General features: G+C 48.5%; 2 protein-coding genes across 2 annotated transcripts in view; both read left to right on the top strand.

The window, feature by feature from the left end:
- The first annotated feature begins 2,067 nt into the window (after positions 1–2,067).
- Positions 2,068–120,248, top strand: KCNK2 (potassium two pore domain channel subfamily K member 2). The gene is made up of 8 exons (XM_083175170.1): positions 2,068–2,102; positions 9,603–9,764; positions 29,210–29,520; positions 41,580–41,697; positions 82,684–82,844; positions 84,620–84,806; positions 85,103–85,242; positions 117,619–120,248. Coding segments are annotated over exons 2-8 (1,245 nt in total). The 5' UTR covers positions 2,068–2,102; positions 9,603–9,763; the 3' UTR covers positions 117,946–120,248.
- Positions 120,249–180,426: 60,178 nt separating this feature from the next.
- The window catches only part of KCTD3 (potassium channel tetramerization domain containing 3), a 63,613-nt gene continuing 246 nt past the window's right edge, over positions 180,427–243,793 (top strand). The window contains exons 1-18 of the mRNA XM_083175169.1: positions 180,427–180,782; positions 183,571–183,624; positions 185,215–185,260; positions 207,835–207,908; positions 210,163–210,221; positions 215,796–215,876; positions 217,761–217,898; positions 222,633–222,723; positions 230,538–230,728; positions 237,193–237,308; positions 237,853–237,940; positions 238,270–238,386; positions 238,751–238,921; positions 239,028–239,183; positions 239,815–239,911; positions 241,439–241,623; positions 241,702–241,840; positions 242,688–243,793. The exon at positions 242,688–243,793 is cut by the window's right edge and continues 246 nt beyond it. Coding sequence (XP_083031295.1) covers positions 180,616–180,782; positions 183,571–183,624; positions 185,215–185,260; positions 207,835–207,908; positions 210,163–210,221; positions 215,796–215,876; positions 217,761–217,898; positions 222,633–222,723; positions 230,538–230,728; positions 237,193–237,308; positions 237,853–237,940; positions 238,270–238,386; positions 238,751–238,921; positions 239,028–239,183; positions 239,815–239,911; positions 241,439–241,623; positions 241,702–241,840; positions 242,688–243,186 — 2,469 coding nt within the window. The 5' untranslated portion in view covers positions 180,427–180,615 and the 3' untranslated portion in view covers positions 243,187–243,793. The remainder of the gene's footprint in view (positions 180,783–183,570; positions 183,625–185,214; positions 185,261–207,834; positions 207,909–210,162; positions 210,222–215,795; positions 215,877–217,760; positions 217,899–222,632; positions 222,724–230,537; positions 230,729–237,192; positions 237,309–237,852; positions 237,941–238,269; positions 238,387–238,750; positions 238,922–239,027; positions 239,184–239,814; positions 239,912–241,438; positions 241,624–241,701; positions 241,841–242,687) is intronic.

The raw sequence follows: 243,793 nt of genomic DNA, 5'->3' as shown, positions 1-243,793 counted from the left end.
TTAAAGACATCAGCCAATTGATGGTGCACCTCTGGAAGAGTAGCTGGAATCTCTGTAGAGGAGATACATATGGAAACAACCATTTGAAGACATTTAGTATGGCAGTCTAACCCCAAGATAATATTTGCATAGATGACCAATTAAGACGTGGATTGTGCTGTTGGAGTCACGGAACTCCGAGCACCACTGGATGTAATGCCTTAGGTATAATATATATAAAGAGATACTTAGAGTTCCTAATTTTTACTCTCCTCCCGAAGTCAGTAACTCCCATTTTCCGGACGCTTGTCACAATTATTGAGAACATGGTCCTTGTTCCCACAATACATGCAGAGGTTTTGTGGTCCATGTCGCTCCTTAGTGGAGATTTTGGAACACTTGAAGTGCATGGGCTCTACATCAGCTGAAACTGACCGAGGTCAAGGCTTAGGACGTTCTCCAAGAGTTTATTACAGAGAGACATAATCTATGGGTAGAAGGAATGTCCCAAGAAACAAGTTTGTCCTTAAATTTTTCAGAAAGAACATGTCAAAAGGCTGCGATAAGAGTCTTATTGTTCCAATGAAATGCTCAACTCGATGCCGCACTGACCCGCTGTTCTGTTACCTTACCCGACTCGCATAATAGTCATGGAAGCTGATATAAGGGGTTATTCTAGCCCACACGCAGTGCTGCTAATTTTGCAGTGCTGAGTGTGGTTTAAACGCCGCCCGCCACTCATTCATTTGCCCCCTCCCCTTGCTTGCTGCGTTCCCCGCACAGCTGCGAATGGATTGTATTGCATAAACATTCGCAGCCTTGGGTGCAGGGGCCAAATGATTGGTGTCCATCGAATGATTTGGAACATACACACAAAACGAAGGCACTCTCCGCTATAGTATGTCCAGCCTCACTGAATACATCACAGAAGCCTTTTCTAGTGAGGGGAGTCACAGTAAATTTAGACTTTGCAAGAAGAAATTCTTTGCATATTTTATGGTGCCATCACATTTTTCAGGTGTGGTAAGATAAATAAAGCTATACGAATATGTAATAGGGTCTGTGGAATTATTAATTGCAGATGGACAGAGACAATTGGAATCCATGTGGACATACAGATAAATCTTGGAACTATTAACAAACTTGAAAAATCTCAAGTCCTTACAGTCTGAATACAGGTGCTTGTTTGTGGACCCGGTTAGCTTGGAGCGGACCCTTCTCCCTATAGCATCTAGCCTGGAGTAATACATATCCCCTTCTCCCTATACTATGCAGCCCAAGAGTAATACATATCCCCTTCTCCCTATAGTATACAGCCTGGAGTAATACATTTCCCCTTCTCCCTATAGTATACAGCCTGGAGTAATACATATCCCCTTCTCCGTATAGTATACAGCCTGGAGTAATACATATCCCCTTCTCCCTAAGCATTGCAAAGTCCTGCTCATGTTGCACTAATACGACTCTCCCGTGGCGTGCGGGCGGCAGCGATGTAATCCTCTGTATCTGGGCCCCATGCTAGCTCAGCCCAGCAATCAGTGTGCATAATATATTCCCGCGCTACTGTCAGACCGTTCCAATGTTCAGAGTGAAGAATCTGGTTTGTATATTGGGACCCCCATAGATAAAAGTTCTGTGTGCCGGTACTTGTACTCATTGGCATGTGCTAAGAGTGTTCTCTGTTCTCTTGTTGGGTGCACCTCTGCAAATTGGTACATTACCTCTACCGGCCTGTAATGTAATGTGGTAATGTGGAATTTACTGGGCACTTCTGCAAATATGATGTGCTCAATTATCGAATACTGTAAGTGCATGTACAGATAGCCCTCCCCCCCCCCCCCCAGCACTACAACTGACAGGAAACAGACATTTATGCAACTATTTATGTATTTGCAGCCTGTATCAGTCGCTGTGATTCATGATGTGAGGCAGCAATGCTAACTACTGTGCCACCATATGTAATATTTTCAGAAACACTTTGCAACTGACTGAACATGAATAGAACTCAACGGACCCCACTATCATAACATGGTTACTTTTTGTGACACACTATTAATGTAGACATTGTATTACAGATCTGCCGCCTGCCCCGCTCCCGGATGCACCACCTGCTTACCCAACTAGTAAGTTAATGTAGGTTACAGGGCGTTTTTCTTTTAGGGATGCCAATCCCTGGATCGCGGGGGTTTCGGGTCTGAGCATTTTTAAATCCTGATTCCCAGGACTGAAAAAATGACCTGGTGGTGTGGGGGAGAGGTTTAGGCACTAAGGATAGTTAGGGCTAGGAGGTGGGGAGGGAGAGGTTATGGTTATGTGGTGGAGTGTGGGGGAGAGATTTAGGCATTAAGGATAGTTAGGGCTAGGAGGTGGGGAGGGAGAGGTTATGGTTATGTGGTGGAGTGTGGGGGAGAGGTTTAGGCACTAAGGATAGTTAGGGCTAGGAGGTGGGGAGGGAGAGGTTTTGGTTATGTGGTGGAGTGTGGGGGAGAGGTTTAGGCACTAAGGATAGTTAGGGCTAGGAGGTGGGGAGGGAGAGGTTATGGTTATGTGGTGGAGTGTGGGGGAGATGTTTAGGCACTAAGGATAGTTAGGGCTAGGAGGTGGGGAGGGAGAGGTTATGGTTATGTGGTGGAGTGTGGGGGAGAGGTTTAGGCACTAAGGATAGTTAGGGCTAGGAGGTGGGGAGGGAGAGGTTATGGTTATGTGGTGGAGTGTGGGGGAGATGTTTAGGCACTAAGGATAGTTAGGGCTAGGAGGTGGGGAGGGAGAGGTTATGGTTATGTGGTGGAGTGTGGGGGAGAGGTTTAGGCACTAAGGATAGTTAGGGCTAGGAGGTGGGGAGGGGGAGGGAGAGGTTATGGTTATGTGGTGGAGTGTGGGGGAGATGTTTAGGCACTAAGGATAGTTAGGGCTAGGAGGTGGGGAGGGAGAGGTTATGGTTATGTGGTGGAGTGTGGGGGAGATGTTTAGGCACTAAGGATAGTTAGGGCTAGGAGGTGGGGAGGGAGAGGTTATGGTTATGTGGTGGAGTGTGGGGGAGAGGTTTAGTCACTAAGGATAGTTAGGGCTAGGAGGTGGGGAGGGAGAGGTTATGGTTATGTGGTGGAGTGTGGGGGAGAGGTTTAGGCACTAAGGATAGTTAGGGCTAGGAGGTGGGGAGGGAGAGGTTATGGTTATGTGGTGGAGTGTGGGGGAGAGGTTTAGGCACTAAGGATAGTTAGGGCTAGGAGGTGGGGAGGGAGAGGTTATGGTTATGTGGTGGAGTGTGGGGGAGATGTTTAGGCACTAAGGATAGTTAGGGCTAGGAGGTGGGGAGGGAGAGGTTATGGTTATGTGGTGGAGTGTGGGGGAGAGGTTTAGGCACTAAGGATAGTTAGGGCTAGGAGGTGGGGAGGGAGAGGTTATGGTTATGTGGTGGAGTGTGGGGGAGATGTTTAGGCACTAAGGATAGTTAGGGCTAGGAGGTGGGGAGGGAGAGGTTATGGTTATGTGGTGGAGTGTGGGGGAGAGGTTTAGGCACTAAGGATAGTTAGGGCTAGGAGGTGGGGAGGGAGAGGTTATGGTTATGTGGTGGAGTGTGGGGGAGATGTTTAGGCACTAAGGATAGTTAGGGCTAGGAGGTGGGGAGGGAGAGGTTATGGTTATGTGGTGGAGTGTGGGGGAGATGTTTAGGCACTAAGGATAGTTAGGGCTAGGAGGTGGGGAGGGAGAGGTTATGGTAATGTGGTGGAGTGAGGGGGAGAGGTTTAGGCACTAAGGATAGTTAGGGCTAGGAGGTGGGGAGGGAGAGGTTATGGTTATGTGGGGGAGATGTTTAGGCACTAAGGATAGTTAGGGCTAGGAGGTGGGGAGGGAGAGGTAATGGTTATGTGGTGGAGTGTGGGGGAGAGGTTTAGGCACTAGAGAGGGTAAAGGTCAGGCTGCGGGGATGGGGGGTTAGGCTGCTGGGATTAGAAGGTTAGAGTTGGGCTGCAGGAGGGGAGGTTAGGGTTAGGCTGTGGGGAGTGGGGGTTAGGCTGCAGCGACAGGAAGTTTAGGGTTAGGCTGCGGGAGGGGAGGTTAGGGTTAGGCTGCAGGAGGGGAGGTTAGGGTTAGGCTGCAGGAGGGGAGGTTAGGGTAAGGCTGCAGGAGGGAAGGTTAGAGTTAGGCTGCAGGAGGGGAAGGTTAGGGTTAGGCTGCAGGAGGGGAGGTTATGGTTAGACTGCAGGAGGGGATGTTAGGGTTAGGCTGCAGGAGGAGAGGTTAGGGTTAGGCTGCAGGAGGGGAGGTTAGGGTTAGGCTGCAGGAGGGGAGGTTAGGCTGCGGGAGGGGAGGTTAGGGTTATGCTGCAGGAGAGGAGGTTAGGGTTAGGCTGCAGCAGGGGAGGTTATGGTTAGGCTGCAGGAGGGGAGGTTAGAGTTAGGCTGCAGGAGGGGAGGTTAGGGTTAGGCTGCAGGAGGGGAGGTTAGGGTTGGGCTGCAGGAGGGGAGGTTAGGGTTAGGTTGCAGGAGGGGAGGTTAGGGTTAGGCTGCGGGAGGAGAGGATAGGGTTAGGCTGCAGCATGGGAGGTTAGGGTTGGGCTGCAGGAGGGGAGGTTAGGGTTATGATGCAGTAGGGGGAGGTTAGGGTTAGACTGTGGGAGGGGAGGTTAGGGTTGGGCTGCAGGAGGGGAGGTTAGGGTTGGGCTGCAGGAGGGGAGGTTAGGGTTAGGCTGCGGGAGGAGAGGCTAGGGTTAGGCTGCAGCATGGGAGGTTAGGGTTGGGCTGCAGGAGGGGAGGTTAGGTTTAGACTGTGGGAGGGGAGGTTAGGCTGCAGGAGATAAGGGTTAGTGTTAGGCTGCAGGAGAGGCTGGTTAGGGTTAGGCTGCAGGAGGGGAGGTTAGGGTTAGGCTGCAGGAGGGGAGGTTAGGGTTAGGCTGCAGGAGGGGAGGTTAGGGTTAGGCTGCAGGAGGGGAGGTTAGGCTGCGGGAGGGGAGGTTAGGGTTAGGCTGCAGGAGGGGAGGTTAGGGTTAGGCTGCAGGAGGAGAGGTTAGGGTTAGGCTGCAGGAGGGGAGGTTAGGGTTAGGCTGCAGGAGGGGAGGTTAGGGTTAGGCTGCAGGAGGGGAGGTTAGGCTGCAGGAGGGGAGGTTAGGGTTAGGCTGCAGCAGGGGAGGTTAGGGTTAGGCTGGAGGAGGGGAGGTTAGGCTGCAGGAGGGGAGGTTAGGGTTAGGCTGCGGGAGGGGAGGTTAGGGTTAGGCTGCAGGAGGGGAGGTTAGGGTTAGGCTGCAGGAGGGGAGGTTATGATTAGGCTGCAGGAGGGGAGGTTAGGGTTGGGCTGCAGGAGGGGAGGTTAGGTTGCAGGAGGGGAGGTTAGGGTTAGGCTGCAGGAGGAGAGGTTAGGGTTAGGCTGCAGGAGGGGAGGTTAGGGTTAGGCTGCAGCGTGGGAGGTTTGGGTTGGGCTGCAGGAGGGGAGGTTAGGGTTATGATGCAGTAGGGGGGGTTAGGGTTAGACTGCGGGAGAGGAGGTTATGGTTAGGCTGCAGGAGGGGAGGTTAGGGTCAGGCTGCAGGAGGGAAGGGTTAGTGTTAGGCGGCTGCAGGAGAGGCTGGTTAGGGTTAGGCTGCAGGAGGGGAGGTTAGGATTAGGCTGCAGCAGGGGAGGTTAGGGTTAGGCTGCAGGAGGGAAGTGTTAGTGTTAGGCTGCAGGATAGGCTGGTTAGGGTTAGGCTGCAGCAGGGGAGGTTAGGGTTAGGCTGCAGGAGGGGAGGTTAGGGTTAGGCTGCAGGAGGGGAGGTTAGGGTTGGGCTGCAGCAGGGGAGGTTAGGGTTATGATGCAGGAGGGGGAGGTTAGGGTTAGACTGTGGGAGTGGAGGTTAGGGTTAGGCTGCAGGAGGAGAGGTTAGGGTTAGGCTGTGGGAGGAGAGGTTAGGGTTGGGCTGCAGGAGGGGAATGTTAGGGTTAGACTGTGGGAGTGGAGGTTAGGGTTAGGCTGCAGGAGGAGAGGTTAGGGTTAGGCTGTGGGAGGAGAGGTTAGGGTTGGGCTGCAGGAGGGGAAGGTTAAGGTTAGGCTGCAGGAGTGTGGTGGTTAGGGTTAGGCTGTGGGGAGGGGTGGATAGGGGTTAGGCTGTATGGATGGGAAAGTTAGGCTGTGGGGAAGAGGGGTTAGGGTGAGGCTACAGAGAGGGGAAGGTTAGGGTTAGGCTGCAGGAGGGGAGGTTAGGGTTAGGCTGCAGGAGGGGAGGTTAGGGTTAGGCTGCGGGAGGGGAGGTTAGGGTTAGGCTGCAGGAGGGGTGGTTAGGGTAATGCAGGGTACACACCACGACGACCCGCTCACGATGCACCGTGAGCGGGTCCGATCCGATGGCGACCCGCACCCGGCTGTATGGTCGTCATTCAGATCCTACCTGCAGCAGGTAGGATCTCAATAACGACCGACCCGCGGGATCGCGCATCGGTCCACACCAGGACAGAAAAGGGCCCAATCACCACACAATCTACATCCAATTGGTCTGAATTGGATCTAGATTGAGGGGATCGGGCCCTAGTCGTCCTGGTGTGTACCCAGCATTAGGCTGCAGGAGGGGAGGTTAGTGTTAGGCTGCAGGAGGGGTGGTTAGTGTTAGGCTGCAGTAGAGGAGTTTAGGGTTAGACTGCAGGAGGGGAGGTTAGGGTTATGCTGCGGGAGGGGAGGTTAGGGTTAGGCTGCAGTAGAGGAGGTTAGGGTTAGGCTGTGGGAGGGAAGGTTAGGGTTATGCTGCGGGAGGAGAGGTTAGGGTTAGGCTGCAGGAGGGGATGTTAGGGTTAGGCTGTAGGAGGGGAGGTTAGAGTTAGACTGCAGGAGCGGAGGCTAGGGTTAGGCTGCAGGCAGGGGAAGGTTAGGGTTAGGCTGCAGGAGGGGAGGTTAGGGTCAGGTTGCGGGAGGGGATGGTTAGGGTTAGGCTGCGGGAGGGGAGGTTAGGTTTAGGCTTCAGGAGGGGAGGTTAGGGTTAGGCTGTAGGAGGGGAGGTTAGGCTGCAGGAGGGGAGGTTAGGGTTAGGCTGCGGGAGGGGAGGTTAGGGTTAGGCTGCAGGAGGGGAGGTTAGGGTTAGGCTGCGGGAGGGGAGGTTAGCGTTAGGCTGCAGGAGGGGAGGTTAGGGTTAGGCTGCAGGAGGGGAGGTTAGGGTTAGGCTGCAGGAGGGGAGGTTAGGGTTAGGCTGCAGGAGGGGTGGTTAGGTTTAGGCTGCAGGAGGGGAGGTTAGGGTTAGGCTGCGGGAGGGGAGGTTAGGGTTAGGCTGCAGGAGGGGAGGTTAGGGTTAAGGTGTGTACACACGTGCAGATATTCTGTCTGATATATCTGGTGGGAACAAAACCCTGGAAATGTATGGGAGCATATGACAATCAAACAATTGTTCCCAAACACTTGAAAACTGACAGTGATCGGTCAGACAAATTGTTTAAATCATTCTGACATAACAATTTTATCAAAACATATATATTTTTTCTGTTTTCCTGCATTTGGGTGGAAATTTTTGATTGTCATATGCTTCCATACATTTCCAGGTTTTTGTTCCCACCAGATAGATCAGACAGAAAATCTGTACGTGTGTACGCACCTTAAGGCTGCGGGAGGGGAGGTTAGGGTTAGGCTGCAGAAGGGGAGGTTAGGGTTAGGCTGCGGGAGGAGAGGTTAGGGTTAGGCTGCGGGAGGGGATGGTTAGGGTTAGGCTGCGGGAGGGGAGGTTAGGGTTAGGCTGCAGGAGGGGAGGTTAGGGTTAGGCTGCGGGAGATGAGGTTAGGGTTAGGCTGTAGGAGGGGAGGTTAGGGTTAGGCTGCGGGAGAGGAGGTTAGGGTTAGGCTGTAGGAGGGGAGGTTAGGGTTAGGCTGCAGGAGGGGAGGTTAGGGTCAGGTTGCGGGAGGGGATGGTTAGGGTTAGGCTGCGGGAGGGGAGGTTAGGTTTAGGCTTCAGGAGGGGAGGTTAGGGTTAGGCTGTAGGAGGGGAGGTTAGGCTGCAGGAGGGGAGGTTAGGGTTAGGCTGCGGGAGGGGAGGTTAGGGTTAGGCTGCAGGAGGGGAGGTTAGGGTTAGGCTGCGGGAGGGGAGGTTAGCGTTAGGCTGCAGGAGGGGAGGTTAGGGTTAGGCTGCAGGAGGGGAGGTTAGGGTTAGGCTGCAGGAGGGGAGGTTAGGGTTAGGCTGCAGGAGGGGTGGTTAGGTTTAGGCTGCAGGAGGGGAGGTTAGGGTTAGGCTGCGGGAGGGGAGGTTAGGGTTAGGCTGCAGGAGGGGAGGTTAGGGTTAAGGTGTGTACACACGTGCAGATATTCTGTCTGATATATCTGGTGGGAACAAAACCCTGGAAATGTATGGGAGCATATGACAATCAAACAATTGTTCCCAAACACTTGAAAACTGACAGTGATCGGTCAGACAAATTGTTTAAATCATTCTGACATAACAATTTTATCAAAACATATATATTTTTTCTGTTTTCCTGCATTTGGGTGGAAATTTTTGATTGTCATATGCTTCCATACATTTCCAGGTTTTTGTTCCCACCAGATAGATCAGACAGAAAATCTGTACGTGTGTACGCACCTTAAGGCTGCGGGAGGGGAGGTTAGGGTTAGGCTGCAGAAGGGGAGGTTAGGGTTAGGCTGCGGGAGGAGAGGTTAGGGTTAGGCTGCGGGAGGGGATGGTTAGGGTTAGGCTGCGGGAGGGGAGGTTAGGGTTAGGCTGCGGGAGATGAGGTTAGGGTTAGGCTGTAGGAGGGGAGGTTAGGGTTAGGCTGCAGGAGGGGTGGTTAGGGTTAGGCTGCGGGAGAGGAGGTTAGTGTTAGGCTGCGGGAGGGGAGGTTAGGGTTATGCTGCGGGAGGAGAGGTTAGGGTTAGAGGGCGGGAGTGGAGGTTAGGTTTAGGCTGCAGAAGGGGAGGTTAGGTTTAGGCTGCAGGAGGGGTGGTGAGGGTTAGGCTGTAGGAGGGGAGGTTAGGGTTAGAGTGCGAGAGGGGATGGTTAGGGTTAGGCTGCAGGAGGGGAGGTTAGGGTTAGGCTGCAGGAGGGGAGGTTAGGGTTAGGCTGCTGGAGAGGAGGTTAGGGTTAGGCTGTAGGAGGGGAGGTTAGGATGTGGGGGGTGGAGACTAGGATTAGGCACAGGGGGGCAGTAACACATGCAGAGAGAGTTTGATTTGAGAAGGGTGTATCAAAACTGTATCTTAATTGCATTGTATAAAGAAAGCTGTGTAACATTTATGTGCTACATGCAAAAGCTGCCAGTATTAACTCTGCATGCAAAACGCTGTATTTACTTGCCCTCCTTGAATTGCCCATGTCTTTCTTACTAGTTTATTTGCACACCAGAATCAGTCCCTGAGTGTCTGATAGGAGGGCGGTGAGCTGGGAGTGCGCTGTGCTGTAAGGAGAGGCAGGTGCTAGCTCCGATGCCCGCTTCTCTGTCTGCTCACTCTCCATGCCACACACCACATCTCCCAGTCTCCCATCACCTGTCTGCACGCCTGCTTCCCTCTCTCCATCCTGCTCTGCGTTGTGCTGACAGCAGCCTCTGCTCCAGCCCTGGTATTCCCAGCTAAAGCTCCTGGGTCCAGCCTCACACCCTCCTCCCTCCTCGTCTCCCCATCCCCTGACTCTCTCACTCGCTGCTCCTTGCTCCTCTGCTCTCACTTTCCACCTCTTCTCCTCCAGTTCATCATCGGTTCTCCGCCTGCACCAGCTCTGGCACCGTGGCACGGCTCCCTCGCAGCTGATTTATTTATACATCTACTATTCCTGTATGCAGCACAAATACACAATCAAACAATGCCTCTCCGTCCAGAGACGAGCCTGCGAAGAGCGTGGAAATAAGAAGTGAGTACCGCTGTGTGTACGTGCGTGTGTGTGTGTCGTGACTAACCAGGACAGGCTCTGTGCCTCCGGGTACCAGAGCATTTTGGGACTTGTAGTTCCACAACAGCTGGAGAGCCACAGGTTGCTTACCGCTGATCCACCATAATGGGCAGAACCTAGAATTGGGGCTGCACCTAGAAGATTTGTACCTCTTCCTTGGGTAGAACCTCATTACCTATCCATATGCAATGTGAGTACAGATCTCCAGTGTGCAGCATGCTAGCCGAATAGATTTAACCCTCCCATTGCCACACAATCATTGTCTTGTATGTATAAGTGTTCCTCATTGCCTATGATACCTCCGCTGGCTGGGTGTCTCTGTATCTGTTCCTGCAAGCTGCTGAGACGGTGCTGGACCATCTGCACCCGCGGGAAGGGTGACTGAGCGCTGTATGAGGGGGGCAGAATAATGAGCATCTGATACATTGTAACAAAGAGGCAGATTCCAGGCAGAACGTGTTCATTCCTGTGGAGCCTCTCAGCCAGGGAAATCAGCTGAAGGAGTCGGTGCTGGGGGCTGACATTGCTATAGTGATGGGATTCCGCCCAGGATCATTGCTGAGAAGTAGTACTGTGTGCTACATGCAGGAACGGAATCACTGTCAGCTGGGAGTATATACAGGGCCAGGTGTATCCAGATTCACAAAGCGACAGAGTGGAGAGTGACAAACAACCAGCCAATCGGCCCCTAACTGCCATTGGCAAAACACAGTCTGTGACATGGCAGTTAGGAGCCGATTGGCTGGTGATTTGTCACTCTCCATTTTACCACTTTTTGAAGCTTGATACATCTGGCCCATACAGTGATGGACAAACTTATCTATGCGCGTGTGTGTGTAACGTATATATAATAAGTGTACAGTATGTATATATATATATATATATATCTATATGATAGATAGATAGATAGATAGACAGATATCATCCATCATCGATATATAGATGTCTAGTGTCTGTGTCTCCGAAACACTGCCATCTGTTAGCAGCGAGTAAAACTACATATCTTTCTCTCTCACACATGCACAAACACAGAGGCGATCACAAGGTAGCAGACTAGCTTTGGAGGCATTTGCTTTGAGCAGGCTTACCACCGTGTGTGTGTGTGTATATATGTATATATATATATATATATATATATATATACACACACACACACACACACACACACACACACATACACAGTATAATAATAATACTTGCTCACCCTCCCAGATAGGCAGTTGCAATGTGCCGCCAGCGTTAGTGTACAGCTCAGCGGCGGCAGTATATATGCGGAGTGGATCTATATATATGTACATTATTCATTCCTGACTAAGCCTGTAGTAACTGTGTATCATACAGTCTGGTGAACCCTCTGCTTATTGTGTGTACAGTGTATGATGTTACATGTGCGCAGGGTCTCTCAGTCTTATGTAACTCAGTTCAGAATTTGTATGTATGGCGCTGTGCATAGTGTATGTATATATATATATATATATATATATATATAACAAATACATGAGACATCTACTCACACACACAAAATTATGACTTGTTGCAGCAAGAATATTTGTGATTCCCAAATATAATTTTTCTCCCTTACTCCCGAATGGTCATGCCTGAGCTGCACCCCTCCTCGCCTGAGCTGCACCCCTCCTCGCCTGAGCTGCACCCCTCCTCGCCTGAGCTGCACCCCTCCTTCTCATTATCCCTGTATCTGAGGCTGATCATTGAGGGACCACCCCCCAGCCCCCCCTTACATATAAGGCAGAGGCTTTGGGGAGCAGCAGGTGAATCCCGACTGCCTGGCCAGCAGTGAATAAGCCCAGGACAGGGAGATAACATGCACCTGCACTTCCCGGGGAGTTCCTGAAGAGCGGAGCTGCAGGCAGTGCAGGGGTTACGGGAAGCCGCTCTGAGTCCTGGTGATGCTTATTAGGTTAAGCTGTGAATTTCCTCTTCCCTAATAGAATCTCACAACATCAACAGAATCAGGCCATGCCGGGAATATGAAGAGATCAGGGGCACATATGCATTGATCATTATCCAACAACTGGTCTGCAGAGCTAGCACTCATTCCGGGATCTGACACACCCTATATGGTTACCTGCTATTTATATTTATGTGTGAACTTTATGGTACAAAACAAATGAGCATCTTATTCTGCAAGGTATAGGCAATGTTCTGGAGCAGGCAGCCCCCGGCCCGTACAGCAGTACAGTACCACCCTGGTGTGACTCTGGGGCCTCGGAATAGGGTGCATGCTCCCAGTATGCGATTATTCTGGCCAGATATATCACTCCACACCTGCAGGGACAGAGGCTCCAAAATGTGCGCCCCCTTGTGATGTGTTCAGACTTCTGCACATGTGCGCTCTGCTGAGAGCTGATACCTGTTTGGGCTAATTTATGTCGTTGTGCGCATGTAGGACACAGCGTTGTGTAATAGACTTCCTGTGCATTGTTACCTCCACCAGGGGTATCCCTAGTAATTACAGTACTGGTACCTCAGTGTTGTGTAATAGACTTCCTGTGCAGTGTTACCCCCACCAGGGGTATCCAAAGTAATTACAGTACTGGTACCTCAGTGTTGTGTGATAGACTTCCTGTGCAGTGTTACCCCCACCAGGAGTATCCCTAGTAATTACAGTACTGGTACCTCAGTGTTGTGTAATAGACTTCCTGTGCATTGTTACCCCCACCAGGGGTATCCCTAGTAATAACAGTACTGGTACTACAGTGTTGGGTGATAGGCTTCCCGCGCAGTGTTACCCCCACCAGGGGTATCCCTAGTAATTACAGTACTGGTACTACAGTGTTGTGTGATAGGCTTCCCTCGCAGTGTTACCCCCACCAGGGGTATCCCTAGTAATTACAGTACTGGTACTACAATGTTGTGTGATAGGCTTCCCTCACAGTGTTACCCCCACCAGGGGTATCCCTAGTAATTACACTACTGGTACCTCAGTGTTGTGTAATAGACTTCCCTCGCAGTGTTACTCTCACCAGGGGTATCCCTAGTAATAACAGTACAGGTACTACAGTGTTGTGTAATAGGCTTCCTGTGCAGTGTTACCCCCACCAGGAGTATCCCTAGTAATTACAGTACTGGTACTACAGTGTTGTGTGATAGGCTTCCCTCGCAGTGGTACCCTCACCAGGGGTATCCCTAGTAATAACAGTACTGGTACTACAATGTTGTGTGTTAGACTTCCCTCGCAGTGTTACCCTCACCAGGGGCATCCCTAGTAATAACAGTACTGCTACTACAGTGTTGTGTGATAGGCTTCCTGCACAATATTACCCCCACCAGGGGTATCCCTAGTAATTACAGTACTGGTACTACAGTGTTGTGTGATGGGCTTCCTTCGCAGTGTTACCCCCACCAGGGGTATCCCTAGTAATTACAGTACTGGTACTACATTGTTGTGTGATAGGCTTCCCTCGCAGTATTACCCCCACCAGGGGTATCCCTAGTAATAACAGTACTGTTGCTACAGTGTTGTGTGTTAGACTTCCCGCGCAGTGTTACCCCCACCAGGAGTATCCCTAGTAATAACAGTACTGCTACTACAGTGTTGTGTGATAGGCTTCCCTCGCAGTGTTATCCCCACCAGGGGTACCCCTAATAATAACAGTACTGGTACTACAGTGTTGTGTGATAGGCTTCCCTCGCAGTGTTACCCCCACCAGGGGTATCCCTATTAATTACAGTACTGGTACTACAATGTTGTGTTAATGGCTTTGCACGCAGTATTACCCCCACCAGGGGTATCCCTAGTAATAACAGTACTGGTACTACAGTGTTGTGTGATAGGCTTCCCTCGCAGTGTTACCCTCACCAGGGGTATCCCTAGTAAAAACAGTACTGGTACTACAGTGTTGGGTGATAGGCTTCCCTCGCAGTGTTACCCCCACCAGGGGTATCCCTAGTAATAACAGTACTGGTACTACAGTGTTGGGTGATAGGCTTCCCGTGCAGTGTTACCCCCACCAGGGGTATCCCTAGTAATTACAGTACTGATATTACAGTGTTGTGTGATATACTTCCTGCGCAGTGTTACCCCCACCAGGAGTATCCCTAGTAATAACAGTACTGGTACTACAGTGTTGTGTGATAGGCTTCCCTCGCAGTGTTTCCCCCACCAGGGGTATCCCTAGTAATTACAGTACTGGTACTACAGTGTTGTGTGATGGGCTTCCTGCTCAGTGTTACCCCCACCAGGAGTATCCCTAGTAATTACAGTACTGGTACTACAATGTTGGGTGATAGGCTTTCCTCGCAGTGTTACCCTCACCAGGGGTATCCCTAGTAATTACAGTACTGGTACTAGAGTGTTGGGTGATAGGCTTCCCTCGCAGTGTTACCCCCACCAGGAGTACCCCTAGTAATTACAGTACTGGTACTACAGTGTTGTGTGATAGGCTTCCCTCGCAGTGTTAACCCCACCAGGGGTATCCCTAGTAATAACAGTACTGGTACTACAGTGTTGTGTGATAGACTTCCCGTGCAGTGTTACCCCCACCAGGAGTATCCCTAGTAATTACAGTACTGGTACTACAGTGTTGGGTGATAGGCTTCCCTCGCAGTGTTACCCCCACCAGGGGTATCCCTAGTAATAACAGTACTGGTACTAAAATGTTGTGTGATGGGCTTCGCACGCAGTAGTACCCCCACGAGGGGTATCCCTAGTAATAACATTACTGGTACTACAGTGTTGTGTGTTAGACTTCCCGCGCAGTGTTACCCCCACGAGGGGTATCCCTAGTAATAACATTACTGGTACTACAGTGTTGTGTGTTAGACTTCCCGCGCAGTGTTACCCCCACCAGGAGTATCCCTAATAATAACAGTACTGGTACTACAGTGTTGTGTGATAGACTTCCCTCGCAGTGTTACCCCCACCAGGGGTATCCCTATTAATTACAGTTCTGGTACTGTAGAGTTGTGTGATAGGCTTCCCGTGCAGTGTTACCCCCACCAGGGGTATCCCTAGTAATTACCGTACTGGTATTACAGTGTTGTGTGATAGGCATCCCGTGCAGTGTTTCCCCCACCAGAGGTATCCCTAGTAATAACAGTACTGGTACTACAGTGTTGTGTGATAGGCTTCCCTTGCAGTGTTACCCCCACCAGGGGTATCCCTAGTAATAACAGTACTGGTACTACAGTGTTGTGTGATAGACTTCCCTCACAGTGTTACTCCCACCAGGGGTATTCCTAGTAATTACAGTACTGATACTACAGCGTTGTGAGATAGACTTCCCTCGCAGTGTTACTCCCACCAGGGGTATTCCTAGTAATTACAGTACTGATACTACAGCGTTGTGAGATAGACTTCTCGGGCAGTGTTACCCCCACCAGGGGTATCCCTACAAATGACAGGCAGTGTGCATGGTGGGGAGGCCTGTAGAGAGTCTATTGAAGGGGAGAGGGGAAAGAGGAAGCTAGTAAAGAATTCAAATGGGTCCTGGGGTGAAACTAATCACAATATTAGAGCCATATCTAAAAATAAACATAAATTAAAATGCTTACTGGCTAATGCAAGAAGCTTAGTGAGTAAAATCGGGGAGCTTGAAACGGTGATCAGTAGGGATGACTACGACATCATTGGTATTACAGAAACATGGTGTAATGAGTCGCATGACTGGGCATTAAACATGGAGGGATATACACTCTACAGGAAAGACAGGGAAAATAGAAGGGGCGGGGGTGTGTGCCTATATGTAAATAATAACTTAACATCATGTGAGAAAAATATGAGCACAGACCTGGAAGACGACAACTCGGAGACAGTGTGGGCAGAGATAACCGACAATAATAAGAAACCAAAAAAAAAATTAATAATAGGGGTATGCTATAGACCACCAAATATAAATGAAAGGGAAGAGTCTCTTCTTTTAAACCAAATCAAACAAGCATCAAATCAGGGTCAGGTATTAATTATGGGGGATTTTAATTTACCCGACATTGATTGGGAAAACGAAACAGGTAAATCAGCAAGAAGCAATGGGTTCTTAAGCTTACTTAAAGACCAGTTTATTACACAAACGGTAGAAACTCCAACTCGTGATGAGGCGCTCTTGGACTTAGTATTAACAAATAACACAGACTTAGTTTCAAACACAAAAGTAATTGAACAATTAGGGAATAGTGATCACAATATGGTTTCACTGGAAATCAACTTCAGTAAATTACATCAAAAAGGATCTGCAAAAATACTAAACTTCAGAAAAGCGAACTTTGAATTATTCAGGGAAGCCCTAACAGGAATTGGGTGGGAAACGGTTATGGAGGGAAAAAATGCAGAGGAAATGTGGGATACTCTAAAAAAGGTGCTTGATTCACTAACTATTGAATACATTCCTAAAGTAACTAAAGGTAAATTCAACAAAAAAAAGCCACCATGGTTGGACAAAGAAGTAAGGTCAGCTATCAACAATAAAACCAGAGCCTTTAAATTCTATAAAAATAACTTGAATGAGGAGGCATTCGCAAAATACAAAGAATCAAACAAAACTTGTAAAGGGGTAATCAAAGCAGCTAAAATATTATATGAAGAGTGCATAGCCGCTGAAAGCAAAAACAACCCAAAGAAATTTTTTAAATACATAAATAGTAAACGTTTAATTAAGGAAAACATAGGCCTACTAACTGATACTAGTGGAAAAAGTGTTACTGAGGACAAGGGAAAAGCAAAACTGTTAAATGAGTTCTTCTCATCAGTATTTACTAAGGGAGAGCAGACTGTGGAACGAACATTTACCACAAACGGGACAAATAAGCCAGATCTCATTGTGGATTTCACGCCGAAAGAATTAATACTGAGGCTAAGCAAACTCAAAACAAATAAGTCACCAGGGCCAGATGGGATTCATCCGAGGGTATTAATGGAATTAAGGGATGAACTAGCTACCCCCCTACATTATATCTTTAGCAAGTCACTATCGTCAGGTATAGTACCAAAAGATTGGAGAATAGCAGAGGTAGTGCCAATATTCAAAAAAGGAAAAAAGGAAGATCCCGCTAATTATAGACCCGTTAGTTTAACATCAATTGTGGGTAAACTATTTGAAGGATTTTTAAGGGATGGTATCCAGGAATATTTAGATCATCACCTTCTACTCAGTACTAACCAACATGGGTTCGTGAAAAATCGTTCATGCCAAACTAATCTACTAGGGTTCTATGAAGAGGTTAGCAAAAACCTCGATAATGGAAATGCTGTAGATGTGATTTTCCTAGATTTTGCTAAAGCATTTGATACTGTCCCACACAAGAGATTGATTAATAAAATGGAGAACCTAGGATTGGGTGAAAATATCTGCAGATGGGTAGGGAATTGGCTATGTAATAGAGAACAAAGAGTGGTTGTGAATGGTGCCGTATCAGATATGATACCGGTACTAAGTGGAGTGCCCCAGGGTTCGGTTTTGGGGCCCATTTTGTTTAACATTTTTATTAACGATATTGGGATAGGGTTACTCAGCAATGTATCCATCTTTGCGGACGATACAAAACTTAGCAAAGTCATCAAATCACCAGAAGATGTCACCATGCTTCAAAATGATCTTGCAATTCTAGATGAGTGGGCAAAAAAATGGAAGATGAGGTTCAATGTAGATAAATGTAAGGTTATGCACCTTGGGAGACACAACCAGTGTGCAAGTTACAACCTTAGCGGAGAGGAACCGGGTAATTCCATACTTGAAAAGGATCTAGGAGTCCAAATAGACAGCAATCTAGGATGTAGTGCCCATTGTAATGTAGCTACAAAAAAGGCCAACAAAATTCTGGCATGTATTAAGAGGGGAATGGAAACTAGGGACTCAAGGGTAATTATGCCACTATATAAAGCATTGGTGAGACCTCACCTAGAGTACGGAGTACAGTTCTGGGCCCCACACTATAAAAAGGACATCATAGAATTAGAAAAAGTCCAAAGGCGAGCAACAAAGCTTATTAGGGGAATGGAAAATTTAAGCTACGGGGAGAGATTAAGCAATTTGGGACTATTTACATTAGAAAAGAGACGTTTAAGGGGGGACATGCTCAACATGTACAAGTATATCAAGGGCCAATATAAGGAACTGTCACACACCCTATTTTCTACTAGAAAGGAATCTAGGACGCGAGGGCATGAGTATAGATTAGAAGAAAAAAGATTTCATTCAGCAAGTAGAAAGAATTTCTTTACGGTCAGAACAGTCAAACTCTGGAACTCTCTTCCCAGAGAGGTGGTAATGGCTGGCTCATTAAATGCGTTCAAGGCAAAGTTGGACAAACATTTACTGGAGAAAAACATCCATGGGTACAAATAAGAAATATAATTTGTCTGTAAAATACCAGAACCAACCAAATCAGCAATGGATATCTATACCAGGTTGAACTAGATGGACGCAAGTCTTTTTTCAGCCTTACCTACTATGTAACTATGTAACTTCAATCATGGGCTTGGATGTGGTGGGTAATGACTGCTTTTGCTGGCATTACCCTATAAGCTAATTCTACCAAACCTCTTCCCAACACTGCAGGCAAATGCACTGCACTCTTCTGCTGCTGCTCTAATGTGGTCTATTGGAATTCTGGAATCTGCAACATTCAGAACATACAATGGCGGTCTGCAGAGGTCACTAGGAAGCTGTCAGAATACAGGAGGATCGCCTACACTTCCAGGGGTGCAGGGGACTTCCCTAAGAATTATGAGTATCCCGCAATCTCAGGAGACACTTAAATGGTGCAGGCCGCACCGCCTAGTTACCTCTCGTGTGTCACAAGGCATCTGTGCTTTGAGCAGCGGGACAGGCCGCACCCCCTAGTTACCTCTCATGTGTCACAAGGCATCTGTGCTTTGAGCAGCCGGACAGGCCGCACCCCCTAGTTACCTCTCGTGTGTCACAAGGCATTTGTGCTTTGTGCAGCGGCACAGGCCGCACCCCCTAGTTACCTCTCGTGTGTCACAAGGCATCTGTGCTTTGAGCAGCGGGACAGGCCGCACCCCCTAGTTACCTCTCATGTGTCACAAGGCATCTGTGCTTTGAGCAGCCGGACAGGCCGCACCCCCTAGTTACCTCTCATGTGTCACAAGGCATCTGTGCTTTGAGCAGCGGGACAGGCCGTACCCCCTAGTTACCTCTCATGTGTCACAAGGCATCTGTGCTTTGAGCAGCGGGACAGGCCGTACCCCCTAGTTACCTCTCATGTGTCACAAGGCATCTGTGCTATGTGCAGCGGCACAGGCCGTACCCCCTAGTTACCTCTCATGTGTCACAAGGCATCTGTGCTTTGAGCAGCGGCACAGGCCGCACTGCCTATTTCCGCAGGGGAGAAAAATCATTAGATGGTCGGTGACTGTGGAATGATTACTCTCCCCTATGGCCGCATGCTAGGGGCAGCGGCCGGCACTGTCCTGTTTTCTAGGACAGTATCATTGTATATCACAACTCTGATAGCAATAGGCCTGTGTGTGGGTGTGTGAAATGCCACAAAAATGATAGATAAAATAAAACTGTATTTCAGTAAAAGTACAGTGGGGTATTGTTGACCCACAGTCACAGCAAGCAGTAGAACCTCAGCGCCGAGTGACTTTCTGGTGACTGCGGCTCTTGAACTCCCAAAACATAGAATGTGGTTCTTCTTGTAAAACTAAAAAAAAAAAAGAATTTTTTAATCACATTTGCACTCAGGAGGCCGTGATTGTGCGGATGCTATTGTCACATCGCTGTAAGCAATCGGCAAAAATTCAGGCTAATGCGGATTTTTAATGACTGTGGCTCTACCTCGCAGCAGGAATCCTCAAATACAAGAAAGCAATTGTTTTATTGCAGGTAAATCTGGTCGGTATTGAGTGGGAGAATCATTACCACAGAAGTCGGTTATAGCAGCACAAAAAAATATAGGGAACTGTACTAAGGTTAAGGTGCGTCCCAAACTCTGCAAACTACGGTGTTTCATATGTACTAAGCCCTTCAATCATGGGCTTGGATGTGGTGGGTAATGCCTGCTTTTGCTGGCATTACCCTATAAGCTAATTCTACCCTGAGGGGGATCTCATGTAGAATAACTAATTTGGGACTCCAACAAGGAAGTGGCTTCACAACAAGGGGTCTGGCCTCAAAGTAAATGTCGTATCCATATGGCGGAGAGAAGGAGATGATGTGGAGAGGCAGATGGAGTCGAGAGATGATAATGGGAAGATAGTGATGCAGGGGAGAGCCAGAGAGTGAGGCAGTGGATGACAAGGGGAGATAGTGGGAGATAGAGAAGCTGTGGGTGACAGGGAGATGGTGGGAGATGGTGAAGCAGTGGTTGACAGTGAGAGGTGGTGGGAGATTGTAAGGCAATGGGTGACAGGGAGAGGTGGTGGGAGATGGTGAAGCAGTGGTTGACAGGGAGAGATGGTGGGAGATGGTGAAGCAGTGGGTGACAAGGAGAGATGGTGGGAGATGGTGAGGCAGTGGGTGACAGGGAGAGGGGGTGGGAGATGGCGAGGCAGTGGGTGACAGGGAGATGGGGGGAGATATTGATGCAGTGGGTGACAGTGAGAGGTGGTGGGAGATTGTAAGGCAATGGGTGGCAGGGAGAGGTGGTGGGAGATGGGGAAGCAGTGAGTGACAGGGAGAGATGGTGGGAGATGGTGAAGCAGTGGGTGACGGGGAGAGACAGTGGGAGATAAAGAGTCTGTGGGTGACTGGGAGAGATAGTGGGAGATGGAGAGGCTGTGGGTGACGGGGAGAGATGGTGGGAGATGGTGATGCACTGGGTGACAGGGAGAGATGGTGGAAGATGGTGAAGCAGTGCGTGACAGGGAGAGATGGTAGGAGATGGAGAGGCAGTGGGTGACAAGGAGAGATGGTGGGAGATGGTGAGGCAGTGGGTGACAGGGAGAGATGGTGGGAGATGGTGAGGCAGTGGGTGACAGGGAGAGGTGGTGGGAGATGGTGAGGCAGTGGGTGACAGGGAGATGGTGAAGCAGTGGTTGACAGTGAGAGGTGGTGGGAGATTGTAAGGCAATGGGTGACAGGGAGAGGTGGTGGGAGATGGTGAAGCAGTGGGTGACAGGGAGAGATGGTGGGAAATGGTGAAGCAGTGGGTGACAAGGAGAGATGGTGGGAGATGGTGAGGCAGTGGGTGACAGGGAGAGGTGGTGGGAGATGGTGAGGCAGTGGGTGACAGGGAGAGGTGGTGGGAGATGGTGAGGCAGTGGGAGAGGTGGTGGGAGATGGTGAGGCAGTGGGTGACAGGGAGATGGTGGGAGATGGTGAAGCAGTGGTTGACAATGAGAGGTGGTGGGAGATTGTAAGGCAATGGGTGACAGGGAGAGGTGGTGGGAGATGGTGAAGCAGTGGTTGACAGGGAGAGATGGTGGGAGATGGTGAAGCAGTGGGTGACAAGGAGAGATGGTGGGAGATGGTGAGGCAGTGGGTGACAGGGAGAGGTGGTGGAAGATGGTGAGGCAGTGGGTGACGGAGATGGTGGGAGATTGTAAGGCAATGGGTGGCAGGGAGAGGTGGTGGGAGATGGTGAAGCAGTGGGTGACAGGGAGAGATGGTAAGGCAGTGGGTGACAGGGAGAGGTGGTGGGAGATGGTGAGGCAGTGGGTGACAGGGAGAGATGGTGGGAGATGGTGAGGCAGTGGGTGACAGGGAGAAGTGGTGGGAGATGGTAAGGCAATGGGTGACAGTGAGAGATGGTGGAAGATGGTGAGGCAGTGGGTGACAGGGAGAAGTGGTGGGAGATGGTAAGGCAGAGGGTGACAGTGAGAGATGGTGGAAGATGGTGAAGCAGTGGGTGACAGGGAGAGATGGTGAGAGATGGTAAGGCAGTGGGTGACAGGGAGAGGTGGTGGGAGATGGTGAGGCAGTGGGTGACAGGGAGAGATGGTGGGAGATGGTGAGGCAGTGGGTGACAGGGAGAGGTGGTGGGAGATGGTGAGGCAGTGGGTGACAGGGAGAGATGGTGGGAGATGGTGAGGCAGTGGGTGACAGGGAGAGATGGTGGGAGATGGTAAGGCAGTGGGTGACGGAGAAGTGGTGGGAGATGGTAAGGCAGGGGGTGACAGTCATAGATGGTTGAAGATGGTGAGGCAGTGGGTGACAGGGAGAGATGGTGGGAGATGGTGAGGCAGTGGGTGACAGGGAGAGATGGTGGAAGATGGTGAGGCAGTGGGTGACAGGGAGAGATGGTGGAAGATGGTGAGGCAGTGGGTGACAGTGAGAGATGGTGGAAGATGGTGAGGCAGGGGGTGACAGTGAGAGAGGGTGAAGATGGTGAGGCAGTGGGTGACAGAAAGAGATGGTGTGAGATGGTGAGGCAGTGGGTGACAGGGAGAGATGGTGGGAGATGGTGAGGCAGTGGGTGACAGGGAGAGAGGGTGGGAGATGGTAAGGCAGGGGGTGACAGTGAGAGATGGTGGAAGATGGTGAGGCAGTGGGTGACAGGGAGAGATGGTGGGAGATGGTGAGGCAGTGGGTGACAGGGAGAGATGTGGGAGATGGTAAGGCAGGGGGTGACAGGGAGAGATGGTGGGAGATGGTAAGGCAGGGGGTGACAGGGAGAGATGGTGGGAGATGGTGAGGCAGTGGGTGACAGGGAGAGATGGTGGGAGATGGTGAGGCAGTGGGTGACAGGGAGAGATGGTGGGAGATGGTGAGGCAGTGGGTGACAGGGAGAGGTGGTGGGAGATGGTGAAGCAGTGGGTGACAGGGAGAGATGGTAAGGCAGTGGGTGACAGGGAGAGGTGGTGGGAGATGGTGAGGCAGTGGGTGACAGGGAGAGATGGTGGGAGATGGTGAGGCAGTGGGTGACAGGGAGAAGTGGTGGGAGATGGTAAGGCAATGGGTGACAGTGAGAGATGGTGGAAGATGGTGAGGCAGTGGGTGACAGGGAGAAGTGGTGGGAGATGGTAAGGCAGAGGGTGACAGTGAGAGATGGTGGAAGATGGTGAAGCAGTGGGTGACAGGGAGAGATGGTGAGAGATGGTAAGGCAGTGGGTGACAGGGAGAGGTGGTGGGAGATGGTGAGGCAGTGGGTGACAGGGAGAGATGGTGGGAGATGGTGAGGCAGTGGGTGACAGGGAGAGGTGGTGGGAGATGGTGAGGCAGTGGGTGACAGGGAGAGATGGTGGGAGATGGTGAGGCAGTGGGTGACAGGGAGAGATGGTGGGAGATGGTAAGGCAGTGGGTGACGGAGAAGTGGTGGGAGATGGTAAGGCAGGGGGTGACAGTCATAGATGGTTGAAGATGGTGAGGCAGTGGGTGACAGGGAGAGATGGTGGGAGATGGTGAGGCAGTGGGTGACAGGGAGAGATGGTGGAAGATGGTGAGGCAGTGGGTGACAGGGAGAGATGGTGGAAGATGGTGAGGCAGTGGGTGACAGTGAGAGATGGTGGAAGATGGTGAGGCAGGGGGTGACAGTGAGAGAGGGTGAAGATGGTGAGGCAGTGGGTGACAGAAAGAGATGGTGTGAGATGGTGAGGCAGTGGGTGACAGGGAGAGATGGTGGGAGATGGTGAGGCAGTGGGTGACAGGGAGAGAGGGTGGGAGATGGTAAGGCAGGGGGTGACAGTGAGAGATGGTGGAAGATGGTGAGGCAGTGGGTGACAGGGAGAGATGGTGGGAGATGGTGAGGCAGTGGGTGACAGGGAGAGATGTGGGAGATGGTGAGGCAGGGGGTGACAGGGAGAGATGGTGGGAGATGGTAAGGCAGGGGGTGACAGGGAGAGATGGTGGGAGATGGTGAGGCAGTGGGTGACAGGGAGAGATGGTGGGAGATGGTGAGGCAGTGGGTGACAGGGAGAGATGGTGGGAGATGGTGAGGCAGTGGGTGACAGGGAGAGGTGGTGGGAGATGGTGAGGCAGTGGGTGACAGGGAGAGATGGTGGGAGATGGTGAGGCAGTGGGTGACAGGGAGAGATGGTGGGAGATGGTAAGGCAGTGGGTGACGGAGAAGTGGTGGGAGATGGTAAGGCAGGGGGTGACAGTCATAGATGGTTGAAGATGGTGAGGCAGTGGGTGACAGGGAGAGATGGTGGGAGATGGTGAGGCAGTGGGTGACAGGGAGAGATGGTGTGAGATGGTGAGGCATTGGGTGACAGGGAGAGATGGTGGGAGATGGTGAGGCAGTGGGTGACAGGGAGAGAGGGTGGGAGATGGTAAGGCAGGGGGTGACAGTGAGAGATGGTGGAAGATGGTGAGGCAGTGGGTGACAGGGAGAGATGGTGGGAGATGGTGAGGCAGTGGGTGACAGGGAGAGATGTGGGAGATGGTAAGGCAGGGGGTGACAGGGAGAGATGGTGGGAGATGGTAAGGCAGGGGGTGACAGGGAGAGATGGTGGGAGATGGTGAGGCAGTGGGTGACAGGGAGAGATGGTGGGAGATGGTGAGGCAGTGGGTGACAGGGAGAGATGGTGGGAGATGGTGAGGCAGTGGGTGACAGGGAGAGGTGGTGGGAGATGGTGAGGCAGTGGGTGACAGGGAGAGATGGTGGGAGATGGTGAGGCAGTGGGTGACAGGGAGAGATGGTGGGAGATGGTAAGGCAGTGGGTGACGGAGAAGTGGTGGGAGATGGTAAGGCAGGGGGTGACAGTCATAGATGGTTGAAGATGGTGAGGCAGTGGGTGACAGGGAGAGATGGTGGGAGATGGTGAGGCAGTGGGTGACAGGGAGAGATGGTGGAAGATGGTGAGGCAGTGGGTGACAGGGAGAGATGGTGGAAGATGGTGAGGCAGTGGGTGACAGTGAGAGATGGTGGAAGATGGTGAGGCAGGGGGTGACAGTGAGAGAGGGTGAAGATGGTGAGGCAGTGGGTGACAGGGAGAGATGGTGTGAGATGGTGAGGCAGTGGGTGACAGGGAGAGATGGTGGGAGATGGTGAGGCAGTGGGTGACAGGGAGAGAGGGTGGGAGATGGTAAGGCAGGGGGTGACAGTGAGAGATGGTGGAAGATGGTGAGGCAGTGGGTGACAGGGAGAGATGGTGGGAGATGGTGAGGCAGTGGGTGACAGGGAGAGATGTGGGAGATGGTAAGGCAGGGGGTGACAGGGAGAGATGGTGGGAGATGGTAAGGCAGGGGGTGACAGGGAGAGATGGTGGGAGATGGTGAGGCAGTGGGTGACAGGGAGAGATGGTGGGAGATGGTGAGGCAGTGGGTGACAGGGAGAGATGGTGGGAGATGGTGAGGCAGTGGGTGACAGGGAGAGATGGTGGGAGATGGTGAGGCAGTGGGTGACAGGGAGAGATGGTGGGAGATGGTGAGGCAGTGGGTGACAGGGAGAGATGGTGGAAGATGGTGAGGCAGTGGGTGACAGGGAGAAGTGGTGGGAGATGGTGAGGCAGTGGGTGACAGGGAGAGATGGTGGAAGATGGTGAGGCAGTGGGCGACAGGGAGAGATGGTGGGAGATGGTGAGGCAGTGGGTGACAGGGAGAGATGGTGGGAGATGGTGAGGCAGTGGGTGACAGGGAGAGATGGTGGGAGATGGTGAGGCAGTGGGTGACAGGGAGAGATGGTGGGAGATGGTGAGGCAGTGGGTGACAGGGAGAGATGGTGGAAGATGGTGAGGCAGTGGGTGACAGGGAGAAGTGGTGGGAGATGGTGAGGCAGTGGGTGACAGGGAGAGATGGTGAAGATGGTGAGGCAGTGGGCGACAGGGAGAGATGGTGGGAGATGGTGAGGCAGTGGGTGACAGGGAGAGATGGTGGGAGATGGTGAGGCAGTGGGTGGCAGGGAGAGGTGGTGGGAGATGGTAAGGCAGGGGGTGACAGGGAGAGATGGTGGGAGATGGTGAGGCAGTGGGTGAAAGGGAGAGATGGTGGAAGATGGTGAGGCAGTGGGTGACAGGGAGAGATGGTGGAAGATGGTGAGGCAGGGGGTGACAGGGAGAGATGGTGGGAGATGGTGAGGCAGTGGGTGACAGGGAGAAGGTGTGGGAGATGGTAAGGCAGGGGGTGACAGGGAGAGATGGTGGGAGATGGTGAGGCAGTGGGTGACAGGGAGAGGTGGTGGGAGATGGTAAGGCAGTGGGTGACAGGGAGAGGTGGTGGGAGATGGGGAAGCAGTGGGTGACAGGGAGAAGTGGTGGGAGATGGTAAGGCAGTGGGTGACAGGGAGAAGTGGTGGGAGATGGTGAGGCAGTGGGTGACAGGGAGAAGTGGTGGGAGATGGTGAGGCAGTGGGTGACAGGGAGAGGTGGTGGGAGATGGTGAGGCAGTGGGTGACAGGGAGAGGTGGTGGGAGATGGTAAGGCAGGGGGTGACAGGGAGAGATGGTGGGAGATGGTGAGGCAGTGGGTGACAGGGAGAGATGGTGGGAGATGGTGAGGCAGTGGGTGACAGGGAGAGGTGGTGGGAGATGGTAAGGCAGTGGGTGACAGGGAGAGGTGGTGGGAGATGGGGAAGCAGTGGGTGACAGGGAGAAGTGGTGGGAGATGGTAAGGCAGTGGGTGACAGGGAGAAGTGGTGGGAGATGGTGAGGCAGTGGGTGACAGGGAGAAGTGGTGGGAGATGGTGAGGCAGTGGGTGACAGGGAGAGGTGGTGGGAGATGGTGAGGCAGTGGGTGACAGGGAGAGGTGGTGGGAGATGGTAAGGCAGGGGGTGACAGGGAGAGATGGTGGGAGATGGTGAGGCAGTGGGTGACAGGGAGAGATGGTGGGAGATGGTGAGGCAGTGGGTGACAGGGAGAGATGGTGGGAGATGATGCTCCGGCATTGAAGACATGGCTCACAAAAAAACATGAAAAAATGTCATGCTTCCCATTGTCTGTCTAATGCTTGTGTCGACCTTCCGACCTGGCTGACCTTAACCATGTCGACTTATTTCAGGTGTTGACCTTCAGTGGTTGACCTAATGTATGTCGACCTTCATAGGGTCAACCTAGTTACTGTATGAAATATCTACTAGACAGTAGACGTTACATGCTCTGCAGCTCCCCCAGAGGCCAGAAGGTGGCCCGCAGCCGACCACATGTGTCAGTTCCAGGTACTCAGAAGCCCCCCCAGCGTGCACCACAGAGTGGGGCATACATACCATACGGGTATTGTACATTTCCTGTTTCCATGCAGCTGTTACACTATCAGCAATTACACAAATCACATTCATTAAACCATAAGCTGAACACAATTATCTATAAGTAACAATTATTCCTGCAAATGAAAGCGATAAATGGGGATTTTACTGTTTTCTAACCAGAATATCCATTATACTGATGATACCGTGACCATTGTTCTGGAAACTACTTCAGCTTTTTGGGGCTGATGGTTAGACGTATAAATATATATATATACAGTATATACAATTAACAATTAAGGTTGATAATATTTATTTTGATAGCAAAAAACATTCATTACTAGGTTTAATTTACATTAAAATCACCTTATTACATTATTTGAAAAAAAATGACTTGTATTTGGGGTCCAATAGTAAATATAGCACACGTGGCACAGAGACGCTAGGTGTAGGTGCTAGAAGGGCACAACCAGTGACGTAAGTACTTACCAGGTGTCCGGAGGTGAAATAGAAGGTAGTGCCCCCCAGTCTCTCCATACCTGTACCGGCTTCCCAGGGAGCCCTGTCATCCGCTGACGTCACCTGCCGGCCCCCCACACCCGCACTAACGCCGAATTACCATGGGAACGTCCTGCATTTTCATGTGAATACCCCCGCCCACACTGGCAGGTGCGAACAGGACGGCTAATGGCAGTTCGTCATGCCTGCTCGTACCACGCGTATGCACATAAATGTGCATGCGCAGATGCCAGTGCGAACGGATTCGATTAACCTCCAAAGTACCAGCCAATCAGCTTCTGACTTACTGTGTTTGAAATGACAGTAGCGGATTATAACAATTATGTTTCACAATTGTTGGATATCCCTTCAAGGTTTAATACCCCCTGAAAGTTTTATTCTGATAATTAGGACATTTCCTTCCGCTCTCCTTTCTGTAGATCACTATATAGACACTTTGATCTGTTACCTCACATTCTGAGACTTTTCAGCTCAAGGAACCTTCAAAGGGGGTCTGCGAGTCAGCAGTGACTGTAGCTAGTTCAGCTAGTTCTTGGGGCCCCTTTGACAGCTGAAGCCTGACGGCCATCGCCTCCAATGTCTCTGGGAGTTACACTATTGGGCACATCTATACAAACCATTAACCCTATCAGGTCCAATGTCTAGTCTGGCTCAACAGCCCTAGCGCTAGTAGCAGGTCCACTGTTGAGCCACTTTAAAATAAGGACATTAACATTGTTCAACATTCAATGTAGACTATTTTTGAATAAAATTTTAAAAAATGACAATTCATTTAAACATTTAAACCAGACATTTTGAATTGTACAAAAACAAAAACAATCGGACTGCAAAGGGGATAGGATGTTACTTTTACTTTCAGTTCTGCTCAAAGTTACGTAAAGTTTAGTAATGTACATTTTTGGGAACAGCAACCATGGATAATGTCCACCCTTGTTACAGAACCCTTACGCCTGGATATTGGGCCTGATTCAGATTTGCACCCAGGGATGCGAATTTGCACCCCTTCCGATTATCGGACGACCGTGCATGCCCAAGCCATCTCTACGCCAATCATCCCTGTCATACTGTATGCGGGCTGATTGACATTCGCAACCGCGCACATGGACAGGACTTTACTAGAGTGGCCCAGTGTCATGTGACTGCTCCCAAAAATGTTTCCCATTATCAACCTTATTCCCATACGGACATCAGGACATTATGTTAGCGCTACATCTACAGGCGTTCCTGTTGATATTTAGCTGCTATACTGTAATACCTGGAGGCCACAGATGTTAGTAGGTATGGGACAATATTTTCCTGATTCAGATTTTGAGGCCATTGCAAAATGAAATTCAGTTTGACCATAATTACACGCACCTTTCAGATGAAGATGGTTATTTGCATTGTCGTATGCCTCCATGTGACTGCGCAGAACCTGTACGCTTAATAACAGGCATTATTATCCATGCACACAGCAGCAATCTCATCGCTGTCCATCAGTAAAGGTGGCCATACACATGCAGATTTATCTTCAGATCTGGCTGGTTGGAACAAAAACATGGTTATGGATGAGAGCAAATGACAGTTGACCATTTGTTTGGAAATGCTGGAAAACTGCCAAAAACTGTCACTCATCCATAACCTTGTTTTTGTTCCAACCAGCGAGATCTGAAGATAAATCTTACTAGTGTATGGGCACCTTTACAGTAGGAGATACGTCCGATGGATCAGCCCCAATGTGGCCGGGATCAATGCTTTAGCCGTATATAGATTTCCAGTAATAGCTGGAGAATGTGTAATATATACAGGATTTGTACAAGCTGCCTTCTAACATTATTAGGATCTCAGAGACAGATGGTCTATCTGTAATAAATCAGCCAAGAACTGGTCTTAATTTGACTCATATGTCCCCTTTATTTTCCCCTTAGTGGCGGCTCCGGATTTACTGGACCCTAAATCAGCCACTCAGAACTCCAAACCCAGGCTCTCGTTTTCTGCCACGCCCGCCGTACTGTCCGTTCGGGAGTTGAGGGACATCACAGTGAATGTGATGAAATGGAAGACGGTCTCTACGGTTTTCCTCGTGGTGGTCATCTACTTAATCGTTGGCGCCACCGTCTTCAAAGCGCTGGAGCAGCCAAACGAGACCTCACAGAGGACCACCATCTTGATACAGAAGCATAACTTTGTTTCGGACCATTCTTGTGTGAACACGACGGAGCTGGACGAGTTCATACAGGTAATTACCTCCATGGAATATTATTGGGAATTATGAGTGGAACAGGAGGAGGTTGGTAGTAGGAGGCCTGAGAAACAGGAATGGAGATTGGGGAGGTCAAAGACCTCAGATTAAACTGTCTATAAATTGTGGTGTTGGGGATGATTCGTTGGTGGGCGCAGGTGAATCAGGCCCAACTGAGGTGCCCACTTGCCGGCATCTTACGCCAGTGCGTTTCCATTCTCAGACCAAGCATTCAATACTGAGCTGGGCGTCCTTGCACGGACAATATGGAGGCATGCACGGTACAACGCACTTTCATGTTAAAAACCATCAGTCCGCTACGTGCATATTATTGCAGCGTCCAGTTCTGTATCAGGCGCGGTGGGTTCGGGGTTTTGTTGGCTTACAATAATGTGATTTATCTCCGTTGGCTTCTGAGAGTTTGTATTAAGAAACCAGCACAAGTGTGTGTAACGGGAATCCTCATGGGCGCTGGGATCCGGTGGCTCCAACTGAGAGATCTACTGTGTCCATGGGAACATTCAGAGAGGAAGGGGCTAGAATAAAAGGTATTACGAGGAGCATACTTGCCAACTTTTATTGTTGCACGTCAGGGGGGTTGGGACAAGGCTGACATCACTAGGCCCCGCCCCATGCCCTAAAACGCATAATTTGCGGGCCCGCGGAGAGGGGGCAAGGCTTAAATGATGTGAAATGCCGGTACTTATGTCATAGCCCCGCCCCCTTTCCGCAGACCCAGTAATTGAATCAGCAGGGAGGGGGGTGCGGGGACTCTGGGCAGCAAGTGGGAGACCTGACAATTTCCATTCTGGGAAAGTAGGCAAGGCTGAGATGAGCAGCGGGTATAATAATGGGTATACAGATGAGGTTGTACATTTTATTTTTTTGGTGTGGGGAAGGTGGTTTAATATAGCACACTCATATATTAAAGATCTTAGTACATGGGACCCCCTTGGTTAGAATAACTTAACTGCTTCAGAACATCATTAATCTTGTTGAGAACATTAAAACGATTATGCTTTGGGCAAGGTTGTGATCTCCAATAGACGTCTGTGTGGAGAGTGATCTGAGGCAGGTTAGTTATGTTCACCCAGGGGGGCCGCTTTCTGAACAATATGTGTATATATATATATATATATATATATATATATATATATACACTTGCTGGCATTGCCCCCCAGGCTGAGTTACCAGCCAGACCCCTGAGTGTGTGTAGTACAGAGGCTGCTGCTGTTCTGCAGGTCATATAAATGATCAATCTTGTTTTTCTGTGTATTTTAAGGTTGTTTAAGTTGTCTACTATAAATAAAACATTATAAAATACTGTAGTTGTCTCTGAAGTAGGTGGAACTATAACCAGTACCTGGGGATTATTACACCTTTAGGTTAAATCTAATATAAATATAATAGGTCATGTTGGAGGTAGTTGCAATCTAATCCCCTTATATTACTTGCAGTATAAACATAAAGTTAACATTTTTGGGATACATGCAAAAGCAGTCCGTATCTACCTTGCACAGAAAAATATAACCCTTCCAATGGGGCCTACACACGGGGCAATTTCAGGGCATTTTCTACGCAATCTCAGTAGATCACTTAGAAAATGCCCCTACATCTCTCAATGTGTAGGGGCCGTACCAATGCCTAACTCCCCCCCTCACACCAGAAAATGCAGGGACTAGGCTGGTGTGAAAGGGGCCAACCCAGGAATGTCCCTGCATGATCCCTGGACTGTGCATTTTCTGGTGTGAAAGGGGTATAATGAGGCCCCCAGAGTAGTGGCGTAACTTGAAATTTTGCACCCCCAGCAAAATCTCCCCCCTCCCCATTATACATTTATGGAAATTTCTCATACTTAATCAATGCCAGTCAGGCACAACACTGAACGCACCTTTTATTATAAAGTGTGTGGTGATGGCGGTGCAGCGCTGCCCGCTCCCGTCCACTCCGGCTTCTCTATCTCTCCCCCTGTGCATGTGATGACATCACGTGCATTATGGAGAACCCAGAGGGACGGAAGGAGGCAAAGACCAGCACCGTGGTAAGACTGCTGCTGAAGCTGCTTTGCCTCTGTCCCAGCCGCCCATCCTGTACACAGTTGTCAATAGCTGTCTCTGTGTACAGTTCAATTGAATCAGCGGGGGATTTGTTTGTGTCAAGGCCGCCCATTCCGCCGCTGCTGCTGACTCATCCTCCGGTGTTCAGCCAGCGGGCAGCTGCAGCATGTCAGTGCACCGGACGGGTGCCGGCACCCACACAGACCACGCTGTCACTCGCTCCCCCGAGCAGCTGCGGGGTCTGCCTTACAGTAGTTACGCCACTGCCCCAGAGCAGAACAGGACAGATGATAGTTCTCTGGGAAGACAATAGGTAACATTGTTGCAGCTTGTTGCAGTGGTATCATCTCAATGACAGTTTCCCAGCACTTCCTCACTCTCTCTCTAATCTCCCATTATTTGCACTGCTCACAGCCAATTGCTGGCTCCCGTTTTCCTGGACGCTGCGCAGAATATCTTATAACACAAGTGTTTCCATCTCCGTAGAGCTTTTCAATTAATTCTGCAGCCGCTTCTGTCTTCTCAGAACATCCACATCCAGGATCTCTTGCGTCGCCGTCTCTACCTATTTGCTGCACTGTAGGCGGCGATTCCAAGTTTGATAAATCCTGTGCTAACATAAAGGGGCCCATTTATCATTTACTATTTGTGGCTAAAACGAGTGTTGTCGGAGGTTAGCCGCAAGTATGAAGTACCCCCGGCATGTATGTAGGAGGGACCGCAGCAGGAATCTCCAACACATGCTACAATCCCTCCGGACCCGCTCGCAGCCGCACCCCCCTCCCATAGAAAAGTGATGCTGTCCAATGTACCAATGTCCCGAATGCAAAGCCTTCACACTGTCACATGTGTACTGAGTACTCTGGCACTGGGTAATTGGTTTTAGCTTCATCCTACTTAATTAGAGTGTGGGAGACAAGGGCGTTACTACCATAGGTGCAAGGGGTGCAGCTGCTATGGGGCCCAGAGCTGAGGGGGCCCATCTTTACTGCCTAAGTTATATGTTTTACATACATTCATCACCATCAGTTGGTAAATGGGGGGCCCTTACAGACTTTTGCTATGGGGCCTACTGATATCTAGTTACGCCCCTGGTGGGAGAGTAATGAGCGTGACAGGAAGGAAGTCAAATATTATGGACCAGATGCACTAAGCTTCAAAAGTGATAAAAAGAGAGTGAAAAAACAACCAGCCAATCAGCTCCTGTCTGACATATTTCAAACACAGTCTGTGACATGGCAGGTAGGAGCTGATTGGCTGATTTTTTATCACTCTCCATTTTATCACATTTGAAGCTTAGTTCATCTTGGCCAGTATGTTCAAGGTTGCCTACTTTTAAAGTCTCCTGTCTGGGAGAAGCCCGGAGAGGAGGCGTGGCCTGATGTAGACGTCATCAGGCCCCACCCCCAGTACGGCAAATCGTGCAATTTGCGAGTCTTTGAGGAGGGGGTGGGGCTAAATGACCTAATTTGTATATTTTGGGAAGTTGGGCGAGTATTGATACTAACACTGCTGCCAGCAATATGGGGTTTCTTGTCTGCAGCTATATATTCACTATTTATTATCTTCTCACTCAGCACAAAATACATGGTAAATGTGATGTCTATGCAATAAATTCCAAATGCAATTTGACCTTGTGTGAATTCATCCCTAAGCATATAAGTATGTTTTTGGGGTATTAAATGGTATTTCATTGCAAAAACTGTACTGTTTGCATCTTGAATCCACTACCTATATTTATTGGATGTTTCCCATACTATTATGGCATTCACCAAAACATTATGGATTCCAGATACTCTAAGTCAGGGGTTCTCAAACTCGGTCCTCAGGACCCCACACAGTTCATGCTTTCCAGGTCACCCGACAGGTGCATTCATTACTCATTGACCCATTTTAAAAGATCCACAGGTGGAGCTAATTATTTCAGTTGTCATTCTGTGAAGATACCTGCAAAACATGCACTGTGTGGGGTCCTGAGGACCGAGTTTGAGAACCTGTGCTCTAAGTCACAGTTTCTCAAAGTTGGTCCTCAGGACCCCACGCAGTGCATGTTTTGCAGGTATCTTCACAGAATCAAGTGAAATAATTAGCTCCACCTGTTGATCTTTTAAAATGTGTCAGTCAGTAATGACTGCACCTGTCGGGTGACCTGGAAAGCGTGAACTGTGTGGGGTCCCAAGGACCAAGTTTGAGAACCCCTGCGCTAAGTAAACAAATGTATTTAACTACCAAAAGATTATTAACAAAAACTTGTACATTAAGTAATTCACTAGCAGAAGCAGCAGCAGCATGCTATGGATGATTGCACACAACACCGATAAGACCATCCCGTGTGATCATGTGCTTCTGTCTCTCTCTCCTATCAGGGGTTCCCACAAGGGGTGGGGGTGGGGGGGTAATGACAGTCATCAGCAGAGACTCCTGAGCAGCTGCAGCACAGTGATTACAAAAAAATCACTTTCTTTGCAAAAGACTCCTTAGCAGCTTTGGCAGAATCTGAAGAATCCTGGGCGTGCAATGCAGGGCAGCAGGAGATTTATGACTGAAACAGGAGCCTCCTGCAGGATGTGGGACGGTAGGCAACTCTAGTATCCATGGAACAATAAGCCTTTCCCCACACACCCCATAGAAAGTGATTGCCCATAATGCTCTGTTATGCTTGAAGTGCCCAGATTTTCTCCCGCACCATGTGCCAGCAGATAGAAGGAGGCTTCGGGGCTGGAAGTAGAATTCTGTTATGCTGAGTAAATCTGTACTTTATGCAAAAGAAAAGATCAATGTAATTTGTTATATTCTCCAGCTGTCAGGTCTGTAACAGACTCCGTGCCAGGGTTTAGGGGGCACAGCTCTTGTTGCCTAGCAACCAGCAGGCAATGGGGGTGATTTCCTTACTTATTGTACTGGAGCTTCTCACGCTGCCAATTCATGTTGTGATTTATTGATGATTTTATATCGATCGAGTCAGACTCAGTGTAGTCATGTTCCGTACAGTGTTGTGTCTTCATTGATAAATAATTAAGAGGGTCCTTACTATAATATTCAGTGCGCTGCTGTTTCCTTTGTGTGTGTGAGAAATAAGACAAGATGACATCATTTCAGTGGATTATATTATAACTTGATGATGTACCCAGTTTGAGCCAGGCCACAGTTTGCTCCCCTTAGGAGCTGAATTCGAAAAAATCCTGGCTTGGTGGGTGGCTGCAAATAACTGTCACAGTTTCCAGACCATACAGCAGGTCACATGTTCCAGAGCACAATGGTGATGCATTGTAAATGACAGTAGGACGTTTTGCCACATAACTATGAACCTGAGCAACACATTATAATAATTTTCTGCAAATCTATGGACTGAGTTATTTAATTTGGTGTAGGATATTCCCTTCTCAGACAATGGCATAGATATATCACTCACAAACGTCATCCTTCTGCTATTAATCTGTAGATTCACAGTTCTGTGACCGTATAAAGGCATCGGATCACCAAGGGGCTTTTAATATCAATCACAATTCCCAATGGTAATGCAATATTTATCATAATAAAAAGGAGAACCATCTGAGTTACAGTATTCTGAATTGTAATATGGCCGCTTAGAGGGTGTGGTCAGGATGCACCAATAAGAAACTCTGTACTGGTCCTCATGGTGTCATACCCTCCAACATGACCCATTCCATTAGGTACAAAATGCTCTGTTCCTGGACTTCCCTGCCAGTGGCAGTTACAGATATGAGCCTGCAGCACAGTCCAATATTCAAAAAGGGGAGTCACACCTACTGCCACCCCAGACATCACTGACAGTTGATGTGACCCCCCCCCTCTTTGAATATTGGACTGTGCTGGATTCCAACCTCTGTAACTGCAACTGGCAGGGAAGTCCAGGAACAGAGCATTTTGTACCTAATGGAATGGGTCATGTTGGAGGGTATGTGGTGTCACAGTGCATGTTACTATGGCTGGGGGACGAATAAAGGATTATCTGTTGAAATGGGCCCTGGGGATTCTGGGAAGGGAACAACAGCATAGGTGCCGATTTAGCTGGTGGGTGCTCAAGTCAAAAATGGCTTTATGTGGAAGGGGTGTGGCCACAAAATAATACCAATTTATATTACTGAGCACAGTTGTCTCCAAAATTCAAATTATGGCAACAGAGTTCCACATACATAAATGCCCCCACAGTGCAGGTACATAAATGCCCCCACAGTGCAGATACATAAATGCCCCCACAGTGCAGGTACATAAATGCCCCCACAGTGCAGGTACATAAATGCCTCCACGGCGCAGGTACATAAATGCCCCCACGGTGCAGATACATAAATGCCCCCACAGTGCAGATACATAAATGCCCCCACAGTGCAGGTACATAAATGCCCCCACAGTGCAGATACATAAATGCCCCCACGGTGCAGGTACGTAAAGGCCCCCACAGTGCAGGTACTCCGTGGACAGAATACACTCTTCCCGGCATACTGTTTCCCAGGTGGTGGGTCCGGCAATGTGGGTGCTGCAGCCGTAAATTAGCAAGTTAATATGGCGGCCCAGCAGGGGGACTCGGGTCTGTGGGTGCTCATCAATTTCCATGGGTGCTCGGGCCCTTGAGCAACCACAGAATCGGCACCTATGAACAAAAGAAGCAAATTTAATGCACTATAAATTGATTATTCACTCCCACTGAGGGGCAGACATACTAAACTTTGGAACGTGGTAACGTGGAGAAAGATAAAGTATTATCCAATCAGATTCTGTCATTTTTCAAACACAGCCTGTAAAATAACAGTTAGGAGCTGATTGGATTGGACATTAAGGGGGAAATTTACTAAAGGAAATTTGTAAAAAATAGGTGTATTTGTATCCAGAAATACACTTATTTTTGACATTTACTATCCCGAAAATACGGCAATTCGTATTCCTATTGATAGTACATCAATACGACAACGAATTGCCGTATTTTCGGGATATTAAATGTCAAAAATAAGTGTATTTCTGGATACAAATACACCTATTTTTTTTTACAAATTTCCTTTAGTAAATTTCCCCCTAACTCTCTTCACTTTATCACTCTCCAAGGCTTATTACATCTGCCCCTAGATGTGGCGGGACTGTGATGTGTACGCATGCGCCTGGCGGCTTACAGATACTTCATGTATAGCGTAAGCCCAGCTACTTTATGAACTGAGTTGTAGTTCACAATACACAACAATGGAAGAGGACACACTGTATTGTGTGTCTGAGTAATGCCGTGTTCTCACTACAAGGGTGGTATGTATTAAAATATATGCGGCTAGCATCGCGGTGCGGTGATGGAGACCCCCCGCGATACCTATACTGTAGTGTGCGGGGGGTCTCCGTCAACTCCCTGCCGCCTCAGTGGCGCATACAGGGGGGGGGTTCTGAGTACCCAGAAACCCCCCCCCCCCCAGGAGTCTAAGGGTCCTACTTTAAAAATCGGCCCTTGGGAACCGGAGATATCTGACTTCAAAGCAGTGGTCCCCATCCAAGCCTGTTAATTGCTCTTCCCAGTCAGATATTTCAGGTTCTGTCTAACTTATGGTGTGTACACACGGTGAGATCCCCTTGCTATTCGATTTAAAGGGGCATACACACGTAGAGATTTGTGCTGAGCAATTTTGCTAAGCTATTTTGCTAATCAATTTTGCTGGTGTCAAGATCTCCCATGGGGAGCACATACACATGCAGAGTTTTGTGCTAAGTGATTTTGCTAAGCGATTTTGCTAAGCAATTTTGCTTAAGCAAAAAAAGTCAGGGTAATGGTTCAGAATGAGAGATTGTGATCAGTATCTCTCATTCTGTACACACAGAGAGATTTGCAGTCATTTGCTAAGCAATCTTACTAGATTGTGACTGCATGCACTGACTTAGTTAGCAAGAGATATTTAATCTCTCGGAGCATACACACGGAGAGATCTGTGCTTACTTTCTAAGCAATCTAGTCAGATTGCTTAGAAAATAGCACAAATTTGCTCCGTGTGTACACCCCTTAAGATTTGAGTACTATGCAATCTCTGTACTATTTACACAGCGGCTTTATTTACACAGCGGATTCAGCGTGGATTCGGCATGAAAAGCCGGAGGTCGGGATCCCGGCGTTCAAAATCCCGGCACCGGAATCCCGAACGCCGAAATCCGCTGCGCTCGCCACGCAGCGGGCCCAGTGCCTCGCTACGCTCGGCACACTCTAATTTATTCTCCCTCCGAGGGTGTCGTGGACACCCACGGGGGGAGAAAGTGACGGGATTTCGGCGTTCGGGATTCCGGTGTCGGGATTTTGAACGCCGGGATCCCGACCGCCGGGATTTAAACTGCATCCCAGCGGCGTAACTATAGCACCGCGGGGGGCGCTGTGCATGTGGGGGCACCGGGGGCTGCGGTGCTATAGTTACACCCCCCCCAATTCCCCGAAAGACTTACCTATCTCGCTGGTCCCGGCGGCTCCGTTCTTCTGCTGAGGACCACCACAAAATGGCCGCTCCCATATAGCACACAGTTCTCTGAAACTGTCTGCTGTATGGGGGCGGCCATTTTGTGGTGGTCCTCAGCAGAAGAACGGAGCCGCCGGGACCAGCGCGATAGGACCAGCGCGATAGGTAAGGCTGTATTTACATACAATTCATACAATCAGCTTTAGATTTGTACTATATAGTCATTGCTGCCCTGTCTATTTTCGGGTTTCGATTTGTGCTGTCACGGGAGCGGTAAAAAACCTATGTGATCTGCATGCGATCTGTATACGATCTGCATGCGATTTTGACTATATAGTCAAAATCTAATGTCAAATCTCATCGTGTGTACACAGCATTAGAGTTTTTCTGATGGTATATTCCAAAAGCTGGGACTCTCCCCCTTTGATGGACACTAGTAGCTTGTCTCTACTGTTCCCAGAACCAGAGATATCAGCCTTCCAGCAGCTGGTTACTGCTCCAGCTCCACACACCTGATATGTAGTTTTATACAGGGTTGCCGACCCTCCCGGAATTTCCGGGAGTCTCCCGAAAATTGGGTCCCCCTCCCGGTCCCCCGGAAGGGTGGGCAACCCTCCCGGATTCAGGGGGGACCCCCGCTATCCCCCGGATCGCGGCATTAAAATGCCGCAATCCTCGGGTCTCAGAGGAGGGGGCGGAGCTAAAATGACACAATCGCGTCATTTTAGCCCTGCCCCCTCCACGGAGTTCCCTGAATTCGCTGGTTTAACAGCATGGGGGCGGGGCTTGGTGATGTCACGCTTAAGCCCCGTCCCCCGAGCGGCTACTGAAACTATCCTCTCCGGGCTTCTCCCGGAGAGGAGAATAAGAAGGTCGGCAACCCTGGTTTTATATTCTTGTTGGCAGATTGCTCTGGCTCCTGAACTCTGATCCCCTAGTTCCCATTTGGTAGGTGGGACTCTCTAGTTTTTATTCCATTAAAATCTTAGAAATCTATTTCTGGGAACTGGAGATATCTGCAGTCAAGCAAGCTGTCCTCCCACCAGAAAATTATGAATAATGAGCCCACTCCACTATACACCCCTCCTCTGTATATTAAACATCCTCTACCACCCTGGAAGTTATGTGTCAGGGCCCCTTCATTCAGCCCACTGCCCCCTTCTCCCACCATCTGTGCAGTAAAGGGGTAATTAGTGGAAATTATTGAGCCCTACATGCTGAGCGGTTGATATAATACCCCCTACCACCCTCGGGACATCAAAGCTTCCCCCACCCCTACCGCTGGAGGATCGGTAGGGGCCCCAATACATTGCTATGCCCAGGGGTCTACACTGCTGTTGAATCCCCTGTATGTATGTGATATATACATGTATGTTTATATACATTTGGTCTATCTATAATACTTTAACTGACCCGGCATATACTTGGTCACCTAAGTGTCCATCTCCGTGCTCCGCCCCTCTGGAAACCCCCTTCTGAAAATCCTGCGTTTGCGCCTGCTCCTGCCTCTCCCCTCACGCTGGGGACAGCTAAGCGGGCTGTCCCCAGCGCCTCCTTCTCCCCCCTGCAGACGAAAGGACGTCCGGCTGCTTTACTAGGGGGAGGAAGGGCTTACCTTCCGGGTCCAGGAGGACCTGGATTAAGGTAAGCCGGGGGGAGGGGGGTCGGCGGAGGCATCGGGTTGGCGTCGGGCGGTGATAGAAGCCCATAGGCTTCTATAGGGTATCGCTGATACCCTACATTGTGGTAATGTGGCGGTGGGGTTTTAATACATAGGAAAATGCGGTGTTAAAAGGCAAATTTCCGGGTCGACATGCTAGACCCGGGAATTTGCCTGCAGTGAGAATGGGGTGTAAGTGATAGATTGTATCTTCTCCGAGTAATGTCTAGTAACGTGTCCCCTGGCGTCATCAGCTAGAGGCAGCGCCGGAGTTACAAGGAGTCTTGGTGAAAGCATGCATGACATTCTGTAAAACCATTAGCAATGAGTAATTGTACTATGAAGGATTAATAGATTTCTACTACCTGTTATAAGCAGTGGCGGCTCCGGCCTTTAGACTTAAGGGGGCTGCAATTTCCTGTGTACTGCTCATTGCAAACAGTCATTAATTACTTGCAGGTTATTAGTTTGATTTGCGCTGTACTAGTGTTTGTGTGCAATTACTGTAAATAAAGGATTATTATTATTTTTATTATTATAATTTTATTTATAAGGCGCCACAAGTGTTTCGCAGCGCCGTACAAAGGAACAATACAGGGAGACAAAACTTGGCATAACATTGAATAAATAACAAGAATACAGTACAAATAAAGAGCACCACAGTTCAATACACATTACAGCTTGGATATAAGTAGTGAGGACCCAATCAACATACAACTAGAGGCTTGATGCCAATGATGGAGATGAATATGCAGACGAAGATGGTCACTGAGTGTTGGAGTATAGGAGAGCTGTGAGTGACATGTGAAGAGAAGAGGGCTTTGACAACAGGAGGGAAGAGGGCCCTGCTCGGAGGAGCTTACAATCTAGTAGGAAGGGGAGACAGACAGATTACAAGAGGTGCAAGCAAGTGGGTGGTGGTTAGATAGCAGGATATAAACAGGCAAGGGGTCGGAGAACCAGCTGGTTTATGCAGTGGAAGGGTATGCTTTGATGAATAGGTGAGTTTTCAGTGCCCATTTGAAGCTTTGCAAGGTCGGGGAGAGTCTAATGGAGCGAGGGAGTGCGTTCCACTGAAGGGGTGCAGCACAGGCAAAGTCCTGTACTCTAGCATGGGAAGCAGTGAGGATGTACTCATATGCACAAAAACACTGGTACAGAGCAAAATACACACTTTTAATAACTTTATTATTAATTAAAGTACACAAAATGATACTTTTAGTAAGGTTTTACACACAAATATAAACATATAATAAAACTTCCATGCACCTCTCTGGTGCAATGCACACCTTCCTTCAGCTGCATCACACTGAGTGACTCACTGAAGTCTGGGCATGCTCACTGCAGAGGATTTGCTTCTGGGCTGCACAGACAGCAGCCCATAGAAGCACTGGAGCTCTGGAGATTTGCACAGAATGGCTTCCTGTTGGAAAGCTATTGCTCTCATCGCTCCATGAACTGGCAGCCCAAGAAGGGGAGGAGTTTCCAGCTCTGCATATGATGAGCAGTAGCAGCTTCCAATAGGAATCTACTACATGCTGAACTCCTCCCCACAGGGTTGGGCTGTTGCTGTGTCTGTCCTGCTGCTTCATGGAGCCTGGTGAGGGGAGCTACCAGCATGTCAGAGATGGTACTGTATATATAATGTTTTGGTAAAGTCAGGTATCAGAGGGCAGCTACCTGGTGCATAGGTACTGTAATTGGGCCGGAAAAGTGGCGCAACCCATAACATCAAACCGCAATGTTCTCCATATTGTAATAGGTAAATAATAGCTGGAATCGGATTACTGGCGCCTGGCGGTTACAGCGCTGCTTGCAGATACTGGTGCGCAATGTTCAGGAAACCCCTTATAGCAAAAACATATTTATCTGATATTTTCGAACAACTTTTATTTGACCTTACAGCACGTGATGGCGGCCATTAACGCTGGGATAATACCTGTAGGAAACGCCTCCAGCCACAACAGTCACTGGGATCTGGGCAGCTCGTTCTTCTTTGCTGGGACTGTTATCACCACAATAGGTAGGACTCTGCTTTCTGTACCTACAGTATATATGTACATGCTTATTATCTACATGCCTCATTGTGCTATTATATACCAGTGCTGGCCGTAAGCGTGACCTGTATACGTGCACCATACAACAGTCACGGCTGAATTACTACTGTGTTGGCCATTGACCATCAATGTGTCAAAATCAAAGATGGTTTATGGCCGATGTTGAACACTATTGGCATCAATGGGGAGAACAAGATGGTTTCCCTCCATCGATGTCACAGCAGAAAAGTTTTTTCTTTCAAGGTGACAGGACAAAGAGCATAGCTCCTCCCCTGACAACCCTGAAGCCCTGTCCCATGTTCTGATTGGACCATGGGCCAGTCAGTAAATGAAAATGGATGTCCATCAATAGCTAAAACTATTGATGGTTATTCATCACATAGTTTGTTACTACCGATGGCTGGTTGCAGTATCGCCATCGATGGTGACCGCACTGGTGGCCATCGCTACTACTGTGTCCTCATTTGGCAGCGACAGTACACTGATTGTGATTGTAATTGGATTACTTCTTATTGCTCTGTTCCATGTTGTGTTACCTCTTATTGGTCTGCTACATGTTGGGTTACCTCTTATTGGTCTGTTACATGTTGGGTTACCTCTTATTGGTCTGATACATGTTGGGTTACCTCTTATTGGTCTGCTACATGTTGGGTTACCTCTTATTGGTCTCCTACATGTTGGGTTACCTCTTATTGGTCTGCTACATGTTGGGTTAGATCTTATTGGTCTGCTACATGTTAGGTTACCTCTTATTGGTCTGTTACATGTTGGGTTACCTCTTATTGGTCTGTTACATGTTGGGTTACCTCTTATTGGTCTGCTACATGTTGGGTTACCTCTTATTGGTCTCCTACTTGTTGGGTTACCTCTTATTGGTCTGCTACATGTTGGGTTACCTCTTATTGGTCTGCTACATGTTGGGTTACCTCTTATTGGTCTGCTACATGTTGGGTTACCTCTTATTGGTCTGCTACATGTTAGGTTACCTCTTATTGGTCTGCTACATGTTGGGTTACCTCTTATTGGTCTGCTACATGTTAGGTTACCTCTTATTGGTCTGCTACATGTTAGGTTACCTCTTATTGGTCTGCTACATGTTAGGTTACCTCTTATTGGTCTGCTACATGTTAGGTTACCTCTTATTGGTCTGCTACATGTTAGGTTACCTCTTATTGGTCTGTTAAATGTTGGGTTAGCTCTTATTGGTCTACTACATGTTGGGTTAGCTCTTATTGGTCTGTTACATGTTAGGTTACCTCTTATTGGTCTGTTATATGTTCGGTTAGCTCTTATTGGTCTACTACATGTTAGGTTACCTCTTATTGGTCTGTTACATGTTGGATTACCTCTTATTGGTCTGCTACATATCGGGTTACCTCTAGTACCCCTTTCACACAGAAATTGAAATTCCCGGGTGAAGTGCACATGGTTTTGTCCATTAGAGGGAGAATTTGCTTTGGCGAGTGAACCAGAATCAGGCCCTTAGTGCTATGTATTTATTTGGCCGTTGTGAGTGATATAATTTATAATATTGTTCAGTGTGTATTAATCTCAATATTGTAACATTGCGTGCTCCCGGGGGGGTCGTTAATGCTCCCCCATTGTCTGTGCTTCATACTCATTAGTTACTATATAGTGAATGATGCTTGCTAGGAGCAGGCGTTGAGTTACATCACTGAACGATATTGTTACTGATATCATTCAGTGTGTATGCGTTATGTCGTTCACCCTGGAGCTACAGAGATAAAGTTAATGATATCGCTCACTCGATGAGTGAATCATCTAGTGTGTATGGGGCTTAAGTGCCGAACTGCACCAAACCCCAATCTGGGTACGGAATTCAGATTTTAAATCAAAATTTCCGGTTTCGGAAAACTAAAGGGACTATGCACGTTAAGGCCCTAGTAAACGAAGCAGCATCAGCTCCCCTGAAGGTTCACGACATAGCAGAAAAATACACACTCCCTCGATCACAGGCTCTGGCCATGTACCAAGCCCAACATTATGCGAGCTCAGTTCTTAAATATCTTTCACCTACCGACAAGCCCCTCTTCTATGTATAGGGAAATGACCTACAACATATACCATAACGGTTATCTCTCCCCACATAGACGTTGCGCCATGGGCATCGCTGAGACTGACACGTGCCCGAAGTGTGGCAGCTCGGGGGACACATTTAAACATTGCATGTGGGATTGTCCTCTCATATTTCGCTTTTGGAAACAGGTTCAGGGATTCTCGGTAACATATTTATTAAATAGCCTTCCTTTGACAGAGGAGTGGGCTTTGTTGGGAGCATTTCCTCCCAATACACCGATATTACCTGACAGCAAAAAGATGATGCTTATCATCTCAGCCGTTGCCCGTAATTGGCCCTTATTCTGATCTGTGCGGAAATTCCCGCATTCTTACGGAGCGGTCCGCACGCCACGGCGTTTTGCCGCATGCGGCCATCGTCCGTCGAAACGCCCACGTGTCCTCCGCATTCGGACGGACTCACTCTTTAAGAACAGGGCGTGTTTACGGACGACATACAAAGCATGCGTGTGCGGGAGAAACACTCCGATTCGGCACGGTATTACAGAGTATTACAGGTATGCTCGGGAATACCGCATCCGAACGGGAGCCAAGCGGTGCTACCGCACGTAAGCGGAGTATTTACGCCAAACAACCCACTATGAAGTATCTTCTGCAATACATCACATGACCCACTTATTCAATTACCTATCCTCATAAAAAACTGCTTATTTGGAATTGGAATCAATTAGATGCCAATATATCCTTACAAGCATGCCTAACACATGCATTGCACACATTAACCCTTACAGCAATTGAAGTGCAATGGTTTCAATTAAAGCACTGACAAGCGTCCTATTAGTGAGTAATGAGTAAAGGAGTAGATTCTATTGGGTTCAGGTGTTAATGGTTGTAGTCATTAGGCGTACGTTCGCCTAGCGCATGAACGAGTGGTGTCCGCAAAGCAATAGTACACTTGTGGACACCGCACATTTCTTCCCTTTTTGATCGCGTGCATTCGGAGTGGTTTCCGAATGTACGCCCCCCAACATAAGTGTACTCCCCCGTGTCCGCCCATGTTTCCGCCCCGTTTTGCCCACTTTGAAACTACGCCCATGTGTCATTCCGCATGACGCCCATAATACGCCCCTATTTCCCGACAGATAGCGGTGAACAGTTTTGGACGGGATTTGGCCGAACTGGTACCGAGTCAAGGCGTGGCACATGCGCGTAGCGTTCTCCACGCATGCGCAGACGCCATAAAGACGCGATCCGTAAGTACGCGGTAAAGTCCGCGTCAATCAGAATAAGGGCCAATGTATTCTACATCAGTGGATCCATGCGGACCCTCCATCCATCCAATTATTCAGGGCTAAACTCTTTCATATCTTTCATATGGGGTGGATAGAGACATCCCACAGAAAAATTCTTTCAAATATGGGAGGGTTTTATTGATTCCCTATCAAACAATCTTAAAATACAGATCAATAGGTGTTTTAGATCCACACAATGGTATGAAACCAGAAACCTCTTGGGGGACGCTCCTATAGATCTTCCAGCAGACCAATGATGGATTCTGAAACTTGGTAGGCCTGTAGACCGTGTTTATCCACGCTACTATCGTCTGTGTACATAGTAAAGGAAAGAACAGAAGTAGCAATATATGTTACCGTAACCTAAATTGACATCATTTATCTATGTTGTAACAAATACGATTATATTTTACTGATTGTAATATTATGACGCTCAATCCTAAATAAAAATAATTTGAAAAAAAAAATTCCGGTTGCGAATTGCAAAAATTGTGTGATTTTAACTATTTTTTAATTTTTTTTTTTAAATCAATTTATTTTTAATCGGACCAAAAACCGAATACAAACCAAATCCTTGAAGGTGGTTTTGCCAAAACCGAAACACACTAGGGAAAAAGAAACAAAACCAAAACACGGGGTATACGCACATCTCTATAGCCCCCCATTCACTACGCCAGGGGTTCCCAATCTTTTTTGGATCACGGCACCCTAGAGTATCAGAATTGTTTCATGGCACCCCTAGGCCAAAAAATATATAATTAGATTGTGTTTATATGCAATTCTTAGTGGCAGTTATGTGGTAAAGGGCAGGATTTGCTTCTGTGTGTACACATTCTATGATTGGCAGCCACCAGCACTGGTTTTGCTCATAAATAATTAACCATTAATAATTTGAGTTGATCCTGGACCAACAACCCAGGGCACCCCCGCATGTGTCCCGAGGCACCCCAGGGAGCCACGGCACACAGTTTGGGAACCACTGCACTACGCTGAGGTATTGCATGCAATACCTCGGCTACATACGATACATCATATGCGATGCCATTGACTGCCGCCCGATCCAAAGGTAAAACACATAGGATGTGGCACTTCTCACACAATTTCACACAAATCTTGTGACAAAGGACCATATTGTACAGTATATGTGTATAGCCACCTTTAGTTATACAGATGGGTAGAGGCAGGGCCATCTTACCATTAGCCCGGGCCCCTGGGCAAAATAATTCACTGTACCCACCCCTCCCCGTGCAGGCAGCGGCGCTTGGGCAGTGGGGGCTGAGAGCTTGTAGCGCTATTTGCCGGGCGGTGGGTGGGAAGCGCTGCTGAATTTTAAAACCTGGCCTGGCGCTGATTGGCTAAGATTGGCTGAAAGACGTCAGCCTATCAGTGTCAAGCCAGTCTTTTCAAATTCAGCAGCGCTTCCTTCCTGCTCCACCACCCGCCAAATAGTGCAGCGCTACAAGCTTCCAGCCAACGCTACCTGGCACCCTCCGCCTCAACAGCTCCCCGTCACATTGCCGTCTTCCCCATTGGGCCCCTGGGCAACTGCCCATTAAGCCCAATGGGAAAGACGGCTCTGGGTAGAGGAAATACATGAATGCACAATGCTGCCGCCGGATCTCTGCATGTTTTCACCTCTCAGAGTGTGACGAGCGGATTCAGCCGATAATAATGCATTTCCCACAAACTGCTACTATGCATGCAATGGATTAAAGAGGACGTATCATGTTAGACCTATACCTGTTACAAGCGTGAAAAATCCTTGTAGCTCCCTTGAGAGTGCAAAAATAATAATTGAATGGAGCAGAGCTGGAAATCCCTGAAAGCATATACTGTATGGTATACGCTGGTAGACCTGGATATACTATTGTATCTGAGCTGTACAGTCGCTATTAAAGTGAATACAGAATTATCTCATCTTTAGTCAGCAGCACATAGCGGGGCCATTACTTACAATGATCCCGTTACACCCTGTGTGACTGTGCACTCCTAGTTATTATGACACAGTGTGGTTCTTGCTTATTGTGCTCTGATTGGTGGATCATAGTACGTTTGAATCTGGGCTGTTCTAACTGCAACTGTATCTGAATACAAATTGTTATGCTGCAGTGTTCTTCTGCCAAACACTGTAACATTATTTATTATGCAGATACCGTTGCATATATTGATATTCGGCTTGCCTCAGGGGCTGGCTGGCAACTTTTAGCCTAGGGGGCAAGTCCAGAGCACTGGCTCATAATCTGCCAACTTAACGGCAGACGGAATGCTTTTGCGCGCCGAAGGCGCGCAGGAAAATTAGGGGCGTGGCCTATCATAAGGGGACGTGGCCTGTACCATGATTGTATTGTCTACCTGCAGATTGCACATTTTAGCGAACCTTGTAATACCCATTACACATAAAGCCACATGCCGTAATGCCAATTACACATTATGCTGAACACCATGATGCCAGTTACACATTATGCCCAAAACTGCGATGCTAATTACTCAATACACCGCACACTGTGATGCTAATTACACATTATGCCGCACACCTTGATGCCCATTACACCCCATACTGTGATGGCAATTACCCAATGCTCTCCACACCATAATGCCCATTACGCCCCATACCATGATGCCCATTACACCGCACAATGTGATGTCCACAGTGCCAGATATGCCCCCACAGTGCCAGATATGCCCCAACAGTGCCAAATACACATATGCCCCCACAGTGCCAGATATGCCCCCACAGTGCCAGATATGCCCCCACAGTGCCAGATATTCCGCCACAGTGCCAAATACACATATGCCCCCACAGTGCCAGATATGCCTCCACAGTGCCAGACACATATGCCGCCACAGTGCCAGATATTCTGCCACAGTGCCAAATACACATATTCCTCCACAGTGCCAGATATGCCCCCACAGAGTGCCAGAGGCACATATGCCCCCACAGAGTGCCAGAGGCACATATGCCCCCACAGAGTGCCAGAGGTACATATGCCCCCACAGAGTGCCAGAGGCACATATGCCCCCACAGAGTGCCAGAGGCACATATGCCCCCACAGAGTGCCAGAGGCACATATGCCCCCACAGAGTGCCAGAGGCACATATGCCCCCACAGAGTGCCAGAGGCACATATGCCCCCACAGAGTGCCAGAGGCACATATGCCCCCACAGAGTGCCAGAGGCACATATGCCCCCACAGAGTGCCAGAGGCACATATGCCCCCACAGAGTGCCAGAAACACATATGCTGCGGGGAGGGGGGGCGCTTACCCACCCACTGGCTGCGGGCCGCGCTGGATCAGCTCCTCCAGCCCAGCTGCTGGCCGCGGCTTCCAGAACATGGCCGTGGCTACAGGAAAATGGCCGCCGGCCTCCTGCACTGAGGACATCCTCAGTGCAGGAGGCCGGCGGCCATTTTCCTGTAGCCGCGGCTGTGTTCAGGAAGCCGCGGCCAGCGCAGGAGGGCTGGAGGAGCTTATCCAGCGCGGCCCGCAGCCAGTGGGTGGGTAAGCGGCCCGGGGGGCATATGGCACTCTGCCCCCTGGCCCAGCCCGCCCCTGGCTTGCCTATATTTGCCTATATCCTTGCCAGGGAAAGGAGAAAACTGTAGCATAACATTTAGTATGCAGATCCAGTCGCAGTTACAGACAGAACATAGGCATGCTACATATCATTTTATTGAACAGAAGCTGCTTTTACGCCCTGTTAAGACACAATTGTAAAAAATGTTCAACAATTACATGTACTGTACATGACCTATTTTGAGAGATCGAAGCATATTTTAACAAAAATAATTATACAATTAATCATGTGTTGGAGATGTGCTGTAATTGTGTATCTACTATAAAAAGACAGTTATGAGCTGTTTGGCTGCCGCATTTTCACCTTCCACTCTATCACCTCTCCTGGCTTAATACATCTGCCCCACAGTGAGAATTCGGATTTGTATTTGGAGAGTTAAAGACGCACGCCATTATATTGGCTGAGTTCTGGGGAAAAGTTGGACATTATAACGTCTGACTTCGAGCAACTTTTTTACTGGTCACTAAAATCAGCTCTTATTACATCCCGGCATATAACTTCATTTGAAAACTATACCAAAACATTTATTGTGGCAATTTGCAGAAAATCTGTTACTAGCTGTCCACATCCGTAGTGCTGTAGTGCCTTTACTCGTAGTGCCGTTACCCGGAGTGCCGTTACCCGTAGTGCAGTAGTGCTGTTACTCACAGTGCCGTTACTCATAGTGCCGTTACCCGTAGTGCAGTAGTGTCATTACCTGTAGTGCAGTAGTGTCATTACCCGTAGTGCAGTAGTGCCGTTACCCATAGTGCTGTTACTTGTAGTGCCGTTACTCATAGTGAAGTTACCTGTAGTGCCGTTACCTGTAGTGCAGTAGTGCCATTACTTGTAGTGCTGTTACTCGTAGTGCCATTACCCGTAGTGCAGTAGTGCTGTTACCCGTAGTGCCGTTACTTGTAGTGCTGTAGTGCTGTTACCCGTAGTGCCGTTACTTGTAGTGCTTTAGTGCCGTTACCCATAGTGCCATTACCCGTAGTGCAGAAGTGCCGTTACCCATAGTGCCGTTACCTATATTGCTGTAGTGCAGTTACCCGTAATGCCGTTGTGCCGTTACCCGTAGTGCCGTTACCCGTAGTGCAGCAGTGCGGTTACCCGTAGTGCCGTTACCCGTAGTGCCGTTACCCATAGGGCAGTAGTGCCATTACCTGTAGTGCCGTTACTCGTAGTGCCGTTACCCGTAGTGCAGTAGTGCCGTTACTCGTAGTGCTGTAGTGCCATTACTCGCAGTGCCGTTACCCGTAGTGCAGTAGTGCCGTTACCCTAGTGCAGTAGTGCCGTTATTCATAGTGCTGTAGTGCCGTTACTCGTTGTGCCGTTACTCGTAGTGCCGTCACTCGTAGTGCAGTAGTGCCGTTACCCATAGTGCCGTTATTCGTAGTGCCGTAGTGCTATGACCCGAGGGATAATCAGGTCTCTGGTGCCTAATAGGACATATGGAAATTGTACATTGCTTTGCAAGGAAATAAGTAAATATGTGCGCCGACCGGATTGGTGGAAGGTGATGCACAGATGTAAAGCATTTATCCTATCGCAGTACTGCCGTATCTCATCTGTATTCCCGAATGTTGACATGGCTGCAGAAATCATTCGATGGTCAGCGAGGGGATGTGTAAGCATACACACCCCCTTCTCACATGCAAATGCAGGGTTTCGTGCGGCAGAGAGGGGAAACGGGCAGTTGGTCGGGCGGCTTTTACCGGTTCGCTAGGCTGCAAACGTACTCAGCTAGTGAAAAGGTCTGCGATCGAAGGTGATGGGGCTGAGATAGATTAGGGGCTGAGGATGATGATGGGACTGTGATTGAAAAACCTGTGGATGCGGAAGGTGATGGGCCTGTGGCTGAGGAAGGTGATGGGGCTGTGGCTGAGGAAGGTGATGGGGCTGTGGATGAGGAAGGTGGTGGGGCTGTGGCTGAGGAAGGTGATGGGGCTGTGGATGAAGAAGGTGGTGGGGCTGTGGCTGAAGAAGGTGATGGTCCTGTTGCTGAGGAAGGTGATGGGGGCTGTGACTGAGGAAGGTGATGGGGCTCTGGCTGAGGAAGGTGATGGGGCTGTGGCTGAGGAAGGTGATGGGGCTGTGGCTGAGGAAGGTGATGGGGCTGTGGATGAGGAAGGTGATGGGGCTGTGGATGAAGAAGGTGATGGGGCTGTGGATGAAGAAGGTGGTGGGGCTGTGGCTGAGGAAGGTGGTGGGGCTGTGGCTGAGGAAGGTGATGGTCCTGTTGCTGAGGAAGGTGATGGGGGCTGTGACTGAGGAAGGTGATGGAGGCTGTATTTAAAAAAAAACACTGTGACCCCTTTACACCCCTGTACTTACAAAAATACTGTGACCCCATTGCACCCCTATTATGGAAGCACTGTGACCCCATTACACCCCTGTTTCGGAAGCACTGTGACCCATTACACCCCCGTTTCTGAAGCACTGTGACCCCACTACTCCCCCATTACGGAAGCACTGTGACCCCATTACACCCTTGTTTCGGAAGCACTGTGACCCCATTACACCCCCGTTATGGAAGCACTGTGACCCCATTACAGCCCCATTACGGAAGCACTGTGACACCATTACACCCCTGTTTCGGAAGCACTGTGACCCCATTACACCCCTGTTTCGGAAGCACTGTGACCCCATTACACCCCATCACACCCACCAGAGCAGAACGATTGCTAGTTTGTTACTCAGCACAATACAGCGTCTGCAGGGAATGACCGGCGCGCCGACGTTACATGACAGCTCTGTAATGAGATACATCCTCCTGTAATATCTCTGTGTTTGCTCTCCTGGGGCAGTCTCTAGTCAGCAGAGTCCACAGAAATCTGACATTAGAACTGATTATTGCAGCTCAGGTTTCCAGAAAGCCTCTGACATTTACTTTTATGCCGCAAATCGTTCATTCCGATGAAATATTTACTATGTAACTTCTGGGCTTGTTATCGGACGGTCACCCAGGAGAGCTGTGTCCAGAGCTCTGCACAACTCATGGGCCAGATGTACTTAACTTCAAAAGGGATAAAGTGGAGAGTGATAACAAACAGCCAATCAGCTCCTATCTGCAATGTTACTATTTGCAAGGTGTTCACAACCTGATTGACAGGGGGGGTGGGGGTGTTCATGGGTGTGCCCGCAAAAATGATGCATGTGCCAATGAAACGCTGGGAGTGTTCTCCAAAATGCAGGAGTGTTTTTGCCTGCTAGGGGTAAGCGCTTGATGTTTGTTCGCAGCCGCTGTGTTAGTCCTGGGTTACATAGTTACTGCAAGCACCAGGGACAAGAGGAAACATCATTTGATGGTAAGTAAAAATTCTCACTATCCTATAGATTGTAAGCTTGCGAGCAGGGCCCTCAATCCCAAGGGAGGACATTACTAGAGCTGCAGTAGCCAACGCCGCTGCTATGGAGCCTATTTGGCTTCAGGTCTTAGCTCTTTGCCTGTTTGTTAATACTCAGGGACACATTTATCCCAGTCCACGATGTGGATGGGACGTGATAAATTCTCCCCGATCCACAATGCGAATACATCACGGGCAGGGCTGGACTGGGACCAAAAATCGGCCCTGGCATTTTGAGCACACAGGCCCACCTGCTATGGCCACACAGGCCCACCTGATTGTAACCTCCATTCATGATATTGTGGCACGCTGATGGGGCAGTGTGGGTACAGTCATTGGTGAATCTAGGCGGAGGGACCCTTGCGCGGCAAAGCCGCACGGCAAAAAGGGGGGCATGGCCTCCTGTGCGGGTGCATTCGGCATGGCGTTCGCACAGGGGTGGGAGGCATGCGAATGGGAACTCCCAGCATTTCCTGGGCGTACCCAGGAAAACGCTGAGTGCACCCAGGAAAATGCTGGGCATCCCCATGCGGACGCCTGTGGGCAGCTGCCTGCTGGGGGTGGGCAGCTGATGTCACAAGACATCAGCCGCTCGCCCTGTTCGCTGCAAGTCGAAGTCTGCCCAGACTGACTTAGATTTGCAAGCAGGGGAAATTTTTTAGGGGACGTGATATTACACATAATACCACACACCATAATGCCCATTACACATTATATCACACACCGTAATGTCCATTACACATTATACCACACACCGTAATGCCCATTACACATTATACCACACACCGCAATGCCCATTACACATTATACCACACACCGTAATGCCCATTATACCCCACACCGTAATGCCCATTACACATTATACCACACACCGTAATGCCCATTACACATTATACCCCACACCGTAATGCCAATTACACATTTTAGCAAACTCCGTAATACCCATTACACAAAAGTCACACACCATAATACCCATTACACAAAAGCCACACACCATAATGCCCATTACATATAAGGCTACACAATTTGTTATAATTAACAGCCCCCTCCCTGTAGTATTATTTATATTAACAGCCCCCTGTCCATATTTCTGCACACACACACACACACACACACACACCCTTATATTAACTAATACCTTTGGCTGGCACATGTTGCTCCCAACTCCTCTCTGCTCACTGCAGAGCAGGATTAAGGCTCTGGCAGGCCCGGGGTACTTAAGACAGGGGGCCCTAAGGTAATGTGACATCGATTTAGTTAGTCCCTCCTTCTCTGCACCTCTCCTGTTACCCCTGCAGATCTCACCTTCCATGCACCTCTCCACCCCACTATACCTCTATGTCCCCGTCCCCATTGCCCCTGCATCTCTCTATCAGCGATGAACCTCTCTGTACATCTGCACCTCTACGCCTGCTGTTACCCCTACACTTCTCCACCCCCTTGTCACCACTGCCAGCCCACATACACCCCTAACAGCTATCTCCATACCCATATACCCACCGCACACACTACTCCCCCTGTCCACCCACATACACCCCATATGCCTGCTGCCCATGTCCTCCCACATGCAGACCATACCCCTCTACCCCAACATACCCTACTCCCCCTATTCCCTACAAATACCCCATATACTGCTACACCCTACACATCCTGCACTTCAGTTCCTGTCCCCATCATACACCCCATAACCCTCTATCTTCACCACACACACCCTAAAATCCTATTCTCCCATATACACATTATTCCCCCTCTTCCTCACACATACTGCTCCATGTTCCTCTACTCTCATTACACACCCATTGTCACATGACATGCCATAACTCCCCTCCCACACACCCCGCATCCCACACCCGGGTGGTAACCTTTATCTTGCAGCTGCATGGTCTCCTGGCAGCACATCAGGGGAGCCGGACCAGGCGGGATAAGGTTAGCCGGTTTGGAGGCAGCAGGCTTTGATCTCCTTCGTGCAGCCAGCTCCCGGCGCCGGCGGCTGCCCCCCGCAGTGCAAAATTTTCCCCAAGACACCAACATTCTCCCCTCACAGACCCCGGCCTGCACCCACGCCACATAAAAAAAAAACTTCAGGATGCGGCGCAGTAGTTACGCCCCTGAGCTCTGCCTCTGCCCCTCCCCACTCAAGCCGGCCCAAAGCTACTAATACTGGAAGGGAGGGCGGCTCAGTATGGGAGTGTCATGACGCAGCTGCGTCATGACGCCATATGCAAATGAAGGCACCGTACGCTCAGCACAGTGAAGCCCAGGAAGCGGTGCTGACTGCTGCTGAGTGCTATCAGTAAGGACAGAATCGGCCCAGCTGGTCATCGGCCCTTCTGGCATTTGCCAGAAGTGCCAGATGGCCAGTCCGGCCCTCATTACCGGAATGTATCAATCATTGCACATGGCTCATGAGAAACCTCTGCTCCTGCCAATCTGCTTTCCCAGTTCTCAGGGTATTTTACGTGAACACTGCTTAACGTCATCTCCAGATAACGTTATTTACGCAGGGCTCCTGTGAATCCCATGTATTTTTGCACCTTTCCCCTTCAGCCAGGTCACACCTTCCATTATAAAAATGCAAGATGCAATCTGCTTACTTAATTAAAAGGCCTTGGAGTAATTTTCCATAATAATACATTCAGGCGACAGTCACTAAGCTAACGCGAAAGGGGCGTGAAAACCTTTTTCATATTATTTTAGCCAACATAATTTAGATAAATATACCATCAGTCTGATTTCATTACTTTGTTTGTTCCCTGCTGCAAATACATAAAAGTTCATAATAATTACTCACAGATAGAAAGTTCATTTAAAATGTTGTTTTGTGCTTCTAGATAATATTAAATTATATTACAGGGTTTATTTGTTCATAATTTATTCCTTAATAGAATTTCTCAACAAGGCACACCCCTGCTATAAAATACAAGGATATTAGAGGTCACTGAGAATATATTGTTGTTCGCCGCTGAACACGCAGTTGTTAGAGATATCGGCCTAATTCAGCATCGATGGCTTCGGGAGAATTCGGGAATCGAGCACTTATGGAATGTGCATGGGCAGCGTATGAAATGCAATTGAAATGTTGACCTCAGTTTGACTGATAGGAAGTCGGCGTTAGAGGGGTGGAAACCGTCCATTTTCTGGGTGTAGTTGAGTTAATGCAGGCATGCCCGGGAGATTTAGGGTGGGTCTGTGACATCAGCGTTTACCGCTTCCAGCCTTTATCTGACGCATATTAGTGGAAGCCTGTGACTTACGCAGATTTGCACAGACGTTAGTTACTCTTTGATGTTCCGGGAACTGCAAATTAATTGGGCATTATATTTTCCAGTGTGGGCGGCAGCTTCTGCTCACAGTCCACTGCCAACTACCTGATTAGCGATCCATGGCGATTTAAGATCGGGTCATCATTGCCATAGCCATCGATAGTTAGCATAAATAGCAACAGTGCAACTGGCCATCGATAGTGTTAAACTAGGCAATGGATGACCATCAATGTTTTTACCTATCGATGGTCATCCAAATTTTCACTGATTGGCCTGTGGGCCAATTAAAACAGGGGTGGGGCTTCACAGGTATCGGGTGGGGGTCCTATGCTCCATGTCCTGGCACTTTGAAGAGAAAAAAAACATCGATGGAATTTGCTGTGGCATCGATGGTGGGAAAGCATCTGGTTCTCCTCCATCAAGGGCAAAAGTATTTGACATTGGCCATAAACCATCGATGATTTCAAATCATTGATAGTCGATGGCCATCCCCAGATTACAGATGGCCTTGGGCCCCATTCAGACTTACCCACAGAATTACAACTGACTTTGAATCAGACCCCTAATGCGGTGGCGGCGCAGGTTCATTGCAAACATTTGTAGATCACATTCTCAACTCTGCATTTCTCCCCCAAAACGTCCTTCATTATATGTAGAACGGCCCCTGTATTTATCTGAGCGATGGGAACCATCTGTGTGACCTGCGTAGCTCGTGACCAGCTGAGCATAAGATATATATTTACTCTATCGTTGGTCCACACATGGATCAGTGAGAAGGACGAGGTCCGGGTGAATGTGAGAGGAAACACCCTGCTCCGCTGACCACGCATCTCTGGCTAGACAAGGTTTCTGGCGCTGATTACGCGTCTCACAAGGAAAGAGAACCCTCGTGATTTGCTGTAATAACGATATTGTACATCTGTAATAACAGGTGAGTCACCGTTGCGTGTTACTGTTTATGTTATTGTGATCACATAGGAAATTCAGATAGATAGAAAGAGGTCAGATCCAGTCACTGCGGACACTGCGGACAGATCCGTCATTCGCCCTCAGAGGGAACGCTGTGGTTTATCTGTAATAGGAATAGTTACCATCACATCGCTGGAAATCGCTTGGAAAATAAAAAAGAATATATATATATTTATACAAATATCCAAATAAAATGTGTATGGAGTGTAAACACGAAGCGGCTGGAGGTTGACTGAAAGGAGTTGGCGTTTGGGTCGGTAACCGACCTTTCTGATACATACCAAAAATTACAGATTGATGTGGGGGTACGGTGACTATCTGTTAATTACCCCAGCGTTCCCTGTCTGAAATTACCCCATCCACCCCTCTCAGCCAGAATGGGCAGCGAGGTTGGTGTGGTGGTTAGCATTACCACCTCACAGTACGGAGATCATGGGTTAATTATTTATTTATTTTCTCTCTCACATTTGTCACTTTTCACTCTTTCCGTTTTCAGTTAGTTTTGGCACTTTTTTGGGCTGTGTGTACGACCCTTATGCGCTACCCACTCCCCAATTACCAAAGCTCTTTCCTTTTAGGGAGAGCTGTGGTCCTAGAGGGCGACCCTGAGCCGCAAGATTTAGGGGATAGCCTACTGGGGGTCTCTCCAAACTTCGGTGCAGAGGACCCACCCGCCCTAACCCTTTTGGAAGAGGAAGAGGGTCTCTCTAAGCTACGGCTAGGATGACCCACCGATCCTTATTTTCCTCTCTTCGGCCTTTTGGCTGAGAGGGGTTAGAAGAGTAATGGGGCCTTTCTTCTTGGGGAGAGGGTCCATATGTCCATACCTCCCCTATGCACGATTTAGGTGACTACACTGGGTGTTGGAGCACCACACAGGCTCCAGATAAGAGAAAAAAGAAAAAGAAAAAAATCAGCCATTGAAGTAACACCTGTAGATGGCTCCAATCCCTCTCCACCAGGGATGGCCATCGATGGCAATAGTGCAGCTGGCCATTGATAGTGCTAAGCAATGGAATATCATCAATATTTTTACCTATCGATAGTCATCCATTGCATTTGACTGATTGGCCTGTGGGCCAATTAAAACACAGGGGCGAGGCTTTGCAGGTGTTGGGGGCGTAGCTATGCTCAGTGCTCTGGCACTATAAAAAAAAAAAAACACAGCAAAACATTGCATCGATGGAGGAATCTGGTTCTCCCCAACGATGGCAAAAGTATTGAATCAACGATGGTCGATGGCCTCCCTACTCCCCACACTATTTTATTATTATGTTTTATTCTTCCCTTATTTGGATGGGGTTTGGGTAAGACCCTAATAGGCTGCTCTTTCCTTTTGGGGGAGGGACAGAAACCCCATTCCCTAGGGGTAACATTGCCCCACGCTGTGTCCTACGGCAGAGGGAAGCGTGAAGTCTCTCCCGTCCCCCGGCACATTCCCAAATGTGATACTTTGTAAGGAGAAATGATGGGGAGACATATATGAATGAGGCGTGTATATTGTGGTTGACTCGGACAGATGTGTATTTCAGACAGTAACCGAGTGTTCTTAGCCCCGCCTACCGTACGGATCGCTCACACTGTCCGAATGCGGTAAGACGCAGAGCGAATGGACCGCGAGTGGATGTTTCATGTGAACACCTCCCCCATCTGTGGGAACCTCCCTCAGCCTCCGATGGTCGCCGACCCCCGAATGATGGACCGAGCGGTCAGGCAGCACTGGTCTGGCATCCGGCTATGTCATATGTCCGCCCCCCACACGTGCGTCATGGCCGGATTACCATACGTACGCCCAGCGTTTTCATGGGAACGCCCATGAAACGCGGGGCGTATGCATATGGTAATGAGCCCAAAGAGCCCTTCACGCCCCTCTCCACCCCCTGCTCGGATTAGCAATAGGTCTCCGCGTGGTAGGGAATATAGAGTGTAAATTCCACTGGGACAAGGATTAATGTGATTCAGCAAATATTATCTGTACAGTGCTGCAGCGTATGTGTGTGATATAAAATAACTGTAATATAGCCCAAAATTATACATCTGCAGCAACTGTGTCATTGCTGAAGGGAAGACATTGATACATAGCGTTCTCTCTGTACATAATGCATTGGAGTCTTTGTTCTACACAGACATGTATTGTGTGACTCCCTCTGCCCCTTTCTGATAGTGGGGGGCTCTGCACATGTGCAGACATTGGGCTCTGCACATGTGCAGACATTGGGAGTCATGTGACATCAGCGCCCCCCTCCTCTTCTGCAGATGCCCGTTCTGACTGACTTTAATTTCAGAACAGGAGAGAAATAATTTACTGGTTGGTGACATTGACTGATTTCCTCTCCGCATGCAAGGATACGAATGGATGTTTATGCTAAACTCGGCGTGCAAGGGGGTACGGCTGTGCGGGCGGTCCTAGGTCTGCTGGCTAGGCTGCTGGTGGCCTGAGAAGGAGGCCTGTGGCAAACCAGTGCCATCTTTTCGTATGGGCTCACTGGGCATCTACCCACAGCCACACGGTTTTATGAGCCTTTGAGCGGGGGTCAGACCAATCAAAGAAAAGTGTGATGGCGCTGACTGTAATGTGTGTAAAATGACAATTGGTGTATTTTCTATATAGATATATACTGCCCACTGTGTCTAGGCTGCAACTTCACACAATGGAAAGAGTGCTACGTTTCCAAGAGGAAAATGTACAGTATCTGACTATCTGTACAGAGAACGGACTGAGGCGCTGCACTAGAAACATTGTACAAGAAATTGTTTATTCACGTGAGTGAAAAACAAAAAGGCGCTATGGATGGAGTGCTTAGCTAGCTGCTCACACCTAAGGGGAAGGTCAGTCCCCCAATGATAATAGAAAAGAAAGAACAAGGTGGTGGAGCGCTTAAAAAATCACACTTGGATCAAGTGGGTATCACATGAATTTGTAGAAAATATTTAATATGCAATATTGTGCACAATAAAAAAAACACACTCATAAAACAACAATAATAAAATTACTGCGGACCCTGGAATAGTGGAACTTCCACTTGTTCCTATATATGCTCCTTATAATTAAGTATAGACATATTACCCCTTGGATGTATTCCGTTTGATGGTATCGGAGTGTCCAAGATTTACTGCTGAAGTCCCTTTATGGTTTGCCTGGAGATATTAGACAATACGCCTTTTGAGATGCCAGGTGGGTCTCCAAGAATTAAGCAGATGAGGGTATCCCCCTAAATTGTAATCCGTTTTAGATGGTAACAGGGTGTCCAATAGTACTGCTGAAGTCCCTTGTAGTTTGCCTGGAGATGTTACGCAGGTGAACCTGAGGATTACCAGGTGGGTCTCCAAAATTTGAGCAGATGATGGTGTCCCTGGAAATAGGAGTCCAATTTGGTGGTTTGGAATAGGGGGGGTCCAATGGGGTGACAGGAGCTGGTTCAAGTGGAATAATAAGCAGAGTCCAGAGTCCAACAGTGGGTAAAAACCAACGCGTTTCGTTGTTTTCCAACAACTTTTTCAAGGTCACTAGAAACAAGTGGACTGTACAAAGAAGATTTTTCTAGTCTGTTTCTTTGAAACAATTGTAAAAAATTTATTTGCTAAATTTATCATGTAGATACATTTCTGATATGGTATAAATAGACATTTATGTTGGTAAAGAATTAATCTGCACCTTATTTGCAATATAAAATTAAATATAAAATATAGAAAACAATGAATAAACATAAAAAGCATATATTGATTCTATCGGCATTATTCTAGTTCACTCTTTCTGACAAAATCCTTCTTAGTAGGACAAAACCATGTGCACTGCAGGTGGGGCAGATGTAACATGTGCAGAGAGAATTAGATTTGGGTGAGTTACTTTGTTTCTGTGCAGGGTAAATACTGACTGCTTTATTTTTACACTGCAATATAGATCTCACTTTGAACTAAAACCCCACCCAAATCTAATTCTCTCTGCACATGTTACATCTGCCCCACCTGCAGTGCACATGGTTTTGTCCATCTTAAGGTGCCCATACACTAGTAAAATTTATCTACAGATCTGGCTGGTTGGAACAAAAACCTGGTAATAGATGAGTGACAGTTTGTCAGTTTTCCAGCATTTCCAAGCAAATGGTCAACTGTCATTTGCTCTCATCCATAACCAGGTTTTTGTTCCAACCAGATCTGAATATAAATCTGCGTGTGTATGGCCACTAAGAAGGATTTTGTCAGAAAGAGTGAACTAGAATAATGCCCATAGAATTAATGGTACTTGTTTCCTAGAACGGCCACAATCGTGAGTGATCGTGGCTCTTAATTAAGGGACACGATCCTCACGATGTGGCCGATTTTTTACAATTTTTTCCATTTGATTGACAGAAATCGGGTCAATCGGTCGGTCGCGACCAATTAAAATCGGCCGCGATGCGACCGACCGATTGACCCGATTTTTCCATAGACTTCAATGTTAAAAAATCTTTTAACATTGAAATCGGTCGGTCTTGTGCCATTATAATGGCACAAGATGAGATGGACTTGATTAAGTCCATCTCACATAGGGAAAAATGATAAAAAAGGTGAAATGGGCCAATATGACCCATTTCACATTTTTTATGTGCCCGCCATGACCCCACGATAGACGTGAACCCGAAGCGTGGCGAGCGCAGCGAGCCCGCGAGGGGCGGCGGTGCGCGTCCTCCGACCTTTTCATTCCCCTACTATCCACTAGGGCGTGGAGTGAGAATATAATAGTGTGGCGAGCGCAGCGAGCCACCGAGCCCGAAGCGTGGCGAGCGCAGCGAGCCCCGCGAGGGGACGCGTATACCTGTGAAGTTAGACGCGTCCCCTCGCGGGGCTCGCTGCGCTCGCCACGCTTCGGGCTCGGTGGCTCGCTGCGCTCGCCACACTATTATATTCTCACTCCACGCCCTAGTGGATAGTAGGGGAATGAAAAGGTCGGAGGACGCGCACCGCCGCCCCTCGCGGGCTCGCTGCGCTCGCCACGCTTCGGGTTCACGTCTATCGTGGGGTCTAGCACACTTATTAACATTTGGGGGGGCAATTTAAACAAATATGGTGAAAAAAAAAAAAATCGGGTGAAAAATCGGTCGATCGGATCGGTCGCATCGTATGCGACCAAATCGCATGCGATGCGATCGATCCGATTTTTTATCTTACGACCACAACGATCTAAATCGTTGTGGCCGTTCTAGGAAACAAGTACCGAATTAATATATGCTTTTTATGTTTATTCATTGTTTTCTATATTTTATATTTCATTTTATATTGCAAATAAGGTGCAGATTAATTCTGTAACAAAATAAATGTCTATTTATACCATATCAGAAATGTATCTACATGATAAATTTAGCAAATACATAGTTGTTTCAAAGAAACAGACTAGAAAAATCTCCTTTGTACAGTCCACTTGTTTCTAGTGCAGCGCTTCAGTCCGTTCTCTGTACAATCAGAGGGCAGCATTTCTCTGCAGTACCTGCCTATCTATCAGCGAATAGCTATCATCATGCTGATTGGTGGAAGGGCTGAAGCTATCAAACACACACACGCCCAGCAGTAGGACAGAAACCCAGTAGCCCCTGTGTGCGTAGCATAATAAATATCCCCTCTCTCTGGTCTTCCTACACATGTATCACGTTTCTCTTTTTGAGCAGAGTGTGATTTACTAAAATACACATCCCATAATATGTGTCATCCCTGTGCGTCAGTGTAGCCACACCCCCATTACCTCCCAGTCACCACCCAGGACCACCTCATTCCTTTGTGCTTCCGTGTGTCCAAATTTGTAGCACAACGCATGCGAAATTCCTCACTCTGCTGCGTCCAGCACCGCCATCTGCATCTGCCAGTCAGAATTGGGTCCTTAATGTGGCGGAGAACCCAAATCCCGGGGCCAACGTAGCTGAAGACCGACATTATCCGGCGCCTGCAGGGTTATGTCCCAGGACACCATTGTAGTATCAGTCCTGTACTAACCGCTAATGACCCCATCGTTAATCATGTTTATTAATCACGTATTATTATTATGTAATCCGTTTCCTACTCATTATACTGTATGTTTTTTTTTTAACAATAATATAACTAATTGGTCCTGGATAGTCACATAATTAAAAGGAAGTAGATGATTCATTAAGGTCTGAGGTGCCTCCATCATCTGTGTCTTTAGGAGACGAGATAAGGAACATTCAGCAGCAGAAGCCGCGGCGCAGCCATCGCTAGCGACGGGCGCTGCTGTAGATTAGGACAGTGCTTTAGTGATATACAAATAACACTGTACATGAAATGCGATTCGTCCACCATGCCGACGGTTAGGACGCCGACGTTAGAATACCGACTTGCCGTCACAATGTATTGCAGTCCAGAACTTGAGTCAGATGGGAATGTGTTCAACAACTCCGGCATTTTCTAAAGTTTTGTCCACATTTTAAGGTTTTGTACATCCCACCCAGTGTGTACATGGGGCCAGATGTACTAAGCCGTGGAGAGTGATATAGTAGCAGCCAATCAGCCCCTAACTGTCATATTACAGGATGCGTTTGAAAAACCAGTTAGGAGCTAGTTGGTTGGTGTCACGTCTGAGGGGTGACTTTGTACTGAGGCTGGAGTGAACCGGAAGCTGGGTTCTGTAATTAGTTTGGACTGTATATAAAATGCTAACCACTGAAAGCAACGCAGGAGGACTGAAGGCGCGGTAGTTAAAGTCACTGGAGGACTGGAACCAGGAGGAGTCTGGTGAGAAATATACAGAATACAATGCTGGAGATATGAACTGTTCCTGACCGATGTTGACCATCAATGGTGGAGGATACACCGGAGAGACACTACAGGTAAGTATATGGCTCAAGTAGATATCACTAACACAGCCACTAAGAGGTCCACCGATGATGACTGCAACCGATGTTGATGCACCGATGGTGGTAATATCTACAGTATGCTGACACTCTGAGCAGGTGGCTGGTAAATTGGGTGGTACTGGGGACAGGAGCAGGTAGCAATGGAAGTAAGCAGTGAAGGCAGAGTAAGCGATGGTGTAGTGATGGTGTAGTGATGGTGTAACGATGGTGATGCAGGGGCCCTGGATAGAATCAAGGTTTGGACACTGAAGGGAGTCAGGCTGCAGCAAGGTGGTAAAACAGATCTCAATGATCTGTGCATGGTTCTGTCAAATTCACCTGTCAGAACCTGGTCTATTTGTTTGGCGATTTTTAGTTACGTTTACTACAAATCACACTCCATTAAATTTGCGAGTTGCATACTTTATAATGGGAAAACATCTGGATGCGAATTCAGAATGTGCGAATTCGCTGCAAAAAGTGCATTTTTTTCCCGCAATCCACATCCTATAAAAAGTGCAATTTTTGGGAAAAGTGCGATTGCAGACGTTTTTTGCAATATTATTGCAAAAGTAGCAATATCGCACACCATTAAATCTCGTCCTCCGAGTGCTTCTGTGTCCAGTGTCTGTGATTCCTTGTCACACTAGATTTGCATTTTTCAATCTAGAGAGGCTAATCTCTTATATATTTGGCTACATCTGTCACTTAAAGTGTGTGAGTGTGTGTATAACAGGAGGGACACATTGCTCTGTTTCTGGACTTCTCCCTTAATTAATGATTGCCAGCACCTGTGTTGAAGCACCTTTCTAATCAATTAATAACATGTGTGAAACAGGTGATGGCAATCATACATTATGAGGTAAGTCCAGAAACAGAGCAATGTGTCCCTCCTGCAGAGGGTCATGTTGGGAGGTATGTGACTCATGCTGCTTTCCCACTGCCTACACGGGTAATGACCCGTTTTTTTTAAACGGGTCTTTAAACGGGTAAGAGCCATAAAGACTCTTTCCCACTGCAGCTTTTAAACGGTAAATTACCGTTTAAAAGCTGTTTTTGTCACATTCACACTTACCCGTTTAAAAACCCGTCTAAGCAGTGTAAAGATAGGGGGGGGAGAATTTAAAAAAAAACAAAACGGCGTGGGGTCCCCCCCACTGCCGTAACCAGCACCAGGCTGAAAGAGCCGGGGCTGGTAATAAAAAATCAGGAAACCTGACAAATAGGGGTTCCCTGATTTTTTACAACCAGCCCCAGGCTCCAGGTCCGGGGCTGGTTCCCAAAATACGGGGGACAAAATGACTAGGGGTCCCCCGTATTTTAAGAACCAGCCCCAGGCACAACCAGCCAGCAGGGTAATGCCACAGCCGGGGGACACTTATTATATAAGGTCCCGCAGCCGAAGCATTAACCCTACCGACCAGTCAGCCTGGCCAGGGGCCCTGGGGGAGTGGGGACCCCCCCAATAAAGGGGTCCCCCCCCCTCCAGGACTTACCTGACCAGGCTGAAGCCTGGTGCTGTCCTCGATGCCCCTGGGAGGTAGGCATTGAGCTGATGGTATGGTGTAAAAAATAGAATAAAAACCATTGTCTTTTACTGGTGAACTATGAGTCCCAGCAAGCCTCCCCCGCAAGCTGGGACTTGGAGAACCACAAGTCCCAGCCTGCGGGGCATTAAAGGGCCCGCTGGGTCTTGTAGTTCCACAGTAAAAGAAAGAGTTAAATAAACACACTGACACACGTGAAAAATAAAAGTTTAATACATACATAACACATACATACTGATACTTACCTATCTTGAGCCCGTAGGTAGCCCTGGTCCTGATGTCCTGGTCCGTGTCGGCGTCTGTACCCATGTCGGCATCCCTGTCGGCGACGGCGTCGGCGGTCCGGAGTCCGAAGAAATCCATTTGGGAAGCTGTGGAAGGAAACCATACTCACCTGTCCCAGCGCGACGTAGTCCAGGTAAGTTCTTTGCAAAAAAAAAAAACCGAACACCCGAACCAAGCGGACAGCTGAGAGCCGCACGGTGTTTACATCGTGCGGCTCTGCCTCCCGAATGCCGCTATTGGCCGCCTTGGCCGCAAGGCGGCCAATAGCGGCATTCGGGAGGCGGAGCCGCACGATGTAAACACCGTGCGTCTCCGTGTCCGCTTGGTTCGGGTGTTCGGTTTGTTTTTTTGCAAAGACCTTACCTGGACTACGTCGCGCTGGGACAGGTGAGTATGGTTTCCTTCCACAGCTTCCCAAATGGATTTCTTCGGACTCCGGACCGCCGACGCCGTCGCCGACAGGGATGCCGGCATGGATACAGACGCCGACACGGACCAGGACATCAGGACCAGGGCTACCTACGGGCTCAAGATAGGTAAGTATCAGTATGTATGTGTTATGTATGTATTAAACTTTTATTTTTCACGTGTGTCAGTGTGTTTATTTAACTCTTTCTTTTACTGTGGAACTACAAGACCCAGCGGGCCCTTTAATGCCCCGCAGGCTGGGACTTGTGGTTCTCCAAGTCCCAGCTTGCGGGGGAGGCTTGCTGGGACTCATAGTTCACCAGTAAAAGACAATGGTTTTTATTCTATTTTTTACACCATACCATCAGCTCGATGCCCACCGCCCAGGGGCATCGAGGACAGCACCAGGCTTCAGCCTGGTCAGGTAAGTCCTGGAGGGGGGACACCCCTTTATTGGGGGGGTCCCCACTCCCCCAGGGCCCCTGGCCAGGCTGACTGGTCGGTAGGGTTAATGCTTTGGCTGCGGGAACTTATATAATAAGTGTCCCCCGGCTGTGGCATTACCCTGCTGGCTGGTTGTGCCTGGGGCTGGTTCTTAAAATACGGGGGACCCCTAGTCATTTTGTCCCCCGTATTTTGGGAACCAGCCCCGGACCTGGAGCCTGGGGCTGGTTGTAAAAAATCAGGGAACCCCTATTTGTCGGGTTTCCTGATTTTTTTAATACCAGCCCCAGCTCCTTCAGCCTGGTGCTGGTTACGGCAGTGGGGGGGGACCCCATGCCGTTTTTTTTTTTAACGGGTAAAGGGCTACCCCTTTCCCACTGCCGAAAAAACGGCTCTTTCACGGTAAAAACACTGCTTTTTACCCGGTTAACAAATACCGGTATTTGTTACCCGTGTAAAGCAACCTGGAGCTTTCCCACTGCAGCTCTAGCCGTTTAAAAAGGCTAAAAAAACGGCATTTTACCGTGTAAAGCCTGCAGTGGGAAAGGGGCATGACTCACATGACAGAGAACCAGCCCAGTGAGCCCACAGTACCAGACATCCTCTGCCTCCCCATGTTGCCCAGCAAAGACACTGCACCAGGTGAGCACCCCCCGCCGCCCCACCCACGATTTGCGACCCCCCTCCCACGATTCGCGGCACCCCCCCACGACCCCCTCTCACGCGATTCGCGACAAAACACACCCCCCTCCCACGATTCGCGGCAACCCCCGCGACCCACCCCTCCCACGATTCACGGCAACCCCCCGCGCCCTCCCTCCTGCGATTCGCGGCAACCCCCGCGACCCCCCCTCCTGCAATTCCCTGCAACCCCCCGCGCCCCCCCTCCCGCGATTCGTGGCACCCACCCCCCAACCCCCGCGACCCCCCCTCCCGCAATTCACGGCACCCCCCGCGACCCCCCCTCCCGCAATTCGCAAATCCCCCTTGCGCGATTCACGCCCCACTCCTGTGCTTTGCGGACCCCCGCCCCCTCCCGAGATTCACCGACCCCTGCGCCCCCCCTCCCGCAATTCTGCCCCCTCCCGAGATTCACGGCACCCCCCGCGCCCCTCCCACAATTCACGGCACCCCCCCCCTCTTTAGTCCCCCGTATGCCCACAGACCCCTATCACTACCCAGCTTCCTGCTCTCCTGAACCATAACTTCCACCACTGGGGAGTCGCTGACGCTGTGTTGCCCACATACCCCTATCATGCCTCATAGCCCAGCCTCCTGCTCTCATGCACCCTAACTCCCACCCAGTAGGAGGAGACACTGACTCAGGGCCACTGTCCTGTACTCCTGTACTGCCACGCTGGACCCTCACCCACTGGCAGAAGCTGCACTGTGTCTCCCACCCTCCTCTTTAGTCCCCCTTATGCCCACACACCCCTATCACTACCCAGCCTCCTGTTTTCCTGTGTTGTGACCTCCGCCAGTGGGGAGCCGCTGACTCAAAAACACCCTACTATACTATTGCACACACACACACACCTAAACAACATGCACACACAGCCCCCCCCCCCCCCCACAAATGTCACTGTACCATCCACACTATCAATGTACATCTTACTCTGTAACCGCTTTTTAATTAAACAAAACAATACACACCCCCTTCCAAATCATATGCTCTCTATTTAACACATTTCACCTATAACTCAAGTTGCAATACAGGCATCTTACATACAATTCTAACCATATTTCTCACAATACAAACGTTCACAAATTAAGGGGGCGCAGCTCCTTACGATGGTGTGAAGAGCACCCGTAGGGCGCGATGAATCACCTAGTAGTCAGGATAACCGTCAAATAACATCTCAGTTCCTCCCTCCAAATTCTCCAATCAGCCAATTCAAAGGAAGGTGGAAACTGCAGTAACATATATTGCAAGTTCTCCTTGTTCATCTGTCCTATTGCTGTAGAACAATAGGCACAAGTTTACCTTCAGGTTTGGATTCATATTTATCATTATCAGTTTCTTCCTCATTACTACCCAATTGGACTACATCTCCCAGCATGCTTCTCTAGGATTTCCCATTTTGCTGGCCCATTTAAATGAACATCCCCTAGCCGCCCAGGCTGGTTATGCCTGGGCAGCAGGTATTCTGAAGGTGCTGGCGGGTCCCCTGGTGTATCCCTGTAACCTGCAGATGACTCGGTATAGTTACTGGGGTCCTACCATATTGGGGTAGTGCAGTGGCCGTGCAGCTGGAATCCTAAAGAGTCTGTTGGATTACCTGAGATCCTGGCAGGAACAGTATTAAACTGTGGTCAGTTTTGGGGACTCTGCTGGGACATTTGGGAAGACTTGCTCTTATTAAAAGCCCTGTAGTGATTGTGTGATGTTTACATTACTTTGCAATAAGTGAGTGATTATAAGACCTTTGTATTCAGCATTTATTGTTACAGGGGCGAATTGGGACTGGAATCTGGCCTGGGAACAGGGGGGGGGGGGGCTGTATGTAATGCGTGCGGGGGGGGGGGGGGGTGCGGTATGTAATGCGGCCATTTTGGATTTGGGCAAAGTGCTGCGGCTGCTGCCCGCGGCCCAGTCAGCCCAGGGGCGACCGCAGCTGGCCCCTTTTTAATGAGTTTTTGGGGCGGCCCACCGGGAAATGTTCCGGTTTCCAGGTGGATTGTTACAATTAGAGCAACCACAGTGGACTGTGAGCAGGAAGTCGCCACCCAGACAATGCGAATGCATTGCAAAGAGTGATCCAATCATCACATTCGGAACATTGAAGAGCTTCTTTCTATTGCTTCCCCTAAACGCAGGCTTCCTGTCAATCAAAAGGGGGGGGTTTGAAACCGCGCTCAAACTAAAACATGCAACAGGTATAGGTAATAATATATAGTAATTTTAATACAGAATAAAATATATTATAAAATTGAGGATTACATATCCTATAAAAACATTGATACCACAATGCGTGATGTATGAGAGGTATAATCACCCACAATATGCTGCACAGTCCCGAGTCCGTTCCTAGGATGCCTCTATAAGGATGTCCCAATTGAAAGCCTTTAGGAGAACGTAAATCTCCAATCCAGGGAGCTCCTTGCTGTTGGATAGGTGCTCTACCTGGAATTGTATGGTAGAAACCGGGGAGCGTCCGATGTATAGGTGGTGCTCTACCTGGAATATAGTTGCTGGGAGCCAGGGAGCATCAGATGTTTGGAGGTGCTCTACCTGGTGTATGTTGGTGAAGTCCCAGAGAGTTGGCTGATAGGAATAAATTTTGAAGAGGCTGGTCCGGTCACAGGGATAAATTGTAACTGCAGATTCAGCTGTGGGTGTCTTGAGTCCCTTTCACCGACGCGTTTCGCTATAAAAGCTTTATCAAGGTGATGCTTCTGGTATCATGGGGTGGTATTTTTATACCTTCTCCAATGGAGACAATAATTACCACCTGTTGCATGTTAATTGATGTGAGCTAATCTCATGTGCAAATCAAACATATACAGTAATCATCATGAATAGGAGACAAAGCTATAGCTGATGATAACCTTTGGATTAAAAAACGAGCGTTTTAAAAAGCAGAAAATACAATTTATTTACTTACACAGTATAGACCCGTTTCCGGATATCCGGATACCTCATTTCCGGGTCGGGTGAACCGCACATGCGTTCCACCGGTAAGAATGCAGAGGATACAGTTTATTTATTCATTCACACAGTGTAGACCCGTTTCCGGATATCCGGATACCCCATTTCCGGGTCAGGTGAAACGCTAATGCGTTCCATCAGTGTTCTGTGTTCAGGCTGATACTTTAAATTATTATGCCCTTCATAAATATGGCGGAAAGCGTACTTCCGGGTTCTACATAACGGGATCAGTTTATTCCCGGACTCCTACCTAAGGTGGTGCAGGGTGTTACTTATTTATATTTCCTCCTTATTTCGGGGATACAATGAGGAGGCTTTTAGTTCCCATATTATACATATCTTTTATATATCTCTTTTTACTCGGAGAACGCATGTGCAGTTGTACATATAAATATTCAGGATTTTTAATATATATATCACAATAGAGTATGGTTATATTCAGAGACATAGATTGGATATATAACACTTAAAATACTGTTTAGGAAACACATATAGAGAGATGTATGTGTGTAAAAATAATGTATATACACACATGTATCGGATCAAATAGAATTTCTTCCATTAGATGTACTATGAAAGCCGAGAAAGTCGGCTCCTGATTGGCCGCTAGGCGGCCAATAGAATCATCCGGAGGAAAGGCGCGGAAGATGAAAATCTTTGCGCCTCTCCAGTCCGTGAGCGGGTACCACAGCAGCCGGGAGCAGCGCGCCTGGAGCTGAAGATGCCGGGGTCGTCGCCAGGGACCAGGTGAGTAGGATTTCCTTCCTCAGGTACCCCTGTGGACTACTTCGGATCCTGGACCCCGGATTCTTCAGCCCAGGAACCCCGGACCAGCCCCGGAACCAGGACCAAGGCCCCGGAACCGGACTCTTCAGCCCTGGAGCCCCGGAGCCCGGACCCAGGATCCAGGGACCGACCTACGGGCTCAAGGTAGGTAAGTATCAGTATGTGTGTGTTATGGATGTATTAAACTTTTATTTTTCTGGGTGTCAGTGTGTTTTATTTAACTATTTTTTGTACTGTAGAACTACAAGTGCCAGCGGGCCCTTTAATGCCCCGCATGCTGGGACTTGTGGTTCTCCAAGTCCCAGCATGCGGGGTAGGCTTGCTGGGACTCATAGTTCTACAGTAGAAAACAATAGTTTATATTCTTTTTTTTACACCACCGCCCAGGGGCATCGGGGACAGCCCCGGACTTTCAGCATGGGCTGGTAAGTCCTGGAGGGGGGGGGACCCCTTCTTTGGGGGGGTCCCCACTTCCCCAGGACCCCTGCCCATGCTGACCAGCCAGGGGGTTAATGTTTTGGCCGCGGGACCTTATATAATAAGTGTCCCCCGGCTGTGGCATTACCCTGCTGGCTGGTTGGGTCTGGTGCTGGTTCTTAAAATACGGGGGACCCCTAGTCATTTTGTCCCCCGTATTTTGGGAACCAGCGCCGGACCTTGAGCCTGGTGCTGGTTTCATTAAATCAAGGGGACCCCTATTTGTCGGGGACCCTGATTTTATGTCACCAGCACCGGCTCAATGAGCCCAGGGCTGGTTATGCTCTGGCGAGGGAGCCCGCGCTGGTTTTTTTTTTAATTTTAACTGTTTAAATATTTTTTTACACCAGAACCCTGCACAGATCATTGCGATCTGTGCAGGGTTCTGGCTAATTCGCCCATCAGAACCTGGTCTGATTTTTGGGCGAATTATAGACACACTTTATACAAATCGCATACCATTAAATATGCGATTTGTATACTTTTTCATGTGAAAACATCTGGATGCGATGTGCTGCGAAAAGCAGCCATCGCATTTCCAGTGTGTCCAACTTGTTGGCCAAAATCGCACTTTTTTCACATTTTCGCAGCTCATTAAATATGCGAAAATGGAAAAAAATGCTATTTCGGCCGTTTTTGCGAAAAAAATCGCAAAAGTCTATTTATCTCAACCCATAGAATGTCACCCTATGTATGTTGTTAGTGATTGTTTGTATTTTTAACCTCTTTATTTCACCATGTCTAAAAATGCTTCATGACCCTGAGTTTCAAATAATAAAAGAAAAACGCAAGGGCCATTTTTAAGATTTTTTTTTTTTATAAAGTACAACATTTCTTCTCTTTGGTACAAAAATTTTTTTTGTACTATTTTGGTGTGCATCTACCCCTGCAACCCCTTTTTTTGCCTCTTTCTTAAACCTCATATGATAACATGAAGTGACGTTAGAGGGGTGGAGGAGTGGGAGGAGGAGGATATCACAGTGTCATGTGAGGGCATGGTGGGTGGAGGATGAGGGGGCGGGGTCACAGAGGAACATTGTACCTCAGTACCTCTGTCCCACATGATTATTGGTTACATAGTAGTCTTAGATACTGTGGAGAATCTGCGGAACTGCCAATCATTAATAGCAGCCTGAAGGAAATCCCGAGGGAGACAGACAATTACTGAGCTGCCTCTCTTAGCCTGCCAAGTCTGCTCACACACACACCTGAGATCGCAGTTACACAGATGCCAACTTGTCATCACCGTATCGGAAGGTTCAATAGCATCTGTCATGTAATGATTACACGTCACAAAGCGTTCCTACAAATTACCAGCAATGCTCAGTGCAAATAGCTAAGAAATAGGTTCCACAGCATCTTATATACTGTAAATGCTGCCTCCAGCACCAGGGAGAGGCGACTGTGAGCGCCGGGAGTCATTGGAGAATGTTTCTGCTTTCTGTAAGATGAGCGTTTACATCATGAACAGGCGAACGCTGGCGCTTGTCACTCTGAAGAGCTCAGGGATCACCTAGGGCAACCGGAAACGGTCATTGGCCTTCAGTCTCATCTTCATGGATTGCAGAAACCCTCGGAAATGTCATCATTGCACACAGAGGACCATGGTTACATATTGTCAGAGGGGAATGTGAGACCAAATCTCCAAATTCCCACGTGGTATTGTAGCCTGCATTGGGACCCGTGGCCATTATTAATCCCATCATAATTAGTCATGCTGATATACTGTATGAGGCTGGATTGGAACCCATGGCCAGTATTGATCCCATCTGATATACTGTATGAGGCTGGATTGAAAAGCAATGCTTCCATGGCTATACGGTTTTTGCTTCATTTTTTAACACATTTTTCAATGAAAGAGATGAAAGAGCACCCAAAGGGTCAACACGTCAACTGTGACGACGAGGTGAAAGCTGCCGTTCAGTCCTAGTGTAGACAGCAACCACCAGCTTTCTTCTCTGACGGGTTTGCCCAACTCATCAAGCGTTGGAAAGGGATGGCGGCTACGTTGAAAGGTGAATAGTGCATTACATAGAGGATACACTGAGTTATTATGTACAAAAACAGTGTTCAAATGCGTTCACAGATAATACACCTATAGCCATGGTGGCATTTCTTCTCAGTCCAGCCTCGTACAAGTCAGTGATCTCAGTAAGACCTGTACGAGCCAATATTATTATTACTGTATTACAGATGGCAGTGTTTCAGAGACACACAATCAGACACTAGACATATATACAGTAGATATAGAGGATACTTTTTGTCTTCCCTCCTGGGACTGATGAGGCAGTAGACTCGTCCCTCCTCAGCTTGTTCCTCTTCCCAGGGACAATAACTCTCGTCTCAGTTGTCAGACAGTCACGAGGTCCTGAAATAGAAACATTATCTATACATATAATAAAGCTGCGATCGTTGTGTCCGTTTATAGGCTTTTCTCTGATAAATATACCTCTGGGGGCTGTTTATGAACTATGGAGATGGTAAAACTTTTGTTTCGGAATCATTCTCTATCTGTTCCGGCTTCATGTAAACACCACTGGATGAATTTGGATGGTGGCATCACTATTGTATATTGTGGTGACCTAGAGAGAACCTGAGGTATGTATGATCTCAGCGTGATCGGGGGGAGGAGCGATAAAGGAAGAACCGTGCGCTTTATACTGTATACCTGACACGTGTTTGTTCCAATCATACATGCATGAAGATTTGGGCATAGGACGGCTCTTGCAGTAAGAGACTGTCACACGCAGCCGCGGCGGTGCGCGGCGGGCATATTGCTCACCCGTTCGCGCCCGCCGTCGGCTAGCGTGTAGTGGTCTCCGGGTCAGAGGCAGCGGCAGTCTGGTGGGCAGCAGGCAGCGTGGGACGCCGGCAGGTGTAGCAGTGTGTGCTGTAGTGGCGCTGGGAGGCCGGCGCCGCCATCTTGGTTAAGGGCAAATAGCAGATTGTCCCATGTCTGAGGTTTCCGCCCATACTGACCTGACAGCCAATGGCAGCCGCCCTCTAGGGATATAGGGGATCTGCCTAGGCCTGTTCAGTGTCAGTACAAAGAGTCTCCAGAGGCGTTCACAGCTCCCAGCTGACTCCGGCTCTCTGACTCACCTCTCCTGACTTGGTGCCTTGCTTCCTGTGCTTTGTGGCTGCTCTAGGTTACTGCTTATCCCCATCGCTGCCAGTCCTCTCCACAGTCTGGTCTCTGCCTGTATCCCTGAGCTTCCTGGCCTAGCTCTTCAAGTCTTCTGCTTCCAAGCAATTCTTCATTCTCCAGTCATCATTCACCTTCTTTCAGTCTTCAAGGATCCCTCATTTACCATCAATTACATTCTCTTTCCGGATCCTCACATTCTTCAAGACCCCTGCCTGCCGTCCTCAGTGCCTTGAACTGTCATTATTTAAATGAACTTTCTTCTTATAAAGTGCCGTGCTGGCTCAAATATTATTACCACTAACTGCCACTTAAAGAAAGTATTCAAGTGTGTATTGTTTCCCATTTATGAATTCTATTATTAAACCTGCACGATTTAATCCTTCCTCCTCTGGTCCGCCTCCGGTTGCTGCACACCACACGACTTCATCCAGCCCTTCAGTTGTGACAGTTTGTACTGACCCGATGGAGTCGGGTGAAGAACAGGCTTCCATGGCGGACGCATTTCAAAGCATCATGGCTCGTCTAGAGCAAGTGGAGACTACCCAACGCCAAGTGGCTCAATTTCTTCAGGCCTTGTCTCCGCCCCAGGTGGCTCCCTCAGTTTCTGTGGCTACAGCACCAGAGGTTCCAGTCCCTGTTCCTACACCTGGACCCGTAGTTCCTCATCACATGCAATTACCAACCCCCAGCAAATATGATGGTTCACCGAAGGGATGCCGTTGGTTCCTGAACCAATGCGATGTTCATTTCACCTTACAGTCATCTCACTTTCCTACCTCCAAGGCAAAGGTGGCATATATTGTGTCTCTCCTGGCAGGGCCAGCTCTGGACTGTGTGTCTCCTCTCTGGGAACGCTCTGACCTCCTGCTCAATGACTATGAAGCTTTCATTACCTCTTTCCATCGCATCTTCGATGAACCTGGCAGAGTGTCTTCTGCCGCCACTGAGATCTTGAGGATTCGCCAGGGTAGCCGATCAGTGGGACAATATGTTGTGCAGTTCCAGACCCTGGCTTCAGAATTAAAATGGAACGAAGAGGCTCTCGTCTTCGCCTTCTGGAATGGGCTGGCAGGTCGTATCAAGGACGAATTAGCTACCCATGACTCTCCTGCTACTTTGATCGAACTCATCTCTTTGTGCAACAAAGTAGATCTACGGATGCAGGAGCGCCAACTAGAGAGAAATCGCTCCGATCGCCTCCGCCCTCGTTTCACCACCAACGCTGTTCCTGTTCCTAGACCAGGTTCCCCCACAACTACCCCACCAGACGAACCCATGCAGATCAACCGCTCTCGGCTCTCCTTGGAAGAAAAATCCCGTAGACGTCGAGAGAATCTTTGCATGTACTGCGGTTCTTCCGCTCATTTGCTGTCTTCCTGTCCATTGCGTCCGGGAAACGACCGCTCCTAACCTCCCCGAGGAAGGCCAGGTTAGGAGTCCTGCTTTCATCTCCCTCCTCAACTGTTTCCACCATTCCTGTTACCCTTGTGTGCCCTTAGGGGAAAATCAAGATCCAGGCCTTATTAGATTCCGGAGCGGCTGGAAACTTTCTATTTTCTTCTTTCGTCTTTCAACATTCCTTTGGTCCATCCCTTGGTCCTCACTGCAGTGGATGGGAGTAGCATCAGCAGTGGGCAAATCACCCTTCAAACCAATCCAGTAACAGTTCTCGTGGGTGCTTTACATCAAGAGGCTCTAGAGTTTTTGGTCCTTCCTCAGTCGTCACACCAGATGGTCCTGGGCCTACCATGGCTTGCTAAACACAATCCTCATATTGACTGGACCAGTATGGAGATCAAAGCCTGGGGTACGAACTGCCTAACCACTTGCATGCCTCGTGTCATTCCACTCCATCAAACTAATCCTCAAGAAGAGGGAGGTTCCAGTCTTCCGTCTTCACCAGCTTCACCCTTGTCGATACCCACACCATATTATTATTTTTCTGACGTCTTCAGCAAGGGAGGTGCCGATACCCTGCCGCCTCATCGACCCTGGGACTGTCCGATAGAGTTGATGCCTGGGAAGTTTCCACCTCGGGGTCGCATCTACCCCTTGTCTCTACCTGAGACCAAGGCTATGTCTGACTACATTCGTGAGAACTTGAATAAAGGGTTCATTCGCCCATCTAATTCGCCAGCCGGAACGGGGTTTTTCTTCGTAAAAAAAAAAGATGGAACTCTCCGGCCGTGTATCAACTATAGGGGCCTGAATGATACGCATTCTCAGAGGGGGTAGGGGCAATCTTGTCGCAGAGAGGGGAGGACCAGGAACTTCACCCATGTGCCTTCTTCTCCAAGAAGTTTCTTCCAGCGGAGAAGAATTACCCCATTGGGGAGCAGGAGTTACTGGCAGTCAAATCAGCGTTGGAGGAGTGGCGGAACCTCCTGGAGGGGGCACGACATAAAATCACTGTGTATTCTGACCATAAGAATCTCTCATTCCTCAAGCACGCCCAATGTCTTACAGCTCGTCAAGCCCGCTGGGCCATGTTCTTCGAACGTTTCGATTTTCAAATTCAGATTCAGACCAGGGACGATGAATGCCAAGGCTGATGCTCTTTCACGCTCTTTTGAGACCCCGGCAGACCTGGAGACTCCTCCTCGACCAATCCTCGACCCTCTGGTCTTTGCTCAAGTAACGGTCCAGCCTTCACCCCCACCAGGCAAGACCTTCGTTCCTCTCAATCTCCGCAAGAGAGTGCTGTCCTGGGCACACGCTTCCCGTTTCGCAGGACATACTGGGGCACAGAAGACCTTAATGTTCCTGTTGCGTTCATACTGGTGGCCTACCATTCGTCGAGATGTAACCAGCTTTGTCACCTCCTGTGTAAAGTGCACCCAGCATAAGGCCTCCAGAACATCTCCTGCCGGTCCTCTTCTGCCTCTAGCCATACCAACAGAACCATGGTCCCACTTGTCTATGGACTTTATCTGCGAACTTCCTCCCTCCAAAGGGCATACGGTAATCTGGGTGGTAGTTGACCGGTTCTCAAAAATGGTGCACTTCTTCCCATTGAAAGGCCTCCCATCCGCTCCAGTTTTGGCTCAGCTCTTCATTTCCACCATCTTCAAACTCCATGGGTTGCCCAAAGAGATTATATCTGACCGTGGAGTGCAGTTCGTTGCAAAGTTTTGGAGGGCCCTCTGTTCCGCTGTACAAGTCAAGCTCAAGTTCTCCACTGCTTTCCACCCACAAACCAACAGGCAGACGGAACGTGTCAACCAGGACTTGGAAGCCTTCATCCGTTTATTCATCTCTTCCTCTCAAGACGACTGGGAAGACCTTCTGCCTTGGGCGGAATTTGCGCACAATAACTCCTATCATTCATCCTCCGGCACCACTCCCTTTTTTACTGTCTTTGGCAAACATCCCTGATCTCCAGAGTTCTCAGACTTATCTCCGTCCAATGTCCCTGCAGCTGCTTCTTCCCTACAACGGTTTGCAAAAATCTGGTCAGACATTCATATCGCTCTCCTCAAAGCACCCGCTCGATATAAAAGGATGGCGGACAGGAAAAGAAGAGCGGCTCCTAAATTAAAGGTTGGAGATCGAGTGTGGCTGTCTACCCGCCATGTACGCCTTCGGTTACCATCCATGAAGCTGGCTCCCCGGTTCATCGGGCCGTACCCAATCACTCAGGTGATTAATCCGGTGGCCTACAGACTACAGCTCCCTTCTTCCCTGAAGATATCAAATTCTTTCCATGTGTCTCTTCTAAAGCCCTTCAGATTGAACTTATATCAGAAGAAGGTGCCTAAACCGCCCAAAATTGGCTCAGAGAGAGAGACCGAGTTCGAGGTGAGGCGCATTATCGACTCACGTTGTCGCAATGCCCATCTTCAGTATCTGGTAGAGTGGCTTGGATTTGGTCCTGAAAAGAATTCCTGGGTTGATGCTGCAGACCTCCATGCTCCCCGACTGGTGAGACAATTCTTTCAAAGGAATCCACACAAGGTGCGTAGGTGCCCTGGGGTCACCCAGAAAGGGGGGTACTGTCACACGCAGCCGCGGCGGTGCACGGCGGGCATATTACTCACCCGTTCGCGCCCGCCGTCGGCTAGCGTGTAGTGGTCTCCGGGTCAGAGGCAGCGGGCAGCAGCAGTCTGGTGGGTAGCAGGCAGCGTGGGACGCCGGCAAGTGTAGCAGTGTGTGCTGAAGTGGTGCCGGGAGGCCGGCGCCGCCATCTTGGTTAAGGGCAAATAGCAGATTGTCCCATGTCTGAGGTTTCCGCCCGTACTGACCTGACAGCCAATGGCAGCCGCCCTCTAGGGATATAGGGGATCTGCCTAGGCCTGTTCAGTGTCAGTACAAAGAGTCTCCAGAGGCGTTCACAGCTCCCAGCTGACTCCGGCTCTCTGACTCACCTCTCCTGACTTGGTGCCTTGCTTCCTGTGCTCTGTGGCTGGTCTAGGTTACTGCTTAACCCCATCGCTGCCAGTCCTCTCCACAGTCTGGTCTCTGCCTGTATCCCTGAGCTTCCTGGCCTAGCTCTTCAAGTCTTCTGCTTCCAAGCAATTCTTCATTCTCCAGTCATCATTCACCTTCTTTCAGTCTTCAAGGATCCCTCATTTACCATCAAGTACATTCTCTTTCCGGATCCTCACATTCTTCAAGACCCCAGCCTGCCGTCCTCAGTGCCTTAAACTGTCATTATTTAAATGAACTTTTTTCTTCCAAAGTGCCGTGCTGGCTCAAATATTATTACCACTAACTGCCACTTAAAGAAAGTTATCAAGTGTGTATTGTTTCCCATTTATGAATTCTATTATTAAACCTGCACGATTTAATCCTTCCTCCTCTGGTCCGCCTCCGGTTGCTGCACACCACACGACTTCATCCAGCCCTTCAGTTGTGACAGAGACATCCCTTGCAAGGATAGGACTTCTTGGTTTAGGACGCGGAGTCTTATCTGCGCAGGCGTCAAGTGACGCGCACGCCACGGGAGGCACTGGGAGGGATCCGGTTGGATCACTGACAGCAGGGAGCCGCGATAGAATTATATAGGCTTCTATAGGGCAACGCTGATCTGAAGATGGCGGTACCCACCGCATCCAAGCCCCGGAATGTATTGTGCATTTTTGTGGGTTTGCACACTTTTTAACCCTTCGTTGCATGATTTTTCTTATTTTTTTTATATTTTCATGCTTCTTGTGTATTGTACTGACAAGAAAAAAAAGATTTATTTAAAAAAAAAAAAAAAACGCTCTGTAGCAAATTTGATACAGCATGTAATGGTATACTGATTTACCTTATGTATATGGGTAGGTAGCAAATTTGCAACAGTATGCAACGTTAATCTTTGCCACATGTCGCCCATTAAATGATGTACAGTATAACTGTACAACATCATTCTGCATTTTAAGAACATTGTAGTACTTTGTAGGCTGGTAGACATATATATTCTGATGTTGTATTTCCGTGTGTGCTGTATTGTGTCATATTAATCTCCTGTTACATGAAGTGACATATGGGGGGAAATTTACTAAAAGAAATTTGTAAAAAATAGGTGTATTTTTCGGGATAGTAAATGTCAAAAAATAAGTGTATTTCTGGATACAAATACACCTATTTTTTACAAATTTCTTTTAGTAAATTTCCCCCATGATGTCATACATGACTTTCCATGCTTGTACAGTACGTAGCGTATCTGTAAATGTGGAATTAATATCCCATTTGCAGGTGGCTGACACATTTATAACCAGGGTCATTATCACAGTATCGCGCTGTGACAGGTTCGCTGGGAATTGACATTTCATTTCTCATTCTACATACGACAATTTAGTCATTTGTTTAGTTTTTTTTTTTTTTTTTCACTAAAATGTGGGGATTTCTTTTTCTAGAAAGTTTCATTTCTATTTTCATAAATGTATAGATATATTAAATGTGTATCTGTTCCTAAGCTGGTAAATACAGTGCTGTATGTCTGGTTACTGACCGTCATTCATTCCACCATTAGTATTAGGAATGGTAGGGACCTAACTAATAAAGTTCACCTGGACGTGGTGGATGGGCCACACTTTTGGAAATATCTGTGCTAGTAACCTCACTTACTGTATACTCCCTGTATACTCCCTGTAATTGTAAGGCCAAGCTTAGTGCTTAGAGTGTGCATCTGCACTTTTATTTGTCCGATGTGGTACTACAAGCATCAGCATGGCAGAACCTCTTATTACGGCTAAAGATAGTGTGAACAGTCCAAGCCTCCCCCTTGTCATTAGGGAGTTCCCATTAACTCTGCCCAATGTGTTCAGTTGGCAATCAGGTTTTGCCTGTGCAGAGAGCGTGCACATGTTACATCTGCCCCACCTGCAGCGCAGCATTGTTTTACCCATTAGAGAAATATTTTGCTTTTGATATCCTTACTGAATAACCCCAATCATCGGTACAACAGACACCTACTTTCTGTCAATCACCTTGTGAATGGCTTGGGAAGGAAAAAAGTATCTGGCCGGCGACGCGCGTTCGCAGTGCGGACCATACGTATCGATAATTGGCCGCTGTGTGAATTCACAGATGCGTGGTCAGGTCTGAATCGGCCCCTTTGTCAACTACAGGGTAGCAAGGTCCTTATACGCAGGACCTGCTCTAACGTTTTGCAGCTTTAGGCAGCCGCCTGGGGCGCCGGGGTATAAGGGGGTGCCACAAAATGAAGGCTGTCTATGAGGAAGACATCCTTGTTGTACTCAATCATACCTCTAGCTATGAATCTTGGCAGCTCGCCAGCTGCCTGTACGTTATCAGCGTCGTACGCTGACTCCTCCAAGGCAGCCCAGCACTGGTACTCCCTAAGCTCCTGTCAAGCCTAGTGAGCGCCTCTCACACAGCGCTGGCGCCCACATGATATCATGCGGGAGCTGGCGGAGGGGCGCTCCATCTGTGTGAGACGTAGGAGTGTCTTAGACGCTCCAGCAATGAGACTCCTGCGTCTGAGCATCGCGTGCCTCTCTTGTCCAAAGAGCGGGTGCGTATCATGCACAATGAAGGAGGCATTTGCCAGTGTTCCATGTTATATACTGGCAAATGCCTCCATTTCATACCCCCACTATCCACGGCATCCCGAAGCGTGGCGAGCGTTATGCGTTACGCGTCCTCCCGACCTTTTCATACCCCCACCATCCACGTCGGCGTGGAGTTGACTTTATATAGTGAGGCGAGCACAGTGAGCCACCGAGCCCGAAGCGTGGCGAGCGGACGTGGAATACATGTGGAGTTATCCACGTCCCCTCGTCTTTGCATGTGCAGTATACAGTTACTGTATAATGACTTATGTCACCACATGTATGATGGACAGATATGTAAATGTATTAGGCTGTGACAAGCTGGAGGTGCGGAATCCCGTGCAGGAATGGCGGCTGTTTTTAAAGCAATCATTTACAAGGAAAAACCAACCTGATGATTGATCACTGCTTTAGGAATACGGCCATCTTGGACAATCCCTGGTACCGCCAGCTTCTCGCACCCCATTGCATAGAACACATGGTCTTGGCTTTTTTGGATGATTGTACAACTACTGTAAATATTTAGCCCCCCCCCCCCCCTTTGAGTAAAACTCTTATTGGGATCCTATATTAATTCACCCCTGCGCTGGGTTTTCTCATGCAGGGTGATTTCTTGGGCCCTCCCAAAATCAGATCCCACCCTTTCCTATCTCTAGCAGTTTGGAACCGTGGTATGTTCTCTCTCCCCTAGGGTGGGTGCTGCATTTGCAAACACAAGGGTGGCAATAGCAGACGGGCATCCGTATAACTTTAGTAAAGCACATCACTTGATGTATGCTGTTACCACTGACGACCACACAATTGATGTTTTGTTTGAAGTTCTGCATGTGTTCCGGCTCAACTGCTGATTGGATACATTGAGTGGTTACCGCTGACAACCACAATAACTGTAACCATACAAACTGTTCTACTACAATTACCCCTAATGTTTTGCATATGATGTAATCAGATGATGTTTGGATGTCTTGTGCAGTTACTTTTGACAACCATGTTAAAATGCCGACATAAAGATGCTTATATGATTATAACAACTGAAAAACACTGTCCAGGTGACAGGTCATGATACCGTCCAAACGTCCTGATTCTGGTGGGACGGTCCCATCCTTCAGGCACTGTCCACTGTCCCACCCAGGAATTGGCAAGAACCTCCACTCATAGGCCCTTATTCAGATCTGATCGCAGTACAGAATCGGTACATCTGTCAGAATGAACTTAGGTCTACAGTCATTAGGTCGACCCCACTAGGTCGACTGGCAGGAAGGTCGACATGGGCCAAGGTCGACATGACTTAAGGTCGAATTTGCATAAAGGTCGACTGGTCATAAGGTCGACATGGGTTTTTCACTGTTTTTTGATCGGAATGTCGACACAGACGACATGGACACAGTTGGCAATGAGAATCGGACCCTCGCAATAATTCGATGGTCGCTCCCAATAAAATAATTTTTATTTCAACACTGCCCTCCGAAGCCGGGGCAGGCGCTAATGTCATGTGATATCAGCTGCCCTGCCCCAAGCAGGCATCGACACGTAAGCCTTCGCAGGGGGACACCCAGGGTTTCAATGGGCGTGGCCATAAAATGCATGGGGTTCCCCTGCTTCCTCCCCCTGCCCGCGCCCTTCCTCCCCTCATTGAACAAATGCCTCAGAAAGTGTGAAATTCGCCTATGCACATATTCACACTTGCACAGACCCCACCATCGGCCGGAGGACCAAATTCAGGCCACAATGAGCGGGTCTGAATCACCCTCAAAGTGGGTAGAGATAATGTTCAGCTCCTAATTGCCTCATTATAGGCTGTGTTACAGTTAGGAGCTGATTGATCTCGTTCCACTCTCCATAGCCCATACAGTCCGATATCCAGACTTCATATTGCTAGGCTTAGTAGTCACTGACCCCCCATCTTCTTTATGTCTCCGTCCAGGGTTTGGGAACATCTCACCACGCACAAAAGGCGGGAAGATCTTCTGCATCATCTACGCTCTGCTCGGGATCCCTCTGTTTGGGTTCTTATTGGCTGGCGTTGGAGACCAACTGGGAACCATATTTGGCAAAAGTATAGCGCGAGTGGAAGATATCTTTGTAGTAAGTATATACTGGACGTCTTGTCTTACTGAGCAGTTCTGGACCTGATGCCCCCTCCTCCGATCTCTATGTGTAACGTAGACGCACTACAAACGCGGTCCAATGGATCCTTTGTATTAGAGTGTCCACTGTGTTGTGGCAAACAGGCTGGTGGCAGAGGCATTGGCACAAGAATCAAACCTGCGATCACCCACAAAGGCCCAGTGAACCAGCATGTAAATTGGTTTAGAATATATTAAGGTTCTAATAGAAGTTTTCCATACTGATGTTAGTGATGACGGTATGCACCTATCAGTGCTGTGCTGCAGTACAACACCGTCTGGGCTTATTGGAGATCTGATTTTGGACGCATTTTAAGATTTAGTAGTTCCCTCCGACAGACAGTTTATATAGTTTTATATATTTATTTACAGTTCCTTATATAGAGCATCAGATTCCGCTGCGCTTTACAATTGTAGACCATTAAAGAATAGACTGGGTAACAACAGACTTGGAGGTAGGAGGGCTTCTCAACCACTGCAGCCCGTGGCACACACCGATCCATGGTGGCATTGTCCTATGCATTTGCTGTCCACACAGTAAGGTAGCGGTTGGCTGTGCGCTTGATCAGAAGCGTAATACTATTTTCTATCCACTAGAGGTCGCTTTTCCTAGACTGCACTGTGCGTGTGTCAAAATAGCCACCGTAGTGAAATTACTGTAGGTTTAATATTCTGCACTTTTTTCCTTTTCAAATGTGTGACAATTATAAATATAATACTGTATATGGTATAGATAAATGTATTTATTTCTATCTGATGCATGCACCATACTGTATACTGTATTATAGTCTCCCCAAGACACCTTCGTGTTCAAATGTATTATCCAGGGTCTTGCATTTGCAGTATACGGGGATGGGGGAACTTGGACTGCACGCGCTAATTACAAATACAGTATAATGACTGTGGTGCTATCATGCTGAGACTTGTAGTTCCACAAAGAAAGAGGAAACACAATGTTGATGAACTCTGTAGAATCAGAAATTGGGGGAATTCAGCCCAGATTGTTAGCATTAGACTGGGGTGTGGGACCCAACCAGCCACCTCAGGGCAGCATTCTACTGAGAGTCTAAGGTGTTAATAAGAAAGAAACAAAAGGTGCTAATTAAAATAGTAAAAACTAATTAACTCCTAATTTAACCTTTTTATTTTTTTTACCACTTTACTACATCTTTATTTTACTAATACAACACCTGGATTTCTATCTGCGGATGATGTGAACCGCGGGTTGTGCTGGAAGGGATCAGTATAGAACCCACTCAGCAGGGAGGCACGATGGAAACCCATAGGCGTCTGTAGGGCATTACCATCTACAGGTACAAAGCCCAGATTCTGTCGCATTCTGGGGCATGGTACATGTCTGCGGAATGTGGCCAAACCACTGAAAACGTTTTTTCAGGTTTGGTCGCATATTTCAGCTCCCGCCCACAGTACAGTAGAAATGATACTGCATGCACATCATTGGCCGTCCCGTGTAGTTATGCCCCCAACTGCCATTATATACAGTACTGCAGTTTTCATGAGTACACGCCACCCAGTGGTAAATATGTGCACTGCACATTGTGGAGTAATCATATTCTTATGCTGCTTGGGGTGACTATAGCAGCAACATATCCTGACACAGCTGTAGTAGGGGGTAGCTGGCCCACACAATGTATACTTCCACAGAAATAATGTAGTTCCCAAAACACCTGAATGTTACCTTCTCATCACAATGGAAATTGTATCTGTCCACAGAAATGGAACGTAAGTCAGACAAAAATCCGCATCATCTCAACCGTCATCTTCATCTTGTTTGGATGTATCCTGTTTGTTGCTATCCCGGCCATCATCTTCCAACACATCGAGAACTGGCACACCCTCGATGCCTTCTACTTCGTGGTCATCACATTAACCACCATTGGATTCGGAGACTACGTAGCCGGTAAGTCGTCTGTCTCATTACCCTGACACAATTCACAATATCTGCCATTGGTGACGGCTCTGGAGACTTACGATAAAAGGGGCGGGTTGGCGACAGACGGGGGTGTTATATCATAAGCAATGTACAGTGTGACCGGGTTCATGGCTGGGAAGACAGGAAATATGCTGGGACCATTCCAAGCATTCTGGGTACTAGGTCCCGCGTTGCGCTTGCTGTCCTCAGGGGTATTATGTTATTGCTGTACTGTGACCCTCGCTTGTCAATTCAGTAGGTTGTTCAAATCCTTCATCTTCTAGGTGGCTCGGACATCGAGTACCTAGACTTGTACAAACCGGTGGTGTGGTTCTGGATCTTGGTGGGTCTGGCGTATTTTGCTGCTGTGCTCAGCATGATCGGAGATTGGCTGAGAGTGCTCTCCAAAAAGACAAAGGAGGAGGTAAGTGGTCCCCACAGTCCTGGTCAAACTGAGGCTGATTCATCACTGTAATACATGGATGTAAATATTCTGAATGTAAGACACAGCATCAGGCGCACAACGTAAGACACAGCGTCAGATGCACAACGTAAGACACAGCATCAGACGCACAACGTAAGACACAGCGTCAGATGCACAATGTAAGACACAGCATCAGACGCACAACGTAAGACACAGCGTCAGACGCACAACGTAAGACACAGCGTCAGACGCACAACGTAAGACACAGCGTCAGACGCACAACGTAAGACACAGCGTCAGACGCACAACGTAAGACACAGCGTCAGATGCACAACGTAAGACACAGCGTCAGACGCACAACGTAAGACACAGCGTCAGACGCACAACGTAAGACACAGCGTCAGACGCACAACGTAAGACACAGCGTCAGACGCACAACGTAAGACACAGCGTCAGACGCACAACGTAAGACACAGCGTCAGACGCACAACGTAAGACACAGCATCAGACGCACAACGTAAGACACAGCGTCAGACGCACAATGTAAGGCGCACCATCAGATGCACAGTGTAAGACACAGCATCAGACGCACAATGTAAAGCACAGCATCAGATGCACGATGTAAGACACAGCATCAGACGCACAACGTAAGACACAGCATCAGACGCACAACGTAAGACACAGCATCAGACGCACAACGTAAGACACAGCGTCAGACGCACAATGTAAGGCGCACCATCAGATGCACAGTGTAAGACACAGCATCAGACGCACAATGTAAAGCACAGCATCAGACGCACGATGTAAGACACAGCATCAGATGCACAATGTAAGATACAGCATCAGATGCACAATGTAAGATACAGCATCAGACGCACAATGTAAGGTACAGCATCAGACGCACAATGTAAGATACAGCATCAGACGCACAATGTAAGATACAGCATCAGACGCACAATGTAAGATACAGCTATAGACGCACAATGTAAGATACAGCATCAGACGCACAATGTAAGATACAGCATCAGACGCACAATGTAAGATACAGCATCAGACGCACAATGTAAGATGCAGTACCAGATGCACAGTGTAAGATACAGCATCAGACGCACAATGTAAGACGCAGCATCAGACGCACAGTGTAAGATACAGCATTAGACGCACAATGTAAGATACAGCATCAGACGCACAATGTAAGATACAGCATTAGACGCACAATGTAAGATACAGCATCAGACGCACAATGTAAGGCGCACCATCAGATGCACAGTGTAAGACAGAGCATCAGACGCACAACGTAAGACACAGCATCAGACGCACAATGTAAAGCACAGCATCAGACGCACAACGTAAGACACAGCGTCAGATGCACAATGTAAGACACAGCATCAGACGCACAACGTAAGACACAGCATCAGACGCACAACGTAAGACACAGCGTCAGACGCACAACGTAAGACACAGCGTCAGACGCACAACGTAAGACACAGCGTCAGACGCACAACGTAAGACACAGCGTCAGACGCACAACGTAAGACAGAGGCATCAGACGCACAACGTAAGACACAGCGTCAGACGCACAATGTAAGATACAGCATCAGACGCACAATGTAAGATACAGCTATAGACGCACAATGTAAGATACAGCTATAGACGCACAATGTAAGATACAGCGTCAGACGCACAATGTAAGACACAGCGTCAGACGCACAATGTAAGACACAGCGTCAGACGCACAATGTAAGACACAGCGTCAGACGCACAATGTAAGACACAGCGTCAGACGCACAATGTAAGACACAGCGTCAGACGCAGCGTCAGACGCACAACGTAAGATACAGCGTCAGACGCACAATGTAAGGCACAGCATCAGACGCACAGTGTAAGATACAGCATCAGACTCAGTGTCAGATATAGCATCAGACGCACAATGTAAGACACAGCATCAGATGTCTAGTGTAAGATGCAGTATCAGATGCACAGTGTAAGATGCAGTATCAGATGCACAGTGTAAGATGCAGTATCAGATGCACAGTGTAAGATGCAGTATCAGATGCACAGTGTAAGATGCACAGTGTAAGATGCAGTATCAGATGCACAGTGTAAGATGCAGTATCAGATGCACAGTGTAAGATGCAGTATCAGATGCACAGTGTAAGATGCAGTATCAGATGCACAGTGTAAGATGCAGTATCAGATGCACAGTGTAAGATGCAGTATCAGATGCACAGTGTAAGATGCAGTATCAGATGCACAGTGTAAGATGCAGTATCAGATGCACAGTGTAAGATGCAGTATCAGATGCACAGTGTAAGATGCAGTATCAGATGCACAGTGTAAGATGCACAGTGTAAGATGCAGTATCAGATGCTCAGTGTTAGATGCAGTATCAGATGCACAGTGTAAGATGCAGTATCAGATGCACAGTGTAAGATGCACAGTGTCAGATGCACAGTGTCAGATGCAGTATCAGATGCACAGTGTAAGATGCACAGTGTCAGATGCACAGTGTAAGATGCAGTATCAGATGCACAGTGTCAGATGCAGTGTCAGATGCAGTATCAGATGCAGTGTCAGATGCACAGTGTAAGATGCAGTATCAGATGCACAGTGTAAGATGCAGTATCAGATGCACAGTATAAGATTCAGTGTCAGATGCACAGTGTAAGATGCAGTGTCAGATGCACAGTGTCAGATGCACAGTGTAAGATGCAGTGTCAGATGCAGTGTCAGATGCACAGTGTAAGATGCACAGTGTCAGATGCACAGTGTCAGATGCACAGTGTAAGATGCAGTGTCAGATGCAGTGTCAGATGCACAGTGTCAGATGCACAGTGTCAGATGCACAGTGTCAGATGCACAGTACGTCTTTGTGTATTTTCTGCTAATCTGCTTTTTCTGTGGGATCATTTATAGAACTGTTCCCCTCAGAGTGTGTATGCGATATATTAGACGATATCTTGTCTCAGTTGTATATGTCCTTCCTATACTATTTCCGAGTGTATAAATGTCACCATATGTAGGTTACTTGCTGTCAGCCCGTCATGCATGTATAACTGATGCTCCGTGCAGTAGGGACCAGGATGATTTTCTGTGCTCCACTTAAATCTGCCAGACAGCTACAGTGCATCTCTATGGACACGTTAGCTGAGCCTACCCAGCCGGCAATGACTGGATACCTGTATACACGCTTATGCCTAAATCTAAGGAGGTAATGGGGCCAGGGACCTAGCAGTGTCACGTTCCTGTACTGAATGCTGATAAATGAGCTGGCTGGGAGGTATGAGGTATAGCACTGGGTAGGGAACTGGGAGATGTGGGGTGTAGCACTGAGTAGGGAACTGGGAGGTATGAGGTATAACACTGGGCTGGGCAGGGAACTGGGAGGTATGGGACATAACACTGGGCTGGGCAGGTCACTGGGAGGTATAGGGCGTAGGGCTGGGCAGGGAACTGGGTGGTAGGGGGTATAGCACTGGGCTGGGCAGGGAACTGAGAGGTATGGGATATAACACTGGGCTGGGCAGAGAATTGGGAGGTATGGGGTATAACACTGGGCTGGGTACGGAATTGGGGTGTAGCACTGCGCTGCTCACATGAGGAGCTCGGCTGGGTCACGTTACAGAAGAAGCTGTGATTACACTATTCCATATAATCTGCATATTATTCATTAGATCATAAACCACAGAATCCATTGTGTTTTCAGTTGTGATATAAAGGGACAAATGCAATCAGCACCCGGTCATTAGATCTACAGGGGGACATTTAATAGGATGCTAATTTTTAGCATTTTCCGAAATCGCACTTTTTCATATCGCATTTTTTTGCCTGAATATTTAATGAGATGCGTTTTAGTCATGAAAATTTGGGAGACAGGGTAAGGGGCTCCCGAATTCACATTAAATTGCCAATTTTGGATGCGAATTCAAGTGCGACTAAAAAATCCCCATTTCAGAATGTGCAAATTAGCGGCAAAAAGTGCGTTCCATTAAATTGCCGATTTCGGGAAAAATGTGCGAATTCGGACTTTTTTTGTGATGAAAATGCAAAAAAAAAAAATTGACATCCTATTAAATGTCACCCACAGTGTAGAGCGACAGTCAAAAGGTCCACAGTCAAAAAGTTGATATGGACAAAAGGTTGATATACTGTACATTAGAATGACATTGACCATGTCGACCTTTTGTCCATATTAAACAAATGTATGTCCACCTTCTGTCCATGTCGACCTTAGACTGTGGCCCATTTGATTGCAGAGCTGGACACTGTACCGTAACCATGTAATCAGGAATGAGTGTTTGGTGCAGGACAATATCGCAGCGTTTCGCACATTGCTGCCAGTATTTAGGTTTGGGGATATAATGGGGGACAGCCACCACGGGAAGAGCCGATAGCATTGACAGCGGGCAGAGAGCGGGGGGCTGCACAGCTGTATTCAGAGCACTGCCGCAGGTCCCGGCTATTTGAAATCTTGTGCTGCCGTCTGTCTCCACTCCTGATTGGCTGCTGGACCGTGAGCTCCAATTGGCTTCTGGACCTGGCAGACGGCAGCGCAAGATTTCAAATAGCCGGGACCTGCAGAGCTCTGAATACAGCCTGGCATCCCTCTGCTCTCTGCCCGCCTGTCAATGGCTGTCACTTCTGCCCCCCGTTACTGCGAGCATGTATTCCCCCTTTGGCGCGCAATGTCCCTGTTTGTGAACCATTATGTGCATTTTGGCATCATGTGTAAGGGGCAAGTATAATGGGGTCTAGTATTTTGTTGCATAATGTGTAGAAGTTGTATATGGTGTGGTACACTACACTCAAGGACACGCCCCCTTTTGAGTGGCCACACCCCCTTTTCTAGAGCATGCATTGAAGCTTCATCATACACTTTTGATGCCAAGGTGGGCCTGTGTACTTTAAACACATGGGCCTATTTTTAATCCCATTCAAGCCCTCTCAATGCTCTCCTCTCTCTTGCTGCTCTCTGAGCATGCACACTGGCACCCCTAACCCCCCCCCCCCCTCCCATCCCCTCCTCTATCATGGTCGTCCCCCCCACACACACAAACACTGGCACCACTAACCAACCCCCCATCCCATCCTCTATCATGGTCGTCCCCACACACACACAAACACTGGCACCACTAACCAACCCCCCATCCCATCCTCTATCATGGCCCCCCCCCCCCCTTTTCATTTTCTCCTGGATCCGCCCCTGAGCCCGGTCCTTTCTAAGCCGTCATGGTTGAAAAGGGCATAGAGGTCCCCCAAGCACCGTGCTACACTAGCCAGGGAGGTAATGTCACAGCTGGGGGACACGTTTATATTCGTCCCTATGACCGTTGTCAACGCTGGTCAGGAAGTCCCAAAGGAGTTGGGACCCCCCTCCCATTAAAGCAGGGTTGCCGACTTTAAAAAAATCCTCTCCGGGAGAAGCCCGTAGAGGAATCTTGCATTACGCGTTTTGGGGGCGGGGCTTAACTGTGCCGTCATTAAGCCCCGCCCCCATTACATCAAATGGCAGAAATAACTGATATCCATGGAGGGGGCGGGGCTAAAACGACACGATTGTGCCGTTTTAGCTCCGGCCGCTCCCCTGAGACCCGCGGATTGCGGAATATAAATGCCGCGATCGGGGGGCTCAGTGGGGGTCCCCCTGATTCCGGGAGGGTTGCCCACCCTTCCGGGGGCCAGGAGGAAGGACCCGATTTCTGGGAGACTCCCGCAAATTCCGGGAGGGTCGGCAACCCTGCATTAAAGAGGGGAACCCTACGTCATTTTTTTTTTATTTTTTTAACTCTTTGCATTGGCCGAGTTGTCAACTCGCACCCCATTACATTTACTCCAAAATAAGCAAATTACTGAGAAATCGATTAAACATTAATGCAAGTGATGCTCTGCGGACACCTGGAGGCACCAGCAAACCGGGACAGCGTGGGTGGCGGGAGGTGGCGGGGGTAATTTGGTTATTTGGTGTCTGTGACACAGCATTGTACATGTCTCCCACTATGTAGTCATCTATTACAGTGCTCTCAGCCTTGTCCTATCTGTCTTTATTATGGGGCAATTACTGCTCATTATGGGGCAATTACTTCTCATTATGGGGCAATTACTTCTCAATATGGGGCAATTACTTCTCATTATGGGGCAATTACTTCTGATTATGTGGCATTTGCTGGGCATTTGTGTCCCTGATTGCATTTATTATTACCTGATTATACAGAATAAATATAATACTGACGGTCGGCAGCGATATTTCTTCGTGTCTTCGTATATAAATGCGCCAGTTACTGCTGTACACGGAGCTTTCTGCGCCCTCCGGTGATTATTCCGCTGCACATTGTATTTTATCCTGAATCCTATTTTCACTTAAACACTTTTCTCTCTTTTTGCCAGTTAGAAAATTAAATGAATTTTAAATGTGTTGTGCCCCAGGCCACATTGCAGATCCCCAGTGCGATGGAGGGGGGTGGAGCATGTTGTGTCCTCAGCCGCCTGTGGAAGCACGTGTGGAACAGGCACCTCCCTAATTATGTAACACTTATGTCATGGACTTGGGAACACTCCGACTGGCGGTGGCTAAACACAGATGACATGCCTAATATCAGCTGGTTCATTACTGCAATTCATACGGCTGTCACTCCGAGTGCCCAAATCAAGTGCCAGTCAACTGAGAGGGGCGGGCAGGCTTCTCAGAGAATCATATGTGCGGAAGACTTATCCTATAGAGGCATTTATCCCATAGATACATTTCTTCTGCATCTCCTTGTGGAACTATGGAATATTATTTTATAATCAGACAATTCAAATATTAACCAGACTCGCTGAGTACATAATAATGATCCCCAACTTCCCAAGAGAGGTCAGCAGAAGGCCTTGTCCTGTCCTGACCCCCCCCTCACCCCCACCCCCCACCACCACCACCACCACCACCACCACCACCTACCTGTATCCAGGCTGGCCTTGTGGGGGAGTGTTTCCCAGTTGTAGTCCACAACTTAAGCTGGCCATACTGTACATCAGAAAGATATTGTACCCAATCATACAATCTCAATTGATTGTAAGATGGATTGTATGCAGATTGTGCGCACATCTTGTGTACACAATCATACAATCAATCATAAGATGGATTGTATGACTGATTGTATGATGGATTGTATGCAGATTGTGTGCACATCTTGTGTACAAAATCATGCAGCAGATGGATTGTATGACTGATTGTATGATGGATTGTGTGTAGATTGTGTGTCCAAAAACCACCAAGGACTGCTGGGGATTTCAAGGGAAATTGTACACAATCATGAGTGCAATCGATCTTAAAATCGATCTTTCTGATGTATGGCCAGCTTAAGAATTCCCCCAGTCCCTCAGACTCCGGTGAATAGACGAGCAGACACCCCCCCCCCCCCCCCCCTCCTCCCATACATACACACCGCAGGACAGACAGAGAATACAGAACTGTCTGGAATAACTTGGGATAATTGGGAGAAATGCTTCAGTAAGACTATATCGTAATGTATAATGACAAGGATATACTTATTGTTCCTTAAGAGGACAGTACTTCACAATTGTAATATTGTAAAAAGTATATACATATAATACCATAATAATGAATACACCTAGGACATACAGCGTGCATTTATTGTGTCCAATAATAATAAAAAAATACTTTTATTCATGTATAGTATAATGCAAAAAAGCCATTATATATCATACTTCCCTACCTGACCCTCTCCTTCAGGGACACAATGCTCTGCTCCTGGGCATCCTTGGTAATGTAGGATTGCCAGCACCTGTGGTGACACCTTTCTTATCAGTTACCTAGCTCCACACAGGTGCTGGCAATCCTACATTATCCATACCTCCCAGCATGCCCCTCTCCAGGAGGACACCATGCTCTGTTCCTGGGCTTCCCTGGTAATGTATGATTGCCAGCACCTGTGGTGACACCTTTCTTATCAGTTACCAAGCTCCGCACAGGTGCTGGCAATCATACATTATCCATACCTCCCAGCATGCCCCTCTCCAGGAGGACACAATGCTCTGCTCCTGGGCATCCCTGGTAATGTAGGATTGCCAGCACCTGTGGTGACACCTTTCTTATCAGTTACCTAGCTCCGCACAGGTGCTGGCAATCATACATTATCCATACCTCCCAGCATGCCCCTCTCCAGGAGGACACAATGCTCTGCTCCTGGGCATCCCTGGTAATGTAGGATTACCATCACTCGTGGTGACACCTTTCTTATCAGTTACCTAGCTCCCCACAGGTGCTGGCAATCCTACATTATCCATACCTCCCAGCATGCCCCTCTCCAGGAGGGAGAAAATGCTCTGTTCCTGGACTTCCCTGGTAATGTATGATTGCCAGCACCTGTGGTGACACCTTTCTTATCAGTTACCTAGCTCCGCACAGGTGCTGGCAATCATACATTATCCATACCTCCCAGCATGCCCCTCTCCAGGAGGACACAATGCTCTGTTCCTGGACTTCCCTGGTAATGTATGATTGCCAGCACCTGTGGTGACACCTTTCTTATCAGTTACCTAGCTCCCCACAGGTGCTGGCAATCATACATTATCCATACCTCCCAGCATGCCCCTCTCCAGGAGGACACAATGCTCTGTTCCTGGGCTTCCCTGGTAATGTATGATTGCCAGCACCTGTGGGGACACCTTTCTTATCAGTTACCTAGCTCCCCACAGGTGCTGGCAATCATACATTATCCATACCTTCCAGCATGCCCCTCTCCAGGAGGACACAATGCTCTGTTCCTGGGCTTCCCTGGTAATGTATGATTGCCATCACCTGTGGTGACACCTTTCTTATCAGTTACCTAGCTCCCCACAGGTGCTGGAAATCCTACATTATCCATACCTCCCAGCATGCCCCTCTCCAGGAGGACACAATGCTCTGCTCCTGGGCTTCCCTGGTAATGTAGTATTACCAGCACCTGTGGTGACGCCTCTCTTATCAGTTACCTAGCTCCCCACAGGTGCTGGCAATCATACATTATCCATACCTCCCAGCATACCCCTCTCCAAAAGGACACAATGCTCTGTTCCTGAACTTCCCTGGTAATGTATGATTGCCAGCACCTGTGGTGACACCTTTCTTATCAGTTACCTAGCTCCCCACAGGTGCTGGCAATCCTACATTATCCATACCTCCCAGCATGCCCCTCTCCAGGAGGACACAATGCTCTGCTCCTGGACTTCCCTGTAATGTAGGATTGCCAGCACCTGTGGTGACACCTTTCTTATCAGTTACCTAGCTCCCCACAGGTGCTGGCAATCCTACATTATCCATACCTCCCAGCATGCCCCTCTCCAAAAGGACACAATGAGGTATGGATAATGTAGGATTGCCAGCACCTGTGGGGAGCTGGGTAACTGATAAGAAAGGTGTCACCACAGGTGCTGGCAATCATACATTACCAGGGAAGCCCAGGAACAGAGCATTGTTTCCTCCTGGAGAGGGGCATGCTGGGAGGTATGGATAATGTATGATTGTCAGCACCTGTGGGGAGCCAGGTAACTGATAAGAAAGGTGTCACCACAGGTGCTGGCAATCATACATTACCAGGGAAGTTAAGGAACAGAGCATTGTGTCCTCCTGGAGAGGGGCATGCTGGGAGGTATGGATAATGTATGATTGCCAGCACCTGTGGGGAGCTAGGTAACTGATAAGAAAGGTGTCACCACAGATGCTGGCAATCATACATTACCAGGGAAGCCCAGGAACAGAGCATTGTGTCCTCCTGGAGAAGGGCATGCTGGGAGGTATGGATAATGTAGGATTGCCAGCACCTGTGCAGAGCTAGGTAACTGATAAGAAAGGTGTCACCACAGGTGCTGGCAATCATACATTACCAGGGAAGCCCAGGAACAGAGCATTGTGTCCTCCTGGAGAGGGGCATGCTGGGAGATATGGATAATGTAAGATTGCCAGCACCTGTGGGGAGCTAGGTAACTGATAAGAAAGGTGTCACCACAGGTGCTGGCAATCATACATTACCAGGGAAGTCCAGGAACAGAGCATTGTGTCCTCCTGGAGAGGGGCATGCTGGGAGGTATGGATAATGTATGATTGCCAGCACCTGTGGGGAGCTAGGTAACTGATAAGAAAGGTGTCACCACAGGTGTTGGCAATCCTACATTACCAGGGAAGCCCAGGAGCAGAGCATTTTCTCCCTTATGGAGAGGGTCAGGTAGGCAACTCTGGGGCAGATTTAGTAAGCTCGGTGAAGTAATAAAGTGCCTTTTTTTTATCACCGGACAATCAGCTCCTACCTTTGAAGTTACAGGCTTGGTTTGAAAAATTACAGGTAGAAGCTGATTGGCCGGTGATGAAAACCAAACACTTATCACTACACGAGCTTAATAAATCTACCCCTCTGTTCTATATATATAAATGGCTAACTACTCCTCACTCCTAAAAGGTAAAGTTCCACCAGTGACCACTAGAGGCCCCTCAACGGACCAAATTACCACTTTATGTGCTAAAAGATGTCATAACAGAAAGAAAAAGCTATTTTTGCAGGGACACTGATCTGTTTAAACTTGCCGGATATGTAGAGAGGATGCTGTGAAGACATAGACTGGAGATAGGAGCAGGTAGGCTATTGGTGAGGGGGAGGGGAGTTTGTGGGCTATAAACTGTTACAGCTCAAAGTGAAAGTAAAAACTGTCACAGCTCAAAGTGAAAGTACATTGCAGAAGCCGTCATTTTGTCCGTATGTTATATTTCCTTTTAAAAACCCTAAATAATATTAATAACAAAAATATCCCAAACAATTTTTTCTTTTACTTACCAAGACAAAAAATGTGTTTGATGGGGAGAGATCCCCCAGATGTAATCAACGCTGATTAATTCCAATGCCCTGATATTCCAATGTCCTCATTGTGATAATTACTTGATATTTTTTGCTAATGTGGAGAAAAGAAGGTGCCAGAATTAGCGTATTAGTATTAGTGTTGGCGCTGCTCCAAGCTGCCGGTGATCGCTGCCCAAAGGCGTACTTAGGATTGTAAACAACAGCCGACGGGGAGGCGACAGATTGGTGCATGGACACGTTGTGGTTTATACAAGTCGCTTTCCTGCTTGTGTCTTATAATGGCTGAGAGCGATATAACACGTACCGCAATGACTGCATGGTATATTTCATATTATGGTATAATTAGCATTACAATTATTACATAATTTGCAGGATATTACAGCTGAAATACTCAAGTGTTTGCATGCAGTGCCTCGTTATGGTGTTTGCATGCAGTGCCTCATTATGGTGTTTGCATGCAGTGCCTCGTATCGGTGTTTGCATGCAGTGCCTCGTATCGGTGTTTGCATGCAGTGCCTCGTATCGGTGTTTGCATGCAGTGCCTTGTATCGGTGTTTGCATGCAGTGCCTTGTATCGGTGTTTGCATGCAGTGCCGGTACCAGGCACCGGAGCGCCCCGGGCAGGGGGGCGCCCCGGCGCTCACCCGCTCCACGGGTGGGTGGAGGGTTAATGCGGCCGCTGTGCTGCTTTGGGGGGGGGGGCAGCGGGCGGGGCGAGCTGGCTCACCAGGCGGGAGTGAGGAGGTCTCGCTTACCGGGCAGGAGGGCGCAGGGCTCACTGTGCTGTGTATTCAGTCCCGGTGCAGACAGGCGCAGCGTCTGAGGGTGAGCCAAGTGCTCTGCGCTGCCCAGCATTAACATGTGCCGCCCGGATCCAGGGGGGAAGGGAGGCTGCTCCCAACAGCCTTCTGGTGGACCCTGCTCCCAACTACCGCCCCCCAGAGGCCGGCGCCCTAGGCAAATGCCTAGCACTGCCTAGTGGTGGCGCCGGCCCTGTTTGCATACAGTACCTCGTTATGGTGTTTGCATACAGTGCCTCGTATCAGTGTTTGCATACAGTACCTCATATTGGTGTTTACATGCAGTGCCTTGTATCGCTGTTTGCATGCAGTGCCTCGTATGGCTGTTTGCATGCAGTGCCTCGTATGGCTGTTTGCATGCAGTGCCTTGTATGGCTGTTTGCATACAGTGCCTCGTATGGCTGTTTGCATACAGTGCCTCGTATCGTGTTTGCATACAGTGCCTCGTATCGGTGTTTGCATACAGTGCCTCGTATATGTGTTTGCATACAGTGCCTCGTATCGCTGTTTGCATACAGTGCCTCGTATCAGTGTTTGCATACAGTACCTCATATCGGTGTTTGCATACAATGCCTAGTTTCGCTGTTTGCATACAGTGCCTTGTATCGCTGTTTGCATACAGTGCCTCATATCGGTGTTTGCATACAGTGCCTCGTATCAGTGTTTGCATACAGTGCCTTGTATCGGTGTTTGCATACAATGCCTAGTTTCGCTGTTTGCATACAGTGCCTCATATCGCTGTTTGCATACAGTGCCTCGTATCGATGTTTGCATACAGTGCCTCGTATCGCTGTTTGCATACAGTGCCTCATATCGGTGTTTGCATACAGTGCCTCATATCGGTGTTTGCATACAATGCCTAGTTTCGCTGTTTGCATACAGTGCCTCATATCGCTGTTTGCATACAGTGCCTCGTATCGATGTTTGCATACAGTGCCTCGTATCGCTGTTTGCATACAGTGCCTCATATCGGTGTTTGCATACAGTGCCTCATATCGGTGTTTGCATACAATGCCTAGTTTCGCTGTTTGCATACAGTGCCTCGTATCGCTGTTTGCATACAGTGCCTCATATCGGTGTTTGCATACAGTGCCTCATGTCAGAGTTTGGTTACGGTGCCTCGTATCTGTGTTTGAATATAGCGCCTCATGTCAGTGTTTGGTTACGGTGCCTCGTGCCTCGTATCTGTGTTTGAATACAGTGCCTCATGTCAGTGTTTGGTTACGGTGCCTCGTATCTGTGTTTGAATACAGTGCCTCATGTCAGTGTTTGGTTACGGTGCCTCGTATCTGTGTTTGAATACAGTGCCCCGTATTGGTGCTTGGGTCCAATGCCAGGACGGGAGACAGCAGTTCCTTAGATAAGCACGCAGGCTCTGTCATTCCCTGTGTATGGATTATTACAGGAGAACATTTGGGACTCCCTTCTCCCCTATGTATCACCATTAATGGTTCCATTTCTTGTGCTGCATTCCGCTGTCTGAACACGTCATTATCACTTGCTCCAGTATTTCGCCTCCTCCTGTCGCCCTGCTGTACCTGGTTACATGGCTGTATCGTCTCTGTATGTTTCTTGTATTACTTTATATGTTTTATACTATAATGTAGCGGCTGTATCCCAACAGGCAGCACTGTTATTATATGTTGTCACATTGTAACTGATACTTGTCTTCTGTGCTTACATTCTATAAGTGCTCGGTTCTTTTATCACTGTTATCTATTAAGTTATATTGTGGTCATTGCTAGGTTGACCCTGCAGCGAGAGCTGTTCTGTCACCCCAGGGGGCACCAGCCTAGCTATTAATATTAGAACCAATGTTCTACTCTCTGTGCACTCACCCCATTCCCTGACCCCCATTTCCCTTTCTGTACAGATTCTAACAGGGTAGAAATGTAGGGTAACATTGGGCCTGATTCTGATTCAGGTGCAGATTGGCGCTGTTGTCTGACGCATGCTGGGGCCGCCCAGACAGAGGTGTAGCATCCTGCCACCTCCCCCCCACCCCCATCCCCCATACAGACACACATTGTATTGTGGGTCCTCACAGCTGGCCAGCGTGCACCGTCTCTCCCTGCGATGCAATAGCAATGGAATCGCATTGCAGAAATGTAGTCACAGCGCAGAAATACCATGTGATCACATTTCTAGGCTGGCCACCCACCTTCAGTGCCGCCATATTTCAATCTCGGACTGAGGGGCGCACTTATCAATATAGAGTGATGCCGGCGCGATTACATCACAGGACATCGCATTGCATACATACCGCCGGGATGTATCATTATAAGGGCGCAGGGACAGGGCTGACCCGGAAGCCGGGGGGTCTGCGCATGCGCGGTAATGCGCTGACCCCCATGCGACCGCACTGCCGCTTGGGCAGTGTGATGTGTAGCCATAGGCTACAATGGGCTATCGCCATCCCAGAATGGCGATAGCCCAGGGGTGCAATGCCGGGCTGCCCTATTTTGATACATCGGGCAGCTTCGCATCCCCCATAGAAACCTATGGGGATGCGGCCGGGGGGGATAGCAGCAGGGATCGGAGATACATTTAGGTGATACTTAATATTTGCGGCAAGCCCACTAATCTAAGGTCATCACTCTAAAACTGCGATCGCATCGTTCGGCTCACAGCGATTACGCGCTTCTGTAATTCATGCTGAATCGGGCCCATTAATCAGTATATTGTATTCCTGAGAATGTCACTTTGGGGAGTCAGGGTCCCCCAGTGTCACACACAAAGGCCTCTCTCCAATCACCTGCTCAGCCCTGTATATCCTGTTATAACCGCGCTCCCCAGGGGTCACTCTCCAATCACCTGCTCAGCCCTGTATATCCGGTTATAACCGCGCCCCCCCCCAGGGGTCACTCTCCAATCACCTGCTCAGCCCTGTATATCCGGTTATAACCGCGCCCCCCCAGGGGTCACTCTCCAATCACCTGCTCAACCCTGTATATCCGGTTATATCCGCGCCCCCCAGGGTTCACTCTCCAATCACCTGCTTAGCCCTGTATATCCGGTTATATCCGCGCCCCCCAGGGGTCACTCTCCAATCACCTGCTCAGCCCTGTATATCCGGTTATAACCGCGCCCCCCAGGGGTCACTCTCCAATCACCTGCTCAGCCCTGTATATCCGGTTATCACCGCGCTTTGCCAGAGCCCCGAATGCGTTATTTATGGAGTAATTTAGTTTAACATAAACGGTTTGTTGTCATCAGCTGAAAGAACATTGGATTCCGCAGCCATCACAGGACGGGGAGAAACGTCATTACCAATATATATTACCAATCTGTCTTCCCAATATACTGTATGGTGTTAGCGGGAATGTATTATACATCTCTGTATGGATTATAAACTGTACAATATACAGGACTTTGTATACGTGGCAGCATTTGGATCCTGCCTGATTCTGTAGCATTGCACCAATGTGACGGCTTCTGTACGATGTCACAGTCACACAATGAATAACCCCAGATTCCTGTAACGACTAATAACCACCATAATCCCCTGAGGACACGGCGGCGGCTCTGCACGGATCCCAGTCAATACTGTTATCAAGTAACCTGTCAGACTCGTCAGCGCTTCCCGGCGTTTTCAGCAGGACGTGTGGCCATAGCTGCGACTGTGGGCCTGATTCATGTGTGTAATCGCAGCCCAGCAAACAGGTAAAGGGGGCCTGGACGAACCCCCCCCCCCCCCCCCCCCCGGTGCTGTATTCCCCTCGCTAGCATGTACGCACGCACATCCTGTCACATGTGGCCGAGTGAAGGAGAACGTCTATGCCCGCTATCCGCCGGATTCTCAGGGGAACGCAGATCGTTTTTATGGGGACCCCTCGGACCCCCCTTTCCGGAGCTCCCGGGGTTTGCGCATAATCGCGCAGTGGTAAACCCCGAACATTGGGAAAGGGGCCGAATTCCACCCATAATCAATGGGTCCTTTATCTCTGTTCACTTTATCTCTCTCCTAGGCTTAGTACATAGACCCCTTTATCAGTTCCGGATGTTTGTTTGAAGCGGCAACAAGGTGAAACCATCCTAGTTTTCCCTTATAAATGATTGCCGCCGTATCCCGTATCGCCAGCATATCCGAACCCTATTACACCTGCCCCAAGGGCCTGATTCAGGACTGATCGCTGCTGTGTGCTCTGGTTAATGGGCGTGCTACAAAAAAAACAGAATACACACAGGCGTGCCTAGGGAGTACGCAGGCGCAACCAAGCGTTTTACGGGAAGGTGTGTGACGTCAGCTCCGGCCTCCATCAGCCCAATTCATCGCAGCCGCCTAGTCTCTGGTCTCTCTGAGCCTGCGATCAGTGGGGACCGGGGAGGGGGGGGGGTCATTCCGTGGTGAGCGGCTTACGAATGGATCTGGACATATTCACTCAGATAGATTCGCAGCCATAGATCGCAGGGCGGGATTTCACTCTAGCGAGCCGTCATTTACCTGATCGCTGGATGCTGCAAATTCGCTGCCATGCGATCAGGCCTGAATTAGGCCCATAGACCCTAGAGTTCTGTATGTGGGTGAGTGTGCGCTATGTCTCTTCCGATATATCTGGGCACTAGGACCTGGAGTCGCTGGAGGTGCGACCTCCAACCCACCAAGTGCATGTTCTTCCTTCTCTCCATCCTGCTGTGTGACGGCTCCTGGTGGTCTCTACATAATGGTGTCACAGATGGTCAGTGGACCAATAGCATTGCCATGGTCAGGGCCATAAGTGTTCTAACCCTACGCCTTCTCTCTAACCCTTCCCATCTGCAGCCAACCCCCATCCCCCCACCCCACCCCCCTGCAGCCTGACTCTAACCCCCCTTAGTGTCTAACCCTCACTACCCCACCCACCCCTGCAGCCTAACTGTAACTGTACCCCCTTTGTGCCCTACCCTCCGTTCTTTGTGCCTATCCCTAATCCCACCCTTACCCTCCCCCTACCACAGCCTAACACCCCCCCCCCCCCCCCCCCCTCCAGTCATCCCCTCATGCGTGCTGTATAATATGGTGTTAGGATCTATAAACAGTAAAAAGCCAAAACCTATATTATACCTATACACTACGCTCTATGCTTATTACGGGATTGGTTTGAAATCCCGACCGCCAAAATCCCGACAAGGGGGTACGTGGATCTCCCGATCTTGCTGGCTCGCTGCCCTCGCCACGCAGTGGGCCCGGTGCCTCGATATGCTCAACACTAATTTATTCTACCCTCTATGGGTGTCGTGGACACCCACAGAGGGACAAAGTGCCGGGATTTCAGAGGTCGGGATTCCAGCATCGGGATATCGATCGCCAAGATTCCGACCGCCCGGATTTCAACTGCATCCCCTTATTACACAGTTTGAGATTAAACAGCTGCCAACCCCTATGGCTGAGCATTTTGGACAGGTCCTGCTGCATGGAATGGAAACACACTTATGCTGTGCCTCTTTGTCGCCACCTAGCAGTCAGATCTACACTGTACGGAGGGGTGGTGGATTATCAGCCCACTTGGAATTCATTTACTGTACATAATAAGTAGGAGAGCACATTACATACGTGTTAATGAACCGCGCAGTTCTGTAGCTGTGAGCGGAATATGGAGTGCAGCTAATCAGCGTTATGTTTATTATAAACTTATTAGCTCCAATAATGACAATTCCTTATGAGCTGTGGAAGAACGTGCTGAAGTAGCTTCTCTGTACAATGTATTAGTATTAGCTGCAAGAGCCCGCCGCCCCACGCCCCGACCCCCCGTTGACATTTAAAATCACTGTGTGTATGTGAGAGTACGTGTGATAACGTGTAGACGCCGCTGTATCTGATACAATCTGAGCATATGTTTCCATACAGGGGCCTTCACCTGGTACTCATGACCGTGACAGGATCTAGGATGGGTGTGACCAGGGGGACTCTGAGGGGGTGTCCCAGAGGGGGGGTCTGACCCTTAGTGAGAACAGGTGATCAGCAGCTACATCCTGGACTGAGCGTTGTGCATGCACAGTCCCTACAGCGCAGAGCGGTCCCCTCATCAGTGTCATGTGACACATTACATCCACAATGAGGTTACTCCACTATATGCGCATTGCATGTAAAACGCAGCACCGGGGGGATAGTAGTGGAGCCAGGAGACTGGGGGGAGGGGTATAGTATACAGTGTGGCATATTGGGGGTCACAGAGGCATATGGAGGGTACTATGGGCCGTATGGGGAGGCACTGGAGAATACTAGGGGAAAGTCACCATATAAATACCCTGCACCTGGTGCCAGTCATGTTACGTGCCCCAGTGCTGGGAGCCATGGACAGGACAGAATTCTGTACTTATCCGGCTGATGCAGAAAATGTTTTTATAAGTGTTTTGTTTGTTGTTGTGGTATTTTGTGTCAAGGCCGCTGCGCTTCCAGGATCCTGCTTTCCCCATTGTAAAGCTTCGGCCTTGTCTAGTAACACACTATAACACTGCATTACACATGAACATAGACATTCAGTGCACGCTTGTCAGGGAGATTGTAAAGGTGGCATCTAGAAGCGCAGTGGGCGTGTACTGCTACAGCTGAGAGGTGTGTCATAGAATTACTTACATCTGATGTAGATGAGCCTCACAGCCGTCAGTAAGATGTACAGACACTGATACATGTATTGTGTCTTACACGTGGTTCCATATACTGTAAGTGGCCACGGGAAACCCTATATAAAATGCATGTACCTATAGGGATCATGGTGCTGTATACACAATGCAGGGAAATGGCGCCGATGATTCCATGTGAATTTATTTATCACTGATATATTTTTTCTCCAAAAATGTAAGATCAGGGAGATTACTGACTGCAGGGAGTCAGGAAGATTACTGACTGCAGGGAGTCAGGGAGATTACTGACTGCAGGGAGTCAGGAAGATTACTGACTGCAGGGAGTCAGGAAGATTACTGACTGCAGGGAGTCAGGGAGATTACTGACTGCAGGGAGTCAGGGAGATTACTGACTCTGCAGGGAGTCAGGGAGATTACTGACTCTGCAGGGAGCCAGGGAGATTACTGACTGCAGGGAGTCAGGAAGATTACTGACTGCAGGGAGTCAGGAAGATTACTGACTCTGCAGGGAGTCAGGGAGATTACTGACTCTGCAGGGAGTCAGGGAGATTACTGACTGCAGGGAGTCAGGGAGATTACTGACTCTGCAGGGAGTCAGGGAGATTACTGACTCTGCAGGGAGTCAGGGAGATTACTGACTCTGCAGGGAGCCAGGGAGATTACTGACTGCAGGGAGTCAGGGAGATTACTGACTCTGCAGGGAGTCAGGGAGATTACTGACTGCAGGGAGTCAGGAAGATTACTGACTGCAGGGAGTCAGGAAGATTACTGACTGCAGGGAGTCAGGGAGATTACTGACTCTGCAGGGAGTCAGGGAGATTACTGACTCTGCAGGGAGTCAGGGAGATTACTGACTGCAGGGAGTCAGGAAGATTACTGACTGCAGGGAGTCAGGAAGATTACTGACTGCAGGGAGTCAGGGAGATTACTGACTCTGCAGGGAGTCAGGGAGATTACTGACTCTGCAGGGAGCCAGGGAGATTACTGACTGCAGGGAGTCAGGAAGATTACTGACTGCAGGGAGTCAGGAAGATTACTGACTGCAGGGAGTCAGGAAGATTACTGACTGCAGGGAGTCAGGGAGATTACTGACTCTGCAGGGAGTCAGGGAGATTACTGACTCTGCAGGGAGTCAGGGAGATTACTGACTGCAGGGAGTCAGGAAGATTACTGACTGCAGGGAGTCAGGAAGATTACTGACTGCAGGGAGTCAGGGAGATTACTGACTCTGCAGGGAGTCAGGGAGATTACTGACTCTGCAGGGAGCCAGGGAGATTACTGACTGCAGGGAGTCAGGAAGATTACTGACTGCAGGGAGTCAGGAAGATTACTGACTGCAGGGAGTCAGGGAGATTACTGACTGCAGGGAGTCAGGAAGATTACTGACTGCAGGGAGTCAGGAAGATTACTGACTGCAGGGAGTCAGGGAGATTACTGACTCTGCAGGGAGTCAGGGAGATTACTGACTCTGCAGGGAGTCAGGGATATTACTGACTCTGCAGGGAGTCAGAGAGATTACTGACTCTGCAGGGAGTCAGGGAGATTACTGACTCTGCAGGGAGTCAGGGAGATTACTGACTGCAGGGATTACTGACTCTGCAGGGAGTCAGGGAGATTACTGACTCTGCAGGGAGTCAGGGAGATTACTGACTCTGCAGGGAGTCAGGGAGATTACTGACTCTGCAGGGAGCCAGGGAGATTACTGACTGCAGGGAGTCAGGAAGATTACTGACTGCAGGGAGTCAGGAAGATTACTGACTGCAGAGAGTCAGGGAGATTACTGACTGCAGGGAGTCAGGAAGATTACTGACTGCAGGGAGTCAGGAAGATTACTGACTGCAGGGAGTCAGGGAGATTACTGACTCTGCAGGGAGTCAGGGAGATTACTGACTCTGCAGGGAGTCAGGGAGATTACTGACTCTGCAGGGAGTCAGGGAGATTACTGACTCTGCAGGGAGTCAGGGAGATTACTGACTCTGCAGGGAGTCAGGGAGATTACTGACTCTGCAGGGAGTCAGGGAGATTACTGACTGCAGGGATTACTGACTCTGCAGGGAGTCAGGGAGATTACTGACTCTGCAGGGAGTCAGGGAGATTACTGACTCTGCAGGGAGTCAGGGAGATTACTGACTCTGCAGGGAGCCAGGGAGATTACTGACTGCAGGGAGTCAGGAAGATTACTGACTGCAGGGAGTCAGGAAGATTACTGACTGCAGAGAGTCAGGGAGATTACTGACTGCAGGGAGTCAGGAAGATTACTGACTGCAGGGAGTCAGGAAGATTACTGACTGCAGGGAGTCAGGGAGATTACTGACTCTGCAGGGAGTCAGGGAGATTACTGACTCTGCAGGGAGTCAGGGAGATTACTGACTCTGCAGGGAGTCAGGGAGATTACTGACTCTGCAGGGAGTCAGGGAGATTACTGACTGCAGGGAGTCAGGGAGATTACTGACTGCAGGGAGTCAGGGAGATTACTGACTGCAGGGAGTCAGGGAGATTACTGACTCTGCAGGGAGTCAGGGAGATTACTGACTCTGCAGGGAGTCAGGGAGATTACTGACTCTGCAGGGAGTCAGGGAGATTACTGACTCTGCAGGGAGTCAGGGAGATTACTGACTCTGCAGGGAGTCAGGGAGATTACTGACTCTGCAGGGAGTCAGGGAGATTACTGACTCTGCAGGGAGTCAGGGAGATTACTGACTGCAGGGAGTCAGGGAGATTACTGACTGCAGGGAGTCAGGGAGATTACTGACTGCAGGGAGTCAGGGAGATTACTGACTGCAGGGAGTCAGGGAGATTACTGACTGCAGGGAGTCAGGGAGATTACTGACTCTGCAGGGAGTCAGAGAGATTACTGACTCTGCAGGGAGTCAGGGAGATTACTGACTGCAGGGAGTCAGGGAGATTACTGACTCTGCAGGGAGTCAGGGAGATTACTGACTCTGCAGGGAGTCAGGGAGATTACTGACTCTGCAGGGAGTCAGGGAGATTACTGACTGCAGGGAGTCAGGGAGATTACTGACTCTGCAGGGAGTCAGGGAGATTACTGACTCTGCAGGGAGTCAGGGAGATTACTGACTCTGCAGGGAGTCAGGGAGATTACTGACTGCAGGGAGTCAGGGAAATGACTGACTCTGCAGGGAGTCAGGGAGATTACTGACTCTGCAGGGAGTCAGGGAGATTACTGACTCTGCAGGGAGTCAGGGAGATTACTGACTCTGCAGGGAGTCAGAGAGATTACTGACTCTGCAGGGAGTCAGGGAGATTACTGACTCTGCAGGGAGTCAGGGAGATTACTGACTGCAGGGATTACTGACTGCAGGGAGTCAGGGAGATTACTGACTCTGCAGGGAGTCAGGGAGATTACTGACTGCAGGGAGTCAGGGAGATTACTGACTCTGCAGGGAGTCAGGGAGATTACTGACTCTGCAGGGAGTCAGGGAGATTACTGACTCTGCAGGGAGTCAGGGAGATTACTGACTCTGCAGGGAGTCAGGGAGATTACTGACTGCAGGGAGTCAGGGAAATGACTGACTCTGCAGGGAGTCAGGGAGATTACTGACTCTGCAGGGAGTCAGGGAGATTACTGACTCTGCAGGGAGTCAGGGATATTACTGACTCTGCAGGGAGTCAGAGAGATTACTGACTCTGCAGGGAGTCAGGGAGATTACTGACTCTGCAGGGAGTCAGGGAGATTACTGACTGCAGGGATTACTGACTCTGCAGGGAGTCAGGGAGATTACTGACTCTGCAGGGAGTCAGGGAGATTACTGACTCTGCAGGGAGTCAGGGAGATTACTGACTCTGCAGGGAGTCAGGGAGATTACTGACTCTGCAGGGAGTCAGGGAGATTACTGACTCTGCAGGGAGTCAGGGAGATTACTGACTCTGCAGGGAGTCAGAGAGATTACTGACTCTTTTACAAGGAAGGAAGAAAGGGACTGCTTGGAGGGGAACGCACTAACAATTTTCTATTTTAAGATATAACTTTTATTAGGTTATTTCTAAAAATTTCCTGTTTTTCAATGCAGGAACTAGATCAACAGTGAAAAAATAGAGGTAAAATCACATACAAAGACATAAACATTTAATGTGTTTTTAGAAAAGGAAGAAAAGTGGTGTGTTTAAAATTTACACAGGGGCCAATCCAGAAAATGTTTTTGTTTGTAACTTGATCAGGTAAGTTGCATAGGTGTTCTATCCCTTTACTTAAGTGCGATGCGCAGCAATTGAGGTACACATCACACTAAAACAGATGGTTCACTGATCCACAAAGAAATATAATAATAGAGAAATGATTATTGAGTCAGAAAAATGATTTATGATCTATATCAGTTATTCTCGTGGTTTTTCAGTGCCATTCTGTTAAGTAATCAAAACATATAAATATGTATTGCCTCCTTATTTTTTTATTATATATTGGCAGGCAAAGAAATTTGGCTTGTAATGCCAACATGTGAGGTCTATATTTATTAGGGTCAGGGGAATATTGGTCTTAGAGACCCACTGCTGGGTTCTCTCCAAAATAGGTCCCTTTATGCCCTACCTCACTGGGATCACACCATGCAACAATGATATTAATTGTGGTTAATCAATTTAACATTTCAATTATAAGTCAACAAAACATTCTGGTATTGGCCTGTGCCAGGGAGTCAGGGAGATTACTGACTCTGCAGGGAGTCAGGGAGATTACTGACTCTGCAGGGAGTCAGGGAGATTACTGACTCTGCAGGGAGTCAGGGAGATTACTGACTCTGCAGGGAGTCAGGGAGATTACTGACTCTGCAGGGAGTCAGGGAGGTTACTGACTCTGCAGGGAGTCAGGGAGATTACTGACTGCAGGGAGTCAGGGAGATTACTGACTGCAGGGAGTCAGGGAGATTACTGACTCTGCAGGGAGTCAGGGAGATTACTGACTGCAGGGAGATTACTGACTCTGCAGGGAGTCAGGGAGATTACTGACTCTGCAGGGAGTCAGGGAGATTACTGACTCTGCAGGGAGTCAGGGAGATTGCTACTAATTCAGGGAGTCTCCTGCATCTATTATTTAGGTAAACAGTACAGAAAGAACACCCCTGCAGAGTCAGTAACCTCCCTGATCTTACAAGAGGGGGTGGGATGCACCATAATAGGGGAAAGGGTGGATAGTGGTGCCAGGGTGCACACACATTTTAAGGAAAGGGGTGTGGGTTCATGACAAAGGCCGTGGCCTCACAGCATCGTGGATGACGGAGGGATATAGAATGATAGTGAGAGGTAGTGGGTGATGGGGAGAGAGAGGGTGACAAGCAGGGTGTGACATGGAGAGGCAGATGATAATTAGAGGGTGGACAATGGTTTAATGTGAGTGGCAGTGTCTGAGAGGCAGACAGTATCTGGTGCGGAATGTAATGCTGCAAATCCACACCTTGTAAGTAATTGCCCCTTAAAAAAAAGTGAAAAAGTGGAGAGAGGTAGAGAGAGAGATGAGATGAGGGGGGGGGGGGGGAGAGATGAAGAGCAGAGAGAGACAGATAGATGGAGGGAGACAGAGAGAAGAGAGAGAAAGTGGAGAGAGAGAGAGATGGAGAACAGAGCTAGAAAGAAAAGAAGAGAGAAGCAAATAGAGGCCCTTATTCTGATCGGTGCGGCCGGATCCGAATATGCGGCCAGGACCGTGCGTGCGAAACCCCGCCTTCCATACGGATCGCCAACTCTGTCCGTACGCGGTAAGAAGCTGGCCGAACGGACCGCAAGTGTATTTTTCACGGAATACGCCTCCTCCATCTCAGGGAACCTCCCCCATCATTCGATGGTCGCAGACCATCGAATGCAGGACTGAGTGGTCCACCAGCTCCCGCAACCTCAGACCACACGGACATTTTTCCATGCAAAAGCAGGGATCTGGGCGGGCAGCTGACATCCGGCTATGTCATATGTCCGCCCCCTACACGTGCGTCACGGCCGCATTACCATACGTACACCCAGCGTTTGCATGGGAACGCCCATGAAACGCGGGGCGTATGCATATGGTAATGAGCCCAAATAGCCCTTCACGCCCCTCCCCGGAGTGTTCACATTTCATGCGGGATTTGACCGTACGCCCCGCTCACACCTGCGCAGACACAAAACATCGGCGGCACGAACGCACGCGGATATTACCGCACCAACCAGAATAAGGGCCAGAGATAGAGATGGAGGTTAGAGGAAGGAATGGAGGGATAGAGAGAGAAGGAAATGGAGAGATAAAGAATAAAGAGAGAGAGACATAGAGACAGGCATCACTGTGTATATCTCTACCCCCCACCCCCAGTACATGTGTGACTGGGTTCCATTGAACCCCCCACTCTCCTCTCCTCGTCGGACAAGACGCAGGTACCCAAGGCAGCCGCGGACCTGTCCCCTTGTCAGCCTCCCCCATAAGTAGCTGTCCCCTTGTCAGCCTCCCCCAGGAGTAGCTGTCCCCTTGTCAGCCTCCCCCAGAAGTAGCTGTCCTGTCCCCTTGTCAGCCTCCCCCAGAAGTAGCTGTCCCCTTGTCAGCCTCCCCCAGAAGTAGCTGTCCCCTTGTCAGCCTCCCCCAGAAGTAGCTGTCCTGTCCCCTTGTCAGCCTCCCCCAGAAGTAGCTGTCCCCTTGTCAGCCTCCCCCAGAAGTAGCTGTCCCCTTGTCAGCCTCCCCCAGAAGTAGCTGTCCCCTTGTCAGCCTCCCCCAGAAGTAGCTGTCCCCTTGTCAGCCTCCCCCAGAAGTAGCTGTCCCCTTGTCAGCCTCCCCCAGGAGTAGCTGTCCTGTGATGCTGCTCCCAGAAACAGCAGGTTGTCCTCAGAGTAGCATCGTAGTAGTAGCTGCTTAAGTTTCTCGTGGGGGGGTCACTAAGCCGGGGAGGGGGGAGCCTGTGAGGTACCTGTCTGGGACAGCTGGAGAGTTCCCGGTTTGTTCCGGCCCAATGGGCGCCGCCTCATTGTGTGGCTTCAATTACAAAAATAAAATTAAAGTTGGGAATGACAGAATGACAGGAGGGGGAACGGGCCTGTGTCCACCCCCCCCCCCCCCTGCCCCCTCACACCTAAATCTGCCACTGTGTCCAGCTCATACAGTATTGTTGCAGTTACACCAACAGCCCCCTTTGGCGCACCAGGTCACATGACTCTTCTAGCCTCAGAGGGGTCACTGATCTGTACACAAAGTGCTACAATGTAGCAGCCGCAGTTGTTCTGCTCCATACCTGTGTCATGTCACATCACTCAGAGCAGTCTCCTTGTGTGTCCTAGTTGCATCGTGTTAGGAGGATTGCATCAGACCTGGTGACTCACTTATGCCGAGCATCTCACTGTGCATGGTGTATTGAGGCTAGGTATACCTATGAGGATGCATCTGTCAGAGTTCTATGCCGGCCTGTCCACTCCTAGCAATAGTATAAGTATTGGCACTGATGTGGCCCCAGTTCAGTAGGCAATGTCTCTTCCCATGCTGGAAATCAGGACATGACAATTGCCTGTTGTGTGTTGTGCATCCACCAGCTCACAAATGGTGAGTAGTGACACCAGCAATCAGTCATTTCAATGTGGCTGATCCTGGTCACATAACAATGCAAATTAAGACGAATTTTCAGCAAAAAAGGCCCCCGACGTTAGCAGAACTGGCCAGGAGCTGCATGACCTATTGAGGCAACATGTATGAGGAAAAATCTGTATCCAAGCAGAGGCAGAGGTCACAGTGTTAGCGGCTGTGCGAGTGCTGTCTGCGGGTGGGTTGGTTGTGCAATAGTGTTCGGCATATGTGTAAGGGGCATTATGTGTGTCATGTATAAATGCATTAATAATGTGCAACATGTGTGTAAGGGGCATTATGTGTGTCATGTGTATAAGGGCATTAATAATGTGCAACATATGTGTAACAGGCATTATGTGTGTCATGTGTATAAGGGCATTAATTATGTGCAACATATGTGTAAGGGGCATTATGTGTGTCATGTGTATAAGGGCATTAATAATGTGCAACATATGTGTAACAGGCATTATGTGTGTCATGTGTATAAGGGCATTAATAATGTCCAACATATGTGTAACGGGCATTATGTGTGTCATGTATAAATGCAGTAATAATGTGCAACATATGTGTAACAGGCATTATGTGTGTCATGTATAAATGCATTATTAATGTGCGACATGTGTAACAGGCATTATGTGTGTCGTGTATAAGGGCATTAATAATGTGCAACATATGTGTAAGGGGCATTATGTGTGTCATGTGTATAAGGGCATTAATAATGTGCAACATATGTGTAAGGGGCATTATGTGTGTCATGTGTATAAGGGCATTAATAATGTGCAACATATGTGTAACAGGCATTATGTGTGTCATGTGTATAAGGGCATTAATAATGTGCGACATGTGTAACAGGCATTATGTGTGTCATGTGTATAAGGGCATTAATAATGTGCAACATATGTGTAAGGGGCATTATGTGTGTCATTATGTGTATGAAGGGCATTAATAAAGGTTGGCATAATGTGTAAGGGGCATTATGGTTATAAGGACATTAATAATGTGTGTCATGTGTAAGGGGCATTACTGTGTGGTATTATCAGGGGTGCAGAGAGAAAGGGGTAGGGGGTACAAATTACCCAGGCCAAAGTCTGATGGAAGGGCCCAGTGGGGCCCCAGGCCCCCTCCCCTTAAGTGACAGCAGCAGCTGCAGCTCTTCTCCTCTGCCCAGCACACACTGCTTTGTGCTGGGTTGCAGTGTGGCCATGGAGGTGCTTAAAATACAATATTTTCTCAGGATTTTTTTCTAAGGGTATAATGTGAATAATGTGAGGAGTAATGTACATAAGGTATAGCGCTACTACTGTGTGATGTAACATGAATAAGGGACACCATCGCATGATATAATGTGAATAAAGTTGCACTACTGTGTGGCATAATTTGAATTGGGGGTACTATTGTGTGGTCATGCCCCTTCCCAGCAAGAACACACCCCTGTTTGGGCTGCGAACTGAATGTGTGCACTGTTTCTATTAAAAATATTGCATGTAGGAGCACCAAAATGATGACTGCTATGATGAGGGTTGATGGTGCTGGGAAAGGGGAGCAGGGTCAGAGGCGGAACTAATGGCGGTGCTAGGGGGCACCAGCCAAATTCTTGCCTATGGCGTCATTTAGGCTAGGGCCGGCTCTACATCTGCCAATACTTACGACAGCTGCAATTCCAGCTCCTCTGGTTTTTCTCCTGCTTTGATTCTCTTACAAGTTAAATATTATTCACCAAGGCCCATGAGGGTTCTCCCCAGAGGGATGTGCTGGAGCTATAAGGCTCTTCAATACTGACAGGTTCAGGAATATTATGAGTAATTGTTCTAAAACAATAACATGTTTAATCAGCCACGAAAGGTATTTCTACACTTTAAATTTAAACTATTACTGTAAGTATTATTATTATTATTATTTAAACTATTACCTACTAATTTTTGTTTTCATGCCAATGTACTTTCCCATACCTGCTTTCTGCAAAAGGTTTTCCAAAGTAATGGCTAATTTTCTGTATCAGGCACATTACCGGCTCTGTATCAGGCACATTACCGGTGCTGTATCAGGCACATTACCGGCGCTGTATCAGGCACATTACCGGTGCTGTATCAGGCACATTACCGGCTCTGTATCAGGCACATTACCGGCGCTGTATCAGGCACATTACCGGCGCTGTATCAGGAATATTACCGGCGCTGTATCAGGCACATTACCGGCTCTGTATCAGGCACATTACCGGCGCTGTATCAGGCACATTACCGGCGCTGTATCAGGCATATTACCGGCGCTGTATCAGGCACATTACTGGCGCTGTATCAGGCACATTACCGGATCTGTATCAGGCACATTACCGGATCTGTATCAGGCACATTACCGGATCTGTATCAGGCACATTACTAGATCTGTATCCGGCACATTACCGGCGCTGTATCAGGCACATTACTAGATCTGTATCAGGCACATTACCGGATCTGTATCAGGCACATTACCGGATCTGTATCAGGCACATTACCGGATCTGTGTCAGGTACATTACCGGATCTGTGTCAGGCACATTACCGGCGCTGTATCAGGCACATTACCGGCGCTGTATCAGGCACATTACCGGTGCTGTATCAGGCACATTACCGGCTCTGTATCAGGCACATTACCGGCGCTGTATCAGGCACATTACCGGCGCTGTATCAGGAATATTACCGGCGCTGTATCAGGCACATTACCGGCTCTGTATCAGGCACATTACCGGCGCTGTATCAGGCACATTACCGGCGCTGTATCAGGCATATTACCGGCGCTGTATCAGGCACATTACTGGCGCTGTATCAGGCACATTACCGGATCTGTATCAGGCACATTACCGGATCTGTATCAGGCACATTACCGGATCTGTATCAGGCACATTACCGGATCTGTATCAGGCACATTACCAGATCTGTATCCGGCACATTACCGGCGCTGTATCAGGCACATTACCGGATCTGTATCAGGCACATTACCGGATCTGTATCAGGCACATTACCGGTGCTGTATCAGGCACATTACCGGCGCTGTATCAGGCACATTACCGGCGCTGTATCAGGCACATTACCGGCTCTGTATCAGGCACATTACCGGCGCTGTATCAGGCACATTACCGGCGCTGTATCAGGAATATTACCGGCGCTGTATCAGGCACATTACCGGCGCTGTATCAGGCACATTACCGGCTCTGTATCAGGCACATTACCGGCTCTGTATCAGGCACATTACCGGCGCTTTATCAGGCACATTACCGGCGCTGTATCAGGCACATTACCGGCGCTGTATCAGGCACATTACCGGATCTGTATCAGGCACATTACCGGATCTGTATCAGGCACATTACCGGATCTGTATCAGGCACATTACCGGATCTGTATCAGGCACATTACTAGATCTGTATCCGGCACATTACCGGCGCTGTATCAGGCACATTACTAGATCTGTATCAGGCACATTACCGGATCTGTATCAGGCACATTACCGGATCTGTATCAGGCACATTACCGGATCTGTGTCAGGTACATTACCGGATCTGTGTCAGGCACATTACCGGCGCTGTATCAGGCACATTACCGGCGCTGTATCAGGCACATTACCGGTGCTGTATCAGGCACATTACCGGCTCTGTATCAGGCACATTACCGGCGCTGTATCAGGCACATTACCGGCGCTGTATCAGGAATATTACCGGCGCTGTATCAGGCACATTACCGGCTCTGTATCAGGCACATTACCGGCGCTGTATCAGGCATATTACCGGCGCTGTATCAGGCACATTACCGGCGCTGTATCAGGCACATTACTGGCGCTGTATCAGGCACATTACCGGATCTGTATCAGGCACATTACCGGATCTGTATCAGGCACATTACCGGCGCTGTATCAGGCACATTACCGGATCTGTATCAGGCACATTACCGGATCTGTATCAGGCACATTACCGGATCTGTATCAGGCACATTACCGGATCTGTATCAGGCACATTACTAGATCTGTATCCGGCACATTACCGGCGCTGTATCAGGCACATTACTAGATCTGTATCAGGCACATTACCGGATCTGTATCAGGCACATTACCGGATCTGTATCAGGCACATTACCGGATCTGTGTCAGGTACATTACCGGATCTGTGTCAGGCACATTACCGGCGCTGTATCAGGCACATTACCGGCGCTGTATCAGGCACATTACCGGTGCTGTATCAGGCACATTACCGGCTCTGTATCAGGCACATTACCGGCGCTGTATCAGGCACATTACCGGCGCTGTATCAGGAATATTACCGGCGCTGTATCAGGCACATTACCGGCTCTGTATCAGGCACATTACCGGCGCTGTATCAGGCATATTACCGGCGCTGTATCAGGCACATTACCGGCGCTGTATCAGGCACATTACTGGCGCTGTATCAGGCACATTACCGGATCTGTATCAGGCACATTACCGGATCTGTATCAGGCACATTACCGGATCTGTATCAGGCACATTACTAGATCTGCATCCGGCACATTACCGGCGCTGTATCAGGCACATTACTAGATCTGTATCAGGCACATTACCGGATCTGTATTAGGCACATTACCGGATCTGTATCAGGCACATTACCGGATCTGTGTCAGGTACATTACCGGATCTGTGTCAGGCACATTACCGGCGCTGTATCAGGCACATTACCGGCGCTGTATCAGGCACATTACCGGCTCTGTATCAGGCACATTACCGGTGCTGTATCAGGCACATTACCGGCGCTGTATCAGGCATATTACCGGCGCTGTATCAGGCACATTACCGGATCTGTGTCAGGCACATTACCAGATCTGTATCAGGCACATTACCGGATCTGTGTCAGGCACATTACCGGATCTGTGTCAGGCACATTACCGGCGCTGTATCAGGCACATTACCTGATCTGTATCAGGCACATTACCGGATCTGTGTCAGGCACATTACCGGATCTGTGTCAGGCACATTACCGGATCTGTGTCAGGCACATTACCGGATCTGTGTCAGGCACATTACCGGTGCTGTATCAGGCACATTACCGGCTCTGTATCAGGCACATTACCGGCGCTGTATCAGGCACATTACCGGCGCTGTATCAGGAATATTACCGGCGCTGTATCAGGCACATTACCGGCTCTGTATCAGGCACATTACCGGCTCTGTATCAGGCACATTACCGGCGCTGTATCAGGCACATTACCGGCGCTGTATCAGGCACATTACCGGCGCTGTATCAGGCACATTACTGGCGCTGTATCAGGCACATTACCGGATCTGTATCAGGCACATTACCGGGTCTGTATCAGGCACATTACCGGATCTGTATCAGGCACATTACTAGATCTGTATCCGGCACATTACCGGCGCTGTATCAGGCACATTACTAGATCTGTATCAGGCACATTACCGGATCTGTATCAGGCACATTACCGGATCTGTATCAGGCACATTACCGGATCTGTGTCAGGTACATTACCGGATCTGTGTCAGGCACATTACCGGCGCTGTATCAGGCACATTACCGGCGCTGTATCAGGCACATTACCGGCGCTGTATCAGGCATATTACCGGCGCTGTATCAGGCACATTACTGGCGCTGTATCAGGCACATTACCGGATCTGTATCAGGCACATTACCGGATCTGTATCAGGCACATTACCGGATCTGTATCAGGCACATTACCGGATCTGTATCAGGCACATTACTAGATCTGTATCCGGCACATTACCGGCGCTGTATCAGGCACATTACTAGATCTGTATCAGGCACATTACCGGATCTGTATCAGGCACATTACCGGATCTGTATCAGGCACATTACCGGATCTGTGTCAGGTACATTACCGGATCTGTGTCAGGCACATTACCGGCGCTGTATCAGGCACATTACCGGCGCTGTATCAGGCACATTACCGGCTCTGTATCAGGCATATTACCGGCTCTGTATCAGGCACATTACCGGTGCTGTATCAGGCACATTACCGGATCTGTGTCAGGCACATTACCGGATCTGTATCAGGCACATTACCGGATCTGTGTCAGGCACATTACCGGATCTGTGTCAGGCACATTACCGGCGCTGTATCAGGCACATTACCAGATCTGTATCAGGCACATTACCGGATCTGTATCAGGCACATTACCGGATCTGTATCAGGCACATTACCGGATCTGTGTCAGGCACATTACCGGATCTGTGTCAGGCACATTACCAGATCTGTATCAGGCACATTACCGGATCTGTGTCAGGCACATTACCGGATCTGTGTCAGGCACATTACCTAAGCAAAATTAAGGAATATCTGTGCACGTGGGTAAAACCATGCTGTTCTACTAGGGGGTAGATGTGACCTGTGCACAAAGATTACATTTGGGAGGGGTATTTCCTAGCTCCTAAAATCTGTCCAGCATTTGCGGGCTGCATGCAGAAGCAGCCCGTATTGACCCTGCATGCAAACATAATATCTGTATTTTCCCATCGCGGTGCAATGGTTTTGACAGGGTGCAAAGTTACTTCTTTTGTTTATTTGTGCCTTTGCTCCCACCCCAGAATCCACCCTGGAACTTTGCTTATCTGTAAACAGCCCTTTAATTGTTTCTTATTTATCCTGTACATGCCAACCTTACACTTTCCTTGTTTTCTCCCTTGACTACAGGTGGGCGAGTTCAGGGCGCACGCTGCCGAATGGACGGCCAACGTCACAGCTGAGTTCAAGGAGACCCGTCGACGCCTCAGTGTAGAGATATACGACAAGTTCCAGCGGGCGACCTCTATTAAACGGAAGTTATCCGCAGAACTGGGTATGAGCCCCAGCCAGGAAATGACGCCGTGCAAGCGAACCTTATCCGTGAACCACCTGACTAGCCTGACCAGTGAAAAAGAACTGCTGCCTTCTATAACCAAATCTGACAGTATGTACCTGAATGGCTTAACTCCGCAATGCGCGGTCGATGAGATCGCCGTCATTGAAAACTTTAAGTAGCGCTCTTTACCAACTCCACTGTCAGATCAAATATTACATTTGCCATAAGTATGATGACCAGCATTTCTACAGCCTGCATGAGCTCAGATACCAATTTCAAGACCGCCAATCAGTACTGTTAAAACTATTGACTATGCAGTTACGGCGACGTCGATGCCGTTCTGCGCCAAGACTGTTTCTCTCTTTTCTATTGTGCCATAACACCCGCAGTGTTCTCATAAAATAAGCTTCATGATTTCCGTAAACCTGCAAAAGTTTGGGATCTGACGGGCAAATGAGGGGATCACTTGCCGACTATGTTTTTTGTAACTGGAGAAATCATTTGGATACTACAAAGCTTTGAACTTAAGAACCTTTCTATCAGTGCCTTATACCGTATAGACACACAACCTTCATAGCGATTATTTTTTTATTTTTTTCGGCCTGAGGAATGTATTTTATCAGCTAATTTATGTTGCTTGAAGAATGCATGCTAAGGTACCTCAATGCACTAGTGAGGGGAAAGTTGAAGCATTTAAGCCATAATCGTCATTATTTCAGTGTTAAAGGACCAGTAAATGCAAATTTAAATGGATAGTTTGTAACAAATCCCCTTTTAAAATGTTTCCCGTTCCTCCTACTCCCAAAACCAGTGCAGAGCTTCAATCATTGCCCACAACCCCCAACATCTTATCCAATCACAGGGGTATTAGTGGCATGTGGCTCACTCCTCGTGATGCCATTGGCTGCCTGCATTCTTAAGGATGATGTTCCATCCACACAGTGTATGTAGATGATGAAGCCACCGGGCTGCCATGCTTGCTACAGAGTTACCTGTGACAGGTCTTGTGTACTAGGTAGTATAGAGGTCAATAATGGAAGAAAGTAATAAAGTACAGGCATCCCGCACTGCACTGTGACAGATGTGAGTTTAGACAGTTTGCTCGTCCTTGGTCCGGGCACTTTGCGGTGGCTACTTTAAGAGCACTTGGAAAACATCCATCTCATGGGCTTGTCATGGCAATGTTATACGCAGACTTCGGTGGAGGAACACCAGTGTGATAGAGGTGTTAATGGTGTTCATAGAGATGCCAGTGCCTGGGGCTGGTACAACCATAAACATAAAGCTATACACTTACTCTCAGTAACAACACGGTGGTAAATGTGCTGCAGCAGCTGTCCGAGCATGTGGGCGCTTTGGGTCGATATCAGACCCAGGCCCACAATGCATACTACCACGTTCTTACCTGGGTCTTACCTAATTACTGTACATCTTAGTGTGGGGAAATGCAAATACTAGCATACATCCTAAACACCATACTAGTCTATGGATGAAGCAGTGCTGGCCCCATAGAGAATGTAGAAGTCTCTAAAAATGGCATGGATAGATAGATTCTTCTCAGCATGCGTGTCTGGAACATGTTCGCACTGTGTGCATCGGGTGGTGCTTTAGGTGCACTGGGGAGTGCTATGGGTGCCTGGGTTGCACAAGCCTAGGAGGGAGCGAGGCTCACACCCATGGTAGTTCCACCACTTCCTATCATCAACAAAGTGTCAAACCCTTAGGGACTTCCTTGCTTTACTTCTTACCACTTATCAGTTATTATTGACAATAACTGATGAATGTAAGAATGTTACCTGCATATGACTTGTAGGTGCAGGCGCTCACTACAGCATATATTAGGATATTAGAAGTCACCTTGGTGTTCCATGTATGAGTGTTTAAGTGCTTCTGTACAGGTCATGGAACTCTGAGCTGACTTTTAATTCTCATAATAATTGATTTGCTTTCTCTATAAAAGACAACAGGTCTTTTCAAAAACACTGAAATGATGACATCGCTGTTTTTTATCAATATCGGAGATTTTACATGTATTGGCAACACAATACATCAGGTAACCTGCGGCGCTATAGGTGCCACAGTTTGGAAAATATCCGCATGACCTGCTGGATGACGGCTGCAGCGCAATGGGTTGCCAGACGGCTGGCATGCCTTATGCAGCATGGGCTGTGGCGTTCAGGACGAGCAATATCTAGTGGACAGAATACTGTTATTCAGCTTGAGTTTTCCATTTGCCGCCGCAGGGCGAGACATTTTTATGGTAGAGCTCCTATCTTTTAGCGTGAAGAAGTCTTCAGCGTATGGGGAGGAAACATAGAGCAACAAGGAACGTGTGCGAATAGTTCTAGGACTGGCGTGATTGTAACGCAGACACGGGCGCGTGCGTAGCTCAGAGTGAACGTGAATGATTTCATGCACAATGGAACACTCATGGAAGAGTTTTTAAGGATTTAAATTTTATTAAATTATATTTTACAAAACAGATGATGTCTGCGTATTATTTATTAAATATTGAGTATTTAATGTCAGATGTTACTGAAAGAAATCCAGAGGTACAGAAGCTAAGGCAGATCTGGAATACATGGGACATTCAGAAACACTATATAAAATCAACTCCATGCATAGTTGGATAGTAGGGGTATGAAAAAATGGGGTGCATTTAACATGGGAGCCCAGATAATACATAAGTACCCTATTTATTTATCTGGTTCCACAAGGGATCCACAGGGCCAAATCCAGGACTGTGAGAGGTGATTAATTGTGGTGTGAAGGAGAGGGAGGAGCCACATGACATCACATTACTTATTTACAGCTTGCCGGTCAGAGCAGAGCAGCAGAGTGATCCGCAGGGAGGCAAAGGGAGCGGCAGAGTGATCCGTAGAGCGGCAGATTCATCGGCAGAGTGATCCGCAGAGCGATTTGCACGTACACAAACCATACAGAAGGGCACTGTAGATCACATTACTTATTTACAGCCTGCCGGTCAGAGCAGAGTGGCAGAGTGATCCGCAGGGAGGCAGAGGGAGCGGCCGAGTGATCCACAGAGTGGCAGAGTGATCCGCAGAGCGATCTGCGCGTACAAAGACCATACAGCAGGGCACTGTAGATCACATTACTTATTTCCAGCCTGCCGGTCAGAGCAGATCAGCAGAGTGATCCGCGGGAGGCAGAGGGAGCGGCCGAGTGATCCACAGAGTGGCAGAGTGATCCGCAGAGCGATCTGCGCGTACACAGACCATACAGCAGGGCACTGTAGATAACATTACTTATTTACAGCCTGCCGGTCAGAGCAGATCAACAGAGTGATCCGCAGGGAGGCAGAGGGAGCGGCCGAGTGATCCACAGAGTGGCAGAGTGATCCGCAGAGCGATCTGCGCGTACACAGACCATACAGCAGGGCACTGTAGATAACATTACTTATTTACAGCTTGCCGGTCAGAGCAGAGCAGCAGAGTGATCCGCAGGGAGGCAAAGGGAGCGGCAGAGTGATCCGTAGAGCGGCAGATTCATCGGCAGAGTGATCCGCAGAGCGATTTGCACGTACACAAACCATACAGAAGGGCACTGTAGATCACATTACTTATTTACAGCCTGCCGGTCAGAGCAGAGTGGCAGAGTGATCCGCAGGGAGGCAGAGGGAGCGGCCGAGTGATCCACAGAGTGGCAGAGTGATCCGCAGAGCGATCTGCGCGTACAAAGACCATACAGCAGGGCACTGTAGATCACATTACTTATTTCCAGCCTGCCGGTCAGAGCAGATCAGCAGAGTGATCCGCAGGGAGGCAGAGGGAGCGGCCGAGTGATCCACAGAGTGGCAGAGTGATCCGCAGAGCGATCTGCGCGTACACAGACCATACAGCAGGGCACTGTAGATAACATTACTTATTTACAGCCTGCCGGTCAGAGCAGATCAGCAGAGTGATCCGCAGGGAGGCAGAGGGAGCGGCCGAGTGATCCACAGAGTGGCAGAGTGATCCGCAGAGCGATCTGCGCGTACACAGACCATACAGCAGGGCACTGTAGATAACATTACTTATTTACAGCCTGCCGGTCAGAGCAGAGTGGCAGAGTGATCCACAGGGAGGCAGAGGGAGCGGCAGAGTGATCCGCAGAGTGGCAGAGTGATCCGCAGAGCGATCTGCGCGTACACAAACCATACAGAAGGGCACTGTACATCACATTACATATTTCCAGCCTGCCGGTCAGAGCAGATCAGCAGAGTGATCCACAGGGGGGCAGAGGGAGCGGCCGAGTGATCCGCAGAGTGGCAGAGTGATCCGCAGAGCGATCTGCACGTACACAAACCATACAGAAGGGCACTGTAGATCACATTACTTATTTACAGCCTGCCGGTCAGAGCAGAGTGGCAGAGTGATCCACAGGGAGGCAGAGGGAGCGGCAGAGTGATCCGCAGAGTGGCAGAGTGATCCGCAGAGCGATCTGCACGTACACAGACCATACAGCAGGGCACTGTAGATAACATTACTTATTTCCAGCCTGCCGGTCAGAGCAGATCAGCAGAGTGATCCGCAGGGAGGCAGAGGGAGCGGCCGAGTGATCCACAGAGTGGCAGAGTGATCCGCAGGGAGGCAGAGGGAGCGGCCGAGTGATCCGCAGAGTGGCAGAGTGATCCGCAGAGCGATGTGCGCATACACAAACCATACAGAAGGGCACTGTACATCACATTACTTATTTACAGCCTGCCGGTCAGAGCAGATCAGCAGAGCTGTGTTTTAGGGAATAACCTGCTTAAAGTTTATGTGGTTCCTGTAGCCGCCGGTTATACACAACTTGCAGAATATACGTCAGGGAAGAAGATGTCATTGGGATTTGTGTCTTGTGGATGTCGCCGGTTTCATTGTATTTAGGAGCAGATCCAGCGGAGCGTCACATATATGTAGCAGGATAACCCATGTGGCAATGGTCCGGGGTGTGGGTCATAGGGTCGGCACTAAAGGTCGACAGGGCTTAGGTTGACACATGAGATAGGTCGACATGGCTAAGGTCAACAGGGTCAGATGGTTGACACAAGAATTAGGTCTACAATATGAAGGTCCACAGTCAAAAGGGCGACATGCGTTTCTGATCCAATGCTTGCCGACCTTCATAGTGTCGACCTAGCGACCGTATCCCATGGCCCGCGAGCATCAGAACTGCGCACATCCTAGAGTCGCCCCATGTCTCCCGCGTATCTCATTGAGCCCGATGTTTACACACCTCATAACTGTTCTGGAGATCAGAACCAAAATACACCTGAAATTAGGGGTGTGGCTTAGTGGTAAGGGGTGTGGCTTTGGGCGCAATGCAGAGAAGGTTATATCCTCATTATCGTTATGCTGTGGTCTATGCCCAGCACTTCTGGAGCCGCTGGACAGTTCCCATCCTCTCCTGGAGCAGTCGGTGTCAGTGGAGGCCCGTCATCCATTCTTTGCTGCTCTGCATGCACAGCAGCAATAAGCAGGGTTTCACCGCCCCCCTCCCCACCTGCCTGCTGCAGTGCAGTTCATAGGAGCTGGATTGGGCTCCGTGTCCCTGAGGGAGTGAAGGCCTCAATAAAGACACCCCTCCCCGCAGGCCACCCTCGGCTGGGCAGAAGACCAAAGCTGTCCCCGGCGCCCCTGGGCGGTGGTGGGTCCTGGGCTGATCGTGTAAAATAAAGTGTAAAAAAACCATAAGATCCAGCATGCGGAGCATTAATGAGCCCGCTGGGACTTGTAATCCCACCAGGAAACCAATATCCAAATAAAACACAGACACAGACACATGAATAAAGTATCATTTTATTACATTACTGAAGAGGACATGATCTATGCCAGAGGGGTGGTGACTATAATGTTTTTTCACAGGCACCCTGTGTATTCTACATGGACAAGTGAACTGAACCTATGTGTCACGATACTGTAGGTAAGTATTAAATTATACTTTAATCGTGAATGTGTGTGTTGTATTTGGGTATTGGTTCCATGGTGGAACTACAAGGGTGCTGGCTTTGTACATAATTCATTGTACAATACAGGGGGACCCCTATTCAATTTGTCCCTTGTTTTTATGCAAGCAGCACTGGCTCAAAGAGCTAGGGGCTGGTTATACAGGTAGGGGGGGGGGGGGGGGGGGGGGGGAATCAGCAGCCAAATACGATTCACTTAACCAGCGGGAAACACCACGAATCAGGAGAATTCAGCAGCTTAGTAAATTTGACTGACTGATCACTGAATGACAGGGTTGGACTAGCCCATAAGGGTAAAGGGGAAACCCATTGTGGCCCCCAATACCTGGGGGCCCCAAATCCTCCTCCTAAGGATCAGGTTCCAGACTGTGCACATAAATTATATATTATGTTACCTTATACTGCACAATACTAGATAGATAGACAGATAGATAGATAGATAGATAGATAGATAGATAGATAGATAGATATGACATAAGCCCTGTACACCTGCATCGATTTTTCCCGATTTTCGATTAGATTTTGCGTATAGAAGCAAAATCAAATTGAATCCTGAACGACATCAAATGGTTTTTGTGTCACTTTCGATCTGCATTCGATTCGATGCGCGCTCCCGTTTTCACAAAATCCAACAGAAAAATCTACTGTGCAGCCAAGGAAATAACGAATTCCATCTTGTAAATCTAATGTGTACAATGTACCATGAATGTATATCAAATCGATATCTAATGCCAAATTCCAGATCTAATGCCAAATCGAATGGAAAGATCTAATGCCAGATCTAATAGATAGATAGAGATACATAGATATGGCATAGATAGACAGACAGACAGATACTGTAGATATTAGACAGACAGACAGACAGATAGATAGAGTGATGATAGATAGAGAGATAGATAGATAGATAGATAGATAGATAGATAGATAGATAGATAGATAGATAGATATATGGGTAGATAGACAGACAGATAGATAGATACACAGATAGACAGACAGACAGACAGATACTGCATATGTTTAGCACCCTTGTTACAATTCCTTCCTATTGCAGACATTTCCTGTCTCGCTCGCTCTGCTACACTCAGGCTAACCTGGTTGCCCGCACACGCTGCATGCGAGGTGCTAAGTGCGATGCTGCTGACTGTAATTCCCTCTCTGAGCTTTTTCTTGACCTTGTAAAAGTTATTTCTTGTAACTGCGCCAACAGGGAATATAATCTACTACCTGGCAGCGGCCCATAATCTGAGCCACCCCCCACTCTCGGCCCCTGGCAAGGACACAGAGCGCCCGGGGCACCCTGGGGATTACGGTGAGGTACTGTATATAGAATAAATGTCACATATAATGGCACAGTCCTCCAGGTCTCTCCTTCCATCAGCCTCTAGCACAGCGCGTGGCCGGGGGAGATCCTGCTCAAGGGAATAAATGTAACATAAGTAAATAGGATTTTGCCAAAAATGTCCCTATATCTCAATATAATATTTGTTAGTGAAAAATGCATCTACCAGTGTCCCGAGTCACTCGCTGCGGCGGTCTCTTTACCATCTGGGCCTTTATGCTAATGCTAGTATCAGAGCTTCCTGGTATGCAATCCCCTGGCAATGAGCATGTAACACCCTGGCAATAAGCACTAAAACCCTGGCAACGAGCATGCAACTACTGGCAATGAGCAAGAAACCCCTGGCAATGAGTATGTATCCCCTGGCAATAGGCCTGTAACCCCTGGCAACAGGCATGTAACCCCTGGTTATGAACCAGAAACCTCTGACAACAAGTATATAACCTGGGCAATGAGCAAGAAACCCCTGAAACTCCTGGCAATGAGCATATAACACTGGCAACAAGCAAGAAAACCCTGGCAACAAGTAAGCAACCCCTGGCAATGAGCGTCTAACCCCTGGCAATGAGCGTGTAACCCCTGGCAATGAGCATGAAACCCCTGGCAATAGGCATGTAACCCCAGGCAACAGAAATAGTTATGAGCAAGAAACCCCTGACAAAAAGTATATAACCCCGGGCAATGAGAAAGAAACACCTGAAACTCCCGGCAACGAGTATGTAACCCCTGGCAACGAGTATGTAACCCCTAGCGGGTATGGGTCACTAGGTCGTCCAAAACCAAGTTTGACATACATTGGGTCGACCACTGAAGGTTGACCGGCCATAGGTCGACACAGACAGTAGGTCAACACGCCTAAGGTCAACAGGGTCATAAGATCGACACATCCATCAGATAGACATTGGCAAGGGTTTTTCAAGATTTTTGTCCCGAATGTTGACATGGACACCATATACTACAGTATTCTCCCACCGCGCCCTAGTGGATGGTAGGGGATGAAGTACCGCCTGTCGGCACATGTCGGCTCAAAATAAACAGCGAAAAACCCCATATCGACCTTATGACTGACGTGGATAACAGTTAAATACTGCGCTCATTCATATTCATGGTGGCGCTGTGCGCATTTCTGCACATGTGCATACACAGGGTGTCAGCGACCATCGAAAGATATGGGCGGTTCCCCCAGGCCTGCGAATGGATGTTACTGTGTATCATCCATTGCATACCCCTGCGTGCGAATCGCGCTTGCGAATGGGTTGCGCCAGCCATTTAACGCACCATGCATCTTAATAGCTACTGCGCCTCTTTGCGCACACAGTGCTACACCTGCGTTTGGCTGTTCCTGTTTTTGGGAATTTCCATTCACGCACAAACTTCAGCCCCTCCGCATTGCACGTCTTAGGATCAGGCTGTGTATTATTACTGACATTTACCAGGTTACCTCTTATTATATCATTATTGGGTTTTATGAGCCCCTAGGCGCCAGCGTCCCAGCTTCCAGGGGATTGGGGTCCGTGGGCAGCATTTATTTAGCTAAGGTTTTGGAAACTGTTAATAAAGAACATTTTGTTTTTAATCGTTTAGTCTGTAGTCACAAAAAAATGTAATCGTCCGCACGGCGAACCGGGACGCATCAATATCACTAATCCTTTCATACACAGACCCCTTTTCCGCTGAATGCAGGAGTTATGCTACGTTGTTATTTTTGGAACAGATTGTGGGGTAAAACATAGAAAAGTAACAAATGCTGAAATTGTTGTTTTTGTGAACTGTTTACATTGGATGTTACCGGCCGCAGATGTTCGGGGGGGGGGGGGGGGTGGGTGTGGGGGCTGTCGGGGACCTTCTCTCTGGCCTGACATGTAAACGGAATATTTTCTGATTGTTTCAGAAGTTCACCCTTCGTGACATTTCCAGCTCATTGTATTGGGATATTTCCAGTCGTTCTGGTACAAAGCATGCTCACTTGTAACAAAATTATCTGTCTTAAGATACAATATTACTCTGTCAGGCAAAGACAAAAGAGGAAACCAGCCTCAGAGAAGTGCCATATGGTCAGGGCAATAAGAGGGCGAGGAGCACAGATGTCTACAAATGAATTGCTCATTCAATCAAATTGTTTCTAAACTTTATAAAGATCACTAATGGAAAATGCAGAAAGTTAGGAGAAGTCATGAACTACTTCTAGAGGATGGAGCACCTGCCCCCATACAGCAATCTACAGTAATAACTCCCGGTATTGGAGAGAGGATTTCATCCTGAAATCGCCTGCTTAAAATGCAGCAATAGACTGTCTCAGCCCTTCACAGAGCAGTTTACACTCAGGGTGTCATTAGAGTTGAACCCCCCCCCCCCCCCCACCCCCCACAGCGTGTTCGATGTTTGCAGGCTGCGGAGGAACACCCTCATCATTCAATAGTCACCGACCAATGATGTAAGGTTGCTCTGAGGTATGATTAGATGTGCGTGGGCATTCTGAAGGAAGTGGGCGGGCAGTTGACATCCGGTAATGTCAGCTGCCTTCTCCCGGCACCCACGCCACCGGGCAATTTCCATGGGAACGCCGCCCAGTTTTTTCAAGGCAATGCCCATGAAACGCTGGGCGTTCCCATTGGCGCATCCCCTGGCCCCAAGCCCTACACCCCCCTCACCCCCTTCGCGCAATGTTGAATGATCGTATTCAGCACCAAGAACAGAAGCATTGATGTATAAAGTACTTGGACAGTAACCGCCGTACGCTCCTGTGCTGGTCCCACTTCTGCCCGATTCTGATACAAAGCGAAGGCCATTCATTTATTAGAATGCTCTTTATAACTCTATAGCTACAGTGCAAATACCCGGGCAGCCCTCACAGGGTGGAATGGGCATGGGTGTCACTGTAAGAAATATAAGTAGTGAACCCAGCGGTGAATCACTAAATCCTGGCAGCATTTATAACGTTCCCATAACAGAGAATTGTGATACTGTATCTGCAGACGCGGTTTCCCAGGTGTACACAGTAATCAGGCCCCCGCTGTGTAATCCCCACTAAGTGCTGCATACAGTAAGTATTGGGCAATGAGAACAGGGCTGGAGATATTGTTGTAGAAGTGAATATTAGCTGTTTCGGGGAACAGGTGGTGACACATCAGTGATGGAACCCTTTATAGAGATTAATCTGTCACTTTCACGGATCACAGAAACAAATCCCCTGGAAGAGAATGGCCGGAACTATCTGGCTGTGCCGGAGTCATTATCCGGAATAGACGTTAATAGGAAATCCTCCGGCTTCACCTCTGCGGCCGCGTAACAATAGTGTCCAATAATACGATACTACTGCTTTATATTTACATCAAGTATCTGTGACACATTACATTGCAAAAGTACCTTCCAAGTTTTCTGGCAGATCTACTCTGGCCTGTGTGTAGGGGGAATAGGGCTGCGGAGTATCACACCTCAGGTGCTTTGGTAATTGATCATTCTGCGCACTGCTTTACATAACACAGCGCTGTACAGAGAACATTATTACCAGTTATTATATAGCGCACACATATTCCGCAGCGCTGTACAGAGAATATTATTACCAGTTATATAGCGCACACATATTCCGCAGCGCTGTACAGAGAATATTATTACCAGTTATTATATAGCGCACACATATTCCACAGCGCTGTACAGAGAATATTATTACCAGTTATTATATAGCGCACACATATTCCACAGCGCTGTACAGAGAATATTATTACCAGTTATTATATAGAGCACACATATTCCGCAGCGCTGTACAGAGAATAATATTACCAGTTATTATATAGCGCACACATATTCCGCAGCGCTGTACAGAGAATAATATTACCAGTTATTATATAGTGCACACATATTCCGCAGCGCTGTACAGAGACTATTATTACCAGTTATTTATATAGCGCACACATATTCCGCAGCGCTGTACAGAGACTATTATTACCAGTTATTATATAGGGCACACATATTCCGCAGCACTGTACAGAGAATATTATTACCAGTTATTATATAGCGCACACAAATTCCACAGCGCTGTAGAGAGAATATTATTACCAGTTATTATATAGCGCACACATATTCCACAGCGCTGTACAGAGAATATTATTACCAGTTATTTATATAGCGCACACATATTCCACAGCGCTGTACAGAGAATATTATTACCAGTTATTATATAGCGCACACATATTTCACAGCGCTGTACAGAGACTATTATTACCAGTTATTATATAGCACACACATATTCCACAGCGCTGTACAGAGACTATTATTACCAGTTATTATATAGCGCACACATATTCTGCAGCGCTGTACAGAGAATATTATTACCAGTTATTATATAACGCACACATATTCCGCAGCGCTGTACAGAGACTATTATTACCAGTTATTTATATATCGCACATATTCCGCAGTGCTGTACAGAGACTATTATTACCAGTTATTATATAGCGCACACATATTCTGCAGCGCTGTACAGAGACTATTATTACCAGTTATTATATAGCGCACACATATTCTGCAGCGCTGTACAGAGACTATTATTACCAGTTATTATATAGGGCACACATATTCCACAGCGCTGTACAGAGAATATTATTACCAGTTATTTATATAGCGCACACATATTCCACAGCGCTGTACAGAGACTATTATTACCAGTTATTATATAGCGCACACATATTCCGCAGCGCTGTACAGATTATTATTACCAGTTATTATATAGCGCACACATATTCCGCAGCGCTGTACAGAGACTATTATTACCAGTTATTTATATAGCGCACACATATTCCGCAGCGCTGTACAGAGACTATTATTACCAGTTATTATATAGCGCACACATATTCCGCAGCACTGTACAGAGAATATTATTACCAGTTATTATATAGCGCACACATATTCCGCAGCGCTGTACAGAGACTATTATTACCAGTTATTATATAGCGCACATATATTCCGCAGCACTGTACAGAGAATATTATTACCAGTTATTATATAGCGCACACATATTCCACAGCGCTGTACAGAGACTATTATTACCAGTTATTATATAACGCACACATATTCCGCAGCGCTGTACAGAGATTATTATTACCAGTTATTATATAGAGCACACATATTCCGCAGCGCTGTACAGAGATTAGGGCAGCAAGACATTATGGGACCATCAGGGAGAGAAGCCGGACTGGGATCAGGAATCATATGGGGGAAGGAGATGGGGGGGGGACGGAGATATAGACAAAGTCCTGGGACATAACAAGGGTATAATCGGGGGTAACTCTCAGGGTGCATCAGGAATGTCATGTAATAAAATGTTATGTTGTAACAGTCACGTTACCCCATTACAGTTCTTAGGTACAGATGATCTTAGTATACGGGAAGGAGGAAATGACAGAGGAAGAATTCCCAGAACTATAAAGAGGGCAGGCAGTGTGCATGGTGGGGAGGGCTGTAGAGAGTCTATTGAAGGGGAGAGGGGAAAGAGGAAGCTAGTAAAGAATTCAAATGGGTCCTGGGGTGAAACTAATCACAATATTAGAGCCATCTCTAAAAATAAACATAAATTAAAATGCTTACTGGCTAATGCAAGAAGCTTAGTGAGTAAAATCGGGGAGCTAGAAACGGTGATCAGTAGGGACGACTACGACATCATTGGTATTACAGAAACATGGTGTAATGAGTTGCATGACTGGGCATTAAACATGGAGGGATACAGGGCCGGTGCAAGGCATCGGAGCGCCCCAGGCGAGGGGGGGTGGGGCGCCCCGGTGCCTAGGGGGGGGTACCTGCGGCGCTGTGTGATCTGGCGGCGGGGTCCCTGCAGTGATGCGCGCTATCCGGCAGCCAGGCGGCGGCGCGGGAAGCGCTGATGGGTTTGAAAACTCGCCGCACGCTGATTGGCTGAATCTCAGCCAATCAGCATGCGGAATTTTTTCAAACCCAGCACCAGCAGCGCTTCCCGCGCCGCCGCCTGGCTGCCGGATAGCGCGCATCACTGCAGGGACCCCGCCGCCAGATCACACAGTGCCGCAGGTACCCGGCAAGGACACCCCTGCAGCCTCCATGCGAGAGGCGAGGGGCGAAGTGCCACCCTCCAGTGGCTGGCGCCCTAGGCAAATGCCTAGATTTGCCTAGTGGTGGCGCCGGCCCTGGAGGGATATACACTCTACAGGAAAGACAGGGAAAATAGAAGGGGCGGGGTGTGTGCCTATATGTAAATAATAATTTAACATCATGTGAGAAAAATATGAGCACAGACCTGGAAGAAGACAACTCGGAGGCAGTGTGGGCAGAGATAACCGACAATAATAAAAAAAACAAAAAAACAAATTTATAATAGGGGTATGCTATAGACCACCAAATATAAACGAAAGGGAAGAGTCTCTTCTTTTAAACCAAACCAAACAAGCATCAAATCAGGGTCAGGTATTAATTATGGGGAATTTTAATTTACCCGACATTGATTGGGAAAACGAAACAGGTAAATCAGCAAGAAGCAATGGGTTCTTAAGCTTACTTAAAGACCAGTTTATTACACAAACGGTAGAAACTCCAACTCGTGATGAGGCACTCTTGGACATAGTATTAACAAATAACACAGACTTCGTTTCAAACACAAAAGTAATTGAACAATTAGGGAACAGTGATCACAATATGGTTTCACTGGAAATCAACTTCAGTAAATTACATCAAAAAGGATCTGCAAAAATACTAAACTTCAGAAAAGCGAACTTTGAATTATTCAGGGAAGCCCTAACAGGAATTGGGTGGGAAACGGTTATGGAAGGAAAAAATGCAGAGGAAATGTGGGATACTCTAAAAAAGGTGCTTGATTCACTAACTATTGAATACATTCCTAAAGTAACTAAAGGTAAATTCAACAAAAAAAAGCCACCATGGTTGGACAAAGAAGTAAGGTCAGCTATCAACAATAAAACAAGAGCATTTAAATTCTATAAAAATAACTTGAATGAGGAGGCGTTCGCAAAATACAAAGAATCAAACAAAACTTGTAAAGGGGTAATCAAAGCAGCTAAAATATTATATGAAGAGTGCATAGCCACTGAAAGCAAAACCAACCCAGAGAAGTTTTTTAAATACATAAATAGTAAACGTTTAATGAAGGAAAACATAGGCCCACTAACTGATACTAGTGGAAAAAGTGTTACTGAGGACAAGGGAAAAGCAAAACTGTTAAATGAGTTCTTCTCATCAGTATTTACTAAGGGAGAGCAGACTGTGGAACGAACATTTACCACAAACGGGACAAATAAGCCAGATCTCATTGTGGATTTCACGCCGAAGGAAATAATACTGAGGCTAAGCAAACTCAAAACAAATAAGTCACCAGGGCCAGATGGGATTCATCCGAGGGTATTAATGGAATTAAGGGATGAACTAGCTACCCCCCTACATTATATCTTTAGCAAGTCACTATCGTCAGGTATAGTACCAAAAGATTGGAGAATAGCAGAGGTAGTGCCAATATTCAAAAAAGGAAAAAAGGAAGATCCCGCTAATTACAGACCCGTTAGTTTAACATCAATTGTGGGTAAACTATTTGAAGGATTTTTAAGGGATGGTATCCAGGAATATTTAGATCATCACCGTCTACTCAGTACTAACCAACATGGGTTCGTGAAAAATCGTTCATGCCAAACTAATCTACTAGGGTTCTATGAAGAGGTTAGCAAAACCTCGATAATGGAAATGCTGTAGATGTGATTTTCCTAGATTTCGCTAAAGCATTTGATACTGTCCCACACTCTTGATTAATAAAATGGAGAACCTAGGATTGGGTGAAAATATCTGCAGATGGGTAGGGAATTGGCTATGTAATAGAGAACAAAGAGTGGTGCCGTATCAGATATGATACCGGTACTAAGTGGAGTGCCCCAGGGTTCGGTTTTGGGGCCCATTTTGTTTAACATTTTTATTAACGATATTGGGATAGGGTTACTCAGCAATGTATCCATCTTTGCGGACAATACAAAACTTAGCAAAGTCATCAAATCATCAGAAGATGTCAACATGCTTCAAAATGATCTTGCAATTCTAGATGAGTGGGCAAAAAAATAGAAGATGAGGTTCAATGTAGATAAATGTAAGGTTATGCACCTTGAGAGACACAACCAGTGTGCAAGTTACAACCTTAGCGGAGAGGAACTGGGTAAGTCCAAATAGACAGTAAACTGGGATGTAGTGCCCATTGTAATGTAGCTACAAAAAAGGCCAACAAAATTCTGGCTTGTATTAAGAGGGGAATGGAAACTAGGGACTCAAGGGTAATGAAGCCACTGTATAAAGCATTGGTGAGACGTCACCTCGAGTACGGAGTGCAGTTCTGGGCCCCACACTATAAAAAGGACATCATAGAATTAGAAAAAGTCCAAAGGCGAGCAATAAAGCTTATTAGGGGAATGGAGAATTTAAGCTACGGGGAGAGATTAAGCAATTTGGGACTATTTACATTAGAAAAGAGACGTTTAAGGGGGGACATGCTCAACATGTACAAGTATATCAAGGGCCAATATAAGGAACTGTCACACACCCTATTTTCTACTAGAAAGGAATCTAGGACGCGATGGCATGAGTATAGATTAGAAGAAAAAAGATTTAATTCAGCTAGAAGAAAGAATTTCTTTACGGTCAGAACAGTCAAACTCTGGAACTCTCTTCCCAGAGAGGTGGTAAGGGCTGGCTCATTAAATGCATTCAAGGCAAAGTTGGACAAACATTTACTGGAGAAAAACATCCATGGGTACAAATAAGAAATATAATTTGTCTGTAAAATACCAGAACCTACCAAATCAGCAATGGATATCTATACCAGGTTGAACTAGATGGACGCAAGTCTTTTTTCAGCCTTACCTACTACTGTATGTAACTATGTAATGTCGCTGTGCGGTGTAGTGTCACTGTGTGGTGTAATGTCGCTGTTTAGCGTAATGTCGCTGTGTGGTGTAATGTCGCTGTGTGGTGTAATGTCGCTTTGTAGTGTAATGTCACTGTGTGGTATAATGTCGTGGTGTGGTGTAATGTCGCTGTGTGGGGTAATGTCGCTGTGTAACATAATGTCGCTGTGTAGTGTAATGATGCTGTGTGGTGTAATGTTGCTGTGTGGGGTAATGTCACTGTGTGGTATAATGTCACTGTGTGGTGTAATGTCGCTGTGTGGTGTAATGTCGCTGTGTGGTGTAATGTCGCTGTGTCGTGTAATATCGCTGTGTGGTGTAATATCACTGTGTAGTGTAGTGTAATATCGCTGTGTGGTGTAATGTCACTGTGTAGTGTAATGTCGCTGAGTAGTGTAATATCGCTGTGTGGTGTAATGTCGCTGTGTGGTGTAATATCGCTGTGTGGTGTAATGTCGCTGTGTGGTGTAATATCACTGTGTAGTGTAATGTCCCTGTGTAGTGTAGTGTAATATCGCTGTGTAGTGTAATATCGCTGTGTAGTGTAATATCACTGTGTAGTGTAATGTCGCTGTGTGGGGTTATGACGCTGTGTGGTGTAATGTCGCTGTGTGGTGTAATGTCGCTGTGTAGTGTAATATCACTGTGTGGTGTAATATCGCTGTGTAGTGTAATATCGCTGTGTGGGGTTATGAAGCTGAGTAGTGTAATGTCGCTGTGTAGTGTAATATCGCTGTGTAGTGTAATGACGCTGTGTAGTATAATATCGCTGTGTGGTTTTTATATCGCTGTGTAGTGTAATATCACTGTGTAGTGTAATATCGCTGTGTAGTGTAATATCGCTGAGTAGTGTAATATCGCTGTGTAGTGTAATGTCGCTGTGTGGTGTAATGTCGCTATGTGGTGTAATGTCGCTGTGTGGGATTATGACGCTGTGTGGTGTAATGTCGCTGTGTGGTGTAATGTCGCTGTGTGGTGTAATGTCGCTGTGTGGTGTAATGTCGCTGAGTGGTGTAATGTCGCTGTGTGGTGTAATATCGCTGTGTGGTTTAATGTCGCTGTGTAGTGTAATGTAGCTGTGTGGTGTAATATGGCTATGTAGTGTAATGTCGCTGTGTGGTGTAATGTCGCTGTGTGGTGTAATGTCGCTGAGCAGTATAATGTCGCTGAGTAGTGTAATGTCGCTGTGTAGTGTAATATCGCCGTGTAGTGTAATGTCGCTGTGTAGTGTAATGTCGCTGTGTAGTGTAAAGTCGCTGAGTAGTGTAATGTCGCTGTGTAGTGTAATATCTCTGTGTAGTGTAATGTCGCTGTGTAGTGTAATGTAGCTGTGTGGTGTAATATCGCAATGTAGTGTAATGTCGCTGTGTGGTGTAATGTCGCTGAGCAGTGTAATGTCGTTGTGTGGTGTAATGTCGCTGAGTAGTGTAATGTCGCTGTGTGGTGTAATGTCGCTGTGTGGTGTAATGTCGCTGAGCAGTGTAATGTCGCTGTGTGGTGTAATGTTGCTGAGTAGTGTAATGTCGCTGTGTGGTGTAATGTCGCTGAGTAGTGTAATGTCGCTGTGTAGTGTAATATCGCTGTGTGGTGTAATATCGCTGTGTAGTGTAATATCGCTGTGTGGTGTAATGTTGCTGTGTAGTGTAATGTAGCTGTGTAGTGTAGTGTAATGTCGCTGAGCAGTGTAATGTCGCTGTGTGGTGTAATGTCGCTGAGTAGTGTAATGTCGTTGTGTAGTGTAATGTCGCTGAGTAGTGTTATGTCGCTGTGTAGTGTAATGTCGCTGTGTAGTGTAATGTCGCTGTGTGGTGTAATGTCGCTGTGTGGTGTAATGTCGCTGTGTAGTGTAATGTCGCTGTGTAGTGTAATGTCGCTGTGTGGTGTAATGTCGCTGTGTGGTGTAATGTCGCTGTGTTTTGTAATGTCGCTGTGTAGTGTAATATCGCTGTGTAGTGTAATATCGCTGTGTGGTGTAATGTTGCTGTGTAGTGTAATATCGCTGTGTAGTGTAGTGTAATGTTGCTGTGTAGTGTAATGTCACTGTGTAGTGTAGTGTTACAGAGCCAGCAGATTATGTTACTTTAATGCCCGTGTCACAATGACATATTTCCCAATTATATCCTGATTTCCTGGCCCAGTTTGGCTGCAGTTTGTGCTTTGTGCTGAGCTACAATTGGACTAATATATAATTACAGTAATTACACATTGGTTTGATCTCCTGTAATCTCCATTAACCACTTTACAATAAATGTCACAGTGATGCACTAAGACTCGTTTTTATAAACAATATTAATTATTTGAATTGGGGAAAATATTACATCATATGTCTCTGATATTAAATAGAAAATGTGGAGCTTAGGGTAGAAACAATGATGAAATGTAACTAATAGTACAAAAAAGAATCAGTTAAGTCAGTGGTTCCCAAACTGCGTGCCGTGGCACCCAGGGATGCCCCAGGACACTCGCAGGGATGCCCCAGGACACTTGCAGGGATGCCCCAGGACACTCGCAGGGATGCCCCAGGACACTTGCAGGGTGGCCCTGGATTCAGGGCCGTCTTTTCGTATGGGCTTAATGGGCACTTGCCCAGGGGCCCCAGGTGTATATGGGCCCCCTCCTGATAGCTGAGGATCTCCTTTTTCCAGGGATACCAGAATTTTGAAAATCGGCCCTGGGGAACTGAAGATATCCAACTTCAAAGCAGCAGTCCACATCCGACCTGTTAATTGCACTTCCCAGTCATATTTCTCAGGTTCTCTCTGACCTAGAGTTTTCCTGAGAGTATATTCCAAAAGCTGGGACTCTCCCCTTTCTGTCGACACTAGCGGCTTGTCTCTATCATGCCCAGAACCAGAGATATCAGCCTTCCAGCAGCCGGGCCTGCCCCAGCCCCAAACGTCTGGTGTACAGTTTTATATTTTTGTCAATGGATTGCTCTGGCTCCTAATCTCTGATCCCCAAGTTCCCAGCACCTCCTGAAAGTTGGGACTCTAGGTTTTAATACTATTGAAGGCTAAGAAATCTATTTCCAGATAACGGCGATATCTGCAGTCAAACAAGCTGCCCTTCCACCGGAAAATGACGAATATTAAGCCCACTCCATTATCCAACCCTCCCCTGCGTATAAAACACCCCCTATCTTCCTGGAAGTCATTTACAAGGGACCCTTCATTCAGCTCAGTGCCCCTTCCCCGTTAGTGTTCACCCTCCCACCACCTGTGCAGTAAAGGAGTAATTAGCAGAAGTTACTGCTCCAGGTCCTACATGTTGAGTGGAAGATAGAGCACCCCCTGCCACCCGTGGGACATCAATGCTGCTGCTGATAGCACCCCCCACCCCTAGGAGGGGAGAATGGGTAAGGGCCCCAGTGCATTGCTTTGCCCAGGGGCCCACACTGCTGTTAAGACGGCCCTGCCTGGATTAGTGGTCCAGGATTAATTACAATTATTTATAGCCAATGTAATAGGCAAAACCAGCGCTTGTGGCTTCCAGTCATCCAATATGTGTACAACAGAAGTACATCTAGTCCCTTACCACATAACTGACTGTTATGATCACATATAAAAACAATTTACTTCATTTACAGTTTTTTCCTTCTAACTTCCTCAATAAGAAACTTTTGTACTAGGGGTGCCCTGAAATAATTCTGATATTCCATGGTGCCGTGATTCAATAAAGTTTGGGAACCCCTGAGTTAAGTGATCGTTCCAGTAATCAGCCGTAATCAATGGGCAGCACATAAGTCAGTGGGGCATTGGAGGGCACAAGGAAAAGTGGGGCATTAGGCTGTATGTGGGTAAGTGGGGCATTAGCCAGCACATGGGTTAGTGGGGCATTGGGTGGCACATGGGTTAGTGGGGCATTAGCCAGCACATGGGTTAGTGGGGCATTGGTTGGCATGTGGGACAGTCAGGCATTGGGCAGCACATGAGTCAGTGGGGCAGTGGGTGGCATGTGGGACAGTCAGGCATTGGGCAGCACATGAGTCAGTGCGGCAGTGGGTGGCTGTGGGACAGTGGGGCATTGGGCAGCACATGAGTCAGTGGGGCAGTGGGTGGCATGTGGGACAGTGGGGCATTGGGCAGCACATGGGTCAGTGGGGCATTGGGTGGCAAGTGGGACAGTGGGGCATTGGGCTGCACATGAGTCAGTGGGGCATTGGGTGGCATGTGGGACAGTGGGGCATTGGGCAGCACATGGGTCAGTGGGGCATTGGGTGGCAAGTGGGAAAGTGGGGCATTGGGAAGCACATGGGTCAGTGCGGCATTGGGTGGCATGTGGGACAGTCAGGCATTGGGCAGCACATGAGTCAGTGCGGCAGTGGGTGGCTGTGGGACAGTGGGGCATTGGGCAGCACATGAGTCAGTGGGGCATTGGGTGGCATGTGGGACAGTCAGGCATTGGGCAGCACATGAGTCAGTGCGGCAGTGGGTGGCTGTGGGACAGTGGGGCATTGGGCAGCACATGAGTCAGTGGGGCATTGGGTGGCAATTGGGACAGTGGGGCATTGGGAAGCACATGGGTCAGTGGGGCAGTGGGTGGCACGTGGGACAGTGGGGCATTGGGCAGCACATGAGTCAGTGGGGCATTGGGTGGCATGTGGGACAGTGGGGCATTGGGCAGCACATGAGTCAGTGGGGCATTGGGTGGCATGTGGGACAGTCAGGCATTGGGCTGAACGTGGGACAATGGGGCATTGAGCTGCACGTGGGACAGTCGGGCATTGGGTTGAACGTGGGACAGTCGGGCATTGGGCTGCACGTGGGAAAGTCGGGCATTGGGCTGCACGTGGGAGAGTCAGGCATTGGGCTGCACGTGGGACAAAGGGGCATTGGGCTGCATGTGGGACAGTCAGGCATTGGGCTGCACGTAGGACAGTCAGGCATTGGGCTGCATGTGGGACAGTCAGGCATTGGGCTGCACGTAGGACAGTCAGGCATTGGGCTGCACATGGGACAGTCAGGCATTGGGCTGCACGTAGGACAGTCAGGCATTGGGCTGCACGTGGGACAGTCGGGCATTGGGCTGCACGTGGGACAGTCGGGCATTGGGCTGCACGTGGGACATTGGGCTGCACGTGGGACTGCACGTAGGACAGTCGGGCATTGGGCTGCACGTGGGACAGTCAGGCATTGGGCTGCACGTGGGACAGTCGGGCATTGGGCTGCACGTGGGACAGTCGGGCATTGGGCTGCACGTAGGACAGTCGGGCATTGGGCTGCACGTGGGACAAAGGGGCATTGGGCTGCATGTGGGACAGTCAGGCATTGGGCTGCACGTAGGACAGTCAGGCATTGGGCTGCATGTGGGACAGTCAGGCATTGGGCTGCACGTGGGACAGTCAGGCATTGGGCTGCACATGGGACAGTCAGGCATTGGGCTGCACATGGGACAGTCAGGCATTGGGCTGCACGTGGGACAGTCAGGCTGTGGGCTGCACGTGGGACAGTCGGGCATTGGGCTGCACGTGGGACATTGGGCTGCACGTGGGACATTGGGCTGCACGTGGGACTGCACGTAGGACAGTCGGGCATTGGGCTGCACGTGGGACAGTCAGGCATTGGGCTGCATGTCCCACATGCAGCCCAATGCCTGACAGTCAGGCATTGGGCTGCACGTGGGGCAGTCGGGCATTGGGCTGCACATGGGACAGTCGGGCATTGGGCTGCACATGGGACAGTCGGGCATTGGGCTGCACGTGGGACAGTCGGGCATTGGGCTGCACATGGGACACTTGGGCATTGGGCTGCACGTGGGACAGTCGGGCATTGGGCTGCACATGGGACACTCGGGCATTGGGCTGCACGTGGGACAGTCGGGCATTGGGCTGCACGTGGGACAGTCAGGCATTGGGCTGCACATGGGACAGTCGGGCATTGGGCTGCACGTGGGACAGTCGGGCATTGGGCTGCACTTGGGACAGTCGGGCATTGGGCTGCACATGGGACAGTCGGGCATTGGGCTGCACGTAGGACAGTCGGGCATTGGGCTGCACGTAGGACAGTCAGGCATTGGGCTGCAGGTAGGACAGTCAGGCATTGGGCTGCATGTAGGACAGTCGGGCATTGGGCTGCACGTAGGACAGTCGGGCATTGGGCTGCACGTGGGACAGTTGGGCATTGGGCTGCACGTGGGACAGTCGGGCATTGGGCTGCACGTAGGACAGTCGGGCATTGGGCTGCACGTGGGACAGTCAGGCATTGGGCTGCACGTAGGACAGTCAGGCATTGGGCTGCACGTAGGACAGTCGGGCATTGGGCTGCACGTAGGACAGTCGGGCATTGGGCTGCACGTAGGACAGTCGGACATTGGGCTGCACGTAGGACAGTCGGGCATTGGGCTGCACGTGGGACAGTCAGGCATTGGGCTGCACGTAGGACAGTCAGGCATTGGGCTGAACGTGGGCCAGTCGGGCATTGGGCTGCACGTAGGACAGTCAGGCATTGGGTGGATGTGGGACAGTCAGGCATTGGGCTGCACGTAGGACAGTCAGGCATTGGGCTGAACGTGGGCCAGTCGGGCATTGGGCTGAACGTGGGCCAGTCGGGCATTGGGCTGCACGTAGGACAGTGGGGCATTGGGCTGAACGTGGGCCAGTCGGGCATTGGGCTGCACGTAGGACAGTCAGGCATTGGGCTGCACGTAGGACAGTCAGGCATTGGGCTGAACGTGGGCCAGTCGGGCATTGCACGCAAAACTAAGACACTCTCAGGTTCACTTAGATATGCGCGCACCCTCGACAGGAACAGGGTGGGCAGCTGACATCTGGTAACGGGGTGATTTCCATGGGAATACAAAATCCCAGCGTTTTTATTGGAATGTCCATGAAACGCTGGCCATTCCCATTGGTGAATCCCCCCCGGCCCACCACACCGCCTCACGCACCCTGTGCAGAGATGCATGCGAGCGTGTGGACCAGAAAGAGCGGAGTGTTGACGTAATCTGGGATTAATGTACCGCACACCAGGAGGAATGACCTCCCCACTTCTGTTCCTGTGCAGCCGATGGATCACTGCCTGGTATATACTGCACATGATATACAGCCGTATCTGGCTGTGATGTTCTCATTAAGTTCCCCTGAGATACAGATGTGATGATGTACAGGAAACAGGTTCGCTAATGGTTCTTATTAATTATTAAGGTCTCGGGTAGTAAAAGATTCTATTACATGAAAAGTTCCTTATTTTCTTCTGTGCTTAGAAATCATTTCCACCTCCAGCGAACCGTACCTTATTGCTGGGCACATACACTAAGCTGCAGCGGGCCAGCGGCACACGTTCTGATGCCCTCATTGGCTGACCCATGCACCATCTGCAGAATACACACAAGAGGGCCTCTGTAGAAGGCCCAGGAGCATGTAGCTTCCACTATGCAACCAATGAGGGTGAGAACTGGGAAAGGAGGAGGGACAACCTTCCCGAATCAAGCCCGAAACCCCCTTACCTGATTTGAACAGTGCCCCGGTGTGGAGGAAGTAGGCGGCTGCATAGGATTTTATTTTAGATACATTTTCTTATAGGGACCGTGGACACGCCCCCTTATAGTATTAGGGCCACTCTCTATGGCCTGGCGACCAATGATTTTCTCCAAAGGTGCAGCATTATATCAGTATCTCATCATACTCAAAGTGGCATATACACACCGCTCAGTCCTGGCATATACAGATCGATCAGTCCTGGCATATACAGACCGCTCAGTCCTGGCATATACAGATCGATCAGTCCTGGCATTTACACACCGATCAATCCTGGCATATACAGACCGATCAGTCCTGGCATATACAGTCCGCTAAGTCCTGGCATATACACATAACTCAGTCCTGGCATATACACACCGCTCAGTCCTGGCATATACACACCGCTCAGTCCTGGCATATACAGACCGATCAGTCCTGGCATATACACACCGCTCAGTCCTGGCATATACACACCGCTCAGTCCTGGCATATGCACACCGCTCAGTCCTGGCATATACAGACCACTCAGTCCTGGCATATACAGACCGATCAGTCCTGGCATATACAGATCGATCAGTCCTGGCATTTACACACCGATCAGTCCTGGCATATACAGACCGATCAGTCCTGGCATATACAGTCCGCTAAGTCCTGGCATATACACACCGCTCAGTCCTGGCATATACACACCGCTCAGTCCTGGCATTTACACACCGATCAGTCCTGGCATATACAGACCGATCAGTCCTGGCATATACAGTCCGCTAAGTCCTGGCATATACACATAACTCAGTCCTGGCATATACACACAGATCAGTCCTGGGATATACACACCGCTCAGTCCTGGCATATACATAGTTACATAGTAGGTAAGGCTGAAAAAAGACTTGCGTCCATCTAGTTCAACCTGGTATAGATATCCATTGCTGATTTGGTAGGTTCTGGTATTTTACAGACAAATTATATTTCTTATTTGTACCCATGGATGTTTTCCTCCAGTAAATGTTTGTCCAACTTTGCCTTGAACGCATTTAATGAGCCAGCCGTTACCACCTCTCTGGGAAGAGAGTTCCAGAGTTTGACTGTTCTGACCGTAAAGAAATTCTTTCTACTAGCTGAATGAAATCTTTTTTCTTCTAATCTATACTCATGCCCTCGCGTCCTAGATTCCTTTCTAGTAGAAAAGAGGGTGTGTGACAGTTCCTTATATTGGCCCTTGATATACTTGTACATGTTGAGCATGTCCCCCCTAAACGTCTCTTTTCTAATGTAAATAGTCCCAAATTGCTTAATCTCTCCCCGTAGCTTCAATTCTCCATTCCCCTAATAAGCTTTGTTGCTCGCCTTTGGACTTTTTCTTATTCTATGATGTCCTTTTTATAGTGTGGGGCCCAGAACTGTACTCCGTACTCTAGGTGAGGTCTCACCAATGCTTTATATAGTGGCATAATTACCCATGAGTCCCTAGTTTCCATTCCCCTCTTAATACATGCCAGAATTTTGTTGGCCTTTTTTGTAGCTACATTACAATGGGCACTACATCCTAGTTTGCTGTCTATTTGGACTCCTAGATCCTTTTCAAGTATGGAATTACCCAGTTCCTCTCCACTAAGGTTGTAACTTGCACACTGGTTGTGTCTCCCAAGGTGCATAACCTTACATTTATCTACATTGAACCTCATCTTCCATTTTTTTGCCCACTCATCTAGAATTGCAAGATCATTTTGAAGCATGGTGACATCTTCTGATGATTTGATGACTTTGCTAAGTTTTGTATCGTCCGCAAAGATGGATACATTGCTGAGTAACCCTATACCAATATCGTTAATAAAAATGTTAAACAAAATGGGCCCCAAAACCGAACCCTGGGGCACTCCACTTAGTACCGGTATCATATTTGATACGGCACCATTCACAACCACTCTTTGTTTTCTATTACATAGCCAATTCCCTACCCATCTGCAAATATATTCACCCAATCCTAGGTTCTCCATTTTATTAATCAATCTCTTGTGTGGGACAGTTTAAAATGCTTTAGCGAAATCTAGGAAAATCACATCTACAGCATTTCCATTATCGAGGTTTTTGCTAACCTCTTCATAGAACCCTAGTAGATTAGTTTGGCATGAACGATTTTTCACGAACCCATGTTGGTTAGTACTGAGTAGACGGTGATGATCTAAATATTCCTGGATACCATCCCTTAAAAATCCTTCAAATAGTTTACCCACAATTGATGTTAAACTAATGGGTCTGTAATTAGCGGGATCTTCCTTTTTTCCTTTTTTGAATATTGGCACTACCTCTGCTATTCTCCAATCTTTTGGTACTATACCTGACGATAGTGACTTGCTAAAGATATAATGTAGGGGGGTAGCTAGTTCATCCCTTAATTCCATTAATACCCTCGGATGAATCCCATCTGGCCCTGGTGATTTATTTGTTTTGAGTTTGCTTAGCCTCAGTATTATTTCCTTCGGCGTGAAATCCACAATGAGATCTGGCTTATTTGTCCCGTTTGTGGTAAATGTTCGTTCCACAGTCTGCTCTCCCTTAGTAAATACTGATGAGAAGAACTCATTTAACAGTTTTGCTTTTCCCTTGTCCTCAGTAACACTTTTTCCACTAGTATCAGTTAGTGGGCCTATGTTTGCCTTAATTAAACGTTTACTATTTATGTATTTAAAAAACTTCTTTGGGTTGGTTTTGCTTTCAGTGGCTATGCACTCTTCATATAATATTTTAGCTGCTTTGATTACCCCTTTACAAGTTTTATTTGATTCTTTGTATTTTGCGAACGCCTCCTCATTCAAGTTATTTTTATAGAATTTAAAGGCTCTGGTTTTATTGTTGATAGCTGACCTTACTTCTTTGTCCAACCATGGTGGCTTTTTTTTGTTGAATTTACCTTTAGTTACTTTAGGAATGTATTCAAAAGTTAGTGAATCAAGCATCTTTTTTAGAGTATCCCACATTTCCTCTGCATTTTTTCCCTCCATAACCGTTTCCCACCCAATTCCTGTTAGGGCTTCCCTGAATAATTCAAAGTTTGCTTTTCTGAAGTTTAGTATTTTTGCAGATCCTTTTTGATGTAATTTACTGAAGTTGATTTCCAGTGAAACCATATTGTGATCACTGTTCCCTAATTGTTCAATTACTTTTGTGTTTGAAACTGTCTGTGTTATTTGTTAATACTAAGTCCAAGAGCGCCTCATCACGAGTTGGAGTTTCTACCGTTTGTGTAATAAACTGGTCTTTAAGTAAGCTTAGTCCTGGCATATACACACCGCTCAGTCCTGGCATATACAGACCGACCAGTCCTGGCATATACACACCGCTCAGTCCTGGCATATACAGTCCGCTCAGTCCTGGCATATACACATCACTCAGTCCTGGAATATACACACAGATCAGTCCTGGGATATACAGACCGCTCAGTCCTGGCATACACACACACCACTCAGAGCTGGCATATACACACCGCTCAGAGCTGGCATATACACACCACTCAGTCGTGGCATATACACACCACTCAGTCCTGGCATATACATACCGCTCAGTCCTGGCATATACAGACCGATCAGTCCTGGCATATACACACCGCTCAGTCCTGGCATATACAGACCATTCAGTCCTGGCATATACAGACCGATCAGTCGTGGTATATACAGACCTCTTATTCCTGGCATATACAGACCGATCAGTCTTGGCATGTACAGACCGCTCAGTCCTGGCATATCCATATACACACCGCTCAGTCCTAGCATATACAGACTGCTCAGTCCTGGCATATACACACAGCTCAGTCATGGCATATACACACCGCTCAGTCCTGGCATATAGACACTGCTCAGTCCTGACATATACAGACCGCTCAGTCCTGGCATATACACACCGCTCAGTCCTGGCATATACACACCGCTCAGTCCTGGCATATCCATATACACACCACTCAGTCCTGGCATATACAGACTGCTCAGTCCTGGCATATACGCACCACACCGCTCAGTCCTGGCATATACACACCGCTCAGTCCTGGCATATACAGACCGCTCAGTCCTGGCATATACAGACCACTCAGTCCTGGCATACACAGACCGCTAAGTCCTGGCATATACACACCGCTCAGTCCTGGCATATACAGACCGCTCAGTCCTGGCAAAGCCACATACACACCTCTCAGTCCTAGCATATACAGACTGCTCAGTCCTGGCATATACAGACCGCTCACTCCTGGCATATACACATCACTCAGTCCTGGCATAGCCATATACACACCGCTCAGTCCTGACATATACACACACTGCTCTGTCCTGGCATATACACACTGCTCAGTCGTGGCATATACACACAGCTCAGTCCTGGCATATACAACCCGCTCAGTCCTGGCATATACACACCGCTCAGTCCTAGCATACACAGACTGCTTAGTCCTGGCATATACAGACCGCTCAGTCCTGGCATATACATATCACTCAGTCCTGGCATAGCCACATACACACCTCTCAGTCCTAGCATATACAGACTGCTCTGTCCTGGCATATAGACACCGCTCAGTCGTGGCATATACACATCACTCAGTCCTGGCATAGCCACATACAAACCGCTCAGTCCTGACATATACACACACCGCTCAGTCCTGGCATATAGACACCACTCAGTCCTGGCATATACACACTGCTCAGTCCTGGCATATACACACCGCTATGTCCTGGCATATCCATATACACACCACTCAGTCCTGGCATATACAGACTGCTCAGTCCTGGCATATACACACCACACCGCTCAGTCCTGGCATATACACACCGCTCAGTCCTGGAATATAGACACCGCTCAGTCCTGGCATATACAGACCGCTCAGTCCTGGCATATACACACTGCTCAGTCCTGGCATATAGACACTGCTCAGTCCTGGCATATACACACTGCTCAGTCCTGGCATATACACACCGCTCAGTCCTGGCAAAGCCACATACACACCTCTCAGTCCTAGCATATACACATATGCTCAGTCCTGGCATATAAACATCACTCAGTCCTGGCATAGCCATATACACACCGCTCAGTCCTAACATATACACACACTGCTCAGTCCTGGCATATAGACACCGCTCAGTCCTGGCATATACACACCGCTCAGTCCTGGCATATCCATATACACACCACTCAGTCCTGGCATATACAGACTGCTCAGTCCTGGCATATACACACCACTCTGCTCAGTCCTGGCATATACACACCGCTCAGTCCTGGTATATAGAGACCGCTCAGTCCTGGCATATACACACTGCTCAGTCCTGGCATATACAGACAACTCAGTCCTGGCATACACAGACCGCTCAGTCCTGGCATATACACACCGCTCAGTCCTGGCATATACAGACCGCTCAGTCCTGGCATATACAGACCGCTCAGTCCTGCCATATACACACCGCTCAGTCCTGGCATACACAGACCGCTCAGTCCTGGCATATACACACCGCTCAGTCCTGGCATATACAGACCGCTCAGTCCTGGCATATACAGACCACTCAGTCCTGCCATATACACACCGCTCAGTCCTGCCATATACACACCGCTCAGTCCTAGCATAGCCATATACACACACCGCTCTGTCCTGGCATATACAGACCGCTCAGTCCTGGCATATACACACCGCTCAGTCCTGGCATATACACACCGCTCAGTGCTGGCATATACACACCGCTCAGTCCTGGCATATGCACACCACTCAGTCCTGGCATATACACACAGATCAGTCCTGGCATATCCATATACACACACCGCTCAGTCCTGGCATATACAGACTGCTCAGTCTTGGCATATACAGACCGCTCAGTCCTGGCATTTACACACCGATCAGTCCTGGCACATACACACCGCTCAGTCCTATTATATACACACAGATCAGTCCTAGCATAGCCATATACACACACCGCTCTGTCCTGGCATATACACACCGCTCAGTCCTGGCATATAGACACCGCTCAATCCTGGCATATACACACCGCTCAGTCCTGGCATATACAGACCACTCAGTCCTGGCATACACAGACCGCTCAGTCCTGGCATATAGACACCGCTCAGTCCTGGCATATACAGACCGCTCAGTCCTGGCATATACAGACCACTCAGTCCTGGCATATACACACCGCTCAGTCCTGGCATATACAGACCGCTCAGTCCTGGGATATACACAACGCTCAGTCCTGGCATAGCCATATACACACCGCTCAGTCCTGGCATATACACACCGCTCAGTCCTAGCATATACAGACCGCTCAGTCCTGGCATATACACACCGCTCAGTCCTAGCATAGCCATATACACACACCGCTCTGTCCTGGCATATACAGACCGATCAGTCCTGGCATATAGACACCAATCAGTCCTGGCATATACACACCGCTCAGTCCTCGCATATAGACACCGCTCAGTCCTGCCATATACACACCGCTTAGTCCTGGCATAGCCATATACACACCGCTCTGTCCTGGCATATACACACCGATCAGTCCTGGCATATACACACCGATCAGTCCTGGCATATACACACCGCTCAGTCCTGGCATATACACACCGCTCAGTCCTCGCATATACTGACCACTCAGTCCTGGCATATACACACCGCTCAGTCCTGGCATATACAGACCGCTCAGTCCTGGCATATACTGACCACTCAGTCCTGGCATATACACACCGCTCAGTCCTGGCATAGCCATATACACACCGCTCAGTCCTGGCATATACAGATCACTCAGTCCTGGCATATACACACCGCTTAGTCCTGGCATAGCCATATACACACACCACTCAGTCCTGGCATATACAAACACATGGGAAAAGGCTGGTACTAACATGGTATACGGTCGTTAGGTTGACATGCTGACACGCGCGTCATCCGTATTTATAACGCTTACATATGATATATCCTCATTGCACTATTCGCTCAGAACCCTCCGCCAGGAACCGACACAAGGTAGAGAAGTGATTGTAGCTGGAACTGACAAGTGACAGATCTGTATTCCCTGTGGGGAATGGAGGGCGAACGTTCTCTGCAGGGGAAACAATCATTCCATCGCGGACGTCGGGGACGGAGCCCAATTCAAAGTCTGATTTTGTCTGCAATATTATTATTATTAGGCGGCATCGATAGAGAACCTTGGCGCATGCGCAGTCTACCGATAAATGCTCAGCTGCGTGACCATCGGCATTGCGTACACATCTGAATCACGCGCTAGGTCTGTTAGAAGTAGGCTCATTACCTGGGTCACATTTACAGCACCCTGACTGCGCACATACAGGGGATGCGACCAATTTGTGTCCAAACCTTTCTTATCCTACTAAAGTGTGGGCAGGTCTATGTCATGTCATGGCGTCACACGGCGGTCGCGCAATGCTCCTCTGGGAACGCCCGCTTCCGCCATATTCTGCCCTATCGGAACACTGATGTTATTTCTATTGAGATGACCAGAAATATATCTCAGCATAAGGGGCTCATCTGGAGTCATTTCCTTTGTGTATATCACATACACTTCCTGACTGCACAAGCATCAGAGGCGCAAATAGCGAGATCTACAACAGAGTGCGTGCGCAGAAGTGAATTGATGCACTTTTGAACCTCTTTGCCCAATTAGAAATGCAATTGGGCGAATCTCAGAATAAGCCCCATAATTTGCGCACCTATGTTCTTACGTAGTCTCATTACTGTATGCCTGCTGAGGCGGGGGAAGGGCATACAAGGATAGGCTGAGGACAGTAAGGGTGAGTTCAACATGGCCCAATCCGCGGATAAGTGGTAGGATGTATCGCATGCACCATCGCTTACACTAAGGAAAATGAGGGCATATAGGGGTGTAGTACAGTACAGAGACGTGTCCGCTCTTTGTGAGTTCCCCCATTCTTACTTTAATACCAGCTCCCACGTTGCAGCAAATGTCTCCATGCAAACAAATTAATTTGAAATGTATATTTTTATTTTATTAATCCAATCTGGTACGGTATCAGGCAGTAGTATCGAGGTAAATACAGCCTCATTTATAAAGTGTCAGGAAGAAAACGAAGCTATATTTCATGAAGCTGCACTTAGTGACATAGTGAAAAGCGGATTATTTACAGCCGGGACTTGTTCATTTCACACCGTGGTGATTACAATAACAGCTGTGAGATCCATTACTCTCTGTTTATACCAGGGAAGAGGAAGCAGCGACCCGCAGGGTGTTAATCGGCCCATGGAAGAAGTTACTTTAGGACAAATGATACAGATGTTGTCTGATTTTATTTCCCGCGGCTGTGATACCAAACAAGCAGTTTTGCAGACATTAATTAAGACTCAGACACATCTCAGATTGCTAACGAAGTGCCAGACTCAGCCAAATGGCCCCAAAGTCTTCCGATGGGGACCGACAGTAACACCCCTCTTCTGATTAAAGGAGACATGTCATTAAAAAATTTAAAATTAGTGGGGAAAAAAAATAATTGTTTTTGATAATTATGTGTTTAAATTTAACAATACATTATTTTTAAATGCAAACTCCAACTTTTATTGAAATGCTGACAGATGCAAAAACCTGTCCGAGTATTTCCAAGATGAGTGGGCGAAACTTTGGGTTCCCTATCACATGTATTTTGGACGTGGCCAGTTATCCAACCCCTGTGGCTTGCAATTCCCAAACTAATTTCCCAGGTTACAGTGCAGTCTCTCCCTCAGCTAATCGAAACTGTCCATATACTTATAGCCACAAGGGCAGCCTTAGCCCAATATTGGAAGAGGGCTGAGCTACCTCTCACACTGATTTCCTGTTGTGACAAGAACACTGGAAAATGTGTGATAGAAGGGATATTTGCCCCAGGATTCAAACCTATGTATTTTAAAACCCCGGGTCTTTTGCTTTTGGTAAAAGCCGGTTGAATGTTCCTGGTGTTATGGATGGAAAGTGAGGGTGGGCACCATCCATAGGTTTAGCTTGGGTTTCAGAGCCTGTAGCCTCAGGGCAGGCTACTGTAATTAGTGATTCTATGAGGGAGCAGTGAGAGAGCTATGAGAGGGCAGTGAGAGAGCTATGAGGGGGCAGTGAGAGAGCTATGAGGGGGCAGTGAGAGAGCTATGAGAGGGCAGTGAGAGAGCTATGAGAAGGCAGTGAGAGAGCTATGAGGGGGCAGTGAGAGAGCTATGAGGGGGCAGCGAGAGAGCTATGAGAGGGCAGTGAGAGAGCTATGAGGGGGCAGCGAAAGAGCTATGAGGGGGCATTGAGAGAGCTATGAGGGGGCAGTGAGAGAGCTATGAGGGAGCAGCGAAAGAGCTATGAGGGGGCTGTAAGAGAGCTATGTGGGGGCAGTGAGACAGCTATGAGAGGGCAATAAAAGAACTATGAGGGGGCAGCAAGAGAGCTATGAAGGGAGCAGTGAGAGAGTTATGAGGGAGCAGTGAGAGAGCTATGGAGGGAGTAGTGAGAGAGCTATGGAGGGAGAACTGAGAGAGCTATGGAGGGAATAGTGAGAGGGCTATTAGGGGGCAGTGAGAGAGATATGGAGGGAATAGTGAGAGGGCTATTAGGGGGCAGTGAGAGAGATATGGAGGGAGTAGTGCGAGAGCTATGGAGAGAGTAGTGAGAGAGCTATGAGGGGGCAGTGAGAGAGCTATGAGGGGGCAGTGAGAGATCTATGGAGGGAATAGTGAGAGAGCTATGGAGGGAGTAGTGAGAGAGCTATGGAGAGAGTAGTGAGAGAGCTATTGAGGGAGTAGTGAGAGAGCTATGAGGGGGCAGTGAGAGAGCTATGAGGGGGCAGTGAAAGATCTATGGAGTGATAGTGAGAGAGCTATGGAGGGAGTAGTGAGAGAGCTATGGAGGGAGTAGTGAGAGAGCTATGGAGGCAGTAGTGAGAGAGCTATGGAGGGAGTAGTGAGAAAGCTATGGAGGGAGTAGTGAGAGAGCTATGGAGGCAGTAGTGAGAGAGCTATGGAGGCAGTAGTGAGAGAGCTATGGAGGGAGTAGTGAGAGAGCTATGAGGGGGCAGTGAGAGAGCTATGAGGGGGCAGTGAGAGATCTATGGAGGGAATAGTGAGAGAGCTATGGAGGGAGTAGTGAGAGAGCTATGGAGGCAGCAGTGAGAGAGCTATGATGGGGTAGTGAGAGAGCTATGGAGGGAGTAGTGAGAGAGCTATGAGGGGGCAGTGAGAGAGCTATGAGGGGGCAGTGAGAGAGCTATGAGGGGGCAGTGAGAGATCTATGGAGGGAATAGTGAGAGAGCTATGGATGGAGTAGTGCGAAAGCTATGGAGGGAGTAGTGCAAGAGCTATGGAGGGAGTAGTGAGAGAGCTATGGAGGCAGTAGTGAGAGAGTAATGGAGGGAGTAGTGCGAGAGCTATGGAGGGAGTAGTGAGAGAGCTATGGAGGAAGTAGTGAGTAGTGAGAGAGGGGCGTAACTAGATATTTATAGGCCCCATAGCAAAGGTTTTTTAAGGGCCCCCTATTTAGTAACTGATGGTGATAAATGTGTATAAAACATTAACATTAAACCCTTCAGCTCTGGGCCCCATAGCAGCTGCACCCCTTGCACCTATGATAGTTAAGCCCTTGGTAAGAGAGCTATGAGGGGGCAGTTAGAGAGCTATGGAGGGAGTACTGAGAGCGCTATGAGGGGGTAGTGAGAGAGCTATGAGGGGGTAGTGAGAGAGCTATGAGGGGGCAGTGAGATAGCTATGAGGGGGCAGTGAGAGAGCTATGGAGGGAGTACTGAGAGCGCTATGAGGGGGTAGTGAGAGAGCTATAAGGGGGCAGTGAGATAGCTATGAGGGGGCAGTGAGAGAGCTATGGAGGGAGTACTGAGAGCGCTATGAGGGGGTAGTGAGAGAGCTATGAGGGGGCAGTGAGAGAGCTATGAGGGGGTAGTGAGAGAGCTATGAGGGGGCAGTGAGATAGCTATGAGGGGGCAGTGAGAGAGCCATGGAGTGAGTAGGAGGGGGCATTAGAACGGGAACAGATTATTTGTATACTGGTTATAACTGGTACCGGAACGACTTCTTACATTTCGGATAATTGTTTTTCTTGATATATTCTGGTGACATTATGTAAATAACCGATAGGTGTAGCTGCCGGCCGCATGTGACAGGATATTTTTTCCATTATATTTTCGTTACTGAAAGTGCTCGCATAGAGTTCAGGAGAAAGCGACATCTGTCACACATCAACAACTGCAGCAAAAGTCGTTGGAAAATGTTTGTCGCTGAAACTGACAAGATGAGTAATTTGGTCACAAATATACAATAACCCCAGACATGACGGGTGAGCAGACCCTGCTGTGGAAATAATGATTCAGGGCCGTATTCAGCAGCAGAAACCAGAACAACCCCCCTGAATCATGTCTGTATAACGACACTGGCTGGGTAGCCTGGACGTTGTAGTGTGCCCCTGTAATGCCTTGGTGCTGCCCTGGTCGCTGTCCAAGGTGCCGGGCCGCCAGAACCCAATAAGAATTACTGCCGGTGCTTCCTATAAGTCCGGCGCCAGGATTCCCACATGCGGCGGGTTCTGCCTTATTGTTGTACTATATATTGATTTTCTTTCTGTGTTCTCAGAAGTACTAATAACGATGTGAGCATTAGCCTTCAGCTTTCCCCACTTCTTCCATCAGCGAGGAGCTGGCGACATTAATGCACCGAGGCTAAAGACTTTCCTACAGGAATAACCTCAGAGCAGAGACGGTAATTACTGTGTATACATGAAATGTGCATATTACATACTTATTATCATTCCCCATTGGAGAATTAGGACAAACGAGGTCACTCCAAGGATCCACCAAACCTAGGCGCCATGCATCCAGCCACGGTCTGAAATCGGGGACTGGCGCATGAAAATCCGGACTCGCGGGAGTCGGCAATACGTTTATTACCATTAGTGGCTCCCTTAGTCACAGCCAATCAGATGTCAGACTGGTTACGTCTTGCACAGTATATACATTTTGTGTTAATGTAATTGTTACATGAGATTGCACACTAATATAGGTTATAATTGCTTTCAGCTGTTTGCTTAAATTGAAATTTCCATCTTGGGAGCGTGAAGGTTATATGGATAGTGCGCTGTAATCTGGCGCAGGCCGGGAGGCCAGTGTGAAAGTAACTTTTCTCACAAAGTGACCCCCCCTACACACACACACATGACCCCCCCCCCCCCACACACACACACACACACCCTCCAGTGTATAACAGCTAAAGCCTGTTATGAACATTCTGCCCTTTCCACGTTGCGGTCATGTTGCAGCATGAGGGGAAACATGATAATGAATTTCGGGCAGTGCAGAGAGCTACCGCTACCGCAGGATCATTTCATGGTCCGTATGCCCCACTGATTACATGGGAGGGCCTCAATAACACAATTCAGTACAAATCGCGTCATCAGGGCCCCGGGTACTTCCTTCTTGTGGGTACCTGCGGGTGTGGGGTGTCAGCAGGTATACATAAGATGACATTCAGCCGTGAGAGTAGGTATGGTTTGTAAGTAAAGCAAAAAAACAAGCAACTGGGCAACACAAGGCTGCACTGCAGGTGGGGCAGATGTAACATGTGCAACTGGGCAAAACCATGCTGCACTGCAGGTGTGGCAGATGTAACATGTGCAACTGTGCAAAACCATGCTGCACTACACGTAGGGCAGATGTAACATGTGCAACTGGGCAACGCCAGGCCTTCGTGGGGGGGGGGGGGGGCACTCCAGGGCTCACCAGTCAGGAGGATAATGCTTTGGATGGGGAACTAGTATAAATAATTTCCCCAGTATGTGGAATTACCCTGCTGGCTGTTTTTTGCCCGGTGCTGGTTCTCAAAATAAGGGTGACCCCTATTTATTTTGTCCCCTGTATGTCAGATTTTTTATTTATTTATTTATTTTTTCTGTCTATATTTACACAGCGAAGCCTGCACGGATCTGACTGATATGACGGATATGACTGATATGACGGATATGACGGCTATGACTGATATGACTGATATGACTGATATGACGGATATGACTGATATGACTGATATGACGGATCTGACGGATCTGACTTATATTAGTGATATGATGGGTCTGACTGATATGACGGATATGACTGATATGACGGATCTGACTGCTATGACGGATATAACAGATCTGACTGATATGACGGATCTGACTGATATGATGGGTCTGAATGATATGACGGATATGACTGATATGACGGATCTGACTGATATGACTGATATGATGGGTCTGACTGATATGACGGATCTGACTAATATGACAGATCTGACATGATGGATCTGACTCATATGACAGATCTGACGGATCTGACATATGATTGATATGATGGGTCTGGCTGATATGACAGATCTGACTGATATGACAGATCTGACTGATATGACGGATCTGATGGATCTGACTGATATGACTGATATGATGGGTCTGACTGATATGATGGATCTGACTGATATGACTGATCTGACGAATATGATGGGTCTGACTGATCCGTGCAGGTTTCAACCAAATATGTGACAGGCTCACTGACATGGTGTGGTGTGATGCGTACCTGGACTCTGGATTTGCCGGCTTCAGATCTTCACGGCCTTTTCCTAGGAAGATCCTGTCACAGGGGGTGGCACAACCCAAGGAGAACCCACAAAAGTGACACTACTATGGTTAGCAGCTCAAAAGGTTTATTTACCAGGGAAGAAACTACTCGCTGCTATAAAGGAAGGATTATTAGAATCAAAAATACATACTAAAATACTATACTGCTATTCGGAGCTCCGAGACTATGCAAACATTTACAATACGGCATTAAACAGGAACAATTATCGCTCAGGAATCTTGGAATAACATGGATTGAAACGGCCACTACTTACTTATATCATATAAAATAACAGGGAAAATAAGCCCAGCAGGATATCAGTCCACATAAACCACGTGACAATAAATATACCACAGCTCTCAACAAAATGTCCACAGGACGGTTGTCAGGGCTGGCGCCACCACTAGGCAGCTCTAGGCATTTGCCTAGGGTGCCGGCACCTGGAGGGCGGCAGTTCGCCCCTCACCCCCAGCGAACTGTGTAAAAAAAATTGCTGCCCCGGCGTCCCTGCAGTGCTGGGGCGGTCAGGGGTGTCCGTGCCGTAGGGGTACCTGCGGCGCCGTCATGTGTATAAAGCTGGCTGCGGCCGGCGGGGTCCCTGTAGTGAATAGCAAATAACTAGCGCTTCCCGCGCCGCCACGCGCATAGCGCTAGTTATTTGCTATTCACTACAGGGACCCCGCCGGCCGCAGCCAGCTTTATACACATGACGGCGCCGCAGGTACCCCTACGGCACGGACACCCCTGACCGCCCCAGCACTGCAGGGACGCCGGGGCAGCAATTTTTTTACACAGGTACCACCCCCCTCTCCCTCCCCCCGGCACCGGGGCGCCCCCACCCCGACTCGCCTGGGGTGCTCCGGTGCCTTGCACCGGCCCTGACGGTTGTGAATGTGCTAGTGTCCCACTCAGTAACAGGGCTGACCATATGCAGAGGTCAAAGTTGTGCAGGGAAGAGTCAAATGCACACTTTCAGCAAGGAGGCCTTCTGGCCCTTATAGTGTCTTGTTTCCTTACTATAGGCAATAGTGGGGGTATCCTGGGGAATGTCCCTGCTAGGTAATATGAGGGTGTAGGTGGTTGTCATTATGAGGCAAAGTAGTACCTGCTATATTGCTGACTTCTGCCACATGAATTACTGGCTGTACTGCTGCATGCTGTCTGGCCCCTCTGCTGGGTGCTGCAGTGTGCGCTCTCTCTCTCTTCCTTCTCCTCACACTTGGGACAGCAGCCTTCTTCAACTTTCTTTCACATGCCTCAGTGCACTTGTTCCCTCTGTCTTTAGGCAGCACTGTCCTGTTCTCTCTAACACTGGGGTTGCTGCAGCTCTCCTTCACAAAGCTTTTTCCCTCTCGCCACACGTCCTCTCTCACACACTGCTGCTGGGATCACCTCTGACCTCCCAGCTTCCTGTCACACGTGCAGGGGAGCTGGGACACTAGCTGAGTCTGTTAACCCCTCACAGCCCTGCTGATAGGGGAAAGGACCCGTTCTGGCAGCATTGGCTGCAATGTTAACTCCCTGGGGGCACAGGAATAAAAAGGGTTCCCCCTGGAGTGGGGTGCCACAAATACGCCTGACAAAAGTGTTTTGCAGGCGTATTTTCGGGTCAATTACCGGCCGTATGTTGCATACTGTATGGCTGGTTAGTAAATTTTGAATCACCATTTGTATGAATTGTGATTTGTATTCTAACGATGGCAAATGCATTGGTATTGGGAAATCCAAGTACAAATATGTCAGGAGTAAGAATATGAATGTCCATATATCGGCTTTTGTAAATTCCAAAAATACGAATTTAGGACCGTATGCGGGCACAAATGGCTACAAATAGGCAGATTTTTAGCCATTTCAGCTTAGTAAATTCCCCCAAAGGGACTTGCATTTTTTGGGGGGGGGGGGCTTTACCTTTGGACTAATGTCCATCCATGCAGCACGAAAAGCTAAGACTGCAGTCTGTTGAGATATTTTGACATCATTAGCGCCGCCCATGTTTACTCATCAACAATGTATTCTGTGCAAAGCTGGATACAGGAATATATATATTCATGGGTTCACCTCGATTAGCAATGCATTTATTTTCGACTAAAACTATTCCCGCTGGGCACTATATAAATGGTCACTGCTCGTTGAACCCCTTGAGTGACAAGTGAATTTTTCAAAATAGGCGTGAAAATTACTAAGCAAACATTGTTATTCACCATAGCGACCTGTAATGTTACCTCATAGGAAATATAATCTTTTTTTACACAACGTTTTATTTGAATTTATATAACAAATGTGATCGACGCTGGGATTTTTAGCGGATATTTTGAGCATCTCTCAGAGGGATAATTATTACATTGGGGAAGGGAATTCTTCTGCCTAAACAGCACTTTGTATTCCTGAGTTCTGCCACAAACATTTCTACATTGTGTCTGCAGTGAATCATTTACGGACGTTTAATTGCAGAACGCATTTGAACAGATGCTTTGCTGAGCGAGATACCACAGGAGAGTGTTGCAGTCGCCCGCAGCAACTATCTGCTGTTCCCATTCATTTAATGAGAAGTTACAACTATTGCTACATGGCTACAGCGGAGCGACCATGGCAGAGCTGCTGAGCGGCGCCTGCAGCACGCGCTTATTAATATTACTATGTCTATCCTCATACATACAGCTACGGAGTTGTTTATCTGCAGCTTATAATGAAGTAGACTCAGGGGAGGGGTCAAGGCCGCCTCCGTCAGTGCCACACCACATGCCCTTCCTGCAGGCACCCCATAAATCTGTCAATACAGAGACGGGGTTCCCTGCAGGATAAGCACAAATATACACAATAAACGCTGCCAGCTAGGCCACGGCTGTAATAAATATATATTACTGTAATAACTATATACTGCAGTGTAGGGCTCAGTGTGTGACTGCAGAATAGGCAAACACGAACTCGTCGTCTCCGGCCTGATCACATGTGGTTGGAGGAGGCATCGCCGCGGGTTACCTGGAGGATAGGGAAATGCAGCAGGAGCGCGTGGTATAAGTAGATGTATGACCCAGTGCTGTGCTGAGGACCCAGCATCGGACCCAGCATCGGACCTGGCATCGGACCACCTGAGACACCATCGTCCGGCTGAGGAGGTCATGCACAAAGTAACGAACATCTGTACTTTGTGACTGCAGCCACAGAGGCAGCAGAACCTGAATCAGGCCCTGTGTGCGTACACAGACGGAGGCCCAATACCAGGACTACATGCGGCAGAGCCTGAATCAGGCCCTGTGTGCGCACACAGACGGAGACCCAGTACCCGGACTAAATGTGGCAGAACCTGAATCAGGCCCTGTGTGCGTACAAAGACGGAGGCCCAAAACCAGGACTACATGTGGCAGAACCTGAATAAGGCCCTGTGTGTGTACACAGACGGAGGCCCAATACCAAGACTACATGCTGCAGAACCATACTCAGGCCCTGTGTGCGTACACAGACGGAGGCCCGGTACCAGGACTCCATGCGGCAGAACCTGAATCAGGCCCTATGTGCGTACACAGACTGAGGCCCAATACCAGGACTACATGCGGCAGAACCTGAATCAGGCCCTGTGTGCTTACACAGACGGAGGCCCAATAACAGGACTACATGCGGCAGAACCTGAATCAGGCCCTGTGTGCGTACACAGACGGAGGCCCAATACCAGGACTACATGCGGCAGAACCTGAATCAGGCCCTGTGTGCGTACACAGACGGAGGCCCAATACCAGGACTACATGCGGCAGAACCTGAATCAGGCCCATTGTGCATACACAGACGGAGGCCCAATACCAGGACTACATGCGGCAGAACCTGAATCAGGCCCTGTGTGCGTACACAGACGGAGGCCCAATACCAGGACTACATGCGGCAGAACCTGAATCAAATGTATCAGATCAGGGGAGGTGAGAGGCTGCTGGAGGGGAAGGAGATGTTGAGGTGAGATGTAAGAGAGGAGAGCCTTCTCTGACCAGGCCTCCTTTGACCAGGCCTCCTCCTCTGCCCAGGCCCCCTCCTCTGACCAGGCCCCCTCCTCTGACCAGGCCCCCTCCTCTGACCAGGCCTCCTCCTCTGACCAGGCCTCCACTGACCAGGCCTCCTCTGACCAGGCCTCCTCCTCTGACCAGGCCCCCTCCTCTGACCAGGCCTCCTCTGACCAGGCCTCCTCCTCTGACCAGGCCTCCTCCTCTGACATGGCCGCCATTGGTCTAATGGTCTAATGCATGTGACATGGGAAGGAGACTGTGGCTTTAGGCTGCCCGGTTGGCACTGTAGCACAATGTACATAAAGTAATGGTTCCATCAGTAAGTTACATTGGCCCAGCCACCTGGCATTGCACCCCCCCCCCCCCCCCCCCAGTACTTGCCAGCTCACCTCCTGCTTCGCAGATTACTTATCCTCGCAGAGTCAGAAGCGCAGCGACGCCACCGTTTTCCATGTCTGAAGTGCAGATAAATATAGAACATTTCCAAACTCAGGTATTAGCCGCAGGACGGCAGATGAGGGTTTGCAATGTCACCATGTTCCAAGCATCTATAACAAGTTACACATAATTAGCAGCTACTTCCAGCCCGTCCCTAACAGAAGGAGCTGTAAAGGCGCCAGGCGCGGCGGTAGGTCAGACCGCCATGCTCATTGTTTCCAGGAACCTTCATTCTCTCATGAATGGAACCTGATGATTAGTTTGTGATTGGTGAAGGTCTCACTTATCAGAGCTTTGTACATATAAAGCAGCCGGACAATAATACATTTATAGAATCATGTTACAGACAGAGCCGGCTCTACCATCAGATAACCTTAGGCAGCTGCATAAGGGCTCCGGGCACTAGGGGGCGCCCCTGAGTCTATCACTGAATGAAGGATGACCCTGGGAAAGGCGTCCGGTGCAACTTAATGCAAGCGGCAGGTGCAGGGCCCTAACTAGAACTTTGTGGGCCCCATAGCAAAATCGTGAAAGGGCCCCTCTTCCCCAAGCCTTTCATAATATTAGTATTATTATTATTATTATTATTATTATTATTAATGGTGAGGGAATGTAATCCGATTTAATGGGATTACTGTAGCTGGAACCAGATCTAATGTACCAACCAACGTCACCAAATGTCACAGCAACAATGGGCCTGATTCAGGTTTTGCCGCATGTAATCCTGGTATTGGGCCTCCGTCTGTGTAAGCACACAGGGCCTGATTCAGGTTCTGCCGCATGTAGTCCTGTATTGGGCCTCCGTCTGTGTACGCACATAGGGCCTGATTCAGGTTCTGCCGCATGTAGTCCTGGTATTGGGCCTCCGTCTGTGTACGCGCACAGGCCTGATTCAGGTTCTGCCGCATATAGTCCTGGTATTGGGACTCCGTCTGTGTACGCGCACAGGGCCTGATTCAGGTTCTGCCGCATGTAGTCCTGGTATTGGGCCTCAGTCTGTGTAAGCGCACAGGGCCTGATTCAGGTTCTGCCGCATGTAGTCCTGGTATTGGGCCTCCGTCTGTGTACGCTCACAGGGCCTGATTCAGGTTCTGCCGCATGTAGTCCTGGTATTGGGCCTCCTTCTGTGTACGCACGCAGGGCCTGATTCAGGTTCTGCCGCATGTAGTCCTGGTATTGGGCCTCCGTCTGTGTAAGCGCACACAGGGCCTGATTCAGGTTCTGCCGCTTGTAGTCCTGGTACCGGGCCTCCGTCTGTGTACCAAGAGCAAAGGTTTGAAGATTTGCGCTTCCACTCGGATGCAGCGGGTTAACCCTGTAGTACCACCTACTACAATAATAAGGAAAATGGGGGTAAACCTGCGCTTTCTCACAAGAACCGGCATTGGCCGCATTGTACAAGGTGACTTTATGTTCCCTCCCGTTGCTGTTATTTCGGGCCTTATTCTGCTTGGAGCGTCCGGGCCGTACGCGTACGTCCCGGGGTTTTTTACGATCTGCGCATGTGCAGATACGCTAATGCGCCGGCGCGAACACTCCACGACGCTTACGGCCGGGCTCTCAACGTGCGAAAAAACCTGTACGCGAGCGTACGGGTAATGGGGCGGCATAGGGGCGTGTTGATGGGAGCGGCCGAAATAATGAGGGAAAATGGGCGTAAATATGGGCGTACACGGGGGTGTGCACCAGAAATGAGCGGTGCTACTACCGCACGATCGACTAAGGCACCGTTCGTTTCGGACACCAAACAGGCGGCCGCCAACCGCCAGCTAAAAACCACCCCTACAGATACCGCATGCCAGCGTGCGCCTGAGTTGGCTAATTAACGCTGATTACTACTCAAACACATACACCTGAATGTAATAAGCAATGCTGCAGTCTATTAACTACTAACCATGATTTCACTGCCTGCAAGCCACACATGCAGCACGCAAACACATTGGAAGCTTATGTTTCTATACTTCTCCACATTTAAAGGTTTGTTTAATTTAAGGTAAGAATCTTTTTATACGCTAAGGTAGGTATTTGCTAAACAGACACATTCACTACCTGCTTTCATAGACTTTACGCAGTAGCACACTCAATCTACACAAGTCGACATGTGTCAACGTGTTCACTCTAATACTAACATAGGTTTGGTATTTAGGATACAATAACATAAACCACATCTAACACCTACAAAGGATGTTTCAGCAATGTTTGAAGCCCATGACCACTATTTTGCACACAATCTTCTATTGAGTTAATAGAAAACAATAATTGAATAACAAATAGATTAATTAATCAATTGTCAGATTAGTAGTTGAGAGGCAAGATTTGCAGGTCCATATATGTGAAGGGTATGCCAGCGTGCACGGACGTACGCTCACTCTCACGAGCGGTGACATAAGCTGAGTTTTCCATTGAAAACAATAGGGACCCGTCCGTGCAAACTGGCGTACGCTCAGATCGCCGCAAGAAGGCGGTGGGGAGACGGAGGAAAGACGGCCGTAGACGGCGCCGTACGCTCAGTTGTACGCCTGTTGTCGGAGTGCAAGGGCTGGCCCGTCCGCGTACGTTGCCGTACGCTCATTTGTACGGCACTCCCCTTCTACGGTATTTCTGCCCGTACGTAAGCGGCTGATTTGTGGGTGGACTTAACCCTAACGGCCGCGTACGGCTAGCGTGCGGTAATTGTGAACGTACGCACGTTTGGCCGCTCCGATCAGAATAAGGCCCACCATCTCTTACAAGTACAACAACTATAAGTGCGACCCGTGTGGGTCATTGCTGGAAGTGGACAAACATTCAGCAGTTTCGCGGCTTTGGCCTAAAGTCTGGTTATCTTCCGCCATATTTCTGTAGCTCGCGATGAATTCTCTGATCAGTGACAAATGTAAACGAGCGGATAACGTGAAGCCCATAAACACATTAATGTCATACAGCCGCGTGACTCCGGTGTAACACACTAGGTGATTTTCCCATAGGAAAGGTTAAGCTGGCAATGACCCCTTAATGCGACGCCCTTTGTTGGGTGCTTGTCGCTGGGGGCAGCGCTGTAGAAATTACCGATGTCAGCTTTTCTTAGATTACATCCTTCCCGGAGATTCCGTCCAGAGGAATTCCACAAGATTAATATGGCCCAAAGTCCAAGCCTTTTCCCTGTGGGTATATGGAGGTGGCTATTGTTCTTCGCTGGGTAATGGACGAGTGTTGATGTTGCTGTGTTTTCGTGTAGGTGGCGTGGCGGAGGAAGGATTATACATGGCATGCGATGGGAATTTCTACCAAATACTCACGTGATACGGTCATTGGTCATAAACACTACGGCCTGCAGAACCCCCCCCCCCCCCCGGGACCCAGGTATGTGCAGTGATAATACAGCGCGGAGGGATAGGCAAGTGATAATAATACAGGTACACCGCGATAATCCTCAATTCCAACACTGTGCCGGATTATCCGTTAAACTCCCGCGCAGCTAAAGGGTCAGATCAGCGCCGTGGTACATTGTATACTGTGACCGGCGGCTATTCGCCGGGTCTGCGATGAGACGCAAAATTTACGCTGCTGGATCTCAGAGTGTGGCGGTGGTGTCCGGCGTCTCGCACCGTATGGCATAAAGGCCTTCGTTCTGGTTTAATCGAAGTTTGGGGCTCTGCAAAAGGGTATGGTATATTAAGTGCAGGTCAGTGATTCACTGAGCTGTTGTACAAGAATTGGGGTGGCCTGGGGGGCGGATGGCAGCTGGGACCAGGGTCGCCCATGGGAGCGATGGCGGGCTGATGCCTGCCGGGCCTAACGGCTGATGTCACAGGATGTCAGCCACCTGCCCCGTCTTTGTCCCGGCGGATTCCACTGACTTCTATTGGTGAAGGCAGGATAAATAATTCGATGGGCGGAGACCATCGATTCATGCAGAGGAGACGTACAGGGGGTGTGTTTCCATTACACATGTTAAAGAGGTGAATCGTTAGCGGGGTGGGGGCAGGCGGTCTTACGGGCGGCGTCTGAAGAATAAATAATGTATAGATTCGGCTAGTTATACAAGGATTTAATACAGAAATACTTATACACAATTTATAGAATAATGTCCAGCTGGACGTTATACCGGGACTTATTCTAGTTCACTCTTTCTGACAAATTTCTTCTTAGATGGGTAAAACCATGTGCACTGCAGGTGGGGCAGATGTAACATGTGCAGAGAGAGTTAGATTTGGATGGGGATGTTGAAACTGAAATCTAAATTGCAGTGTAAAAATAAAGCAGTCAGTATTTTCCCTGCACAGAAACAAAATAACTAACCCAAATCTAATTCTCTCTGCACATTTTACATCTGCCCACCTGCAGTGCAGCATGGTTTTGTCCATCTAAGAAGGAATTTGTCAGAAAGAGTGAACCAAAATAACCCCTTTGTTCCTTTCTAGGAGCCGCACAAGGTTTAGCCGAGGTGCGGTATCCTCGCTGGTGAAGTTTTCATTGTTTATGGATGAGGCCTTTTCAATTTTGATCTAATCTTCAATTTTTTATTTCAATTTGTCATTGTAATGCATATGTATATTCTATGGATTGTGGATAAGTATTTCTGTAGTAAAACCTGTTGAAATCTTTCTCTATATATCTACAACAGGGGGATTAACACCCTCCCACCCGATCAGCTGCTATTCAATTGCGCCATACAGAGCTATTCTCATTTGAGCAGCTCCCGGCGCGCCAACCGCCATCTGCCGAATGGGGCACACACACATTGAGAGGCTCGCACGCCCCATTCTCGCCAATGGATGCGCGAGTGTGTGAGACACTCGTCACTCAATGTCTGCCGGATCTCCATCCGCCAGATACCAGCGGATGGTGCGCTGGTAGACATGGTAAGAACGGCCCCAGGTATTATTTTCTATCCTCACCCAGTGGGCGCAGAGGTGTAGCATGGAGCCAAAGTCCCCAGAGTGAGTAACTGCTATCATGTCCCCCCCAGGTGCCACTTGCCCCTTACATGCCCCTCTGACTTATAACTGCCAGCAGTAGCCTGCGAGGGTCCGCCCAGCACAGGGCATAACCGCCCACATGTCAGATCGCCCCCCCCTGTTGTACCCACAAGGTTTCCTGGGTGCATCGCTATAGTGGGAGCACTTTTCTGTATAGGCCCCTTGTGCGCAGCCTAACTGCAAAGCCAGGCACAGGACCGCCATATTTCTGGTAGCTGCAGCTGTGCGTGACATCACGCAACCACCGAGCCCACCCCCCTGAACGGTCCGGAGACACCTACATACAATCTCAACACTGCATCAACGCCCTGTTGCTGCCCTACGGACACCCCCCCCCCCCCCCCCACCGCGTCTTAGATTGCGGTCACAGTTTAAGAACTTGCGCACTGGTGCTGGTGCGATTTCTACACTGAATGAGGCCACATCCCATATGCAATCAGACCTACTACCACCCCCCCCACCCCCCTGCCACGCAGCCAAATCCTCCCCACACATGTTCCTTCCACGGAGGACATTTATCAAACCATGAAGAGATAAAGGTTCTGATTCAGACTTGTTCGCCCAGGTTCAAATTCAGCTTAGTGAGGCCACGGGCCAGGAGGAACCACCAATAATATACCAGTTGTATTGTATCTCAGATGTAGCGGTACACACCCACGCTTCTAGGTGCCACGTTCACAATCTCTCCATATATGGAAATAGACACGCCCCTTTCAGAGGAGCATGACACGCCCCCTCAATGAGGCGCTGTGCAAAATTATATTACTGACTATAATCTCCCTGAAACTAGTTTTCAAAAGTAGGCAAGTATGATTTGGTGGCATCCCGTGATGTCATCGTCCGTCCCCAATTCGCAGAAGAATGAACAGCTTGAAAGTCAGTCCCGGGTTATCTGTGAACAGAGGAAAAATCAAATGTTAACTCTATGGCGGCGCATGCGAACTGGCGGGGAATATACTCAGCCTAGCAAGCTGGTCTGAATTACCCCCAAAGTCTTGCGTAAGAAGATGGGCAGGAAGACGCCCCAGGCAGGAGACAACGGCTGAGGCTGAGAACTTTCGGTCCAGACAGCGTCACAGTTGCCTGTTATATAAAACATCTCATTGGACAATCTCTCCGCATGTCGCCAACAACTTAATGTTGGAAGAACAATTCTTCTACAGCATCCTGTGAAGTCGGTTATGACAGGAGCGGAAGATGATTTCTATTGGTCCAACATAGACCAATGTCATCACTGATATCCACAAAGGATCTAGCAATGCCCCTAAATATGGTCCTTCTACATCTCACCGACAACCATCGGGTGGGATCATTCCCAGAAGACCGGCCCACGATAGCACCAGGCAGGCCACTAGTATCATCCCCAATGTGACACACCCCGGCCTTTGTGCTGCCCTTGGTGCAGCTCTGAGCGAATTATCCGTCCGTTTATCATGCAGATCTTTCAGCAGTTTGGTCTCGGGGGAGACTCCATTGGTGGGTTCAAGGTCATCAGTTCCGTTCCCCTGAGCTGATAGATACAAAACACATGCTGCCAATACAGACTAGTTATAGAACCTGTGTTACTGTACACTGGACCCTGCTCGTAGTGTGATAGCGCCACCTAGTGACAATAATACTAATGTGCATGAGACATAAAATGATGGACCAGGAAAGGTCCATTACACACTGGGTGTTTTTGCCCAGCGTGTATGAGGACCGATGATGGGGAAAATCGCTGGGCTGACCATCTCTGAGTGCATACATACTGCATACTGTACACACAGCGTTTTTCATCTGTTTTATCGATTTTCCCAGGATGGGCGATATTCCGTAGCAGGATGCTATAGAGGTCACATTTGTAATATCTCTTATATATTTAGCCAGATCTGTCACTCATCACCTGTGTGTATAACACTGGGCGGAGTTACAAGAGTGATTGACAGCGTTATACACACACAAGTCTAGCCAGATTCTGCCTTAGGATACCAGGGGTCCAGCGTTATACACACAAACCCCGCCCCCCCCCCCCCCCCCCCCCCCCCAGGGAAAAGACCAGCGTTATACACACCACCACACCCTTGGAATACACCGCCCCCCGCCCAGCCAGGGCTACAGCACACACCCACCATTATACACCACAGCCTGAGCCAGCACCAACAACAATCCGCACTCCCCCCTCCCCCAGAGCGGCGGGTCTGCCCGCACCCCCCCCAGAGCAACAACCCATACCACTACAACACACTGCTCACACCTCACCTCCCTTACCCCTGCACCCTACAACCAATTCTACCTGTGTGTGCCCTCTCACACCTCTGCCTAACCAACCCAACACCCACAGTTAATATACACCCACCCAGCAGCTCATAGCACTACACCTCTAACCACGCACAGTCACTCACACCTCCCTTATTGTTATCTCCCTTATGCCTGCACCCTACAACCCCCTCTACGTGTCTGTGCACACATCAACACACACACTGCATATACACCCACCCAGCACCCCATACCACTACACAACCAATGCTGCTTTACTCACACCTCACACCAATTCTGTCCAGATGCCATCTTATCCTATGTGCGGGAGTTCAGTCACTGACTGGTTACCGTCACTCAGTCATAAGCGGAGATATAATGGAGATTTATTTATTTATTTACAGCATCTTATATAGTGCAGCAAATTCCGTTACAGTGTCTTATATAGCGCAGTAGATTCCGTTACATTGTCTTATATAGCGCAGCAGATTCCGTTACAGTGTCTTATATAGCGCAGCAGATTCCGTTACAGCGTCTTATATAGCGTAGCAGATTCCGTTACAGCGTCTTATACAGCGCAGCAGATTCCGTTATAGTGTCTTATATAGCGCAGCAGATTCCGTTACAGCATCTTAGATAGCGCAGCACATTCCGTTACAGCGTCTTATATAGCGCAGCAGATTCCGTTACAGCGTCTTAGATAGCGCAGCAGATTCCGTTACAGTGTCTTATATAGCGCAGCAGATTCCGTTACAGTGTCTTATATAGCGCAGCAGATTCCGTTAAAGTGTCTTATATAGTGCAGCAGATTCCGTTACAGCGTCTTATATAGCGCAGCAGATTCCGTTACAGCATCTTAGATAGCGCAGCACATTCCGTTACAGCGTCTTATATAGCGCAGCAGATTCCGTTACAGCGTCTTAGATAGCGCAGCAGATTCCGTTACAGTGTCTTATATAGCGCAGCAGATTCCGTTACAGCGTCTTATATAGCGCAGCAGATTCCATTACAGTGTCTTATATAGCGCAGCAGATTCCGTTACAGTGTCTTATATAGCGCAGCAGATTCCGTTACAGCGTCTTATATAGCGCAGCAGATTCCGTTACAGTATCTTAGATAGCGCAGCACATTCCGTTACAGCGTCTTATATAGCGCAGCAGATTCCGTTACAGCGTCTTAGATAGCGCAGCAGATTCCGTTACAGTGTCTTATATAGTGCAGCAGATTCCGTTACAGCGTCTTATATAGCGCAGCAGATTCCATTACAGTGACTTATATAGCGCAGCAGATTCCGTTACAGTGTCTTATATAGCGCAGCAGATTCCGTTACAGTGTCTTATATAGGGCAGCAGATTCCGTTACAGTGTCTTATATAGCGCAGCATATTCCGTTACAGTGTCTTATATAGCGCAGCAGATTCCGTTACAGTGTCTTATATAGCGCAGCAGATTCTGTTACAGTGTCTTTTATAGCGCAGCATATTCCGTTACAGTGTCTTATATAGCGCAGCAGATTCCGTTACAGTGTCTTATATAGCGCAGCAGATTCCGTTACAGTGTCTTATATAGTGCAGCAGATTCCGTTACAGCGTCTTATATAGCGTAGCAGATTCCGTTACAGTGTCTTATATAGCGCAGCAGATTCCGTTACATCGTCTTATAAAGCGCAGCAGATTCCGTTACATCGTCTTATATAGCGCAGCAGATTCTGTTACAGTGTCTTATGTAGCAAAGCAGATTCCATTACAGCGTCTTATATAGCGCAGCAGATTCCGTTACAGCGTCTTATATAGTGCAGCAGATTCCATTACAGTGTCTTATATAGCGCAGCAGATTCCGTTACAGCGTCTTATATAGCGCAGCAGATTCCGTTAGTGTCTTATATAGCGCAGCAGATTCCGTTACAGTGTCTTATATAGCGCAGCAGATTCCGTTACAGTGTCTTATATAGCGCAGCAGATTCTGTTACAGCGTCTTATATAGCGCAGCAGATTCCGTTACAGCGTCTTATATAGCGCAGCAGATTCCGTTACAGCGTCTTATACAGCGCAGCAGATTCCATTACAGTGTCTTATATAGGGCAGCAGATTCCGTTACAGTGTCTTATATAGCGCAGAATATTCTGTTACAGTGTCTTTTATAGCACAGCAGATTCCGTTACAGTGTCTTATATAGCGCAGCAGATTCCGTTACAGTGTCTTATATAGCGCAGCAGATTCCGTTACAGCGTCTTATATAGCGCAGCAGATTCCATTACAGTGTCTTATATTGTGCAGCAGATTCCGTTACATCGTCTTGTATAGCGCAGCAGATTCTGTTACACCGTCTTATATAGCGCAGCAGATTCCATTACAGTGTGTTATATAGTGCAGCAGATTCCGTTACACCGTCTTATATAGCGCAGCAGAATCCGTTACAGCGTCTTATATAGCGCAGCAGATTCCATTACAGTGTCTTATATTGTGCAGCAGATTCCGTTACATCGTCTTATATAGCGCAGCAGATTCTGTTACAGTGTCTTATGTAGCAAAGCAGATTCCGTTACACCGTCTTATATAGCGCAGCAGATTCCATTACAGTGTCTTATATAGTGCAGCAGATTCCGTTACAGTGTCTCATATAGCGCAGCAGATTCCGTTACAGTGTCTAATATAGCGCAGCAGATTCCATTACAGTGTGTTATATAGTGCAGCAGATTCCGTTACAGCGTCTTATATAGCGCAGCAGATTCCATTACAGTGTTTTATATAGTGCAGCAGATTCCGTTACAGTGTCTTATATAGCGCAGCAGATTCCGTTACAGTGTCTCATATAGCGCAGCAGATTCCGTTACAGTGTGTTATATAGTGCAGCAGATTCCGTTACAGTGTCTTATATAGCGCAGCAGATTCTGTTACAGGGTCTTATATAGTGCAGCAGATTCTGTTACGGTGTCTTATATAGCGCAGCAGATTCCGTTACAGCTTCTTATATAGTGCAGCAGATTCCGTTACAGTGTCTTATATAGAGCAGCAGATTTCGTTACAGTGTCTTATATAGCGCAACAGATTCCGTTACAGTGTCTTATATAGCGCAGCAAATTCCGTTACAGTGTCTTATATAGCGCAGCAGATTCCATTACAGTGTCTTATATAGCGCAGCAGATTCCGTTACAGTGTCTTATATAGCGCAGCAGATTCCGTTACAGTGTCTTATATAGCGCAGCAGATTCCGTTACAGTGTCTTATATAGAGCAGCAGATTTCGTTACAGTGTCTTATATAGCGCAGCAGATTCCGTTACAGTATCTTATACAGTATAGCGCAGCAGATTCCGTTACAGTGTCTTATATAGCGCAGCAGATTCCGTTACAGTGTCTGGTACTTATGTAGTAACTGGGCTGCCGATTTTTTGATTGTATGCCTTAAGTTAAGGCATACAATCAGATGCGATGCGATGCGATATCGCATCGCATCGCATCCGATATCGGATGCGATGACCCGATTTTTCCATAGGAATCAATGTTAAAATGATTCCTATGGAAAAATGGGTCCTTTTCATACCCCTACTATCCAAGTGGGCATGGAGTTGGATATAAACCTGTGGCGAGCGTAGCGAGCCACCGAGCCCGAAGCGTGGCGAGCGAAGCGATCCATTCCTATGGAAAAATCGGGTCATCGCATCGCATCGCATCGCATCGAATCGCATGGTCGCATGCGATGCGATGCGATCTCCCGATCCGACCCGATTTAGAAATCGGCAGCCCAGTTACTACATAAGTACCCAGTGTCTTATATAGCGCAGCAGATTCAGTTACAGTGTCTTATATAGTGCAGCAGATTCCGTTACAGGTTGGTATATAGCGCAGCAGATTCCGTTACAGCGTCCTATATAGCGCAGCAGATTCCGTTACAGCGTCTTATATAGCGCAGCAGATTCCGTTACAGCGTCTTATATAGCGCAGCAGATTCCGTTACAGTGTCTTATATAGCGCAGCAGATTCCGTTACAGCGTCTTATATAGCGCAGCAGATTCCGTTACAGCGTCTTATATAGCGCAGCAGATTCCGTTACAGTGTCTTATATAGTGCAGCAGATTCCGTTACAGCGTCTTATATAGCGCAGCAGATTCCGTTACAGTGTCTTATATAGTGCAGCAGATTCCATTGGACTTTACAATAGAGGCCACTGTGGGGTCATGGCCAGTGGCTCTGTGAGCCAATGGCCATGCCCCCAGCCTCTCTGTCTCCAGGAATAGATGTTGTGCGCTGCGCATGCAGACAGCATCTATTCACCGCAGAGCAGCCTTGGGTAGTGGAGTCTCCTAGCTGCGTTCCCAACCACAACCCCTGTGGGACACTGCCGGCCCCAGGCGGGCTGCCGGACTGCCTCAAAGACTGGGACAGTCCCGTTAAAATTGAAACAGTTGGGAAGTATGTTTCTGTCACGTTATCACCGTAGAGCAAAAAATGGGACTGTCCCATGAAAATCAGGATAGTTGGGAGAAGCGATGGCTCCAGAGGCAGGGCTGTAGCACAGTCCAAAATGAAAGTAGGGGAGCCACACTAACTGTCCCCCAAATGCTTCCAAACTGCCAGCTGGAACATGGTGTGACTCCCCTATTTGGATTTGGACTGTGCTGCCCCCCACCTCTGGATCCGCCATTGGTTGGGAGCTGTGATTACACAGGTGAGGGGTTTTGTTACCTTATATATTGAACCGCCTTCCTATACATAAAACATTTGAAGCAAAATCCATCAGTGGAAGCAGTGGCAGGAATAAATGGACGGATCCGATCTGGTATAAAGTATCAGAGGAGCGGAAATCGGAACGTGTGTTCATAGGATCGGTCTTTACATTTAAAATCATTATAGTACGATATCGCCATCTAGTGACAAAACACCAGAATGCGCTAAACTAATATTACATAAAGATTTTTACTAAGGGATAAATTTATGCAGATGGGATTGTGCCCATGACAGCCAATCAGATTCTAATTCTTATTTACTGTATATACTCATTTATTGACGTGTGATTTTTAGACCTGTGTTTTTTTTTTGGGTCAAAAACAGAAATTTACCACTAATAAAATTAAATTAGAGTCACTTTATTGTTGAATAAATATGCAGTAAGCTTAATGGGCACTTTATACGTAAACTCACCCTAAAAAGGTTCTTTGAGGAAGGTGGTACGGGAGATAATGGAGTCAGTACAAATGAATACTCCATTTTCAAAAAACAATCAACTTTCTACCCAGCCCACAAGAAAGGTTGCTTCATTGAATCATTTGAGAAATTAGTCCGAGAGGATTTTGATAGGGTGAAGTTAAAACCTGTCAGAAATGTTAATCTTAGTAAGGGTCAGCGGGCAGCTATAAAATCCCTGCAAAGTAACAAAGAGATAATTATAAAGCCCTCCGATAAGGGGGGCAGTATAGTTATCATGGCCACGGAAGACTACAACACTGAAATTTTCAGACAGCTTGCCGATAGTACAACATACAAAAAACTTAGAGGCAATCCTACGGATAAAATCCAGGAAAAATTAAGAGTATTCTTGGCTCTGTATGTATCTAAAAATACTATTACTGAAACAGTGAAAGAGTATATCTACATCGAGAATCCGTCTATCCCGGTGGTATATGTGTTGCCTAAAATACATAAATCAGCAACTAAGCCACCGGGTAGACCTATAGTGGCGGGAATAAATTCATCTTTGTCCAATTTGTCCCACTATATAGATTCATTATTGCAACCCATGGTAGTTCGGACCAGGTCTTACCTTAAAGATACTATAAATACTATCAATATATTAAAGGAAGTGGGGTGGCAATCTGATTATTGTTTAGTGACAGCAGATGTCACCTCGCTGTACACGATTATCGACCATGAGATGGGTCTGCAAGCTGTAGAATTTTTTCTGGATAGAGAAAACACCCCTCAGGAACTAAAAAGTTTTATCCTTGAGGGGATAGCTCTCATATTGAAAAATAATTATTTTTGGTTTTCTGACGATTTTTATTTACAATTGAGGGGCACGGCGATGGGGACCAGGCTGGCGCCCAGTTACGCTAATTTATTTATGGCGTGGTGGGAGGAGAATAAGATCTGGAGCCAGCCCCACCTGGACGCCAGCCTGGTCTCCTATCGTCGATATATCGACGATATCTTGTTGATATGGAATGGAGACAGAGAGTCACTTGACCAACTTTGTACTTTTCTTAATGAAAACACTGCGAACATACACCTCACATTCCAAGTGAGTTGTACTGAAGTCAATTTCTTGGACCTTCTCATTTATGTAGAAGAAGGATGTTTAAAAACAAGAAATTATGAGAAACCCACTGACTGTAACTCATTTATTGATTTTAAAAGTAATCACCACTCTAATTGGCTGCGCAGCATACCAAATGGGCAGTTCAATCGTATTAGCCGTAACTGTACAGATCTGAATGTGTATGAAATTCATGCAGACAAATTAAGTCAGCAGTTTATCCATAAAGGTTATGGAACAGAGATGGTGGCTAGGGCAAGGGAAAAAGGTTCCAAACTTATTGAGCAAAGGGAACAAGGGGTCAGTGGAACTCAGATAATACAGAAAGATCTTGGGGTGTGTTTTGTCACCAAATTTACAAGCCAGTCTAAAGAAATAGAAAAGATCTTTAAGAAACACTGGCAAATATTGAGAAATGACCCTATAATCAATAAACACGTCAGAGAAAGACCCACATTCATATACCGCAAGGCACAAAATCTAAAAAACAAATTAGTGAAAAGTGCCATTAACACACCCAATCCATCTAATTACATAAAATCTAAGGGATTCTTTCGCTGCGGCACATGTAGTATGTGCCGGGCATGTAAAAGTACAGTAAGGGTGGTATTACAGTATAAATCCACACAGAACAATGTCATGTATGATATAGATGACTTTATTACATGCAACACAAAATTTTGTATTTATCTTCTGGAGTGTTCATGCGGTAAACAATATATTGGGAAAACCATTAGACAGCTTAAGGTTAGACTCGCTGAACACTGCCGGAATATTGGTAAGGGAGTGGAATCCCATAACGTGTCAATGCACTTCAAAAAGAATCATGAATGCAATATAAAACATCTGGTCAGCTTTTGCGGAATTAAAACAGTGCCCGACCACTGGCGTGTAAATGATAGAGAAAAACGCCTATCACAATTGGAGATGCGCACGATCTACACTATGAGAACAATTGAGCCATTGGGTCTTAATGTGAGCTTTGAGCTCAAGTGTTTTTTGTGAGAGATTGCTCTTTTTGGTCACCTTACATGAAAATTACCTTATATGGAAAATTACAGGTCTGCTGATATGCTGCTATGCTATATGAAATACTGTTAGTTTTATAAAATGAACGGAACAAAACAGAGTGCTGCTATTTTTATAAAATGAAATGAGTTAAATAAAGTGCTGCTATTTTTATAAATATATTTTTATCAATATATATATTTTTATATCTATAGATTTTAAAATATCCCTTTTTTATATTATAATTAGGTGTATTATGCGGCTGATATTAATTTATTGTGAGCTGTCATATTGTTTATGAATGTATGGCACCCACAGACTATGTTAATGCACATATGTATTGTATTTATACGTTCTTGTGGTCTTAATTATATTTTTTTTTCGTTTTATGGCAATAAATATACTAACGGAGAAAAACCACACTACACGTTAACAATAATTGAAGGCATGGAACTAAGAATTTATGAGAGCCATTCCCTGAAGGGAGAAATAAAACGCAACACAACATGCGTGTCAAACGTCAGGAAGTGTGCGTTCCACCAGGCAAAGAGACGCGCTTCCGTCCAGCGTCAAACATCAACCCGGAAGTACATCCGAATACATCCGGGATACAGCTTCAGAAACGTAAATGACGCTGAAGTAATCAAGCTTCACCTGCGTGCGGATGGTGATAAGAAAAATAAGGAAAACGGAATGGCCTACCAGTATTATGTGTAAACGTATAGTATGCATTTAGATAGGTTGTAAAAGCATGTATTAGTATTAGCAATATATATGTATGTACTATGAATGTTCTGTACTTAAACACTATGTTTAATTAACTTTTAATGTATTGTGAATCGGTGGAATGATTTGCCAGGTTTTATGTATAGCCTGGTAGTGGACAGGTATAAAAACCTGTCACTGACCAGCTACCTCCACACCTTGAAAAAGGGCTAGTGATAGCCTGAAACGCGTTGGTGGGAGGAGGTGGATCACCTGGATTACTTTTTGCATAGTTCTCTGCTGTTTTTCATCTTTGGCTGTGGGAAAACTCTCTATCCGGATTGGAGAGCTACCCACTGTAACTTGCAAGGAGCCAGGTGTATCCTTATGTGTGGACTTTTATCGTTTTTATCATATCTTTTGGAGTGTTGGTGTATGGAATAAAGTGCATTACCTTACCAACTGGAGTGGATATCGGTGATTCCTGTGCGACACGGACCCTATCCCCAAAAGAAACCTTTTGATGAACATAGGGCTCTGACCCTTGGTGAGTTCTATCCTATTAGTAATCAGAAGTGTGGGAGTGTGAATTTGATGTCCAGCTGATACCGTGCGAAAGCAAAAAGAAACCTTGATGTGCACATAGGGCACTGATTACAGGTCAGTTGACAGTGTCCTATTTTGAACATCAAGACGCAGGGATTGAATATACTGCGAGGAAAGGAAGAGGAAGATACAGCGCCTAAAAGATCACCCATTGTGTTTGCTATATTTGTTCAGGATTTTAGGAGTCTTGGGGTGTATCTAGGGCTGCAGTGTCTAGAGCGCGGTCATTATTCTATAAATTCTATTTTAATGGGCACTGAACCGCTGCACCATAGAATAATCCCCCCCCCCCCAGCCCACCCCAACCCCCCACCGAATCCCTTCGGTACCATACAAACTAGCAGGTGAAATGATTTGCTGGTCGCCGACCACTGAATGCTTTTTCTTGCATTTGGAAATAAAAGTCAGTCGGATTTCCTTTGGTGTCTGATGAAGACGGGGCGGCGCTGATGTCCTGTGACAGCCGCCGCACGCCCCCAGCAGGCATTGGCCGGCCTGCGTTCCCATGGGTGAGCACCGTTTCCACCCACAGGACTTCCCTTCCCTCCTTGCCGGGGTCTGCACATGCACAGATACGCGCTTGTGCAGAACCCCCAACATCGGAACAGGGCCAAATTCAGACCCTTCCGAGTGTTGTTGAATCAGGCCCAAAATGTAAAACTTATTTCCCCAACGTACTATAAACACTAAAATTAGGAACGAGCGCGTTTGAATCTCCGATATCCGAATGCACCCAAACTTCACGCTCCGAGCGTGGCACAGCTGTTCCCACCAAACTTGGATCCTGGAACGAGGCAAAACGTCATCATCCCCCTGTCGCATTCTCGCCAGATCCAGACCTCATATAAGTCCGCAGGGTTCAGCACCATTTTACTACAGCCTTGTAAAGGGAGCATAATGGACGTGTCGGCATCTGTCTGAGCGGAGAGTGGCGTGGGGTGTAGTCCTGTCCTGTGCAGGGTGGAGTGGGGTTTTGTCCTGTCCTGTGCAGGGTGGAGTGGGGTTTTGTCCTGTCCTGTGCAGGGTGGAGTGGGGTGTAGTCCTGTCCTGTGCAGGGTGGTGTGGGATGTAGTCCTGTCCTGTGCAGGGTGGAGTGGGGTGTAGTCCTGTCCTGTGCAGGGTGGAGTGGGGTTTTGTCCTGTCCTGTGCAGGGTGGAGTGGGGTGTAGTCCTGTCCTGTGCAGGGTGGTGTGGGATGTAGTCCTGTCCTGTGCAGGGTGGAGTGGGGTGTAGTCCTGTCCTGTGCAGGGTGGAGTGGGGTTTTGTCCTGTCCTGTGCAGGGTGGAGTGGGGTGTAGTCCTGTCCTGTGCAGGGTGGCGTGGGGTGTAGTCCTGTCCTGTGTAGGGTGGCGTGGGGTGTAGTCCTGTCCTGTGCAGGGTGGAGTGGGGTTTTGTCCTGTCCTGTGCAGGGTGGAGTGGGGTGTAGTCCTGTCCTGTGCAGGGTGGCGTGGGGTGTAGTCCTGTCCTGTGTAGGGTGGCGTGGGGTGTAGTCCTGTCCTGTGTAGGGTGGCGTGGGGTGCAGTCCTGTCCTGTGTAGGGTGGCGTATGTGTAGTTCTGTCCTGTGCAGGGTGGCGTGTAGTCCTGTCCTGTACAGGGTGGCGTGTAGTCCTGTCCTGTGCAGGGTGGAGTGGGGTTTAGTCCTGTCCTGTGCAGGGTGGCGTGGGGTGTAGTCCTGTCCTGTGTAGGGTGGCGTGGGGTGTAGTCCTGTCCTGTGTAGGGTGGCGTATGTGTAGTTCTGTCCTGTGCAGGGTGGCGTGTAGTCCTGTCCTGTACAGGGTGGCGTGTAGTCCTGTCCTGTGTAGGGTGGCGTGGGGTGTAGTCCTGTCCTGTGTAGGGTGGAGTGGGGTGTAGTCCTGTCCTGTGTAGGGTGGCGTGGGGTTTAGTCCTGTCCTGTGCAGGGTGGTGTGGGGTTTAGTCCTGTCCTGTGCAGGGTGGCGTGGGGTGCAGTCCTGTCCTGTGTAGGGTGGCGTATGTGTAGTTCTGTCCTGTGCAGGGTGGCGTGTAGTCCTGTCCTGTACAGGGTGGCGTGTAGTCCTGTCCTGTGTAGGGTGGTGTGGGGTGTAGTCCTGTCCTGTGCAGGGTGGCGTGTAGTCCTGTCCTGTGCAGGGTGGCGTGTAGTCCTGTCCTGTGTAGGGTGGCGTGGGGTGTAGTCCTGTCCTGTGCAGGGTGGCGTGGGGTGTAGTCCTTTCCTGTGCAGGGTGGAGTGGGGTGTAGTCCTGTCCTGTGTAGGGTGGAGTGGGTGTAGTCCTGACCTGTGTAGGGTGGCATGGGGTGTAGTCCTGTCCTGTGTGGTACTGGTGTCCTGTGCTGCCAGCCCATACCTTCCAACATTTGTCGACGGCGACTCGGGACGCATCTCCTGCGCTATGGGGGCATGACCCAGAGGCTCTGTGAGCCTCTAGCCATGCCCCCAGCCCCCTGGCTGCGGGAATAGACGCTGTGCGCATGCGCACAGCGTTTATTCCCCGCTGCTTAGCAGCCGACAGGGGGGACTCCCAACAGCCCCCCCACACCGCGGGACACTGCCGCCCGCGGGTGGGACAGCGGGACAGGCCCTGATAATCGTGACTGTCCCGCTGAAATCGGGACTGTTGGGAGGTATGCCAGCCTAGCACATGACAACAATATGCTACACTTGCTGCTGGGGCTGCACTGCTGCCCTATCTGCCACATATACAAACTAAGGACTATATTACTATGACAGCCCACTGGGTAGATGCATCACCTTCCGCAGCAACAGCAGTAGGACCAGTAGCAGCATCTCCTGCACGCCAGCTCCTTCCAAGGCAGGCTACGCTGTGTTGTATCACCGGTTTCACTGAGAGGCACAACGCCAAGAACCTCTAAAGGTGCCCATACACTAGTAAGATTTATCTTCAGATCTGGCTGGTTGGAACAAAAACCTGGTTATGGATGAGTGACAGTTTGTCAGTTTTCCAGCATTTCCAAGCAAATGGTCAACTGTCATTTGCTCTCATCCATAACCAGGTTTTTGTTCCAACCAGACAGATCTGAATATAAATCTGCGTGTGTATGGCCACCTTTAGAGAAACTAGAGGGAAATCATTGCACAATGGCTTACCCCACTTAGACTCTATGGCATAATGTATAATGGGCAGTACGATGTTTGGGATAACGTAATGGTCATTATGGTGTTTGGTCTAACTTGTAATGGGCATTATAGTGAATGGGATAATGTGTATTGGGCATTACGGTGTCGTATAACGTGTAATGGACATAACGGTGTTTGGCATAATGTGAAATGGGCATTATGACATGTGGTATACTATGTAATGGGTGTGTGACGTATAATCGGCATTACAGTGAAATTTTTCGCCAAGCTCCTTCGGCGCGCACTATGCATTTTGTCCCTGCTTTAGAAAACATGTGTTGAGCACTGGCATAATGTGTAATGGGCATCACGGGGTGGGGTATAATGTGTAATGGCCATTATGGCATGTGGTATACTATGTAATGGGTATGTGACGTGTAATAGGCATTACAGTGACATTTTTTGGCGCACACTATCCATTTTGTCTTTGCTTTACAAAAAATGTGTTGAGTCCTGGCATAACGAGTAATGGCCATAATGTTGTGTGGCATAATGTGTAATGGGGATCACGGTGTGTGTGGTGTAATGGGCATTATGGCATGTGGTATACTATGTAATGGGTGTGACATGTAATCGGCATTACGGTGAAATATTTTGGTGCGCGGCTTCAGCGAGCATTGTCCATGTTGTTCCTTCTTTACAAAAAATATCTTGAGTCCTGGCATAACCAGTAATGGGCATAATGGTGTGTGGCATAATGTGTAATGGGCATCACGGTGTGTGGCATAACGTGTAATGGCCATTGCGGTGTATGGTGTAACATGTAATGGGCATCACGGTGTGGCATAACGTGTAATGGGCATTACAGTGTGTGATGTAACGTGTGACTGGCATTATGGTGTGCAAAATTAAGAATGAAATTGACGTAAAGGTTAAAAAAACCATGATAAGATGGGCCAAGGGGCAGGGCTGGGGGCGGATCAAGGGGTGAGCTGTGGGTGTGTCAAGGGGCGGGCCACTTTCCGGGAATCTCTCAACACAAAGGTGGTAACCCAGATGTATGTGGGAATGAGGGGATGAATGTGATAATGGGGGATGTATGTGGGAATGGGGGTGTATGAGGGAATGGAGGGTGTGTGAGGGAACTGGGGGGTGTATGAGGGAATGGGGGGGTGTATGTGGGAATGAGGGGATGTATGTGGGAATGGGGGTGTAGCTTGGAATGAGGGGATGTATGTTGGAATGGAGGATGTCATACCTTCCAACATGACCCATTGCATTCGGTACACAATGCTCTGTTCCTGGACGTCCCTGGTAATGTATGATTGCCAGCACCTGTGTGGAACTAGGTCATTGAAGAGAAGGGTGTTTCAACACAGGTGATGGCAATCATACATTACAAGGGACGTCCAGGAACAGAGCATTGTGTACCGAATGGAATGGGTCATGTTGGAGGGTATGTGATGTATGTGGGAATGGGGGGGTGTATGAGGGAATGGGGGGGTGTATGAGGGAATGGGGGGGGGGGGTGTATGTGGGAATGAGAGGATGTATGTTGGAATGGGGGTGTAGCTTGGAATGAGGGGATGTATGTGGGAATGGGGATGTGTGGGAATTGAGGGTGTGTGAGGGAATTGGGGGGTGTATGTTGGAATGGGGGTGTGTATGTTGGAATGGGGGATGTATGTGGGAATGGAGGGTGTGTGAGGGAATGGGGGGGTGTATGTTGGAATGGAGGATGTATGTGGGAATGGGGGGAATGAGGGTGTGTGAGGGAATGGAGTGTGTGTGAGGGAATGGGGGGTGTGTGAGGGAATAGGGGGGCGTATGTGGGAATGGGGTTGTATGAGGGAATGAGGGGATGTATGAAGGAATGGAGGGTGTATGAGGGAATGGGGGGTGTATGTGGGAATGGGGGGGTGTATGTGGGAATGGGGGGATGTATGTGGGAATGGAGGGTGTATGAAGGAATGGAGGGTGTATGTGGGAATGGGGGGGTGTATGTGGGAATGGGGGGATGTATGTGGGAATGGAGGGTGTATGAAGGAATGGAGGGTGTATGTGGGAATGGGGGGTGTATGTGGGAATGGGGGGTGTATGTGGGAATGGAGGGTGTGTTTGAGGGGAGGGAATGGAATGAGGAGGGGGGTTGCAACTGGCGTGTCCCCGGGCGGTTGCCATGGTGACAGCGGCCTCAGCAGCAGCAGCGGGTGATGATGACGGCGAGGCCCGGCCTGGAGTGACGCCGCCTCCCAGCGCTGGATCCAGAAGGATTCCCGGCCACCTCCCCCTTCCCTCCGCGGCCCGGGACATGCTGCGCCCCGGGGGGAGCTCCGCCTGGCTGCCCGGTCTGCATGGACGGGAGGCCGGACTCTGACACACGGATCCCGGGATCTCCCCGAACAGCCAGCCCGGGGATTGCAGGGAGGAGGCCGGAGGCCGCAGCGGACATGGCCGGGAACTGCAGCAGCGTCAGCCCGGGCACCGGGGAGATCATCCAGCTGAACGTGGGGGGGACCAGGTGCTGTATCCTCCGGGGGGAGGTCCCCGTTATCCCGCCTGTGTCACCCTGTCACCCCCCCCAGCCCCATGTGTCACCCTGTCACTCACTACCCTGTATAACCCTGTCACCAGCCCCATGTGTCACCCTGTCACTCACTACCCTGTATAACCCTGTCACCAGCCCCATGTGTCACCCTGTCACTCACTACCCTGTATAACCCTGTCACCAGCCCCATGTGTCACCCTGTAACCCCCCCCCAGCCCCATATGTCATCCTGTCACTCTCCCCCCTGTATAACCCTGTCACTGTCACCCCCTGTATGACACTTACACCACCCCAGTCCCATGTGCCACCCTGTCATGACCCCCCCCCCCCCCGCCAGCCCGCTGTGTAACCCTGTCACCCGCTTACCCTGTCACACTATCACCCCCATGTGTCACACTGTCACCCCTGTATAACCCTGTTACATTTCTGCAATTTCTGGGCAAACCCCCAAGAGTGATGACAAATGGATCCACACATGACCCATTTTAAATTGCGCACATTGTGCATAAGAGGTCGCATGCGATATCTACTGGTGATCTGCGCTTTTCGGCCAATCAGAAGTTATTGTATGCGATCGAGAGATTGTTCCGTCATTCATTATATTGTCTCCCACATGCCGGTAATCTCCAATGGTCCTAAGGGAAATCGCCCCAACCGTTGTCGTACACACGTATCAAACACATGGCGGGATGTACTAATCCCCGCGTCCGCTATGTGGTACGTCCTGCCTTTTACCGCATAGATGCTTACATATACGGTTAGTATACAAAAGGGGTGCCGGACAGGGTCCCGACAGTCATTTACCCGATGTCGGAATCCTGACTGTTAAAACACCGACAGACGGGTTCCTGATAGCCACCGGCTATTCTCCCTCGTGGGGGTCCACGACCCCCATAGAGGGAGAATAGAATAGGTGGCGAGCGTAGAGCGCCACTGTGCCCGCAGCATGGCGAGTGCAGCTAACCCGCAAGGGGCTTTGTTGCGCTCGCCATGCTGTCTGAGTCTGGCCAGTCGGGATCCCTACGTCGGGCTAATGACTGTCGGGATCCCGACTGTCGGAACCCTATAACCCCTCCCGCCCTTTGTGATGTTGGGACTTCTGGGTTACGGCCCCGGGAGTCCCCCTGACTTGGCGGCCGCACTGTGCTAAAGCTGGCATTCCTTACTGCGTCTGAACCCTGGGATAAGACTTTATTATGTTGTTTCTCCCAATGCTGTCATTACTTTGTATTATGAAGGGCAATATACAGTATATATGATTAGTAATAACACCACTGCCCCCAGCCGTTGGCTGTGACTTCCTGTGTGCCCAGAAGGGCTAGCACAGCGATATTCCACAACATTACTGCAGCACTGGCCGACAGGCTCGCTCTGTGTGTTACAATTATCCTTTATTCATTGTAAGGTCATACGAGTTTCTCTATATTAGCCGTTCCCGCTTACATAACATTGCTGATAGCTGGTGTCCTGATGGGTGTATCTGAGATCATGTGTGGGAAATATTCCGGAATGTTTTCAGATGATTCACATGTTTCTCATTCCTTCATAGTAAGTTGGCCGCGTCTGATTGTTCCCAGGCGTTATGTATATACATGACTTGTTATATAACCTCCGCTGCGTGGATCAATGTGTAGGAATGGCCCAGCGGCGCATAAGTGCATCGCCATAAAACATATGGTGGACAGGTTGTGCTAAAGTCCGTGCGCCATCGATAGTCTGTTCGGTTCTTCACAGGGATCAGTACTCTTTCAGCATTTGTCACTCTTCCGCTGATCTCCTAAACGAGTCAGATATGTGTCCATATTCTGCGCCGGTGCGGCTGTGTCCGTATTCTGCGCCGGTGCGGCTCTGTCCGTATTCTGCACCGGTGCGGCTCTGTCCGTATTCTGCGCCGGTGCGGCTCTGTCTGTATTCTGCGCCGGTGCGGCTGTGTCTGTATTCTGCGTCGGTGCGGCTGTGTCCGTATTCTGCGTCGGTGCGGCTGTGTCCGTATTCTGCGCCGGTGCGGCTGTGTCCGTATTCTGCGCCGGTGCGGCTGTGTCCGTATTCTGCGCCGGTGCGGCTGTGTCCGTATTCTGCGCCTGTGTCCGTATTCTGCGTCGGTGTGGGTGTGTCCGTATTCTGCGTCGGTGTGGGTGTGTCCGTATTCTGCGTCGGTGCGGCTGTGTCCGTATTCTGCGTCGGTGCGGCTGTGTCCGTATTCTGCGCCGGTGCGTCTGTGTCCGTATTCTACTCATACCTCACCTGCCCCAGATCCCCGGCGTACACCGCCAATCCCTTCTCCATATGCCCCCAGATCCCATGTGTACACCACAAATCCCTTCCCCACATTATCCCACCCTCCCTCCGACTACATGTGTACACCACCAATTCCTTCCCCAAATCACCCCACCCCACCCTCCCCTCCCCTCAGACTACATGTGTACACCACAAGTCCCTTCCCCACATTATCCCACCCTCCCCTCCCCTCAGACTACATGTGTACACCACAAGTCCCTTCCCCAGATTATCCCACCCCACCCTCCCCTCAGACTACATGTGTACGCTGCATATCCCCACCGCTGATTAACGACCAATCCTGATGGTCTGAGAAGCGCATCAGCCTGGTCAGTCAGGATGAAGGCCGATGGGGCTGTTGCGGTTCCGATGTTACCCGTCCACGCTGTACATTGCTCTGCAGAACACGCACCTACTACTTGACCCTGCAATGATGTTTTCCTCTCTGTGGCATATATGTAACTCTGTATGTGTTTCCCTACAGGTTCAGTACATCCAAACAAACGCTTATGTGGATTCCAGACTCCTTCTTTTCCAGGTCAGTATTACTATTGCTGCTACATACAGTACTAAACCCAGTTTACTAATCAGCTGGAAAGATTTGATCCCCAACTTATCCGGCGCGGATGTCCAATTATAGAGTCATTGCTGCGCACCCCTCCATCAGCTGCCGACAATTATCGTCTGTGCATGACATTTCTGTAAGGCCGCCAGCATCTTACTATCGATATCCTCCATGGTCCTGCATGTACAGATGATGGAGGACATTGCTAAGGACCACCGAAAGCGTGCAACATTATGTAACACCCATTGCTTCCCTCTTCCATCCCTGTCACCCTTTTCCATCCCCCCTTTACCCACTTCATCCCCTTCACCATTCCCCCTTTACCCACTGCCTCCTGGCAATGTTGGCAGTGGCTTCACTTCACTGACCACACATGTGGCATCCATTCTACACTAACTTACCGGGGTCCTGTAATCATTTTTGTTTTTTGACGGGGTCCCAGAGTAAAATAGTTTGAGCACCCCTGCACTTGACGATATGCCCGATATTCTTGTTACCAATATAATTATCGTGCATATCATTTAATATATTGTCTGGTGTGTATGGAGCTTAAGCCTGCTTGTAGAGGGCGCCCAGTGTAATGATGCTAGCAGTTGTCACCTATGGCTGCTCTCTTTCCCCGGCCAGGATCCGGCACTATGCTGTATCACGTGATGAGGAAGAGCGCAGCAATATACACTCTAACAGGCATTCTCCAAAAACGGGGTTCCAGAGGGATCATCCACGCCCTTGCGCATTTCTTGGCCAAGCATTTTGCTTGTTTCTTCAATCTTATATTTTTAATGAGAATATGAAATAAATTGTTATATTTTTGTGTGTGTTCTCTGGTAATGAATGTTCTCTTATTGCCTGTAAGTTTGTTAGGGTACAGATAGATTTTCACAAGTGATCATTGGACTCGAATGGGGGTCCAGCTTTCAGCTTTGTGGAATTCTCTTCCTCACACAGTGCAAGAGACCCCCACTCTGGATTCCTTTAAAAATAGACTCAAGACTTTCCTGTTCTCTCAAGCATTTCACTAATATCCACTTAAGCTTGTTATGCTTCTTGTGCTGTAAAGGCGTATGTAAAGCACTTTGACTCCTATTGGGCGAATAGTGCTATATAAATATTACTATTATTATCATTTTAATAATTGATAATAGTTTTATTTTTTATATTTATTTCTGATTATATTCTACTAGTTACCAGTCCGTCAAACATAAAAATGTCAGCTCCGGATAACAAAACACTTGAATTCTCTCTCCCCCCATAGTGGTGAGGAGCAGCATAAGCCTTTTATTATAGAGGATTGTGGCTTTCGCTCTGCAAATAAATAACGTCTCCCTGCGGAAAGCGCTGGTGTTACGTTCAGCCCATACTGATTGCTAGGACCCCATTAGGCCAGGCTCCGTAGAACCTGTCTCCATTTAGGTAACCAACAGGAGATGCATCATCAGCCAGAACTATTGGGAAATAGGAATTACAGAAAGTACGCAGGGGGGATTATTCAAGGAAACAATGTATTGGGAACAAAAACTTTATCGTCTTTCTTTGCATGTAACAAAATCGTTTGTTTTGCAGCCTCTTAAGTGGGAGAATCTCAACGCTACGCGATGAAACTGGAGCAGTGAGTAATAACGGTGTTACCTCCGGGGTGTTGTATGTCTGTGTATGGGCTAATTCCTGTAGGGTGGTCTGGGCCTCACTCAGTGTACATTCTCCTGCAGTACAGAGTGTTGTATGTCTGTGTATGGGCTAATTCCTGTAGGGTGATCTGTGGTGGTCTGGGCCTCACTCAGTGTACGTTCTCCTGCAGTACAGAGTGTTGTATGTCTGTGTATGGGCTAATTCCTGTAGGGTGATCTGTGGTGGTCTGGGCCTCACTCAGTGTACGTTCTCCTGCAGTACAGAGTGTTGTATGTCTGTGTATGGGCTAATTCCTGTAGGGTGATCTGTGGTGGTCTGGGCCTCACTCATTGTACGTTCTCCTGCAGTACAGAGTGTTGTATGTCTGTGTATGGGCTAATTCCTGTAGGGTGATCTGTGGTGGTCTGGGCCTCACTCGGTGTACGTTCTCCTGCAGTACAGAGTGTTGTATGTCTGTGTATCGGGCTAATTCCTGTAGGGTGATCTGTGGTGGTCTGGGCCTCACTCAGTGTACGTTCTCCTGCAGTACAGAGTGTTGTATGTCTGTGTATCGGGCTAATTCCTGTAGGGTGATCTGTGGTGGTCTGGGCCTCACTCAGTGTACGTTCTCCTGCAGTACAGAGTGTTGTATGTCTGTGTATGGGCTAATTCCTGTAGGGTGATCTGTGGTGGTCTGGGCCTCACTCAGTGTACGTTCTCCTGCAGTACAGAGTGTTGTATGTCTGTGTATGGGCTAATTCCTGTAGGGTGATCTGTGGTGGTCTGGGCCTCACTCAGTGTACGTTCTCCTGCAGTACAGAGTGTTGTATGTCTGTGTATGGGCTAATTCCTGTAGGGTGATCTGTGGTGGTCTGGGCCTCACTCAGTGTACGTTCTCCTGCAGTACAGAGTGTTGTATGTCTGTGTATGGGCTAATTCCTGTAGGGTGATCTGTGGTGGTCTGGGGCTCACTCAGTGTACGTTCTCCTGCAGTACAGTGTTGTATGTCTGTGTATGGGCTAATTCCTGTAGGGTGATCTGCGGTGGTCTGGGCCTCACTCAGTGTACGTTCTCCTGCAGTACAGAGTGTTGTATGTCTGTGTATGGGCTAATTCCTGTAGGGTGATCTGTGGTGGTCTGGGCCTCACTCAGTGTACGTTCTCCTGCAGTACAGAGTGTTGTATGTCTGTGTATGGGCTAATTCCTGTAGGGTGATCTGTGGTGGTCTGGGCCTCACTCAGTGTACGTTCTCCTGCAGTACAGAGTGTTGTATGTCTGTGTATCGGGCTAATTCCTGTAGGGTGATCTGTGGTGGTCTGGGCCTCACTCAGTGTACGTTCTCCTGCAGTACAGAGTGTTGTATGTCTGTGTATGGGCTAATTCCTGTAGGGTGATCTGTGGTGGTCTGGGCCTCACTCAGTGTACGTTCTCCTGCAGTACAGAGTGTTGTATGTCTGTGTATGGGCTAATTCCTGTAGGGTGATCTGTGGTGGTCTGGGCCTCACTCAGTGTACGTTCTCCTGCAGTACAGAGTGTTGTATGTCTGTGTATCGGGCTAATTCCTGTAGGGTGATCTGCGGTGGTCTGGGCCTCACTCAGTGTACGTTCTCCTGCAGTACAGAGTGTTGTATGTCTGTGTATCGGGCTAATTCCTGTAGGGTGATCTGCGGTGGTCTGGGCCTCACTCAGTGTACGTTCTCCTGCAGTACAGAGTGTTGTATGTCTGTGTATCGGGCTAATTCCTGTAGGGTGATCTGCGGTGGTCTGGGCCTCACTCATTGTACGTTCTCCTGCAGTACAGAGTGTTGTATGTCTGTGTATGGGCTAATTCCTGTAGGGTGATCTGCGGTGGCCTAGGCCTCACTCAGTGTACGTTCTCCTGCAGTACAGAGTGTTGTATGTCTGTGTATGGGCTAATTCCTGTAGGGTGATCTGTGGTGGTCTGGGCCTCACTCAGTGTACGTTCTCCTGCAGTACAGAGTGTTGTATGTCTGTGTATGGGCTAATTCCTGTAGGGTGATCTGTGGTGGTCTGGGCCTCACTCGGTGTACGTTCTCCTGCAGTACAGAGGTTGTATGTCTGTGTATCGGGCTAATTCCTGTAGGGTGATCTGTGGTGGTCTGGGCCTCACTCAGTGTACGTTCTCCTGCAGTACAGAGGTTGTATGTCTGTGTATCGGGCTAATTCCTGTAGGGTGATCTGTGGTGGTCTGGGCCTCACTCAGTTTACGTTCTCCTGCAGTACAGAGTGTTGTATGTCTGTGTATGGGCTAATTCCTGTAGGGTGATCTGTGGTGGTCTGGGCCTCACTCAGTGTACGTTCTCCTGCAGTACAGAGTGTTGTATGTCTGTGTATGGGCTAATTCCTGTAGGGTGATCTGTGGTGGTCTGGGCCTCACTCAGTGTACGTTCTCCTGCAGTACAGAGTGTTGTATGTCTGTGTATGGGCTAATTCCTGTAGGGTGATCTGTGGTGGTCTGGGCCTCACTCAGTGTACGTTCTCCTGCAGTACAGAGTGTTGTATGTCTGTGTATGGGCTAATTCCTGTAGGGTGATCTGCGGTGGCCTAGGCCTCACTCAGTGTACGTTCTCCTGCAGTACAGAGTGTTGTATGTCTGTGTATGGGCTAATTCCTGTAGGGTGATCTGTGGTGGTCTGGGCCTCACTCATTGTACGTTCTCCTGCAGTACAGAGTGTTGTATGTCTGTGTATGGGCTAATTCCTGTAGGGTGATCTGTGGTGGTCTGGGCCTCACTCAGTGTACGTTCTCCTGCAGTACAGAGTGTTGTATGTCTGTGTATGGGCTAATTCCTGTAGGGTGATCTGTGGTGGTCTGGGCCTCACTCAGTGTACGTTCTCCTGCAGTACAGAGTGTTGTATGTCTGTGTATGGGCTAATTCCTGTAGGGTGATCTGTGGTGGTCTGGGCCTCACTCAGTGTACGTTCTCCTGCAGTACAGAGTGTTGTATGTCTGTGTATGGGCTAATTCCTGTAGGGTGATCTGTGGTGGTCTGGGCCTCACTCAGTGTACGTTCTCCTGCAGTACAGAGTGTTGTATGTCTGTGTATGGGCTAATTCCTGTAGGGTGATCTGTGGTGGTCTGGGGCTCACTCAGTGTACGTTCTCCTGCAGTACAGTGTTGTATGTCTGTGTATGGGCTAATTCCTGTAGGGTGATCTGTGGTGGTCTGGGCCTCACTCAGTGTACGTTCTCCTGCAGTACAGAGTGTTGTATGTCTGTGTATGGGCTAATTCCTGTAGGGTGATCTGTGGTGGTCTGGGCCTCACTCAGTGTACGTTCTCCTGCAGTACAGAGTGTTGTATGTCTGTGTATGGGCTAATTCCTGTAGGGTGATCTGCGGTGGTCTGGGACTCACTCGGTGTACGTTCTCCTGCAGTACAGAGTGTTGTATGTCTGTGTATGGGCTAATTCCTGTAGGGTGATCTGTGGTGGTCTGGGACTCACTCGGTGTACGTTCTCCTGCAGTACAGAGTGTTGTAAGTCTGTGTATCGGGCTAATTCCTGTAGGGTGATCTGTGGTGGTCTGGGCCTCACTCGGTGTACGTTCTCCTGCAGTACAGAGTGTTGTATGTCTGTGTATGGGCTAATTCCTGTAGGGTGATCTGTGGTGGTCTGGGCCTCACTCGGTGTACGTTCTCCTGCAGTACAGAGTGTTGTATGTCTGTGTATGGGCTAATTCCTGTAGGGTGATCTGTGGTGGTCTGGGACTCACTCGGTGTACGTTCTCCTGCAGTACAGAGTGTTGTATGTCTGTGTATGGGCTAATTCCTGTAGGGTGATCTGTGGTGGTCTGGGACTCACTCAGTGTACGTTCTCCTGCAGTACAGAGTGTTGTATGTCTGTGTATGGGCTAATTCCTGTAGGGTGATCTGTGGTGGTCTGGGACTCACTCAGTGTACATTCTCCTGCAGTACAGAGTGTTGTATGTCTGTGTATCGGGCTAATTCCTGTAGGGTGATCTGCGGTGGCCTGGGCCTCACTCAGTGTACGTTCTCCTGCAGTACAGAGGTTGTATGTCTGTGTATCGGGCTAATTCCTGTAGGGTGATCTGTGGTGGTCTGGGCCTCACTCAGTGTACGTTCTCCTGCAGTACAGAGTGTTGTATGTCTGTGTATGGGCTAATTCCTGTAGGGTGATCTGTGGTGGTCTGGGCCTCACTCAGTGTACGTTCTCCTGCAGTACAGAGTGTTGTATGTATGTGTATGGGCTAATTCCTGTAGGGTGATCTGGGCCTCACTCAGAGCATACGCTCTCCTGCAGTACAGAGCGTGCCACACCATAGGGTACAACACCGCACATGTAATGCCCCTTTCAGACCGCACTTTGGAAACGGTATATTGCCGTTTTTTTACCGTTTTAAAACGGTAATCTGTGCGGTCTGAAAGGTGCAGATCCAATTAACCGGTTTGAAAATACCGTTTTTTCAAACCGGTTAAAATGCAGGGTCCTACCCGTTTCAGACCCGGTATTTTGGGATCAAAATCGGATCTGAAACGGTATTTAGGACCCAGCCAATGAGCTGGGTCCTAAATTCAGCGCAGTGAATATTTAATGAGCGCTCATTAAATATTCACAGCACTGGAGCCGACCCGCGCGCGTGTCGACCCCCCCCCCCCCCCCGTGCAGCCAGTACCTCCGTTGTGGATCCCGGCAGTGCAGTATGGTCGGAAGCACTCGTAAAAAAAAGCGTCTTTCAGAAAATGGCTGCCCCATAGGAAAACCAGTTTTAAAAAACTGTCTTTCGTATGGGGGCAGCCATTTTCCGAAAGTCACTTTTCTTATAAGAAAAGTGACTTTCGGAAAATGGCTGCCCCCATACGAAAGACAGTTTTTTAAAACTGGTTTTCCTATGGGGCAGCCATTTTCTGAAAGACGCTTTTTTTCATAAGTGCTTCCCCGACCAACTGCAGTGCCGGATCACGCAACGGAGGTACCGGCTGCACAGGGGGGGGGGGGGGTTGTTAGCCCTGGGGTGGAGGGGATTTGGGGGTGTTAACCCCCGGGGGAGGGGGGCGGCGCGCTGAAGACTTGCTTTGACCCTGTTTTTGGAAAGTTTCCAAAAACGGGTCTGCCAGTGTCAAAAAAACTGCACTTAAACGGTAATAAACCGTTTAAGAGATGCGGTGTGAAAGGGGTTTTACCTGGCAGACCCGTTTTTGGAAACGTTTCCAAATACAGGGTCAAAGCCAGTTTTGCGGTCTGAAAGCAGCATAAGGGAGAACCAGACCTCCAAATATCTTACACCCTATTTGTTCTATTTTCCGCTACTATACAACTTGCTGATTGGATTCCTTTTATGTTCTATCCGTGAGGGGATGTGTGATAAGGAATTAATTAGGTCATTGTTTCCTAGCACGGCGCCCGTCGTGGGTCATCGCATACCTTAACTTAAGGTATGTGATGGACGCGATGGACCCGATTTTCTGTCTATTTTGAGCCTTTATTGCCGACAATGAGAAAATCGCGTTGATCCTGTCCATCGCATGCCATTATAATGGCATGCGATGCGACCGACGCGATCAACGCGATTTTACATAGGGTACAATGTTAAATGGCCCACTGGACCCGATTTTTTTTATTATATACCCACCCTTATGGGTAATTTATATGTGAAATGCCCTCCCATTGTTAACGCCACCCCACTATTAACGCCAACCCGAAGCCTGGCGAGGGGCGGCGGTACGCGTCCTCTGACCTTTTCATACCCCCACTATCTACGTCAGCGTGGAGTTGATTTTATAAAGTGTGGTGAGCGCAGCGAGCCACCGAGCCCGAAGCGTAGCGAGCGGACGCGTAATATCTGTGAAGTAATGCGCGTCCGCTCGACTTGGATAGTGGGGGTACGAAAACGTCGGAGGACGCGTACCGCTGCCCCTCGCGGGTTCGCTGCACTCGCCACGCTTCGGGTTGTCGTCAATAGTGGGGTGGCGTTAACAATGGGGGGGCATTTCACCCATGCGGGGGGGTATGCAATGAAAATTGGGGTCTACGGTGTATTTTACATTGGACCCAATGTAAAATTGGGTCTCGGGGACCATTTTACATTGATTCCAATGTAAAAATCACGTCCATCGCATGCGATTTGGGTGAATGCGATCCGATCGACACGGTTTTTTGGGTCCCGATGCCTGAAATTAAAATCGCTGGCGCCGTGCTAGGAAACAAGTACCATTAATTACATAAACCTAAAGCAGATTTTGGGGCAGAGTAACCTCATGTACCCAAGTGTTTCTCAAAGTGGGTTAACCCCAAATTCTGCCAATGTTAAGTGTTCCATCGGTTGATTCTTACTGGCAGAAAATACTTTCTGGTGGCGCTACATTTGTACATAGGAGTTGCAGCTGGTTTGGTGATATTCAACATTCGCCATTCGGACACAGCGGGCAGACAGCCCGGCACACGTTCCTGTATGACCTCGCCAAATGCTGCTCTCCATCTGTGAGACCACTGTAGGGTGCGGATTCGGGGGATTGTCCTGAGAAAACCAGCAGCCTGATGCCCAGATCATCAGAGTGTTGTACTGCAGAGGATCCCAGCAGTCCAGGTTATAAGGATATCCATGTTTGGTCACAGGTGTCATAATAAGTAGCTGTCAGTTGGATTTAACCCTTTGAGTGCCGACGTTGCTGTGAGTGATCCTCAGAATATCCGCTAACAATGCCCGCGCCGCTCACAGCGACTGCCCTCGTAGTGTAAGTACAGACACAGCCGCGCCGCTCACAGCGACTGCCCCCGTAGTGTAAGTACAGACACAGCCGCGCCGCTCACAGCGACTGCCCTCGTAGTGTAAGTACAGACACAGCCGCGCCGCTCACAGCGACTGCCCCCGTAGTGTAAGTACAGATACAGCCGCGCCGCTCACAGCGACTGCCCTCGTAGTGTAAGTACAGACACAGCCGCGCCGCTCACAGCGTCTGCCCTCGTAGTGTAAGTACAGACACAGCCGTGCCGCTCACAGCGACTGCCCTCGTAGTGTAAGTACAGACACAGCCGCGCCGCTCACAGCGACTGCCCTCGTAGTGTAAGTACAGATACAGCCGCGCCGCTCACAGCGACTGCCCTCGTAGTGTAAGTACAGATACAGCCGCGACGCTCACAGCGACTGCCCTCGTAGTGTAAGTACAGACACAGCCGCGCCGCTCACAGCGACTGCCCTCGTAGTGTAAGTACAGACACAGCCGCGCCGCTCACAGCGACTGCCCTCGTAGTGTAAGTACAGATACAGCCGCGACGCTCACAGCGACTGCCCTCGTAGTGTAAGTACAGATACAGCCGCGCCGCTCACAGCGACTGCCCTCGTAGTGTAAGTACAGATACAGCCGCGCCGCTCACAGCGACTGCCCTCGTAGTATAAATACAGATACAGCCGCGCCGCTCACAGCGACTGCCCTCCTAGTGTAAGTACAGATACAGCCGCGCCGCTCACAGCGACTGCCCTCGTAGTGTAAGTACAGATACAGCCGCGCCGCTCACAGCGACTGCCCTCGTAGTGTAAGTACAGATACAGCCGCGCCGCTCACAGCGACTGCCCTCGTAGTGTAAGTACAGATACAGCCGCGCCGCTCACAGCGACTGCCCTCGTAGTGTAAGTACAGATACAGCCGCGTCAGACTATCGAGGGTTAGGGAAATATTGCACCCAAATAAAGAACAGTCGCTGTGAGCTGTGGATATTTTGAGGTTCCCGTTCGCACTCAAAGGGTTAATCCCCTGTGCTGGGCCATAGATATCCTTATAACCTGGACTGTTAGGGTCCCTCTGCTGTAGGGATATCTCTGTATCTTTGCAGGGTTCCATGTGTGATATATAGAGGGGGGGGGGCAGTTAATTCTGCCGTTATGTAGTTGAGGATAGACAGGAAATGTAAATTCAGCCGACAGCCAATGTGCAATGAGACCAGATTTTGGAAGAATGTTTAAAAATGTTGCTCCTGTGTTCCGGCTGTGCAGTCACCTTCTTCCTAATCTTACTAATGTGAGCACGCAGAGTATTTGTGTCTGTATTTATATATGAGCAGGGCCCTCACCTCTCTGCCTGTCATTCTTGTTCTATTATAGTTTGTGGCTGTATTTATATACGAGCAGGGCCCTCACCTCTCTGCCTGTCATTCTTGTTCTATTATAGTTTGTGGCTGTATTTATATACGAGCAGGGCCCTCACCTCTCTGCCTGTCATTATTGTTCTATTATAGTTTGTGGCTGTATTTATATACGAGCAGGGCCCTCACCTCTCTGCCTGTCATTATTGTTCTATTATAGTTTGTGGTAGTATTTATATACGAGCAGGGCCCTCTCACCTCTCTGCCTGTCATTATTGTTCTATTATAGTTTGTGGTGGTATTTATATACGAGCAGGGCCCTCACCTCTTTACCTGTCATTCTTGTTCTATTATAGTTTGTGGCTGTATTTATATACGAGCAGGGCCCTCACCTCTCTGCCTGTCAGTCTTGTTCTATTACAGTTTGTGGTAGTATTTATATACGAGCAGGGCCCTCACCTCTCTGCCTGTCATTATTGTTCTATTATAGTTTGTGGTAGTATTTATATACGAGCAGGGCCCTCTCACCTCTCTGCCTGTCATTCTTGTTCTATTATAGTTTGTGGCTGTATTTATATACGAGCAGGGCCCTCACCTCTCTGCCTGTCATTATTGTTCTATTATAGTTTGTGGCTGTATTTATATACGAGCAGGGCCCTCACCTCTCTGCCTGTCATTATTGTTCTATTATAGTTTGTGGTAGTATTTATATACGAGCAGGGCCCTCTCACCTCTCTGCCTGTCATTATTGTTCTATTATAGTTTGTGGTGGTATTTATATACGAGCAGGGCCCTCACCTCTCTGCCTGTCATTCTTGTTCTATTATAGTTTGTGGTGGTATTTATATACGAGCAGGGCCCTCACCTCTTTACCTGTCATTCTTGTTCTATTATAGTTTGTGGTGGTATTTATATACGAGCAGGGCCCTCTCACCTCTCTGCCTGTCATTATTGTTCTATTATAGTTTGTGGTGGTATTTATATACGAGCAGGGCCCTCTCACCTCTCTGCCTGTCATTCTTGTTCTATTATAGTTTGTGGTGGTATTTATATACGAGCAGGGCCCTCTCACCTCTCTGCCGGTCATTCTTGTTCTATTATAGTTTGTGGCTGTATTTATATACGAGCAGGGCCCTCTCACCTCTCTGCCTGTCATTATTGTTCTATTATAGTTTGTGGCTGTATTTATATATACGAGCAGGGCCCTCTCACCTCTTTACCTGTCATTATTGTTCTATTATACTTTGTGGCTGTATTTATATACGAGCAGGGCCCTCTCACCTCTCTGCCTGTCATTCTTGTTCTATTATAGTTTGTTGCTGTATTTATATACGAGCAGGGCCCTCTCACCTCTCTGCCTGTCAGTCTTGTTCTATTATAGTTTGTGGCTGTATTTATATACGAGCAGGGCCCTCTCACCTCTCTGCCTGTCATTCTTGTTCTATTATAGTTTGTGGCTGTATTTATATATGAGCAGGGCCCTCACCTCCCTGCCTGTCATTCTTGTTCTATTATAGTTTATGGTGGTATTTATATACGAGCAGGGCCCTCTCACCTCTCTGCCTGTCATTCTTGTTCTATTATAGTTTGTGGCTGTATTTATATACGAGCAGGGCCCTCTCACCTCTCTGCCTGTCATTCTTGTTCTATTATAGTTTGTGGCTGTATTTATATACGAGCAGGGCCCTCTCACCTCTCTGCCTGTCATTCTTGTTCTATTATAGTTTGTGGCTGTATTTATATACGAGCAGGGCCCTCACCTCTCTGCCTGTCAGTCTTGTTCTATTACAGTTTGTGGTAGTATTTATATACGAGCAGGGCCCTCACCTCTTTGCCTGTCATTATTGTTCTATTATAGTTTGTGGCTGTATTTATATACGAGCAGGGCCCTCTCACCTCTCTGCCTGTCATTCTTGTTCTATTATAGTTTGTGGCTGTATTTATATACGAGCAGGGCCCTCACCTCTCTGCCTGTCAGTCTTGTTCTATTATAGTTTGTGGTAGTATTTATATATGAGCAGGGCCCTCACCTCTTTGCCTGTCATTATTGTTCTATTATAGTTTGTGGCTGTATTTATATACGAGCAGGGCCCTCTCACCTCTCTGCCTGTCATTCTTGTTCTATTATAGTTTGTGGCTGTATTTATATATGAGCAGGGCCCTCTCACCTCTCTGCCTGTCATTCTTGTTCTATTATAGTTTGTGGCTGTATTTATATACGAGCAGGGCCCTCTCACCTCTTTAACTGTCATTCTTGTTCTATTATAGTTTGTGGCTGTATTTATATACGAGCAGGGCCCTCACCTCTCTGCCTGTCATTCTTGTTCTATTATAGTTTGTGGTGGTATTTATATACGAGCAGGGCCCTCACCTCTCTGCCTGTCATTCTTGTTCTATTATAGTTTGTGGCTGTATTTATATACGAGCAGGGCCCTCACCTCTCTGCCTGTCATTCTTGTTCTATTATAGTTTGTGGCTGTATTTATATACGAGCAGGGCCCTCACCTCTCTGCCTGTCATTCTTGTTCTATTATAGTTTGTGGCTGTATTTATATACGAGCAGGGCCCTCTCACCTCTTTAACTGTCATTCTTGTTCTATTATAGTTTGTGGCTGTATTTATATACGAGCAGGGCCCTCACCTCTCTGCCTGTCATTCTTGTTCTATTATAGTTTGTGGCTGTATTTATATACGAGCAGGGCCCTCACCTCTCTGCCTGTCATTATTGTTCTATTATAGTTTGTGGCTGTATTTATATACGAGCAGGGCCCTCACCTCTCTGCCTGTCATTATTGTTCTATTATAGTTTGTGGTGGTATTTATATATGAGCAGGGCCCTCACCTCTCTGCCTGTCATTATTGTTCTATTATAGTTTGTGGCTGTATTTATATACGAGCAGGGCCCCTATTACCTCTCTGCCTGTCGTTATTGTTCTATTATAGTTTGTGGCTGTATTTATATACGAGCAGGGCCCTCTCACCTCTCTGCCTGTCATTCTTGTTCTATTATAGTTTGTGGTGGTATTTATATACCAGCAGGGCCCTCTCACCTCTCTGCCTGTCATTCTTGTTCTATTATAGTTTGTGGCTGTAGTTATATACGAGCAGGGCCCTCACCTCTCTGCCTGTCATTATTGTTCTACTATAGTTTGTGGCTGTATTTATATACCAGCAGGGCCCTCTCACCTCTCTGCCTGTCATTATTGTTCTATTATAGTTTGTGGTGGTATTTATATACCAGCAGGGCCCTCTCACCTCTCTGCCTGTCATTATTGTTCTATTATAGTTTGTGGCTGTATTTATATACGAGCAGGGCCCCTAATACCTCTCTGCCTGTCGTTATTGTTCTATTATAGTTTGTGGCTGTATTTATATACGAGCAGGGCCCTCTCACCTCTCTGCCTGTCATTCTTGTTCTATTATAGTTTGTGGTGGTATTTATATACGAGCAGGGCCCTCTCACCTCTCTGCCTGTCATTATTGTTCTATTATAGTTTGTGGCTGTATTTATATACGAGCAGGGCCCTCACCTCTCTGCCTGTCATTCTTGTTCTATTATAGTTTGTGGCTGTATTTATATACGAGCAGGGCCCTCTCACCTCTCTGCCTGTCATTCTTGTTCTAATATAGTTTGTGGTGCTATTTATATAAGAGCAGGGCCCTCTCACCTCTCTGCCTGTCATTATTGTTCTATTATAGTTTGTGGCTGTATTTATATACGAGCAGGGCCCTCTCACCTCTTTACCTGTCATTATTGTTCTATTATAGTTTGTGGCTGTATTTATATACGAGCACGGCCCTTTCACCTCTCTGCCTGTCATTCTTGTTCTATTATAGTTTGTGGTGGTATTTATATACGAGCAGGGCCCTCTCACCTCTCTGCCTGTCATTCTTGTTCTATTATAGTTTGTGGTGGTATTTATATACGAGCAGGGCCCTCACCTCTCTGCCTGTCATTCTTGTTCTATTATAGTTTGTGGCTGTATTTATATACGAGCAGGGCCCTCTCACCTCTCTGCCTGTCATTCTTGTTCTATTATAGTTTGTGGTGGTATTTATATACGAGCAGGGCCCTCTCACCTCTCTGCCTGTCATTCATGTTCTATTATAGTTTGTGGTGGCATTTATATACGAGCAGGGCCCTCTCACCTCTTTACCTGTCATTATTATTCTATTATAGTTTGTGGTCGTATTTATATACGAGCAGGGCCCTCACCTCTCTGCCTGTCATTATTGTTCTATTATAGTTTGTGGCTGTATTTATATACGAGCAGGGCCCTCACCTCTCTGCCTGTCAGTCTTGTTCTATTATAGTTTGTGGCTGTATTTATATACGAGCAGGGCCCTCACCTCTTTACCTGTCATTATTATTCTATTATAGTTTGTGGTCGTATTTATATACGAGCAGGGCCCTCACCTCTCTGCCTGTCATTATTGTTCTATTATAGTTTGTGGCTGTATTTATATACGAGCAGGGCCCTCACCTCTCTGCCTGTCAGTCTTGTTCTATTATAGTTTGTGGCTGTATTTATATACGAGCAGGGCCCTCACCTCTTTACCTGTCATTATTATTCTATTATAGTTTGTGGTTGTATTTATATACGAGCAGGGCCCTCTCACCTCTCTGCCTGTCATTATTGTTTTATTATAGTTTGTGGTGGTATTTATATACGAGCAGGGCCCTCTCACCTCTCTGCCGGTCATTCTTGTTCTATTATAGTTTGTGGTGCTATTTATATAGCGGGTTCTGTATGATCAGGGCACATGGCAGTGCTAACGCATATGGGACAATGTGTTCTGAAACAACACGCGGTCTGCACTATACCTATATCTGTAGAGTGTGAGCATGCGAGCAGGGCCCTCTCACCTCTCTGCCTGTCGTTCTTGTTCTTGTTCCCAACTATTAGCAGAAGTCACTGGTAATAAATGTCTATTACTTGTTTTAAACCACTCTGTTGGCATTTGTGTATAATAATAGCAGCTACTCCCTCTAGTGGTGGATGGAAAAGTTGCTGTGTCTGGTTATTTCATGTTTTCTTTCCCAGTAAGTGCCAGCTTGCTTTCCATAGGGGCTCATATAGAGGTGGATGCGGGTGTCCTGAGAACATACTGTATGTAGGGACAAGATGAATATTTGGGCAGTACGGACAGTATCATTGTTTAGCATTAGTGCATTTCAACACTGAGGTCATGGGTTTAATTCCCACCATGGCCCTGTGTGGAGTTTGTATGTTCTTCTCATGCTTGTGTGGGTTTACTCCGGGTTCTCCAGTTTATTTATACTATCCAAAATATACTGGTAGGTTCATTGGCTCCCAAATAAATTAACCCTAGAAGGTCTGTGTGCGTGTACATGTGGTAGGGATATAGATTGTAAGCTCTACTGGGGCAGGGACTGATGTGAATGTTAAAGTAATCTCTGTACAGCGCTGCAGAATCTGTGTGCGCTATATAAGAAACTGTTAATAAATAAGTCTCTGTACAGCGCTGCGGATAATGTGTGCGCTATATAAGAAACTGGGTACTTATGTAATATCTGGGCTCCCATTTTTCTTATGAGACCGCATCCCCTCGCGGGGCTCGCTGCGCTCACCACGCTTCGGGCACGGTGGCTCGCTGCGCTCGCCACACTATATAAAATCAACTCCATGTGTAGTTGGATAGTAGGGGTATGAAAAAATGGGGTGCATTTAACATGGGAGCCCAGATAATACATAAGTACCAGAAACTGTTAATAAATAAGTCTCTGTACAGCGCTGCGGAATATGTGTGCGCTATATAATAACTGGTAATAATAGTCTCTGTACAGTGCTGCGGAATATGTGTGCGCTATATAAGACACTGTTAATAGATAAGTCTCTGTACAGCGCTGCGGATAATGAGTGCGCTATATAAGAAACTGTTAATAAATAAGTCTCTGTACAGCGCTGTGGAATATGTGTGCGCTATATAAGAAACTGTTAATAAATAAGTCTCTGTACAGCGCTGTGGAATATGTGTGCGCTATATAAGAAACTGTTAATAAATAAGTCTCTGTACAGCGCTGTGGAATATGTGTGCGCTATATAAGAAACTGTTAATAAATAAGTCTCTGTACAGCGCTGTGGAATATGTGTGCGCTTTATAAGAAACTGTTAATAAATAAGTCTCTGTACAGCGCTGCGGAATCTGTGTGCGCTATATAAGAAACTGTTAATAAATAAGTCTCTGTACAGCGCTGCGGAATCTCTGTGCGCTATATAAGAAACTGTTAATAAATAACTCTCTGTACAGTGCTGCGGAATATGTGTGCACTATATAAATAACTGGTAATAATAAGTAAATAGTTACATGTACGTGTTAAGTTTGACAAATGCCAGTATTTGCCCCAGGCGTAAGCCTGCTGATACCCCACGATCGTGTACACATGGGGCTTATTGCGTTAGCAGTAAATGGTTTTGTACCCAACATAATAATCCCAGGACGTGTCCTATGTACTGTAGGTGTAACTGAATGCAAGGTCACCTGGGAATCCTCACGGACTGGGCATCCACAACATGATATAAGACAGCTACAAAGCTACTTCCGTATTGGGAGTGGTGGCATAAAGCTGCTAATAGCCGTTATGGCCATTCCGTATAGCCAAGGCCACCATCAGGGGAGTACCGGGAGCACTGGTGTAAGTGGCACAGTCTATCTGTCCGTGATCCCAGGCCTTCGCTTCAGGAGGCGGAGCCACACCACTGTGAATCCTAAGGTGCCCACACACTAGAAAGATCTGCGATCATAAGATGTGCGCATAAATTAGTCTTCAAATCTTTTGTCCGTCCTGGACAAAAGATTTCAGGCAAGCGCACATCTTTACCAAAGATTTTTCTTAAGATCCCGTGTGCGTTCCTATGGATCTTTTGTTAAATCTTCTGATCTTTTGTGCTGCATGTAAGATCAGAAGATTTAGCAAAAGATCCACGGGAGCGAGCATCGGCCGATTTTCGACCGATTTTCGGTAAATATCGGTCGATATATCGGCCGATTTATTGAAAATCGGCCCTAAAATCGTTCTAGTGTGTGGGCACCTTAACTCTCTAGACACGCCCCATAATGGCTTTAGCCTGTGGGTGGGTCAGCACTACGCAGAAGACCACAGGCCTGTGTGTGTGTGTCTGCTGTGCAGTGCCAGAGTTCCAGTGACAGGTGTAATGTAGGGTACACACCAGGACAACCCGCTCACGATGCATATCGTGAGCGGGTCGTCAGTGTCTCGTCCGACCCGCTCACGGTGACGCGGGGGGGCACGACCCGCTCACGATGTGCACCGTGAGCGGGTCCGATCCGATGGCGACCCGCACCCGGCTGTATGGTCGTCATTGAGATCCTACCTGCAGCAGGTAGGATCTCAATAACGACCGACCGACCCGCGGGACCGCGCATCGGATCGGTATCGGTCCACACCAGGACAGAAAAGGGCCCAATCAGCACACAATCTACATCCAATTGGTCGGAATTGGATCTAGATTGTGGGGATCGGGCCCTAGTCGTCCTGGTGTGTACCCAGCATAACACATTAAGCAGCCTTCATCTAATTAGACAACTTCAGAGATGTTATTTATTTTCCTGTTCTGCCCCCCTGATGAGGGTACAGGATTGTGTGCGGTGTAAGCGAATTCTGAATGCCCGTATTAGTATACCACACCACAGGTAGTACTAAGGCAGGTGCTGGACACCGAGGATGGGGACGGTAATCCTGCTAACATAATCTGTATGTGCACATAAACATACTAACAGCGCAGTTACATGTAGCTCAGCGCTTATCCTGCTAACATAATCTGTACGAGCACATAAACATACTAACAGCGCAGTTACATGTAGCTCAGCGCTAATCATGCTAACATAATCTGTACGTGCACATAAACATACTAACAGCACAGTTACATGTAGCTCAGCGCTAATCCTGCTAACATAATCTGTACGAGCACATAAACATACTAACAGTGCAGTTATATGTAGCTCAGCGCTAATCATGCTAACATAATCTGTACGAGCACATAAACATACTAACAGCGCAGTTACATGTAGCTCAGCGCTAATCATGCTAATATAATCTGTACGTGCACATAAACATACTAACAGCGCAGTTACATGTAGCTCAGCGCTAATCCTGCTAATATAATCTGTACGTGCACATAAACATACTAACAGCGCAGTTACATGTAGCTCAGCGCTAATCATGCTAACATAATCTGTACATGCACATAAACATACTAACAGCGCAGTTACATGTAGCTCAGCGCTAATCCTGCTAACATAATCTGTACGTGCACATAAACATACTAACAGCGCAGTTACATGTAGCTCAGCGCTAATCATGCTAACATAATCTGTACGAGCACATAAACATACTAACAGCGCAGTTACATGTAGCTCAGCGCTAATCCTGCTAACATAATCTGTATGTGCACATAAACATACTAACAGCGCAGTTACATGTAACCCAGCGCTAATCCTGCTAACATAATCTGTACGTGCACATAAACATACTAACAGCACAGTTACATGTAGCTCAGCGCTAATCATGCTAATATAAGCTTTACGTGCACATAAACATACTAACCGCGCAGTTACATGTAGCTCAGCGCTAATCCTGCTAACATAATCTGTATGAGCACATAAACATACTAACAGCGCAGTTACATGTAGCTCAGTGCTAATCCTGCTAACATAATCTGTATGTGCACATAAACATACTAACCGCGCAGTTACATGTAGCTCAGCGCTAATCCTGCTAACATAATCTGTACGAGCACATAAACATACTAACAGCGCAGTTACATGTAGCTCAGCGCTAATCATGCTAATATAAGGTTTACGTGCACATAAACATACTAACAGCGCAGTTACATGTAGCTCAGCGCTAATCCTGCTAACATAATCTGTACGTGCACATAAACATACTAACAGCGCAGTTACATGTAGCTCAGCGCTAATCATGCTAACATAATCTGTACGAGCACATAAATATACTAACAGCGCAGTTACATGTAGCTCAGCGCTAATCCTGCTAACATAATCTGTACGTGCACATAAACATACTAACAGCGCAGTTACATGTAGCTCAGCGCTAATCCTGCTAACATAATCTGTACGTGCACATAAACATACTAACAGCGCAGTTACATGTAGCTCAGCGCTAATCCTGCTAACATAATCTGTATGTGCACATAAACATACTAACCGCGCAGTTACATGTAGCTCAGCGCTAATCCTGCTAACATAATCTGTACGAGCACATAAACATACTAACAGCGCAGTTACATGTAGCTCAGCGCTAATCCTGCTAACATAATCTGTACGAGCACATAAACATACTAACAGCGCAGTTACATGTAGCTCAGCGCTAATCATGCTAATATAAGCTTTACGTGCACATAAACATACTAACAGTGCAGTTACATGTAGCTCAACGCTAATCCTGCTAACATAATCTGTACGTGCACATAAACATACTAACAGCGCAGTTACATGTAGCTCAGCGCTAATCCTGCTAACATAATCTGTATGTGCACATAAACATACTAACAGTGCAGTTACATGTAGCCCAGCGCTAATCCTGCTAACATAATCTGTACGTGCACATAAACATACTAACAGTGCAGTTACATGTAGCTCAGCGCTAATCCTGCTAACATAATCTGTACGAGCACATAAACATACTAACAGCGCAGTTACATGTAGCTCAGCGCTAATCATGCTAACATAATCTGTACGAGCACATAAACATACTAACAGTGCAGTTACATGTAGCTCAGCGCTAATCCTGCTAACATAATCTGTACGTGCACATAAACATACTAACAGCGCAGTTACATGTAGCTCAGCGCTAATCCTGCTAACATAATCTGTACGAGCACATAAACATACTAACAGCGCAGTTACATGTAGCTCAGCGCTAATCATGCTAACATAATCTGTACGAGCACATAAACATACTAACAGTGCAGTTACATGTAGCTCAGCGCTAATCCTGCTAACATAATCTGTACGTGCACATAAACATACTAACAGCGCAGTTACATGTAACCCAGCGCTAATCCTGCTAACATAATCTGTACGTGCACATAAACATACTAACAGCGCAGTTACATGTAGCTCAGCGCTAATCCTGCTAACATAATCTGTACGTGCACATAAACATACTAACAGCGCAGTTACATGTAGCTCAGCGCTAATCCTGCTAACATAATCTGTACGTGCACATAAACATACTAACAGCGCAGTTACATGTAGCCAGGGCTATTTTTGTGCAGGCTCCAGCAGGAACTGAGGCCCTTATTCTAATTCATTCTTTCAGACAAAATATTTCTTAAATGGACAAAACCATGTGCACTGCAGGTGAGGCAGGTGTTACTTGTGCAGAGATAATTAGATTTGGGTGGGGTTTTACACCTGCTTTACCTGCAGTGCACATGGTTTTGTCCATCTAAGAAATATTTTGTCTGAAAGAGTGAACTAGAAAAAGGGCCTCAGTTCCTGCTGGAGCCTGCACAAAAATAGCCCTGCATGTAGCCCAGCGCTAATCCTGCTAATATAATCTGTACGTGCACATAAACATACTAACAGTGCAGTTACATGTAGCTCAGCGCTAATCCTGCTAACATAATCTGTACGTGCACATAAACATACTAACAGCGCAGTTACATGTAGCCCAGCGCTAATCCTGCTAACATAATCTGTACGTGCACATAAACATACTAACAGTGCAGTTACATGTAGCTCAGCGCTAATCATGCTAACATAATCTGTATGTGCACATAAACATACTAACAGCGCAGTTACATGTAGCTCAGCGCTAATCCTGCTAACATAATCTGTACGAGCACATAAACATACTAACAGTGCAGTTACATGTAGCTCAGCGCTAATCCTGCTAACATAATCTGTACGAGCACATAAACATACTAACAGCGCAGTTACATGTAGCTCAGCGCTAATCCTGCTAACATAATCTGTATGTGCACATAAACATACTAACAGCGCAGTTACATGTAGCTCAGCGCTAATCCTGCTAACATAATCTGTACGTGCACATAAACATACTAACAGCGCAGTAACATGTAGCTCAGCGCTAATCCTGCTAACATAATCTGTACGTGCACATAAACATACTAACAGCGCAGTTACATGTAGCTCAGCGCTAATCCTGCTAACATAATCTGTATGTGCACATAAACATACTAACCGCGCAGTTACATGTAGCTCAGCGCTAATCCTGCTAACATAATCTGTACGAGCACATAAACATACTAACAGCGCAGTTACATGTAGCTCAGCGCTAATCATGCTAATATAAGCTTTACATGCACATAAACATACTAACAGCACAGTTACATGTAGCTCAGCGCTAATCATGCTAATATAAGCTTTACGTGCACATAAACATACTAACAGCGCAGTTACATGTAGCTCAGCGCTAATCCTGCTAACATAATCTGTATGTGCACATAAACATACTAACAGCGCAGTTACATGTAGCTCATCGCTAATCCTGCTAACATAATCTGTACGTGCACATAAACATACTAACAGCGCAGTTACATGTAGCTCAGCGCTAATCCTGCTAACATAATCTGTACGTGCACATAAACATACTAACAGCGCAGTAACATGTAGCTCAGCGCTAATCCTGCTAACATAATCTGTACGTGCACATAAACATACTAACAGCGCAGTTACATGTAGCTCAGCGCTAATCCTGCTAACATAATCTGTACGTGCACATAAACATACTAACAGCGCAGTTACATGTAACCCAGCGCTAATCCTGCTAACATAATCTGTACGTGCACATAAACATACTAACAGCACAGTTACATGTAGCTCAGCGCTAATCCTGCTAACATAATCTGTACGTGCACACAAACATACTAACAGCGCAGTTACATGTAGCTCAGCGCTAATCCTGCTAACATAATCTGTACGTGCACATAAACATACTAACAGCGCAGTTACATGTAGCTCAGCGCTCCTTTACAATTATTCAGCCCAGGGTGACACGAAAAAGAGCCTTCACCAAAAAGCCCTACTGCATTGTAGAAAACCAAAAGATAGTGACACCCACTGGCTAAAAATCATATAACATGCATACACTTACACACTGGATTTGCTGATTAAGTCTATACTTTTACATATAATATGCAATGATTGAGATTTTTATTTCTGAAACTCAAACCCAGAAATCCATAGTGCAACAATGTACATATTAAATAAATAATTTTATTTCTTGCATTCCACTTACAAAAGGTAGAGGTACATGCGCATATCACAAATGACAGGGATTGTTCCCTTCAGCTTCAGTTTCCTTGTTACCTGTATCAGGCTCAACCGAAACATATATGGTGCAAATAACGTTTTTAAGAAGGTAAAAAAACAATTTATTCAATGCACTCACAAAATGCCAAAATTTAAAAGCATATCACCCATATGGGTATTGGACACGTCTGGCATGGAACAGAATGCCAACTCTGTATCAGTCAGAGGTTCACGGAGTTCAGTCCACACAGGGGCCCTTATTCTGGTTGGTGCGGCCAGAGCCGCACACGGGGCTCCGGCCGCACAAACCAATCCCCGCCCACCCTACGGATCGCCACGGCCGTCCGTACACGGACGGCTGGCGATCCGCATAAAAATGGTGGAGGCGTACGCCTCCACCATGGTGGGAGCTGCCCCCTGCATTCGATGGTCGTCGACCATCGAAGGCAGGTCCGCACGCCCCGGCAGCTCCCGCAAGCTGAGACCACACGGACAATCGTCCGTGTGGTAGCTTGTATGGGGGCTGAAAGCTGACATCCGGCGACGTCAGCTTTCCGCCCCCATGAGTTGCGTCATGCCCTCATTACCATGCATACGCCCCGCGTTTGCATGGGAACGCCCATGAAACGCGGGGCGTACACATAGGGAAATGAGGGCATGAAGCCTCTCACGCCCCTATACGCCCCCTTTGCGGCGGACGAAATACGTCTGCGGCGAAGGGGGCTGCACATGCGCAGATTGACCTCTGCGCATGTGCAGAGTAAAAACATCGGCGGTACGGCCGCACGCGGGCCGTACCGCACGAAGCAGAATAAGGGCCAGGGTCCGGTCGGTGGTGGCAGTAAGCTTTAGCACGCTTTCTGGCAAAGAAGTGCCCTTCAGTATGCATGTTATATGATTTTTCACCAGTGAGTGTCACTATCTTTTGGTTTTCTACATGTAGGGTAGTAATGCCAGCTGTGCCATCTGACGCTGGTTACCACCTGATACTCACATGCTGTTATGCATCCCTGGCATTCCCTTGTGTATAGATGCAGCCCCACCAGTAACATGGCAACAGCACCATGGACCACACAGCCAGATTGTATCCGTGCCAAATGATGCGTGCAGTGCCACAATCTCCATCTATACATCACCAGTACTGGCTTTAAATGATCCTACAATATCTGGCCAATCACCAGTACCGGCTGTAAATGATCCTACAATATCTGGCCAATCACCAGTACTGGCTTTAAATGATCCTACAATATCTGGCCAATCACCAGTACCGGCTGTAAATGATCCTACAATATCTGGCCAATCACCAGTACCGGCTTTAAATGATCCTACAATATCTGGCCAATCACCAGTACCGGCTGTAAATGATCCTACAATATCTGGCCAATCACCAGTACCGGCTGTAAATGATCCTACAATATCTGGCCAATCACTAGTACCATCTGGAAATGATCCTACAATATCTGGCCAATCACCAGTACCAGCTGTAAATGATCCTACAATATCTGGCCAATCACCAGTACTAACTGCAAATGATCCTACAATATCTGGCCAATCACCAGTACCGGCTGGAAGTGATCCTATAACATCTGGCCAATCACCAGTACCGGCTGGAAATGATCCTGCAATATCTGGCCAATCACCAGTACCGGCTGTAAATGATCCTACAATATCAGGCCAATCACCAGTACTGGCTGGAAATGATCCTACAATATCTGGCCAATCACCAGTACTAACTGGAAATGATCCTACAATATCTGGCCAATCACCAGTACCGGCTGTAAAAGATAATATTTTGCATCCCACTTTTCTGCTACCAAACGTTCCTGTTGAAATATTCCCGTTCTGGAGAGAACCTTTGGTTAATCCATTTCAGATCTGTCCTCAGATTCTGTCATTCCCCCTCGTTACGCACCTGTTAGTGACCTCGCGGCGTAATGTGCGCGTTTACCTTGCAGCAGAGCGTCATCATTCTGCAGAGTAATGAAAAATCCCTTATTTTACTGCGCAATAATGACCTGGAAATATATCGCCTTTCACTTAAGCGTTTTAAGTGTTTTTTCATGAATATGTTAGAGGTCTATTAACTTTATTACCCTTTATGAAATGTGTATAAAAAAAAAGTCCAAGTTTATTGGAAATAGAAAGTGGCACGTGTGTTTTTTCTTAATAAAACGCTGTGAAAGTCCTTATTTCTCTGTAATGACAGCCGTGCACTTTTTTTTTTCTTTTACAGATATTTATCGATCGAGACCCTACAGCGTTTGCGCCCATTTTGAATTTCCTGAGAACAAAGGAACTTGATTTAAGGTACGAGGAGATGCTTTTAGTCCTGTCTTTATCATTAGAAATCGATGCTCTTTTCATTCTACTGAAAAATATCCCTACATCATAACAGGGAATCGTCGCTGAATTCTGGATTTACTGTCATTGCTGACATCAGTGCATCATTATTATTTATTTATAAACATGTTATATAAAGTGCAACAAACAACAGTGATCAAACCAACTTGGTAGTTACAGACAGACATAGAGGAAGGAGGGCCCTGCTCGCAGGCTTAAGGTGCAAATACACAGAAGGATTTGGCAAACGATCCAATCTCGTTAATGATTTCCTCAGAACTCCTGGACAAACGATTTGGTATCAAACAGTAAACGATTGTACAAACGACAACCCATGACTCCTACTCCCCTCCACCATCGTTAATCAGCTTTTACCAAATCGTTCATAGTGCATACAAATGAAACAAGTTGAACACATTGCAAAAGATTGGTCTCTGATCTTTCTGCATGCATAGACTTTCTTAACAAGGAGCTGGTACGTGCATTGGCATCAATATCGTTCATACACACAGAACGATTTAAGCGATTGATCGATCCATCCATCGGGAACGCCCACATCTTTTGCCAAATCCTTCTTTGTGTATGCACCTTTACAATCTATAGGGAAATAGTCTTGTGAGACACAGGGATAGGTGTTATCTATTACATATGGTCACCAGATTGCAGAGGCTCTTGTTGGGCTGTATATACGGGGACCCTGCAATGGTGGCCGGGGGTCAGAAGGATGGAAAAGTGAGAGAGAGACAATAAGTGGCAATATGTGAGGACTGTACAGTGGGGATGTGATTGGACAGGGCAGATTATGTGGGTGGGTCTGGAATGTGATAAGCTGCCTGAAGAGTTGAGTACTCAGGGAACACTTGGAGGAGTCTTACTGTGCATGGGAGGGGATTCCACAGAGTGGGTGCAGCCAGAGGAGAGTCCTGCAATTGTGAGTGGGAGCAGATAATGCGTGTGGGTGAGATACGTAGATCATGTGCAGAGCGGGGTTGGTTTGTGAGATATTGGAAACTGTTACGCAGTGCGCTAACCATTCACTCTCCAGCGTAAGGTCCCCATGCTGAGATCATCAGTGGCCAAACTGGAGTCTTTGCTTTGTCCGCGGTCACTGTCACCCGTTAGAGAGCATACCAATATAGTATAATATTACCCATGTATCTGCCATGTGTCGTCACTGTTGGGTGATGCGGGGAGGGATTGTGGCTCTTGTCTACAGTATGTAGAATTGATACGTGTTTTATGTGCTACGTTGCGGCATTGCAGATTATTTCTGTAATCTCTCACAATTCAATGTAATTCATTCTAAAATAGAAATAATGGAGATATAATATTGTGGATTCTGGAGTCTTGTCTGTAGGTTAGACTCCGCCATTACAGTCCAGGGTTTAAGGATATACATACTTGAGCTCAGGTGACTTCGGACCTTAATCAGTTTGTTTTAGTTTAAGCATCTGGATTCAATCCTGGATATCCTCAATACTTTACAAATGATTGTCCTCCATGTGCAGGAAAGGCGTTGCTTCGCGCCCAAGGAGTGTAATGGAGAGGTCTTCAGACGCCAAACCTCCATAGTCACTCCCAGGTAGGTAAAATAAACAGACCATAAAACCCCCGTTATAATGGACTACGTCCCTACATCAAATCATCATAAAAGAAAATGATCAGCCGTACCAATGTCGTTTGTCCTCATTAAACCAGGACTGGCGCGTGGGGTCTTACAGGACCCTCCTGATTCATGTTTACTGATCTTTAGACCTGACACCTAAAGAAACCATGATAGGCATTTCTATTAGTGTGTTGTGTAAGCATCATACGCCATTATATATGACTCACGAGGGTCCTCTAAGACCCCACGCGCCTTTCCTGGTTTAATAAGGAGAAACCTCATTGGTTTGTCTAATCATTTTCTTTTATGATGATTTGATGTATGGACTCACTCCATTATAAGGGGATTTATGGTCTGTTTGTTTTACATACCTGGGAGAAGACCTCTCCATTATCGATCAGAAGACCCAGGAGACCAGGCATACAGATGGGTGTCCTGGCAGTGAAGCGCTGTCTTTTCTATGTATTATATCCTTAAGACCTGCACTGTAATAGCGGAGTTTGGGAAGACAACGCTTCAACCCAACCCCATTCCCCAGCTCGGGAACCACAGGTGTCTATATGTGCTGTAGTTATTGGCAATCACTTTATTTCATGACTATTTTCTATCTTTTAGGGGTGTCAGTCTGAATGTCCTGCGCCATGAAGCTGAATTCTATGGAATTACACCCCTGGGTAAATGTCTGTGTTGTATGTCACTACCGCTGCTGCTCAGCCATTCCGTACATGGCTATATCTAGAACTCGCCCTACAAACAGAGAATATACAGGACTTATTGACTCGTAGGAGTCCTGCTCTGTTTACTCTGCGGCTGCTCGGCTGATATAAGTATAAAGTGGAGCTGGGTCTGAGGTCCGGACAGATGCGAAATTAGCTCGGGGAATTTTAGGCTTTGTAATGTCCACATAACACGTATTGTACATGTATCACACGCCAGAAACAAACTGGGTTGTGTGGGTTTACATAGGTAGCGGCTCGTGTGAAAGGTTTAACTCGGATCCGGTGACTCAGAAATCCAACCTGGTTTGGTCCGGGAAGGATTTGAGTTATAGGGCAGTGTGAATGGGTTACCCAGAACGTCCGGTCCAGGTTCTGTTCACTGTCATACCCAACTGACGGCAGAGGAGAAGCCCCAGTAATATCCCAAGTCCAGCCAGCGGTGTGAATGGGTAACCCAGAACGTCCTGTCCAGGTCCCGTTCACTGTCATCTCCAGGGGACGGCAGAGGAGATGCCCCAGTAATATCCCAAGTCCAGCCAGTGGTGTGAATGGGTTACCCAGAACGTCCTGTCCAGGTCCCGTTCACTGTCATCTCCAGGGGACGGCAGAGGAGAAGCCCCAGTAATATCCCAAGTCCAGCCAGCGGTGTGAATGGGTTACCCAGAACGTCCTGTCCAGGTCCCGTTCACTGTCATCTCCAGGGGACGGCAGAGGAGAAGCCCCAGTAATATCCCGAGTCCAGCCAGCGGTGTGAATGGGTAACCCAGAACGTCCAGTCCAGGTCCTGTTCACTGCCATCTCCAAGCGACGGCAGAGGAGAAGCCCCAGTAATATCCCGAGTCCAGCCAGCGGTGTGAATGGGTTACCCAGAAGTCCGGTCCAGGTCCTGTTCACCGTCATCCCCAAGGGACGGCAGAGGAGAAGCCCCAGTAATATCCCAAGTCCAGCCAGTGGTGTGAATGTGTTACCCAGAACGTCCGGTCCAGGTCCCGTTCACTGTCATCCCCAGGGGACGGCAGAGGAGAAGCCCCAGTAATATCCCAAGTCCAGCCAGTGGTGTGAATGTGTTACCCAGAACGTCCGGTCCAGGTCCCGTTCACTGTCATCCCCAGGGGACGGCAGAGGAGAAGCCCCAGTAATATCCCGAGTCCAGCCAGCGGTGTGAATGGGATTTTACGCCGCAGTGACACTGCTTGAAACCAGTGTTCAGTGACCCTTGTTGGTCTCTAGAATGCAGTGTAAAAGGGGCATTATAGGTCTCCTGAACAGTAATAGTAGTAGATATAGTAACTGTTGGGTGGTTACAGTATAACATAATATATGGACTATAATTAACTTGACAGAAAATGCCCACATCTCCTGCAGAATGATGGTCCTTATACTGGACTTAGCTCTAATATGCCATTGTGCGCACAAAGACGCAGCAGCTTGCAGACATCGGCTGCACCATTGGACGTTCCGAGAAACCCTGAATTAGGCGCCTTCCAGCAAGGTCCCTGACATTGGCGCCGACACCAGCTAACTGCCCCCTGTACACCTGTGCGTCCACCCTCGGTGACAGTCAGGACGACATACGGAGCTATCCCAACATTGAATTAATACTGTTTACATTTAATAAACTATTTGCCCAATCTGCTCTAAAATTAGATGAATAGTGTTTGCTTAATATATACACCCGTCCTTTCTAATATATACACCCGTCCTTTCTAATATATACACCCGTCCTTTCTAATATATACACCCGTCCTTTCTAATATATACACCCGTCCTTTCTAATATATACACCCGTCCTTTCTAATATATACACCCGTCCTTTCCTTACCCCAAACAGGAAATAATCAGTATGTATATTTAATAAATGTCCTTCCGCCTCAGTTTAATAACCGAATGCCCCCTAAGTGAGTGTTTTCTCCCCTATATAGCGGCTGCGCTCCTCCTGCCAGAGGGTGCCCACCTTACAACAGAAATACATAGCAGACCCCTATGGCCAAAATGTGCCCTCATTGCACGTTCCTTACGTGTAATATATGCACACGGGGTTTGCCATTGTATGAAAGGAAACCTCTGTCATACAGCAGGGCCCTCCGTCCTTCATGCTGCATATACAATGGAATGCTAGATCAGTCTGCAACAAGCTCCCAGCTATCCACGACCTCTTTATCTCCCACTTTTTTAACCTTCTTGCCATCACTGAAACCTGGCTCTCCTCCTCTGACACTACCTCCCCTGCTGCCCTCTCTTATGGAGGCCTCTCCTTCACACACTCGGTCAGACCTGATGGCCGTCAGGGTGGAGGAGTGGGCATCCTCCTCTCCCCCAACTGCACCTTCCGCGCCATCCCACCTGAGCCCTCCCTCACATTCTCCACCTTTGAGGTACACACTATTCGCCTCTTCTACCCTATTCACCTCCTTGTGGCTGTAATTTACCGCCCCCTGGCCCCTGCTCCCCTTTCCTTGATAACTTTGCTGCAGGGCTTCCACACTTTCTTGCCTCTGACCTCCCCTCTATCATCCTCGGTGACTTTAACATTCCTATTGACATCAATAATGCTGCCTCCTCTAACCTTCTTGACCTTACCACCTCCTTTGGACTTTCTCAATGGACCTCCACCCCCACTCATAATCTTGGTAACTCCCTTGACCTAGTCTTCACCCACCATTGTAATCTCTCTGATTTCTCTAATTCTTCCTTCCCACTCTCTGACCACAATCTGCTCTCTTTCACCCTCTCATCCTCCCCTCTCCCCTCATTGCCCAGACCTACCGTCACCAGACGTAACCTCGGATCTCTTGACCCCACTGTCCTGTCTTCCCTGGAGACTTTCCTCTCTCCTCTTTCAACCATGACTTGCCCCAACCAGGCTGCCTCTTTCTATTACTCTCCTCTCACCTCTGCTCTCGACTCTGTAGCCCCCCTCCACACTGTCCCCCTCCGACGCACTAAACCCCAACCCTGGCACAACAAAATAACTAGATTCTTGTAAAAATGTTCACGCTCTGCTGAACGCCTCTGGAGGAAATCTCACTCTCTGGCAGACTTCCTCCATTTCAAGTTTATTCTCTCCTCCTACAGCGCTGCTCTCTCCTCTGCCAAACAATCTTTCTTCAAATCTCTCATCTCTTCCCATTCCTCCAATCCCCGACGGCTCTTTGAAACTTTCAACACTCTACTTCGCCCTGCACCACCCCTCCTCCCTTCATCCCTCACTGCCACTGACTTTGCCTCCTTCTTCCTCTCTAACATTGAGATAATCCGACATGATATCTCCTCCTATACCCCCTCTGCTGCCCACCCACCCCAATCATCCTCCCCTTCCAACTACCCCAGTCTGTCATCCTTCTGCCCTACTACAGCTGATGAAGTCCGCTCCCTCATCTCATCCTCTCCCCCCTCTACCTGTCCCCTGGACCCTCTCCCCTCCCGTCTCCTCAGTTCCCTCTCCCCCACTGGCTGCTCCCACCTTGCTCACCTCTTTAACCTATCTCTTTCTACTGGCATCTTTCCCTCACCCTTCAAACATGCTCTGGTCTCACCTATTCTTGAAAAACCAAACCTGGACCCTTTATCTCCCACAAGCTACCGCCCTATCTCTCTTCTCCCATTTGCCTCTAAAATACTAGAACGGCTGGTTTACAGGCGTCTCACCAGCTACCTGTCTGACCACGCCATCCTAGATCCCCTTCAATCTGGCTTTCGCCCACTTCATTCCACTGAGACTGCCCTAGTGAAAGTCACCAATGACCTGCTGTCAGCCACATCCAAGGGTCACTTCTCCCTGCTTATCCTTTTGGACCTATCTGCTGCCTTTGACACTGTGGATCACCCTCTCCTCCCCCACACACTCCAAAACATTGGCCTCTCTGGCACAGTCTTCAACTGGTTTTCCTCTTACCTCTTTAACCGTTCCTTCTCAGTCTCTGCCTCTGGCTCTACCTTACCACCTTCTATCCTTCCTGTCGGGGTCCCTCAGGGTTCCGTCCTTGGCCCCATTCTGTTCTCTCTGTACACCTCCTCTCTGGGTGCACTCATTAACTCCTTTGGCTTCCAATATCACCTCTATGCGGATGACACCCAAATCTACCTCTCCTCTCCTGATCTGTCCCCCACTGTTTTCTCTCAAGTTTCCAACTGCCTCGCTGCCATCTCTACCTGGATGTCTGAGCGATTTCTGAAGCTGAATATGGACAAAACCGAACTTATTATCTTTCCCCCACCCAGAGCTATGCCCCCTACTAATATCTCTATCACTGTTAACAACACCATCATCTCCCCCGTTCCCCAACTCCGCTGCCTGGGTGTCACTCTTGACTCCTCCCTCTCCTTTGCACCCCACATCCAAGCCCTGGCCCATTCTTGCCGGTTCCAGTTACGCAACATTGCTCGCTTCAGGCCCTTTCTCTCACAGAGTGCAACTAAGCTGATCATCCACTCACTGGTCATCTCACGGCTCGACTACTGCAATGTTCTCCTCACCGGCCTCGCTCAATCCCAACTAGCTCCTCTCCAATCTGTCCTCAATGCTGCAGCCAGGCTTATCTTCCTCTCCCGCCGCTCTAATTCTGCTACTCCCCTTCAACAAAATCTGCACTGGCTTCCATTCCCCTACAGAATCCTCTTCAAACACCTCACACTCACATACAGGGCCATCTCTAATTCCATTGCTCCATATATCTCTAACCTCATCTCCATTCATACACCCTCCCGCCCTCTACGGTCGGCTGACGACTGTCGTCTCTCCTCCACCCTGATCACTGCTTCCCATGCTAGAGTACAGGACTTTGCCCGTGCTGCACCCCTTCAGTGGAACGCACTCCCTCGCTCCATTAGACTCTCCCCGACCTTGCAAAGCTTCAAACGGGCACTGAAAACTCACCTATTCATCAAAGCGTACCCTTCCACTGCATAAACCAGCTGGTTCTCCGACCCCTTGCCTGTTTACATCCTGCTATCTAACCACCACCCACTTGCTTGTACCTCTTGTTATCTGTCTGTCTCCCCTTCCTACTAGATTGTAAGCTCCTCCGAGCAGGGCCCTTTTCCCTCCTGTTGTCAAAGCCCACTTCTCTTCACATGTCACTCACAGCTCTCCTTTACCCAACACTCAGTGACCATCTTCATACTCATCTCCATCATTGGCCTCTAGTTGTATGTTGATTGGGTCCTCACTACTTACATTTAAGCTGTAATGTGTATTGATCTGTGGCGCTCTTTATTTGTACTGTATTTTTGTTATTTATTCAATGTTATGCCAAGCTTTGTCTCCCTGTATTGTTCCTTTGTACGGCGCTGCGAAACACTTGTGGCGCCTTATAAATAAAATTATAATAATAATAAAATACAAGGTAATCCTAACAGTACCGATGTTCCTCATAGTGCTCCGGCCTTGACCCTATCAGCAGATCAGAGACGGTGCTGACCGTTGTGTGCCTGACAGGAATGAGCGCTTACTATGATGTACCATCTGATTGGTACCAGCGTTGGCAGATGTGCCCGATTGTAATGGCTGTGTCCTTTCATTGTTCTTAGTCAGAAGATTGCTGTTATGTGAAGAACTGGAACGGTCATCGTGCGGCAGCGTCTTGTTTCATGGATACTTACCTCCTCCAGGTAACTATTATACATCAGTATATGGGGTAGGTGGGCCAGCTGTGGATCTAGCACCAGCCTCTCCCCTTGGGTCATCAGGCGCTGACCATAGTTTGGGAGCATCCCGGGGAGTCCCAAGCAGACCAGTAACTACGGTAACTCCTGGTTATACAGGAAATGCTAGAACCTGTACATGACATGCCTTAGATTTAGTGACCTTGTGCATGTTGCATGTGTAATGCAGATTATTACATGTCTACTAGATTGGTCATTACACTGATAGACACAACACAGAAATTCACTTTGCTTTCAGTAAAACCACTTGGTCTGCAATGTTACAGAATCTTCTATAGCTATATCGTTAAAAGCCCATCAAGATGACGGTTTCTGCAATTACCCTCACTTTGAACTGTGACAGTTTTTACCCCACAAACTTTCTACCCCGCCCTCAGCCCCTATCTGCTCCTACCTGCAATCTCTGTCTGCGCAGCTGCCTCTCTCCATATCCAGCATCTATTATAATGTAACTTATCCTTTATCCACCGGGGAGACCCCAGACAACATTGGATATAGGTAATGAATGATTTCAACTTGGCTCCTCCCCCTCTATACCCCACGTGACCTCAGTTCAGTGTATGTACCCAATGGAGGTGGTCGTCTTCTCTATGGGCTGTGGGGAAACCTGTCGCATTTCCCTTCTCTGCTGCCGGCCGGAGACGTCTTTCCTATGAGGGTGACCTCATGGAATGTCTGTGCGCACACCTTTGTGCCCTAGGAGGCTAGCATTGGGCAGCGGTGGCGTGCTCCTTCCCAGGAGGACTGCTATGGGATCTCTCCAGCTTACCCCAGTAGCTGAAGGAGAAGCAGGATTTCTGCCAGTATAATCCCTTCTCTCTGATCATATTGGGGACATTAGACGCCCTCCCAGCGGTTCATGTATACGGTGTCCTCTGTTGTGTTCTGTCATACAGTATTTCCTTCTTACTTTTCCTATATCCTCGCTGTGTCTTCTTGGGGAGGTCAGGTGGGGCAGAGCGCCATATTTTCCCTATATCACTGTGTATCCCCCGGCGTTCCCCATGAGATCAGAGGAAAGGGATGTTACTGGTAAGTACAGAACACTCGTCTCCCAGTAACAGAGCAGATACCAGTGTATTTCAGGGGCATTATTTCACCGGCTGCCGGATTATTAATATGATTTATAATAATGACTTCAATGGCCAAAAACTGCCCAATTAAGTGGATTGTAAAACAGGTTTTATAGTTTCCTGGCAGCTCAGTGTCATTCTGGAACATGCATTTATTTTGGAGATCCGCTACAGTGCGTCGTTTGTCACCCTCCTGTCGGTATTTAGTAATAACGTAACGGTCTATGAATTGTGTGAATATACTGTGTCTCTTCCTGCTTTGGCCATTTGGGGCGCACGGACTCCAGAACATGTGGGCTCGGCACTAGAACTATCATTATTGGCGATTTATAAATGGTCAACACATAAAATAGGTCGACATGGCTAAGTTCAACAGGTTTGTAAGGTCGACACAACCGGTCGATAATGGGAAGGTTGGCAGTTTTTCACGTTTTTCTGAGCCGTCGTGCTGACAGGCAGTACGTCCTACCCTACCATCCACTAGGGCGTGGTGGGAGAATATAATCGTAGCGAGGCACCGTGCCTGGAGCATAGCGAGGGGAGGCAGTACACTGCTACAGTGTCCGTGTCGACTCGCGTCGAACTTTGGGACAACAAAACATGAAAAACTCATGTTGACATTTTGACTGCCGACCTTCCCATTATCGACCTAATGTATGTCGACGGTCATACAGTCTACCCTATGACCCATACCCTTATAAAGTTGTGTTGTAAATATATAATATGTATAGACCAATCTTCCGTCTGTTCCCACCAGCCATTCCCAGCCGTAAGCTGAATTGTGAGACGTCCACCTGCTCGGAGACTAAAGTCGCCCCGAGACCGTGCGAGGGAGCGACCCCGTGCGTCGGCCTGCAGCCCACGCTCACTGCGGTGGAAGGAATGGTGAAACTCGGTAAGGATGTTCTGTGATATCTAATGTATAAGATAACTGCCAGCTGGGAGTAGTCGCTTGTCCCTCTCAGTTACCGACATCCCCCTGCCTGTAACAGTGATATTGCTGTAGCTCAGGAGTCTTGCAGCGTCATCTCTTATTGTACCCTGGGATTATTATATATCGTATAAACTGTGGCGCACATGCAGTAAAAGATTCTAGAATCTGATTGGCTGCTGCAAATGACAGTACTTTGTTCTAGTACAGTATAGAAGTAAGTCTACATCTGGTGGATATTGGGTTACAGCATACATACGGCGCTACCAACTACTTGTGGCGCCTTTATAAATAAAATGTAGTCAGGGGCAAACTGCGCCTCATACCCTGAGCGACCCTTCTCTGCAATCAGATCCGTTCATAAGGTGAAAGCACCTATACATCTGCAGTGCAGCTTTTCTGTTTTAACTCTTTAATATTTTAGTTGTGATTCTTTGGTGCATACATCCACGGCTTTGTGAGAGCTTATGGACTGTCACCTACAGAAGTGTATGGGCGCTCTCTGTGGATCATACTCCCTACCAGTGGCGGCTCTTGGAGGAGGGGCTTCCGCGATGTGGGCCCACCCCCCTCTGAGCGCCGCCATTGTGCTTGTGATCCCCACCGCTGCCACCACTCTCTATCTAAAGTAACCAGGTGATGCTCTGCATGGGCACCAGCAACTTACATTTGTAGCGACCAGACCTCTCATCATCCAGCAGGCCCCTCATGCAACTGGCCCCAAATCCAACAACAGAGGTGTCCAAAGTTCCTGAATGTTTTCACCTTCCTCACATTGATAACCTTGTAAGTAATCAGAGATTTGTTTATCGTTATCCCAGCTGGTTGGGCATAGTTGAAGTGTAGTGGCATGCTGCTATCACAGTGAGAGGATCCAGAACCCGTAGGGGCGAGTTCTCCAGAATGCCCTGTATGCAGCTTATGAGATAGAGGAACAGCTCGTGGGCTCACCGCCAAGTCTCTCACCCAGTCTACGCAAGATATCAACCCAGAAGGGAGCCACGCTTCTCTGCCTCTTAATTGCTGCCTCGAGCAGTGTTGTTTTTCCTCTCCCACTTCCTTGAAGGGAGTAAAGACATCACCACCATGGTGGAGAGTTTGCGGGTGATCTCCAGGCTCTGGAGCAGTCTAACTCTGAGGTTGGTTCCATAGAGTGCAGAGGGTTTTTAGCCTTGAGGAATTCAACACACAACTGAGAATGAATGTATTAGTAACCATTTGGGACGACACTAGAGGTGAGGACAGTGAGAAATTGGAGATTATGGATGGTTCACTGTTCTTTTGAACAGTTGGAGAATCTGCTGAACGAAGCATGGACCTGCTCCCAGATTTCCCTCATCTTTTCCCCGAGCTAGGATACAGTGGAATGGCAGTACCTGCCTTACGCAGATACTTCCATCAAAGACCAACACCCCTCTTCCAAAACTGCTACCTTACGGGAGGGATAGCACAGATATGACAATGATGGTCCTCTTCATGATTGTTCACAATGCAGCCCTATAGAGAGGTGGTTTTAACAATTGGCAGCGGTTCTGGAATTTGATAAACCAAAATCTAATCTGGTGGACCACATACAGGAGGCATCTGAACATCTTGGAAACTTAGGAGTGACACAATCCCTCATAGCATTTGTCTTTCAGCCTCGCCATGTTCACTTGTGGGCCGTTCCCTTCTGCCTGGCTCTAACCCAAAGCGCGTTGTGCTCACAGGTGATGGTTGCCCTTTGCAGATCCATATGTGACGTAGATGTTCTGCTGATTTACTCAAACTCATTGGCCTTGCAGCTAGATTCTCTACTGGACAGCCCAGGCTGGAATCTAACTTTGCTAAAGCTGACACTTTCCCAGGGGGAAATCTTCCTTGGTTTTCTGTTCCAACAGTTGTCAGCAGAGCACACGTTCCTGTCACAGGTAGATGTTGGTTCTCCTAGGCATGAAGTTCTGGGAGAGATGGTTTCCATCGCCAAGGTGCAAATTCACAGTTTTATATAAATGGCGTGCTATATCAAGGGGATTTCTAAATGGAACACAAGTGTCACCAGCACTGAAACAACCAACTATTCAAGTGACTGAGGTGCCACCAACATAGTCACCAATTCTACATCCAGGTCTGGTCGATTATAACAATGGACTTTAGAATGGTACCACCACTCTTCAGTCAGAGTGCTAGGGCTCCTGAAAACATTCCGGAACACATGTGGATCTTCAAAGCTCCCTGGTCCGGAAAACCTTTTCATCCAAGGAAGGGCCATTAAGATCCAATCTGAAAACTCCATGACTTTCACCTTACCTTTACTAGAGCCTTGACTTAATGGAAAGGTTTCTCTGGCCGTATGGATCAAACTATGATCAGGGCTCGTAAGCCTGTTATGGAAAACAATAACCACATGGTTTGGAAGATATTCATCTCATGATGTGATGCCAAGGGGGGGTTTCTATTCTTGATTTTGGTAGGTCTTTCTATTGCAGTCCTGCTGGTTGGCCTGGAGGAAGTTTTAACACTTGGCTCTTTAAAGGTTCAGGTCTCTGTTCCTCTATATAATACCTCTTTTACCTGTAGCACAGACTTCTTTCGGGGAATGATTCATCTAAATATCTTCCCCAATAACTCCTTGAGAACCACTTTAGATACATCTACTTACCATTTTGCTATCTGGTGGCTCTGTCCTGTAGGTCTTCATTCCTCATCTTCTATGAAGACCAGGCTATATTTGGAACCAAAACCTTCTCTTGCAATCTGAATTGGGAATCTATGTCTCCAGAGGAGGCAGCGTACCTGGTCTCTGGATGTGGATCAGGATTTGAGTATCTATATTCATAGAACCAGGGGCTTCTCAGTATGGGCATGACGTGCTTTCTCCTTAAAGACCTCCATGTCAGGTTGGCCGCCATCTACCATTGGCAGTTAAAATAGTTTGATAATTAGCCAGGCCTTCATTATGGCAGGAGAACCATTTCCTGAGATATGAAGGTCCATTCCTTCAGCTTGCTGGTGCCTCCTGGGCTGCATGCCACGAGTTCTATTTTGGGCAGTGGTGCCAAGTGGCCATTATATCTTTGGTCCACATCTCCACAAATAGGTTTGCCTTAGTAGATGAAAGTTTTGGATGAAACGTCTGAGTGTTCCCTCCTTTTTGGTTCTCCCAGTGTATCTATTGACTTCGTCAGTTGAATGAACAAATGGAATTATTGTAATTTTAGAAAATAATTTTGTTGACATTTTATTGGGTACACTGTACAACCTTCCTGTACGCTTCTTGTAAATCTTATTGTTCATTGTGTTGTTACTTTTGCTGTTTTTCTTGCTTTATGATTGTTCCCATTAGAGGCTGTTAGTTTCCGTACTTCATCTCTTGTTCTGTGCTGGGGCTTTGCTAGTAAAATACTGAGGATCCCAGGCAGCCAATGGGGGATTATGCCACCACTGCACACTATACCCACTATACCCAGTGTATCCAGTGTCCCCCATGGTACTCGGTGAGAATGTGTTTGATGTAACTTACTATTGATAACAACAACTGCCATTGTATATATTATGAAGTATGTTGCAAAACATCTTTGTGCGGCTTTCTGACTTTCATGTTTTAGGGGGGTGCTTATCTTTCCCCTCTGCCTTATACGTAATGCACTTTTTAATTATCATGTAGCTTTTTTCCAATCGTTTGATTTATCTTGAGAAGAGACCTCTGCCGGGATTGTTATGGCTTCCCGCCCTGCTGGGCCTATAAACGGGCTTTCTCCGGAACATATGTACACAGGCAGCCAATGAAGCATTTGTATACATGAGGCATACCTCTGTTTATGTGCTCGTTCCCATCAGACGCTTACTTCCAGGAGCGAGATCAGCGCTCACTCCATGAGGCGAGGCTTTTCTGCCCCCGACAGAGACTTCAAATCTGCACATTGCACTTCTGACTCGTAATAACCGTTGCTCCTACCAAAGTGTGCGCGCTGCTGGCGGCAAACGGGGGGGCCGTCGTCAGCCTAATGAAGACCTCACATGTTCTCGCTGACATTTTAACATCTTAGTCATTGCAGCGAGAGGATTCGGCTCCCTTATTCCTCTGAACAGCAGGTACGGCGGAGAATAAGTACAGGAGCAATGTTTGCAGACGTCCCCGTGTTTGAGCAAAACTCTGGTTATTAAGTGCGGCTGGCAGGTTCTGCTTAAGAGACTTATGATTTAGTGCGAGTGTCACTTTCAATAGCCCCATTTCACCGGAGGATGGTCTCATGAGTTCAGATCTGAGAAGCGGTGATGGATCAGTGATGGTGATGCAATTACGGGACTTGCCAGCCGCGTACCTGACCTGTAGATAAATGGAGACCCCGCGCATGACACCCCCCCCACCCCTTACCAGCAGCCGACACCACCTCCCCTCCCCCCGCGTTCTGCACCAAGGCTGCATTCATTCCACAAAGCACTCCATCCACAAGACTCATTTGGGAATCCAATTTCTGTGCTATCCTGGGCTTTCAAGATGGCAACATCATAACCTATAACTTTACTTAATGCTTTGGGGGGGTGTATGGGGTGCGAATGTAAATTGCGTGCGCCGGTGCCCGTGATTAAGAGTCTGCGGGTAATATCATTTGACTGTTTTGGAAAGTGGGAGCCTCAGTCATTTGTCTTTGGGGTTGCTGCGAATATACTGCCGGGCACCACGGCATTAAATGTATATCTATTTTTCCCTTGCAGGAATCCCAGTGGATCCGCGGAAAGTGCTAATCGTAGCGGGCCATCACAACTGGATTGTCACTGCCTATGCTCATTTTGTGGTGTGCTACAGGTATGAATAATTCATCAGGATGGGGGTTTTCATTTTATTTATGTTTTTTTAGAGGCTGATTGTTTTTCCCAGAATGCTCCCAGCTCCGCGCCGCGTGAACCATTTCTCTTCCCAAATTAGCTCCTGTGACTGAGATCACCATGAACATAAAGCGAGAACGTGTTCATCTGTTCAACTGCTTTACTTTTATATTAGATTGTAAAGAAGTCATTACTTTAAAAACTATCTCCAGTGAGATAGAGGGATATGTACTTGTCCAGTTACTAATGGCATTTCCTACAGAAGGGGAACAAATCATGAGCGTGATGATGCTTTATATCGGGGGGCTGGGAATTTACACGCGTTATAGCACCACAAATAACTTCCAAAGAAAACACAATGGAATATTTCCTCCGGCAGATGCAACGTTTCTGTGCCCAGCCTGGTGCCCGCTAGACCAGCGGAAGCACTTTGATGATTGGTCACTTTCATTCGCAGACCCCTCGTGTGGGGTTCGTACAGTGGGCCTGATTCAGGAATGATTGGGACTGAATCATCAAGATGATGGAGAAAACTGCACATGCACAGGAGCTGTTCTGCAAATGTCCGGGGCAGGTCCAGGGGTCGCATTGACATTTTGCAGACATTCTGCCTGATTAACAGGCCGAGGCGTCTGTTGGAGGGGGAGCTGGTATATCGCCCCTGATTTCCAGCATTGACCAGGCAAAGGATGGTGCCGTGAGTCAGTGTCCTTGGCCTCACAAACCGCCCTGGGTACTTCTGTAGTTTCACGGCGCCGGAAGTAACAGAAACTTGGCAGCCTGCCAGAGGCTCGCGTGCCGCTCTAGCGTAGCGCTGCGCGTGCCACTCTAGTTGAAGTGTAAAAAGGAGACAAACAGGGCTAAACGGGGCTTATAAATCGCACACCCCGGCACACCGCTACCACAGGGGGTGTCCCGAATGTAGACGCTAACTTATATTGCGGTTTGAGACGCTTTTAGCGTCTCAATTCACACTCCCGGCACTTCGGCTTAGACGCGCGCGGACAGCGTTACGTAGTCAGTCAGAGAGCTATGCAGTTTGCGTAGTCAGTCAGTCAGCCGAAAATTTCGTCTTTACTGTCTCAGGTGTGTGCAGGTGTGAATGTGTTCCTGAATCAGCCTCACTATCCACGCCCACCCGAAGCGTGGCGAGCGCAGCGGTACGCGTCCTACGACCTTTTCATACCCCCACTATCCACGTCGGCGTGGAGTTGAGAATAGATTTGTGTGGCGAGCGCAGCGAGCCACCGAGCCCGAAGCGTGGCGAGCGCACGCGGATACCTTCACAGCTATCCGCGTCCCCTCGCGGGCTTCACAGGTGTCAGCGTCCGCTCGCCACGCACGGAGCCCGAAGCGTGGCGAGCGGACGCTGACACCTGTGAAGCCCGCGAGGGGACGCGGATAGCTGTGAAGGTATCCGCGTGCGCTCGCCACACTAATCTATTCTCAACTCCACGCCGACGTGGATAGTGGGGGTATGAAAAGGTCGTAGGACGCGTACCGCCACGCCACGCTTCGGGTGGGCGTGGATAGTGGGATTTACACGGTCCACAGCTGTGGCGTCCACTAGTGGCACTGAGGGTGGGTTTCAATAGTGTTCCCCTAGGGCCACATCTGAATCCAGGCTTTCCGGCTTCTTAGCGGCTATCTATGCGACTCGAGATTGACGCAGTTGCGTCTGAATCTCGCGTACAGTTTAGAAGCCCCGGCATCGCTGTGCCGGGGTGTCCACTTTAACATACCCCCGTTGTCAGTGGTGCCCAGGCGCTGCCTATTTCACTGTGGAACTACAAGTGCCACAGTGACATTGACCTGTCAGCGCCTGGGCAGCGCTGCTGCTGGCCGGCCGCTACGCTGTTTACGTACAGCTAGAGCGCATGAGCTCAGTCAGACAGAGCTAGAGCGGCACGCGCACAGTGAAACAGAGCCTCTGGCAGGCTGCCAAGTTTCTGTTACAGACTGTGCGCGCGGTGGCGCCGTGAAACTACAGAAGTACCCCGCCCTGAGATAGGGGCCTGAGTAAGGTGAGACCTGACAGGCTGCGGTTGCAGAGGAGCATCGCAAATACAGGGGGTGGAGAGCAGCAGGCAGGGCATGGACGTAGCGGGCGGTATGCAGTTGCTGCCTTTGGTCATGCGACTCACATATGCGCACTGCATACCGCGCAGTCGTTATATAATCATGGCAAGCTGGTCTGAATCAGGCCCAATGTGCATGCAATAAATGTAAACTACATTCCTGCAGCTGGTTCTGTACAAAGTGCTGCACTGAGCCCCATCCTGCAGCTGGTTCTGTACAAAGTGCTGCACTATGAGCCCCAACCTGCAGCTGGTTCTGTACGAAGTGCTGCACTATGAGCCCCATCCTGCAGCTGGTTCTGTACGAAGTGCTGCACTATGAGCCCCAACCTGCAGTTGGTTCTGTACGAAGTGCTGCACTATTAGCCCCAACCTGCAGCTGGTTCTGTACGAAGTGCTGCACTATGAGCCCCATCCTGCAGTTGGTTCTGTACGAAGTGCTGCACTATTAGCCCCAACCTGCAGCTGGTTCTGTACGAAGTGCTGCACTATGAATCCATCCTGCAGCTGGTTCTGTACGAAGTGCTGCACTATGAATCCATCCTGTGGCTGGTTCTGTACGAAGTGCTGCACTATGAGCCCCATCCTGCAGCTGGTTCTGTACGAAGTGCTGCACTATGAATCCATCCTGCAGCTGGTTCTGTACGAAGTGCTGCACTATGAATCCATCCTGTGGCTGGTTCTGTACAAAGTGCTGCACTATGAGCCCCATCCTGCAGTTGGTTCTGTACGAAGTGCTGCACTATGAGCCCCAACCTGCAGCTGGTTCTGTACGAAGTGCTGCACTATGAATCCATCCTGCAGCTGGTTCTGTACGAAGTGCTGCACTATGAATCCATCCTGTGGCTGGTTCTGTACGAAGTGCTGCACTATGAGCCCCATCCTGCAGCTGGTTCTGTACGAAGTGCTGCACTATGAATCCATCCTGCAGCTGGTTCTGTACGAAGTGCTGTTCTATGAATCCATCCTGTGGCTGGTTCTGTATGAAGTGCTGCACTATGAGCCCATCCTGCAGCTGGTTCTGTACGAAGTGCTGCACTATGAATCCATCCTGTGGCTGGTTCTGTACGAAGTGCTGCACTATGAGCCCATCCTGCAGCTGGTTCTGTACGAAGTGCTGCACTATGAGCCCATCCTGCGGCTCATACTACAAGTGCCCCATTCTGCGGCTGGTTCTGTACAAAGTGCTGCACTATGAGCCCCATCCTGCGGTTGGTTCTGTATGAAGTGCTGCACTATGAGCCCCATCCTGCAGTTGGTTCTGTACAAAGTGCTGCATTATGAGCCCATCCTGCAGCTGGTTCTTTACGAAGTGCTGCACTATGAGCCCATCCTGCGGCTTGTTCTGTACGAAGTTCTGCACTATGAGCCCCATCCTGCGGCTGGTTCTGTACGAAGTGCTGCACTATGAGCCCCATCCTGCAGCTGGTTCTGTACAAAGTGCTGCACTATGAGCCCATCCTGCGGCTGGTTCTGTACGAAGTTCTGCACTATGAGCCCATCCTGCGGCTGGTTCTGTACGAAGTTCTGCACTATGAGCCCCATCCTGCAGCTGGTTCTAAATGAAGTGCTGCACTGAGCCCCATTCTGCGGCTGGTTCTGTATGAAGTGCTGCACCTGCGGTTGGTTCTAAATGAGCCCCATCCTGTGATTTCACTGTTTTTTATTTTCAATAACTAAAACATTTGGTATACACCTCCTTGGCTGATATATATTCAGACCCTTCTCTCGTTATATTATCCTGGAGTCAGTACAACCCTCTCTGTTCTATCCAGCCGTTCCTCTAATGTACACAACCCCCAAATCAGCAGCTGCAATGTTCCGTAGTGCAGTAATTGGGGCGCATCTGACAGCGGCAGGGTCTTCTGGATCATTTGGGTTTGGTGTTATTGGAATAGGGTAAAGCGCTCACTGCCCTCTGATCCAGGAACATTGCATTTAATGACGGTTATATTGCGTGCTGCAGCGGCGTCCCGGCTCCTGGCCGCTGGCTCCCCTCAGTGTAACGGTGACGGAGAGAACACAGCGAGGGGTTTATTGAAATTTGTCAAAAATCTTGCTCTAATGCTTTTCAAATGGATGACCTGTCCGTCCACGCTCGGGGTCTGCAATTGCTTCAGTCACACTCAGACACGCTCACAGCAAACCGCAGAGCGATGGGGAACGGGCACCTGACAGAACATTTATTAATGGTGGCTGGAGAGCGGCCGCTCCATTCGTTCTCCGCAGACGGGGGAGGATGGAGACGTCACTGATTTCAAACAACGGATCTTAAGTTGTAAAGGGTGTTCCGCAAGTTTGTATATGTAACGGGTGATAGGAACATGGGGCTACATGTCCGCATCTGGAAGTCTGATTACCTACACAAGTACCCCACTCCCTGCCGTTACCTTCCCTGGTGTCTGACACAGGGCTGCAAATTCATAGGTCACCCAGCACAGTACAAGACATCCGCAAACCAACCCCCACCCGGGGATCTATATAACCTACATCAGAGGTGGCCAAACCGGTCCTCGAGATCTACCAACAGTACATGTTTTCCCATTCACCTAGCTGGCGCACAGGTGTACTCATTACTAACTGTCACATTCCCCAGACTCCCTAGCTGGTGCACAGCTGTAGTCATTACTAACTGTTACATTCCCCAGATCACCTAGCTGGTGCACAGCTGTAGTCATTACTAACTGTCACATTCCCCAGACTCCCTAGCTGGTGCACAGGTGTAGTCATTACTAACTGTCACATTCCCCAGATCACCTAGCTGGTGCACAGGTGTAGTCATTACTAACTGTCACATTCCCCATATCACCTAGCTGGTGCACAGGTGCGCTCATTACTAACTGTCACATTCCCCAGACTCCCTAGCTGGTGCACAGGTGCAGTCATTACTACCTGTCACATTCCCCAGACTCCCCAGCTGGTGCACAGCTGTAGTCATTACTGTTACATTCCCCAGATCACCTAGCTGGTGCACAGGTGTAGTCATTACTAACTGTCACATTCCCCAGACTCCCTAGCTGGTGCACAGGTGCAGTCATTACTAACTGTTACATTCCCCAGACCCCCTAGCAGGGGCACAGGTGCAGTCATTACTACCTGTCACATTCCCCAGACTCCCTAGCTGGTGCACAGCTGTAGTCATTACTACCTGTCACATTCCCCAGACTCCCTAGCTGGTGCACAGGTGCAGTCATTACTACCTGTCACATTCCCCAGATCACCTAGCTGGTGCACAGCTGTAGTCATTACTAACTGTCACATTCCCCAGATCACCTAGCTGGTGCACAGGTGTAGTCATTACTAACTCACATTATCAAACCTGCTGCAGTCATTCCTACTATAGATCCACAGGGGTTGGGATCATTTGGTCTATTGCATTATGGTCGAAAGTCATTAGGTCGAATCCATTAGGTCGACATGCTAAAAGGTCGACATGACTCTAGGTCGACATGGGAAAAGGTCGACATGATTCTAGGTCGAAAGGTCATTAGTTCGACAGGTCATTAGTTCGACAAGGTCATTAGTTCGACATTGTCTATGTCGACATTCACAAGGTCGACATGGGGTTTTTCACTGTTTTTTTACCTGAATGTCAACACAGTCGACATGGACACAGTTTAAAGTGCACTGCATCCCCTCGCATCGCTCGCTGTGCGTCGGGCACGGTGCCTCGCTAAGCTCGGCACACTATTTTATTCTCCCACCACGCCCTAGTGGATGGTAGGGCATGAAATACCGCCTGTCGGCACATGTTGGCTCAAAGAACAGTGAAAAACTCCATGTCGACCTTGTGAATGTCGACATAGACAATGTCGAACTAATGACCTTGTCGAACTAATGACCTTTCGAACTAGAATCATGTCGACCTTTTCCCATGTCGACCTAGAGTCATGTCGACCTTTTAGCATGTCGACCTAATGGATTCGACCTAATGACTGTCGACCATAATGCAGTAGACCAAATGACCGCATCCCGATCCACAGATGGCCTGATAGATGACCTGTTGGTAGAACTTGAGGACAGGTTTGGCCACCCCTGACCAACATGGACAATGTAAGTGCACAGAAAGGGGACTATGGCCAGAGCTGGACCCTACAGCCCCTTATATCTCTTACACATTTGTCGGTTTGTCCCATATGCATTTGGGCACCATTGTACCGATTTGGACAGAAACAAAGGGCCTTATTCTGGTTCACTCTGAGGCAAATTCCTTCTCAAATGGACAAAACCATGTGCACTGCAGGGGGGCAGTGTGCAATGTAGTGAACCAGAATAAGGCCCAATGCGAGGTGTCTTGATTGGATCCAGGTTAGGTTCACAGCCACAAAGTCCAACCCCAACCCAGTGGGGGTCCTGGGGGCCCAGAAAGGGGTCTGGCCACTACATAAAGTGGGTCAAAGTTGCATTATATAGAGGGGTAGAGGACAAGGCGATTCGAGAACCGACCACGGAGAGGTTTATGCTGGACACACCATGGTCATGGCGGGCATGTTCTGGGCCTTCCGCTAGGTGGATTTGGCTGACAAATGGTCTGGGACGCCTATTGGAATGCCCAGGACCTCTTTCCGATGTGAAATTGGTGTACGTCGGGCAGACCTTTGAACCGGGCAGCGTGTTCTGAAGCTGAGCAATGCCGGGAACCTCAGCTAGTTATATGGCGTTTGCCATCTTTCCCATAATGGGGATAACAGACCATTAGCACCACAGTTGCAGAGTTTGTGGTGACGGTAGAGTAGGTGGTGTAGCCGACGGTTATGGGGGATAGCGCTAATCCCCATAGAGGCTGTGGAGAGAAGCGGCTTCCCACAATGCACTGCATGCAGCGTGTAGTCAGAGGAGCCTTTGGGAGGCAGAGACCGGCAGCTTCCCCAGCACCGCGGCCAGCGACCAGATGCCGGGTAAGTACCTTTCACACCGGCCTAACTAGCAGGGTTGAAATCCCGGCACATCGGTCCCACTGTTTTGGCCCAGGAGCCTTTCACTCCAGTGCTAGTCGCTATTCGTGTCTAGCCCCATCTTCTGGGGGTGACACTGTACTGCAGCTGCCGACCTGAACTCCTCATCAGTCTCCCATCCCCCTTTCCCATCACTAGAGACCGACACTTAGGGGGAGACGTTGAGTTAATTTGTTTCTGTGCAGGGAAAATACAGACTGCTTTATTTTTACACTGCAATATAGATCTCACTTTGAAGTAAAACCCCACCCAAATTTAACTCTCTCTGCATAAGTAGCATCTACCCCACCGGCAGCCTTTGCTAGTAAACCAGAATAAGGGCCATTGTTCCTATGACGTGGAACCATATTATTACAAGATAACTATAATCTTAAATGGTATTTGACAACAACATAGCAAATGAACAACACGGCCAGGATTGTTTCTTGTACTGTCACCTGATTGGTCAGCTTACTATTCTGTTCTGCGCACGCATTGGTTACAGAGCAGCTTTGGCGTCTATATCCGTTTATATTTGCTGGTTTATGTTGCCCGTCTCTAAGGTACAATGAATCCACTTTTAGCTGTGCCCAGACGTTTGCCCGAGGCTGGGCAGGCGGCCATGTTGCCAGAGCTCTAACATTCCATTTGCACTGTAATGGGATTACTTTGTACAGTACGTGAAGGTTTTAATTGTACAGTAAATCAATAGATATTTGTAACCTCTAATGAATGCTGCCGAATCTCCGCACAGCTGACGCTCTCCCTCCTCTTCCTCACAGAATAAAGGAATCCTCCGGCTGGCAACAGGTTTTTTGCAGCCCCTACCTGGACTGGACCATCGAACGGGTGGCACTCAACGCCAAGGTGGTTGGTGGCCCTCACGGCGATAAGGACAAAATGGTGGCGGTTGCCTCGGAGAGCAGCATCATTCTGTGGAGCATACAGGATGGCAGCCGGGAGAGTGAAATAGGTGGGTATCTGAGGGTTCTGTGGTGCCAGGGAGCAGGGGCATGTGGGAAACACCAGTGATGGAGTGGTGGGTATGTGAGGGTCCTGTGGTGCCAGGGAGCAGGGGTATGTGGGAAGCACCAGTGATGGAGTGGTCGGTATGTGAAGGTCCTGTGGTGCCAGGGAGCAGGGGTATGTGGGAAGCACCAGTGATGGAGTGGTCGGTATGTGAGGGATGTGTGGTGCCAGGGAGCGGGGGCATGTGGGAAGCACCAGTGATGGAGTGGTCGGTATGTGAGGGATGTGTGGTGCCAGGGAGCAGGGGTATGTGGGAAGCACCAGTGATGGAGTGGTCGGTATGTGAGGGATGTGTGGTGCCAGGGAGCGGGGGCATGTGGGAAGCAGCAGTGATGGAGTTGTGGGTATGTGAGGTCTAGTTGTGCCAGGGAGCAGGGGCATGTGGGAAGCACCAGTGACTGAGTGGTGGGTATGTGAGGGTCCTGTGGTGCCAGGGAGCAAGGGTATGTGGGAAGCACCAGTGATGGAGTGGTGGGTATGTGAGGTCTAGTTGTGCCAGGGAGCAGGGGCATGTGGGAAGCACCAGTGATGGAGTGGTCGGTATGTGAGGTCTAGTTGTGCCAGGGAGCAGGGGCACGTGGGAAGCACCAGTGACTGAGTGGTGGGTATGTGAGGGTCCTGTGGTGCCAGGGAGCAGGGGCATGTGGGAAGCACCAGTGATGGAGTGTTGGGTATGTGAGGGTCCTGTGGTGCCAGGGAGCAGGGGCATGTGGGAAGCACCAGTGATGGAGTGGTCGGTATGTGAGGTCTAGTTGTGCCAGGGAGCAGGGGCATGTGGGAAGCACCAGTGACTGAGTGGTGGGTATGGGAGGGTTCTGTGGTGCCAGGGAGCAGGGGTATGTGGGAAGCACCAGTGATGGAGTGGTGGGTATGTGAGGGATATATGGTGCCAAGGAACGGGGGCATGTGGGAAGCACCAGTGACGTGGTAGCAGGTATTTGAGGGTCCTGTGGTGCCAGGGAGAGGGGGCATGTGGGAAGCACCAGTGAGGAGGTAGCAGGTATCTGAGGGTTCTGTGGTGCCAGGGAGCGGGGGCACGTGGGAAGCACCAGTGACTGAGTGGTGGGTATGTGAGGGTCCTGTGGTGCCAGGGAGCAGGGGCATGTGGGAAGCACCAGTGATGGAGTGTTGGGTATGTGAGGGTTCTGTGGTGCCAGGGAGCAGGGGTATGTGGGAAGCACCAGTGATGGAGTGGTGGGTATGTGAGGGATATATGGTGCCAAGGAACGGGGGCATGTGGGAAGCACCAGTGACGTGGTAGCAGGTATTTGAGGGTCCTGTGGTGCCAGGGAGAGGGGGCATGTGGGAAGCACCAGTGAGGAGGTAGCAGGTATCTGAGGGTTCTGTGGTGCCAGGGAGCGGGGGCATGTGGGAAGCACCAGTGATGGAGTGGTCGGTATGTGAGGGATGTGTGGTGCCAGGGAGCGGGGGCATGTGGGAAGCAGCAGTGATGGAGTGGTCGGTATGTTGTGGATGTGTGGTGCCAGGGAGCGGGGGCATGTGGGAAGCACCAGTGACTGAGTGGTCGGTATGTGAGGGATGTGTGGTGCCAGGGAGCGGGGGCATGTGGGAAGCAGCAGTGATGGAGTTGTGGGTATGTGAGGTCTAGTTGTGCCAGGGAGCAGCGGCATGTGGGAAGCACCAGTGACTGAGTGGTGGGTATGTGAGGGTCCTGTGGTGCCAGGGAGCAGGGGTATGTGGGAAGCACCAGTGATGGAGTAGTCGGTATGTGAGGGATGTGTGGTGCCAGGGAGCGGGGGCATGTGGGAAGCAGCAGTGATGGAGTTGTGGGTATGTGAGGTCTAGTTGTGCCAGGGAGCAGGGGTATGTGGGAAGCACCAGTGACTGAGTGGTCGGTATGTGAGGGATGTGTGGTGCCAGGGAGCGGGGGCATGTGGGAAGCACCAGTGAGGAGGTAGCAGGTATCTGAGGGTTCTGTGGTGCCAGGGAGCGGGGGCATGTGGGAAGCACCAGTGATGGAGTGGTCGGTATGTTGTGGATGTGTGGTGCTAGGGAGCGGGGGCATGTGGGAAGCACCAGTGACTGCGTGGTGGGTATGTGAGGGTCCTGTGGTGCCAGGGAGTGGGGGCATGTGGGAAGCACCAGTGACTGCGTGGTGGGTATGTGAGGGTCCTGTGGTGCCAGGAAGCGGGGGCATGTGGGAAGCACCAGTGACTGAGTGGTGGGTATGTGAGGGATGCGTGGTGCCAGGGAGTGGGGGCATGTGGGAAGCACCAGTGACTGCGTGGTGGGTATGTGAGGGTCCTGTGGTGCCAGGAAGCGGGGGCATGTGGGAAGCACCAGTGACTGAGTGGTGGGTATGTGAGGGTTCTGTGGTGCCAGGGAGCGGGGGCATGTGGGAAGCACCAGTGATGGAGTGGTCGGTATGTTGTGGATGTGTGGTGCTAGGGAGCGGGGGCATGTGGGAAGCACCAGTGACTGCGTGGTGGGTATGTGAGGGTCCTGTGGTGCCAGGGAGTGGGGGCATGTGGGAAGCACCAGTGACTGCGTGGTGGGTATGTGAGGGTCCTGTGGTGCCAGGAAGCGGGGGCATGTGGGAAGCACCAGTGACTGAGTGGTGGGTATGTGAGGGATGCGTGGTGCCAGGGAGTGGGGGCATGTGGGAAGCACCAGTGACTGCGTGGTGGGTATGTGAGGGTCCTGTGGTGCCAGGGAGCGGGGGCATGTGGGAAGCACCAGTGATGGAGTGGTGGGTATGTGAGGGTCCTGTGGTGCCAGGGAGCGGGGGCATGTGGGAAGCACCAGTGATGGAGTGGTGGGTATGTGAGGGTCCTGTGGTGCCAGGGAGCGGGGGCATGTGGGAAGCACCAGTGATGGAGTGGTGGGTATGTGAGGGTCCTGTGGTGCCAGGGAGCGGGGACATGTGGGAAGCACCAGTGACCTTGACCTTCCGACCCTGTTGACCTTCATTGAGCCGACCATATGACCCCTGTTGCATGCAATGTTTTGTATGCAATCCCGGCCATGCCTGCCGGAGACGCGGCAATGCGATAGAATATATAGTGCATCCCACGCCATCTTCGGCTGCGATGAAATGCTCACGGAACCGCGCATCGCATCAGACCTGGATGAAAGGCCCGCAGTGGAACCGCCCTATGTATGGGCGCATTAATGCATAAGGGCATGTATTTCGGACACAGGGGTAATGTGCTGTCATATACAGCCAAACATAAATGGGCGTGCCTTCTCCAACCTATCAGCCGCGTTCCTAACCTCACCAATCATCGCTGCTTTACATGTGACTGCTCGCTCACCGTAACCCCTACGTTCCCCAATCCCGCACCTATCCCCATGAGTCCCGCACTCGGCCCCCCAGCACAGGGCATGTTTCCGAGCCCTTACCCTTGTGCTCCAGCCCTGAGATCTCCTGCGCTAGGACCAGGCAATCTGCAATGACTAAAGTTCTTCCAATGCCTAAAAGTACATAAAGAAGAAATTGATAATCCGGTTTGATATCCGCTCCATCTCTCAGCGATGTAAGAGGGAATAATGCTCTGCGGAGCTGGCAGTACAATCAGACGCGCGGGCACTGGGGTGAGATGCCGGGAAATTGCTTGTATCCACTGCAATTAGGTTTCCATTTTATGTAATAATGAAGTGCCGTTTTACCGCGGCGCTGATTATGATGGCCGGGAAGGATAGTTTGGGATTACATAGGGGGACCTCAGAGGTGCGCTTTGTTCACACTCTGTAAAAGAAACAATTTGTTGTTACAAACACTTCGGACCTCGGTAACACCGTCTGAAGGAAATTACAGAGCCTGGCATCCCGGTGATGGAGCTGTCCCCCCAGGCTGCCCAGCCTTCAATATTACTTACTGTAGACACCGGAGCAGATTGCTGCTATAAGCAGTATTTTACTGAGAGGGCCCCGTAAGGCAGGGACATGTCATTACTTACAGCGTCTTCATCCCTGCGGATCACAGTCAGGAGTGTTGAGTCTAAGCAGGAGTGACACGTTAAATTCCTTCAGACCATCCGGGCTGTCTCCCTTGATTTCCCCGAACCTGCTGCTCCTCCGGAGCAATCAATTCTACTTGTTTCTCTCTTGTTGGTTTTTTTTCTTTCCCTTTTATGATTGTCTGCGCCCGATGCCACATGTTTATTAGGGCATCTAAAAATATTTTGAGGGGGGGGCATTAAACAGAAAGCACCTTCATTGGTTGGTTACAGTGGCAGCATAAGACTGTGTATGTGCTACCAGTCGTGCCATTGGCTGAGAGATGGGTGCAGTTCTAGACGCACCCAGGAGCTGGTGCAGAGTTACTAGCTGCTGGAAAGTGCATTGGTAACGGGGACTTTCCGCACATTGACCAGGCCGTAGGCTGCATTCGCGCCCGCTTTACATGTCATCACTATGAGTGCAAGCACGCCCTTACGAAATTCTGTGTATGGAAGTACCATCCTTTCCTGCGCTTGTTTCAGTCGCAAGGTGTGAGCTTGCGTGGCCTGATGCTTCGTAGTCCGTCCTGTGAGCTTGCGCGGCCTGATGCTTCGTAGCCCGTCCCGTCAGCTTGCGCGGCCTGATGCTTCGTTGCCTGTCCCGTCAGCTTGCGTGGCCTGATGCTTCGTAGCCCGTCCTGTCAGCTTGTGTGGCCTGATGCTTCGTAGCCCGTCCTGTGAGATTGCGTGGCCTGATGCTTCGTTGCCTGTCCCGTCAGCTTGCGTGGCCTGATGCTTCGTAGCCCGTCCTGTGAGCTTGCGCGGTCTGATGCTTCGTAGCCCGTCCTGTGAGCTTGCGTGGCCTGATGCTTTGTAGCCCGTCCTGTGAGTTTGCGTGGCCTTATGCTTCGTAGCCCGTCCTGTGAGCTTGCGCGGCCTGATGCTTCGTAGCCCATCCCGTCAGCTTGCGTGGCCTGATGCTTCGTAGCCCGTCCCGTGTTCTTGCGCGGCCTGATGCTTCGTAGCCCGTTCCGTCAGCTTGCGCGGCCTGATGCTTCGTAGCCCGTCCTGTGAGCTTGCGTGGCCTGATGCTTCGTAGCCCGTCCTGTGAGCTTGCGTGGCCTGATGCTTCGTAGCCCGTCCTGTGAGCTTGCGCGGCCTGATGCTTCGTAGCCCGTCCTGTGAGCTTGCGCGGCCTGATGCTTCGTAGCCCGTCCTGTGAGCTTGCGCGGCCTGATGCTTCGTAGCCCGTCCTGTGAGCTTGCGTGGCCTGATGCTTCGTAGCCCGTCCTGTGAGCTTGTGCGGCCTGATGCTTCGTAGCCCGTCCTGTGAGCTTGCGTGGCCTGATGCTTCATAGCCCGTCTTGTGAGCTTGCGTGGCCTGATGCTTTGTAGCCCGTCCTGTGAGTTTGCGTGGCCTTATGCTTCGTAGCCCGTCCTGTGAGCTTGCGCGGCCTGATGCTTCGTAGCCCGTCCCGTCAGCTTGCGTGGCCTGATGCTTCGTAGCCCGTCCCGTGTTCTTGCGCGGCCTGATGCTTCGTAGCCCGTCCCGTCAGCTTGCGCGGCCTGATGCTTCGTAGCCCGTCCTGTGAGCTTGCGCGGCCTGATGCTTCGTAGCCCGTCCTGTGAGCTTGCGCGGCCTGATAGCCATTGCAGTGTATGAGGGCAGCTGTATGTAGCAGGGCAGAAATGCCGCAGGCTGGCAGTGCCAGGGTGATGGTCACCCACTCCTCTGTTGGCGTGTGACTATAGGGAGTGCAGGGCTGGTTACCGGTGACATATACTGATTACACATTATTGGCATGTATGTGTGTGTGACATCTCTGCGCCATTAATACTTATTCCAGGGGTTCCCAAACTTATTGGAATCACGGCACCCTGGAGTATCAGAAATTTTTTCGTGGCACCCCAAGGCCAAAAGTTTCTTATTGAGTACAATATATATTAAATGAAATAGTGTTTATATGTGATCCATAGGTCCAGTTATGTTGTGAGGGACAGTATTCACATCGGTTTGTTCACATATTGTATGATTGGACGCCACAAGCACTGATTTTTCCCTATCACATTGACCATAAATAAAATGAATTGGTTCTGGACCACAATTCCAGGGCACCCCTGCAAGTGCTCTGAGGCACCCCAGGGTGCCACGGCACACAGTTTGGGAACCACTGACTTATTCCATGAACGCCTGTCAGTCCTCATTGTAACACAGATGGGCACTGTCTGTATGGGGTTTGTATGTTCTCCCTTCGGTTGTGGATGAGTGAAATGTGTACGGTTTTCTGTGCTATGGCGCGTGACACCCGCTCTGTGTACGGCCCCAGCACGTGCTGGTAGGTGATATGTCTGTATTGTTGGTGGGATACAGACCCCCTGGGGCTGGGACGCGGACTGATTATAGAACACTTTCTGTAAGGTGCTCCTCTATATGATACAAAGCTAACCATAAGAATTGGGAATCTGGTGTAAGTGGTAAATCACTGTTGTGTTATTGTATACTTAGGTGTGTTTAATCTCGGCGTGCCGGTGGATGCCCTGTTCTTTATCGGTAACCAGCTGGTAGCCACCAGCCACACAGGGAAGGTTGGCGTGTGGAACGCAGTCACTCAGCACTGGCAAGTGAGTACAATCGCTCGTTCCAGTATATAATATATATGTGTGTATGTGTTTGTGTGTGTATGTATGTATGTATATATATAACAGGCTAACTGCACCTAACCTCTATGAGGTGAAGGAACCGCCACTGACGGACCAAATTACTCCTTTGTGTGCTAAAATATGTCATTACAGAAAGCTACCTTGCAGGACCCATGACGGGCTTTTATCTAGTAACTCCCTAATTACCCACCTGGGCCACGTACCCACTAGTGTAGGACAGGTAGGATGTAGTGGTCTGGCCTGCAGTAATACAGGTCTGTTGTGTGGGGCTTCAGTTGCAGATTGCCCCCCATGGGCACAGCGCCCCATGTAGGGACAAGCTGCTACAAAAGGCATGTGTCTTTTGAAGACTTAGCCAACTAGCCGATTGTGGGTAGGGCACGTTGTGTGTGCCAATGACACCGGGTGACATCCTCACTGGTTTGGTGTTGGGGGGGGTATGGTGCCCACATCCTAACTTTCAGCTTTATAGAACATAATGACGTTCTCCTTGTTGTACCCACAGGTGCAGGACGTTGTCCCTATCACCAGCTATGACACGGCCGGCTCCTTCCTTCTGCTGGGCTGTAACAACGGCTCCATATATTACATAGGTGAGTAAGCATGGGTGGGGTGTGCCCCCCCAGGGGATGACAATGAGGGGTGGACTAGAAATGGAATAACAGCAGGATAGTCCTAGATGCGGTCCCCGGCAGTCCTAGAGACGGTCCCCGGCAGTCCTAGAGACGGTCCCCGGCAGTCCTAGAGGCGGTCCCCGGCTGTCCTAGAGGCGGTCCCCGGCAGTCCTAGATATGGCAATGGTTGTATTTCCCTGTGCAGAATATTGTCAGTGCAGATACATTGTGATTGTGTGTATTCTCCTACTGAGTAACATACCTGACTCCGCCGTATGTTGGTGCTATTGTGCGTTCCCTCACTACAGATATGCAGAAGTTTCCATTACGCATGAAGGACAACGACCTGCTAGTGACAGAATTGTACCACGATCCCTCCAATGATGCCATCACGGCTCTGAGTGTCTACCTCACCCCCAAAACCAGTGAGTATTGTATACATGGGACCGGTCACATCTCACCATGAGGGTTCTTGTAAAGCGGAGCTAGATTTGTGTTACATTGGGGGACCCGGCGTCTGTCCGTCATTCTAGACTGTCTCTTATTAGCAATGGGGGGAGGGGAGGGGGTGATATGTATGTGAGCGGATTCCGGCAGGGGTGGGCAGGCATCCGCGGGTCGGCGGACAGCGAATATACACCACCTAGCAAACCAGTCTGAATCAGTCCCAATGTGCTGCTGGCTGTATAGGGCCGGAGTGTCCTCGATGCCGTAACGTGAACCAATCTCTGGTCAGGTCTGGTCCCCTCTCTCGGTAAATGTTTTCCTGCTCTCTGCTGCTCCCTACAGGTGTCAGCGGGAACTGGATTGAGATCGCTTATGGTACAAGTTCTGGGGCAGTGAGGGTGATTGTGCAGCACCCGGAGACGGTGGGATCCGGTCCTCAGCTCTTCCAGACATTTACCGTTCACCGCAGCCCTGTTACGAAGATCATGCTGTCGGAGAAGCACCTGGTGTCAGGTACGGGGCCGTTTCTGGGAACCCTCTGTGTACAGCGTTACCGGCAGGCGCAGGGACCTACAAGAGCTTTATCCATACCGATTGGCTGTGTCTTGTTCTCTTCTAGTTTGTGCTGATAATAACCACGTCCGGACCTGGACGGTAACTCGCTTCCGAGGAATGATCTCCACCCAGCCAGGCTCCACCCCCCTCGCCTCCTTCAAAATCCTGTCCCTGGAAGAAACGGAGAGCCACGGAAGCTATTCCTCCGGGAACGACATAGGTAGCGGGTATTTACCCTGCTGTCCGGGAATAATGGGAGAGTTCAGCTGCTTCAGCAGGGATTACTTGTGTCCTATAGTAGATTGCAGCACTTTATACATGTGCGTGTCCTATACGTTCACTAGGAACCAGTAACATCATTGAGGCACTCTGGGCCCTTATTCTAGTTCACTCTTAGAGGCAAATTCCTTCTTAACTCGACAAAACCATGTGCGCTGCAGGTGGGGCAGATGTAACATGTGCAGAGAGAATTAGATTTGGGTGGGGTTTTTCTTCAAAGTGAGATCTATATTGCGGTGTAAAATTAAAGCAATCAGTATTTACCCTGCACAGAAACAAATTAACTCACCAAAAGCTAAATCTCTCTGCACATGTTACATCTGCCCCCCTGCAGTGCACATGGTTTTGTCCAGCTAAGAAGGAATTTGCCTTAAAGAGTGAACTAGAATAAGGCCCTCTGTACCTCATGCCTCAGGGATGACAGTAGCTCATGCATAGTAGTTTGGTCCTCAATATGGCTGCCTCCAGGCCGCGTGACAATGCGGTCGGTGGTCTGAATACAGTTTTGTGGCACCTGCTCTCCGCCCAGATAAACCACATTGATTGGCTGCGTTCCTTTGTTCCTCTTCCAGGGCCTTTTGGAGAAAGAGACGACCAGCAGGTGTTTATCCAGAAGGTGGTCCCTATAACCAACAAACTGTTTGTGAGACTTTCTTCAACTGGAAAAAGGTAACGCAGCAGTTGTGGTTATTAGTGTACAAACGTCCCTGTGCGGTTACACTGTCAGATCGCTGTCACCGGTACAAGGTCCAGACTGTGGCTTTGGTTCCATCCATTCAGTAGCAGCGTTGGGGGTAGGGCCATGGTAACCCTGGTACCAGATTGGATATTCCCCAGAGGGGCAGGACGAAGGATTTGCATACCCCATGTTCCGATTAGTCGGACAGTTCTTTGTTGGTAAGCCGGGGTGGCATTGCATGGATATCAGGGGTAGATATACTGGACCTCTTACAGAACATGTTTTCCAGACCACCTGTGGATCTGTCGGAACATGCCAGGAAAGATGTGATTGTGTGCACCAGCTGTAGGTGGAAGTGTTCAGGGTCCTCATGTTCTAGATCATGCAGAGTACTTACTGGTAGAGGTTTGGTGAGATGAGTGCGGTGATGGGGAACCACAGTATAGGAAGCCGGTATACAAACAGAAGCCCATCTGTATATAGTTATCCGGCACGTGTATTTAGGTATATACAGTATGTTTGTCCGGCGTCTCCTGGTGACAAATCGTATTGCACCTAATGAGTTTCCTCCAAGCTGTTTGCATTTAGTGTCCCTGATATTAAACAATGATGTCCAGCAAATTACATAGAGGTGACCGGTATCCATAAATACAGATTGTGGTATATACTGTACCATTACTCTCTGAGCCCGAGCTGGGGCTATAATGATGGAACTAGATGGAGGCTGAGCACCAGCTCAGGCACACCCGAATACAGGTGCCCTCCCTCCCCCCATGCTCTTCAGCGTGGTACCACCCGTACACCCCTAGGTACTTCCCTGCACTTATCCTTGGAGTATAGGGGGCGCTGCCCATGGGGTACTCGGCTACAGGATGATCCTCCTATTGTGTAGCTATCGGATGTTGAGCGCAGGCGGGAACACAGTGACCCCCAAAAGAAAAAAAGGTTAACAGGATGTAGAAAACTCCTATGTTTGCATCCATCAAATTGGGGAAATGATTAGTTTTGGGGAAGCTCCTAAGCCACCTCTAAGGGAAGTGGGTACAACAAGATACGTCTCCTCCCAAAGACCAGCACTAGACACTGTTCCTCCCAGGGAGCATAAACCGGGAAGTTCTCAGCTAAGATTCCAAGGCCTCCTGCCATGCGGTGCTCTCCGTGCTGGTAAATGATGTCATAGGGAGGCTCTTCCAATCTGCCTGCCCATATTACACCAGACTTTGGTCACAGACTTCCTGGTACTACTAAGAGACCTGAAGTACATTAGTGATGGAAAGATGAAGTTCTACCAGTCGGCACAAAACCCCCGAACTAGCTCGAGGGGTAAATGGTACAAGCTTCCAGCACACCCCATAATAACACACCAGTCCTGCAAGGTACTAAGGATCTCTGTAAGTGCGAGTTACAGCTGAGTGCTAGCTCTTGTGCAGCGCCCCCTATGGATGATCATGCAGTTATATATGAATCAGAACGTAGCTTGTTCCTGACTACATGTTCCCCGGCCCTTCCTTCTGCAGAATCTGTGAAATCCAGGCTGTGGACTGCACCACGATCACATGTTTCACCGTCCGAGAATGTGAAGGCTCCAGCCGCATGGGCTCCCGTCCTCGCCGCTATCTCTTCACGGGGCATTCTAACGGAAGTATTCAAATGTGGGACCTGACCACAGCCATGGACATGGTGACAAAGACCGAGGACAAAGGTACTGGGGCGGGAGTGAGGCCGTGTCTGGGTTACAGTGCAGCGAGCTAGCGGCTAACCCGTTTCTTGGCTTCTTTAGATGTTGGAGGTCCGACTGAGGAAGAGTTGCTAAAGTTATTAGACCAGTGTGACCTTAGCGCATCCCGCTGCGCCACGCCAAACATCAGCCCCGCCACCTCCGTGGTTTACCAAGGCCGCCTCCGTGATTCCAGCTCCAGGTAAGAGAGAGAACCTGGCACACTATAGGGGTGCGGATTAGTGTTGGGTGACTGCGATTTAGTTGCAGAACGATCACAAGATTAACGCAGCACAAGGCAACATCGCTTATACGGAACCTAATCTAATGATTGATTACATTTTAGTTCTAAGGGGGGAACTTTATCAAAGTTTGGAGAGAGGTAAAATTATGAGAGATAAAATACTATCCTGATTTATCTTTTTTCAAACACAGCCTGTGAAATGTAAGAAGCCAATTAAATGGTACTGTACTTTATCGCTTACATTTTGTTATCTCTATAGGCTTTGATAAAGATCCTCCTTAATATATGAAATTCCAGATTTATATTAAAAATGAATCCTGGTACAAAATATTGAGGCCAAATCTGCACCGTAATTGGCGGATATAATGAAGCAGCAGGAACTACATATGAGGCCGGATGTAATGCCGGCTGAACTCGGATGTGTTTTTAAAAGGGCAATCACGTATTACAGGGAACAGTTTTGCCTTATAAATGATTACCAAGTTCAGTCGCCCATATTGTTTTATTGCCTATTAGGATTTTTTTCTTACATTTCTGGTCTGTGCTGTCGCACAGATATCACGGGAACTAGAACGCGGAACCCACTGACCCCAAACCCTAAACTTACAAAGAACCTGTATGATTTCTAAGCCTTGGATTTAGTACAGATCTGGTTGAAGCGTTTGAGGTATATGTCAGTTCTTCTCTGTGTGTACATTTTAGTTTGAGCATTGCTGTCGGTAATCCAGCCAGTTTGTGACAATTTATGTTACGGTTAATAACATTGAGCGTATCGATTTGTCATTTATGTTATTACTTATTACAGTTTGCAACTTCAGCATGAAACCATACCTGAAGCCACCACTTATGGCTCTGTGCGGCCGTACCGCGAGAGCCCCCTCTTAGCGCGAGCCCGGCGCACGGAGAGTTTCCACAGTTACCGGGATTTCCAGTCTTTCAGCTTCAACAAAAACATTGCTGAAAAGGTCAGCCCAGAAAATGGGAACTTTTTGGTCAAGAATGAGGCAAAACAAAGCGATCACGAGGGCTGCCCCCCTGACATGAAGTCGGGGATGACCCATAAAACAAGCAAACCGGCTCTGGATTCCTGCCGCAGTCTTGACGCGACAGATGTCCGGCAGAGGAGCGGAGACGAGGAGAATGAGCCCAAGTTGGACGCAAAGAGGAAGAGCGGCTATGAAGGAGCATTTCTCAATAGACGGAAACTCTCACAAGTACCCAACCTCAGCTCGTCCCCAGGCGATGGCGGGAATGAGTCACCGGGGACCCCCTCGCCATCGCCTACTAAATCTACAACCTCTTAAGGAACGCGTTTCACCTTGCCTGGACTTTACACTGTAAGACGCGTTATTTGGGAAGAAGACTTTACACTCGGCTGGATCACCCCACAGGACTTTCTCGCTCAGTCGCCCATTGCTGAGGAAGCATGTTTAGTGTCGCTACAAACTCTATTTATTTGTCACTGGACGCACATTTTTACTTTGTGTTTGTTGCCTTTGTAAATTAGGCATGCACCATTCGGGATGTCTCTGTAACCATGTAAAATATATATATATCTCTATCCTAATAACTTTTTTATTTTTAAGATACTTAATTGTATAGAGTACATAGGCTAGTGAATAATTTATTGTCCTATAAATAGTTATTTATCCTACTGCCGGAAACACTGACGCAGCCAATAGACATTTATCAGAAATCGGTCATTTTCTTGTGTCTTTGGAGAATTATAGCATCATTTTGCACGCGGCGCAGCGTAGTCCTTTTATATTTCAGCAGCGTTTGCAGAGCGTTTTGCTCACACAGCAATATTGCACTCTGGTGGCTTTACACACCGACGTCTTCAATGCAACCGTGGTCTCATAATAGAGGATTTAGATTTATGTTCGGGAAATATTTTAAGCAACTGGGAAC

The sequence above is a fragment of the Crinia signifera genome, chromosome 3, assembly GCF_055691185.1.
Source record: "Crinia signifera chromosome 3, ASM5569118v1, whole genome shotgun sequence".
NCBI classification, from domain to species: Eukaryota; Metazoa; Chordata; class Amphibia; order Anura; family Myobatrachidae; genus Crinia; species Crinia signifera.
Note: the sequence above shows the minus strand (reverse complement) of the source record. Positions and strands in the feature narration are given on the sequence as shown.

Bases quoted from the DNA above. Each gene is read 5' to 3' on its own strand.
- KCNK2 (XM_083175170.1), top strand. The intron at 29,521-41,579 runs GTAATTACCTCC...TTGACCTTACAG, and splicing joins AGCTGGACGAGTTCATACAG to CACGTGATGGCGGCCATTAA. The intron at 84,807-85,102 runs GTAAGTCGTCTG...TTCATCTTCTAG, and splicing joins ATTCGGAGACTACGTAGCCG to GTGGCTCGGACATCGAGTAC.